This window comes from Podarcis liolepis, assembly GCF_965112155.1.
Source record: "Podarcis liolepis genome assembly, chromosome: 9".
In the NCBI taxonomy this organism is placed as follows: Eukaryota; Metazoa; Chordata; class Lepidosauria; order Squamata; family Lacertidae; genus Podarcis; species Podarcis liolepis.
The window spans coordinates 28,210,279-28,498,636 of record NC_139564.1 but is presented as its reverse complement, the minus strand read 5'-3'; the positions used below and the strand labels follow the sequence as shown (position 1 = coordinate 28,498,636).

Genomic DNA, 288,358 nt, shown 5'->3' with positions numbered 1-288,358 from the left:
GTTTTCCTTACTCTTACATAGGCATGAGCAGGTTCTGGCAGCATTGACACAACTAGCAGAAATGGATGAAACGGAATGATTCAAACCCATCTTGGATGGCCTGAAGAGTGACACTCAGTGCCATTAAAGGTAACAAGTAGGGCCTGCAGCAAAAAAAAAAAGGTTTTTCTGTACTTCTGCAGACCTCAAGGTTCTGCTGATACCACTTTATTATTTCTCAGTCCTCATTTTGTCCATATAGCCACCAGTACTTATGTCTTGAATTTGCTACTTATTATACCAGCTTCTTGAACTTTTTTGTACAGCTTTGGTATGAGTTAAGGAGTGAGGGTGTTTGTTTGTGTGTAAACACACACACACCGCAGACAGTCTTAATTGGCAAACTTCTTTGTCAGGTTTACTGCAAGGGCTTAGCCTGCTATTTCTGAGAATGCTTGGCTAGATCTGACATGAAATCTCTCTTCAGTATTTGCCTACCTACAGTTGATCAATGCCCTAATCATTCCATGAGATGAACTTGACTTCAGAGTTCGCATCCGCAGTGAACTCATGCGTTCTGGACTCCAGCAGATCCTCAAGGTGGGGCACATCTTTCTTTTCTGCTGCCAGGTGTTGCTGTTTTTAGGGACATCTGATGTCTCAGTGCTTTGTTTGAAGTGTGAAAGAAGTGAGAGCAGCTGTGGGTTGCCTTGAATATGCTGAAGATGTGCACAGGACCAGCAGTTTCCCCAAATGGCCAGGATTTGCAAGAATTTTTAACACCACCTTGTTTACAGTCCCCCAATTGAGTTTGCTTCGGCAGTTGCAGAGCCTTTTATTTCTTAAGGGATAACGGATCCCTTAATGGTAAACTGGCACGGCGTGGGTGGCAGATTAGCTCCACATGGGGACTGACTTCCAGCAAGCAGCCACGGCTTCCTATTAGGAATAGGAAGCCAATAGGAAGCCGCAGACGCCGGCTCCCCCCTCCCCCATGGCTCCGAAAGCCAGTGAGGAAAGAGCAGGTTTTGGAGCCATGGGGGGGGGGGAGGCGTCTGCGGCTTCCTATTGGCTGCAGGAGCTTCCTGAAACCAATAGGAAGCTGCAAATGCCGCCTCCCCACCCATGGCTCTGAAAGCCAGCACATAAAGAGCGGTGTGTGTGCGCACACACTCCTGCCTGCTGGCAGAAAAGTTGTCAATCCCTGCTTTATAGGCTTGGTCTCAGGATGACTCAAGCAAACCTGTACTCTTGCACATCAGCACTAACACTCTTTTCCGTTTCCTTTCTCCTGCCTCAATATTTTAAGCTGATTGATGAATGTATTTCTCAGATAGTCCTGCACAAGAATGGTGCTGATCCAGATTTCAAGTGCAAGCACCTTGACCTTAATATTGAAGGTCTGGTAGGTGGACCAGGGGCCAGCAAACTTTTTCAGCAGGGGGCCAGTCCACTGTCCCTCAGACCTTGTGGGGGGCTAGACTATATATTGGGGGCGGGTGAACGAATGCCTATGCCACACAAATAACCCAGAGATGCATTTTAAATAAAAGGACGCATTCTACTCATGTAAAAAACACACTGATTCCCAGACCGTTCGCAGGCTGGATTTAGAAGGCGATTGGGCAAACTAAGGCCCGGGAGCCAGATCTGGTCCAATCACCTTCTAAATCTGCCCTGCAGACAGTCCGGGAATCAGCGTGTTTTTACATGAGTAGAATGTGGGGCAGATGGCATTGTACAAAGTAACACTGCATGTAAGTTAAATCTTCTTAAATTAGGCAGACCAGTCCCAGACCAGACACACATCAGAATTATGGGAATGGAAGGAGCCTTCAAACCCAAACCCCAGTGCTTTGGGATAAATCACACATTCACATACATAAACGTGATCTCTCATCACTTGGTAATTCACAGCTATCCGTGCAAACTGGATGCATTTGAAAGTATTGCATTTGAGTTAATGTCAGGTGATATGAAAGTCTGTATTGTAATGTTTGATCTGGGATGGTTATCTTAAACTTACAGGTCATTACTTGATGATGCATTGCAGTCATCAAATGATGAATGTGCATGCATGAAAATGTCTACACACAGGATTTAAAATATCCTTCACAGATCTCTTAAAGACCCTCTTGTGATGTATTTTTAAACTATCTCATCCTGGCAAATCCTTCTGCCAACAACGTCTGGAATTCAACTCTCTCTAGGAAAGCTAGGAAAGTTTATTAGAGGTGTCTTTGCAACAGTTATATTTGAAACATTTTCTGTTTCATGTAAAGAACGCAATCTCCTTTTTCAGAGAGAGACTTTCAAGATACAGCAGCCTGTCTGTGGCAAATCACTCCTCAAATGCCTGGAGAGTGTATTTGATAACTCAGAGTCCCAACTGTCTATAGAAATGGAGAAAAATGAAAGGCAACTAACAACTAGGGAAGACCTGATGATTTGAGAAGTCTGCTAAATATCAAATTAAGTTTAGGAAGATATTCCAGCATTGTTGTGACTGAGAACTTTTGCGTGTATATCCTTTGCATCTTTTGTAGACAGGATAAAGGAAACAAACTAATCCTGATGTAAAGAGTTAAAACTTCATGTGTTGTGGTGAAATCGTTCAATTCATTGAGGTTTGAAATAACATTTTTTGAAGGTAATAGATTTAAGAAATTTTAAAATGCTGCTCCCTCTTCTAAATTTCTAATATGAGGCACTAACTAGAGCAAAGCTTTCTAAACTGTGGGTCATGACACTTTAGTGTGTTAGTTACAGTGTGTCGTGCAAATGCTCCCTGCACTCCTCCCGGGACAGGAAAAGGGTTAGTTTAACTTCTGGTTTGCTAGTAAAACTGAATTACCGTGTCATGAAATGATGTATGTCTATAAACTATGTCACTAATACGAAAAGTTTGGAAAGCTCTGCACTAGAGCTTATGTAGTGTGTATGCAAGCTTTCCCTCATCTGCCTATGTGGAAGCTAGCTGTGGCTGCTCAAGGATAAGGGAAAGACACATGACAGATGTTCTATGTGCAGAGGACAGTGTCACTTCAACTGAACACCAACCAGGCAACTATTTTTCTATTTGCTACCACTTGCTTATGTGTCACTTATGAGCATTGGCGTAGCGTGGGGGGGATGCAGGGGGGGCCGGCTGCACCGGGCGCAACATCTGGGGGCGGCGCTCGCACTCGCAGCTCTCTGCCCCTACCTGGCTCACTCACTGTTATGTAATGAGTTGAATAGGATCCAAACTGCAGCAGTCTGATTGGTCCTAGAACAATAGGATTCAGAATGCAGCAGTCTGATTGGTCCTAGAACAATGCAGCAGTATGATTGGTTGGCAGGAATCACCCAATCCTGCTGCAGATAGAAGTGAATCCACAACCTGATTGGCTTACAGTAGAATTCCAGAATTAGCCAATCATGTGCAGCCCATTGTGTAAATAATGTATATAAAGCAGATACTGTGAGGGGACTTTCATTCATTCCTCCTCACCACTATGAGCTGAATAAAGAGCATGAAATCACTTTGCGACTCTGAGTATATTTCACTGGCGACGAAGGTGGGATCCCGCTGAGCTGACGGCCACACACAGCACCGCAGCACCACCACCTGCCGCACCGCTGCCTCGCACAGTGTATCCAGGCTTCAGCTCCGGGACACAAGGAACTCAGAATGGCAACCGACAGCAGCTTCTCGCCATTCAACCCAGCATCTGGAGACTGGGAAGCGTACGCCTCCCGTTTCACCTTCCTCCTAGAAGCCAAAGGGGTCACCGACGAAGAAGACGCCAAGAAGAGGGCAATATTCTTCAGCGTCTGCGGAGAGGAGACGTTTGAAATCGCCCGGGCTCTCCTTGTGCCTGAAGACGTCGCTACTGTTCCATACAAAACAATAATGGAACAGCTGAAGGGGCACTTTTTGCCGCAGCCCTCAGTGGTGGCTCGTCGAAATGCCTTCTACGCGAAGCGGCAAGCCCCTGGGGGAAACCATAACTGGGTTTGTGACCTCTCTCCGCGAAGCTGCCCGGTTCTGCAACTTCTCAGAGCTGGAGAACATGCTTTGTGACCGCCTCGTCAGTGGCCTGCAGGATGAGAAGCTGCAACGACGCCTCTACGCTAAGAAGGACCTAACGTTCCAGGTCGCTCTGGAGGAGGCCCTGACAACGGAAGCTGCCAAGAGGTCGACGCAAGAGGCACGGCCGAGCCTGCCATCCCAACCGAGGGTCCACCACGAAGACCTCACTGACGACTCAGGATCCGACAGGGAGGAGGTGCACTGAGTACAGCAGCGCACTCAAGCAGCGCACAGACCACAGCTGCCTCGACGAGAAGGAGGGAACTGAGCAAGCTGTGGGGAGAGTCACGGGAGGAGGACCTGCCGGTTCCGCAACGCAGAGTGCAGGCAGTGCAGAAAATCGGGACACATCGCCCGGGTGTGTCGGGCTCGGCCCACCCGACACCAGGCATCAGATGACCAATCCAAGAGCTCCAGGTCCCGGGGCCCAACGCACCAAGGCAACTCGACGGAGCTCACGGACTTCCAGGTATACCAGTTGCCCCACCCCAACGTAGAGAAAATTTATGTAGAGGTACAGATAAAGGGGGCCCCATGCCGCATGGAGCTTGACACGGGTTCAACTCTATCCATAATCTCGGCAAGGACCTTAAGGAAACTGTGTCCTACTGGGGGTCCCAAACTCAGGCCGGCCCCATTCACCCTACGGGACTTCCAGAAACGTAAGGTCCCCACAAAGGGGGTGGTGACCTTCAGGGTGCAATACCGAAGGCGGACGCGGCAACTGGACTTGCTTGTGGTCAAGGGCCCCTACATTAGCTTACTGGGATTGGCATGGTTTGGACCACTGGGGCTAGCTGTCACCGGGGTGAACCACACTAGCTTACAAGTGGACGTGGATGCTATATGCAAGGAATTTCCAGGGGTTTTCGATGGGAAATTGGGACAGTATACGCCCCCCCCCCATTGCGCTACAGCTTGACCCCGCAGTACGACCGGTCAGGCTCAAAGCCTGCCGGGTCCCGTTCGCCTTGAAACCCCGTATAGACGAGGAATTGGACCGACTTGTGGAGCAAGGAGTGCTGGAGCCGGTGCCTAATGCCCCCTGGGAAACCCCAATCGTCACACCCGTCAAGCCTAATGGTTCAGTCCGCATCTGCGCAGACTACAAATGTACCATAAACAAGGCCCTCACGGCCCACGCATACCCAGTGCCAGTGGTCAGCCATGTCCTTGCCACCCTGGCTGGGTCGAGAATTTTTGGCAAGCTGGACTTGGCCCAAGCATATCAACAGCTGCCAGTAGATGAGGCCACAGCAGAGGCACAGACGATTGTGACACACAGAGGAGCGTTCAGGGTAAAGCGGCTGCAATTCGGTGTCAGCGTGGCACCAGGCATATTCCAGAATCTAATGGACTCTCTCCTTAAAGGGATTCCTGGCGTCACCCCCTTCTTCGATGATGTGTTGATTGCCGGGCCCACACCAGGGGAGTTTGAGGACCGCCTCCACACCGTTCTGCACCGTTTCCAGACGGCGGGTCACAAGGTGAAGCAGGAAAAATGTCTACTAGGAGTGCCTCATGTGGACTTTCTGGGATTTATGGTGGACGCAGAAGGGGTCCACCCGACTGGGGACAAGGTACGGGCCATTTGTGATGCCCCAGCGCCCAAGAGCAAGACTGAACTTCAGGCCTTCTTGGGACTATTGAACTTTTACCATTCCTTCCTTCCCCACAAGGCGGCGGTAGCGGAGCCCCTACACAGACTCCTGGACAAGCGGGCCCCTTGGGTGTGGGGCCAGCGCCAGGAGGCCGCATTCCAGGCAGTCAAGGACTTGCTTGTCTCAAACTCGGTCTTGGCACACTTCGACGAGAGGCTGCCGGTGGTGCTAGCATGCGACGCCTCACCCTATGGCATCGGCGCTGTCCTGGGGCACCAACTCCCGGATGGAAGAGAGGTACCGGTGGCGTACTTTTCCCAGACACTCAACGCAACCGAGCGGAACTACTCGCAAATCGACAAGGAGGGTCTGGCAATCTTGAAGGGAGTAAAAAATTCCATGATTTCTTGTACGGGCGGCCCTTCACCGTGGTGACTGACCACAAGCCGTTGCTTCGCTTGTTTGCCCCCGAAAAGCAGACCCCCCCAAGTGCTGTCTCCTCACGTCCTCAGGTGGTCAGTTTTCCTTGCCAGCTACCAGTATGCACTGATTCACCGACCTGGGAAGGCGATGGGCCATGCGGACGCCCTCAGCAGGCTACCACTAGCGGAAACAGGCCCTGACCCAGCACCTGCACAAGAGGTTATGAGCCTGGAGCTGCTTCCCGACCGCCTCATTCAGGCACAAGAAGTTGCACACCATTCCAAAAAAGATAGGGTCATCTCCCGGGTCCTGGACTGGGTGTGGAGGGGATGGCCCAGCAGCAGCCCCGGGCCAGAATTCGCCGGCTACACAACCCGCAAACATGAACTGTCGGCCCGCAAGGGGTGCCTGTTATGGGGAAGCAGTCATTGTTCCCCAGCCCCTCCGCAAAAGGGTCCTCACAGCCCTACACGAAACACATCCAGGGGTAGTAAGAATGAAGGCCCTTGCCAGGAGTTATGTGTGGTGGCCGGGGATCGATGGAGAGATAGAGGCCTGGGTCAAACACTGCCAGGCCTGCCAAGAATCCCGCCCAGATCCCCCAAGGGCCCCAGTCCAGTCCTGGGAGTCTGCCTGAGCACCATGGTCACGCCTGCATGTGGATTTCGCTGGCCCCTTTCAGGGGAAAACATTCTTCATAGTGGTGGACTCCTACACCAAATGGCTGGAAGTCGCACTGGTACCGTCCACTTCCACGTCCGCAGCCATCCGGGTACTACGCAGGCTGTTTGCAACCCACGGGCTCCCTGACACTCTCGTCTCAGACAACGGGACTGCATTTACGTCAGGAGAATTCCAAACCTTCACAGCACAGAACGCCATCCGCCACATGGTGCGGACCACCAAGGACACCCTTCGCCGCATGACGCAAGGGGACTGGGAGTACTGCCTTGTCACATTCCTTCTAGCACAGCATAGCACCCCCAGCTCAACGACTGGCCGGAGCCCCGCTGAACTACTAATGGGTCGGCGCCTTGCAATCAGATTGGACCGCCTTCACCCCGATAGAGCTCAGGATGAGGTAGTGGTGGGGGAAGGCAGGAACCCCCGGACCTTCGAGGCCCAGGACACAGTGTACGCAAAGAATTTTGGGGCAGGCCCAGCATGGGTACCCGCCACAGTCACCAGGGTCACTGGCCCCGTGTCGTACAAGGTGCTAACGGATGGGGGGCAATGCCACTGCGACCAGATACGGCAACGATTCCCGGGAGAAAACCAGGAGGAGGACAGGTCAGAGGAGTCCCAAGGGAACAGCGGGGCAGTGAGGCCCATAGAGCAGGAGGGGCCAGCAGGAGAGGCAGAATCAGTAAATACAGAGAGGACCCGTGAGGCCGAAAGGACACCGGAACCAGAACCACGACTGAGCGAGCCGGTTGGGCCAGACCAAACAGCCCCATCAGAGCCAGCATCCTTAGAACACGAGCCAGAACCTGGAGCCCGGACCAGGGAACACCCCAGGCCGCAACGCACACGTAGGCCGCCAGCATACCTTGAGGACTATGAATGCGACCTCCCGGGCAGGACTGGAACTTAGAGGGAAGGGGTGTTATGTACTGAGTTGAATAGGATCCAAACTGCAGCAGTCTGATTGGTCCTAGAACAATAGGATCCAAAATGCAGCAGTCTGATTGGTCCTAGAACAATAGGATCCAAAATGCAGCAGTCTGATTGGTCCTAGAACAATGCAGCAGTGTGATTGGTTGGCAGGAACCACCCAATCCTGCTCCAGATAGAAGTGAATCCACAACCTGATTGGCTTACAGTAGAATTCCGGAATTAGCCAATCATGTGCAGCCCATTGTGTAAATAATGTATATAAAGCAGATACTGTGAGGGGACTTTCATTCATTCCTCCTCACCACTATGAGCTGAATAAAGAGCATGAAATCACTTTGCGACTCTGAGTATATTTCACTCACTCTCTCTCAGCACTGTCACGGATTTCGCAAAAATTTCGCTATTGTCACACGGATCCTCCTCCTAGCCAATAAGGAGTTGGGATCCACTTCCTCATTGACCGAAAGGCGAATGCATGCAATTGGCTGAGCTGCCGAGCAGGAGGCGGGAGGACTTGAGGAGACGCGGGGAACTGAGTAGAAGGTAAGTCTCTCTGCATTGAAAGGGGGCACGTTGGTCTCTCTGCATTGAAAGGGGGCACACTGGTCATTCTGCAATGAAAGGGGGCACACTGGTCATTCTGCATGTTGAGCTGACCAGATGGATTGAAGTTTGGTTGGTTCAACAGTGACGAGACAGATTTCGATCCATATGTAGCTGCTCCAGCTCAATATAAGTTGATGTAAGCCAGTGGGTCTAGCAACCTTTATTTTTATTTTTTTGCTGAAAGAGTAAGGCAATAGGCATGAAGGTGAATAAACATTATGTTAAGAGCAAAGAAATGGTTATACAATGAAGGGGTGCTAAAACTGCAGCAACGCAAGAAAGTGATTTTCTTTTTTTTCCAAAGAAGATGGATGGTGCGAACAGTTGCGATGCTGGCTTGACCTTAATACAGGAAACAGGCAGAGAACAACTGGAAGCAATTGATCAGCTTCAGGCAGAAATTAAAAAACGTACTACGCAGATGAATACGCTTCACCAGCGATTTGCTTTTTTGCAAATCCAAACATTGTTGGATACTGGAAAAGATGATTTTATTAAGAAACAAATTCAGCACACGTGTGCTCAGTACACAGAATTGAATGCTGCATCTATGCTCACCGAAATAACTCGACTTCGGCACCACATTATCTTGTATAAGGAGGTCAATCCTGATGAGCAGGTTGCAAACTGGTCAGCTTTAGATTTGCTTCGCTGGGTGTATAAGTGGAAGCTGCAAGAAAGTTTAACTAACTGAGGAAGTTGGCTCCATCTAGCCCAGTCTTGGATCATCTCCAGGGTATGGTTCTATTTTGCTGTTTAGTTTTTGTTCTTGATATTTTTTGTCGTTTACAATGGTTGTGAGACAACATATAATAGCATGGCCCATGCTAGGTTACTACATTTGTAGATTTGTATTCATGGATGTCAGGGCCTCAGGAACAGAGGCACAGGGGAGAGAGGAAATGGAGAGCGAAGGGGAGGAATCGGAGGGCAGCGTAGGGGGGTATAGCAGTGACCCGAGAGATTCCATGAGCTTCTCCAGCGAATCAGAAGATTCCCAGAAGGAGGCACCGATGGTCAGGGCAAGGGGGGCCAGCGGGGACTCCCAAAGCAGCAGCTGGAGATCAGGGCCAGCTTCCCCACCAGAGCGTAGTGGGGGGGGGAAGGGTCCCAGGTGTCAGGGCCAGCTTCTCCTCCAGCAGGGAGAGAAGATGAGTCGAGACTGACCACGCCTCTATCGGAGAGTGGGGGAACGGAGGGGAGGTCAAGTCCAGCTAGCCGCCCCGAAGGGGAAAGCAGTGACAGGAGCAGTGTAACGGTCAGGAGGAAGGTTACTGGCTGGGCGCGCGCGCCAAGTTCAAATGTACAGGCGCACGGGACAGCAGAAAGCCCGGATCGGGAACCAGGTCCTAAAGCCCGCCGGAGGCAGGGGGAAGAATCAGGGGACTCAGCGTCAGAAGAGTCTAGGAAGGGCGAGACCCCAGCTGACAGGCGGACCCAGAGGAGGAAAGAGCAGAGGAAGAGGTGGAGCAAGGCTAGGATCTTAAACTGGTGTCAGGGGGGAGGAGACTCAGACGGAGCTTCGGCGGTCTAGAGTTTCAGACGTAGAGCTGCACACTGCTGATGTGAAAGACAAACTGAACTTCAATAAAGACTTTTGTATATAACAACGAACTGGCGTTGGTCCTTTGTGAGCTGGGACCTTGGGCAGCTCTGACAATAGACCTGCTGAAAATGTGGAGAATGTGTAATGCATGTTCGCACTCAATAAAGTGTTTGAAAATAAACTTGTATTTAGATGCATTTTACTTTAATTACATCAGTATTTTCATAACAAACAATACATGCGCTTAGGGGTTAAGGGTTTCTTTAACTAATCTAGTGGAAGAGACTCGAGTGCTAAAATCCATGAGTTAGGTGGCGCAAATTACTTGCCTTGCCCCGGGTGCTGACAACCCACACTACGCCACTGCTTATGAGCATGGCTGCTGTTATGTACTGAGCTGAATCCTAGAATAGGCTCCAGAATGCAGCAGTCTGATTGGTCCGCAGGAGCCACCCAATCCAGCTCCAGGTAGAAGTGAATCAGTGACCTGATTGGCCTGCAGGAGCAGCCAATCAGGCTTCTGGAGGAGGTGAATCTGCAACCTGACTGGCCTACAGGAGCAGCCCGGAATCAGCCAATCACGCGGGGCTCATTGTGTAAATAATGTATGTATGTATGTATATATATATATATATATATGCAGGTTTTGGTGTCTTCGGGTGTCTTCCCGTGTAAGAGTTGGGGTGTCTAGGCGACGTTTCGACGAGGTCTCACTCGTCATCTTCAGGCTGGTGCTTTCGGCTTCTTGTTACTGGAACAGAGCAGGATCTCAGTGTTTGAGTTCCTATAAATACTGTTGAGGGGGTGTGGTGTATAGCCTCCAACGTTCTGGGCAGATAGGAAGTTCCCAGGTCAGTGTGCCTTTTCTTCTTTTGTTCCTTAATTACTTGAGGGATATCTTGAGTGATTTCTTGAGTGATATTCTGAGTACCACTTAGGTGGGTCATTAAGTGTGGATTAGTTGCTAAAGCTTTCGTGTCTTGACCTCTTGAGCTTGTGAAGAGTTTTTCTGAGAAGATGGCTGTACTGCACTTAGTTGTGCTCTGGCTTGGCTTCGTGTATAGGGGCGAGCTGTGGTTTTGTGCCCTGTGCCAGCCAGATCTGTGTAGGGATTGCAGGGAGGTGCAGCATCCGGAGGTGCCACTATGGTTTGGCTACTGGATGGTGTCTGTAATTTATCTGTGGAGAGGGTCTGGGTTTGGGTCTGGTGTGGTTGATTGGTGATGGCGTTCTGTGTGCCTCTGGTTCTGGTGTCGGTTTTTGTGGGGAGGGCTAATTTCCAGATGTCTGGCAGGCGGGACGTGTCGTCACGCTTGTTCATGTTGTGAGGGTGTTTCTCTATCTCGATGGCTTCCATGATTATTCTCTTGTGGTGATGTTCCATGTTAAAGAGCAATTTGGAATCTGCAAAATTAATTTCGTGTCCTGTTTCTTTCATGTTTCATGTTTCTTACATGAAAGAAACAGGACACGAAATTAATTTTGCAGATTCCAAATTGCTCTTTAACATGGAACATCACCACAAGAGAATAATCATGGAAGCCATCGAGATAGAGAAACACCCTCACAACATGAACAAGCGTGACGACACGTCCCGCCTGCCAGACATCTGGAAATTAGCCCTCCCCACAAAAACCGACACCAGAACCAGAGGCACACAGAACGCCATCACCAATCAACCACACCAGACCCAAACCCAGACCCTCTCCACAGATAAATTACAGACACCATCCAGTAGCCAAACCATAGTGGCACCTCCGGATGCTGCACCTCCCTGCAATCCCTACACAGATCTGGCTGGCACAGGGCACAAAACCACAGCTCGCCCCTATACACGAAGCCAAGCCAGAGCACAACTAAGTGCAGTACAGCCATCTTCTCAGAAAAACTCTTCACAAGCTCAAGAGGTCAAGACACGAAAGCTTTAGCAACTAATCCACACTTAATGACCCACCTAAGTGGTACTCAGAATATCACTCAAGAAATCACTCAAGATATCCCTCAAGTAATTAAGGAACAAAAGAAGAAAAGGCACACTGACCTGGGAACTTCCTATCTGCCCAGAACGTTGGAGGCTATACACCACACCCCCTCAACAGTATTTATAGGAACTCAAACACTGAGATCCTGCTCTGTTCCAGTAACAAGAAGCCGAAAGCACCAGCCTGAAGATGACGAGTGAGACCTCGTCGAAACGTCGCCTAGACACCCCAACTCTTACACGGGAAGACACCCGAAGACACCAAAACCTGCATTCCTGTACCCGTGAAAATCTACGAAAGCAAATATATATATATATATATATATATATATATATATATATATATATATATATGCAGGTTTTGGTGTCTTCGGGTGTCTTCCCGTGTAAGAGTTGGGGTGTCTAGGCGACGTTTCGACGAGGTCTCACTCGTCATCTTCAGGCTGGTGCTTTCGGCTTCTTGTTACTGGAACAGAGCAGGATCTCAGTGTTTGAGTTCCTATAAATACTGTTGAGGGGGTGTGGTGTGTAGCCTCCAACGTTCTGGGCAGAGAGGAAGTTCCCAGGTTAGTGTGCCTTTTCTTCTTTTGTTCCTTAATTACTTGAGGGATATCTTGAGTGATTTCTTGAGTGATATTCTGAGTACCACTTAGGTGGGTCATTAAGTGTGGATTAGTTGCTAAAGCTTTCGTGTCTTGACCTCTTGAGCTTGTGAAGAGTTTTTCTGAGAAGATGGCTGTACTGCACTTAGTTGTGCTCTGGCTTGGCTTCGTGTATAGGCAATCCCGACACAGATCTGGCGGGCACAGGGCACAAAACCACAGCTCGCCCCTATACACGAAGCCAAGCCAGAGCACAACTAAGTGCAGTACAGCCATCTTCTCAGAAAAACTCTTCACAAGCTCAAGAGGTCAAGACACGAAAGCTTTAGCAACTAATCCACACTTAATGACCCACCTAAGTGGTACTCAGAATATCACTCAAGAAATCACTCAAGATATCCCTCAAGTAATTAAAGAACAAAAGAAGAAAAGGCACACTAACCTGGGAACTTCCTCTCTGCCCAGAACGTTGGAGGCTACACACCACACCCCCTCAACAGTATTTATAGGAACTCAAACACTGAGATCCTGCTCTGTTCCAGTAACAAGAAGCCGAAAGCACCAGCCTGAAGATGACGAGTGAGACCTCGTCGAAACGTCGCCTAGACACCCCAACTCTTACACGGGAAGACACCCGAAGACACCAAAACCTGCATTCCTGTACCCGTGAAAATCTACGAAAGCAAATATATATATATATATATATAGCTAGACGTTTTGGGGAAAATTTCATTCATTGCTACTATGAGCTGAATAAAGAGCATGAAATTCACACTCGACTCTGAGTATATTTCCACTGCCTATTTGGCTACTTCAGCCTGTCTCCCCTCCAGATGTCTCAGGCACATTTAAATCCAGTAACATAGGCCAAACGGTGCACAGCAACCATACATGCATGTGTGTTCAACCACTCTTTGAGGGTGCCCAGAAACCAGTACAGCCCAGAAATCCAATTAAGCAGTTTATTCAAAAGGTGTATAGAAAACAGAGTAAGGGGCAGAGATCAAAATGAAAATAAAACACTACCAGAATGTTGGAGAAGCAACACATGGTTTTTAGAATGCCCTTGTGTTGTTAATTTATCCATTATTTGCCAGTTTGTGGCTGAGAATCAATAGTACTTTCTTTACTTTCCAATCTCTGTAAACAATAGCCTGTTGGTTTCCATCATCCTTTCCCACTGACTCAGGTCATTTTTTCTGGGATGTCTCAAAATTGGACATTCAAGTCATATTGTCCTGGTTTATACCAAATGAGGATGAGGCCTTGAGTTTTCACCTGGCCATTAGAAGAAAATGGGATTCCTTTTTGAGGGGAGTGGGGCTGTGCTACTAACACTTTTAATGCTGTTCTCAAGGGATCAGTGAATTGGAAATGTGCTCTTAATGAAAAGTTTCTCAGCCACTGATTCAATACATTTCAGACACACTTATTATCTGAACCAATGCACACAGGAGCACCTAATGTAGTTCCTTTCATGGGAAATAGAAATTTTGATGTGCCTTTCATGTTGCACAATTCCATCAAAGTCATATATTTTGAAGCCATTATACTCCTGAAAATTGAACTTATCATTACTATAGAGAGATGTTGAACCAGTTCATAAAATCTCAGGAAGATAAGCAGCAGTTTACATGCCGTGTCTACTATATATGTTGGGAAATGGTTTGCCCTGTGTTTTTCGGAGGCCTCTTGAACTGTTGTTACCAAACTTGGCATGAGGGTTCCCAAGGTAGGCACAGTGGTTTTCACCAATGCTAGGATACCAGCTGCCATTCTGAATCAAGATGACAGCCTGGAGTGACTTTGCCCGAATTTTGACATGGCATGATAGGTCCAAACTGCACCAATTGCAAACTTGGCATGAGATGGAGGCAGGGTTTTTTTTGTCGATATTGGGCTGCTGGGTGCCATTTTAAATTAAGATGGTGGACGAAAACATACTTTGGCAAGACTTTGCCCGAATTTTTGGCATGACAGGTCCACATTGCATTGATTTGGTTACCTCTGAAGATACTGTCGCATCTGAAGGGACACTGCCAAATTTTGTGTGACAGGCCCAACCTGTGCCAATTTTGATACCCCTTAAGATATTGTCACTCAACTCAACATGAGGTTTCCTGTGTGGGAGGTGGTGATCTTCTTCTACATTTGGATGCAGAGCACCCATTCTGAAACAAGGTGTTTGACTGAAATATGACTTTGCTCAATTTTTGGTGTGATGGGTCCTAACTGTGGTGTGGGTGCCCCTTATGTAGATATAATCCCCTTAATAACCCGTTTTTATCCTGCCTCTTGTGGTGCAGTCCATCTCATGACCAAGCCTAATAAACCCCTTTACAATGAGGTTTTGAAGCCTTCCGAGGGAACCGGCGGCAGCAAAGAACTTAAAGAAACAAGACACAGCTACTTCAGACAAGTCAAGCTGAGGGACCAGGTCCCTGACACTGTGGTAGAGGCAGGATTTCTCCATTAAGATTTTACATTCTTATAAAAGACCCTTTTGGGTTAATGTCCTTTCAGCCACAATAACAAAAAGCAATTTTTTTTATGGCAATTTAAAGTTATGTTGTTTTATGCATACCTCTAAAACCTGTGTGTATTTTCTGAAGTGTAATAAATGGATAACCTTTTTAAAAAATAAAACCACTAGCTATGGTACTCTTTCTCAGTTATCTATATTGAATTTATCTCATTGTAATACATTTTAATTTATTGCTTTGCTTCCTACTCATCTGTAATTTTTTTCAACTGGTTCTCCACTTCTTGCACAAATGCTGGGAAGCTCTGATCCAAGAGACACAGTCGAATGAAACTGCCTAGATCTTCAGCATTCCACTGGGAGTGTTGATATGCAAGAGGAAGCTCTATGTTTGATGTCAACACATACTGCAGAAGCAAGAAGATATGGTCAACTGCTTACAAATAAAACAACAATGCTTTCTACCAATTTTGCTCTGTCTAATTAAGTCTTTCTCTTGATGAAATCCAAAGGCATTGGAACAACTTATGTACTCTTTCAGAATTATCCTTTCCCTATTTACTCAGAATGGCCGTTTACCATCCTCCCAGTGAGCACTAGTTGTGGCACCTCCTCTTTCGCCTGAATGTGACACAACATCTTAGTTGGTCTTCCCCCTTGGCCCTTCTTGTGCTTAAGGGCTGCAATACATAGCCTGCTGCAGCTAATTCTTATATAGATTATAGACATATATATACAGTGTGCATAAAGGGTTTGCATCACTTGAACATTAAGGCACTTGCTGCAGTTACAGAGATGTTGGGCTGCCTTAATATGCAGGAACATTAAATCAGATAGGTCAGTGGTTGGAGCTTGAGACTCTTAATCTCAGGGTCATGGGTATATATCTTTATCTATATCTGTATCACTGTGTTCCAGTGTTTACTTCCAAATAAGCATGAACAGGATTGAAGATTTTGTCTTCTAAATATGCCATTAAAAATAATAAACTGCTTAAAATGCAGAAAACAAGAGCAGAGAAACTCTGCATTATGGTCTTATTATATTGTTTGCTTGTTTGTAATTGTATTTTTTATATTGTCTTCTTGGGTGTTTTTTTGAGGGGGTTTAGTTGGTCTACCCCTTTTGTCTCTAGGGGAATTAATAAGAACATGTAGCTCTCTTTTTTGCCTTTTACTAGGGTGTCTGGTTCCTCTGAGCTGGCAGTTTTGTCTCCCCCCCCCCCCACTGCTCCATTTACAGAGAGCACTAGGTTAACTTAACATAAGATAGGGCAGGGCAATGGCCATCCATAGCCAATCATAATAAAATCTGTGAGCATGTCTAATGTTGTCTTTCTCTTTTCAGTGCACCATGTTCTCAAAGCGAGGCAGACAGGTATCTTGCTCGCAGTCAGGAGGGGGTTCTGGAGATGGAGGGGTGATTCTTGCCCTTTTGGCTGCCGCCAGTGTTTTGATTTTCCCCTTACTTATTAGGGGATATGTTGTTATTATATGTGTCCTTAGATGAATGTCTGTGTTGTTATCATCAGTTTCATTATTCTGCTCTGTCAGAGACATTATATGTCCTGTGCTCAACTATTTACCTGTGCTAGCTCTGCTACAGATGCTCTTTCTTGTGCTGGAGGTTGATTTACAATCTAAAAAGTATTGAAGATAAATTCAATGAAATGTATATTGCCAAAGAACGAAAATAACAGAAAAATGGAATGAGCATTTTTTCCAGTTTGTGTGATCCAAAATATTTAGAATTTGTGTGCTCTAAAAATTACTAAAATCAGAAGAGCCTTCTAAAGCATCACTCCAGTAGCATGTTTGTATTTCACAGCAAACAGCTGGTGTCAATGTGACCTGAAAATGATCAGAATCCCATGACATTTGATACCTAAGGGCAATGAAAGTATAAAAAGGTAATCAAAAGAATAGGCAAACATGCATTCCTGGCTGAAGCCCATGGGACAACAGTTGGCTATTCCTGCAGGGCCAGCCCTTACATTAGGCACGCTGAGACAACCCCATGAGGTGGGGGCGGCGGCAATCTATTTTGCTAACCCTGTATTCCTATTTTATAGAAAAAATGTAAACAATACACGAAAGTGACAGCAGTACTTTTCCGTTCTGTCAGGGAACTGCCATCGGAGGGACAGGTGGTGGAAGGGCTCACGGAGGTTGAGAGAGACCCAGCAAGCTGAAGCAGGAACCAGCAGGGGGAGAGGTGGGTCTCTGAGGGAAAGCGAGCAAGAGGGAGGGCTCAGGGAAACGTCCAGCGAGAACAGTGGGGAGGTTTCTGGACCTCCCATAGGGAGACCCACTCCTCGCGGGAAACTGTCACGCCGTGAGTCCAGAAGACGTGTTTCCGTTAAGGAGCTTTTATGTTGGAAGCGATTCCGAAAGCAACCACTGTCGGAATCTGCAAGTGACTAGAGCAGCCATGTCTGAGGGGCTCCGTCACAGACAGAGGTTTGTGGACATAAATAAACTCTGAGAGACTACAATTTTACGCACAAGCAACTCATCATCCCATCACAGCATTCCGACAGTCCCTGTAAGCTGTTTGTGCAGGGGAAGGCATCATGAGCGACCCAGCCGGAGCCGGAGAAGCAGGAGTTGGAGCGGGTCCAAGCTTGGAAGAAAGGTACCGGGCGTTGGAGATCCAACTGGCGCTGCAGACGGCGAGGCTTGAGGAGAGAAGGGCTCAGGATGCAGACAAGAAGGGGAAAGCCACCCAGTTCACCAGAAAGGTACCAGGTAATTGGTGCAGAAGTTTGGGGGGGATCCCAAGGACTACCATGCCTTTAGGACAGAGATGCAATATGCCCTCAATGTGCAGTTTGATGAATTCCCTGACGAGGAATCGCGAGTGGCTTTTGTGATTGGGCATCTTGAAAGGGGGGCGAGGGACTGGGTTAGACCCCTGATGGCAACGAATAATGACGTCCTAAAGGACACAATAAAGTTCTTTCGTGCCATGGATCTGATGTTTTCCAGCGATATTGAGCAGGGAGTGGTGCGCAGACAGCTAATGGCTTGCAAACAGGGGAGCCGATCTGTCCGTGAGTACTGGACTGAGTTCACCATGCTGGTTCACACATTGGGGTGGGACTTATCGGCGGAACCCATTCAAATGCTATTTGAAGAAGGGCTTGCTTCGGCTGTGAAAGACGAACTTTCCCGGAGTCCCAGGGCGGATTCTATGGATCAGCTAACCAAATCTGCGCTGACCATAGGAGCGCGCCAGGAGGTGAGAGCCTTGGAGAGGCGGGAAGGGAAGGGGGAACGTTGGAAGGAGTTCCGCATTCCAGACATTCCAGAGCCAACTTTCCCGCCGGCAGAGCCGATGGAAATCGGAACAGCACGCGCGTGCGCAGTTTCTAAGCCCAGTGAGGGGGGAAAGAAGGAGGGAAAAGGCGCCCGGAAATGCTATCTCTGCCAACAGCCAGGTCACTTTGCCAGAGTCTGCCCCCAGAGGAAGGAATGGCAAGGGATGGTGGGAGCTGTTGAGGGAAGAGAGGAGGAGAAACCGGAGCAAGTAAAAGCCAACGCCTGGTTGCCACCGTCGGGGCACAGCAGCCAGGCCAAAGAGCAGTGAAAGTGCCCACGCCAGAACCTCCTAAACCTGCCCTAGTGATAGAAGTGTCGCTAGAGCTGCAAAACGGACACCCTCTAAAGATAAAGGCGCTGTTGGACTCAGGCAGCTCCTGCAATTTCATGAGCAAAGAGTTTGCAGCTGAACACCAGATACAAACAATCCCTTTAAGCAACCCCCTGCAGGTGACCACGATCGATGGCCGGGAGCTGTTGGGAGAAGTCAGCTGGCAGACCGTCCCAATGATAATGAAGGTGGCAAGGCACACCGAACTGATAGCGTTTAATGTGGCCACCTTGGGAGGGGCTCCTATTATTTTGGGGATGAGCTGGCTAGCAGTACATGATCCGCTGGTGGGCTGGCATCAGAGAGTGGTTTCCTTTGGTTCAGCACATTGCTTAGAACACTGCAAAGGGGAAAAGGGTTCAGCAGGGGCCCAAGCCACCCTAGCAGGGACGGAAGTAACGGAGAAAGTGAAGGTACCACAACAATACGCAGATCTCAGCGACGTGTTCAGCGAAAGGGAAGCTGACCAACTACCCCCGCATAGACCCTTTGACTGTCAAATCAATTTACTCCCTGGGGCACAGCTCCCTGTAGGCAAGTTGTACGCCATGTCAGACAGAGAGATGCAGGAGCTAAGAGAGTTCATTGAAAGAACCTGAAGAGAGGTTTCATCAGAGAGTCCAGAGCGGTGGGAGGTAGCCCAGTGTTTTTTGTGGATTAAAAAAAAACACGGACAAGCCGAGACTTGTGTGTGACTTCAGGGCTTTAAACGCAGTGTCAGAACCAATGGCCTTCCCTATGCCCAGGATTGACGACATTTTGACCAGGGTGCGGAAGGGAAAGATTTTTACAAAGCTGGACCTAAGGGGGGCGTACAACCTGATACGTATAAGGAAAGGGGATGAATGGAAAACCACCATGTTCACCCCTTTGGGGGCATTTGAATATTTAGTTATGCCCTTCGGACTACAAGCAGGCTCGGCGTGCTTCCAATCGTTTATGAACCACGTACTGGGGCCTTTGTTTTACAAGAATTGTGTGGCCTTCCTAGATGACGTGTTGGTGTATTCGGAGAATGAGGAGCAGCACGTGAGAGACGTCAGAGAAGTGTTGAGCAGGCTGCAAGCCAACCGGCTGTGGGTGAAACTGAAGTGTCAGTTTCATACCAAGGAGGTGGAATTCCTGGGGTACCGCCTGTCAGACAAGGGATTGGCCATGGATCCCGGCAAGGTCCAGGCGGTGCTGGAATGGAAAACACCAAAACAAAGAAGGATGTGCAGAGGTTCCTAGGGTTTGGGAACTTTTATCGTAAGTTCATCCGAAACTTTGCTCACCTGACGGCGCCCATTACGGACTGTCTCAGCAGTAAGAAGAAATTCGTTTGGACTGAGGCGGAGTGAGCATTTGAGGAACTAAAACGGGCCTTCGCCTCTGAAGAACAACTTCTGCATGTGGATTTACAAAAAAGGATGAGAGTCGAAACGGACGCATCAGACAGAGCTATGGGGCGGTGCTTCTGCAGCCAGGGAAGGAGGAGTCAGAGTGGAGACCGTGTGCATTTTTTTCGCGAAAGCTGAACAAATCTGAGAGAAACTATACGGTGTACGACCGAGAACTACTTGCCATTCACGAGGCTTTCCGGAGATGGAGGCACCTACTCATTGGCGCACAACATAAGGTGCAAGTGTGCACTGACCACAAGAACCTGGAGTATTGGAGAACGGCCCGAGTGCTCAACCAACGGCAAGTGAGATGGGCCCAGGAGTTCTCCAAATTTAACTTTGAGATTTGTTACGTGCCAGGCCCAGAGAACATTAGGGCGGACGCTCTCTCATGCAAACCTGAATATTTGGAGGGGGAGGGAGCACCTGAAGAGAGACATGTCATTCCAGAGGACCGCTGGGTGTGTGGGGTGGCATTGGTGGGGCAAAGAGAACTGGTAGAGGGAACGGAGAATGATGAATACGCCCAGGACAAACTCAGGGTTCTCAGGAGGGAGGGAGATAAACCCGGAGGTTTTGAGGAGAGAAACGGGGCGTTGTATTACAAGGGAGCGTTATACATACCTGAAGGAGAGTTGAGGGGGAAGGTACTCAAGCAGCTGCACGATAGCCCCACAGCGGGGCATTTTGGGCAACACAAAACCATGTGGCTGGTAACCAGGGAATTTTGGTGGCCCAAGGTCAGGGAAGATGTGCGGGAGTATGTGAGAGGTTGTGACCAATGCCAGCGAGTTAAAGGGGAGAGGCGGGCGCCGGCCGGGTTATTAGAACCGCTACCCACACCTGAAAGACCATGGGAAGCAGTGGCAATAGATTTCATGACTGACCTGCCAAAGTCCAGAGGGAAAACAGCCATCATGGTTGTGGTAGACCTGTTAACCAAAATGGCCCACTTTATAGCCTGCTCACATGCTGCCACGGCAGAAGAAACAGCTAAATTGTTTGTAGAAAATGTGTTTAGGTTGCATGGCGCCCCCTTGAGGGTGGTTTCAGACCGAGGGAAACAATTTACTTCCAGGTTCTGGAGGAAGCTCATGAGCTTACTGCATGTAGAGGTCAATTTTTCGACTGCCCAGCATCCTGAAACCAACGGGCAGGCGGAAAGAGCCAATGGCATCCTCCAGCAATATCTGAGGTGTTATGTCAATGACAGAGAGAATGATTGGGTGGAGAAGCTGGCGTTGGCGGAATTTGCCTACAACAATGCGGAAAACGTGTCCACAGGGATGAGCCCCTTTTTGGCTAATTACGGGTGCCATCCCAGGGCTTTCCCGGGGGGGGGGGGAGGGGAGAGATGGAGCGTCCCTGCTGCCGAACAGTTCGTAGAAGAAATGGAAGCGATCCATTGTCAGCTCCAACTCAACTTAGACAGGGCCAAGGAGGAGTATAAGAGGCAGGCAGACAAAAACAGAAGGGAAGGTGAAACCATTAGGGGGGGGACCAGGTGTGGCTGTCAACCCAAGGGTTGCCATTCAAACGGGGTTGTAAGAAGTTAAGACCCAAACGATTGGGCCCATTTGAAGTCACGCAACAGGTCAACCCAGTGGCTTTCAGACTCCGGTTACCGAACCACATGAAACTGCATCCAGTTTTCCACAGGTCGTTGCTGTCACCGTATAAAGGGGACAGAGAAGGGAGGTTCACACGGGGACCAGCAATGGAGGAAAGGGAACACAGCAACCATGTGGCGGAGATCCTTGATTCCAGGTGGAAGGGAGATAAAGTGGAGTATTTGGTAATGTGGGAAGGGGAACCGGAGTCGGAAAACACTTGGGTGATGGCAGAGGATGTCAATGACGAGGTCTTAATAGAAGATTCCGAGGAGGAGGTGGATTCAGCGACCCGGAACGGCAACCGATGGAAGGAAATGTTCGAGACGTCTGAAGATGAAGAGGATTCTTTTCGGGGTTTCACCTCCTCACCGCCCAGAGGAGAGGGAACGGGAGGGGGTGAAGGGAGCCCTGGAGGGGAGGTGGATGTCAGGGAACTGCCATCGGAGGGACAGGTGGTGGAAGGGCTCACGGAGGTTGAGAGAGACCCAGCAGCTGAAGCAGGAACCAGCAGGGGGAGAGGTGGGTCTCTGAGGGAAAGCGAGCAAGAGGGAGGGCTCAGGGAAACGTCCAGCGAGAACAGTGGGGAGGTTTCTGGACCTCCCATAGGGAGACCCACTCCTCGCCGGAAACTGTCACGCCGTGAGTCCAGAAGACGTGTTTCCGTTAAGGAGCTTTTATGTTGGAAGCGATTCCGAAAGCAACCACTGTCGGAATCTGCAAGTGACTAGAGCAGCCATGTCTGAGGGGCTCCGTCACAGACAGAGGTTTGTGGACATAAATAAACTCTGAGGGACTACAATTTTATGCACAAGCAGCTCATCATCCCATCACACGTTCCTTCTGTCAATCCACCCCCTACATCCACCCCATCACCTTACAATGTGCTCCATTAGTGAATTTTGCTCAGCATCTTTCATCTGACGCTCATTATCTAGCAGCAGGCTGTGAACTGGTTGCAATTCCTGTCTTGCTGCATCCATTACTTGAACGGGAACATAATCAGCAAGCTTCTGCACACAGTTATTGCAGTTCTCCTCTGCCTGTGTTTTGGAGTCTCCAATAAACTGAACACGAAACATACGGTGTTTGCTCTACAAAGAGAAAATGAAACTAACTTTTCAGCTCCTTAATTTAATTCATGCTGCCTGCCTGTTCTAGGTGTTTAAAGATGTAGTGCTAAAACCATCAACCTAGGTATATACCTCTACAGTTGTGATATATTACTATCATTTTCTAATGAAAACTAAGGAGTAGCTAGCAATAGCTTGCACATCTAATACTAGCTTTTTCTGACCAATAGCTCTTTTTTTTATGAAAAGCTTTTCTTTTAGATCTTACTGAATTGGTGCACAAGTGACAACACAACTCACAATGGCCACTTACTTTAAGACCCCTGGGAGTAGTGGTTTGTTGCCTGGCACAACTGTGGCTCAGCTAGGCGCCCTCTTCCCATCCTGTGCAGTTGTTGGGGGACAAAATCCTCCTGTGGCTGCACAAGTGGATGGGAACCTGCCTGTTTGAACAGGCCAATGACGGGCAGGCTAGTGGGTATGGCTGCATCATTCATAAAGGAGAGCTCCCAGTGCATTCAGTGGTGGGCAAGGCATTGGGTTGGATCCTGGGGGGGAGGGGGCAGTGTTGGGAATCCCATCCCTGCCACTAAAAATATTTAGTACCCCAATAAAGGGGTCCAGGAGGCAGTGCCTGTCCTGATACCCAGACGGGAGCTAACCAGCCATGGCACGCCTCCTGAGTGGAAGTTCTGGATGGAATGCTCTTATCTGATGTATGTCATAAGGTGACCCTTAATCCAAGGTTGACCCAGCAAAAACAATCAATCACCAGTTGGGCTACCAAAACCTAGTTACAATGAAGTTGTGGCCTATTCAAACCCAAGACCTTGTTCTGTATCCATTCATCTTTCACTCTTCCGGTGGTAGTTGGGTACTGGCAGCATGCACCCAGTGCCTGAGCCTACAATCCCCAACTCCCCCAAGAGCCTTTCACAAACCAAATTTAATGAGGCATTGTAATTGTGTATCTCATGTGAGCCTGTTATTTATTAACAGGTAATGCTGCTTTTTCTTGTCTACCTTACAGCTGCATAGGCATTGTCTGCTTAAATCCCAGCTGGGTCATCCTTTTTTCAATTTGGATCAAAGCTGGTTTGAGGAAAAACACATCAAAACACAGTATTTCATAAGAAACAACAGACTCTCGGGAGTGGAGAGACTTTTTGGCTCACATTCTAATGGGTGGGATAGTGATAAAACTTATCGCATTTATTTGAATAGAACTTAAATGTAACTTGCTTTTTCCAACCTCAGAGCTTCTTTTTCAGGTATTTATTATTTAAAAATCAGTGTTGTATTTAATGTGACTATATTAAGACCTTTATTGAAAACACTGTTGGCTGCTTCATCTGGTCATTTTTGCCATACAAATAATTACCAGTCACACAACTTTATGAAGCAAAGTATTTTGTGAGTGGTGACTGTTGCAACAGTATTCACAGCTGGCACAATTCTTTAGCAAGGTCTTCAGATATATAAAAAAGAGGACTTGAATATATAAATAAATCACCTGAATAAGTACATCAAAATATGGCATCTAAGTAAATGATTTCTTCTTGAGTGTACCAGATTGCACATAGGAACTCCAAATTGTATTTTTAATAAAATAAAATAAAACCACTTCTAATAGTTGTGATGAACTATTATAAACCTTTTCTAAAGCATGTAATCCTATTATTTCCATGTTTCTTTGGCATAAAGTTGTCAGGAAGGTAGATTTATAATCAGGCAGCAGAAAACCAAAGAGCACAGAAATTATGGAGGGTTTTTTCCCCATATAGCATCTGATAGCATTCTTCAGCAAGAAATGCAGTAGTTCCAGATTTGTGCAAGCTGTCAAATTTTCTGTGGTACTGTGGATGGTAAGGAAGGAGGGGGCTACCAGGCAACATACAGCACAAAACAGAAGGGTTTTCTTTAAATTGGATTTTGTGTGCACATAATCTTAAAATGCCAACAAAATAGATATGTAAGAAGCACACACATACCTGGAACTATTCAAGGTTTATTAAGTGAAAATAATTAAAGTATAGAATAACGAGGGGAAAGTAATCTAGATAACTGTGTCAGAGAACACCAAAGAGAGAGATATATAAAAACATGCTAAGAAAAGAATTTTGAAGCCTGAAACAGCATACCTTTGTTTTTGAACCAAACAAAATGCAATCTGCATTTCTAACTATCTTCAGCCATTGAGAAGCATCAATTAATGAAAAACCTTCCTGGGGGGAAGAAACATGGCTCAATTTATCTACAGAAAAGCTCTGAAGCAGGAATACGTCTTACAGTCTATTTCAAGGGCTATCTGATCCAAGTCCAGTCTAAAGATAAGGAACCATAAGAAGGAAGAGCAGGGGCCTTGAAGTTGCTCATAAACAATTAACAGTTTGACAGGTGTATTAGCATATATACAGTAATGATTAGGAATATTCTGCAGGGATGTTGGATTTTTTAAAAAGTGTATTAGAGGGGAGTTAGCACCCTCCTCAAAAGAAAGGAAAAAAACCAAATAGCAGAAACAAACTCCATTGTTCCATTTTGGAATTATTGTTCAATCACAGTGGTGTTGTTGTCTTTCTCAGTGGAGAAAACAGGAGCTTGCAAGGTGAGCCTGTGAGCCACTTTGCACACGTAGAAGACATCTAAATGTTAAATATTTTTATTTCATTGGCAAACTACTGAGATCAAAGCCATCAATGAAGGATTCATTTTTAAAGGGAAAGGGAAATATTTCAAACAAGGAGTTTCCTGCACAATGTGGGGAAAGTAGGCTGCAAGTTTTGTTTGACTTAAATAATTTCATATTCCTCCCCAGTTTATTCTCACCTTTATATTACATTTTGGATGGTAAGCTCTTTAGGGCAGGGACCTGTTATCTTATACTTGATAATGCACAGTGCACACTGATGGTACAATAATACTACTGAGAAGCACAGCAATCACTATCATTAGCATGGGTCTGGAGATCAAAGTGTATTCAGAGCAGTCAGAGCCCTTAAATGGTTACAGCATCCTGGGGTGGGTGGCTAGGGCATTGTTCTGTTTTATTTTGTATTCCAGCTAACATTTAGTCCATCCAGACCTGACCATGGCATTGGGGAGACTTTCTGTAAATTCTATTTTACAGCTGGATCTAAATTACAAACTCTATGGCTAAAATATCCAGCCAACTTTGTTTTTTCTCCTGCACCCCCTAAACTGCTGGGCACCCTTTCTGAGTGCTTGAAAGCTTTCTCACTGTTTTGTGATACTGGGTTTGTCCTAATAAATTATTGCCCAACTGTGAACTTTTAACTGGACCATATGACTTTCTTTGCATTTTGTGCAAATTTGAAAGCATCTAGCAAAGTTCTTACACTTGCAAACCATTTAAGCAGTGCTTAGTAAAACCAATATAACATTCCTACAATGGACAGTGTGAAACTGAAGGGACACAATTACTTATGAAAATGAATACTCACCATTACTTCCTTTCCTCTGGAAATGAAGAAATGGCCGGAAATAACTATGGTAAGAACAAGGAAGCCGGATTCCTTGTTTGATTCCAAAACCTTATTTATAACAACAATGAAAAAGACAATGTGTATGAGGAATTTATCTTCTGCTTCAAAGCAGCTATTTTTACAACATATACAAATTACTTAAATCTATTGGTGCCTATTGTAAAAAACCATAGTAGTTTTATTCATTTTGTGTGTAGAAGCAAGTAATGAATGAATGAATGAATAAATAAATAAATGGAAAGCTTCTCTTATTTAGGTCTGACAGCCTTTCGTAAATCATGAGAGGTACTTAGAGATGAAAGTCTGGTCCAAAATCATGCTGGAAGCCTGCACTTCAATGCTAGAGATTTCACTGAATGGTGTAAGGATCAAAACTCTGAAACTAAAAACAAGTTTAAATCTAATTTAAGAACATAAAGCTTGCTGTATCAGGACCAAGGTCCACTTTCTGCATCCCAATTTCTGTGGCCAATCATATGTCTCTGGGTTAGGTCACAAATAGCATTTGATGGTAAACCTATCAAGCCCTAAGCAGTAGCACATCTAGGACCTTCAACCAATGCTATTTTTCTAGAAAAAGAGTTGCCGGAACTCACCATGAACACCTCCCTCTTTCTCTTACAATGGCGCTCACCTGAGAGGTGCTGGAACTGAGTTCCTATGAGTTCCCCATGAAAAAAGCCCTGCCTACAATAAAAGTAGATTATAGACACTGGCAGTAGCCCAGTAGGGTACAACATCGATTTCAGTCACAACGATGATCTCGCTTCCCATCAAAGCATGGGACCAAAACCCAAATCAATGCATGGAAAGGCCTTCAGCCAGTGACACTCTCACTACTCACCTAAGAATCCATTGACAAGGTTGAAGTTTTATAGGTGCAGAATTTTCTTGAACTTTCTAGATTTCTCAAAAACACATACTGCAGCTATTGTTTACTTATGTTAAGTCTCTCAGACTCAAGATCAATGCTCAGGGGCAGACAGTTTATTGTTACAAAAGTCTGGTACCTGCCCAGTGCCCCTCTCTCGGCCGAGCAGTGGCAAAAGCCCATGGAGTTCCAATCACACAGTCTCTGTGTCCTTTTGGAGAATGAAATACATGGAGACTACCATGCATGGATGGCATGTTTTATTGCCATACAGGGTCCTGCATATAGGCTCAGCTAAATTAAGCTTACCTTCCAAGAGCCTGAGGAACTGCCTGATGTTCCAGGTATGAATGTGCCATAACGTCTCAGCATCCATTCTGCAGCGTTAAGGCAGGAAGCAGCATCCCGTGACTGTTCTGTTTCGGGAATTTGGCCTGGCAGTGGTTGCTCTACTTCAGAGCATGAAGCTGGATCACAACTGACCCACCCAATTTAGGGGAAACAATTCACAGGGTGAACAATATGGAAATAAAACAAAACGGGAGTGTGGGGGAAGTCGAGGGGAGGAGGGTGGAAATATGAAAAATGGTTAAAGACATGTTGTTAGAAAACTCAATAAGAAATATTTTTTAAAAAACAAACAAACAACTGACCCACCCATGGCTGTTACTGCTGCCTGTCGCCATCTTCTAGGCTACAGTCACTTGAGAGGAAACCACAAAATGGGGGAACCTAGCAAAATCAACACGATCATAAGATTTAGGCAATGGTCCGATGAAGCCTGTCCATCCTAATACTGGAGGGGCCACAGAAGTGGCTTTAGTCCACATTGCTTAAAAAATTTGAGACTAGTAGACCCAGTTTGAGTTGCACAACTCAAACTGATTAATTTTTTTTGCATATATTTCAACAATCCCAAAGTTTGAGACATACATTGTAATTTGCCTGTAAGGTTTCGATACCTATCCCCTTTGGATTAAAGAAATAAAATGATTACAGAACTGAGGAAAGCTGGGAGTTTGTGGAGCTAAAACTGAAGTTTGGAACACTGGAAAATATTGATGAGAACAGGATGGAATAATATCAGGAAAAAGCAGATTTATCCATATAGTGGTGAACTTTTAAAATTCAGTGGCTGGATACATTGGTTTGAGTATGTCTGTTTTAAGGGGACAGCAACTAAGATTCATTTGTCAATGTTCTCAAGGAAATATGTTCTGCCTTTCTATGACATAATGGGATGTTTGCTATGAAGACAGCTGTGGGGAAATACCTTAAGCCAGATGATCAGCCTTGAAATTCCTGTTTTAAAATGTTCAAATTTGGAGATACATGGATTGAAAATTAAAGAGGATTTTGAATAGGAGAATTTTGGAAATAGTGGACTGTGCTGTTAAGAAGTAAAAGGAAAACATCTAGTGAAAGAGAACTATTAGGTTCTACTGTACATTAGATGTCAAATCCACCTATTTTTAATCTAAGAATGAGCAAGCTAATAACTAACTGTAGGTCACCTGGCACATGACAAAATTTATGTATAATATTTTGACAGCATGAATAAAACAGAAAACTATACTTGATTGATTTGCATTAAATTATGCCTCAGTGCTCACTTGCCATACTCTCCTTTTGATGCTACTTTCTATAAGAAAATGAAATGAAAGTATCATTTTGAAATGCGTATTAAGTCAACAAGCTACTATTACAGAACTTTATTTTGGTGTTCTCTAACACAAACAATTTACGTAACCACAGCAATCTTTAAAATTCTCTTAAAACCTTCTCAAATGTTTTTCTTGTTAAGGGTCACGTCATTTTTGTTTAGCCAACTTGTTATAATTTTGAGAGACTTCAAGTACAAACAAGGAGGTAATAAAAGTTATTGTTGTCCATGTAAGCCCCCCCCCCCCCCCAGAAAGTCACTTCTGACTCTCCTCTTCCCACCCTATTTTGTTCAAAAGTCTGTCATGGCAGAAATTCTGTGCAAGGTACTACCAAACTCTGTGAATACCCTTTGCGATGTTCAAATTGTAGGATCAAGGCCCAAATTCAGTTTGAAGAAAAGAGCACAAGGGCAGCGTGCCCAAATACGTACAGCAGGTCTTCAGTGCAACTGTTTGTTTGAACAATTATTTCACAAGTGCAACTGCATTGCCTCATGGGGGGTGGGGGTGTTTCAATTTTTGACTATTATTTACAAACACACACCACAATTCTGTTGTCAGATCAAAGTTGTACGCTGCCTTCTTAGTCCAAAAATAGGCTTCTCACTGGGTTTAGAAAACAATAATGGCAAAACAGATTAACAACAGAAATCATAATTATAGAAGAGCTGCCTCGTAGAAAGGAAAAAAGCAGTCAGGAACTGAGGCACTTGGTTAGGCATTGGGGGGGGGGACTCTTTAGAAAATATGCCTCCTCCAAATTAAAAATCCCAGTGATTTGGATGCCTACCCCAGCCGTTTCCCATATTTTGTCTCACAGGCCTGAACTAACATCCATTTACAGAACCTGTGCAATTTCCTCAGCTGAGGAGGCCTAAGAGATGAGGGCCTGCATCCAGTCAAAAAGCCTGCTGAAAAAATGAACAGTGGCTTGACAAGACAGGCTCTTGAAGGAGCAAATAGAAGTCACCTCAAAAGACAACCCCTCTATTCTGTCTGAGGGTTAGATACTGTTGAGAACTCAGAAGGGATGGTGTTAAGATATTGATTTTTAAGATTTTCCACAACAACAGTTTGAAAAGCAGTCTGGAATCCTTTCTATTTCCTTGCTTCTTATAGTGCTTAGCTTCCCCAACACATCCCAACTGTTTCATTCTTGTCCTTAACACAGATTATTTACGTTCTATTTCTATGCCTTTCGCCTTTCAAATATTTCTTCAGTCATGTAAATTTTTGGTTTGTCTGTAGTAAATGTAGGGGTGTAGCATCATGGGGAGTGTTATGGTGTTTCCAGATAGGGCCTTAATATTGCATAAAACGTCGATGAGGCATCACAAATACAAAATCTGGAAGTATGGAATCGTTAACCATTTTTTAAAGAAGGGTAATTTGACCTTTGTTATAAAGAACTAATTTCTTGTAAAAGCAGCACTCCTGCTAGTGGCATGAATTGGAAAGGATTGGAAACAGCAGGTAGAAAAACTGGGATGGACTGTCCTGAGTGGTAAGGAGGGAGGAAATATGTGGTGTTTAGGATATGGGGATATGGGTTTATGATTTTGTGTCACCTAGTCGTGTAGCTGGGGGGGCGCATCGGGTGGCATTTACGTTGGGGGCAACATGCCGGAGCCCAAAGTGACGCCCAAGTCCAGGACGCCCCAGAGCACGGTGCGCCACTCCCCAAAGCAGTGCAGCCTGGGGCTGTGCTTGCAGGGCACTCAGCTGCTGAGGGTGGCTAAGAAGGACGCAACTGGGACGTGCTGGCCCTGTAGCACATCTGAGCCATGGTGTCTCCCCTGGGAGTGATGCACTAGCTTGGACACCTGCAAGTACTGTATGGCCAGAAAAAGCAGCATGGGGCTGGCCCTGCTGCTCAAGCTGCTGTGCTATGCTCAGGCACTTTGATTTCAGTAGTGCGCCCTGCCCCACAGGTGGCTTGCCTTGCTCCCTAGCAGCTAGCTATGCCGCTGGTGTCCCCAGAAATTACTGGGTTTTGCTTCTTTTGTTATCTTTCCTTCCCCCTCTTCCCACAACTTCACTGCTTTTGAAGCTTCCCTATCTGTGCCCAATCCTATGCATGTTTACTCAGAAGTGTATCCCATTGCAATTAATAATAATATTCGGTGAGGTTCTGTATAGAGGATTTGCCACCTCAGCTGGGGGTAAGGGCTCGCCTACTAATTTTCTGCTATGTACTCATTTGTGTTAGCCTTTAGCATTCCTCCCAAGGAGTTCAGGGTTTTCCCCCTCTTCAACTTACCCTCACAACAATCAGGTGTATAAGTTGAGAGCCAGCTAGCAAGGGGATTCTGCAAGCTGGTGGGAGCCCAAAGTCTGAAGATATCATGGGAGCACCCGGACAAATTCAAATATATCACCATAATTAAGAGTAGGTGTATTACACAAAATATGCACCTTTTTGGCCTCCACTAGTGCATGGTTTCAGGACCAGGATTGCATGGTTTATGCATTGAATAGACAAAATTGCAGATGTTTCAGTAGCAGGAGTAATGTAATGGATGGTCACAAGAATAACCATGCAGTGAGACTGACATGCATGCAGAAGACATTGTATGTTTGGATGACACAATGAACAGCGTAAGCAACCTGTCAACATATATGCACTTTCGTAACCTGAGAAAATCTTTAATAAAAACTTATTTTTTTAAATAGCAATCCTTTTGAAGAATAAAAAAGCTCTTTGACGAGTGTAGAGAAATGGCTGCTTATGCATAAGCGCATGGGCGAGAGTTTATTGCAGGGTTCAAGCAAGAAGCGTTGCTTGGAGTATGAACAGCGCGGGAACAGCTCATGCGATCTCAAATGATTGGTCCACATAGCATAGCCTGATGGTGGCATGATACCCATGCATGGTATTGTCTTTATCTGCCGGCTGATACAATGTTCTATTTCAGTGTTTTTCAACCACTGTTCCGCGGCACACTAGTGTGCCACGAGATGTTGCCTGGTGTGCCGTGGGAAAAATAGAAAAAAATCAATAGATTATTTTTTTTTAATGTCAATTTTTTGCCCACTAGGCGGGCGCTGGACTGTGTCCTGGGTATGGGGGCAGTTTGACCCCACCCTCGGCCAGCGGGGGTGCTGATTGGCACTCCTCAGGGGAACACCCTCCCCTTTTCTGATGCCTGGGCTGTGATTGGTCCAGACTCCAGCCTGGACCTATCACAGTAGGACATCATCTTCCGACTTCCTTCCCGCCCGAGCACAGAGACCAGGACTCAGCGGGAGTCAGCACTGCAGAGAGGCCGGATCCAGACCAGGCCGCAGGTGCAGCGTGAGGTGAGGAGGTCATCTGGATCGATCCCCGCTGAGCAGAGAACGGTCCGCAACGTTTTTGTTTGCCATTAAAGAAAAAAGTATTAAACCATGCTTGAATGTCGGAACTGGCTACTAAAATTTTTGAATCCCACCACTGATGTTAAGGAGTATAAATAGCTCCGGTGTCAAGCACATTAAGTACTGAGTGACAGTGAGATACTGCAGTGATGGACAAGTTTTTGAAAAGAAAAGAACTGGACTCTGAACAAAATTTGGAGCCAGATGAGAGCCCAAGTATGAGTGGGGATGAAAAGAAAGCAAAGATGGTTAGCTCAAGCAAATTCTCTGGCACAAGGCAATATAGCGAAAGCTATATTTCATTTGGATTTACTTTCACCGGAGATGCAAACAAACCAACTCCACTGTGCGTGGTGTGTGGTGAAAAGCTAGCTAACAGTGCTATGGTCCCAAGCAAACTTAAACGCCATCTCCAAACAAAACACCCTTCGCTTCAAAACAAGAATGCGGACTATTTTGTTCGCCTGCATGAAAACACGGAGAAACAGGCAACTTTCATGAGACAAACCACAAAGGTAAATGAAAGAGCTCTTAAAGCTAGCTATCACGTTGTTGAACTTATAGCCAAGTCAAAAAAGTCGCACACTGTGGCAGAGACATTAATACTTCCCGCCTGCAAAGCTATTGTAGAGGAGATGCTCGGACCTGAAGCAGCTAAGGAAATAGCCAAAGTCCCTCACTCAGACAACACAATTTCCAGACGTATTAATGACATGTCTGCAGACATTGAAAGTGTGGTTTTGGAAAAGATCCATATCAGTGAGAAATTTGCATTACAACTTGACGAGTCTACTGATATCAGTGGACATGCTCAACTCTTGGCCAATGTGCGTTTTGTTGATGGTGATGCTGTTGTGTATTGAGTCAAAGGATTTTATATCTGTATTATTATTGTCTGTATTTGCATTAGGGTAAAGTAACTGCCTTTTGGTTCCAGAGGGTACAGCTACTATTGGTTCATTTAAGCTGCTGTATATTTGGATCCTCTGTCTTATTGGTTCCCTCCAAAAGGCAGGACTGTGATTGCCTGATATTGTTCCCTCCAAAATGTATCCTTTCTTGCTAGTTCCCTGTCCCTATAAATGTAGCTTTCCTCTCCCCAGTCTTTAGTCTTGTTGCTTTAATAAAGAAGTGTTACTAGAGAACTGTCTCCAGCATGTTATATCAAGAGAGCTGAAATCACAAACCCCACGTCACAACAGATGCAATTAGAGAAAACTTCTTTTTTTGCAAGGCATTGCCAGAAAAAACAACAGGAGAAGAATTTTTTCGGGTCACATCAGAATACCTTGAACAAGGAGGACTTAAGTGGGAAAACTGCACAAGTGTCTGCACCGATGGAGCTGCAGCCATGGTCGGGCACACCAAAGGCTTTGTAAGCAGAGTGAAGGAAAGAAATCCAGATGTGATTTTTACGCATTGTTTTTTACACCGTGAAGCCCTCGTAGCCAAGACTTTACCAGCAGACCTAGTTCATGTGTTGGAAGATGATGTGCGCATGGTAAACTTTGTAAAGTCACGACCCGTGAAAAGTAGCATATTTGCAGCTTTGTGTGAGGAGATGGGAGTGAAGCATAAAACCTTGCTTTTTCATACGGAGGTCTGGTGGTTGTCGCGTGGCAAGGTCTTGGTTCGTGTGTATGAGCTGTGGGAGGAACTTATAAAGTGTTTCTGACAAATGAGAGGACAGATTACGCAAAACTGCTTGCAAGTGATGAGTGGTGTGCAAGGCTGGCATACCTGGCAGATATATTTCATCATCTGAATGAACTGAACACACGAATGCAAGGCCGAAATGAAAACCTGCTTACAAGTACAGATAAAATAAATGGATTCCGTTCAAAGGTGCAACTCTGGCATCAACACGTGGAAAGTGGCAATCTTGAAATGTTCACACTCACCAAGCAATGGCAAGGTGTTCACACTGCTGCACTGTGTGAGATAATAGTTAAACATTTAAAAACTCTTGAGGAGAAGTTGTCATTTTATTTCTCTTCAGTCCCACTGAATGCCTTGACTGGGTTAGGGACCCTTATAGCTCAGCATCAGTCGGTGGAAAGGACATGACTTTACAGGAGCAGGAGGAACTAACTGAACTGAGACAAAATCGTGGTTCCAAGCTAAGATTTGCTGATCTATCTTTGGACAGTTTTTGGCTGGATACTGCCAAGGAGTTCCCCCTTCTGGCAAACAAAGCTATTTTGACATTGCTCCCATTTTCCACTACATATCTCTGTGAGTTGAGCTTTTCAAGCATGATTGCTATAAAAACTAAATACAGAGAGAGACTGAGAGCTGTTGACGAAGAGCTACGTGTGTGTCTTTCTTCAATTCCAGCCAGAATATCAGCTTTGTGTTCAGCCAAAAAGGCCCAGGTTGCGCACTGAATAAAGTATTTTATAATTTTTCATATTTCTGTTTACTTACTATTTCATAATAAAGTAATTATAAAATACTTTGTGTTTATTTGATTCCTATTCAAGAGAATTACTTTATATATAGTAAATATAGACACAGAGTTAATTTTTTTAACATTTTCTAATGGTGATGTGCCTCGAGATTTTTTTCATGAAAGAAGTGTGCCTTTGCCCAAAAAAGGTTGAAAAACACTGTTCTATTTTTTTCCTTGGAGGATATGTGGTTTTTTTTACGGTACAAAAAATAAATGTTGGGCTGCAGCAGCTCCGGAGGCTGTTAGATTCCCTCAATCCATCTTGGCGTGAGACTGATTATTACTGATGACGAGCAGGTTCTCGTCAGACGAGTACGATTAAAGCAAGGAAAGGGGGGGCACACTTATGCTGTTCATATAATCAGTTATCAGTAATCAATATATTCACATATGCTCACACATAATCAGGGTTTACAGTATTTTTATAATCCATTTTGAATCAAGAAAGCTTTTCGCCTTAGCTAACTGCAAACTACTTGGAACCGCAAGTCCAGAACCAACCTTTCACCTAGTAACATCCTGTACCCTATAGGAAAGGGGAAGCTATGAATCACAAGGCGCTGGTACAAATATCCCCCTCAACTACAGGCTAAAATGGTCCACAAAACATGAAGGGCCTAACCACAAAAATCCCTACAGAGCAGATGCGTAAGGGGGAGGTAGCACCAGGTGATTCCCTCCCTAAGCCTTATTTCCCTGTTCTGTCAGAAGTAGGGAAAAGGTCAGACTGTACATCATTGTGCATCATTGTACACACAATGGAAAGCAGAAGTTAGGAGTAAGACTCTGCGTAAGATCAGGAGCATGGCAAGAAGCATGCTAATTGGCTATTTTTCGCTGGTGTTCGTGACTGTCTCATGATCTGTGATTTGCTCAGGTATATAACCTCAGGACCTGTATCTCTCTGGGTCCCAGTCCTTTTGGAAAAGATTCCAACTGGGTCCTTATTGCTCAGCAATAAAACCTCACCTTCTTTTTCTCCAAAAGCTGTGTCTGTCTGATCCTTGTTTCACTCTAAGTGGGTACCACTCTACTTTCACGTGCTTCATTATAACTACCCAAGATGTTAGACATGGTGGAAATTATCATGAGAAAGTGATTGGTTGTTTCACCTGACATGCTGCATCCAAGGAATGACAGACTAGTATTGTCAAGGACTGGACAGAGGAATGGTGGAGACCACCTCCCCAGCTTGAACCTTCCAGAGAAGAGGAAGACAGGTTTTATTCTGTCTAACCAGTTTTTCTTTGTGCCTCCTGATCTTGCTATGCTTGTTGTATTTGGAGCCAGGAAGGTATTTGCTTGTAGACAAATTGGCCAGTCTAGAGGTTTTGCCTTCCCTATAGCAAAATATCGCAACTTTTGGCCGTTAAGACACTGGGTGGAATCCTAGTCTTCAAGCTTTGGGTGAAGAGGGTTTATCTGCTTAAAATAATTTTAAGTCACAGGTTTCTGTGGCAAAAAAGCAATTAACAAATTCAATAAATAAAGTAATAGCCCTATTCAATTATGTATTCTGGGAAATTGACAGGGAAAGGCATTGTAGCAACGTGCTCAGTGAAGCCATTTTGAGAGTTACAATGTTAAGCAAGGAAGCCATTTTGTTGATCTATGCCATGCCCCCATATCCAGTAAATACACTCAGACACCCACTACCCAGAGACACACAGAGATAGGCTGATAAGGATTACCAAACAAGGACATGGAATGGTAATGTCCTACTCCTCATGCCCTGTCTCTAGGCAGAACCTATTGTATCTATCAGAGTATATGTAATTTGATTGGATAAAGACCTGATTCAAGAATGTATAAAGGGAAGCCTCCCCTGTTGGGGAGGGCCGGACTTCGGAACTTATTCCTCCGTGCCATTCCTTGCTGCTGGCAAACAATTAAAACTTTCTTGCTTTATTTTTCTGTTGCTGTGTGGTCATTTGACTAGCCTGACCGTTTGCTACATGCTATCCTTTGATATGCCATTTAATAGGACTGTTGATCTGAAAGGTGCCAAAACTATCAACATGAAAATCTCCGGACATGAGAAAACCCATTACACAGCTGTGTTGTCTTGCTGTGCAGACGGCACCAAATTGCCACCCATGTTAATTTTCATAAGGAAAACATTTCCAAAAGAAGTGATTCCAAGAGGAATTGTTGTACATGTTCAGTGAAAGCATGGATGGATGAAAATGGAATGAGAGTATGGCTTCGAAAAGTGTGGTCCAAACGTCCTGGAGGGCCTCTGAAAAAACCTGCCTTATTAGTACTTGACCACTTTAGAGCACATATTAGCGAAACTACAAAAAAGTGCTTTAAAGAAGTGAAGACTCACCTAGCTGTAATTCCTGGAGGTCTTACCAACCAGTTTCAACCTCTCGACATTTCCATCAACAAGCCATTTAAGTTCTTTATGCGAGAAGAATGGAACAAATGGATGGCTGCTGGTAATCATTATCTGACACCTACTGGACAAATGAAGAGGCCCACTATCACTCAAGTTTGTGAATGGGTGAAAACATCAGATGTCCTCCAGATATACCAGGAGAGTTCACCCACCTGGGGTTAAAATCAAACAGTGTTCTCGATTATGTATTGGTTTCCCGGGATCTTTTTTTGAATGTCATCTCTTTTAAAATTGATAATGCCCAGTTTAGTGATCATCTTCCCCTGACAACCAAGTTATGTGTTGACTGGCAGTTGCTCGAGCGCTCCCACCCAATCCCGGTGATTGTAGAGTCGTCCACTAAAATAAAGGGGACTAGATGGTCCCCTGCCCTCGCCCATAAATATATGGATTTTATCCGAGAAAAGTTTTCTGGCGAGCTGCCGGACGTAGGAATAGTCCGCGTGATCCTATTACTTTTATGAATTTTTTTTCTTGCCTGATAGAAGTTTTAACCTGCTTTTTTACTTCTCCAACCTATGGAGTTAAAAACGATTCTTGGTTTAACTCTGCTTGTAAACTAGCCAGACTCCATCTACATACAATATATAATGATTACAAACTTTCCGGCGCTCCGGCCTTACCTCCATCTTATTCCCTGGCTAAAAAAGCATACAAACAGGCCCAGAAATCGGCCAAACGGGAATGGCATTTAAATCGCTGGCAGACTATAATTTCTGCCTCAAAATCTCATAACTCCCGGAAATTTTGGTCCTTAATAAAGGGAAGAAACACGAAATATCCCTTAACGGTGATCCCGGCCCCTACATGGGAGCAGTTCCTGAGAAAATATTTCTCAGTGGCAGAAGCTCCGGACACTCACTGGAGACCTTCTAATCCCCTTCCCATCTGGCCCAATACTGACCCTGCTGAAATCCTAGAATTGATAGCTGAGCTGAAAACTGGTAAGGCCCCTGGGCCAGATTTGGTCCCTGTTGAGGCTATAAAACTACATTCTGCATGGTGGGCAGGGATTTTAGCTAAAACATTCGATGCAATAAATGCCACGGGCTTAATACCAGGAACGTGGAAGGAGGCCATTATAATTCCTATCTACAAAAAAGGTCCTCCCGGTGACACAGGGAATTACCGGAATATCAGTCTGCTATCGTCCATTAGGAAAATATATGCCCGTTTTTTGCTGGCAAGGTTGATGAAGCGGTCAGTTGAGGCTGACCTGATTGGGCATGAGCAAACTGGATTTAGATTAAACCGATCCACAACAGACCAGGCAATTATTCTTTTTCACTTAGCCCGGAAATACTCGACACCTCGACGGGGCCAACTTTGCGCAGCTTTCATAGATTTGAAAGCTGTGTTTGATAGTATTCCGAGGAAATTACTATGGGATAAACTTGCCTGCTGGGGAATAGATAGAAGGCTCCTGTGGCTTTATCTCCCAACTTCATGCCGGGTCCATGGCCAGGGTGAGATTATCCCCTGCTGGAGACCTAACTAACCCAGTGCCAGTAAATAAGGGTGTTCGCCAGGGTTGTATTTTAGCGCCACTTCTTTTTAACCTATTTATTAGTGATATGAGGAACCCATTAGTCGACTCACAAAAATTTATCCACACCCCTCGTATAGCAGATTATCATTGTCCTTTACTTCTCTACGCAGATGATGCGGTACTACTCTTACTCCAGAGTGGGTTTAAGGAGGGCACTAAAGATTTTTTGCGACATATTGCCATTCTAATCATCTGTCTATCAACCACACCAAGTCTAAAGTATTGATATTCTCAAGGAGTCGAAAACTTTATTCATGGAAATTGGAGGGCACGAAAATCGAACAAGTACATAAATTTAAATATTTAGGTATTTACTTTCAATATAATTTAGGGTGGAAAGCGCACGTTGAATACCTTCAAAACAAGGCAAAAGCCCTAACACACTCTCTCCTCCGTTTTTTCTACTCTGAGGGGGCCTTATTCATCCCTGCGGCCCTGAAGGTGTATAGCATCAAAGTGATGGCCACAATGGCCTATGCTGCACCTTTATGGGCTGCCTTTGCAAACCTCTCACCTTTAGAGTCGCTTCAAAGCCAATTCTTACGCCGAATTCTAAAATTACCAACATGCGTAAGTAATGCGGCTATTCGTTTAGAAATGAAGATCCCTTCAGTGGAGTTAGTTCTATGGAGGAGAGTTTTGATTTATTGGATATCCCTATGGCACAAACTCCCGAACCACTATCTCATTCAATGCATGTGGCAGGATGATTTCACAAATTTGTGGTCAGGAAAAATCCATGCCAAATTGCTGTCCTATGAGATCTCGTCCCACTGAATTGCTCAAACTGGATCTAAATGTGGCAAAAAGGTGTATAAATCAAAGGCTGGATGATGCGGAGCTATACCAAAATTTCCTAGCTGGTGGTGGAGTCTGCTCGCCGTTAAATTTCGGCATAATCCCTATCTACCGTGCTCCGTCCTACTTAACATCGCTTATGACCGCGTCTCACCGATATGCCTTCATTAGAGCTAGGTTCAATGTTTTTCCAACAAATGTCCTGAGACATAGATTCACTAAGGGCCAAGTCCCTTCAAAGTGTGCTTGTGATATGAAAACATCTGAATCTCTACAGCATGTCATGTTTATCTGCCCTATGTACAGTTCAGTTTGTGCTGGTATACTAAACTCTATAATTCAGCCTATGGCTGACAAACCAGTAGACCTACAGCTTGCCTGGGTTCTTCAAGATGTGGATCCTTATATTACCTACAGGTTGCTAAATTCCTAACAGCCATCCTCTCGTATAAGAGACGGAATGGAATGTTAGCCGATTATTGATAGTTATAAGAATTTTCTATAATGACATCAGATATTGATTTTAGTGTAGTGTCGAAATCTTAATCTTAAATTTTTCTTTTGATTTGCTAATATCTGTCCTTGTGAGCTGTGAATTGTGTTATATTATTGGTGGCCTGTACGAGTCCAGTGTTTTATTTGTTTTTCTTTGTTTTGTTGTGTTGTGCTTCATGATGGGCGTAAAGCCAAATAAACATTTTCGTTTCTTCGTTCCTGAAGCAAAGTTCTTAACCTGAAGCAGTATTTCTGGGTTAGCGGAGTCCGTAACCTGAAGAGTATGTAACCTGAAGCGTATGTAATCCGAGGTACCACTGTATCCACATTGGCTGAAAGCGTCCTGAAGAAGTTTACTCAAGCCTGAGAACTGGGGAAAGGATCTGGAGTGGAAGCATTTTTGGTTCCCCCATTCCCTGTAGTGAGATGGGCCTCTTGATAAATTCTAGATTGCACGTGTAAAAGTCAGTATAAGATACAGAGACCACTAACTTAAAGACTGCCTCATAAAATAAGGGGCTCCAATGCCTCTCTCTATTCCACAAGGCCTTCCTCATCATGTGTGTTTGCTCTTATTGTGTACATACTTCCTGATAAAGTTCAGTAGAAAAGCCATTTCTTTCCTGCAGTTGCACCTTGTTAGGTCATGTTTGTCACATCTAGTTTCCAATTGCTTTTTATCTGGAATACTAACTTTCATTGGCATAGGTATCTGAGTTGGTTTTGTCATGATGCTTGTACTCTTCTCATGCGTTTATGTTCATTCCCCCACCCCTTGCTAATAAGATGCTGACCTTTGCCAGACATTCCTCTTTGATTTATAGAGCTTCAATCTTCCCATTCCCAAGAGCAATTTTTCTGCTTTTTACTAAATTATTTAATATTATTTAAATGATCTTACTAGATTTTGGCTGAAGAACCCTATTTTCCCTAATGGAGGGAAGTGAGCTTGAGAGCATTGTGTTTCTTTCCCTTGTTATAAACCTTGTCCAGATTGAGAACTTCTCATCACGAGGGTATTTAGAATGACTGGGGGGAAGTGGGACTGCTCAGTGATTGGCACAACCCTATTTTGCTTCAATACATCTGGCTCATCTCAATCTTATTATTATTCAGAATCAAATCTCTGTATTTTTCTCATCAACTTTGTTTCTGCAATAATGAAGTTTGAAAGGAAGTGAAAGTCCCAAGCCCATCGTCTTTAAGATAGGAAGCTGCCTTGTAACAAGCCAGAACAAGGAGCAGTGTGGTGGGACAGTACAACATCTGGCCTGTGTGCATGGGGATGTAGTCTGGGCATGGATATAAGAAGCATCTACTGGATCAGGCCAATGGGCCATCTAACCCAACACCCATCCTGTTCTCAGACACTTGTAGAAAACATGCAGGCAGGACCAAGCAGAAGAGTGATCTCCCCTCCTGAGGTTTCCCGCAACTGGTAAAAAAATCTCCATCCACTTTCTTCATGCCTTGCTTAATTTAATACATCTTGTTGGCTCTTTCTTGCCTTTTTTATATGTACACTCCAGGAAAAAATGTGGCATAAGACTAGGTAAGACATACATTAATGAGAAAGCAGCAAAACAGTTTGTGCATTTCATTCTTTGTGTGCCTCCTTCCACAACAGGTCCGGAGGGTGGCAGCATGAAACAGGCCATTTCTGCAGTTGCTCCCCGTTTGTGGAATGCTCACCCCCCAGGGAGGTTTGACTGAAGCCTTCATTATACACGTTTAGGAGCCAGGCAAAAATGTTCCTCTTTAACCAATAATAATAATAATAATAATATTGCAGAAAGTCTGTGTCTAAGTCAAGGACAAACTGAGTAAAGCAAATTTCTTTGAGTGAATATGAAAGAGGATTCTCTCAGGTAAATCTTATACTAACTTTCATCGTCTCTGCTTATAAGGACAATTTATTCATGGATGTTCATCAGGATGGTAGGACCCTCCCTTACTCAGTTCAACCCTACCCAATATGTGGAATCATGGTCGCTACATGAACGACATTCTGCAGTTGATACAAAAAGCAGGAAGCTATCTAAAGACGAAGTACATTGCAGGATATGTTTAAAATGTGACACTACAAGAATCTCATGGTAATACCTTTTTTTCTTACAAAAAAGCACTATTAGGGTGGTTACCCTCAGAGGTGGATGGATCCAATGGGTTTCCAAACAGTTCTGGGGGATTTTCTGGCTGATATAAACTGGTGCTCCTGTCTAAGATGTGGCTGCCCTCTGGGACATCCAAATGGCTCAGGTTGTTGAGCACTATCTCCCACTTTATGGAGCCCGTTAGGCTCCTTGGTAGACTCCTGACCTTTAGGCAAAGAAACAAGCTGGGAGATAGCTTGAATACAAGCAGATGAAAATCCATTCAAATACAATCAAACACGGGTGAGGGCTCATCACTTATCTATCTTGTGGCAGTGCAGTGAAGTCAGCAAAGACTGTGTTGACTTGCTTCAAGAATCCAAGTCTAATAAGCAAAACTACTAGTGTTATTTCTCTATGAAATGGTATTTGGATATAATAATGTAGGAACAGTATGTAACTAGAAACAGCTCAGAAATTACAGAAAAGCATCTCATAATATTGAGGGAACATGGTAGACAAGAACTTCTAGGTAAGCACTGCCATCTTGTGGGTAATTCAAAGGGGAAGCTACCAAAAAATCATACTAATTCAAATGGCAAATATTTTTGGATAAATCACTTTGTGACTGTGTTTGATTAATGACTTAACTGTAATAATATTAATGACTTAACTGTAATACTAATTCAGATAATTCTGCAGTTACTATTCTTTCTATTCACTATGTAGAGGAAAAAATCCTTCAGGAAAAATACAGAATTTCCCCCGCTTCACAGTATGTTCTCAATCTTCCACCAGGACCACTGAGATAAAGCAGAAAACAAACAGACTCCTTGTGATTTCTTTATCGATTAAAGGTAAAGGGTAAAGGGACCCCTAACCATTAGGTCCAGTCGTGACCGACTCTGGGGTTGCGGCGCTCATCTCGCTTTATTGGCCAAGGGAGCCAGCGTACAGCTTCCGGGTCATGTGGCCAGCATGACTAAGCCACTTCTGGCAAACCAGAGCAGCGCACGGACGAGCAACAGGAGCTCACCCCGTCGCGGGGATTCGAACCGCCGACCTTCTGATCGGCAGTGGTTTAACCCACAGCGCCACCCGCATCCCATCTATATTGATTAGTGTGGTCTAAATGCCCATGACCATTAAAAGTTTATTTTCTTCAATATATTTCAAGACCACTGCCCAAACTGTCAATGGGCAGCCATGTTAGATACCCTTGCAGCAAACAATGAGCCTCATAGTACCTTACAGACTCAATTTCTTTTATCAAAGGTGGACTTTTTGTTGATTAAAGCCCACATCATCATATCCTGTTATTAGATATACACTTAAGTCCCGAAGAAAGTAAACTGTGGCACCAAACAACCTTGATATAAAAGGCTATTACCATTTGTTTACTGGGGTGTGAAAAGGATAGATCACAATTCTTGCACTGAATACTAAGCAATGCATTATTGTTGTTAAATGGCAAGAACTCTCTTCCCAGAGTATTAGTTATGCCTTCCAAATGCACCCAATATGCACTCTTACTTGAAGAATGTAAAACCCCTTGGTGGACTACAAATACTCTAATATTTATCTAGAAATCTGTTAAACACAACTCTGGAACCCATTGAAGAGCTTTAAAAAAAAATTAAATAAACATTCTGCTACTCCACATGAGGCTCTCAAGCCTAGTTTCCTTTTTATTCTATGTTACTGCATTTTGAACATATAGAGAAGTATCGCCTGTTTTAATTTTATATTTTTAATCAATCCACTAAGTATTTCTGGGGCATTTTTAATTCCTGAGATTTTAGGGGCTGTGGCTGAATACCTGTCTTACTATGGCAACCCGGTCAGATGGGTGTGGTACAAATTTGTTGTTGTTGTTGCTAATGCAGTGTTTCCCAAACTTAAAATAACCATATACTCCTTTTGAAAGTTTAGACTTAATGGTGTACCTCTTCTTGGAAGGTTAACTGGAAGGTTATCCAGCCTAAATTCTGCCATATATCCTTTTGAAACCCTTTCGTGTACCCCTGTAGGTACAGCATTTCCCCCCAAAAGACATCATGAAGCCCCAAAATACTTCAGCAGCCTTACAACCTCTAAATAAAAAGTGGCAAATAATATAATTGTTGTTAATAATAAAAAGCTGACCTTTATGTTTATTAGTTACCCACCCTTAACGATAAGGTCCCAGGTGGGATCCAACGACAAAAGAAGACCCCATGTTGCAAATGATTTAACACAGAAAAATAAAGCGGGCTCCTAAAATACACATCTCCAGTAGCAAAAGCAAGGATAAAGAGGTGCGCTGAAGATGCAGGATTGAGACCCACCTCGCTCCTAGAACAATGCCTAGTTCAAAAAGTAGGCTTTTTAAAAATCGTGAAATATATTAAGGGAATTTAATTGAAATCTAAAAAGGGGAAGTAGCAATCACACTGCACAGAAGTTTACATTAATTTTATTTGCTAATAAGCCTCAGCGTATTTTCTTTTTTTGCCACGTGCTCCAGCGCTCTAACTTTTAAAGCTGAAACGCCTGCATGTTTCAAGTAAGGTTTTAGTTTGCACCAACCCCTTCCCTAGAGAAAAAAAATTACACCCCAAACAATAAAAACCTCTCCTTATGAGAAACAAGAATGGATCCCCGCTTCTCCCCGTTATTAACAAAAACCCACGGAGCTCCCTAATCAACCACCATGAAGGGACGTGGGGGCGGAATAGCTCAAAGATTTCACGCATGCGCGTTTCTATAGGCTAGAGGCACCAGAACGCTTTACGGCACACGGGCGTCGGGGATAACGACGCTTGCATTGCTGTTGGCCCCACCCCCTTTCCTGCTGCGCACGCGCAACGGGGGTGCGCCCTCTGTTGCCTTGTACTCTCGCGCGACGCGAAGGAGGCGGAACTGGATTTTGAATCAGGTGGCGGGAAGATCGCCCGGAGTCCGAGCTCAACCCCCGTCGCCTCGTCCTCTTCGAATGGCGAAGCAGCAGAGCCGGGAGCAGGGCATCACCTTGCGGGGCAGCGCCGAGATCGTCGCCGAGTTTTTCTGTGAGTTAGCCGGGAAAGGAGAGAGGAGGGACTCGGTTGAGCGGGCTGCTCCTAGGGGAGCCGCTTACTCTGGAGTAAGCCCCGCTGAATCCAAGGGGCTTTACTTCCGAGTAGGGACGCCCGCTTAGGATCGGGAGGAGGAGATGCTGCTGCGAGGGAATCATGGCGCCCGAGCTGGAGGGGAAGGAGCGGGACGCAGCATAGGCCAGCCATCCTTTCTTCTCTTTTCCTTTACTTTCCCCCACGTTGATTTATTTGCTTTACACAAACATCCTGTCGCTGAGGGTATAGCGCCCCACAGCGTGCCAGCAAAAGTTTGCATCGCAATATAAAAGAGAGAAAAAAACCTTAATGGCTATGCGTGGAGTAGCTTTCAGGCTGCAATCCTGCACTCGTTTGCCCGGGAGTAAGCGCCCTTGAAAAGAACGTGCTTCTGAGCAGGCACCTGTAGTATTGCGCCGTCAACCTCCTTGGTTGTGTACTTCACAGAAGCTTATAGCTGTAATAAATATAAGGTACCACAAGACTTTGTTGTTTTAGATGTTGATAGTCACACACATGTCTGTAGCACCGCGCTGGTGAGTTTTCCCAACTTCGTGGACAAAGCACTGGATTGCACTGCCTGTTCTCCTTAGAGTCCTTATCTGCTTTCATTTTAAGCTTTATATCGGAAAAAGGGTAACTCTTTAAAATAAGCATGCTTATTCCAATTTGTCCACTCTTGGGCCAGTTATGAGCATTTGTGGTTTGGCTTAAGCTTCCCTTCAAGTTAGTATCCCTCAGCCATAAGCCCTTGTAGACATTGATTTACAAACGCTTGCCATATTACTTCATCTAATTGAAGTATTGTGAGAGAGCAGCATTACCTGTTTCGCATTTTGTCCACCTGATATCATTTAATCAAGTATTCTATGAGCTGTGCAATTTCAGTTCTAGGTGTTAGGAAAAATTATGATACAGATAGCAAACAAAGTTGGAGGTGTACAAATAACCTTTGATACAAACTTAGGTCTAAAGATGATTGCTTTCATTAAAAAATAAACAATGTGAACTTACATTTTGAAGGTAACAATGTAAGATTTTTGGCAAGTGTAGCTTTAACCTACCCACTGTAGTATTAAATTAGAAGTTGCCCTGACCAAAATAAAAGCACATGTGCAATTATTAGAGTCCTTATCTGCTTTCATTTTAAACTTTTAAACTGTATGTCAAAAAAAGGGTGATTCTTTAAAATAAGCATGCTATGTGTGTTACTGGTTTGTAGCCAGAATAAAATAATAGACTGCTAATTCCAATTTTGTCGGCCAATAGCTTTGGCACCTGGCATGAACTCTGCCCCTTGAGCCATTATCTCTGCCCTGCAGAGAAGATTGTCACTTTTAAAAACAGGCACATGCTATGCTTTCTGCTGGAAGCAACTGAAGGAATTTAAAAGTAAGGTGATGGTCCTTGTATTGTTAACACTTGAATATTTCTTCCCTTCTAGCATATGGTATCAACAGTATCTTATACCAGCGTGGGATCTATCCTGCTGAAACATTTACACGTGTTCAGAAATATGGACTTACTATGCTTGTAACTGCAGACTCTGAACTTAAAAATTATCTGAACAATGTGGTGGGACAGCTAAAAGGTATTTTTTATTATTTCCTGACAGTTTTCTTATTACTGCATAGAGATTAAGAAAACAACACAGTCCCTGTCCTCAGACTTACAATAATTTAAAATGACCCTAGTAGCTAAACAAATTGGCCAAAACGTAGTTTTAAAACTTTCAGCAGTTTCCCTTAAAGAAAATATTGTTGTCAAAATTGCACAAAGTAGATGAATACAAGATCTTTCTTTGGATGACAGTGCCTATGCGCTCTCAGCAAAATCTTATGCCACCTCTTGTTTCTTTTCTATTCAATCACTTAAAGGGCAGACATCAGGAAAGCAGGATTACTAACCTTTAAAATCATAACAGAAGAAAAATTTATTGTCTGCCTGCCTAAAAACCATCAAATATAGGTTCAGTTAGACTTACGTAGGAGAGGGTTCCACAACTGGGGTCCTGCCAGTGAAAAAACCTGTGTTAGCTTTTACGGCCAAACATTCCCTCCTTGGTTGTGGAGCTCAGAACAGGCCTTCTGGTGGTTCATTTATTAAATTTATATTCCTTCCAAAGGAACCCAGGGTGACTGATTACTACAACTGAGGTCCTGGTTCATATGGGAGCAGGAGGCCCTGCAGATACCCTGCCCTCAAACCAGGACTTTATAGGTAATAGCCAGCACCTTGAATTAGACCTAGAAACAAACTGGAAGCAGTGCTGATGGAATAAGACTGGTAACATGATCTGAATAGTGAGCACCAGAAAGCATTCTGGCCACCAAATTTTGCACTGATTGTAGTTTCTAAATGCTCTTATAAGGGCAGCTCCTTTCAGTAATCTAACCTGGATGCAGCAATTGGCCAGATTTGTGTTCTTTAGGAAGGGACATAATTGGAGAATCAGTTGAAGCTGAGCAGACACTTCCTTTTTAAAGAAATGGAAAGGTAGATAAGCTCATCTTTATTGGGCTTTTGCATCAGTGAAGTGCTGTTTCTGCAGTCTCCAGAAGATGGTACAAAGGTAAACACTCCTTTATTCTTAGAGTCCTTTTTCATGATGGGAGCAGTTAGCAGCAACCTCAATAATGGGTGTTGGTAATACATTTGTATTACCTTTATAATTTGTATATACCTTGCATATATGTTCCAGAACTCTGAAATCACTACTGCTAGATGGGAGCAACTGGTAAAGCCTGAAGCCATATAAGGAGATAAGTTTGTGTGGCAAAACATACTGTGGACTCCCAAGCAATTTAGAAAAACAGGTCCACTACCAAGAATACAGAAGTTGGCCATTCCTCGTGTATAAAATTAAGTCACCTCATTTATGTCCAGTCAAACCTCAGTTGTTGAACGTAATCTGTTCCAGAAGACCTTTCGACTTCCAAAACATTTGACAACCAAGGATCAAAGGGCAAAGTCAATGGAGAAAACCGGAGCCGTTACTTCCGGGTTTTTGGCATTTGGGAGCCAAGGATTGACTATATAGGAATACTGTTTGAAATTTTTATTTAGTTGAAGTTCTGGCATAATTCTTGCACATCAGGCTTCCTACATCAAGTGTACCATGTGTATCCTATAAACTGCAGGTTGGTTAATAGTTTGCAGAAAGACAGTAGTAGTGTTTATTTCAGGTGGTTTAAAATGTTTTAAGGGTGTGTAACACTGGGACTTCTGGGAAGCTATTTTTCGTCTTGGTTTTTTTTCCAGAATGGCTCTATGAATGCCTAGTTCAGCGGCTAGTAGTGGTGATCTCCAGTAAAGAAACCAGTGAAGTTCTGGAAAGGTGGCAGTTTGACATTGAATGTGACAAAGCTGCAAAGGATGAAAGGTAAGTGCATTCAAACACCATTGTTTCCAACAACGCAAAATGTAGGCATTTATTCAGCTATGTATTCAAAATGTGCTCTTCCCTCACCCCAGGTCCAAAAAAGCATATGGTAAATTGTGGTGACAACTTAATTGTCTTGTAGAGATGGATGATATGGATATGCTTGTGGATATAGAGAGATGTAGCTGCCTCCTTCAAAATGGGGACTTCCAAAGGGGGAGACATGGCTTGCAAATGAGTAAAGCAAGGGTTGTCGTTGCAAAGTGGTCAGCTACTGCATTCTAAGGCCTGGGGTGTCAGTAGCAAATGCACACAAGTAAAATGCTATAGATGTAGGCCAGGAGTGGGGGGGAAAGATTTGACCGGCAGACCAGCTCCTGACCTCCGCCACCCTACCCCACCCTCATGGACCATTCTGACAGATGGGTATGTCCTGTCAATTGCATGACATCAAGTGACCCAAAGTAAGCTTTTCCCTTTCATCACTGCTCTGAATTCACCAAGCCACAATTTATAGTCAGGTATTGGCTGCGCTTGGAGTAAAGAGTCCAAAATTCTATAGCCTAGCACATACCTGCCTGAAGTGGGCTTGCCAGAAGTGCAACTGTAAGGCTACTAATTGTTCCTGTCCCACCTCTGGTGTTGCATAGGACATCAGATGTGGAGTAGGTTTAGGGTCTGCCAGGCCTAACTTGGCCTGTAAGCCAATGGTTCTGCCTCCCTGGCATAGGCAATGGAAGCCTGCAAAGCAACCACACCAAACATGGCATATAATTTGGACCAGTGGATATTTACTATGTAAAATACTAATAGCTTTGTTAATTTATGATGTCAGACTTGTTTAATGACAGCTTTTGATTGCTATTTTAGTGCACCGAGAGAGAAATCTCAGAAAGCTATACAGGATGAAATAAAATCTGTTATCAGACAGATAACAGCCACAGTAACTTTCCTTCCTTTACTAGAAACAACATGTAAGTATCTTGTCACTTGATGCTCTTGACAGAATGCAGCAAATCTATTTGGGGGCTTATTCATAGTATAGGCTACAGAGCAAGGAAATGAGTACTGCAACTTGATACATTTTCACATACAACCTAATTTCTGTAAAGAAGTGCATTGCCAAACGTTTAAGGGATGTAAACAATTTATCTGGCATAAGGTGAACGAGTTAATAAAATCTGAGTGGGCTGAACAGCTGCAAAATACTGTCTTCAAACTGGATGGTGCTGTATCCTTTCCCTGCCCATGCTCTCCCCAGCCTTTTCTCAGTGGTGCTCTGAGATCAGGTGTAACACCTGGTGGAAAGAAAATAGGGTGGGATAGCAGGAACAGTTATAGGATGGAAGGGAAGAGGCTTATCACCCTCATCCCGCCCGCTTACTCACACTTCACAGCAATTCAAACAAGCAGACTGCTGCTGTTTGCAGAAAATGCTGTCAAAAGTTCAATGAAAGTGATTCACATTAATAATAATAATTAATAATAATAATTTATTATTTATACCCCGCTCATCTGGCTGAGTTTCCCCAGCCACTCTGGGCGGCTTCCAATTAAGTGTTAAAAACAATACAGCATTAAATATTAAAAACTTCCCTAAACAGGGCTGCCTTCAGATGTCTTTTAAAAAGAAGATAGCTGCTTATTTCCTTCACATCTGAAGGGAGGGTGTTCCACAGGGCGGGCGCCACTACCGAGAAGGCCCTCTGTCTGGTTCCTTGTAACCTCACTTTAAGTTGACATAACATAGATGGGGTCTTTCATGGGAAGAAAGGCTGTAAGTGTAGTGGGCTGCATCCGTAAAATTGTTTGGAGGCATTAAAACTAGTAGTATGACAATGACCCTAAATCTGGTTAACACTCGTTCAGTAAACTGCAGTTCTGATAATCCAATTTCAACATATTGTAGTTAGCCATCAAGTGTTGGATATTGTCAGAGCTGCTTCCAGATCCTAGCTCACAGAGGATCACGCTAGCCAGCGGTCACTTGTAAAAGTCTTTTATTGAGTTACAGTTTCCATTCTCAAGCTGCTGCGCGCAGCTCTACGTCTTAAGGGTTAGACCGGCGAAGCTCCGTCTGAGTCTCCGCCCCCTGTGCACCAGCTTACTAACCTAGCCTTACTCCACCTTTTCCGCCTGACCATTCTTCTCTGGGTCCCTCTGCCCCCTGGGGTCTCTTCCTTCCGGGATTCTTCTGACGCTGACCCCCCGGACCCTCCTGGCTCCTTGCGCAGGGCTTTAGGACCTGGCTCCCTTTCCGGGCTGCTTACTGCACCACCTTCCTGTGCATTTGAACTTGGCGCGCGCGCCCAACCTTCCACTTTCCGTCTGACCGTTTCTTCGCTCCCCGATGGAGGTGTGGCCACTCCTGACTCGTGCCCTCCCTCCTGTTGTGAGCTGCCAGCGCTTGATACCTGGCGCCCTTCCTCTCCCCTGCTGTTGGTGACGCTGGTCCCGATTTCCAACTGCTCCCCTCTGAGCCCCCTCTGGCCCTTTCTTCCTGGGGTGTCCCCCTAGGCTCCCCCCTTGCCCTGGCCACTGGTGCTCCTTTCTGTGAATCTTCTGATTCACTGGAAAGACCCGGAGATCTCGGGTCGTCGTCATCACTCATCTTTTCTTCTGCCTCCTCCCCTTCGCTCTCTGTTTCCTCCCTTGCCTCTGCTCCTGAACCCCTGACAGATATGAATGAATGATCTAGTCCTAATTTGGTTCAATTAATGTATTATTGCAGCATTAATACAGAAAAAGTATGAATGTGCTTGAATTTTAAATACAAGCATACAATTTTATTCTACCCTTAAAAATGAATTTAGAATATAGGCATGCAATATAAATCTAGTAACACTGGGTTTTTCCTTGCAGGTGCATTTGACCTGCTGATTTTCACAGACAAAGACTTAGCTGTTCCAGAAAAATGGGAAGAGTCTGGTCCACAGTTCATTGCTAACTCTGAAGAAGTTCGTCTTCGTTCCTTCACAACTACAATACACAAAGTCAACAGTATGGTGGCCTACAAAAAGGACAGCTTCCCCTGACTGCAAATAAGACTGTACATAAGCTTCCTCTTAACTTCTTTAGCAAATAGTAATTACATTCTGCGTAGATCCTTTGTGTTCCAGTAAAACTAACAGGGAAAACATACTTTGTACATAGCTTAAATATACTGTGGATATATTTCTAAGAATGAATGCTGAAATTCTGTTATTTGATATGCGACTGAATTTCCTCACTCTGGTTATTACAGGAGTGTGGACTGAATGTTTTTAATTGTATTTTGTAGGATAAAAAAATAAAGTAGAACTTCAACTGATCTTTGTATCATAAGTGTCCTGTATAACTGCCTATATTTACTTAGGTGAGTCTACTGCCAATAAACTACTTAAATTTGTCTGTGTTGTGGTTGTGGCGAAGGTTAGCAAGAATATTACAACCTTAGGGACTGGAAATATCAGCTTGATCTGGCTCACAGCCCTGCACATACTGTAGCTGTTAGGCTTAAGACACCTAGGATTGGCACCAATGAGTTTTTCCTACTGATTTTAATTGCTGTGGAGCGTTTTCACTAAAATATTGGCATCTATATATACACAGCCATACCTTGGTTCTTGAACTGAATCTGTTCGACTTTCGAAAACGAAGGCGTGGCTTCCGATTGGCTGCAAGAGCTTCCTGCACTCAATCGGAAGCAGCATCAGACATTCGCATTCCAAAGAATGTTTGTAAACCGGAACACTCACTTCCAGGTTTGCAGCATTCGGAAGCCAAAACGTTCGCCTCACAAGGCATTTGACAACCCAGGTATGACTGTACTGCCATCCTGACAAATTGTCTCTAGCTTAATGTTTCCCTCTGCAGCTCTACTAATGGCTAATGAAAAAATTGTGTTTTTTTCCAAGTTTATTTATGCCAGGAGGGTGGACAAGGGGAGATAGTTGATGGTATATAAGCAAGCCCCACAAAGCAAAAATTTAATAAATCTTTTTATTCGAGACTTTACATACAAAAGAAGTTTGAGAACTACGTTTAAAGTGGCTATTTTAGACATGGGCTGACCAAAGGGTTTGACAGGAGAATTTAAGGCATCAACTACTTGCCAGCCAATTGAAGCAATCTGGGAAGAGGATCCTGACATGTTCAGGATATTCCTGCAGAAGATGATCACCAGGTTTAGATCATATTAGGTTTCCTACTCCCAAGTGTGCATCTTAAAAATGCCAAGTTTTCCCACTTTTGTATTCAAAATGCATAATGAAACTATGCAAAAAGCATTGCTGGGTTTCAAAACATCCCCGCTGTCTTTGTAAGCAATATATTAATTTCAGAGGGCTGTGCGAGTGGAATTTTAGGAGTTCTTCCATTCTTTTTCCATTCTATTCTATGTGCAGGATAACATTTAAATCACATCTTGGATCTCCTTCAACTCAATCTGAAGAAGTGTGCATGCACACGAAAGCTCATACCAAGAACTAACTTAGTTGGTCTTTAAGGTGCTACTGGAAGGAATTTTTTTATTTCAACTATGGAAGTGTAGTTTCAACATCACACAGTGAGACAGAGAAAGGAACAGAAGTAATGTCATGTTGCAGTCTCAGGAGTCTCTGAAGAGCCAATGTACATCATGGAGTACAAATAAATATCTTCCAGAACATCCTTAATAACGTTCATAACCTGTTAGAAAAAGTAAAAAGAAATCACTATAATTATGTTTAGTGCCTACTGAAGGAAGCTGTTGGAAAAATATTAAGAGCAAATGTTATTTTTATGACTGAACTGGAAAAAAGTATACAAGGAAGTTGCTGTTGAGAGTTAAACTCATTACTGTCTAGCACACAAACATGCAGTGTAACGAGATGGAATCCTGAACAGTTTAAAAAAACCCACCTCAAAACACTGAGAACTTAAGATGCTGCTTGGAATTAACTGCTCTTTAAATGAATTGGGGTTATGAATTGCCAGTGAGTTATGCTTTCATAGTATGTAAGAACCTAAACTACTATTACTACTGATGGGAATTTTCTCCACCTTTCTCTGAAGCATATGACATAATATACACAAACCATGTGGATTTTTATAAAGTATGATCCACTGCAGAGTAAACTTTTAGTCCTGCTCTGTTTTTTGAATACAACTTACTGGAATCTACCAGAAGCTGCCAAACATGAGGACAACTGAATATGAAGTCACACGAACTTGTCTCATTCTGGCCCTGACCATCAGTTCATCAGTCTCTGTACTCTACAGGAGGTCCAACTCTGCTACCCAATCCTGCAAATTTAAGACGCTGAGGAGTCAAACTTCAGATCACTCCCATCTTCTGGTTTTATACCCAGAGATTGAAACTTGATGGTTTTGGCTTTCTTATCTTCCTATAATTTCACAATCCAACAGCAGAATGAATAATTTGAGATGTGGTCCACTTTTCTGAACTATGGCCATTCTTCGTAAGGAATTCCAAGACCATTTTTAACATATAACTAAGGAGTAATTGAAATCCATAAAAGCCGGTGTTAGAGCACCCACCTGAGCCTAGTTCAAATGACGGATGAGTTTGTTGATTCCACTACCTCGAAATCCAGTATCGCCAATCTCTTTGTGGAACCCCGCTTTATTGCGGGCGGCATGGCGAGCTACTGACAGGTGGAATGGCCACAAGAACTTGTTGACTTCATGAAAATGTTTCCCAGCTGAGTAAATTTCATGAATAAGATCTTCCAAACAAATAATACCAGAGTTTCCTAAGAGGGAGAAATGATTTTAGAAACACAGTAGCATCCAATTTCTTTGGTCATTTCACTACCCTTTTCCTAGATCACAATAAAGCACATGCTGCCCCAAAGCTTAGTGTCCTCCCCTACATAAAATCTCTTACCCAAATGCTCCTCTATCAGAATGTTGTCTGTCAAAGCAAGCTTTTTCTTATTGACCTTTGCATGGCCTCGTTTCAGGATCAACTCTCGAATAGATTTCAGGTTCGGATAACTGTGTAAACAAAATTAGTGGTGATGCTGCTGGAGAATTTTTCAAAAACTACAAGATCCTTCCAAAATGGCAACTTACTTGGTAAGTAACTGCTATTTAGCGCCTATAGAATGGCCACAACACTAGTCATTTTAAAGCACAGTATGTAACAGTTTCCTACTTGTTTTTAATACTCCCGCCATCCTTAGAACATACCTCTTCTCAATGGGACTCAAGGTACAGAACTAGTCAAGATTTGTGCAAGCTACTGCTCCAAGACAGAATGCATTGTGGCATGTATTTTTATAATCAAAGTTTTGTTATTGTATTAACAGCCTATTTTATAGTTCAGTTACGAAGTGGATTATTGCAGCAGATTCATGCCTAAATTGTTTTCAGAAGACAAATGCACAAAATCTTCTTTGAAGCAGACTGCAAATGCCGCCTGATCTGAGCCCAACCTGTGTTGCATAATTAACCCCCTGCACAAATGTATATTATGCTGTTAACCCACCTTCATACAAAACATCTATTGATGTCAACAGATAAAAAGACCCACACTAAATATATTAAATGTATATATAGCTATATTTAAAGTCAGGCTAATAAGCCCTGGATGATTGTACCATTTCCAAAGGCAGCAGTAACACACACACACACACACAGAGAGAGAGAGAGAGAGAGAGAGAGAGAGAGAGAGAGAGAGAGAGATTCCATCCCCATCCTCAAAAAGGTCACAGAAAAATAGATTGAGAGCAGTTTTGTACTTGCCAGTTCATCTTTCCTGACATGCCAGTATTAGCATGCAAAAAAGAAATCTACTTAACTTTCTCGAAGTTATGGTGCCTTTTATATTCATTTCATTGCCTTTAACCATCCCTCCCACACACAAAAATAAAAGTTGTACTAACCCCCATGCCACATAAGGCTCCACAGTACGCAGCATTTTCAGAGATGTTGGTGACAATTTAACAAACGTGCCACTGTAAATCTTTCTCAACCGTAGCCTATGTATGACATGCCGCACGCGTAGGCTCACACCTTTAATTCTAAAGCAAAGTAGAAGAAATCAGCCAAATTCTCCCCTTGGACAGAAAGCTCCATAGTAAGCAGAAACAAATATAGATATGCATCAGCAATCACCTTTTTACATTTTCTTGAAAGTTGTGTCCTAAAGCTACAGCCCGATGTTTCATTTCTCCCTTCAGCAGGAAGCAACAAACTATGAGCCCTGGGCTTAGCGAAGGCATAGGGAACCTCCAGCCCACAGGTCATATTTGGCCCACAAGGCTGTTTTTCTCTAGCCATCAGTTGTGGGGTGGGTAAAATCATAACTGTAAAGGGACAATAAGGGGCCTGTTTCTCTGCAAACTGGATTTGACAGTAGTAAGTGCAGGCCCCAATTGTCGAAGCAAGAAGTGCTTTGTTGTCCAAAGGTCCATTGAAATCAAGCCCTTCTGTAAAGGAAAAAAGCTTCACCTGGTGTCATAATGACATCTGATGGGTGCCCCTGCCTACATTTTGAAGTGCAACTATGGGTGTGGGAGGGGGGACATTAGGAATCCGTCACATCGTTGGATCAAATCCCCTACCCTTGGGCTTAGCACAATGTCCAAGCTAATGCTCATGGTTTGCTTCACTCAAACAAACCAAAAGAAGGAAGCCAAGGTTTGCTGTTATTGCTTTTATTCAGTGTTCAGTTCAGTTCAAGAAGGTTTTTTGTTCTGTCATAATTCATCAATACCACCAATTCACTCTTCTGCAAACATGTCCATGGATGGTAACTTATTTTTTAAAAAAACAATCCACATAATCTGCACAAATCGGAAAACTAGAATGAGCAAAGCAGTGGAAACCAGCAGATTGCTGGAAAACGAAGTTACATATGACAAACAGATGCTTACTCTGCAATCCGTACTGCGAAAGCCAGTTTGTGTCCCTCAGGCATTAGCAGCAGCCGGGGCTTATGTTCCATGCGCCTCAAACGGACATCATCTCTGTGTTTCCGATGAGAATCCCGCAAAAATGTCTCAAGACGTTTGAATCTGATTTGTTTTCCTTTCTGATGCTACAATAAGGAAATTAAATTTTAGAAGACATGCCTTTATTTTAAGTCACTATCTGCATGCTACTCAGTTCAGTACATAATGGTAAACATGCTCAGCATGTTTCTTCAATACAAAATGTTCAGTACAATGACATGCCAGCTGTTGTACAGCAACGAAGAGTATCACAGTTTTGTATCTTTGGGGTTATACCCTAAAATACAGGGAAACTGTTATAAACAAAATAAAGCAATAAGAGGATATGAACTTCCAATACATCTATTCATAATGTGTTTTATCAGCAGCCGCAAAACACATAATATACCTGGCTAACATGTGGCCTACTGTTATAACTGGAAAAAACACTTACTCCCTTCCTGGATGACAGCATAAGAATATGGGAGCAAGCACACCTGAGTGACTGATAATATAAAGGTCAAATAATTTATTGGAAAACTGAGCATTTTCAATTGTATCAATACAACAAGTTACAGGGCGATGTTTAACCCCAAATTTGTTGGAAACGGTATAGCAACAGATTATCTTAATTTAACCTAACCTTATTTCTGCTATCTGAACTGAAATACTTATGTGGTTACTTCTTTTTCCTTTTAGAAAAAGGGCTGGATTTCAGTTTAAGCAGCTACAATTGGGGCAGGCAAATTACCATGGAAAAGTAGATGGGATGTGACAGAATTTGGAACTTTATATCAAAGTGAGCATCCTAGTTTGATTCAGTCACAAAATGGTTCAAGCAAGTCTTGGTTACAGAGTCATACAGAGGTACTTCAAGAAAAAGGTTTGATAAAGGATGGACAGAAAAAGTCATTCTAAGAATACGTTGTGAGGGAGTACCTATTCTTACAATACTGGAGAGGTGAAAAGGGTGATAATGTTTCCTACAAATCCAAGTAAGCAAAACTACATCCTTCTAAAGCAAAAAGATATACACCCTTGATTTCTACCACTTCTCTTTTCCCAAGGATTTTAACTGAAACCTGATTTTACATTATATGCATCATTTATCTAACATTTATTACAGCTGGCCTGATCAAGGGGATTCCTGCCTGAGCTGATCAGGGGAGCGTACAATGTCCTGACCTACAATATGCCTCCCCTACCTTTCTTTTGTCCAACAGCGCCTGCTTTGCTTGGGTGGCTTTGATTGCTTGATACGCCTTTCTTTTTTTCAGTAGATTTTCTGGCACCCGGGGAATCTTCTTTGGTGGTCTAAAACACAAGAGTTTGAACGGGTCAGACAGAACACAAAAACAGATCTAATGGAAAGCGATTTTCACACATTCATATACATAATGCATTGCACAAATGGGTCCTATGCAAGGACTTAATTCGTTCTAGTAAACATACACACAGAATCCTAGAAGCAGTCGTTTTCCATATCGTACGATCTCCCTCCACCGATCCAGTACAAAGCACTGTGACCCGTATCTATTGTTCTTACAGGCCTCTGACTATGCCTCCATCCAACAAACAAAGCAGAAGCCCAAGCCCTCCCCGAGGATGGACACGGATTCTCCCCCGGTCTACTTCTTCCCCCTCGAAAACTCACTCAGGCTCCGCCATGTTTCCTCGCCACCTGTGTCCCGTTTCGATCCACTACGCATGCGTACCACTTCCGGAAGGAAGCGTTTCGCATCTCACACACAGGCGCGTCGAGGCGCTGCCCTTTAAATGGCATGGTTTAATCCGCTCTAGAGTCTATCTCTATGGTTCTCGTCCTCAAGAGATATACGGTAACCCTAGCGTTATAGAGCTAAGAAAATTTAGTGACCCATCTCATTGTGCGAACTTCCGGGTTCATTTTTAAACATAGGTTCCATCCTGGGGAGAGCAGTGAGAGCTGTCCATAAAAGGAAATACGCGGAGAATTCCAGGGTTTAGGGTAGCTGTCATAAAGCAGCAGCGCTCAGAAGAAGAAAAAAATCAGTACAAAATGCAGTTCCCTCCCCTTCGTGTCTTATTTCGTGTTGAAAAAATAATCTTCAGTTTTAAACCCCTTTTAAAATGTTCATGCTGATGCCTTGCGAGAGTGGGGCGAGGGGCGGTGAATGACACATGTTTTACAACAGCCTTGTAATGTAGCCTAGTATGGATATGCTCCATTTATGCATGTTAAAAAATACCCCCCCCCCAAAAAAAAGATCCCCACTACTGTTTACACGAAAGAAGAGCTGAATTATAAGAATGAAGAAAATTCCTGAGTTTTGCTACTGTCTTTGTGGCAGCGGAGAAGGGGGCTTGTAAAATGAGAGCGTTTTCCATGGCTGTCCATTCGCAACTCTCCCAGTTGGATTATTAAAATGGGGAGCTGTCCTCCTCAGTGACATCTACCAGGCAACATCCCAGGGAGGGAGGTGAGAGAAGAGTTCAATCCTGTGGCGTCCAAATTGTGATTTGAAAATTGTGGTGTGGCTGCTGGTGTGCAGGGCAGCATTCTAGGAAATTAAGTTATTGAACTTGGAAGTGGAAAATCTCATTTCATTGGAGAAAACAGGAGTGGTGATTATTCTAACACTTGAGGCCCAATTTATTTTTGTCGATGGACGGTCGTTTTATATGTGTGTGTGTTTGTGTGTGTGTGTGTGTGTAATGGGATCTTGAGAGGGACGCGGGTGGCGCTGTGGGTTAAACCACAGAGCCTAGGACTTGCCGATCAGAAGGTCAGCAGCACTTTACATACACAGTTTTTCAGGTATCAAGATTAATAGAAGGAGGATCTTGGTAGACCCTCTTAAGTGTCGAAAATTGTGGCCAAGGAGACGGTTTTCTCTGTGGCATCTCCTAAATCCCATTGCCAACTGGGGCAGGTGGAGCTATGCATCATTCTCACAGGGCTACTAATCCAAATATAGTGTACATATTTAAGATCTAGTATGTGTTTTCTGTAGATTGATGGACTGCTGGATGGCCGGCCATGGTGAAGGCTAGGACAACATGCCAACTCCATGCAGTGGACCAGATTGGTGCTCTCACATATTCATACTAGCTAAAATATATTTTTATCCTATTATGTTAGACCACATTATGTAATCGCATAATAACTCTTCTTATATCACAGCCAAATAAACAAATGTGATAATGATTCATTGCTGATGCAGCTTTATGGGCAGAAAAGCTGTGATGCAGTGCAGCATCATTCCAAATAGGCAACTGAACTTTAAAACCACAAGATCCTTGATGCAATGCAACAGCAATCAGAATCCTGTACATGCTGTACATTACAATATTATGGAGAGCTTGAACTGTGTCAAACTTTTCTAAAAAAACAAGTAATTATAAACATGAACATATAATTGGGCAAACTTTGTCATAACCAGTGGATTTTCTATCGAAACCATCTGCAAGTCATCTCAGTGACTTAACAAATGACCAAAAAATAAAAAATAAATCCCCATCTCATTATGGTAACTGCTGGGAGCATTAAGCACTGATAATGGTTAGATCTCGGTTGCTTGTGCTATAAGCTTCTTCCTAGGAATGTATTTTAATCATGGCCACACCTTTTAAATTAGCTTTAAGAAAGGTTGACTTGCGGGTGTTCCACCTTTATTTTCTTAACACTTAGAGATGTGTTTTCCAAGCATTGTTTCTACTCAAAATGTTAATGAAGTTCAATATCTCACTTTGCAGGTGCAAATTAAATCCAGTTGCTCTCTGCAATGTCTCCTCTCACAGTATATGTAACTAAGGAAAATTTGGATCTCCATAAATGTGATCATAGTAGCCTCATGCGATGAGATTAAATGCTTGTGCAGTAAGTCTCATAAAATACACTGTAATCAAATGGTAGAATTAAGTATGCTTAAGTCATAGCTGTCAAGTGTCCCTTATTTGAAGGGACAGTCCCTTATTCCAGCGCCATGTCCCACTGCTATCCCTTATTGATGGATGTCCCTTAAATGTCCCTTAAATGAAGTCCCTTAAATTTCAAAGGAAGCAGCTCCTCTCCCTCCCTCCCTGCCTGCCAGGGAGGAGGGAGGCTCCAACTGTGTTGCTTGGCTGTGTTGCCCACTCAATAAGAAGTCTAAGAACGACTGGGGGGTGGAGCTTGCATGCCTTGTGTGTGGCTAGTTAATGCAAGCTGAGGAGGTTTTTGAATGCTGGACGCCATTTTGTTGCACGTGCTGCTGCAAACTTTGCAGTGCAAAGCCAGGCCGGGGAGCCATCTTAAGTTGAGGCTGCATAGGCCTTGTGGTGCATGTGATTCAGATTCTATTCAGTTGAACCTCTGGTTACAAAGTTGGTTGGACAGTGTTCTCGAAGCTACCAGCATGAGTTTGACCAGACTGCAGGAGGACAGGAAGACTGGAGTGCCTGGAACAGGTGAGGCTGCAGGTCCCTTATTTTGGCTGCTGGTCCCTTATTTTCAAAGCTGCTGGTCCCTTATTTTCAAATCTGTAAGTTGACAGCTATGGCTTAAGTCCATTAAAATCAATTGACTTAAATATACTTAACTCTTGTGTTGGGAGTATGGCTTTAGTTACGTCTGCAGTATTCATCTTCAAAACTCCCATCTTGGATAATTTTGAAGCAGGGTGAGCAGTGATAGCAGTTAGCAAACTACTGTGGGGTTTTGTTGGGAGCTGAGAGAATTTCTCTCCTTAACAATTTTGCTTTAAGTAGGATTTGATTTGATTACATATTCCCGGTCTCTTTGATTAATTGATGTAAATTTGTATAAACATATCTGGTGTAAGAGCTCTGCCATAAAGCAACTTTATCCTTAGAGACATGTAATCATAATATAAATATTATATTACAAATATTGACGTTATAGTCAATGCAGGTATCAGGGTCATTTGCACAGCTGTGTATATATTTCTGCTCCTTCCAACAAATCTGTGATATTCATTGAGCAATATTTTTTGGCAACAATACATGTGCTATGTTATGAAAATTAATTGTTTCAGTCTGTAGTGTTTCCTTCATCTTAAGTTATTCTTCCATGCTGTGCAAGTAATCTCATATCCTTTGTTTTGTGGGACAAGATTTTAGATATTGATTCTCACAGGAGAGCTAAACAGGCAATGGTATCTGGCTAATGTTTGTGAACATATATAATTCACACTAAAATATGGTTTTGAATATATTAATGCATTGGCAAGGCGTAATCACTGTAAAACAATTACAAAATCTCCCATTGGTTTGAAAGCCATCAGGATTTGGTGTAAATGCCAAAAAGAGACAGAAATGACAAATACTAAATATTTAAAAATTAAAAGCAATAGCATCAGAGAATCTTGAGTCAGGGCATTTTTAAACTCATCCTAAGTAAACTTGAAGCAATACAATTCTTTTTGCTTTGCATATTTTAAAATCTAGGACAGCTGATCAAAAACTAATCATGGAAGACCCGCATTAAAACAAGTACATGGTTGCCTTCTCCATGAGCAGGTAAGGAGTTCTCTTGGGGGGGAGGGGGACCAGGCAAATATGTGCACCAACTGGACAGCAGATATAAAATATTTGAAGGCAAAGCTGGAACAGACGCACTGCATGTGCAAGTTCTTCTATTCTATCCCTGTTTTTAACTCATTGTAACCCACTCTGGCTGGAACCTGCTAGTGAAAAACAGATCATCATAATACCCACCACCATCTCCAGTTTAGGAGGTTCTCTGATGGCAGAACCGAGAAAGATTTCTTCCTAAAACCTTCGATAGCTGATGCCAGAGAACATAAGCAGTGCAGTATTTGGCTAGATAGACTAAGGATCTGACCATGTACATTCACCTGTGTTACCTGCATCACATAGCTCTGTTGCCTGAGTACATAAGGTGTAAGTAATTTGTAGAGTTGATTGGTGCCTGTTTGTTGCTTACAGAGTGGGGTTGCTAGTGTGGGGGTTACTGGGCTTGTAGGGTTGAAGGGGAGCTTTGTAATACATATATGTGTAGATGCGCATGGGGTTGCATAGGATGTATCCATTAGGTGGCTCCCTCTACAAACATTAAAGTCCTGACAAATTTTCGCTTCATAATTTACAATGCATGCACACCGTATCGTTTTGCCAGCAATTGTTTCCAGAAGCTTTAAGGGGGCAGAAGAACTTTAAGAACTTTTGAACTGTTGCTCAGAACTTCACTAACCCAGAAAACTTTTCACAGTCTGCCATCTCACCTCCCTGCTCACGTTTCTCTCACCTTCCACCCATGTGCATGAAGACCTGCCAACTGAGGCAGGCTTTTCTTACATCTAATGTAGAGGATGTGAATATGTCCAAGCTGCCTTAAGGGCACAGTCAGCTGGCTATATCCCAGCTTGTGTCTGCCACCACCTCTCCACTCACCTGAATTCCTGAGAAAAAGAAACCCATACTAAGAGCTCCCCAGTCATCACTAAGGATGGAAGGCCACATTCATTTCAGCTCTGTTTTTCATTTTGCCAGCCTCAAATTCAGTTCTCCATATTTCTGCAGCAACTTGTGAATAATTATTTTTTAATCCTCATACAAATTATTCAGCATTTTAGCGTGAATTTCTCTTAAACACATTTTTGCTTGCTGTTTTGACTAATATACACATTGTTGCTAGCAAACTATCCTAGGATACAAATACACTTTGTATGATAATTTCACTAATACATTCATTACTGCACTGCAAAATTTGGATTTATTTGGTTCTCATCTTGATAATGATAATGATAATGATAATGATAATGATAATAATATTTATACCCCATCCATCTGACTGGGTTTCCCCAGCCACTCTGGGCTGCTTCCAGCAAAATATAAAAAATAATAAAATGTCAGGCATTAAAAACTTCCCTGAACTGGGCTGCCTTCAGATGTTTTCTAATAGTTGTGTAATTCTTTATCTCCCTGACATCTGATTGGAGGGGATTCTACAGGGAGGGCGTCACTGCTGAGAAGGATGTTGAGAAGTTGGGATGTGTTCGGAGGGTGACCAAGATGATAAATGGGGTGGAAACCAAGCCTTGTGATAAATGATTGAGGGAGCTGGGTATGTTTAGTCTGGAGAAGAGAATAATAATAGCCATCTTCAAATGGTTGAAGGGCTGTCACATGAATGATGGGGTGAGCTTGTTTTCTGCTGCTCCAGAGGGTTGGACACAAGCCAATTGATTCAAATTGCAAGAAAGCAGATTCTGACTAAATACTAGGAATAACTTTCTGACGGTAAGTGCTTTTCAACAGTGGAACAGACTACCTACGTAGGAAGGTGGTAGGATCTACTTCACTGGACGTTTTAAAGCAGCGGTTGGATGGCCATCTGTCAGGAATTCTTTAGCTGTGATTCCTGCATTGCAGGGGGTTGGGATAACCCTTGGGATCGCCTTCCAACTCCACAATTCTGTGATTCTACGATTTGGTGTATAGGATAATAATGTACACAGTTTTGGTTACCCCATCTCAAAGAATATATTTTTGATGGACAAAATACAGAACAGAGTGACTAGCAAATCAGATATGCTTGCTCCTAAATAAGTCCCACTGAGTCAAATGGGCCATACTCAAAAGGGTGCTTAGGACTGCAGGCTGAAATTTATCATTGGGGTGGAGCTTTGTTCATATTTACACAGAAGTATGTTGTACTGTGAGTCTCCTCCCAGATCAGTATACCTAGGATTGTAGACTTAGGTTCTTATCCATATCTTTCCTTCTGTTTCTCCAAAAATGGTCATACTTTCTAGTTTCTTTTGATTAATATACAGAACAATTCTTTGGATACCTTTGAGGTTCGCCCCCTCTCTTGCCAGAAACTACTTTGAAGCTACAGATGGCTGAAGTGGTTACCCTGCAGTTGCAGAGTTATATAAGCTCAACCCCATAAATTTGATGCTGCTTTAATAAGCAAGGATTTGGACCTGTCATTCAGCAGAGAATATCGAGGGTGGCTGCATTTCTTTGGGGGAGAAAAGAGAAGTTTGCTCTTTGCATGCAGTACATTAATCAGAAATTCTACTCTTTATATTAGATCTGTTCAAATCATGTAAATCCAAATTAGTAAATTTGTTAAAACAAACAGGTGAACAGATCAGGTTTCGCTTGGCACCCAAAATGACAGCACCAAGCAAATTTGCCATGGGAAGGAAGTTCACAAATGGGTGCCCCCCACATAAAAAACCCCCTCTCTTTGGTAGCCTGCCATCTGAAGGTGGTAGGATCTCTTTTAAGGACTTACTGGAGGAGATTTTTAGAATATTATTGCTACTATTCATTACCACCATTGGTAGTACTTTGTCCTCTATTTAAGGCCTAAGATAACAAGAATGGTGAGTTTATGCTTTCTGGAGCAATATTTTTGTCTGCCTGTCTATATTTCATTCTATTTTAGCCATCATTAAACCAATTACCAATTTCAATGTGAGTTGGACTTGCATTCTGCTTTGACTAGAACTATTGCACTAATGGGCTACTCACAAGATTTTCTGAACCAGTAAACAAGTGCTTAGGATGAGATACACTGAATGCTTTTAAAGCTGAGGAAGTAGAAGGAAATCCACGGTGTTCATTTTTATTATTCTGAAATAGAAGGTTAAGGAAATATGATGTGCTCTTAAAAAGTGTGACTTTGGTACTGTGTGAAATAAATCATCATTAGCAGTTTGGTGCCAATTAACAAAGGAAATGAGTTGTGAGGACATGCTGGTACTTGGCACTTTAGGGGAGAATTAATTACAAGGGCTTAGAACACCTCTGACCCATGCTAGCAAAAAGTTTGAAACTATGGTTAATATGTGCAGAGGCGGACAATCTTTTTGTTCTTGTTGAGGAACACTATCCCTCAGGAGTAATTTGACGGGGGCAAGTTACCTACAGTGAGCAGGGCTGGAGTCAAAATGAGCAGGGCTGCCAATGAAACTTGGGAGGGAGTTAAGAGCAATGGGCCCTTTTCTATCTCTTTATTCATTTCCTCTCTCCCTTTCTGCCATCTCCTTTTCCTCCTTTTCACCATGAAATTGTGCCAAGAGGACTTCATGGAATTCGGCTAACACCACAGGTTGGCTGCCTCAGCTTTCCAAGAACTTGATGAAATGTTAAAATGTTGTCTTTTACTCCAGTATATGAAAATGATCTCCTTCAAAGTTATTTTTCCATAATCGTCTAGTCTCACCCATTACCCATTACTAAGCTGCTACCTGACCTAAGATAGGTTGCAGTGGCACTACAACCACCAAAGCATAGTAAATTCCCCAAACAGCCTAGGTTGAAGACCACCAAAACTGAATTAGTCCCAATTCTAGGACAATGACTGTTGTTATGGGTTCCTTTGCTTTGAGCTTTCTTCTACATATTGTTAGCAGCCTCGGGTCAGGAAAAAATAATTGTACCCTAGAGATACTGCCACGTTATGCTCGGTGTGGTGCTTGCCTCTGGTGAGTAATTTCTAATGTCCTTTGCAATTTAACAACTCAGCTGCTATGAGCGGAATTATGCATTATGAGGCAAACGTAAGTGCTTTGTAAAGTTAATGAAGAGCATTCAACAGTATGCCTTGCCTACCATAATGGAGTGAATTCAGGAACACCAAGCCTTCCATGTCACGTGTGAAACACATGATGCACAAGGCTCGGGAAATGGTTGAAATCTGAATTATATGGATTTCTTCTGGCTTGATGGCAATTTGGTTGTGAAAGAGCATATTTGCAAAATCCAGAGGCTGGGGATTAAGATTGTTTAAGTTTTTCATTTTGTTTTGTTTTCTTCCACATCAAAGGACTGCCTTCCTTTATTTGTTGAGGACTTATGGCGATTACTGGGGAAAGCAAGCCTGTATTCAATTCTAATAATTTTGCAGGATAGAAGAAAGAGAAAATGCATGGATCCGTGGCATTTGCAGGGAGGTTTATATTAGAAGATACTTCATCTCCTGATGATTGTTTTCTTCTTGTAAACAGAGACATGGACCACCCAGTCTATCTCTCAATTAATCCACTGGCATGTTTTTGTGTATATAGCTGTCGGTAGGTCTCCTTCCAAATTATATAAACTCACCTCTCATAAATGACCAAAAGTGGTTATAATTGAAGCTCACAAGGTGTTTTTCTTCATAGAGTATTCCACATCAGAACATAGCAAAATAAATCAAGTTTAGTTCTTTGGGTGTCTGAATACAGGAAATTAACTACAAAATGGTTTCACTTGATGTTACTGGAACCTCGGTCGTAAGGTGATATACCGTTATGTTAAACACTTGTAATTATATTACAACGCTAAAGAAAGTGCACAGTTTTACATAGAACCCGAACCTGTTTAAAAGAAGCGCAGACCTTATGGCATACGTATTTGTGCAGTTACAAATCCTCAAAAAATGCATTCAGATATATAGATATATATTTACATATATGCACACATATAGTTGACATGGGGATGGCTATTTTTTATTCCTCTCCTTTTATTGATGTCAATGAAAGGGAAATCCTTTTCACCAGGAAGGGCTCACAAGTTGGGCTGTCAGCAGGACTGTGGACTGAAGGGCTATTGGGTACAACATGCATTTGCATCTCTCTTATGCTGCACACATCCCTTTGCCATGCCAGTCAAATGTGTGGCTAGAGGAGGATACATGCTATGGCACATACTGTCAGGTGGTAGGGCCAGTTCATGCACCCTCCAGCTCTCCTCCTACATTTCTTTCACCATGTTTACAGGTGGGAGGGTTGCCTGAACCCATGCGCTCTGTGGTGGTTCAAATCTACACAGTGAGTTCTCCTGGGTAACAGAGACTACAGGCTTTTGACATTATAGATCAGGCAATGTTTCCCTTGCATCCCTTGCCCAAGGTCTCCAGGCCCTCTGCCCAACTTCTAACATGTTACAGGACACAGTGTATTTGTTGAAAGTGAGACTGAAATAATGGCACAGCCTTTTTACGAAACCAAATTCTTATATGTTGGAGGCTCCAATGTTTGCATCATGCACGGGCCTCAATCTTAGAAGACTGCTCCTAGCTAATCTAGTTAAAAGGGAAACCATTCCTGCCCCTGTAATTGACAAAGTTAGAAGTCTATCCCTGCCTAACATAATTAGAAAGGGAAATGGCTTTATTTATAATTGACGAAGGCTGCAATTCATTATATAGTTATATGAGCATGAGGTTTAAGCATGCATAATTGTGCTCTGGCCTGCAGCCAAGCATATTATATTTCTGTTCCAGGCATATTCAAGTGTCTATGCAAGTGCTTTGTAAAGAGACTAGGATTAATTTTCAGTTCATTTCTTACAGGGGTATTAGTATTAGAAACATTCCCGTAAAATCAGCTTTGTTTAAATTGGAAATAGGAGTAGTGTTAAATGGTTGTCTCTGAAGTCCATAATTAAAATACATATTTATATTAAAAGTATGGGTTATCTATTATGAGCTGTAACAACCAATGGTACTGCTCCGCCAAACCTTGGTTTATCATGAACAAGCAAATAAGTGGGCTCCCAGAGAGGAGACTGCTGCTGTGCTATGTGGTTGTCCGAATCTGGCCTCATGGTTTAACACAGGTATAGGCAAACTCGGCCCTCCAGACGTTTTGGGACTACAACTCCCATCATCCCTAGCTAACAGGACCAGTGGTCAGGGATGATGGGAGTTGTAGTCCCAAAACATCTGGAGGGCCAAGTTTGCCTATGCCTGGTTTAACTCTCTCAGACAAAACAAAGCTGTAAACCAGGGGTCAGCAAACTTTTTCAGCAGGGAGCCGGTCCACTGTCCCTCAGACCTTGTGGGGGGCTGGACTATATTTTTTGGGGGGGGGGTGAACGAATTCCTATGCCCCACAAATAACCCAGAGATGCATTTTAAATAAAAGGACACATTCTACTCATGTAAAAACACACTGATTCCTGGACTGTCTGCGGGCCGGATTTAGAAGGCGATTGGGCCGGATCTGGCCCCCGGGCCTTAGTTTGCCTACCCATGCTGTAAACCTTGGTTAGCTCATGGATTGTCTGGAGATTGCTAAACCGTGGCTTAGCAAAGCACAGCAGCCACAGAGGAGCAGAATATGTTAAAAAATACCTTACTGTATGTAACTAACTGTATTATAATGATGATTGAGCAAGTGATAGTTAGAGAAGAAAATGTGGTTTCTAGCTTATCTTCTAAAATCAAACATATCCATAAGGAATTCCAATTAAAGTTAGCTGCTCTTCTTCTTAGTGCTATACATACAAACCACATGCCTCTTTCTGTACTATTGCATTTGGACAATTGCTTCAAGTGATGGTGTTTTGTACGAATTGCTGTACACTAGGGTCAAATAAAATACTTTAACAGCTCTTTACCAAATATAGATAATCGTCAGGCCATATCAGTATATTGTCCTGTCCCAGAATAAACATCTGTTGGTGTGAATATTTGCAGTAGCTTTTGTAGTTGGAAATATCATCAAAGCATCTGTGCTTTTTATCTGCACAAATGTTTGAGAATATTTTCCATGGCCTTCGTCCAGCTCTAATTAATGTGTATGGATGAAACATACCAAAGTAAAATTGTGGGGAACTCGACAGTTAGAATCTTCCTGCTGTGTTGCTTCGATACTGTGCTGCACACTTGATGTTCCTGATAAAGGACCATATGGATTATAGCAGTAGGAAGCCCAGTTGTGTAGTGCTGATTCTCAATTTCTTTTTCTAATCACACAGCATTCCAGTCTGAACATGTTTTTAGCTTGTTTATTTTAATTAATGCTCTTTTTTTCAGAATTAGTGTGCCATCCCTACAATGACGGTTGTTGCAATTCTCTGCTTTAATGCTGGTACAACTTTCTTTAAACAGGAGGCAACAGTTTGCCATGTAAGCTTCTTACTACAGAAATGGCCATTTATAAATTCTCTTCAAAGGAAGGTCTCTAGACAGACAGATTTGCATTCCATGACTACAGCTCTCCTTCCACTCAAGAAGCAACAACACTGGATGCCTCCCCGTGACTAGCTTGCCCTATGGTAGTCAAGCTCACTCGGATGGGCTAAAGAATGTAAGATAAACCTGGCTGGATCAAGCCAGAGTAAGGTTACCAGATTTTTTTCAATGAATCCGGGGACACTTTAAATAAATAAATAAATAAATAAATAACACACGTTTGGGACATTGATGCTGCAGCGATGGCGGTGGCTGAGGGGCAGCCGCTGCTTTGACCTCAACCGCCACATTTCCCCTTCCTCCGAGGCTTCTATCTGCTTTCTCCGTGAGCCTGGGCAGCCCCTGAGTTGTTAGTTCTTCGGTGGTGGTGGTGGTGGGGAAGCGGTGCGCAGTGGGTCAAGCATGGAAGGCGGAGAAGGAGGGCCGAGAGCAGCGGCAGTGGTGAGGCTCGGGCAGCATAATGCCTCCCTTCCCATCAGAGCAGCCCCAATCCCATTCCTACTTGCGTGCAAGCAGGAGGGAGCAGGGATCCCTCAGCTGGGAAGCAAGGCTTCCCATTGCCTAACTGAGAGATCCCTGCTCCTTCCTGCTTGCACGCAAGCTCTGATAGGCAGCTTGAAGCCTCTCTTCACAGCTGAGAGATCCCCACCCCACTCCTGCTTGCACGCAAGTAGGAGTTGGGAGGCTGCTCCGCTAGGCAGCATGAAGCCTCCCTTCACAGCTTAGTTGCTGGGGTCAAGGAAGGTGGAGGCAGCCCGGAAGTTGCATCTTAGAGCCCCTGCACCACCATCATAATGGGACTTCCGAGCAGCTCCTGAAGCCAGCCAGAGCCAACTGCTCCAGGCTGCTGAGACTGCCGCTGCTGTGTTTCCTGGGGACATTAGATGAAATCTGGGGACATTCCAGGGATGAAATTTGTCTGGGGACTTATTCGCAAATCCAGGGACTGTCTCCGGGAAACGGGGATGTCTGGTAACCCTAAGCCAGAGGCCCATCTAGTCCAGCATCTTGTTCTCTCCTTTTTAGTCGCATCTATCAGTCTTGAGAAACATTGGAGTGTGCCTCTGGGGGTGAAGCCAAACCGCTGCATTAGCATCACTGAAGTGACCTCTCTGGGACACAAGCCCTAGCAGTATATATAGTGGTCTTGGGCTGCCCAGATGACAAGACTCTCAGCCTCACTGATGTGCTCCAAAGGAAACAGTGCAATGCATTTGGCACCAGTTTGGCTGCAGAAGATCCATCAGTTACCCTCATCTGGTTTAGCCGGCCAGTCAAGGCCGTTTCCTGGGGTGTGGCTGCTGTTACATGTTGACAGCTTCTAGGAGCCACAGATGAGCTGAGTGCAGGGAAGAGACCAAAGGTGGGCAAACTACCCCAGAAGGAGCATGGCATGTCCCTCACCAGAGGTATTGCCCCTCCCCTAACACCCCATACACCCTAGCATAGTGGCAAAGTAGAAACCTATGGGAAGTCTACAAGCAGGACTTCGGTGTAATAGCATTCTTTCGACTTGTGATACCCAGCAATAAGTATTCAGCGAGGTGTACTGCCAGACCTTATCAAAATCAGCTGGAAATTATTATTAAATTCTTTTATCCAGGAAGAGCCAAGTACTAATGATTTTCAAAGCTGGAGAATTCTCTAGCAAACTGTTAGACACCATCTGGTTTCTATTTTGGATTTGAAATTGTTTTCATATATGTAATTAGCTGTCATTATATACATAATTGCTTTAACTATTTTTATACAAGAGATGGGCAGACTTTGAGTCTATAATTGATCTACTAGGTGGACAAGAGAAATAAACACTTTTTGACACTTTTTGTCACTAACAAATGAGAGGATAAAATTCTTAAGAAAGAATGATATCTCCTGCCATGGAGACAGGAATTCAGAATTCTAGGTTTGTTTTATGCTTTCACCCATTTAGGGTTTATGTAATTTGATTCAGATTGTCATTGTACTTTGTTGCATTTTAATATTTGTTTGAAAAGGAGCCATTTTTCCTCTTTAACGGAGCATGCTGTGATTTGCCAGGCAAATCCAGCATTTCAAGCTTGTTTATGTTGTAGTTTATTTGGGTCTGAGTTAAACTTCTCTTTGTTACTTTGTGTTACTTTCATTCTGTTAAAGCTTTGTTTTATAATGGTCTGATGATTAAATGCAAATAAACAAATTTGAATCTGTTCGTATCTTCGAATCATAGAATTGTAAAGTTGGAAGGGACCATGAGGGTCTTCTAGTCCAACTCCTTGCAATGAAAATTTAAAAATATATTCGGTAGTTTCCAAAACAATTTTGTGACATTTGCACTTTCTCAGCTCCTTTGCTGCTGTTATGTTCAATAGTGGCTTCCTGAAAGAAGACCACACAGGCTTAATTGCCCAGCCAGAAGCTCCCAAGATGGCAGGGTCTAGAGTGTGAACTTTAGCAACTTCAATTTGTTCCTAAGTCTCTGGGCTTCCTAGATACTCTTTCTGTTTACTTTGGACAGCTTTTGGGGGGAACAGTGTTTGAGTCACCCAAAGTCTGTGATCCGAGTTACACAGGATTGCACTACTGCAAAGGGTGGCAGGGGTTGTATGCACTTAAATCTTTGATATAACAAAATTTATAGAGGGAGAGTTGTTGCAAATTACATGAAGAAACCTTTCAATGGGGGGCCGCTAGGGGCGCCTTGGAAGATGGCTAACAATACCATCTTTCCGGCTCGCACAAGGTAATTAGAGGCTGATTATGGGGAGTATATCAGCCTCCCTTCTTCTTCCCAGGGGGTGGGAAGATGCTGCCTCGCCCGCGGTTGCCCATAAATCACCCCCGAGTTCGAAGGAAGGAGGGGTAGGGGCACTGGGCGGAAAGCCCTCACGCGAGCTCCAGAGCTCCCGGACGCCGCTTTCAGGAGCGAAACTAGTTGCACGGCTTAATATATAAAAAAAATTGGAGTAAGTAAATGCACATGTTTCGAGCGAAGTCAGGGGTGTATTATCTGCTAAATAAATCTACCACTGAGAAGATAAGCAAGAGTGATGGGACGGAATGAACAGAAGACTACATCAAGGAATCACAGCCATGTTGGTATGTTGAATGGAACGGAAAGGGGGGGGGGACTTTCTTTCTTTTTCACTATGATTTACCTAATAAACCCCCCCCCCAGAAGAACCGTCACAATGACTGATAGCAAATGAGACTGAAAAATAAACTGTGTGGAAACAAAAAATACTAACAAAAGGTTTTACTTTGTGAAAGATCTGGAAAGAAAAGAGGCTTTCTTGTGGCGTAGTTACAAATGCGATCCGCCATTACAAGTCAGACTTTGTTGCAAGATCTACATTCATGGGGGGGGGGGGGTGAGCCACTGTTCTGTTATCAGGTTTGGATCGTAAATTTGAAAGGTCAATAACCCTTCTGGAAAGACTGATTTATGGTGCAACTGGTCTGGGAAAATTAAGGAGCGGACGCCTAGACTGTATTTCATCGGAACTGACTAAAATGGCGACGGCAGCTTGAACGGGACTTTTGGATTTTTGGATCTACGTGAGATGAATTACGGGAGAGCATTACAAAGTTCACACAGAAATATAAACAACGTTGTTCCTTTCAACTCACTTGTGGAAACAACTCAGAGGTTATTAAGGAAAAAAACGATAACAACAAAGAGATGAGAAGATGGGATTTGTGAATTTCAAAGCAGCAGAAATATAAGATGATTGGACCCCTACCGAACTCGAAGCATGGGTACCCCCCACAAAAATTCAAAATTCGGTTAAAATTTGGACTTTGTGATATGTATTGATATAATTTGGAATAATTAATATGATATGATTGGTTTGTTAAATGGAATTTTAATAAAAATTATTTGGCAAAAATCTTTCAATCTTCTTGAAGTTTGTGAATGTGTGTGTGTGTGTGTGTGTGTGTGTGTGTGTATCCAGAATTAATCAAATGCCCCATCCCTTAGAGAAACAGGTCAGCTTCTTCTTTTTCCCCTATGGCAGAAATCTTTTTTCACATGCATCCCCCCCCCCCACTTCTTTCTTCTGCTTATACCTTAACAAAGCACTTTAGTTCCGCTTTGTAAGCTTCATGCCAATTAGTGAGGTGTAACACCTTTCCCTGGGAGATTTCCTGGACATCATGGCCAATGCATGAAAAAACTGAATGTGTAAATTTACCTTCTCATGAGTTCAATCTATTTTAGGAGCGATGGGGATTGTTGTTTATGTTGCCTGTCCCTGCACATTAATCTTCCTCAACGATAGATGTTTATCCTTTTCATAACCCTATTGTGTGTGCTTTAAAATATCTTTGTATGGTCCTGCTTGAGCCACTGGACAACTTTTAACTGAATCCAAAATTACCATGTCACTGGCAATACTTTTTTGATTTATCATCATTTTCTTCAAAGGTAATTGTTTAATGGCCACAGTTCCTTTCATTTGAACGAATGCAGCAATGAGCAAAGTCTTTACTGTACCTTAATAATCCAAGTGACAAAATGTGGGTGGATTATGTCTCCCCATCACCATCACTACCTGTTTCTTTCTCAATTCCTTCTTGTAGGTCTGCAGTGGTAATTTTCCAGCACCCTTAAGAAGTTTCCAAAGTTGAACACAAACAAATTGCTGTCAACCTGGTACACCTTCCCTGATGTCAATGATTAAGAAAGATATTCAAGAGGTTGGTTTTTTTTTAAGAGAATTCGGTTCAGTTATCATTGTTCAGGAGACAGAAATAAAACAGCCTTCCTGTTTAGAAGAACTCTTTGACATGAACTCTTAACAAGATGAACAACATAGAATAACACTGAGCTTCCAAAGACTACAACATGGAAGAAGTTCAAAGCACATTCCTTTACTATCCAAAAGAAAACAAGATTTCTAAATAAGACTCTCCTGGGATAATTTCTAATCTATCCTGGGTTTGAATGGGCTAGCAGCTGTTCCATCAAAGATTTTCCCTAAATTGGTTGGAGGTGTAGTCCTATACATTTCTGAAATGTCTGAAGAGGGCCATTTTTTATATATAACTACATGGGATTTGGGGACCACAGAGCCTAGGACTTGCCGATCAGAAAGTCGGCGGTTTGAATCCCCGCGACCGGGTGAGCTCCCATTGCTCAGTCCCTGCTCCTGCCAACCTAACAGTTCAAAAGCATGTCAAAGTGCAAGTAGATAAATAGGCTGGAAGGTAAACGGCATTTCTGTGCACTGCTCTGGTTTGCCAGAAGTGGCTTAGTCATGCTGGCCACATGGCCCGGAAGCTGTACGCCAGCTCCCTCGGCCAGTAAAGCAAGAAAAGCGCCGCAACCCCAGAGTTGGTCATGACTGGACCTAATGGTCAGGGGTCCCGTTACCTTTACTTACATGGGATTTGGGGGGGGGGAAGGGGGGGAGTGGTCTGCTAAGGTGGTCAAATGAGTTTTTCTAAAATAAATAGCTTAGCTGGGTCTGTTAAGTATCTTCTTCGTAATGGGTTATCACAGAAACTATTAGATAAGGCATAAAGGTATTTCTGGAAGTTGAACATGCCTTTCCCTTCCCAATCCTGGGTGGAGGTGGTATCTGTGAGGTGTCTGTGTTGGTATGAGAACAAAGGATCGCCAGTTTTGGGATTGGATCTGAAAAGAGATGCACTCTATGCACTCTTGCACTCTATGCTGGATCCAATTCTACAGCAATGCAGGGCCCCCAACCCCTAACAGGGAGCAGAGGCTGTGGGAATGTTAATGCTGTGAACTTGGTGGCCAGAAGTTGTGGCTAACCTGGCAACTTGCTTCTACCGGCTTACCTGGACCGACTCTTCATCCAAATTGACAATGATGGCAGCAGTGGATCCCCAGGCCAGCTTGCTGCTAGTTGTGATGTTGCATAATAGTCCTCTGAACCCCTTCTTTGCAGAAAAACAAAGAACACACAGGAAATAGGCAAATTACAGGAAGTTCCTAGTGAAAGAGGGCTCTAATGCATGGGCACAGACAAGTGGGGCAGGGAGGGGCAACTGCCCCCCCATCAATAAAAATCAATATAAATCAATATAGCTAACTGAGGTTCTGCCCCCTCCAACAAAAGACTTGCCCCCCCCCCAACAAAAGTCCTGGCTATACCCATGCTCTGATGGAGCAATTGCCTGTCTGTAGGGGAGAAGCTGTAGTATTGCAAAGATGTGCATTTGGCTGCATACCAGGAATGTTAAACCCTTGGCGAAGGCTGAGGGTTAAAGGGAAGAACTGAGAAATGTAGGTTTATTTGTTCCTATCTGATGTAGGGTTGCCATATTTCAAAAAGTGAAAATCCAGACGCAAAAAAGTTATAAGCTTTTTTTGGCAAAGTTTCCATAATAAAGTTTCCATAATAAAAGACAAAAGTGGAAAGGACCTAACAGAAGCAGAAGACATCAAGAAGAAGTGGCAAGAATACAAAGAGGAACTATACCAGAAAGAAATGGATGTCTCGTATACCCCAGGTAGTGTGGTTGCTGACCTTGAGCCAGACATCCTGGAGAGTGAAGTCAAATGGGCCTCAGAAAGCACTGCTAATAACAAGGCCAGTGGAAGTGATGATATTCCAGCTGAACTATTTAAAATTTTAAAAGATGATGCTGTTAAGGTGCTACACTCAATATGCCAGCAAGTTTGGAAAACTCAGCAGTGGCCAGAGGAATGGAGAAGATCTACATCCCAATCCCAAAGAAGGGAAGTGCCAAAGAATGCTCCAACTACCGCACAATTGCACTCATTCCACAGGCTAGCAAGGTTATGCTTAAAATTCTACAAGGCAGGCTTAAGCAGTATGTGGACCGAGAACTCCCAGAAGTGCCAGCTGGATTTCGAAGGGGCAGGGGAACCAGAGACCAAATTGCAAACATGCGCTGGATTATGGAGAAAGCTAGAGAGTTCCAGAAAGACATCTACTTCTGCTTCATTGACTATGCAAAAGCCTTTGACTGTGTCGACCACAGCAAACTATGGCAAGTTCTTAAAGAAATGGGAGTGCCAGATCACCTCATCTGTCTCCTGAGAAATCTCTATGTGGGACAAAAAGCTACAGTTAGAACTGGATATGGAACAACTGATTGGTTCAAAATTGGGAAAGGAGTACAGCAAGGCTGTATATTGTCTCCCTACTTATTTAACTTATATGCAGAATTCATCATGCAAAAGGTTGGGCTGGATGAATCCCAAGCCGGAATTAAGATTGCCGGAAGAAATATCAACAACCTGAGATATGCAGATGACACAACCTTGATGGCAGAAAGTAAGGAGGAATTAAAGAACCTTTTAATGAGGGTGAAAGAGGAGAGCGCAAAATATGGTCTGAAGCTCAACATCAAAAAAAAGAAGATCATGGCCACTGGGCCCATCACCTCCTGGTAAATAGAAGGGGAAGAAATGGAGGCAGTGAGAGATTTTACTTTCTTGGGCTTCATGATCACTGCAGATGGTGACAGCAGTCACAAAATTAAAAGACGCCTGCTCCTTGGGAGAAAGGCGATGGCAAACCTAGACAGCATCTTAAAAAGCAGAGACATCACCTTACCAACAAAGGTCCATATAGTTAAAGCCATGGTTTTCCCGGTAGTGTGGAAGTGAGAGCTGGACCACAAAGAAGGCTGATCGCCGAAGAATTGATGCTTTTGAATTATGGTGCTGGAGGAGACTCTTGAGAGTCCCATGGACTGCAAGAAGATCAAATGTATCCATTCTTAAGGAAATCAGCCCTGAGTGCTCACTGGAAGGACAGATCGTGAAGCTGAGGCTCCAATACTTTGGCCACCTCATGAGAAGAGAAGACTCCCTGGAAAAGACCCTAATGTTGGGAAAGATTGAGGGCACAAGGAGAAGGGGACGACAGAGGACGAGATGGTTGGACAGTGTTCTCGAAGCTACTAACATGAGTCTGACCAAACTGCGGGAGGCAGTGGAAGTCAGGAGTGCCTGGCGTGCTCTGGTCCATGGGGTCACAAAGAGTCGGACATGACTAAACGACTAAACAACAACAATCTGATGTAGGGTTGCCATATTTCAAAAAGTGAAAATCCAGATGCAAAAAAATTATAAGCTTTTTTTGGCAAAGTTTCAGCAAATTCCGTGCATATGGTAAGCCCATGATGGGAGATGGGCATGATGAAGTTATCTTTCCCTCCCCTTGGTGATATCAGTAGCATATTGGCTCCTCTGCCTTCCCTTGAAACACTTCCTTCTCAAGAGCATGAGAGAATTTTGAGGCCAGGAGGACAAGGCAACTCCTGCCACATTATCTCAACCTTGATGGCCAGTTTAGTGAAGACACAAGGAAGCTGTAAGGCCAAATGAGAGAAGATGGCCATTTGATAGAAGAGTACAAAGGGTACACAAGAGAAAGAAGATACAACCAGCACTACCACCACCACATATTTCTATCCCACTCTTCTCCCAATAAGGACAGATTACAAAAGGAGGGGAGGGAGAACCAATAGCGCATTACAAAACTGTATCTTTTGTTCTAATGGCCACATCAGGACATTCTGCTCTGCTGGAGGCAGAATCTAACCGGGGAGAGAGAAATAAACATGCTGTTCTGATCACAGCTATCCCATAATGGAAAAACTAAAATGTGAAGAGGGGGAAAAAAAGAAAGAATGCCAGAAATCACATGCCTGTACGTTGCAGCTTTTAGCTGAGCCCTAAAAGAAATAAATATATTATTAGAGGGCATACATTACTATCCGAATGAGTGCTTGTAGGGGTACACCTTTAGAAGAAGGCATTCATATTTCCTAGTACTCAAGTATCCTTTTCTAGTTCAGTTGTGTTGTAAGGAGTTCTGCAGGATGGCAAACCTACACCACCAGTGCTCCAAGGAGGTCTTCTTCTTCTTCTTTGGCGATCACTCATAGCTGAGTAAGATTGTCTTCCATAAACACGGTTTTAACAATGAGTCCGTAAGTGACTGTGGAGGCTAATTCTGGAATCACACATCCTTCCACAGTGGGGACATTGGTTTCTGGGCGGGAGTTGATCATGGTGTGGATTTGCCAAGCGTGCCTTCCTCTTAGCACGTTTCTCCCTTGCTTCCTGAGTTTGAGTGTCTTCAAAGCCCATGACACCATTGGTAAAGGCTGTTCTCCAACTGGAGCGCTCGCAGGCCAGTGTTTCCCAGTTGTCAATGTTTATACTACATTTTTAAAGATTTCCCTTGAGACAGTCTTTAAACCTCTTTTGTTGACCACCAACATTACGCTTTCCATTTTTAAGTTTGGAATAGAGTAGTTGCTTTGGAAGACAATCATCAGGCATCCACACAACATGACCAGTCCAACACAGTTGATGTTGAAGAATCATTGCTTCAACACTGGTGATCTTTGCTTCTTCCAGTACACTGATATTAGTTTTCCTGTCTTCCCAAGTGATGTGTAAAAAAATTTCGGAGACACCGTTGATGGAATCTTTCGAGGAGTTGGAGATGGCGTTTATAAGTGGTGCATGTTTCACAAGCATATAGTAAGGTTGGTAGTACAATAGCTTTGTAAACGAGCATTTTGGTTTCCCTGCAAATGTCCTCAAACACTCTGCACTTCAATCAGGAGAAAGCCACACTCGCAGTGCTCAGGCAATGCTGGATTTCGGCATCAGTGTTGGCCCTTGTGGAAAGATAACTGCCTAGGTAGGAGAAGTGATTGAGATTTTCCAACGTTACACCATTGAGTTGGATTTGTGGCACAGGCAGAGTTAAATTGTGTATTTCTAGACAGGAGCAAGAAGCCAGAACCTGGCTTTGGCATAGAAGGAGATTTATACTTTTGCCTGGGCTATTCCTCACCCTGAAGCATGAGGGGCTGAATCCATACTGTGTTACACACTGGAGTTGCTATGATTTATGGGATTTACTTACCTAAAGGACTATCACCCATTAATCTACAAGGAGTGAAATATAAATATTCTGGCATGATCCTATATTTTGACAAGCTACATCTGAGCAAAGAACACTGTTGTACTAAAAGAGCTGCAGTTACAGAAAATATCAAAATGACTACTGGACTCCCTAAGAGAGTGTTTTCCTCCAGAAAATAATGATAGCAGTGGAGGTGGGGGTGATGACTAAAATGGTATTTATGAGAGCCAAGATTGCTCTCTTACAAATCGACTTTATTACTTTTTCTACTTTTTCATTATTTTTTTGCAAAGCTGAACTCTTGAATAGTCACTCCCAAACAACTTGGGCCCAATGTAAGATACCATCTTAACTTTATTACAGTCCCTTATATAAGCATTCTTAGATCAGTAATAGCCTGGGACTGTTGTATAACCAGTACCTTAGTTACTTAGTGTTGACATGGTCTGTTTATATATGTGGGCCAAATTTATCCTTCATCTTTTGCTTTCTTTGCTCTCTGTTGCCCAAAATAACTGGAGTGTGTGTGTGTTTTGCTTTTAAAGGATTTTTATTCTTTACAGTGAAAACAGAAATGCCAAACCAGACAAGATATCAGAGAGCCATGGCTGAATCTCCCATCTCTTTAAATAACTTTTGAACAATATCTGCTGGTGCGTTTGTGTGTGCAAATTGGATCAGCACTATGGCACCAGGAACTGGGTATTCAGACGCTCTCTGCACACAGTTTTTCTGATGTAAATTGCCTTCCAGAGCTAATAATTGCTGCACCAGAGAAAATGCATGGATGTGACTGTTGGTAAGAGGTATTGGTGAGCTCTGCTTCTCTCCCCAGTTCTATAGGAACAATGGGCTTATGGTAGTAGTCGTAGTCATAGAAGTGGGGCTTTCTTCCATCTGGAACTCACCTCTCAGGTGAGCATGATTGCCATTATAAGAGAACAAGGGGGGCATTCGTGGTGAGTTCTGGCACCTCTTTACAGTGGTGCCCCGCAAGACGAATGCCTCGCAAGACAAAAAACTCGCTAGACGAAAGGTTTTTTCGTTCGCGATTTGCCTCGCAAGACGAATTCCCCTATGGGCTTGCTTCGCAAGACGAAAACATCTTGCGAATTTGTTAAACCGTTTAAACCGTGCTTCGCAAGACGAAAAATTCGCTAGACGGCAAAAATTGCGGAACGAATTAATTTCGTCTTGCGGGGCACCACTGTATATAGAAAAATTGCACTGAGTAGTAGTAATAGGAAATGGCTGTAGCATAGTGGTTATGGATCTGCTTTGCAAGCATATGGTACCCAATTCAATCCCTAACATCTCTAGGTAGGGTTGGGAATTTTCCCTATCTGAAACCCTGAAAGCTATTGTGCCAGTGCAGACATTAGTGTGCTAGATAGGCCAATAAATCTGACTCAGTATAAGGCAGCTGCCTACATTCCTACTAAGATTTTTACATTGCATAAATAAATAAAAATAAGCAAAGTAAAAAACATTTTACTACAGATCAATGAGAACAAAGAAGAATATTTACATTTAAAATACTGTAAACTCATTGTTTGGAAACTGCATATTTCAACCCTTTTTTTGATGGGGAGCCACTTTCAGTGCAATGTTGATTTTTTAAGATTTTTTATTTAAGGATAAAGCTGTTAGTTTACATCATGGATTTTGTTAAACTTTTCCTGGGTGGCCATACTTTATATGGTTATCTTCAAGCAGAAATGATTCACTTTTTTTATTACATAGTTCTGGAGGCTTTAACTTCCCCCTTTCCCAAGAATCACCACCTAGTCTCTTCAGGAATTTAATAACATATTTTTCTGAAGAGTGTGTGTGTGTGTGTGTGTGTGTGTGTGTGTGTGTGTTTTAAGATATTTAGATTCTCTGGTAATGGCAAGTAACAGCTGCATAAGCTGCATAGTTCTACTTTAAATCACTTATCCAGGAACAGCATATTTTTCTGTTGCTACAAGTAAATGTCTGCCTCTCTTATCCACAAGCACCACCTTAATATAGAGAAGCCCATCTCTTTGGTCACAGATGTTTAAAAGGGGTGTCCTCACTACCACAGTAGTGCTTTCAATGCACATTCAACACTTTCAATATTAAGCTAAACAGCAGTTTTCCTATCCAACTCTATGCCTGACCATCTGTTTTGGAAGGAGAGACGGTAAGCCAATACGCTGTCAGATGCAGGCTGGCCATCTGCATTTCAAGACTAGCAACAAGATGAGCAGATTAGGGGTAGAGTTGCACATTGACAATGGCAACAGTCCTCTATTTTTCTACTTGCCCTGTGACTTTGAATCCTTAAATGTTACAATTGCTGTACTTAGGAACTGATTTTCTCTATTTTGAAGTTGAAAGCAAAAATGATGGGCGTGGTGTTTGCCTCCTAGGATGGGTCATAAGGAAAGGGTTAAAATGGGTGTGATGTGATTGGCCAGTGAGAATGCAAGGGGGGAGTAAAAGTTAGAGTGGGAGGTTTTGAAAGTGAGTTGAGGTTTGGGAGTTGAGAGTTGAGGTTTGGGAGTTGAAGAAGGAAGAGGGAGGAATAGGCAGTGGGTTGGTCGAGTTGTATTGTGAGAGAGTGAGAGGAATTGTTAGGTTGAGTCAGATAGATGGTTGGAATAATCAGTTTGGAGTTGTTAGGAACTAAGATTAAGAAACTGACAAGAGAAAAATAAACTGAGTCCATACGCTTGTTCCTGCATTTAAAAATAAACTTGATTATTTGTTAATGTTAACAACTGTCTGGACTCCGTGTGTCCCCGTGAGAAGCGGGGTGGTGGCAGCGAAGTAAGCAATCATACTGGTAGCACAGGGTCAATAGACCGTCAAACGTCCGGGGGCCCTGTGTGATCGCCACAATGGGACAGTATATTAAACAAGAGTTGATGGATTTTGACAGATTTGGAGCTCAATCCAATGAGAAGTACTCCTGTTGTACAGGATTCATCAAAAAGACTGTGTTCATGAACAGTTCACGAAGTGTTAAATGATGGCTTGGGGAAACCTAGATTCACTAGGAGGTGGGAAATTTGTCAATGTCAGTTTTTCTTATTTGCCAATACTTGGTTCAGTTTTCATCATTTCAAAATCAGCTTGCAACTTTTTTAATTTATTTTTTTTAAATCCTCAATGAAATTCATCACCATTTTAGCGTGAATTTATCCTAACATGCATGTTTTTGTGTCTGCAATTTTTCCTAATCAGCATATTTTTTGCAAAACCCTTTCCCCTATTTCCCCCCATGGATATACCATATTTACTCCAATCTAACGCTCACCTTTTTTGGCCACAGGACGCAGTGAAGGCCACCAGCTTGTATGGCTTTAAAAGAGGATTAGAAAAATTAATGGAGGACAAGGCTATGTCTTGCCTCCACGGTCAGAAGAATTATGCCTCTGAATGGCAGCTGCTGGGAACTACAGCTGGACAGAGTGCTGTTGCATTCATGTCTTGCTTGCTGGCTTACCATAAACATCTGATTGGCGGCTGTGAGAACGGGACGCTGGACTAGATGGGCCATTGGCCTCATCCAGCAGGCTCATCTTACGTTCTTAGCAAGAGACACATTAAAGCTGACCCCCAAGAATAGCTAGCTTATTAAGGGAAACAAAAAATGGCCTGTTGATTCAGTCTGAAAGTAACCCAAGCCAGTACTGTACCCTGGACTGGAATTTATGCTCCCACCTGCTATCCATCCACAAAATTATGCTAACTGCCTTTGACTTATAGTAACTGTCAAGAGTCCTGTTTAGGCTCAAGCGTATTCCTTCATCTTTGCCTTTCAAATCTGATTAGAAATATGATACCGCGGCTTTCTGATGTTTCCTGGCTTGCGCTTTTGCACGGGGACTTTTTAAACTGGTGGAATCCAATTCATTTTTTATTTTTAAAACGCGTCACCATAGATGCCCCTTAACACTGGAGCAAGGAACAGGGTCACGCTGAGTAGCCCTGCCCCAATGTTGCATGCTTGCCCTCCCCATCTTCTATGTTTATAGCAGCAGGAATATGTGCAGGGATTAGTGCCTTCCACATATAGTTGTATGTGAAGGTTTCTCTGGTATCTAAAACCCCAAACCCGGAAGAACATTGGCATGTGCAATCATATGTGTGATGACCCTCTCCCTACAGATGTTCATGCTGTATGCATAGACATAAGTGGTAGGGCTCCTTGCTCCTATGTTGTACACCGTAGCTAAAAACACCCAAGTACGGCCGTATTGTATGGCTTTTTTTGATAGTTGCACTTATGGGACAGGAACCAGTGTAGCATAATGTGCTCAGTGGAGAGAACTTGATACGCAGCTTTGCTCATTGTTTTCCCTACAGCAATTCCCTTTGTGAGAGATGATGCCATTCTGCGTGAAAAAGTGGTCCACCACATCAGCAAGCAGTGAGTGCTGCAAGGAAAACAAGAAGTACAAGAGTATCACTTAGTTGAACCGTGCCCATAATTTCCAGTCGTCACTGATCAGGGCTGGCTCCATGATTTTGAGTGTTTGGCATCTGGCAGGGTAGAAGTTTTATTTGCAGGGCATTATGGTTTTTTAAAAAACAACAACACAAGGCTGTTATCGCAAAAAAGCAGCCCCTATTTATCATGGTGGAGGCCATAGGGTGTTTTTTTACCCACAATGCACTGGAACCAGAACTTTCAGTTCACTGCATTTTGTGGAAATAAAGATGGCAACCACAGCTGATAAAGTGTTTGGATGGGGGGGGGCAGCTTAGGCAGTTGTGACCTCTGCTTGAAGGTATCACCAATGGGGTGGCATAGACTCGAGCATTTGCCGAAGCATGCTGTATGGTGGTACTAGAGCTGTGGCTGATCTCTTGAGTTATCCAACCTGCATCATCTGTTAAGAAAACTTTTAAAATGTGGGCTAAGCCAGGAGGTTGTGAACACTGAACTTAATGCATGTCCGACATATACACATTGAAGGAAAAAAAGAGAGGAAACGCAACACCCAGGGCACAGGTGTGCAAATAATTAGTATATGCTAAGCTATTTGTATAGATGCAATAAATTACTGTAATTGAAGTATAATATAATAAAATATTATAGATACTAATAGACTGAAATAGAAATAAAACACGTCTCACCCAGTGGTGGCTGCTGCCCACTGGGCCTGGTGGGTCTGCTAGCGTCTCCCAAGGGTGTGGCCAATAACAGGTCATAGGGGTGTGACCAAGTTGTTCTCTGCGTGCTCCTTGATCACAGATACTGAACCATTGCAGTGCTGCAAGCAGCGAGCACCTAACCAGACAGAAAAGTATCTTATGGTTCAAAAGGGGTCTTTTCTGCTGGGACAAACAAGTCTTGGAACAGAAATCTCCTTTAAATAAACAACTGTCTTGTAAAACAGGACACACAGCCTGTGACGTTAACATATGAGAATGTTGGAGGTGAAATAATTAAACAGGTTACCCAATCAGGACCCAGGGGGGTGGAGTCAGAGGGACTATAAAACCAGTTCTGGGAGGGGCGAAGGAGGAGTTCGTTGGGAGTTGGGTGGTTGGTTGGAGTGGGAGTGAATTGAGATAGAGTCTGTGGGTAGGCTGAGTTAGTGTAGCGAAATAAGCTGAGTCAGGAACAGTTAGGAGCTAGGAAGACAAGTAAATATCTGAGAGGTGGTTTCGTGAGTGAGAGCAAGTAGCGGAAGTTATAGGTCTGGATAGGCTTCCCATGACTGTAATTGACTGAGACTGTTTATGAAACCACAGGCTTGTTAAACTGCAATAAATAAACAGAAGTTATGTTCCAATTTAACCCTGACTGGATTCAGTATTTTACCAGGCAGGGCCTGGGTGGTGGCAGTGAGAAATAAAGTGGTGGCACAGGGATCAATAGACAGTGAAACGTCCAGGGACCCTGTGTGATCGCCACACAGCCACACTCATTTGCACATTGTAAGCTGTTTCCTCCTTCACAGGAGACAACAGTATAAATGACAGAAGCTGGAAAGTGCCAGGGTGCTCAGTGGAATTTGAACATCCAATTCAAGCATTTCTTTTTAAAACAACAACGTTACCTTTCAACATTCCTGAATATTTGTAGCACTTTGGGGGAAGTTTGAAGCCTTCACTTTCAGCTAGCCACTGTGGATGCAGGGCTGATTGCCTCTTGAACAGGCTTTTGTTTTCAACGTCCTCACTTTATTCCATCACTGGATTGGAGCAATGTTGGCTGACTCAGGTGTCTTAGTGAGGGGGGCTGTTTTCCGCTTCTCTATCTTTTCCAGTTAACATAGCTTTAATTAGTGAAATGACAGCTGCTAGGATTGTCGTGGTCCAGATCAGTAGTGTTTCTGTCAGTGATTGTGCAACTGTTATAACACACCAGCATTTTGGGGCATGCTAGCAATTTGGGCACATAAACCTCAAAGTCCTGCTGACATCTGTGTGAATTGAATGTGAGTGGTAACATGCAGGATTGCAACCCTTGTTGTTTTTTTATGTATCCAGTTCTGGCCAAGCTATACCACAATCTCACTTTTTATTGGGAATAAAATGTGGGGAGACTTGCTGCATGCTTCCTTAAAATACAATCCTCTTCAAATGTTTCTTGCTTAGTTAGGAGTTGCACAAGGCCACAAACTCAAATAATTTCAGTGGACGATAGACAGAGTGATCAAAAATACCCAAAGCTCTAAAAGGTAAAGGTACCCCTGCCCGTATGGGCCAGTCTTGACAGACTCTAGGGTTGTGCCCTCATCTCACTCTAGAGGCTGGGAGCCAGCGCTGTCCGCAGACACTTCCAGGTCACGTGGCCAGCGTGACGAAGCTGCTCTGGCGAGGCAGCGCAGCACATGGAAACGCTGTTTACCTTCCCGCTAGTAAGCGGTCCCTATTTATCTACTTGCACCGAGGGTGCTTTTGAACTGCTAGGTTGGCAGGCGCTGGGACCGAGCAACGGGAGCTCACCCCGCCGCGGGGATTTGAACCACCGACCATGCGATCGGCAAATCCTAGGCGCTGAGGTTTTACCCACAGCGCCACCCGCGTCCCTACCACCCAAAGCTCTAGTCAATAATTAATTTTAGAAATGGGCCATATTTCTGAACTGAGCAGGGACTTGAGAGGGGAAGCAGTACCACCTCAACTTAGGTACAACTAAAGGGATTTTTAAACCTTCCCAGCTCCCAGGAATGAACAACAGAGGCTTTGGCACCATTCTGCCACTCATTGCATTTGCCTGTATTTTGACTAACGCTTGGGAACCTGCATTTTCAGTGAATAATGAGGTAGAGCCCTTGCAAAGCCATTCTGGATCTAGCGAGTGGGAATAATAAAGGAAGAGATGTGCCCAAATTCCTCTGCTGCTGTTCACACTGACTTTGATCTATCTTGTGACATACATTTGCTTTCTTGGAGGGATGGTGTTATTTTGATTAATATTTAAATCTGGGTGGGTTTCCTTCCCTGTCCCATTAGGCATTAGGTGATGTTTTATTGACCTGAGCTTTCTTCTGTGTTCAAAGGGAAATAGGCCTTTCTAAGGCCACTTCCCTGCAGTCTGTTTTATCATTTATGCTTCTGCAGCCTTCAGCAGTTCTCATGAAGCCAAATAAAACGAAGTGCTGACTGCAGTTTCCCAGCTCCCCCTCCCTCTCCAGTGTTACATAACATCTCACTATTCCTGACAGACATAAAAATGAGAGACGACAGCACAGTCTCTTCATGTTGGGTTAGCCCTCCCTCAACTGACTGACTGAAAACCAAGGTCATCTTACATAGCATAATCCAAGTTAATTATGTCCAGCGACAGTTTTGGGGAAGGATATTCCAGAACTATGGGACTCATAAGGGCACACAGTATTCCTAAACTCCACAAATGTACTTATGAGGGTGGTAGAATCACCAACTCATTTTTGGGACGGATATTCCAGAACTATGGATCTCACAGGTGCACATAGCACCTCTCATCTTCACAAATTTATTTATGAGGGTGATGGAGCCCACCAGTATTATCTTCCTTAGCTTCTCAAGTATCAGAAAATTGCAGCAATCATCTTCCCCTTATTGGCATGTGAGTTTTCACTTTCCAGGAGGTCATCTATAAAGCCTACCCTCGGGAAGAGGAGGGAACTGAAGAAACAGTTCCTTTCTTATCATCATTATCATTTAATTTGTATGTCTTATTTCCATACTTAACACCATGCTCAAGGCAGCATTACAACATGAAAAGATTTAAATAATTACAAATGTAACAAAAGTAGTCACACACAACAAATAAAGCACATTGAAAAGTACACAACCATAATGGAACTCTCTCTCTCTCTGTGTGTGTGTGTGTGTGTGTGTGTGTGTGTGTGTGTGTGTACACATACACACACAACAATCCCACCTAAACAATACCCCAACCCAAGGGTCAGTTCAGCAGTCTCAGCTTCTGTAGTCAGTCAGTCAGGGCCCAATCCTCCCAAGCCAGGTGGAAGAAGGCTAGCAAGGCAGGGAGCAGGTCTTCCAGACCTCACAGCCAAGACTTTAAAGGGGGATTGGGCCTATTTAGGAAGAATAGGTCTATCAAGGGCTACTCATCTTAATGTCTGTATACTATACTCCAGGATCAATGGCAGAGTGAATACAAGTCACTGGGCAACAAGAAGAGAGGGCCATTGTTTTTATGTTCTTCTTATGGGCTTCCTATTGGTATCCGTTTGGTCCTTATGGGAAACAGGATGCTGCATCCCATAAGACTTTGGTCTCATCCAGCACAGCTCTTCCTATGATCTTTCAGACACTCAATTAATGCACATGGAGAGAAGGGTGGGAAGGTGGCAGTCTCCACTGCTGACCTGCTACATGCATCCATTCAGAAAGTTTGGAAAGAAACAAGAATTTAAACCTACATGGATGTTTAACATTTTTCTATCATGGTGGCTATGTTGAAATCTTAATAGGCTTTTTTATCCAATGATACCCATTCCTTGTAGTATAAAGTAATATGTGAATGAATGCATATTAAAATATAAACAGAACATGGTATTTAAATCACACTTTACTTTCCTGCTGAAAGCACTTCACGTACATTATGTATTCTTTACAACCACTCCCCTCAAGGGTATAGCTATCTTCCATCTTGTGATAACTTATGAGACAAATATGATTTACCTCAAGCCATTCGGTAGATTTACATATGAGCTGAGATTAAAATGTGAACTTCCAGTTTATAGCTCTTGACAACGGCACTGAATCATCTCAACAATTTTCAACAACCAATGACAAATCATCCCATTGGCACAATATTGTAAAAATAAAATTGAGGCATTTAGAAGCATCCTACAGAACTGTTTCATACTCACTGACACATTTGGTTCGGATTTGGAAAGGATTTTGGTTGGATTGCCAAGCGCTTTGTACAAACAATCATTTTTGGGGATTATTCGCTCCACTAGTGCTATATTTGGACTGGAAAGTGATCCTGGGTGAGGATGGGGAGCCACTGGGAAGCAACAGGACGGTCTCAAACAGATGACAGTATGTGCAAGGAAGGAGCAACTTAAAAGTATCTGGGCAAATTTCCACATTGACTCAACTAACACTTTTTCCCATGACATCACATTCAAAACAATCTCCATATTACAGACCATATGCTGATTAAAGAGAAACCCCCGCGTTGCAGAAGCATAGAAGAGCTTACGAAAGACTGAGTGTACCCCAGCTGCATGACTGACAAACTACGGATGTTAATGCAAACAATAAAAAAATCCCAAAGTATGCAGAAGAAGGAGCTGTCTCTGACATCTCAGCAAGATGACGCGAATCAAGAGGTAAGATTAAGCACTAAACTGATATGCGTAGGTAGAATCTCTAAATGGCAAATGGAATGAACAAAAATAAACAATTTACAAGAAAAGTAGGAAGAGGTCAGAATGGGTGATGCAATTAGCAAACAGGATTATGTTTATAAAGGCATTTGAGTTCCTCATGTAAATAACTAGAAGATGAAGCCATAGTGCTTCGCCCAGTTCAGAAGGTCACACAAAAGTCTTAAGGAGGAAAAATGCAGGAAAAATAAATGATACTGTTTTTGCAAAGAAATCTTTCTTTCTTTCTTTCTTTCTTTCTTTCTTTCTTTCTTTCTTTCTACTCTTCTTTCGAAATAAGAAATTTGAATTTAGTTTAACTCTGCATAAGTGTTAATAGTTCACTGTAACAGCCAGCAGCTGACATAGTAATAACAGCATTATGCCTAAAGAGGAGCAGCAGAAGCAGGGAAGTAGACTCTGTACAATTGTCCATTGATTTAGGCCATTATAAGAAAATATGTGGTAGAAATCATTGTCTGTTTATTCATTGGATTCTTAAATATGTTGCTATGAATTGTGTATTTGTCCACAATCCACCCAAAGTTCCATGGGGACGATTTCTTACCCACTCATAAGTTCCCAGGACGGGTTACAGCAATTTATAAATACAATATTAAAATCAGTTTAAAACTGCAGTCAAGAGAATAGGGATAGATAGACAAACAGACAGACAGACAGATAATGTCAAATGCCAGGGTAAAGTATTGACTGTGTGCAAAACACTGACCGTTGCCATCCCTTATTCCAGACACCATCCCAAGACCTTTCAGAACAGCAGCAGGCAGCTGCACCAACCAGTTAATTCCCTGGTCCTGGCATGTGCCCACTTGCTGTGGCATGCAGATCTCCAGGTGTGCCTTATGACTGGGAAAGGTGATGGGCAGAGGACAGAAAGACTGAGACAATAAGAAGTGATGGAATCCACTTCATCAGGAGATTTAAATGTCCCTGTGGCAAACCAAGCATAGCCTAAGACACTTGACTTTAGCTGGACTATACCCATAGCCATGAGACTACAAGCTGCCTTTATGCTGGAAGTGAGAGGGATATTTTCATCTTGATTTTAAATCCATATCTCTGTTATTATGCCTCCTCTGACTTAGCTAAACCCAAGGCCTTGTAGCTATCTTGCAGGAAGTTTTCATCTTCTGCCATCATCTTCTGCCTCCAAAAGCGGTCTTGGACTGATGCATTATCCTTCTTGCCATTAGATTGGCAGATGGTTATGGGATCTGCTGCAGCAATGGCCACTTACTTCAGGGTGAGCGGTGGTTATGGCTCACCACAGCACCTCCACAGCGCCACTGTGAGCTGTGCCATTTTCTCTGTGGTTGTTGCTGCTTCCCCAGCTGCTGTGGAGGCTCTTGGGTCCCCGCCAGGCCCTATATTCCATCCAGCCATTCCACAGTGGTTGGCAGTCTTCATTCAGGTCCACTCCATGGCTATTGCCTGCACAAAACAGGAGAGTTCCCATCTATTTTTCCAAGAGTTTCCTATTGCTGTGATAGGGGTTAGTTGGCAGAGTAGGAGAGAGATTTGGGGTGGTGGTGGTGGTGGTTACTATTTGATCTTTGTATGGAAATCCCAAATAAGATACGTACTTGGAAAGACCCTGTAAAATCTTCTGTCTATTTTGCTTTGTTTCTACCTTTGTTTTCTTTATGAGTCACAACAACTAGTTTCATATCTCTGCTCCTTCTTGAATTTGCAGTGGTGCAAAGTTGGACATGCTTGTTCCTCTTAAAAATAGTAACCTCTCCACAAGGCTTGGGAATATAAGATTATCTTGCTCACAGGGAGGCCAACGGAACATTGCCTATTAAAATTGCTAGTCTCAGGTGGAGCATTTAAATATAGTTCTGGCACAACAATAGGAAAAAATTAGATCAAAGTTTTGCGTATCCTCAGAACCAATGAGATCCCATGTAGTCTGCTAGCATAATTTGATAATCAGAAAGATAGTTTTGGTAGTAATCCCATTACAGAAATCTAATATAAATACCGCTAAGAAGTTCTCTCATGTTCAGCTGAAGTCCAGGATGACCACTGTTAAAATAATATGTAGCTGGGCTAGCTGTTTCCAAATCAAAAGCAAAGACAGGTGAGTCATCTTCAACTTTCTGTTAAAGCCTGCTTATATTTTTCACATTTAGCTGTTCAGAGCATGTCTGTTAACTCCTGGTTCTTTCTCAGAATGCTTTACAAATCCTAGAAATATTTGTGCATAAATGATTTATCGTATCTTTCAAATACAGATTTTTCATAAACAATGAACTTGTGAAAACACCTTTGAAGGGTCTCACATTTGCTCTGCTCATTAAGATAAGAACAAAACACATAAGATTCAAATCTGTTGGGTTCTTTTGCACACAATTAGCAGTGCGCAGCTGTTCCATGAGTGCCGCTCTCCACACACAGGTGGGCTATCAGTTTGCAGGAATGGGCGGTTGTGAGGAGGGAGTCAGCAGCAGAAAACGTCCTCAGGCAATAGGAGGCAGAAGATGAATGGATTGTGCCCACAGACTACAAGTGGAATTGTGAGATATTAAAGATGCTGATAATAACTTTGATGTAGAACAAATAATTCATATTTCTTTTGCACCGTAACATCTTGTGACATTTTAGTCCCAACTGTGAAGCCTACGCTTTTCGCATACTTTAAGGTGGTTGATGGAAATAAGAGTGAGGGAAATGAAGTCACTGAACTTTAACTTTAGGCCAATTTTAAAGTCCCTTGGTTGTAACCCAATGTACGCTTCATGGGAAATAAGTCCCATTGAACATAGTTGGAGTAATTGTGAATAAGATCATATTGTACATGGTGGCCAACGGTGGAACTGGAATAGGAACTAAAGAAGGCTTCTGCTTATAACTTGCCAAGTAGATACTTCTTTAATGAAAGATGTTAGATGAATTTGGCAATATTTGCTTCTCTGCTTATTAGGGTTCACTTCCAGTAGCTTGTACAAATTGATAGTTCTGTCATTTGTACAAACAGCCTTCTAAGAATAAAAGTAAAGCTAGCTAAATTATAACGTTCTGGTATTTCTTTGTTAAGAGAGGCAGACAGTGGAGAGGGAGGAAACCTACAAGACCCAACTAGGTATTGCTGACCCTTTAAAACCACATATTACTTGCTTTTGTAAAGTGTGTTATGTTGCTGTTTAGGAAACTGCCCGCCTTTCCATTCCTGGAATTAGGGACAGTAGAAGTATTTTGAGAAAATATATCTCTTTTAAAATAATTATCAGGCAGTTTTAACATGCAGTTTTGAAGCTGGGAACGAATCAGTAAAACAAGGAACAACAAGAAACTGATATTGGGAATACCCATAGAGATAATGTCAATAAGTACTGGGTGCTTCCCACTGTACTTCCATATTTCTCATTACCATTTCTGAACTTTGGACTTCTGAAACTCCTATATCGCAAAGAGCTTTGAAGCAAGATGAATCCAAATGCCTCACCTCCACAATAGGTTAAATAAATAAACAGCTACTGTACCTACTTGTTCATTCAAAGCAACTCTCATACAAGCTTCTGACCTGCTTGTAAGTAGGTAGGGCTTCTGAGGATTTTTGCTAGGCATTCAGCAGTGGAATAGCACACAGAAATGCGGCTTTGCTTGGCACAAAGATGCAACAATGAGGAAAAGGTTTGCCTTTTGGATGTTTGCTTGTCAGGAAACTGCTGAAAGTACAGTAGCCTTGCCAAGACAAAAGAAACATCTACAGCACTGGCAGCCCTAATTGTATTGTATTCAGACACAACCTTTAGACTCTTCTTTCCCAAGGCTTGTGTTTTAGAGCCCTGCTTGGACCCTGCATATAGCCCTCTTAAACCAACCATGTTTGCTAGCAACCCCTGTGTAAGTTTAATCCTGTAGCCAAAGTTCAGCACAGAGAGCACAGATGATGTTAACATAGCAATCTTGTGTGTAGAATACTGTAATACCTTCCTAAATCCCAGGTAGACAACCTACAGACAGCCTTGAGCACAACGGTGAACAGAGATTACTGAGATGGCCTTGGCTTCCCACAATAAATAGACAGAAAGGAAAAGGAATGTGGTAGAGAGCAATATTTGTTTCTTTTCTGCTAGCACACCTGTTAACAGAAAAGGCAAGGCAATAAATGTAAAGATGCAAACTGTCGTCCTCTTAAGAGTATCTCCAGAATGTGTGTTTGAGAGTAAATAAATATTTTAAGAAATGTTTCTTTTCATGACTAGGGAATGCCCTTGTAACAGCATTCTCAAACATAGCCATGATGCAGAAGGCAGTGCATGCCTTCCTTAGGCTTAAATTAATGTCTTGTTTGTCTTGTTAAAGAAAATTAATGGAGTTGAGGAGCTGCATTAGAAGCCCAGCATCTCCAGACTCCTGTCTTTATGGCATGAGTATTATGCTATTTCTATGTTCCTAATGATTTAACAATCATGATAAGCAGCTAAGGTTGCCAGACAACTGATTTTTACTGGAGTTGATTCCTGACCACTTTCAGTCAATGCATAATCCAAATGTCTGGGTAAAACTGGAAAATACATTTTTTTCCTGGGCATTGTTAAACCACTACAAAGAAGGAGGAGGATTGCCATGAAACAGTACAGATTGAAATTTCTCCATCAAAAGAATTAATTGAAATATAGCCTTTAGTTATCAAAACACTGCCCATGCTTGAATGATCCTCCAAGCCCATGGCTCCAAGGCTAGATAAACTGTAGACAAATGCCATAACCACATGCTCTTCCCTCACCCTTCCCCGCCTCACATCTTGATTTATTTCCCTGGTTTGTTAATCAACATTCAGACCACATTTGAACTGTACTTTTAAAGTTGCATTATATCCATTTAATAGGCATGCCTTTCCCCAAAGAATTATGGGAGCTGTGGTTTGTTAAGGGTGCTGAGAATTGTTAGGAGACCCCTATTCCCCTCCCAGAGCTATAAGAGTTCCCTGTGAAGAGAAGCACTCTGAAAATTGCAACTCTGGGAGGGTAGTCAGAGCCTCCCAACAAGTCTAAACACCTTTAACAAACTGCAACTCCTAGCAGGGCCAGCACAGCCATTAGGTGGGGTGAGGCCTCTGCCTCAGGTGGCAGAAGCCCCAAAATCAGCACTGTGCCTGCCCTACTGGCAGAGAAGCGTCATTGATTTTGGGCAAATTGCACTGATCTTGCTGGAAATTGGCACAATCACACTGGAAATCACACTGATGCCTGCGCCACTTCTCTGCCAGTGGTGGAGGTGACGGGGTGAGCAGCACAGGCGGAGGTATTGGCAGCAGGTCAGGGTGGCACTTCCCGTTTTGCCTTAAACTGTGAAATGGGACGTGCTACCCCTGACTCCCAGAATTATTTGGTGGAAGCCCTGAGTATTGAAATCATGCATGGCCAAACTTGGCCCTCCAGATGTTTTGGGACTACAATTCCAATTCATCCCTGATCACTGGTCCTGCTAGCTAGGGATGATGGGAATTGTAGTTCCAAAACATCTGGTGGGCCAAGCTTGGCCATGCCTTGCTTAAAGTTGTATCTTGGGGCTTAAAATGTATTGTATGAATGTGGCCTCATTCTCTGCTGCACCAGAGAGCAGTACTAGAACCAATGGGTGAAGACTGCAAATAAGTTGTTTTAGGATAAACATTAGGAGAAAATTCTGAAGACTATGAGCTGTTCAACAGTGGAACAGACTGCCTCAGAGGTGGTGGGCTCTCATCCTCTGGGGATATTTAAGCAGAGGCTGTGTTAGGGGCTGCTGTAGTTGCCTCGTGTTCAGATCCTGGATGGTATGTGGCTAGCTTGTCCCATTAAAGTAAGGATTTCTGCTTGTTTGATGGAACTTCATTTTTTCCCCTTTGCACCTCCTACATCTTTTCCAAGGGTATCCCACAAAGCAGAATGTTAGAAAGGAACAGGTAATCTGATCATAACCAGTTTGGCCTTCATTCACAAATGCAAGGCACCATTTGATGCTGCAGTCATTAAGTAACGAACTGGCATATGTGAGCCAGGACTTAATCTGGATAATGTATTTAAATGCTGTCGCCTGTAGATGCAAATCTAGCCTATTAAAATTTGCTAAAGTTATGTAATTGACCTCAAGGGCGTTGTTCTTGTTATTCGTGGTAGACAATTATCTCCCTCAGAGTCCCTTTCTGCAAATTCCTTCTTCCAGATGGTACTGTATGAAATGCAAACTTATTGCGTGGACTTAAAAAGCTGTGTGTTGCAATTAATGATCTTTTCCAGAATCTCTGTTATTTACAAGTTGCTAATGAAACCTGCTGTTCTTCCTCATTCAAAAATAATTTCGGACTGCTTCTGTTTACATATAGTGCAATGAAGGAGTTAGTTTTTAGCTTTGCATTTCTTTTTGGTTTTGAAGGGTAAAGATAGACAAATCACCTAACAAACTCAGTTAAAACCTTGTGTAAGGGGGCCTTACACAGTGTGGCTTTCTCCTCTCCCCCCAAAAAAAATATTGGCTTGAGCAGGGTTGGGAGAAAACCCAGAACAGCAAGTGTTGGGGGGGGGGTTATTACATCTAGCAAACTGTCAGAACTTTTGTAATACCACAGTGTTGAATTCAACCCTACAATTCTAACTTAAGTTGGTTTTCATACAGAGCAAGAAGTGGGGTGGTGAAGCATGTATTTCTATAGAAGTTCTGTAGGCAGTTAGATCCAGAAAAAGTGGTCTTTCTTTAAGGCAGCCTTCCTCAGACTGATGCCCTGCAGGGCTACAACCCCTAAAGAAGTTCTCAACACATTCTTCTTGTGATGTCAGCAATGAAGTAATAACTATGTGACTTAGATAGGGCATTTAAAAAACCTCCCAAAATTAAACTCTCTTAATTCCATCCCTCTCCCCATAAGAGGAATGTTGAATCCATTCTTTTGAAATCATTGGGAGGTAAATCAGTTCTACCTTAGCTAGCTTGTGCCCATGTTTCTCATGTTCCATGAGCACAGCAGTCTGTGGTATTTACCTTATGCACTAATCTTGTTAGTGCAGCATGCATTTTAGTAATCTCAGTATGGTTCAATCTGAGCAGCAATGCACCTGCTTATTGAAACCTCTGCTTATTGCTTTTCATTTCACTTTTTAAATCACCACCATGGCCTGTCAGGAGAAACCATTTTCTATTCAATTTTCATATAATGTAAGGAAAGGAGAAAGTACAATTGTATACAGTGGACTAGACTCAACAGCAGGAACTTCTCTGTCCAGCCCATCACCTTTTCCAAATGATTTAGTATGCTACTTCAATATCATTTTCTTCTTATTTTCCAACTCTTTCCCTCTGCCCCTACAAAATGCTTTCCTCTTTTCAGCATTAGACCTTAATGTCTGAGGTTTTAAAGGAAAAGACAGGCTTCCCCAGCAAAGCAGTTGACCTCATAGCAAGACTCTCGCATCATTACACTACGGTTATAAGTGGTTATGCCAACATACTTTATTACAGTATATTTACTGAAGCAGAAGAGGGGCTACATAGCCAGCTAAGTAGGAGCAGGGAAATCAGTCTGAAATAATTGCATCTGTACACAGCCTGAGTCAGCTTCTAGTCATGAGTAAGTCTCTCAGAATTTAGGCCTTGTTTACCCATTTCATTTTTCTTCCACTTGTATTAAATAGAAGAATTCCCCTAATGAGCACAGCCCTTCCTAATTAGCAATTACCAAACCCATTTCCAATAAAATCCAAGTGGTTGGTTATGGGATGCACAGCTCATGGGGTTTGTATAGAAGTCCCTATGAGCCCAGCCTGATACCCTTGGGTTGTCTAGCCACATGTTTTTCTCTCACACACCGTCTGTTGTCACAAATAGGTACTAATTGGGATAGTTCTGTTTACTGCCTCATCAGAAAGCTTCAAGCTTTAAAATATGTACAAGAGAAAAGATTGTTGTTAACAGGCAATCTCGGTTAGATATGTCATGGCAGAATAGAAAATTGTAGTGGACCTGTACATTCTACTTTACTGCATCAGAACAATACAGTACAGTATTCCAAATATGAGGACTAAATTGTGAGTAAATGTGATCTTTAGTCTTCCCAGTTAAAAAGTGAACAAACTCTTTTTCATTGAGCCTTGAAGCATTTGATTAATTTTTCTCTGTTCATCTTTCCATGCAGGGTTGCATTCCATGATTGCATTTAGGGCCAAAAGGAAAGTGTTAAGCTCTAGTTCCTGTTATATTTCCAGGCTAATAGAAAACAGGCACCATCATAAATTGTGTTGTAACTGTTCTTCTGCTATTTTTTTTAGCCTGCAACAGAATCTTGTGGTTCTTATCAAGATGAACTGTCTGAAACTACATTTGTATAGCTTTTTAAAATGTAGGAGTTATTAAAAAAATATCTTCCAAAGAATGTAGCCTTTTTATACAACTGTCTGACCACACACTCTTGAATCTCAATAACTGCTAGACAAAAAGGAAACCATGCTGGTTCATGCATCTGTGGTGTGCAGAAAATGTACGAAGCTGCTATGCATTATTAAGGAATGCATATTTTGGAATGGTCATGTGGACAAAAAGGCCAGGACCCGCTTCTGAGGTGTGATAATAGAGTCTTAGTCATTGACAATTCAAGCTGTACACATGAAGTAAGGTCAGTGCCATACATGGTCACAAGAACATGGCTGGAATGTACCACCCTGCTTTCATTTCCATGCCTCAGGGGCTAAATGTGGTAGAAAATATGATATTCAGTGGAAAACATTAGCATAAACCTATGCTGTTAAGTCATGGCTTTTGGGTGAAGCATGGCTGAGCTTTAGCCCAATATTCTGAGTGCTGGGGAAAAAATTCCTGAGCACATATTTTCTCTTATCTTCTGTGGGTGCCATGAACTATAAACTCTGGGCAAATGTGTAGCCAAAACATAAAGAAGCCAAAAAGACAGGCAGAAAGAGAGTGTTGGGGCTTGTCCAGCCGCTGCAATCCCCCCACCTCACACATTAACTGAACATGTGAGGGGATGTTGTTATAAGCTCTTCTTTCATCTCCAACCTTAGTTGCATGCAAGTGCTTAATTGTGAAAACTATAGGTAAGCTTTATCTACTGCATAATGCATGCAATTAAACTCTGCAGATCAATGGCATTTGTCCTGCTCTTGATGCATTTGCAGGAAGGAGCCTGGCTCAGTCATGTCGTCCACCCAAGCATCTAGGCAACGCTTATCGGTCAAATAAGGCTGAAATTGATTTCTATCTCTAGATTCAGATCAGAGAGCGGTATTCTGAGAGCCGGCGTGGGTGGGAGTAGATGAGAAATGTATCATGAAGGGTTTGACATTTGACAAGTTTTTAAATTTTATTTTGGTTTCAGTTGTGTGTTTAAATTACTGTAACCAGCTTAGAGCCTCTGGGACTGATGGGATAAACATCCAAATAACTGAATAGCATTCTAAGGAGCCTTCTTAGGGGATCTTTATCTGTTTACAGTTTGGCTGTAACATAAGTCTTTGCAGTTGTCATGTACTGAAATGAGTGGGCTGTTACGGAGATCCCAGGATCACTATAGAGATTTGTGATATTTACTTCTCACACTAGAGCAGAAGCAGAGAAAGAACGCATTTTCCTTTCATTGTGTGGGATAAAGGAACCCGCTCTTAGGCTTGCCAGATTTAAGCGTCGAGCTCAACAATACTGTGAGCAATATGTGAGCCCAGACAATATAGGTAAATGGATACTGTCAGGTTTATGACTGGCTAATACATGCCAGATTCAGATCAATTTCAGATTGTAGGTATAAGGTGTAATGTTGGATTGTTCTTTGATAGGCAGAGGGCTAGATTCTGTGACTTCAAAGTGCATGAACAGCATAAACCGGGATAATTCTACAATGATGCCAAGTGGAAGCATGGGGGGGGGGTTACATCTTGGGGAGGGGCGCAGAACCAAAACACCACATGCCAGAATAAAACTTTGACTGTCTTCTAAGTCAACCAGCATATGGTTATTGAAAGGGCTATGAAGTGATTCTGGAAGCTTCCATGTATTATATAAATGAAGCTGTTTACATTTGGACTGAACCAGAAATTCCCTCAGTGACCTCTAGCAAGTGTCTTGTCCTTACTGTTTCTCAATCAACACAGCTGGAAAACTCCACAGAGAAAAACCCCACATTTCAATGAGAACCAGATGCCATTAAAAAGTTCAGATTTTTCTGAGAAATACATTCCAGAATATACTCCTAATGGAAGCAGAGGGGGGGGGAGCACCTTCCAAGTGGGATTTAAATATGATTTTACAGTTTCATGCATTTAAATCTGGTGATAATGTTTTGATTTCTAAAGACAGTTGATTAGAATATCAGTTTGGCTTAGTGGTTTTAATATAGCTAGAGATTAATATAGCTGATCTCTCTCTCACACACACACTTGTGATTCTTAATAATTTTTAGAATTCAGGGTCTATGGATCTTCTTGCCATAATAACACGGGAATCCCCAATGTGATCCTTTCCCACTACCACCAGCAGCAGACTTTGTGTTCCCAAATTTCAGTGGCGCCCTGTGCAATGCTAAAATTTGGTGCCCCCACCTCTCACACTTCATTCTACAGCACTGTGCGTGGTCCAAAATTGTGCACCAAAAATTCCTCTCCTGCGGACTCCACCCACATCAGCTTCTCACGATGGGCTTTATTAAAGCAAAAGGGCTAATTGAACAGCATCTGAAGGACTTAGAGCAACAGAACAATTTGGCCATTATAAAGAAACTCTGTCCTTGGTATGCCTCCCCCCCCCCAGTTTGATTTCCTGGCACAATATTTGTATAAATTAACTATCCCAAAATACAGACGTGCCTTCACACTGGCCAGATTGGATGTGATGCCCTCTGCCGTACTTGAGGGCAGATGCCAAAAGATTCCAACTGGGAAACGACTGCCCCTGTGGAGATGGCAATCTGGAAGCAGTGGCTCATGTTCTCCTGTCCTGTCCCCTTTATAAAGACCGGAGGAATGAGATCATCACCCCACTCCTACTCACCATCCCAGGCCACCCATCTGTGGCCACATTGTTCTTTCTGTTATCAGATCAAAATGATCAGACAATAGCAAAGGTTGCTAGGTTTAGGGTGCAATGAGATTAAGGGCCATTTGATTGTCCTTTTTATTCATTGTTGTCTTTTTAATTGTATATATCACTTGTTTTATGTTGCTATGGCCGTTGGCTAAGGCAAATAAAGTTTATCTATCTACAGCACTGTTGTGGTGCCCCCAGCAGCTCAGTGTCTAGTTTTATCTAAAAACCGCCTCTGCTGCCAACCTTTTTCATAGATTGCTTTTAAAACCTCCTAGTAGTATGACAGGTATAGGTACACTATTGACACCTACACTGGAGACAGAATAAACTGTTAAATAAGGTTGTTTATTAAAATGAAATTTTGTACTGAAATCCAAGACTGTCTGGACCAAATTATTTAACACTTTCTTTGTGCTTTCTCTATATTTGAAGTTAAAATCAAAGCACAGATAAATGCAGCTGTATGAAAGGCATTTGCAGTGACTGCTAAATAACCTCTGCAAATGATGAGAAGATGTAAACAGTTGTCCATCTGCATCTCCCTGCTCCCCCTTTTTGCACTAAAAAAAGCAAGCTTCTGGATAATGGATGGCTTTCCACAGATTCTCTCTGAGTGGGAAAAACCTTACAGATTTAATATTTTAGACAAGAGTCTTTGTGTAGAAAGTCTGTGATAAAATGCAGCTGTTTAGCTAAAATATTTACAGTGTGTCATCCATTCCCCCCCCAAAAAAAAGACTGCAAACTACACATGTGATCCTGTGCATGTTTACTCAGAAGCTAGTTCCATTGTATTCAATGGGTTGGCTCATCAGGAAGTGACCTTTGGATTGGAGCTTTAATCAGCTTAATTGGTTCATAAATCAACAAATCTTTAATCACAAGAGACTGAAAACCCTCTCCATTTTATTGGTGGTACCAAGACTGGAGGGTACACAACCATGTAGACATCCTTGCTTCTTCAGCTGGGTGTCATGAAGAATGGGGGGGGGGATTAAATATGGCTTTTCTTTCTAATTCATATCTATCCAAAGCTAGCAGGGACAAACACAAAAGTAATGATGTCTACTGATATGAACAGGAAATACCAAAACTGTTCCACCTATGTAGAATCAAATACATGTACGGGTGGACTGCTCCAGTCTACTTTGAATGGGGGCAAGGTGGAAGTGGATTAACAGCTAAATGATGCTTGAATGTGGACAACATTTAAACATTCACAATGCTTTGTACAAGTAATAAGAGCACTGAATCACAATGCATACATTGCCTTAGAGATCTGTGCAATGGACCTGTTTGCTAGGCCTGCGTTACCATCCTTGCTCTTCTACTGATGAGAGACAGAGGGACAGTGGGTTGTTTTGAGTTGTGGCCATCTGGCAAGAACATTCATGAGCCGAGATTTCAAATGGGGACAATTTCAACTGGCTCCACACCAGTTCTTAGAAAACAAGTGAGTGACTCAGGGAAAACTGTACTAAGCATTTAGAGGTGTCTTGGGGAAACAATGTTATTCTTTCAAAATATGCTTTTCGTCCCACTAAAAATAATGAGATGCTTTGCTTTGGATAAAATAATTAACTTTATGCATTTGTTCCAGACGGGGAATTTGCCATTTTGGCATAATAAAATAGCTTTTGGCATTGGCCTGAGCATTTCCTGTCTTTGGATAGAGAGGCAGGGGAGATGATTTCAAGGGAGGTTATAGTCTTTTAAATTCAGCGAGATTCAGTCAAGATTGCACTTGGCCTTGTGCATTTGGCCTTTATCTGGTTTTATGAAGGTATCATATTTTATTCAGCTCCATATCACTGAAATAGGATTATGCAAGCATAAAAGGAACAGGAAGCCCTTTCTTATTTCTAATGTACCTGGTAGAAAGAATAAGAAGATGAAAGTAATAACAGCTAATGCAATTTTCTCTTACAACCTTAATGCAAATGCTCTTTTAGATGTTGCTTATCATACACAGGCAGTGAAAGAGTACAAAAAGCAGGGGGCACAGCTGTTCTCTTCAGTTCCTCTGTTATGACATGCTCTTATGCTCAGATCACAAGACAATCAGTGTGAAGGCACTTTTAATTATTCCTCCTCCAGCCATGTGAATGTGGAAGAGGAGTGAAGGATGCTATGATACACTGAATGTGCAACACCAAAGACTAAATTAATAGGAACTTCGGCAGTTGTCAACCATTATATCTAAATGAGAACCCTCATTTTTAGTGCCACTATGTGCCTCATTACAAAATGCTAGGGACAAAAGAGCAAGAGAGGACTATATCATTTTCCACACTGATCATTTTATGGGTGTGTGGCTACCTACTCTCAGAAAAAAATGTTGGATGACTAGCTGGAGACTTAGTCCTAATAATAATAATAATAATAATAATAATAATAATAATAATAATAATTTATTTTTTGTACCCCGCCCATCTGACTGGATTGCTCCAGCCACTCTGGGTGGCTTCCACCAGGGTATACAAAAACACCACCACCAGAACAACAAAATAAAACATCACACATTAAAAACTTCCTGATACAGGGCTGCCTTCAGATGTCTACAGAAGGTTGTATAATTTTTTTATCTCTTTGACATCTGATGGGAGGATGTTCCATAGGGCGGGTGCAACTACCAAGAAGGTCCACTGCCTGGTTCCCTGTAATTTTACTTGTCACAATGAGGGAACTACCAGAAGACCCTGGGAGCTAGACCTGGACTGAACAATGGGGACAGAGATGCTCCTTCAGGTATACAGGGTCTTTAAGGCATTCCTATTTTCTAAAGAGCATAGTGAGTAAATGTCAATGAAATGGGGCTAAATTCACTGCTAGCTTAACTCTCGGTTGAAATAAATTCTCTTATATATTTATTTATTTATTTGTCATCTGTTCATTTAAATTTTATCCAGCATTATTCCAAGAGATCCAGATGAATGACATTATTTTATATCAAGCATGGTCTGATAGTCTACTGCGCATAACCTGATGTATTATGTGCAGCTTGTTGGGTGCACATAGTGCGGGTCTAACTTAGAGAAATTCCTCTCCCCTAAAGTAAGTGATCATATATTTGAAGGATCCTTAACAGTAAGATATACTCTTCACATGACAGATAGTAACCAAGACACTTTATTTAGAACAAACTCAAGCACACATTAGGCATGAGAAAAGCTTGACAGAAATCTTATGTTCTCAGCTGCCTCAAGGCCTGGACTGGAAATCCTCCAGACTCTGGTGAACTGGAACACATAAAATGCAGACTGGATTTCCTCCACATTACAGATTTGATCTGTGATTTTTTTAACACTTCCAAATATGAAGATTCTACAACATCTCTAGGCACTTATTCTCTTTACTTAGTGACTTTTCCTTTGGCTTTAACATGTCTAAGAGCTTATCCACACTTCCTCTTGTCCCGCTGCTTCCCCCTTGGGGAAACCTGCTCTTTAGCACTCAGTTGGAGCAAACAACAATTCAGGTTTCCCCCAGATTGCCGTTTCTTCTGATCTATCACTAAATAGTGGGTTTTCCCTTGAAAAGGAATGGGGCAAGGGGAAACCGCTCTGAGCCATGCTTTCTAGGCACTGCACACATGGAAGTGTGAGTGCACAAAGTTGACCTGATGACTTGTTCTCTCCTGGAAGTTTAGGGTCCATAATTGCCCAGGAGCCTACTCAAGTCCAGCAAGCTTCCCACTTTAGATATTCAGCCCCCAACATGGGTGCTGCTGCTGCAGGAATGGCAATGGGGACATTCAGAAGGGAGAAAGGACAGTTAACTCTCCCACACTCTCCCCTTCACATGATGGTAATAACATTGCTTTCTGCACATACCTGCAAACGTGTTTGCCATCATCACACAATACATTTTTAGGTGTTGGCTTAGATTTATCATGTGACATTTATTGTTGTTGTTTAGTCATTTAGTTGTGTCCGACTCTTTGTGACCCCATGGACCAGAGCACGCCAGGCACTCCTGTCTTCCACGGCCTCCCGCAGTTTGGTCAAACTCATGTTGGTAGCTTCGAGAACACTGTCCAACCATCTCGTCCTCTGTCGTCCCCTTCTCCTTGTTCCCTCAATCTTTCCCAACATTAGGGTCTTTTCCAGGGAATCTTCTCTTCTCATGAGGTGGCCAAAGTATTGGAGCCTCAGCTTCACGATCTGTCCTTCCAGTGAGCACTCAGGGCTGATTTCCTTAAGAATGGATAGGTTTGATCTTCTTGCAGTCCATGGGACTCTCAAGAGTCTCCTCCAGCACCAGAATTCAAAAGCATCAATTCTTCGGCGATCAACCTTCTTTATGGTCCAGCTCTCACTTCCATACATCACTACTGAGAAAACCATGGTTTTAACTATATGGACCTTTGTTGGCAAGGTGATGTCTCTGCTTTTTAAGATGCTGTCTATGTTTGTCATCGCCTTTCTTCCAAGGAGCAGGCGTCTTTTAATTTTGTGACGGCTGTCACCATCTGCAGTGATCATGGAGCCCAAGAAAGTAAAATCTCTCACTGCCTCCATTTCTTCCCCTTCTGTTTGCCAGGAGGTGATGGGCCCAGTGGCCATGATCTTCATTTTTTTGATGTTGAGCTTCAGACCATATTTTGCGCTCTCCTCTTTCACCCTCATTAAAAGGTTCTTTAATTCTTTCTCACCTTCTGCCATCAAGGTTGTGTCATCTGCTTATCTGAGGTTGTTGATATTTCTTCTGGCAATCTTAATTTTGGCTTGGGATTCATCCAGCCCAGCCCTTCGCATGAATTCTGGATATAAGTTAAATAAGCAGGGAGACAATATACAGCCTTGCTGTACTCCTTTCCCAATTTTGAACCAATCAGTTGTTCCATATCCAGTTCTAACTGTAGCTTCTTGTCCCACATAGAGATTTCTCAGGAGACAGATGAGGTGATCAGGCACTCCCATTTCTTTAAGAACTTGCCATAGTGACATTTATATATATGTGCAGAATCTGTAACAGGGAATGGTAGTGAGTTCTGTCCAACTGGATGTTGCTATTAATGTACACTGCACAAGAAGGAAGTAAGGTAGATTTCTTTGTTGGCTACACCTTTTTATGATTAAATGGGCTCCGACTCAGCCTGATAAACATAACAAATCTTCTCCTCCTAAGAAAACATTCACTTAGAAGGCTGTAAAAATGCAAGGTTGTTAGTTATCCTTGTTTAATGTCATTGTTTCTTTGAAACTACATGAGAACATATTTTGTTGATAGGTTATAAACAAGAGCAAAATAGCTCCATTTAGACTGGAGCTATTAGATTTATAACAGCTGTAAAGCATTAAAGCACATCTCAATGATTCCAAGGAGCATTTATTTTGCAGATGGTAGGAAGATGAACTTCAGGACCAAGATCTTGGCACCCACAGTCATTGTGAAGGGTATATAAAGCAGTGATGGAAGTTTTTGGCTTTTTTGCCATACATCTGAATAATTTAATTAAGTAATGCTACTGAGATTTGGGACATCAGTAAAGGGTGGTATTTGGCTTTTATATGTGTGCCATTATTTCAGTATCCCAGACTAAGAATGTAGTGATGAAATAATACCTTGTGGATATACTTACTCACTATAATATATTCACTGAACTATTAATCACAGACTTCAACTTCTGTCTTCTTTTATTTATAATAATTTGTTGCAGCTGGCATTGCTATAGCTCATGAACAATAGGATATATTAGCAATGATTAACTCCTGTGTGGCCATTCAGTAGCAAGTTGGTCAGCTCAGGTAATGAACAATTTCACTGGAAGTATTAATCCTTGTCAAACTGTATGTGTGGGATTTTTCTATCTTGATTGAATTGGGTTTTGGAACAACAACTGGGCTTGTCCAGGCATTCCTGTGCAGCACCCATTCATTTTAATGGGGTTTCTGCATGTAAACTTCACTTCATTGTGTCCCGGGTCATCTTTGTGTATCTTCCACTCTGGTTAATGACACCAAAATTCTGCCATTGGTGACTTTAACTTCTGCATCCCAGGAGACAATGATACGACATGTACAGTGAGTTAAGTCGATTACAACTATGCTTCTCTTCAAACCACTCATTGCCAAACTGTGCCACTGACTCCTACTCCTTTCTGCAAATTGGCCTTCCACAGCCTCCTCTAGCCCTCTTTGCCCGGGACCCTCTCCCTTCCCCAGCCTCATCCCCTCTTCTGAGGCCACAACACTCACCAGCTCTGTTTCATGCCCTCCTTGGAAGTTTATTTTGCCTGGCTGGAATGTGTATTTGCACACTGATAATGCTTCCTACATGCCTAGATAGAGGATAGACATGGGTGTGTGGGTACATGTAAAGTTAGTCTACTGTACAAAGGTAAACTTCGGATTCATTGCCCTGCCCACTGTTGCCACTGGCATGTGACCTCTTCAAGACTGTCCAGAAGTGAATGTCGCCCTCAGGCTGAAAGAGATTCCTAACCCTTGATGTTGTTGTTTAGTCGTTTAGTCGTGTCTGACTCTTCGTGACCCCATGGACCAGAGCACGCCAGGCACTCCTGTCTTCCACTGCCTCCCGCAGTTTAGTCAAACTCATGCTGGTAGCTTCGAGAACACTGTCCAACCATCTCATCCTCTGTCGTCCCCTTCTCCTTGTGCCCTCCATCTTTCCCAACATCAGGGTCTTTTCCAGGGAGACTTCTCTTCTCCTGAGGTGGCCAAAGTATTGGAGTCTCAGCTTCAGGATCTGTGCTTCCAGTGAGCACTCAGGGCTGATTTCCTTAAGAATGGATAGGTTTGATCTTCTTGCAGTCCATGGGACTCTCAAGAGTCTCCTCCAGCACCAGAATTCAAAAGCATCAATTCTTCGGCGATCAGCCTTCTTTATGGCCCCTTGATAGTGGCCCTCATATTGTGTCTAGATGCATTCTTCTCCATGATGAATAATTTCAGGAAGGAAATAGTCACAACAGTGAATAATTTGCACAGGGTGGGGAAATATCATTTTGAGAGGAGAAATATATTTCAGAAGATATAATATTGTATTAGTTTTATTAATTTTTAGGGGTTGATTATACCCCATCACTGGGGGCAGGGGAATGGAATTCCCAGAGCAGCTTACAAAATTTCAAAACACAATAAAACAAGTAATTAGCATACACAAAATGCCAAAACTGAGAAATCCGCTTCCCTGCAACCACATGCCAAAGCTCTGGTGTCAGTGGATCCTGGAGGAAGGTCACAGATGAAGATCATAGCACAAGAACAGACACATGCAGAGACAGGCCTTCAAGGATCTCCTATGTAAATAGTTTGGATCTTATGCTGAGGCCCCTTAAGAGACTAACCAGTCTATGATGGCAGGGATTCCAAAATTATTCTGTTCTGTTTATATAATTAACCAAAGTAAATGAAGATAAATGGTGTATTTGGATTAAAGATAAAGGCTTCATATTGTCTGAGGGCAAGTGTATTGATGGAATAATGAGCATACCATGTAGACTCATAGACGCCCTGAAACAAGGGGCTAATTCATTCTAATAACATGAGGGAACCAGGCTCAAAAGATGTGGGAAAGAGGTATCTCTTGTGCTGTCCTGGGCAAGGAAAATAAGTGCAGCTTTTGGTATATAGAGCAGAATCTCAGTTTTCACTTGGCTCAAGGTGTGTGTGAGAGTTTAAGAAATTCTACTACATTCTAAACAATTCTAGACTCCACCCCCTTGCTTCCTCAAGTGATTTCTTTCTGGAGTTGCTCCTATCTAGTCAGCTGCTAACATTCAAAAGAACTGTCTTTGGTGTTTTCATGTCATCAGGCAAGTAGAGGTGATAATGATGGATACCCTGAAGTTTTGAGTTTTCGGGTTGTTTAAAAAAAGAGGGTTGTACATGAGTTGTACATTTGATTGCACAATGTTGCATTTTGTCAAATGTTTTAAATGTTTGACTTCTGGGTTTGCGGCGTTCGGGAACCAATTTGTTTGACAACTAAGCCTTTCAAGAACCAAAGTATCTCTCTCTCTCTCTCTCTCTCTCTCTCTCTCTCTCTCTCTCTCTGTGTGTGTGTGTGTGTGTGTGTAAAAACATTTATACATAGAGCCATACAATAAAAGCCATATACAAAATTGAAATCAGCTATTATGGAAAACTGTGTTCTTAATTACCTGTATAAGCCTGAAGGGATCAAAGAGTTTTCAGAAGGCGCATAAAAATTGAAACAGAAGGCGCCTTTGAAGCCGTGTTACGTAAATCACAAAAAATAGATTGGAACATTATTGATATGTAGAATGGGTTTGTATCTTGCCACTTCCAGTGACTGTCTCTCAGAACTGCTGACAAGTACTTTTTATTTAAAAAATAAAAATCGTAAAATACCCATACTGTCTATATAAGAACAACATAAAGCACAGTACAAACTACTGCCAGCAAAACAAAAATAGTCAGGTTAAAATGATTTATTGAACCAAAAATATAAAAAGCCTGAGTAAAATTGGAAAAGGTATTTGCCTCCCTCCCCCCCTCACTGAAGTTGGTGCCAGAGAGTGCATTCCAAAGTTTGGGGCCACCACCAAGAAAGCATTGTTTTGGGTTGTCGCCCACCCACCTCAGCTCTGATGCCCAGAAAGGGCCCCTGAGGCAGATCTGTGTAGTGAAGCAGGTTTTTGATGAAACAGGTGGTAATTTTGTGTGCCATGTCCAGTACTTTTTTTATGGGGGTATGAGGGTACTCAAGAGTATGCAATGCCAGCACCTTTCTTTCTGGAAGAAAAGCACTGGCAACATCCATTTCACACTTCTTTGCAATCCATTAGTAATTGTGCAGGGCAACAGCGAAAGCTCATAGTGCTGAATAAAAGCACCATTAACTTTTCATAAATTCACTGGTGTGCATTGTGATGAAGGAAATATTAGCTGATATGGCTGATCAATATCTCTAGATTGCAATCTTGCCTGAATTCCGTGTAGCTTGGGTTGGGTGTCTAGCTGAAAGAAGAACTGCAGCCTTACTACAAGAGAAAAAAATCTTTTCTTTTAAAAATACTTCTGTCTTTATGATCACTTGTCTATATACTGTGTTACACTGTTGTTCTAGGAATTTCTACCTGTGGAGCACATGAAAGGAATTATTTTTTTGGGGGGGAGGGGGGAGATTGCAAAACAAACCACTTATTTTTTTAAAAAAAACCCTGCCCTATACCTGTTGAATTTGTCTGCAAATTCAACATATTAAATTCATCGTTGAGACTAGTGAAAGACTGCAGCTCTGTGATAGAATGTCTACCTTGCATGCAGAAGGTCTCAGGTTCAATCCGTAGCATCGCCAGGTAAGACTGGGAAATACTTCAGCCTGAAACCCTGGAATGTTTCTGCCTGTTGGTTCAGACATTACTGAGGTAGATGGTGTGACTCTGCATAAGGCAGCTTTTTATGATCCTAAGACTATAGAAAGGAAACATTTTAAAGTATGATAATGAGTCTATTATCAACTTCTAACTTAAAAAGTATTTATACACTTCTTAACAAAGGGGTGTTCTGGGTTTCAGTTAGCGAAATGTATGAAAAAAGCAATCAGTTAATAACTTAAGTTATGACAGATTGAGTTAAAAAAAGTGGGCAGTGTAATTTTCCTGTATTTACCAGATGGCCATGTTCCTGATGCTGGCGGATAGGTTGGATTTTCTCTCTCTTTTTCAAATCCTCTATTTATATAGTTCCAAACAAAACACACAAAGCTGATAATTCAATAGGAATGTGAATTTATGTTCAGAAAGGGAACCAAAGAGCATCATACCAGGTTGCTAACCCCAGAATTAGTTTTGCCCTCCCAAATAGGTGTGCGTAGTGCAACATGCCTACTCAGAAGTAAGACTCATTTAGTTCAATGACTCATTCCACCAAAATGTATACAGTGGTACCTCGGGTTACATACGCTTCAGGTTACATACGCTTCAGGTTACAGACTCCGCTAACCCAGAAATAGTACCTCAGGTTAAGAACTTCGCTTCAGGATTAGAACAGAAATCGCATGGCGGCGGCGCAGCAGCAGCAGCAGGAGGCCCCCATTAGCTAAAGTGGTGCTTCAGGTTAAGAACAGTTTCAGGTTAAGAACGGACCTCCAGTACAAATTAAGTTCTTAACCCGAGGTACCACTGCATAGGATTGCAGCCACAGTTGCTCTATGGGATCTTCCAGGGCATGTTGGCAGGGTAAATGTTTTAAATGCACACTGTGAAGAACACCCAAGAAGCAGCACTAGCGATCCAAAGAAAGAAACATGGGATGCAAGGTGAAAGGAACATGGAAGGAATATGATTTTACCCCCATAAGAGTAGGCAGCCTTGTACATTTATTATTGCTCCTCTTTCCCCCCACAGAATTTTTCCATGAACATGTTGATAATAGGTGCTGGGTTATCATCTTTTGCTAAATCAATTGCTTGCCAATAATGAATTGATGTGCCCTGAAGAATGGGAGCTTGTAACTGGAAACTCACTTGTGGCCCCATCCCCAGCTTTTGGGATGTACTGCTCTTCAATTAGCAGGAGGGACAACTTTCAAAGATTGCTTAGCAATTTGCTCAGTTTTTTTGGGGGGGCACACCCCAGAATTCATTGGCCACAACCAAGTGGTGGTTAAGAGGTTTCTGGGTATATTCAAGGAAGTACAATAAATTACTGCAGGAGACTGAACCCATATTAAATAACATCTATCTTCCTACCTACCTACAGCTATGCAACTTTGGCTCATATTATCTTTTCATCCTGCCTTACAGCAGATTTCAAAAGTAAATCACATAATGATCACAGCATAAAGAGAGTTCTTAAAGTTGTAGAAAATGTGCCTTACATCAAACCACTTCGTGACACATTTCAGATTCCAGCACTGGAAGAAAATGATGATGACACACTTCGTCAGTGTTTAGTCCCATCTGCTAGTCCTCCTACTCTACTTCACAAAACTGTAGCAATTTCATATGCCCCATGGATAGACCACTGTCACGAATCTCACAGAACTAGCCATTGTGATCTAAGTTATTTGAAGGATATAACGCAGGCCCATGGGCCACAAGCAGCCCACGGGGGTCATTTAACCGGCTCACGAGCCGCCCCAAATCAAGCCGCCTGTTCGGAGAGTCCCTGCACACTCCGCTAAAGTGGTGCAGCGTGGCACGGGGACTCACTTCCGTGGTGCCAGAAATTGTGTCTGCGCATGCTCAGACGCTGGAAATTGCAGCCGCACGTGCTCATGCACACGAGTGATCCGGCCCATGGAGGGATCTCCTCTGGAGTGAACCAGCCCAGGCAAGGTAAACCTTGCTCACCCCTGATATAACGTAAAAGAAATATGCCTTTATAGACTAATAGTCTCTTCTCTCTCTCTAGTGTTTTAGTTGTCCAGTATTGTTGTACATAGTAGTTGAGGCGAACTCAGTTCCGTTCACTGCATGAACTGAAGACTTTGTTAAAGTAGATAATTAAAGTAGTGAAATAAATAAAGTAGATAGATAGATACAGTGGTACCTCAGGTTAAAAACGTAATTCATTCTGGAGGTCCATTCTTAACCTGAAACTGTTCTTAACCTGAGGTACCACTTTAGCTAATGGGGCCTGCCACTGCGACACGCGATTTCTGTTCTCATCCTGAAGCAAAGTTCTTAAACCAAGGTACTATTTCTGGGTTAGCGGAGTCTGTAACCTGAAGCGTCTGTAACCTGAAGCATCTGTAACCCGAGGTACCACTGTAGATAGATGATAGATGTCTCCCAGATCTAGTTACACAGGTAGCCCAACACACATGAGAAGACATGCTCAAGCTACTGCATGAGTGGGCTTCTCCAATCAAGTCACAGTAACATTTTTCATTGAAGTCAAAGGGGAACACCTTTCATCAGATCTCCTGTGGGTACAAGGTTCCATACTAGGTCAGGCAGGGCAGTACCAGGGACAGCTCCCAGTGCAAATTCCAGGAAGCAATGAAAGTTGCTTCCTGATTTGTCTGAGCTAGTTGAATAGTGATGCAACTTCTGCTGGTTCCCCTAGCTCTGCCCAAGACTTTAAAGTGGCAAAACTCTGACTTGGAGCCTGGCCCTCAAATGTCTTCTGCTGCGCCCTCTGACTTCTTTGTCAACAGCTTTTAGGGGTGTGATTCCAGTTTATACATCATAAACTACTGTTCCTTTGTAACTTCTGCACATGTCATGGAGTACATCTGACTGCACCTTATCTAAGACTACAATTCCTTAAGGTTATTATAATGAATCACCACATTTAGATTCTTTAAGATGTAACGGGACATGGAGCTCAGAATCTGACTGTGCAATTGAGTCTTCACATTAGAATAAGGTACTAAGAGAAATTCCTAAACCACCACAGGATCTGTACTGACTGGTGCAAAATTCTTGCATGTATCTATTGCTTCCTCCACAGCTCTTTTTAAAGCTATAGCGCTACTCTACTAGTTCAAATTGATTTCACTCAGATATTATGAGAAAAATTTGATCAGAGGTAGCTAAGGAAGTTAACTGATTTCGCCTTAAAACCCCCTTTTTGGAATTAATTTGGAATTAGCAAATGTAATAATTGGCACAGATCCTTATCTCCCCATCTCTCCCAATTGACATTTTGCTTTGAAGCACCAATGGTCTGGACTTCAAAGTGCAGTGTTGGGCTGTTTGAAAGCCCTTTTGCAAACACCCCAACACTGGTCTTTAAACCTCCAATTTTGAGGCCCACACTGCTCTTTGAATCCTCTGAAAACCCATGGTTTAGAGAGCAGCACAGAGATGTTTATAAAAGGGGTTTCAAATAGCCCTACACTAAGCTTTGGCTGTGTGCAGTCAAACCAAGCAGAATTTAGCCACCACCTGTTGATTATTAAACATATACAGTAAACAGTCTTAAGTTTGGAAGATACATGACTGCTGCTTCTGATCAATCACCAGCAGGCATTAAGCAATGTTCAAGAGCAATGCCCGCCTGAACAATGTTTCCTTTTATTTGTACTGACATTTCAGAGTACAAATTCTCCTTCATAATGTAACTTAAACCATATCTTTTTAATGCAATATGATTGTGTGTAATCATAGTGCCCTGACTTTGACATAAAAAACATAGCAAGCATTCTTCTTTTTCATGACTTTCTACAGTCCACATAGCTCGTTAGAGCCTCAGCCCTCTGCTTTTAATTACAGAATGGTCTGCATGTTCTTCTTTTGGCACAAATTATAATCTGTTTTATGTCATAATTTAGCTTGTATAAACCACTGTGCATTTTCAACTTATTTGTGTTACTTTAAAATAAACCAAGCACACTGTACATATTATTATTATTTTTAGACAAGGTGTCTGGTTTTCTTACTGTTTACATTAAATAATCCAATGTGCTTTTTATTTTATTTTAATCCAGTGCTTTTTAAAAAAATAAAAATATAAGGGAAATGTCTTCACTTTTTAAAAACCCATCATTTCCCAAGAAACAAGAAGGATCCTTAAACCCCTGCTGACATCTTTGTATTTCATTACACAAACACTTTAGTCTGTGGTGGTATGTTCAGTGTTAAGAATGGTTGCCCTGGGTCATAGAGCTTTAAAATATAGAGTGAACAGCACGGAGGTCATCTTCCAATGTTAGGTTTAGCCCTCAAGCCAACTGGGGCTGGGAGTGATATTCTTTCCTTGTTCTTATCACAGAGCCCTGAGAAGAATTTCTGCCACTAGTTTGTGGTGATGATCTCCTGACAACTCAGCAGAGAGAGGCCTACTCTCAGTGCATAATAATCATGGGGCACTTGAGGCTAACAAGCTGTATTGGAAGGACCTTTGCCAGTTGCCAGAATCACAGCCAGCCAGTTGTAAAGTATGTCTCACGGTTGAGGTCCAACCTTGTATCTGCTATATTTCATTTTCACGAAGTTCATTTCACAAGCTGTGAGGTTAGCTAGCCAGACAGGGTTGGAGAGCAAACGACTACAAGAAGTCAGCTGTTTAATTAAGTTGAATTGCTCCAATTAATCAGAGGCACTTGCCCTGAGCAATCAAAAACTTCATAAGCAAGGTGGTATTCTATATCTTACACAGTAGGATGAGCTTAGCTATAATAACACACTAGAATGATCAAGCAGCAGTTGATTAAGTGGTACAAGGGTGCCTCAGACATCACTGCTGGAAGGATTTTTTGGCTAGCTTTCCCTGGCACTGACATGGCCTACTAACATCAACAAAGGCAGGCAGCCAGGAACTGCTGACTTGCATGGTACTAACCAAAGAGCCCCCTGCCTTGATTGTCACCCGCCTGTGGTACCAGTAAGGGTAGGGTTTTCTCAATCATTCTGCAGCAGTGATAGGTGGTTTCCACTAATGGTTTCTACTAGTGGAGCCCTGTCATTGGCTGCTGGATCATTTACCTCAAAGGCTGCATTTGCATGTCACAGTAAGCCATGGCTAGTGGTTGATCGGGAAAATGCAGAGTATTCCTCCTTGCTAGTAAATGGAAGCAACAGTGATCCTTGGGTTTTGTTGCAATGGCATTAGAAGCGGAATGAAATGTTAAACTTTCGGGCAAAGAAGATAAGATAGTCTTCTTTTGGAGAAAAAAAAAAGGAAATTGAAAAGGAGAAGGCAATAAAATTTGCTCAGGAAGGAGAAGAATCTGTAAAAACTGCAAACAGGGACAAGTTCCATTCAAGCTTTATCCATGGTCTATTGTACTACAAACAAACCATGATCAGCAAGTCAATGCTTGTTCTTGACTTACAAATCATGGTTTGTTTGAGTGAAACAAACCATAATTCCAGATTTGGGCAGAATGCCATGCCAGGAAACATGATTTGTTGTTTCTGTCTACTAGTGGGAAGAAGCAAATTGAGAGATATGTATGTATGTGTTCACAGTAAGCCATTGACTGTGGCTTAATGTGATGTGTAAAAGCAAAGTAAAAGAAGGCAGATTTCTTCTCTGAGGGTGGGGTACTAGAATGAATTGCTTTGCACAGTTAAAAAGAGGACACAGTAATAAATAAATCAAAATATTTCTTTTTTATAGTTTAATTTATAAGTCTCTGGGGCCAGGGTTTACATTTTTTATAGAAACATGTTCTAGTTTTAATAGTAAATGTCAGAACTGAGGAGCCTTTTGCCTTTAGCTATAAAGCAAAAGAATTTGTGCTTTTTTTGTAGGTACAGTACAAACTGATCTCAGAGTCTACAGCCATTCCACAATAGGATGAATGAACTCAAGGACATGCTTTCTTAGGGGGTCTCATAAAGGGCAGTTTTCCATGCTGTTAACATCTTACTTTAGCTCAGGAAGGGATCCTTTGGCTTTAATACGTGCACAGAGCAGTGTTTTTTGTCTGTCAAGTATAGATCATCATGAAAGAGTGATAAAAATGGCATGCACAGAAATTAGTTCCTTTTTAAAAGCTGGCTTGCCTTGTTTTCCTTTGCACATAATCCTAGTAGCATCTGCCTTGCTCATGTTTCCACTGTGGACCTCAGTGCTTGAACAATCTTGCCACCCCAAAACTAGATCAATGTAGCCCAGAAAAGGTATGGCATGAAGATCCAAGTGTGCCCTAGCTCTTATCCAGGGAAGGGCTACAGCTCAGTTGTAGTGCAAATTATTTTCATGCAAAAAGATCCATGTTCAGTCCCTGGCATATCCAGGTAGGGCTGGAAAAAACCTTTATCCGCAGCCCTGGGGACTCACTGTGAAACATTGTATAGATAATACTGTGCTAGATGGGCCATGCTCTGAATTGGTATTAGGACAGTCAGCTTCCTATGCTTCACCTCTTCAATGAAGGTCAAGATTTCGCATAATAAAACCAGGGCATGGAGCATAAACAGTGATGGATCGTGGGATGTATGTGACCTCTTCTCTCACAAATATCTGCAGCAGATTGTATGGAAAAACTGTTGCTCTGGAGGATTAGTGTGTGGCTACTGGAGTGTTGATGTCTCAGTATATGGGAATTTTTATGAGCTGCTGAGAACCTATACTTGTCCTGATGTTTATGGCTGCTGATGATTTTGGAAATAATCCCTATTGGGAATCTGACTGGAAATGCACTAAACTGACCCTCCATAGTGGTTTTGGGGAGCTACAGGGGGTGTGCTGAGTAGAAGATGTGGGTGGGGCACCCTGTAGGCTTCCACTAGCACACAGAGTCCGTTGAACCTTGGGTTTTTTTTAATGCTTTTGTCCCAAACTGACTTAATGCAGGATGGAATTTTTGTTCACAGATAAGAGTAGTCTTGTAAAAATTTAATGGTGATGCGGTCAGGAATTAAAGGTTTGCTTTCAACAAATCAATAACATTCTGATGGCTTCATCTATGGTTTGATAATCCTGACAAAACATAGGTCTCTGTCTATATCAGGGATGGCCAATGTTATACCCTCCAGATGTTGTTAGAGTAGAACTACCATCATCGCTGGCCTTGCTAGTTGGAGTCAGTGTGAGATGAAGTTCACAACATCTGAGAGCCGCCACAATGGCTTCCCCTGATATATATTGTGTATCACTGACTGTCACTTAGTTTAATTTCGAAATGAGCCTGATATGTAAAATATTGTAAGCAGATATTTTACCCCTGTAAAACCTCTGTAGGGTTTATCATACCAGTATTTTCCATTGTTGGAAATGTCAGGCTATTAGGGCTGGTTTTCTTCATTTATGGTGGAGCTGTACAAAATATTAGAAGACCATTTTGGAAGCAATTCAGCTGATTTTTGGCTATGCTGTACAAGAACTCGGCGCATTGACACTTTAAACAGCCAAGGTTTCCTCCAAATAATCCCAGGAACTGCACTTTGCTAAGAGGGTGTTAGGAGAACCTTATTCCTCTCACAAAGCCACAATTCCCAGAGTAATTTAGCAACCAATACCTCTTACCAGGGAACTCTGGGAATTGTAGCTCTGGGATGGGAATAGGGTTTCCTAACACCTCTCAGTAGTGCCCTTAGCAAACTACAAGTCCCAGGATTCTTTGGGGGAAGAATCCTAGCATGATTTATACTGGCATGATTCTGCTTCAAATGTATAGTGCAGATGGGACTTTGCCAACCAACCTGGTCCCCTCTAACCATGCTGACTGGAGCTGATGGAAGCTGTAGTCCAAACTATCTGAAGGGTTTGGGTTGGCAAAGGCTATTATAAGGTCCCCCCTCCTTCTCTTGAATATACATGCATTTATTGCACATGCACATTTAGTTCCCCTTGTCATGAGGTTTCTCTATTATGTAAGAGCAACTTCTCTGTTAGTGCTAGTGCTTGTTTGCGTGGTACAGCTATTATGTCTGCTTCTTTACCAAGTTTGCTTTTGCTCCTGCTTACCTGATCTGGATAAACCTCTGAAAGTTGGTTTCCTACAGAGGGAAAAGTAATAGTGGCCCAGGCGACCTAGTTAAAAATCTGCTTATACAAAAAAACCACCACCCATGTTGAGAATGAATGGTAGGGGGGAACAGCAAACAAAGGCATTGCTAGTCCCCAGGCAAAAATCAAGGCCCCAGAGTCCAATGAACTTAGAACATTGCAGGCTGCTTCTGCCAAGCATGGGACTCTGAACAGAGCAAACTACTTCCTTCCAGCACTCAGCACAGCCAATTCCAAGCTATAGCCTTTATTCCCAGGCATACACTAGCAGCCTCTCTGTCTGATTTCTGTGTAAACCGTATTCATTCCATATGGCTGCCCAGTAGTCCCTTGGAGGCTTCCTTGCATCGGAGAAATTGGCACACGATCAACTTAAATTTCCCCAGCACTTCTTCTTCGCAATCAGTGGGTCATGATTCTATGATCTAGTGAATCCTTTTTTTGTTGTGAGAGCTTGAGTGAGCACAGAGGGTCCATTCACCAGCAAGGGATTCATGTTCACTGGAACAGAGGAGGCTGCTCTGGGCGTGCTCAAAGACGATTCCCCATTCAGCTCAATTAGGCACGCTCCCTTGGACTGGGCACATCCTGTATGCGCATCAGGGCAAACACAGAAAGCTCTGGATCAGGTGTGCATTGTTCTAGCCTAGGAAGCTGTCAGAGCAGATTTATCTGCCCATCTAGCTCAGTACCGTCTTCTCTGAGGCTACTTTCACCCAGCCATTTACTGTGGAATAACAACGCCTGCTTTGGTTTGCCCACTTTTTACGAAGCAACTTCATGGTGTCATGAACAAAGCATTCCTTTTTTGTGTTTTCCCTAGCCACCTACCAGCTTTTTTTCCAGCTCAGAAAATCTGACTTTTAGAAATTTGGTGGAATTGCACTGCTATTCTGGCTGCTTATGTCCTGTACAGATGGCTGTTTCTTAGACTGCTCTAGCCTTTTCCCTCTCTGTGGTCTGTCTCTCCACTCTAGGTATCAGCCTTGTTACTTTAGCTCTTTCCTTTCCAAATAGTGTGCTTTTATATCTGCCCACTGCCCCTGCCCCCAATGCAGCAGGGGGAGTTCGTGATTGGGAGTACAATAGAGTATTTAGCCCTTTTCCCTGCATGCAATGGCCCCAATGAATACTGTCCTCCTCCCAGATATTTGAAGCTGAGGAAAGGGAGAGTGCCCATGTAGATACTGAGGGTTAGAAGTCTGAAAGCATGAAGTGCTTTCAGGTTAAAGCAGAACAGCAATGATGTGGCTCTACTAAATCATGCATGTCTGGAATAATAATAATAATAATAAAATAACAATAACAATAACAATAACAATAACAATAACAATAACAATAATTTCTTATTTAGACCGCGCCCATCTGGCTGAGTTTCCCCAGCCACTCTGGGCAGCTCCCAATCAAGTTAAAAACAATACAGCATTAAATATTAAAAACTTCCCTAAACAGGGCTGCCTTCAGATGTCTTTTAAAAATAGGATAGCTGCTTAGTTCCTTGACATCTGATGGGAGTGCATTCCACAGGGCTGCGCCACTACCAAGAAGGCCCTCTGTCTGGTTTCCTGTAACCTCACTTCTCACAATGAGGGAACTGCCAGAAGGCCCTTGGCATTGGATCTCAGTGTCCGGGCTGAACGATGGGGGTGGAGACGCTCCTTCAGGTACACAGGGCCGAGGCTGTTTAGGGCTTTAAAGGTCAGCACCAACACTTTGAATTGTGCTTGGAAACGTACTGGGAGCCAATGCAGATCTCTCAGGACCGGTGTTATGTGGTCCCAGCAGCCCCTCCCAGTCACCAGTCTAGCTGCCGCATTCTGGATTAATCGCAGTTTCCAGGTCACCTTCAAGGTAGCCCCACGTAGAGTGCATTGCAGTAGTCCAAGCAAGAGATAACTAGAGCATGCACCACTCTGGCAAGACAGTCTGTGGGCAGGTAGGGTCTCAGCCTGCGAACCAGATGGAGCTGGTAGACAGCCGCCCTGGACACAGAATTAACCTGCGCCTCCATGGACAGCTGTGAGTCCAAAATGACTCCCAGGTTGCGCACCTGGTCTTTCAGGGGCATAGTTACCCCATTCAGGACCAGGGAGTCCCCCACACCCGCCCGCCCCCTGTCCCCCCAAACAGTACTTCTGCCTTGTCAGGATTCAACCTCAATCTGCCCTGCAGGGTTTCTGACAAAAGTCTTTCCCTGCTACCTGATCCTTTTATCTGGAGATGCCAGAGTCTGCACCCAGGACAGTATTCATGCAAAACATGAGCTTTACTCCAGAGCTTTCATACTTTGTCTGCATTTCCTTTTTACTTGCAGATAACTTTCTTTCCTCCCTTCTTCCCAAATCAGTAGGCCTTGCTTCCCCCAGATAATCTAGTAAAACCACCTGAAACTCTACCAAGTGGCAACCACCACTGGAGAGTTTAATGCCATTTTGTTTATTATTGACAAACACCTCCTTCTATATTTCTAATACTTGCTGGCAGGTGACAAGGTGCCACTCCACAGAGTCACTAATGTAATTTCCTACCACTTCAGATTTGTTTGATAGCCAGAAGAGAAACAGCCAGTGTTGCGCCTTCAGTTTGTCATTTCCAGTGTAGTAAATGCTTTTTCAGCTTGTTGCCTCTGGTGAATCTCTTGTCTGCAGTCCCGACATGCAGCATTTAGTGCAGGAAGCTAATCAAAACAATTTGTGCAGTCCTTTAAATCTTCAGCATCAAAAGACAGTTGCAGTAAGAGCTTTGCAAAAGGGTGCAAATCAAATCTGAAAGCAAGTTCTTGATGAGAGAAAAGGAGGAATGACGGAAGAAAGGTGCACAATTTCACTGAGATCTCTGATGAAGCTGGAGAACCATGATACAATATATGACCCAGAAAGGTGGTATGTCAACTGGGATCATGGAATCAAAAAAAGATTTGTGGCTGACATATAGTGCAGGATTTAATGATAATCTTGTTGGCAATATATTCAAAAAGCTATCTGCATCTAGTCTTTGCATAGATCAGGTCACCTGCCACGACTTTTGTCTTTCTGACTGCACTCACCAGCCCAGCTCCAGCTGGAAAGCATGACCATGTATAATTGCAACCACTCTTGCAATGCTTACTACAAAAGCTGAAGTGACCCACTGGCTTACTAGTGTTTAGCATGCTGCTTGTCAGCTGTAGTGTTGGCCTGATTTTAGCTAATTGCCTACAGCCGTGGGTACTCAGGATTGTCAGTCTGGCCAGCCTCAGCTTTCATATCCAACCCTATATCCCCCTGATTCTAGTAGCTGTGACCAAAGATTCTAGTAGCTCCAGTCACCATGCATCCTAGCATCCTAGCTATTGATTGATTGATTGATCAGCCTATTGGCCATTTACAAAATAAAAACCATAAACTCAATCTGATAAGAATAGTGTCACAGGAAGCACATACAGTGGCACCTCGGGTTACATGCGCTTCAGGTTACATACGCTTCAGGTTACATACTCCGCTAACCCAGAAATAGTGCTTCAGGTTAAGAACTTTGCTTCAGGTTGAGAACAGAAATCGTGCTCCGGCGGCGCGGCAGCAGCAGGAAGCCCCATTAGCTAAAGTGGTGCTTCAGGTTAAGAACAGTTTCAGGTTAAGTACGGACCTCCAGAACGAATTACCGGTAAGCACCGTATTTTTCGCTCTATAAGATGCACCAGACCACAAGATGCACCTAGTTTTTGGAGCAGGAAAACAAAAAAAATAATATTCTGAATCTCAGAAGCCAGAACAGCAAGAGGGATCGCTGCGCAGTGAAAGCAGCAATCCCTCTTGCTGTTCTGGCTTCTGGGATAGCTGTGCAGCCTGCATTCGCTCCATAAGACACACACACATTTCCCCTTACTTTTTAGGAGGGAAAAAGTGAGTCTTATAGAGCAAAAAATACGGTACTTAACCCGAGGTACCACTGTATTTTTCCAGATCTAACACTCTGAAGGTTACATAGTCCAAAGCATCTGCTCAGGCTTTTTCAACCTTGGGTCCCCAGATTTTGTTGGACTACAACTCCCACCATCCCTAGCTAGCAGGACCAGTGATCAGAGATGATGGGAGTTGTAGTCCAACAACATCTAGGGACCCAAGGTAGAGAACGGCTGATCTCGGGGCACCAGGTCAGAGAAGGCTGCACTCGAGTCTCAGACTCACTCCATCGCATCTTTTCAGAGTCTACCACATGCGCTTTGATCTGGAAATTCCTCCACGGGGAACTAGGGGAATGAACAACCTGCCTTCATGCCTTGGGCCCAGAGAACCACCACAAGCTGCTTTCTGTCCACAGCTATAGCAACTCAGCAAAGCATAGCGAGAAGCACTACTCCAGCTCTGATTTTCATTGGCATCTGAACAAATTTCTGTCTCATTCCACAGCACCCCATCTATGAAGTCTATAGGACTTTAAGTGATGTGGGAAAGAACAAAACATAAGAAGGAATTATGATTAGAATTAGATTTGAAACATGCTAACATTTCCGCTCTTCTCTCTCTTTTTAATTAATTAGCCGCCAAGAAAGATTCCCATTCCCAGATATAATCCTTGCTATACAATGGAGATGCTAGACCCACTTCTGTGGTGAGGGAATTCCCATTTGGGGACTGTCACAGAGAATGCTTTCTCCCAGGACACCATATGGGCTCATGTCAAAGGATCTACTAAATATTTCATGCTGGGGTGAGCCATTATTAAGAGCCTGTTTTAAGACTAGATACAGAGGAAAGGACCAAACAAATCCCTCTTTGAAAACTATCCCATAGTTTAGGTGCCACAACTGGAAAGGCCCTCTCTCCTGTTTGCACCAACTGCACTTCTCTTGGCAAAGGGACAAGGATTGCTTCAGAACCCCAGATCTCAGGCAGGTTCACAAAGAAGAATCCTGAGATATATTGGTCCAGTTGGGTGCCTGAAAGGTCCATGCTAACTCCTTGCATTGAGTTTGGAAACAAACTGAAATACAATGAATACGACATGAAATTGGCTTAATTTGGTCAGTCCTGCTAACCCCAGAAACAAGCTTGGCTGCTCCACTCTAACCCAGTGGAAGTTTCCAGACATTCAGCAAGTCCCTTATAGACTGTAGTGCTCTTCCCATGCTGTGTCCTACCTTTATATTTCCTGCTTTCTGGTCTTCCTTGCGATGGCTGTCCTCATCTCTCTAGAAGCTCATCTCTCATCTCTCTAGAAGCTTTGCTCATCTCTCTAGAAGCTTTGCTGTCCTCATCTCTCTAGAAGCTTTCTTTTAAAACTTTCTTTTTGTTTTCCATCTAGGTTTTGCAGTGATTTAGAGGCATCGCAAGCATTACAGCCGCTACAGAGGAAGCATTTTTCTACATTTCTCCTCAGAAGTGTTTTCGGTGCCTGCACTGCTGCCAACTCAGTTTCTAAAGTAAGTGTTTAGTTGCAGTTTTCCTCTCTCCTGTAAGACACATTTTGCCATTTAAATTATTATGTGAAGCTGATCCGCCTAAGTTTTGTGCAAGCAAATCAGGATGAATATCAACAAGTTGCCTGATAGTGTAAGCAGCCCTATCCTGAAGAATGGGCTGCATTGTGTTGCAGGGTATGAGATGGGAACTTGTGGCCCTCCAGATTTGGTTGGGCTACAGCTCCCACCATCTGTCATGCTGGCTGAGTTGGACTAAAGTTTGACTAAAGAAAGTGGAATAACTAGATATGGAGCTCAGTTTGTATTAGGAACAAAATGGTCAGAAAACATGTGGTTTTATTTATTTGTTGCATTTGAAGGTAAAGGGACCCCTTACCATTAGGTCCAGCCGTGGCCGACTCTGGGATTGCGGTGCTCATCTCGCTTCATTGGCCAAGGGAGCCAGCGTACAGCTTCCGGGTCATCTGGCCAGCATGACTAAGCCGCTTCTGGCGAACCAGAGCAGCGCACGGAAACGCTGTTTACCTTCCCGCTGGAGCGGTACCTGTTTATCTACTTGCACTTGGACGTGCTTTCGAACTGCTAGGTTGGCAGGAGCTGGGACTGAGCAACGGGAGCTCACCCCGTCGTGGGGATTCAAACTGCCAACCTTCTGATCGGCAAGTCCTAGGCTCTGTGGTTTAACCCACAGCGCCACCTGCGTCCCTTATTTTGTTGCATTTACATTCCACCTTTTGTCCAAGGTGGTGTACATGGTTCTTCCTTTTCTCATTTAATCTTCCCAACAGCCCTGCAGAGGCAGATTTAGGGCACTGCAAGCAGCGTAGGGGCACTGTGTGTGCAGCCAAGGAGGGTGCCTTCTCAAAGTCCAGTAACCACTTGCCCGAGGCATGAGGACTCTGACAGGGTCCTAGAGTCCTCCTCCTGTTTCCCAAAGCTGGGCAAGTGTTTACCTGGCTTTGGGCATGAGATGGGATAGCTCTAGGACCCTGCCAGAGCCTCGCACCTCCTTCTCAAAGCCCAGCATCTTGCTTTGCCAGCTTTGGGAAGGCAGTACGAGGCTGGGGTGTGTGTGTCAAAGTTTGCCCTTGCACAGGACAACGTATTACCAGGTCTGCACTTGAACCATGTAATATTGGTTAGGCTGAGAGACAGTGATTGGCCCAAGGTCACACAGTGAGTTTCATGGCTGAGTAGGGATTTGAACCCTGGTCTGCCAAGCCCTAGTCCAATACTCTTCCCACTAAACTATACTGGTTACAAGGTATTGGCAGAGGAAAATCTTTCCTCCCAACTACCTCCTTTCAGTGCTCAGCATAATTGGTGATGCATATAGAAGACAAAATCCATTTTGGCGCTGCCAGTTCTTAAATCCTTTTCATTCAATATAAATCAGAGAGGATCAAGTGTTTTCAGGAAGCCTGAAGCAAACGGCATGCTGCAGTCTCCAATTCACTGCCCAAAGGCTTCGTAAGCCTGTGATGGTCGATATCTTTGAACTACAAACACAGCTGCTAAGCAACTTCCCTCTTGCTTTGTTCTTCTATGGACTCTGCCCCCTTTGAGCTTTGGTTTATGGGCACGTGTTCCACTTGTCATATAAATAATGCTATTATTGGTGGCTTCCTGTTTTAAATAATTCAGTACGCAATTAATCTAACTGATATTCAGACCCGATCATCCAGAAAAGGTTCTTCACAAGTCCCTTTGGTGTTCCTCTTACATTTCTGGGTGGCACTATTAGGGCAATGTTTCATACATAATGGCTTGCAGCTAACTTGGCTTATGGAACAAAGGGCACTTGCACTGAAAACCATTACAGCACGAGCCATTCTGGGATAAATGGGAGCTGTGCACCAGCACTAGCACTGCTCTGTGTTTCTTTCCTTGCGACTTATACAAGAAACAGTGGGTTGGAGCCCAACTTTCCAACATTCCTCTTGTTTCTCAAAAGAACAGGCTTCTTGTTGGGGTAGACCACAAGCACACCATAACATTTAAAGCACCATGATACCACTTGAAACTGTCATAGCTCTTCCTCCAAAGAATTATGGGAGTTGTAGTTTATTAAGCATGCTGAGACTTCTTAAAAGGTAAAGGGACCCCTGACCACTAGGTCCAGTTGTGGCCGACTCTGAGGTTGCGGCGCTCATCTCGCTTTACTGGCCGAGGGAGCCGGCGTACAGCTTCTGGGTAATGTGGCCAGCATGACTAAGTTGCTTCTGGCGAATCAGAGCAGCGCACGGAAACGCCATTTACCTTCCCGCCGCAGTGGTACCTATTTATCTACTTGCACTTTGATGTGCTTTCGAACTGCTAGGTTGGCAGGAGCAGGGACCGAGCAACGGGAGCTCACCCCGTCACGGGGATTCAAACCACCAACCTTCCGATCAGCAAGTCCTAGGCTCTGTGGTTTAACCCACAGAGCCACCCGCGTCCCTTGAGACTTCTTAGGAGACACCTATTTCCCTTGCAGAGCAGCACTTTCTAGAGCGGTTTAACAATCAAATCTCTCTTCATAGGAAACTCTGGCAACTGTACCTTTGGGAGGGGAATAAGGCTTTCCTAACAACTCTCAACACCCTTAATAAACTACACTTCCGGAGCTTACTACTTCCTCTCTGTGTTCAAGAATTTAAATAATCCAAACCATTCACCAGAGCCAGCCCAGCTGCTGGGCCCAGCTGTGACTGATAAGCTGCATTAAGTACACAGGATTGCAGGGTCCTACAGAATAACTCACTTTAAAAAAAATTAAAATGATGCGGGACAGAAACTTGATGAGGCCTCTGCCAGTGCCCCAGGTACATTGTTCCTAGTGATTAAAATTATAGTGTACTTTGGACAAAGAATACATTACCCCAAACTTAGTGGGATCACAGAGCTATATGGGACCTCAGAGCTCTCCTAGTCTAACCCAAGCCAATGCAAGAAATTCACATGTTTGGCTTTTGGTCTCTATGAATCCTAGGTTATGGTTCACCTAAGAGCATGAGCACAGGCAAGTCCAGTATCCTGTTCTCACAGTGGCCCTTGGGAAGCCTGCAAATAGGACTTGAGAGCAACAGCCCTCTATCTTCCAGCGGTTTCCAGCAACTGTAATCAGAAACATCCTTCCTCTGACATCTTATGCCCATTGAGCCTATCCTTCATGTTTGCGTTAACTGCTCTGCACAATTGCAACACATATGGTAGAGACTGATTTCGACTTCATAAACGGGCCACTTCCTACTCTCTCTCTCTCTCTGGCTATAGCTTCTCTGCCCAGCCAGGAGCGAAGGAAACAGAACGTAGAGCCAGTGTGGAGGAAACCACTCATCACTCTGTGGCTGCTGAATACAGCCTTTCAGACTTCCTAGGCTAAGTCAACAAAGCCAGGTCTTTAGTAGTATGGTGTGATGGTACCTGAAAGGAATATGAAAGGATTGCCCCAAACTGCTAGGTCATTCTGACACTGAGCAACGCTTGCAGCTAAATCCAAATGTTCACCCTCACATTGGTGGCCCACTTCTTTTCACCCATGTTTTAAACATCTGTGCAACCACCAGCCACTCCATGCTACAAACAGCAGATCATTCATAATCACAACATGCTGCCTGCATTTGTTCAAAATTATGGGCTCTCTGATTTCAAAACGGCTTCGTTAGTATTTCCTTTAATCCTGTCAGTACCAATGTTCTGTTTAGATAATCTGAACATTCGTTTGCTTTTGTGATATGGAGCCAAGATGTATGTTTCTTCTTCTCTTTGCACGTTCCCTTCTTGGCTGCATCCACCCCATACATTTAAACCACACAGGACCCTGGGAACTTCAGTACACACCCCACAGAGCTACCATTCCCAGCACTCTTAACCAATTACAGTTCCCAGAATTGTCAGGGCTGTGTGCTGTAAATGTATGGAATGTTACGTAGCCTTAAACTTGGCTTTTCTTCCTTGTGTGATGGTTTGCAGAGTTACGCTGATTACATTTTCAGTAACCTTCCATGTGTATTTGAAGAGATTTCCCATTCATTCAAATTAGCCTTTGGGAAAACAAAAGACCCTCCAAGACACGCAGGAGTAACTGGGGCATCCCTCCAATTCAGAGGAAAGTAGTAGTTGTGGGGGATAACCACAGAGGTGGAGTAGAGCCTTCCTGTCCTGATTCTGGGCTTCCCAAATGCATCTGCTTGATCCCTGTGGGAAACAGGATGTTAGATGGACCTTTGGGTTTGATCTAGCAGGGCTCTTGGTATGTTCTTATTATCCACAGTGCTTTCCTTCCCAAGACGCAGAACACACAGTGCGTGCATACGCAGTCTCTGCCTCACACACAGAGCTCATTTTGCCACCGGTCTTTTACATCAAGAAGAATTGTGTAAGAATAAGTAGGATACCATCAGGATTGTGCCTGGACTAATGTGCAAAGTTCAAAAGGGGGGAAGGGATGTACACTCAAGTCAACCATCTAAATAACTTCCAAGTGTAAATGTAGAAACTACACGAAGCATGCTTTTTCACAGGCTGCATACACATCATACTTAAGCCACACTGCTCTTCCTAAAGAATCCTGGGAACTGTAGTTTTATCTCTCGCAGAGCTACAACTCCCAGCACCCTTTACAAACTACAGTTCCCAAGATTCTTTGGGAGAAGTCGTGTGCATACAGCCTCAGGCTTCAGCCAAATGTAAAGCCAAATGAACCTGCGAAGGTCAGAGGTGGAGGTGGCATGCCCCCACTTTCCTTTTACATGCATTCACTGTTAAGTGCTTTCATCCTTCATATTTAAAGCACATTCAGGTAAACACATTTATGCTAACATTAAGAGATGTGCTTCAGAATGGCAGATTCAGCCAAATGGAAGCAGTAAAATGTGGGCTGATTGCCAGTAAATAAGCACGGATTCCTGTTTATCAACACTGATGTGTAACCATTTTTAAACTAGTGGTCTACATCTTCTTGCCATGTGGCAAAGAAACTCCAGCTACACCCCTTTTGTTGCCTGGGTGTCTTACAAGATACAGTAATGTGATAAGGTTTTTCTCACCCCACAGCAAGATCACTGGCTTAATTGTGCCAACACTAAGTCACTATTTGGCCAGCTGCCCTCTGTATTCACCGCACGGCTGGGCTGACTCAGAGTACGCAGCAAAACAATTGTGTCAAGGCTGGCATCGTAAACAGGAACATAAAGTAGCTGGACAGCAAAGTGAAAATGGGTTGGGATAAACTATCGGGAAAGAATGATGGAACGGACGTTTAATTTCCATTAATGATTAAACTTACATTACTGCCAACAGAGGATGTGAGCTCTGGCAAAATAAGGAAAGTGTTTTCTTTTTAATGCCCGCATTTCCCTGAAATGTAGAGTCTAGCACTCTGCTTTGAGGACATTTTCATACAAGAGATTTTTTGCAGCTTGCCCAGTGTACAACATCTGTGCCAATGACTGAGAGCCAAGCAAACAATGCGTTTTTCATTATTTTTCTCTCACACTTAAAGACTTCAAACTTGACCACAAACCATGTTACAGGGACTCACTTGCGTTCTGGGGGCACTTTCATACAAGACGCTCAATAGTAAGAAACCAATGTGCCCTCTATTTTATCCTTTTGTCATTTGAAGGGGGCACTGTCCGGGTTCAGACCTTCCACACCTACCCCTTCCGTTTCCTGCCCGACGCATTCACACGTGCACACCGCGAGTCAACAAGCGCTCTCCGCGAGCGGCCTATACGGAAAGGCAAAGGCTCTTCGTGCCTGCCTGCACGTGCCACCAGGGGCTGTAGGATGAAACGTTTGAACCTTCCTTTTTGATGTCCCTGGAAGAGTGACACGCGATCGCGGGAGGCGAAAATGAAGGTCTTGAGGAGAAGGGGCAGAGGGAGAGAGAGACTCGCCTTGCAGCATTCAGCGCGGGCTTTTGCGGGCAGCGGCAGCTGGAGGAGGAGGAATCCCTCCTTGGGGAGCTGCGGCAGGCGCGGCGCGAGAGGTGGAACCGGCCGCCTGGCACGTTGGGGGCTGGATCCCCGCGGGGGAGGAGGCGTGGCGCTGGCTCGGGTCCGGGTACCGCGGGAAGGCACCTGGGAGCCCTGGGACCAGGAGATAGGCAGGGCTCCCGGGGGCGGGGCAGGGTGGAGACCTCGCGGCTCCGGCGCCGGGATCCGAGCGCGCCTGGGGGATCGCGCCTTTCCAGGACTAGAGGAGAGCCCGGGAGGGCGCGGAGGGGGCGGGCTGCGGGGTCAAGAGGTGAAATCCGCAGCAAGACGTAAGGAGAGGAGCAGCCGGGGCAGGCATTGCGATCGCCTCGCTGCCGTCAGCGGACGATCTCGCCATGGAGGGCAGCTGCCACCCGCGGCTGCTGCAACAGCAGAGCAAGGAGGAAGCGGTGGAAGCCTGGCTGGATGACCACGGCGACTTCACCCGCTCTTACTTCGTCAGGAAAGGGACAAGGTAAGAGCCACGCTGCGAGGGGGACGCCGTCGCGCCAGCAGCGCGGGGTAGGTGGGTCGAGATCTCCCCTCCCCTTTCGCAGGAGCGAAGCCTCGCTGCAAAGCTGGAAGCAACAAACAAACAGGCACTCTGTGTTGCTGCCCGAACCCTTCCCCGTGCAAATAATTCTCCTGGGTTTCTCTGCGGTGCAATCTGTGCCGTCGCTTGGCAGGCTGTTGCCCAGCTCCAGTTAAGATCTCTCCCCCCCCCCCCCGCTTTTTGGCTCGACAGATGGAGCCGTGACCATTCCCTGCAGCGCCTTGTTAGAGCCACATTCACATAGGGCAGCAGCAACGCTCCTGTCTCCGGAGACTGAAATAATACACGCTGCAGGTAACATTCAGGCGTCTGTTGAGAGCGCTTCCGAAGAATCCCCCCCCCCCCCCGCCAGCAGAGCCCTGAAAGAGTTGGGTGCAACTTTTGCTAGATGCACGCGAGACTAGATCCTTGCGCGTAAGGCCGAGCTCCCCAGCACGCAGACCACGAGGGCTGCGCGTTGGACTTGCTGCTGTGGGGCTAACTTCCGAGTCAAAGTGCATAGGAGCGGCCTGCTGAACGCAGTTCCATGGCATCAGAGCTCCAGAGAAAAATGTTTAGGATTCCGCTCTTTCGGAGTAAACACACCCTGCAGAGCTAGGATGCAGTTCTGGTGCGCTCTTTCTTGGGAAGTCTGGAGTAAGCCGCATTCAGCTTTCAATAAAGAAGCACCGGACACGCCTGTCAGTCCACTTTTGCAGCCAACAGGATCTGCAGATCCCTTAAGACGGTGTGTTCGCACATCGGCTTCCAGTTCCAGTGAGGGTTGCCAGCTATTTACTTTAAGACCTACCCGTTTGTTTGTTTTTTAACGGGTTCCTTAATCACATCTCCATATAATGCAAAGGGCTTTATTTTAGGCCATCCCAGTTACGTGGGATCCTAGTGAAGACTCCAGTGGGTTTCAATCTTCCCTTGCCCTTTTTTTTGGACAATTTGACAACTGTAAAAGCGAATGGGATTTTTTTTTATTGTTTGCAAACTCCAGCCATCTATGGGCTGGTGAAAAGCTTTAGAATTCATGGATAGGGAGACACTTATTTGAGTATACTGAAGATATTGGATGAGAGGATTGTGCTTCAGTTTCACTGTCCAGGAGACATTAAGGGAGAGTGAGTCAAGCCTGTGAATTGCCATGTAGGCAGGACCTAAGGTCTGGGATGGGGGAACCAGATGTTGCTAGACTACAATTCGCATTCTCCATGACCATTGGCTATGCTGGCTGGGACTGATGGAAGTTGGAGTCCAGGAACATCTGGAAAGCCACGGGTTCACCAGTCCCAGCCTAAGGAAAATTAAGGCCAATGTTGCAAATCAAAGGTTATATGCAGCTTTCATGTTTTGAGAATGAAATCCACTTTGTTGTTGTTGTTGTTTAGTCGTTTAGTCATGTCCAACTCTTCATGACCCCATGGACCAGAGCATGCCAGGAACTCCTGTCTTCCACTGCCTCCCGCAGTTTGGTCAAACTCATGCTGGTAGCTTCAAGATCACTGTCCAACCATCTCGTCCTCTGTTGTCCCCTTCTCCTTGTGCCCTCCATCTTTCCCAACATCAGGGTCTTTTCCAGGGAATCTTCTCTTCTCATGAGGTGGCCATGAGTATTGGAGCCTCAGCTTCAGGGTTTGTCCTTCCAGTGAGCACTCAGGGCTGCTTTCCTTCATAATGGATAGCTTTGATCTTCTTGCAGTCCATGGGACTCTCAAGAGTCTCCTCCAGCACCAGAATTCAAAAGCAACAATTCTTTGGTGATCAGCCTTCTTTATGGTCCAGCTCTCACTTCCGCTTACTTCCTTATATTTAATACCCTTATATTTCAACACAAGGTGGCCTAGATGTTGTTTCCTGGCTGCCATTCGTCCAAGCACCGGTAACCCTGGGAAGCTGGAGTAGCTTCCGCAGAGTGGCATTCCCAAGTGCCTGCAGACCACACCCAAAGACAGGCTTTCATTGGGGGCTTGGGCACGGAAGCCAAGGGCTTTCTGCTGGGCTAAAATGGGCTTAGATGTGGGGAGGCGGATTTGTGAGGGCACAAACCGTGGTGTTTGGTGGAGGCTGGGGAAGCGGTGCCTCCTCGCTTTGCTGCCAAGCGATGCCTGGGATGAGGCGATCCATGGCGAGAAGTTGGTAGCGCAACTCTGCGGTAAGTTTACGCAGAGAAGCCCCTGTCGGCGAACGAGGCGTGGCCCCCGCTCCCCGCCAGGGGGCAGCGCTGCGCTACACGCCGCTCTAGTGACAGCCCAGCCAGGACAAGAAGTTTTCCTTGGGAATTTATTCTCCGCGAGGGTGGGTTTTATTTTGCTTTTTTTCTCTCTCCCTTCCCCTTTTTGCTATATGGGGGAAGGACGGGTGGGATGCTGTTCCGCCAAGATTTACTGCCGAGATAGATCAAAGCCGCGCGCCTGGATTCCCTCCTGGCTCCTTTTCTTGTTTGACATGCTGCCTTTCGGAGACAAAACGAGGTATATTTCCTCCCCTTCCCCTGGAGCGCCAAGGACCCGCTGCTCGGCCCGCGGGATCGCGGCTATTTTTAGCAGCGGAGTCAGGTTTCCATTTTGAAGGGTTATAAACAAAAGAGCGGACGGGACGATGCGCAGAGAGAGAGAGGTTTCCAGAGCTCCCCGGTGGAGAGGCAGGCGAGCAAGGAAAAAGTCTCCCGGCCTCCCTGCGCTGTCCTTTGGGGCGCCTCCGGGATCGCCTCTTGCATCGAGCTCGCCCTGCGCCCCGCTCTCTCCGGGGCTTCCCTCCAGGGCTTCGCCATCTGCTGCTGCTCCGCTGGCTTCCCGGATCCCTTAAGCGGCGAGGGATGGGCTTTGCCTGACTTGGCCGCGGCGGTGCTTCTCCGCCTGGGATGGTGCGGTAAGGCAAAGAGGCTCCCATCAATTATTGACTCGCAGGTTGCTCGGGTCACTGCCTCCCATCTGCGTCTGGCAAGCTCCTCTTCCTGCTGTTTGCCTTTTCTTTTCTTTTCTTTTTTTAAGGTTCCCTCAACAGGCAGGCTCTTCTCCTCTATGCCCCCATCAGAGATTTCGAGCCCAAATAAGTAAATAAATCAGAATAGGACTTTAACCTGGGGGCGGGGGGGGGGGGCGAGGCTGAGATGCTAGCAGAGGTGTCATTGCGCCTGGTCTGCAGCGCTTTTACTTGTTTGGAAGTAAGTTACTGCGCTCCTCCTGCGCGCGGTTGGAAGATTTCTTGAAGCCCGCAGCATTTTGGGGAGGGGGAAAAATGCAGCCTCTTATTCACGCCGCTGATACTTCAGCGGAAGTTACTTCCGTGTAATGTGTTGGGGGTTTATCGCCGCCTGCCAAGGGGAAGTGTGGAAATGGGGTGAAACTGCAGTGGAATAACGCTGATGCTTTGTGGTAAGAACTTTATGCAGGAAAGCTCTAATAGATTAAACCCCAAACATAGCAGCTGTGTAATATTTGGCACAGGCTTTCAGAATTCTTACTTGCTTTTTTTATGTAGTTATAGGCATAATGCATCTAATGTGTTCCAGGTCATGGGGTCAAGTGATCCCCTTCTGTCTTCCATTCACTTTGGTACATCATGCCACTAATGATGTTGGCAAAAGTTCTTAAATGCACCCAGATATATTGTGAATATGTACTGTGTGACGCTTACCACATTTGGATGTCCATAAATTCTGCTCTTTGTGGTACAGGATATAGTATAATTATTGTGTGCATAATCATTGGAGCAGCATGCTCTGATTTGCGTATCAGTCTGTTAAGGTTCTGTTGATTAATAATCTGGAGCTGATTTTGGTTAGTGAAGTTGAGAGGCAAATGCACAGATGCACATATTTTAGACTGTTTCAGTTGTGGTGTGTACCTATCACAGGAAATGGAAAAATAATGGCTTTTCCTACTTAACTGTTGGGGGAAAGAAATGGTTAAGTTTTAAATTATCTCCCAGTTTCTCAAAATGACATTGATACCTGACCTTTCAGTAATGTGCTAATTTACTTTAATTCTGTTAGTTGATTAATTGACTGAAAGGCAGACAATCAACTAAAACAGCATTAAACTATGCTTTGGTGTATTTTATATACGGCTGTCTTTATTAGCTACATTATCTATTGATAGGCATAGACATATTTAATGCATATGTGATCCCAATTATGTATAGTTTAATTGTTCATATTACATATTACAGTATTACATGTTCTGCAGCCTAGTGGGATCTCTGTCTAGATATGTATAATGCTAGCATATTATACCTTTTCTTAATGTCAAACAGGGACCTTTTAAGTTACCCTTGAGAAATACCAGTTTTTCAAGCTAAGATACTTCCTTTATAGGCTGATTATATCAATGTTACCTTTGAAGTAAGTCCTTCAGATTTGATTGTGGCTTAATCTGTGCAATCCTATAAATTTGTACCAGAAACAAGCCCTACTGCATTTAGCATGGCATACCCCTTAGTAAGTGTGTTTAGATTTGTAGCCTTAGAAACTGAAAGTTGTTCCGAATTGATAAAAAATTGTGTTGGCTCGTTGTTGTTTTTAGTCCATGAAGATGGATGAATGGCCATTTTTAAATGCTGGGAATTGTTTTGTGTTGGCCGTAAAGATACGTTATTGCTAAAGCTTAAGTAAAATTCTATACCATATTCCTAACATGATCACAGTCTCCTGTTTTTAACTTTAGGGAAACACCCTGTTTGTTTAGAAACACCCTGTAAGGCTCTACTGTGAGTTCAGAATTGTTAACAAAAATTGTGTATGTTAAATTTGGTGGAAATCAGTCTTCAAAACTTTATAAACTTGCAGCTGTGAAATGTGGAAGGCGTTTTGTATATCTTTTGTATATCTGTTTGAAAGTTAACTGTTTGAAAATAAAAAGATGTGCTTCCATCTTAAATAATCTTCTAAAGAGACCTATTTGTGCATTTTATAATGTTTCATACTAAAGCCATGATAATACCATGGGGGAGGCAGTTTGAAAGTTGTGGTCAATGCATCCGATTTAGTCCAAGGTCAAACGCTCCTGGCAAGGTATTCAGATATGTCCAGCGAATGTTCAGCAGCTTGTATAAACATGCTAGATTTTTGCAGCAATTCTGAATTCCATGTTGATTAGCTGGACTGATTGATGGCTTATGGGAGGCAGAGCTTGTCCTTTTCTTCTGATAGCAACATGCTTTCTTATAAATGACAACAGCTTGGTGAGTAGAGTTATGAGAAGTTGGGAATGTAAATTTTTTAACAACAAATGGGACCTGTAAAAGAAGTGTTGTGACTTGGAATGCTCCTGTTCAAGATACTCCATTCCATTCCCCAACGCTCCTAGTTTTCAGGCATTTTTTAACCCCCGGTGGCACTGTGGGTTAAACCACAGAGCCTAGTACTTGACAATCAGAAGGTCGGCTGTTCGAATCCCTTTGACGGGGTGAGCTCCCATTGTTTGGTCCCTGCTCCTGCCAACCTAGAAGTTCGAAAGCACATCAAAGTGCAAGTAGATAAATAGGTACTGCTCCAGCAGGAAGGTAAACTGCATTTCTGTGCACTGCTCTGGTTTGCCAGAAGCGGCTTAGTCATGCTGGCCACATGACCCGGAAGCTGTACACCGGCTCCCTCAACCAATAAAGCAAGATGAGCACCGCAACCCCGGAGTCGGTCACGACTGGACCTAATGGTCAGGGGTCCCTTTACCTTTACCTTTTACCATCAACATTCTGTGTCCACTGAGCATGCTCAGTTTTTGTTGGACTGTTTTAGGGGTTTCCTCCCACCTTGGTTTCCCCACCACTGCCAAAGGATTGTGTACTTTTGCAAGATTTGGGGCTCACCTGAGAATTCAGATACCTTTCTTGTGTGTGAATGCTATTGTTTTTAGACCCTTATTCAGAGAACTGATTGAACCAATTTTACCAAAGAGTTTCATTTTGTCATACAGGTACTTACAAAAAGAGTTCCTTCCATTTCTTACACAACTATGGATTTGCAAGTGTGGGTCGTCAAATCGGCAGGTGGTGTAGGGGAAAGGAACATTCAGAAGCGATGGTTTCCAAGAGTTGCTCATCAGGCAGGCGGGACATTGGAACTCAGACTTGGGACAGCTGCTCTTTGAGGAAAGGCTGCAGTATTGGGGCTTTCCAGTTTAGAGAAAGAAAAGCAAATAAGGGGAGTAGGGGGTACATGAAAGAGATGTGTGGCATGCTGTATTGCAGGGGTTTGGACTAGATTATCATCAGGGTCCCTTCCAACTCTACAATTCTATGATACTATGACTCTATGATGTATGGTATGGAGAAAGTGGATAGGGAGAATTTCTTCCTCCCTCTCTCGTAACACTAGAGCTCAGAGCCATCCAGCAAAGCTGAATGTTGGAAGATTCAGGACAGGCGAAAGAAAATGCTGCGTCGCACAGCACGTAGCTAGAACTATGGATAGCGATCAAGGGGGACGGCACTAAAATAGGTTAGACAAAGTCACAGAGGATAAGCGGTCAATGGCTACTAACCACAATGGCTATGTTCTTCTGCTCCTGCTCTTGGAAGCATTATGCCTCCGAATTGCTGTTTCTGGGGCTCACAGGTGGGGAGAGTGCTATTCCACTCAGATCCTGCTTCTGGACTTTCCATGGGGCATCTATGTGAACAGAATGCTGAATGAAATGGGCCACTGACCTCATCTACCAGGACCCTTCCAATGTTCTGTTCCTGGGACACATTTTTTTATTTATGTTCTGTTTGGGGTTTATCACAATCTGGACTTCTGCTAAAACCTATGCTATTTGTCCCGCTATCTGCTGCGGCTGAAACTGCCTATTATATACTTTCAATGGAAGGGAAACATCCAAGAATAATGCAGTAGACCATGCAATTATTTATGTAACATTTGCAGACTAAAATATCTACAGCAGCGGATACTGCTGCTATTTGGTTGCGTGATTTCAGTGGCGTACATTTAGGCTTGGTTACAGTCACATGAATGATTGTGAAGATGGAGTCAGGGACAGACGCTCCAAACTACTAACATAGTACAGTGGTACCTCAGCTTACATACGCTTCAGGTTACAGACTCCGCTAACCCAGAAATATTACCTCAGGTTAAGAACTTTGCTTCAGGATGAGAACAGAAATCGTGTGGTGGCAGTGCAGCGGCAGTGGGAGGCCCCATTAGCTAAAGTGGTGCTTCAAGTTAAGAACAGTTTCAGGTTAAGAACTTTGCTTCAGGATGAGAACAGAAATGGTGCTCCAGCGGCGTGGCGGCAGCAGGAGGCCCCATTAGCTAAAGTGGTGCTTCAGGTTAAGAACAGTTTCAGGTTAAGAACGGACCTCCGGAATGAATTAAGTACTTAACCTGAGGTACCACTCTAATGGTGATTTGTTTATGCATAAATAAAAATGCATGAAACCCAGTCCAATCCAGGTTTACTCAACAGTATGTTCCACTGTGTTCATAGGGCTTACTTTCAGGTAATGGCTACAACCTCTTGAGTTCTCAACCTTAGCATGTGTCAGCCTCATTTGTATAGAAAAGCTTCTGCAATCAATTTTGAAACAGTTTTGTTGAGATTTCATGTATTCTGATCCCATCCATATTATTCATAGGTAGGCTTAATTATATTCATTGGGGCTTTTCTCCCAAGTGTGTAGATAGGAGTGCAGCTTTGAATTTATAATATCAGAATCCCCACAGCGTACTCTTCAAATGGCATCTTCAGCATCAGAGGGACACCGCCTTCATGTTTTGTTTTAACTTTCTATGTTTCTGCTCACGGTTGTCACTTGCAGTTCATGTTTATCTTGTAATACATTTAGCTTATTTCACCCTAAGAGAACTGAGAGAGGGCTCCGGCATTGTATTTATAACAGGGCCTACTGAAGTTTAGGCTATATAAACAATTTGGGTGTGATTCTTTCCAGGCTGTACATGTGCGGAGTAGGTTGTGTGTTCACAGTAATTTTAAAAAGCCTGCTTGACCGGGGGGGGGGGGTAGGCGGTCAGCAGAGGTTTGGGATCACAGCCCCTCCTTCTTTAGTGAACAGACAGTTGTTTGGACTTGGGCTTAAAGTGCAGTGTACATAAGCAGTTCCACACACACAGAACATGGAGAGGATCAAGGCCGATACTTTATTCAGTGAGCTTTTGGAGGAATTACTTCGTATAAAGATACTCCTTAAAGCCATTATCTTGGAAACAGGGCTTCATAAGAATCCATGAGATCACAACAGGAGCAGGGCTTGCTTTGGAAACTGGATCTGTGTTCCTGAATGTTTAGCATTCCTCAGTATGAGCTATAAGGCGGGGACTGTTCTTTGGCATGATGACAAGGCAGTTCTTTTACTGAAAGCCCACGGAAATATGCAGGATGCACAGTAGTACAGCTCTGGACCCCCAGAGTTCATAGATCCTGCTCAGAAGAAGTTCTTGGAGAGTTGTGACCTTATCAACCATTTTGATACAGCGTAGCCCAGGGGTAGGCAACCTAAGGCCCGTGGGTCGGATGCGGCCCAATCGCCTTCTCAATCTGGCCCGTGGACGGTCCAGGAATCAGCTTGTTTTTACATGAGTAGAATGTGTCCTTTTATTTAAAATGCATCTCTGGGTTATTTGTGGGGCATAGGAATTCATTCATATTTTTTTTTTCAAAATATAGTCCGGCCCCCCACATGGTCTGAGGGATGGTGGACCGGCCCACGGCCAAAAAAGGTTGCGTAGCCTTTGCCTATCTGGTATCTTCCCTATGTTTTGAACTATAGTTCCCAGCCCCAGCCAGCATGGCTGTGTTGGCTGGAGCTGGTGAGAGTTATAGTTCAAAACAGGTGATGGGTACCAGGTTGGCAAAGGCTGATCCAGCAGTATGTTCTGGATCTGGGTTTTTAGCATTTTCAGCCAGCAAAAAACTGCCAGCAAAATTATTGGCTTACCCTTCTTTACCTATAAATTGGAATACTAGGATCTTTCTTAAAGACATCCCTTAAAGATTGCTCAATGAGATGATGAATGAAAACCATCTCATTTTAATAACAGTTTCATTAGTCATTCAGTATTCCTCACCTTAGCTCCTAAAATAGATGTTCAGCACTGGGTGGAAGTGTAAGGAGGCCACGAATAACTGTGCATATTCATTTCTGCAGCGAAAACAGCGCGTCCCGTCCCGTAGATAAGCGTCCCTAATATGCTGCTGGAGCTGAAAATATGTTGCTGTTTTCTTCAAGGGTCTGGATTCACTTGGGACTGAGAAGGGAGTGCAATTTCGAAAACCCTTATCTGGGAGGGTACAAACATTCCCTCTGACACACATGCTCTGGGTCTGCCATTCTTCTCTGGCTGCCAATCACTTTATTTCAGCTTGCATCTCAGACAGCAGTTGATTCTATTTTCCTGATGTTTCTTTACATGATGCAGGTGGTTTTAGGGTATCTCAACAAGTGTGGCTGCACTGGGCATCACACTGCATGGAGCACCACAACTATGCTATAGAATGAAGTACAATTTTAGTGTTGCACAGGGTGCCCCTAATATTTGAGAGCCCAAAGTCCGCCATTGTACTTGATAATTTCTGCATTTTATTTGCTCTTTCACACAACAAAACAGCCACCTCTGCAAATCTAGCAGAATATAGTGGAATCTGGCACCCATTTGTTTGCTAATTGTTTTCACAAAAGAATCTGTTTGCAACTGTGTTAAACCAGAAAAATGCAGGAGTAAAACTGACAAAATTTAGGCAGTATAGCATCATACAGTTTTTCTGCAGTTTTCATGGGTGAATCATGTGAGGGAACAGAAATGTGTAAATGCTGGGGGAGTAGCAACATGTCCAGTGATGTTTGTTGTGTCACACCTGGTATAAAATAAATTTAGCAGAACATTCAAATGTATATGTAAAAAAACCCCCCATGGTTCCATATTGTAACAGGTACTGTGGTGTTAAAGGAGTGTTCGAAATTGGGATAGAAGTGCTAGTATTGTTGTTGTTGTTTTGTCATTTAGTCGTGTCCAACTCTTTGTGACCCCATGGACCAGAGCACCCCAGGCACTCCTGTCTTCCACTGCCTCCCGCAGTTTGGTCAGACTCATGCTGGTAGCTTCGAGAACACTGTCCAACCATCTCGTCCTCTGCCGTCCCCTTCTCCTTGTGCCCGCCATCTTTCCCAACATCAGGGTCTTTTCCAGGGAGTCTTCTCTTCTCATGAGGTGGCCAAAGTATTGGAGCCTCAGCTTCAGGATCTGCCTTCCAGTGAGCACTCAGGGCTGATTTCCTTCAGAATGGATAGGTTTGATTTTCTTGCAGTCCATGGGACTCTCAAGAGTCTCCTCCAGCACCATAATTCAAAAGCATCAATTCTTCGGCAGTCAGCTTTCTTTATGGTCCAGCTCTCACTTCCATACATCACTACTGGGAAAGCCATAGCTTGAACTATACGGACCTTTGTTGGCAAGGTGATGTCTTTGCTTTTTAAGATGCTGTCTAGGTTTGTCATTGCCTTTCTCCCAAGGAGCAGGCGTCTTTTAATTTTTTGACTGCTGTCACCATCTGCAGTGATCATGGAGCCCAAGAAAGTAAAATCTCTCACTGCCTCCATTTCTTCAAAGTAACACAGCCCCATGTCTGAATGCAACCTTAGTCTCATTATGAATGAATGTGCTCTATTCACTTGGGTCTGATTTGGATCTGAAGAGCTATGTGAACAATTGCCTGAATATATGCGGATATTTCTGCTCATCCCTGCAGGAGGGAGAAAATATCTGTAGAAATAGGCAGTGCTTTTTTTCTTTAAAAAAATTAAAATGTTTAGGGGTACTCTCATAATGACTCAAGAAAATCACAATTTTATAGTTCAAATCGGGGAAAATAAATACAGTAAATGGACAAAAGTACAAAGATTCACAAAATGTTTAGGGGTATGCGTCCCCCTGCATCCCCCCAGAAAAAAGCACTGGAAATTGGGATGCAGTTTTGCACATTCTTTGAGGGCAAATCCAAACTGAATTCACGCTAGGGGCAGGAATACTGCAAATCACATTTTATATTAAGTTAATTGGCACAAAATGTGCCTTTATAGGATCAACACTGTATTTGGAATATCGCATATATTTGGCATTTCACCCATATTCAAACACGAAATTGGTTCAGCTTTTGGTTGTTGACCATCAGTTACCTTACAACTCAGTTTGCATTCTATGGAAATTACTTTTCCATTAATTGAAAAAGTTTATTAAGAGCAGGGGAGAATAGACATGGTAATGAATTATCACTTTTGTTTCTTTTGATCAGATTTAGGAATGAGAAATATAGATTTTAGCAAGAAGCAGTGGTGTAGTCCTGAATCTGAAGTGCAGGAGCTTATCATAACTTGAGTACTAAATTCCAGCAGCTTTTATATAGTTTCTGTCTGTCTGTCTGTGTCTCTCTCTTACACACACACACACACACACACACACAGCCCTCCACTGCATCACTGCCACGAAGATGTGTCCCTGTCAGAATTTTGTGCCAGAAAGTGTGGTATTCTTTCTCTCAGTACTGAAGATTATAGCTGGTTTCTATTATGCTAGTCCTGTTATTAATAACTCCCAGCTATGCGGAATCACAAGTTTATCTTTTACGAAATGTTAGATTAGCATTTTTTGAAAAAGGAGATTTGAAATTGCAAAATACTTATATGTACAGTGCAATCCAAAGTTTTGGGAGTGTTCCAATGGTTAGAGAGAGCTATGGTGATGGTTCAAGCAGGAGGCCAGTAGACTGATGGCATTTAAAATTGTTTTTAGCTTTGCGCCCTTTGTCACACTGCCATGTTTACAAGTTCTCAGAAACTGTGAGGACTATGAACTTACAAAATTTGAGGATCATAGTAGGATTCCCTAAGATGTTGCTTCTAGGAAGGTCTGATTTTACAAATTTTTGTTTGCACTTGAAAATGCTATTTTAAGATCTCAGTATAAGCAGTTTCAAGAAAACAAATCTTACCCAGAAATGTCTTCTGGAAGCCCCATGTCACATGACAAATGGCTGTATGTCATAATTAACAGTGGTTTCCTTTTGTATGTTCATGAGCTTTTGTCACATGTGACAAGCAGGTCAAGGAATCACAAAATGCCCTAAACACTGACACTTTGTGTCAGGTAGCTGTAAGATTCCCTGAGAATGGTTTGAAAATATATACAGCTACATTTGTGTTCCTCCCCTCTGCTAAGGAGCTGAGAGTTCCCAACAACCCTCTGAGGTAGGCTAGGCAGAGAGACAGTGACTTGCTCAAGATGAGATAGAGCTGAAGGGGGATTTGAATTCCTTTTAAAAACAAATTTCAAGACCAGTGCTCCATCCTCTGCATCTTATATCCAAGCATGTGCATCTGCAGTTTATAAAACAAGCAAGAAGCTAAACCCATCTCATAGAAGTGGTCGTTTTCTTTGCAGGCTATGAAATAACATGTTGGTTTTTGGCTCTGTTCTGCCATCTCCAGAGCTCTAATCAATCTCTGTACCAAGTGCTCTAGCAGGCAGTGACCCATAATTACAGTAGATTTGCTCTGTAATATAATAACGTGCCTCTGCCTGCTGTAAACCTTGGAACTGAGATAAAATGCACATGATGAATGGTGTGCGTTAAAAAAAAAATTCCTTGGAAGATATAAAAAGGGGAATCCTGCGTTGACCAACTAGCACTTTCTTCCTTGTGCTATGTGAGACCAATGATTATGCAATGGGCACATATGTGATTTTGTTGATAGGTTTCAGAGCAAGTTCCTGTTCTTGCTTTGACTGTTGGCAAAATGTCTTGTGATTTCTCATAAGTCGTAATCAACAGCATATTTTATTCCTGCAAAGTAAGGGCCGTGGACTGAACTCTAGGGCATGAAAACCATATACGGTTGTTAGTCGGCTTGTGTGAGTGTGTGCCATTTGAGATTAGCTCATGCTAGGAATTAGTTCAGCCTTCCAAACCTGGTACCTTCCAGATGTTTTTGACTACAATTCCTATCAGCCCCAGTGAGTATGGCTGTGGTCCAAATATATCTGGAGGACATCAGGTATAGGTGACAAATTGTACCTTTTGAGTAGTTATAGTTACACTTAGAGAAGAAAGAAAAGGGGAAGGGCATTTAACGGTGCTTGAAAAAAATCTGAGCAGGATTTTCCTTATATTTTGTCTGTTACTTGGTGCATATCAACCTCAGCGCTTACAGGTGCAATCCAGCAGAGATGGTTCATGTATTCAGTGGGGCTTTCTTGTTGCTCACTATGGAAAGGAGACGGGAGGGCCAGTCCCTGCCCATGCATTCAGGAATCTTGTTCCCACCAAATAGGTGGCAAATGTAATCATTTCCATCTGTGGGCTCCTGGTTTGCAGATATGGTGGAGCCAATCACTTTTTTAACGTTGGCTTTCCGGTCAAAGACTGCAATCCTAACCCCACATAACGGGCTGGGAGTAAGCCCTATTGAGTTCAATGAGATGTTTCTGAGCAGATGTGGTTAGTAGTGCCATTTCCCCCATTAGAGACAAATTAAGAGTTCTTCATACGTTAATCCATGAAGAGTGAATGGATGTTGGAGGGGGAGCAGGATTGCACAGAGTGTCCCCCCTTCATCTGCCATGCATTAACCTGAGCAACTGAACACAGCTCACATATAACCAGCTTGTATGGACATAGATTCCATTTATACATTGGGGCTCGCTTCCACACATTCATTCCACATGCAATGTGTTAATAGACTAGAATGATGATCAATCTACTTCCAGTGAACAGAAATGCAAAATATTTTTCCCCATCATTCTTTTTTCTTTTTTTAAAGGTATTTTTGCATCACTATTCAGCTGAAAAAGGCTGCAAGAGCAGTTTACAGATACAGTTGCAGACTACATTGGATTACTGGAATTGTTCTCAATATGTTTAAATTGTTTTATTGTTCATGTGTTTGCTACAGTGGATTCCCTTGAGAGGAAGGGTAGGATATACATTTAACAAATAATACATAAATACCGTGCTTTTCCATGTATAACACGTCCCAGTGTATAACACGCCCCCTATTTTTGGGGACTCAAAATTAAGAAAATGGGGGAGATTCCCCCACAGTTGTTGAGCTTTTTAAAGGTGAAAATGCAAAAAAGCCACTCCCCTCACCTGCCCCTTGCGTGCATCGCCAGACCAACCTATCCTCTGTCCCATCGCCGAAGAAAGCAGCAAATCGACTGCCCAATTGCCACAGCAACAGCCAATCAACAACAGCCCTTGCAGCAGCCACCAATGACAATCTCCAACTCACAGCAGCAACCTATCCCACAGCTCCACAATGCACTACCCATGTATAAGACGACCCCTAATTTTGAACATGATTTTAGAATAAAAAAAAAAAGTCTTATACACGGAAAAGTACGGTAATACGATAATCCCAGGCTTTAGGCTTACAACCGACTGGTTGTCAGGTGTTTGGGAATTACTGCACAATGGACTTTGACAGGTGTCATTTACCTGATGACACTATGGCATCCGATGATCAACAGGAGATAAGGTCCTGGCTTGTTGGGCTAAAAATGTTCCCTGAGCTAAAGGAAATGTGATTGGGAGGGAGAAAGAAGAAAGCAGATCCAGGCACCGGTTCTTAGGTCACATCCACCATACATCCTTATTTAAAGCATCCTTTCACAGTCATGGGTTCCCTAAAAGAATCCTGGGAACTGTAGTTTGTTAAGGGTGCTGAGAGTTGTTAGGAGCCCCTCACAGAGCTACAGTTCCCAGGAACCGTAACAAACTATAGCTCCCAGGATACCTTAGTTAGAGCCATGGTTCCCAAGGTGTTACAGAGTTACTGTAGTGGAATGGAAAGACTTCAAAGAGAGAAGGAGCCAAAAGCTGCTAGTCTTTCAGCTGAGTCGATGGAGAGGTCATGCAGTCCCATCTCTCCCTCTAGAGGTTACAGGGTTGTTGGTGTAATGCCCCCCCCCAGATTTTGTTGCCTACTCCTGCGAGAGGGAGGAGCCTGATGAATCTGGTGGTGGAGCGCAGCCAATGGAGATGCCCTTTCTGAAATATTCCAGTCGGACAACCTTTAAGTCTTGTTTTGCTCCTTTTGGTATTTTGAGCATGGGATCAGAAGGCAACAAAAATAGCTGCGTCAACACATCTGTATGTTTTGTTTGCAGCCTTGACCTTCAATATCTCTGGTTTTACTGTGCTCTCCATATTAACAATGAGAAATCCCTTATAGGGCGAAGCCACGACTCTTGCATTCTAGATAGTTGGAAGCTAAGTTGAGTTGTTAGGGCGCCAGTAATAACAGTTTCGCACGAGGGTACTTTTTTGGTATTCTCACTCTAACAAACTGATCACACTGTTTGCCTTATTTAAAAATAACACCAGCAGCGGGCGAGAATCACATTGTTTGACAATCCTGTGAAAGGAGGCATTTCTGCGTGAATGCTGCCTCTGACTCCGATCTGATTAAATCAGTCTCCCTGTCTGCCTCTTATGTTCTCAGTGTTGTTTTAAATTAATTTGTTTACTTCCTCTTTGGAGTGCCTCTGTAGACATTATCAGACACCATCTTCTGCATAATGCAAGCTTCTGCAGTGTAGCAAGTCAGTCTTGACATTCTCATGTTTCTTGGGCTATAGAGGCTCTCTGGAAGAAGGCAGTGAATAAAGACCAGAAGTCCTCCAGATTACTAGAGTTATACAGTTACAGGTTGATGGACTTCCATTTCATGCGGCTCAATGTGGTGCCTTCCATAGTTCCAGTTACAGAGTTATACATTTAGCTCCTTAGATTGTGAGCAAAATATGGAAAGCCCAGAGCCTGAACAATCACACCAAGGTATCTGGTTGCAACAGTAGCGCAGTTGACGCTTCCACACCATACTTCTAATTAACAAGGCTCCTCCAAAGAATCCTGAGAGCCCTCCTTAATCAACAATTCCCAGCGAATTACAGTTCCCAGGATTCTTTGGGGAGGGTGCATTAAATATGCTTTAAATTTACAGTGTGGATGTAATGTGTGTCTCTAAAACATGACTGGCTGAGTGGTGTGCTATGTTGCATTGTGTTGCTGTAATGATCATCGCATTGCCTCCTCATCCTGCAAGGTTCTGGTACAACTTGTTTGAGGATTCAGAACAAAACAAAAGCAAACACTGTGGCCATGTTGGCATGTAACGCTAAACCATGGTTTAGTGTTGCACACTTGAGCAAGAAGGAGCCACCACAAGTCTTGAGTTCACATGCTCCCACTCCCCCACAGTTTATGTTCAGCCATGATGACTGATATCTACATAACTACAAGTCAGGTTATTTTATTGCTGAAACTAAACTCTTCCAGGGTCCTCCTTTTGAAGTCCAAGGCTCCTTCACGTTCATGCACTTAGCAGCAAGTTGTGCTTTAGCTTTTTGTATGACTGTGACCATTGGCTACTGACGAGGCACAAGAACTTCAATTTTATCCCTGCGTTCTGCTTAGTCAAGCTGCCATATTCCTAATTATTAACAGTCATCGAATAGCTGTAAGAATTGCTATGAGAAAGCCAGGCTGAGCTGCTTCAAGAAAGGAAAAGCACGCTGAGATAAAAGGATTTCCTTTACCTCTTAACATATGCTAATTTAAAAGGCAGAGCTAGCTAATGGCATTAATATAAAAACTCCCAGCAGGTGAGCACCCGAGGTTCCAGTACCAGGCAACACCTGCATTCATTCTTCTGTCTTAGTTATTTCAAGAGATATTTATTTTTAATGTTTGATATTTTATTATGTTTTTATATGTGCTGGAAACCACCCTGAGTGGCTGAGGAAACCCAGCCAGATGGGCGTGATATGAATTTATTTGTTTGTTTGTTTATTTAAAGTTAGAAGAGAGTTTTATTTTTTAAAAAACTCAAAGGTAGGGGATTCCTGTATACAGCAGAGCACATTATCCTGAGAACGTTGATGTACAATTTTATTTTACATGCCTAAATAGGCAGACAAAACAATATCACTTCTAAACCACTTAATATTAAAACAATATCACTTTGTAAACCAATTAAAACATCTCCAAGTGGTCTACAGCAAAAACTTAAAATGTATACTAAAAACCATCGCCATAAACCACCAGAAACAAAACGATCAAGGATCACAACAATACAGCACTATAAATACCAAAAAAAATTTATAAAATACTACATCCTGCTGTAGCGGTCAAGGAAAGTTTGGGAAAGTAGTAACCCATGAGCCTTCCTCTATGGTTAGGGTGAAGAACAAGGGCAACAGTGGAAAATACCCCTTTACAGATCTCCACTATACAATGGAGTGTAATGTGTGGTACCACTAACTGGAACTTCCTAGATGACCACAGTGATCTTAGTAGGTCTATATAGGGACAGGCAGGCAGTGGCTGCATTATTGCTTCATGGGCAGGGGAACAAAGCATCTCTGGTGAACATCATGCCCCTCATATTCGCTTGCAAAAAACTGGTGCAAGTGAACAAATCCTTGGTCCCTGAAAGCCTCAGTATCATGCAACACTATTCCCGCCACATTAAGTCTTTTAGTTTCCATGGAAGCTTCATTCTAACTATAATCTGGAAAGTTGGCAGTCATTGCTCCACCATCTGTAAAGGATAAAAGTTCTGTAAAAAATTGGGCCTTGTAACGTTCCTGAGTTACTACGAGTAATTGTTCAGAAGCAGAGAAACTGAATTATACAGCAACAATTAGCTGTACTTTGTTTTGAGGATTATGGCAAGTGAAAGAATTACCTTTAATGACAGTACCTGGTGTACATAACCCACATATAAAAACACAGTTTTTATATCTACAAAAATTTTTCTCCCTGTTTACTTGACTTCTGATTCTACACTCCACTGGCATTGGCTCTCCAGAGCTTCAGGCAACATTTGCAGCCTTAACTTGAGATGCTGGGACTGGAACCCAGGAACAAACATGCAGCCGTACCACAGAGCATCACAAAAGTTGTATTGTTTCTTGAAACTGAAGGCAACAGTCAGTGTATGAGCATAGTGTAGCCTGCTGACAGCTCAGAAGCTAAGTGTGAAGAAGGCACTGAGCATAATTTGCAGTAGTTAAAGGGCAGGATTTCAGAGGTCATCTCCACAACTAGCAGAAGCAAAGCAAATGTATGTAAAAGAAATCCGCACACACTTAATTTGAGTAATTTACATAGATTGGAGAATTGACGTAGAACTGGTGTTGCTTCAGCATTTTAAGCATTTTCATGTTTGCTTTTTAAACATGTCAGATTTACATTTGTCTGTCTTGCATGTTGGCCATTATTTTCTTTCTAAATCTGCAATCCTTCAGAGTTCTGAGCCATTAGGAATAGGAAGGGTAAGTATTGCGGAACTTCTGATGCTGGCTTTTGATGAGGGAATGCATCCTTTTTATGAGATGCAAGATGTTAAGTGCTCAAGTCAGCCTCTGTGTTGGCTTGAAACGGAGAACATTCAGCAAAGGACAAGCATGTGGCTGTACACTGTGTACATCTTTTTAAAAAATCTGCCATGTGTAGAAGGCATGGGTAGTAGACTACACTTTGGGGATCGGCCTTCCTTAAATGTTTATTCCTTTTTTTATGGGGGTTTGGGCTGGGTGTTCATCAGTATGCGATGATACCCAGCTCTACCTCTCTTTCAAATCGGAACCAGTGAAGGCAGTGATGGTCCTGTGTGAGTGTCTGGAGGCGGTTGGAGGATGGATGGTGGCTAACAGATTGAGGTTGAATCCTGACAAGACAGAAGTACTGTTTTTGGGGGACAGGAGGCGAGCAGGTGTGGAGGACTCCCTGGTCCTGAATGGGGTTCATTTCATTTATTTCATTTATTTATTTACGGCTATTAGCCCATAAAATATGTACAAACGTAAAAAGCACAAAGGCTTAAAAACCGAAATATCTGACAACAGAAGGTGAACACTGCGATGCAAGGGTGGGTCATTGGGCAGAGCCAAATAACAGGATGTGGCCCGGAGAGCTCCAAGGGACGGTTCACAGAAAAAGGGTAACTGTGAATGGGGTAACTGTGCCCCTGAAGGACCAGGTGCGCAGCCTGGGAGTCATTCTGGACTCACAGCTGTCCATGGAGGCACAGGTCAATTCTGTGTCCAGGGCAGCTGTTTATCAGCTCTATCTGGTACGCAGGCTGAGACCCTACCTGCCGTGGACTGTCTCGCCAGAGTGGTACATGCTCTGGTTATCTCTCACTTGGACTACTGCAATGCGCTCTATGTGGGGCTACCTAATCCAGAATGCGGCAGCTAGACTGGTGACTGGGAGCAGCCACCGAGACCATATAACACCAGTCTTGAAAGACCTACACTGGCTCCCAGTACGTTTCCGAGCACAATTCAAAGTGTTGGTACTGACCTTTAAAGCCCTAAACGGCCTCGGTCCAGTATACCTGAAGGAGCGTCTCCACCACCATCTTTCTGCCTAGACACTGAGGTCCAGCGCCGAGGGCCTTCTGGCAGTTCCCTCACTGCGAGAAGCCAAGTTACAGGGAACCAGGCAAAGGGCCTTCTCGGTAGTGGCACCCACCCTGTGGAACACCCTCCCACCAGATGTCAAAGAGAAAAATAACTACCAAACCTTTAGAAGACATCTAAAGGCAGCCCTGTTTAGGGAAGCTTTTAATGTTTAATAGGTTATTGTATTTTAGTGTTTTGTTGGAAGCCGCCCAGAGTGGCTGGGGAAACCCAGCCAGATGGGTGGAGTATAAATAATAAATTATTATTCTTATTATTATTATTGAAGCCATTATTTATTGCACTTCTCTTCTTTTGCAGAGAGATGGTCAATGCATGGTTTTCTGAGAGAGTTCATCCCATACCAGTGTGCAAAGAGGGGGCCAAGCAGCACGGTGACGCCTGTTCTTGTCCCAGCCACCAGGCTGCACGGGCAGAGAGCACTAATCCCACACCCCCAACCAGGAAGATCTCTGCTTCTGAGTTTGACAGGCCCCTTAGGCCTATTGTTGTCAAGGATTGTGTTGGAACCGTGAGTTTCTTGTCGGACTCCGAAAAGAAGGAGCAGATGCCTCTCCAGCCTCGGACGCTTGGGAGCGATGCAGGGGATCAGTGCTCAAGGCTCTTAGAATTGGTGAAGGACATTTCCAGTCACTTGGATGTCACAGCCCTTTGCCACAAAATTTTCTTGCACATCCACGAACTCATTGCCGCCGACCGCTACTCCCTCTTTTTGGTGTGTGAAGACAGTTCCAATGAGAAGTTTCTCATCAGCAGGCTCTTTGACGTTGCCGAAGGTTCCACCTTGGAAGAAGCTTCAAACAATGGCATCCGTCTGGAGTGGAACAAAGGGATAGTGGGACACGTGGCAGCTTTGGGGCAGCCTTTGAACATCAAAGATGCCTATGAGGTAAACAGAGAATAATTGTGCGGTGGGTGCGTTTTATCCAGAGAGACCACTCATCTACAGTCAAACCTCTTCTTATGTCTGCCTCTGCTCTCGTCCATTTCGCCCAACGTCAGCGGCAAACCTGGAAGTAACTGGTGGGTTTGCTGCTGTTCTCGCATGCGCAGGGGCGGCGATCGCCATTCGTGCCTGTGCTGAAGCGGCAATTGCCATTCGCACATGCACAGAAGCAGGCAATCACCACCTGCCCACAACAGCGCCTCTACCAGCGACCCATTTAGACTTCCGGACAGGCCTCTGGAATGGATTGTGGTCGTGAGCAGAGGTTCCACTGTAGCTGAATATTTGCCACACCAAAGATGTCCCATCTTTCCTCCAGAGAGCTCAGCCATGGTGTACACAGTTCTCTCCTCACCCTCCATTTTACCATCACAACAAAGCGGTGAAGTTGGTTAGGTTTGGTGATGGTGACTGGCCCAAGGCCACTCAGTGACCTTCAAGGCTGAGCGGGGATTAGGTCTCCAAGGTCCTAGCCCAACACTCTAACCACTACACACTACTGGCTCTCATTATGGATTTAGAAAATTCTGTGTGAATGTACATGGTGAGGAATGCAACAGTTGGCCTTCTGGTTAGAGAAAGTAATGGAAAGCACATGACACCAGCATGTTACTGAACTGTTAATAGTGCTATAGCACAGTTTATGATGCTAGGTGGCTTGGGCCTAATATGCCAAAGCATTGCCTTCCCTAAAATGCCTCACTGCAGTCTCTTAAGGTCGATTTAGACCATTGTCTACAATTTGCTCTCTGTAAGAACATAGGAAGCTGCCCTATACAATGGCCCATCAAACTCAATATTTCCCAAACTCTGATCTCCAGCTGTTTTTGGACTACAACTCCCATCATTCCTAGCTGGCAAGACCAGTGGTCAGGGATGTTGGGAACTGTAGTCTGAAAAACAACTGGAAACCCAAGCTTGGAAAATGCTGGTCTATACTGAGTGGTAGGGGCTCTGCAGAGTTCACCCCAAGCCTTACCTGGAGATGTCACCGAGACTGAATCTGGGACTTTCTGCATGCATAGTGGATGCTCTGAGCTGTTGCCCTTTTCCATGCATCATGTATTCAGGGGTTCTTAGTGTCTTTCCCCACAACTGTGGAGCTGGGGATTAGCCAGAATGGACAGGCAACTAGTCACTGGAATTAAGTTGGGCCCAACACTTCTGCTAGTTCTTGTTATATTTTATTTTATTTGTGTTGTCATGATTAGTCAACTCTGGTTTGCATTTGTAACTGGAATTATAATTTTTTGGGCTGGGCTGCAGGGAGGAGATCTGTGGACCTGTGGATATTACCATCCTATAGCTGGCAGGCATGATATTTTGATTCTGGATATGTTTTGACATTGATATCTTTTAGACATAAACTTTTAGCGTTCCCTAGAAATGGAAATAATGTGATTTGCTATACAATTTTTGAGGCTTTAAACATGAGCAATTCTAGTAACATCTGGTAACTTGAACTTTGCACATATGTCTATTCTCTGATGTATGTATGGAACTGAGTATAGTCTGAGTAAGAATGGCAAAACTAAACTTTTAACATTCTTTCCTGAAATGGAAGAGCTTAGTCTTTTTCATCTCTGGCTAATTTAGCCATAATTGCACTTCCCTCAGTTTTCTCACTTTCTCCAGGGAGAGAGAGAGGGGGGAAAAAAATCAAAAAATGGTTGTGCTTTGGGTAAACAGCATGTTATGGAATATATTCAATCTGAGGGTGGGAGAGGAGGAGATACTACAAATTTTTGTAAGCTTGCTAAAATGTTTTGTGACATTTGGGGTTCTTTATCTGCAAATGGTGATGATCCACACAGTGCTTCAGTCATTATTTTATGGAAGGGAAATGTCAGGAAAAATAACTTGGGGATGAGTGGGGGACAGAATCTTTTTTGGTAGTGACTCCAAACTTGTGACATTTGCTACCCTGAGATGTTCACCAGACTCCTTTCTTCACTGTTTCTAAATGATCCCTGAATATCTTTTTATTTCATCAGGACTTCTCTGTTATAAGATAAATGGGATTTATACTATTTAATTTTTTTATATTACCTTATTCCCCCCTATTTTAAGTTAACAGAGTGGGGGTTTTTAAAGCTTATATTATTGTTTATTTTATATTGTCCCCAGACAAAAAGTGAGCAGTAAGACAAAAGCCAAACCATGACAATAGCTTGCAGTAAGTTTGGAGTGAAACAAACCATGAGCCCGGGTTTAGACATAATACACAGCCAAACCATGTCTTAGCGAAGTAGCTGTGATTTTATTTATAAGTGCCTGCACACTTGCATGTTCACACTTAGCTATGGTTTGACTTAGTGTCATGTGCAAACCAGGCCATTGCTTTAAAGTGATTGTGTGCTGCCTTGGGAAAGCTTTGCCCTGCAATGTTCATGTGCCTTAGAAATTCGTTAATAAGTAAATAATTGAACACTGCTGCCAAGAGGAACAGTGAAACAGAACCTATTACATATTTTGCAATGTTGTCTCTCTGTTCACTATGCATTTGGACACCTCTTAAAATATCTTCACCAAACTTTGTATGGTGATTTCTGGGATCAAGGAGCAGGTTTTCATCTGTGTTTCGATACAATTGGATGCCATTTCGAATCAAGATGGCAGACAGGACCTTTCAAAACTGCACTGAAATTTAACCACCAATTTCAAACTTGCATTATTATTATTTTTTGTTTCTTAGAATTCCCAAGTATCCTATTGGCATACAAACTTAGGAAATAAGTATGGTTTCTGAAAAAAATGTGTACATAGTTATCTATTTTCTTCTTTTGACAGGATCCCCGATTTAATGCAGAAGTGGACCAACTCACGGGCTACAGGACGCAGAGCATCCTCTGTATGCCAATAAAGAACCATAGAGAAGAGGTAAGGTCATGCATCTGGCTCTTCCTTGGTTGTAACATTTCCAGCTCCACTAATTCGTTTAACTGTTTTCAGCTTTCAGGCTCTGTCCCAAAGCACAACATGGTTTGTTCTTGATTTTGCCTTTTTATTATTTAAAGTCTGTCTGCATGTGATTCCACAGAGTTCAGTTTGGACCTACTCTGTTAACTATGCAGAATTGGTAGACAGACAGTTTCCTCCCCTCCCTGTGTTGTCATTTAACAAGTAACATCAGCCATTTTTTGGCAAAGTCGGAGAATTTGCATTTTCTTCTTGCAAATATGAAACTCCTATTTTCTTGTAACTTTTGTTTTTCACCCTTGTTCAACTGAATCTGCATTATGAGAAAGTATTGTGTATGTAGAAAATGTATTACTAGAAAGGTCTAAAATACAATGAGCCTACTACATAAAATCAGGCTTACATCTAAAGCATGGAAAACAAAGGAAGGGAAAAATGGGACAGAATTTTTTTTTAAAAAAAGGAAAATTTATGAAAAAGAGAAACTGCAGAATTTTAAAAAAGGATGTCTTGTTTTCCGTGTTTGCCCATTAGGGCTATATTATTTTAAAAATCCCATTTATTATTATGTCAAATCTAAGGGCTCATCTACACTTCCTCCAGGCCTAGAAGGCACAGCTCCAAGAGATTTTATGCTTGTCTCATGTTTCCTAAGGAAAATGCATTCACTTTTTCCGGGAAAACCCACCCTCTACCATTGAATTGGAGAAAACATCCATCCATGGAAAACCTGGTTGGTGTTTGCTCCGTTTTAGCAATAAAGAGCGGATATTCCTAGGGGAAAGCAGTGGGACAAGTGGAAGTGTGGACAAGCTCTAAGCATGACATGGGAAATGTTCATTGAAAGGTGGTATAAAAATATTGTGAAAGTAGTGTACCACCTCCCAAGGTTAAAACGTTATGAAAGCCCTGCCTTTGGAGTCGTAATCCAGTCTTGCTGAAATTGGTTCCTGCCTCAGATAAAGATTAGCTGGTGCCCGCCAAGTAATAATCATATAAACTGGACCATGAAGAAGGCTGATCACTGAAGAATTGATGCTTTTGAATTATGGTGCTGGAGGAGAATCTTGAGAGTCCCATGGACTGCAAGAAGATCAAACCTCTCTATTCTTAAGGAAGTCAGCCCTGAGTGCTCACTGGAAGGACAGATCCTGAAGCTGAGGCTCCAATACTTTGGCCACCTCATGAGAAGAGAAGACTCCCTGGAAAAGACCCTGATGTTAGGAAGATGGAGGGCACAAGGAGAAGGGAAAGGACAGAGGAGGAGATGGTTGGACAGTGTTCTCGAAGCTACCAGCATGAGTTTGACCAAAGTGCGGGAGGCAGTGGAAGACAGGAGTTTCTGGTGTGCTCTGGTCCATGGGGTCACGAAGAGTCGGACATGACTAAATGACTAAACAACAACAATAGTTAAGTGATTCTCCTATTCCTGTGTAGTCAAGATGAACAGGGAAGATGCATCAGCGTCATTGGGAAAACCTGGGGATTACAGAATAGAAAAAGTCTGCTACTTGGGCAGGTGGGGGAGACTCAGCACTGCTCAAGGAGAACCTCACGTACTCAGTGAGCTTGGAATGCTGACTGTTGTGCGGGGGTGGGGACGGGGGCAAAAGAAACAGAAAACCAAGAAGGATAGGATGTGCAAAAGACAATATTTATTTGCCTAATATGTGCATCTGATAATTTGAATGGGTAGGTGAAAATTTAGAATTTATTACTATAATTGAAATAGAAATGCAGTGTATCTCACCATAAGCAGGAAGACAGTGGCCAGGTGACAAGTCTTCCTGCTCAGTGGGCAATTTTAAGGCCCTTGCTCTCCCCTTCCTCTGGTTCTTTCTCTTTAAAATGGATTTGGGCCCCAAAGCCTTTCAAAAAAAAAAGGGTTGTCATCTGTAAAGTAAGATCCAGGACGACCCTGGAAGGAAATGGGACCATCCTTGAAGGAGTCACAGCTGGAACACTGAACGGGAGAACTCTTCATTGCAATGTTTTGCTGCAGTGCCGCTTGCTGCTACAGATTTTTGTGGAGCCTTTGCTTCCTCTGCCCTTCACTCAATTACCAGCTTGCTTTATGTTTAGAGAATACATATGACAGTAGACTGGCCTCAAGCTAGTCTTTTGACTGTATGGAGTTTCTCTTGTCACATAACTTTTGGTTCAAAGGCTAATTTTTGGACCTGAGTTTTTTCAGTTCTTGTTTCCCAGCAGCATTTCAGCTTTTTCCAAAATATACTTACAGTTTCTCCTGTTATATTCACTCATGTTAATCCCAAACGTCATGTTACTTTAAACTTGTTATTCTTTGAGCTGTGGCTAATTTAAACATTAGCTTCATCTTCTTGATGATTTCGGCCATCCGCTGGGATGAGAGGGTTGTTGGTTTTTCGTCTGAATATGCATATCTTTTCTTTCAGACAAGATTTGAGTTTGCAGAAATCTTTTTGGAGCCCTCCAGAGTCTGCTTGGGGTTTCATCATCCTCAAAAATTTATTGTCATATGCAAACCTGGCTGCCTCATGGCCTAACCCTGACTTCAGTTTATGGGTGGGCAAATCTGTCAATCCCCCAGAATATAACACATTTTATATGTTATTTTCACTAGCATATGTATTTTTATGCATTTCTGTACACATTCTGAAAGATAGCTGTGTTTTGATTCACATATTGGACGGAGAAGTTTGAATTAGGTAGTTTCTCATTAAAATACAAATAAAATCAAATTTTCCCCACATCTCTACTTCATTTCCTTTATATCATGAGCATTCAGCGAAATAGTTAATAGGTACACCACTAGAATGTCACAAAGATTGTTAACAACACAATCCTATACATGCTTTTGTGGAAATAATTCCTTAAACAGGATTCAACCTGCTTATGTGTAAGCAAACACATGAGGAGAAGCTGGGACATAATGTCAGGCCCTGCCCCCTCAGGGATGTCATCTACACAGTTTAAATCCCCCCACATATTTGGGGGCTAATGTTTCCAGCAGAGAGTATCTTCGGCTCATGGATACATAAATAGGTCTTAAATCTCCCTGTGTCCAGCAGAATTTTCTCCCCAATAAGTGTGTTTAGCATTTCAACTTAAACTACACTAACATTGAAGGGATGCTTCTCCAATATGCAGGGATGTGTACTGGGGCAGATCTTCAGGGCTGTAGTTTTACTTGAAAGTAAAGAAGTAGGTTTACTTGAAACCTAGCAGTAAATAAAGGACTTCCTTCTTTCCTGTCTGCCCATTGCACCATTTTCTGAAGTGTATAGGCTACCACTGCTTGTTGATCTTGCTGTCGGCGTATGTATTCTTCGCTGCCATCGCAAGTGCTTGTTTCGACTTGGCAGACTCTGAAGCCTGGCCCTAAGTCAACTGACAACCAAGCCGACCACTGCATGTGGGGATGTCTGGCGTCGGAGGTCTGGTGCACAAAGTCCACGGTTTGCTCATGACATGCTTTCTTTAGACAAGCCGGCCAAAACAAAACAAGAATGTGTCAGGAGTTTGGCTCGCAAGCCTCCATTAATCATAAGCTCCAAGGGGCCTTGGGTGCGTTGCTACCATCTAGTCAGCCATCTTTGATCAACCAAGAAACGAAATGTGGTATTCTTAGATCAAGACACTGCAGGGCTAACAGACTTGTTTAAAGAATCATTCAGCTTGCCGTTGGTAGCTCCCGAAATGAAATACAATGACTTTGGATAGGTTTACCCTCGTAAACGAAAGCACGGCCCCAGCTGAAGCGAAGCATCCCCTTCCCATTACTTGCAAGCGTAAAACAAAGTGATAGATGAACAAATTGGCAAAGGTTGATATGAGGCGGAAAGGGAGGGGGTGAAGTGCTACACTCACTTCTAGTCATTTTGAACTGGAGGGACAGAGTTTTGGAATGTTTCTTGGGGAAAGCTGGTTTCTCTTCCCACCCCACCACAACCCTTTCTTTCCTTTTAAACTCTCTTAGCAGAAGGTTTTCATCACTCTCCCCATAATGCCTTACTGACACATTTCTGGAATGAGGCTTGATCCACGGAATCAGACCCTAAATTGCCATCTGCTTTTAGCTGCTTTTCCTACTTTTTGAAAGCCATTAACAACAGAAAAACACACAGGCTCCTCGTTCCAAAGAAAACGCCCAGAAAACAGACACAGCCATTATCCTGAAGATCTATCTAACAGATAAAAGAAGCTGCTTTGGCTCTGAATGTTCACCAATAACAAGCCGGCTTTGCTTTCTGCAAAGCTACTGAAGCCGGGCCTCAGGCACGTGTCAGCCGTGGCGCATCACTCCCACAAGTGACATTTCATTGGCTCAGCCATCTGTGCATGTTCTGGGCAGGATCTGGCCCATGCCCTGTGTGTGGATATCGATGAACACTTTGGGCAGGCAGAAAGGCAGGAGCAGCCCACAGCCCTCCATTTTGAAAACCAAACTGAAAGCAAGGGTGTGACTTTGGAGCCAGTGCGGTGTAGTGGTTAAGAGCGGTAGTCACGTAATCTGGGAAACCGGGTTCGTGTCTCCGCTCCTCCACATGCAGCTGCTGGGTGACCTTGGGCCAGACACACTTCTGTGAAGTCTCTCAGCCCCACTCACCTCACAGAGTGTTTGTTGTGGGGGAGGAAGGGAAAGGAGAATGTTAGCCGCTTTGAGACTCCTGAAGGGGAGTGAAAGGCGGGATATCAAATCCAAACTCTTCTTCTTCTTCTTCTTCTTTGGCCACATCCACATCATAAATTCAAAACACTGTGATGCTATGCACTGTGAAGCCACGGCTTCCCCCAAAGAATTATGGGAGCTGTAGTTTAAGTGTGTTAGGACACCCCTGTTCCCCTCACAAAGCTACACTTCTTAGAGTTCTCTGTGAAGAGGGATTGATTGTCAAGTCACTTTGAGAACTGTAGTTCTCAAAGTGGAAAAGGGATCTCCTAGCTACTCTCAGCTCCTATAAGTAATTCGGGGGAAGCTACGGCTGTTTAAAGTGGCATCATAGTGTTTTAAATTTATGGTGTGAATGTGGCCTTGTCTCATGGTGTACTCTCATCTTCATTGCCACAAGCAGAGCATGGGGTGGAGGAACATGTCCGTAATATACACTGAAAGGCACATTGGGAAAGATGGAGTTGTTCTTGTTGTGCCTCACTTTATTCGGTGACAAGAATTTTTGAGGTGTTCTTGTGATAGTCCTACAAACACAGCTAGTCACAGTAACAATGAATGCACCAAATGGACTCCATTTTGATAGTCATTAGCACCCTGTTTTGCTAGTTTTTATTGTTCTTATTTATCTCCATCACTGTCCTTCTGAGGCCAGTCAGCATTCATAGAGCAACTTACAAAAGAATTACAAAAACAGCACAGGATAAGTAATTCCAATCAAGGTTTAAAAAATTTAAAAGCCTGATAAAATAAAGAAAGTTTTTGTCTAGTACTGAAATGATGGCGAACCTCCCTGGAGGGGACAGTCCATAGGTTGGGCAACTGTACCTAAAAGGTTCTCCTGGGTTGCTAATCACCCTACTTCTGATGGAGGGTCACCCAAAGAACCACCCCAAATATAGATCTCAGCACACAAGAGGAGTCTTGATACGGGAGAAGATGGTCCAAGGAATACCATGTGGGGCTTTAAAGTTAAGCTCAAGAGCTTTGAACTGAGCTCAGAATGAAACAGAGATGCAATGCAGCTGTTTCAAAACAATTGTGATGTGATCTCACCTTCCGGTCCTTGTCAGCAGTTTTGCAGCCCCATTACAGACTAACTAGACCTTCCTGACCATCTTCAAAGGCAGCCCAATGTAGACTGCATTGCAGTAATCAAAGATTACTCTGAACGCTAAAAATCTATGATAGCCCCCAAAGTAAAAGCACAGCCTTAAGGAACAGCAGTAGCCTGCATGCAACTAATAGAAAAGTAACGTGCATTTATAATACAAGAAAGTAGGCACATAGAAAATGTGATGGTAGTGCATCTATATTTATATTTATATTTTAGTTTGAGAATCACCAGAAACTATATACTTCAAAATAGACTCACATCCTTCTTTCCACAAAAGGGGAAGGCATGAGAAATGACATCGTTTTGTGGCTTTTTTTTTTTTTGGTATATATTTGTTCTTGCAGGAGGAAAGCTAAGGCAAGAAGCTGCAGGAAACCTCAGAGATGCCCATTAGATGTTGGGGCCAGTGAAGTCAAGAAGATGATTTGGGCTGAGTACACACCATAAATTTGAAGCATATGGCTGCCCCCCAAAGCACCATGGGAACTGTAGTTTCCCCCTCACAACCACAGTTCCCAGCACCCTTAACAAACTATAGTTGCAGGATTCTTTGCAGGGAGTCCTGTGCATACATGTGCTTTAAATGTTTAGTGCGCATGCACTCAGTCCTTCTGTTCGGAGCATATTTCTGGGAAGTCTATCTCACAGACTTTGAATGGAAAGAATACCTGCAGCTTTAGAGCAGAAGAAAGCAGTTTTAGAGCTGAGTCTACTTTAAATCACAGAAGAAAAAGAGCTTCTCAGGGACAAATTTAAACTAAACTGAAAAGTTCAGATTTGGGGGGGGGGATGTTTTCATTAAAGGAAAATGATTGGGAGAAATGGGGAGGAGATCACCATCCTTCAGCAGGAACACGATGACCCTTCTTGAATTTGACAGTGTCTTCTGAACCAATAGTATTGGGTGGGATTCCTAATTTATCCAGAAAACTTCCTGACAAACATAACGCCAGGTTGGTTCGATATTCCTAAGGTGTTTGCAGCAGGCAAGAAGGAAAAAAGTGGCAATTCTGTTGGAACAGATGTAATAACAAGGTCCCTCCCCCTCTGAATAGATTCATAATGCAGGGATGGTGAACCTGTGGCTTCCAGAGGTTGTTGGACTTCAACAACCATCAGCCTTAGCTAGTCTGGGCACTTGTCAGGGGTGATTGTTCTGGGAGTTCCACAACATCTGGAGGGCCACATGTTTCCCGTTCATGATGCAAGGGGTCAGGAATGTGAGTAGAAGAAATCAAGGCTGTGGAAGTTTAGTGAGAAGGTGTTGCGGGAGGGTGCAGATAGATAATTTAGAGGGCAAGAACATCAGAGAAGAGCCTAGGCTGTGACTGCGAGGTTGCATCCATTCCATACTTTTAAAGCGTTCTTTAAAATGCTTAGAGCCAGTGCGGTGTAGAGGTTAAGAGTGGTAGACTGGTAATCTGGTGAACCGGGTTTGCGTCCCTGCTCCTCACATGCAGCTGCTGGGTGACCTTGGGCTTGTCACATTTCTTTGAAGTCTCTCAGCCCCACTCACCTCACAGAGTGTTTGTTGTAGGGGAGGAAGGGAAAGGAGAATGTTAGACGCTTTGGGACTCCTTTGGGTAGTGATAAAGCGGGATATCAAATCCAAACTCCTCCTCCACTTCTTCTTCTTCTTCTTCCACTCCAACAGTCAGGACTTTCTCCCAAAGAATCCTGGGAACTGGAGTTTGTTAAGGGTGTTGGGTATTGTAGCTGTCTGAGCAGTCCCCCAACAACTCTCAGTATCCTTAAGAAAGTGCAGTTCCTAGGATTCTTGGGTGGCTGCCATGACCGTTAAAGCGGCATTAGAACGCTTTAAATGTGTGGTGTGGCTGTGACTGAAAATGCAGGCAAATAGGTAGCTGGAAAGGAGCAGCTGGACAAGGGTTGCCCAAGTAGGGTTGGATGGTTTGAGGGGGAGATGTGGGAAAGATGTTTATCAATTCAGTGGAAGAGGGGAAAGAAACGGGATGAGGGGATGGTTGGGTGTGACTGAGTATCCTTGATTTGGGCAAAGAGCAGGAGCAGCTCACTGAATAAAACATAAATTTACGTGTTTGACACATTCTGTAGGACAAATGGGAAAAGAACCCCATGAACGGCTTGAAAATGTAGTGGTTTACTGGAGTGGTCTAATGATAAAGGGAGCCACCAGTTTTAAAGGCCAGCATAGGTAGAATGGCTAACTGGTATCCATTGTTTAGTTTTCTGGCCGAGAAGGAAGTTCATCTCCATAGGGGTAAAAACAGCCGGAGTCTGCCTAAATAAATAAATATATCATGCAATCCACTTCTAAAATAATTATAACGCAATCCACAGCTGAATGTGAACAGGGACCCTTTGCTCTAAAAGAGACAAATATATATTTCCGGCCCCTTGGTGCATTCTTTGGTTTAGTGGATAATTTTTCTTTAGTGTTGTCTTTACTGAATCTTATAATCATCACAGGAAGCTTTAAAAAAAGTGTTTAGCTTAGGAATAACAATGAAAAAACAACAACGGCACATTCTCCCTTTGGGGTTTGAAGTAGCTTTCACAGAATTAAATCTAAGATCTGAATGTACAAGAATGCAGCGAGAAGCATCCAGATAAAATAAAACGCTGAACGCAGCTAGCGATGCTACAGAAATGCCTGTGGCCCAGGGAGAAAAGCCTGCAGGGAACCAGGAAGGGCAAAGTCGTTTTGAAGGCTAAAAGTCAGCATGTCTATTTTAGGCCAAAAGAATCAAAAACAATAGTGAGCATTAAACTCCACGGCAGTTGATATGATCGTAGAAGCTTTTCCTTTTCACACAAATGAAACATCCGAAATAGAGCAATGATGAACATTGTGCTCCAGGAGATTAGAAAGGCAACTAGCTGTCATGGGAGGCTTCTAGCAAGGGTAGCCAACGTTGTGCCCTCCACATGGTTGGCCAACAGCTGCCACCATGCCTGACCATTGGCCATGCTGTTGGATGCTGACTGGAGTCCAGCAACATCTGGAAAGCACTATGTTGGTCCCTCCTGGTGTAAAGGACACACCAGTCAGGGAACTACGGCAATAAGTTTACTGTCTCATTCCAACAAGAGCAAAACAGGAAACACCTGGCTGCACCCAGGTTCAACCAAGTCCAGTGCCACCTAGTGGCTAAACTGTATAACAACACTGTCCACACAACAGACAGCGGCAAAGTGTTAGCGGAAGGGAACTGCAGTTGTATTGGCGATGAAAAGACATGCATAGAGAGAGTAGGGGAAATGAGGGTAAAATACAATTAAGGCTGCAAAATCACAGGCTTTACAGCTTTGACTTTAAGTCTTCCCCATGAGTATGTGATACAGTGTGCAATTCAACCAAGGTGGGATTTCTGCCTAAAGTGTGTAAAGTTATGCCAACCCATATTGTGATGGGCTTGCCATTATTATTTTCCTTTTTTAAAAAAAATAAAAATTATTGGGTGTTTCCCCCAAGGGAACATGAGAACATAAATCCCTTTAACAAACATTTTCCTCCTTCCCCAAGTTATAGAATTCTATGGGAAAATGTTATTCCAAAGCTTCAGATGTGAGTCGGGTGGATATTCAACAGCACATCATTTCCCCATATGAATCTCTGAGAATGGCACAGACTGTATCACTTGCTCAACATTCAAAATTGGTTGCTGTATTGGCTTTCGTCCTGTATATCCGTTAGTCATTGCGTAGATTGAACTGAATTTGCATGGATATGTTTCCCTATCCCCACATTTCTCCAAGAATGACTGGCCGGCCAGAGAATCACCATTTGGTGGAAGTAAGTACCAAGATGCTGAGAGGGAGGCGAAGACATCAGAGTCTGGATCTGGTCTTCAGAACTCATGTCTATTTCTGTGTGCAAAGAAGCTTATATCTGTTTACAGTTTCAAACTTCTATGTATATTTCAGCTATTTCTAAACTCCTATTCTAACACGGAGAGCCCAGGACTTTGTTGAAATGCATGCTGTCACATACACTGTGTTTGTTAATTGTGTAAACCTCGGCCTGCCCCTCTCACCCCTGTAGGCTTGAAGAAATTCTCTCAAGTTGCATGTGTCATTTATTAATTGCCTATCTTCAGGAAGCTAGAGGCTGCATACATATCAGACATTTAAAGCAAGTTCCTACACACCCACCCAAGAATTCTGGGAACTGTAGCATGCAAAGGGTGCTGGGAATTGCAGCTGTTACTGGTAAACTACAGTTCCCAAGCTTCTTTGGAGCCACGGACAGGATGTGCTATAAATGTTATTTAAATGCACAGTGTGTGCACAGCCTTTATCATGGACCAGGCTTATTAGTGGAAGGCAAATACTTGGCATTTACTTGGAGTTGCACCAGTTCAAATGAGTTCAGAATCTGTTCTGGCTGGCTATAGAAAATAATTTCCTTTCATGGTCCAGCCAATCAAGGATGTTAACATTCCTTTAAACTAAAATAATGCCGAGGCTTATCACCCAAGAGAGTCCTCAGCATGTGCCTGTTTCTTTCCATTTTTCACAATCCCACATATAACAAGTCTAGGGTCCTGCAGCTGGATCCAAAGAATAAAGGAGCCCGCATATGGTTCACATGCTTTCCATAGTAAAAGAGAAACCTGCAGGGCTAATACGGAGCAGCTGAATGGTCTTTTTAGGCTATATTAACACAGTCCTTTTTTTTACTGTTTCCTCACAGCTCTTTAAGAACCACAAGCTTCCCTTTCATGGCAGGAAGCTGTTTACACAGGGCGAAAGTGTTCTCCTTTTGGATTCTTCAGCGCCTGCGATACCATTGAAATGGATTCAGCTTTCTGTGGTTCAAAGCTAATAAAAATAAAAAGGCCAGTGTTGTGAGCCAACACCTGCATGTCAGCTGTGCACCTGTGGACTGGTGTCAGAGCACATTGGGAAGCTTAGAGAGTTTACTCACATTCTCTATGTGAGCTGCCATGTGCTTAATACTGAAATCTCTTCGCTCTGGAATCCTTACACAAGGGCCGGTGGTGACTGGACAATAATAGACAAAATAGCATGCATTGAAGAGTACAATAAATAACCCTCCTTAAAGCATGCTGTAGCATTTGTGGCGCTGGCAGGGACAATTAATGTGGCAAAGTGCATCGGCTATTAGGTTTGGACCTGGGGGAAAACAGATGCAAATCCCTCCTTACTGGTGGACAGCCAATATGCTGTCTCTCAGCCTAACTTACCTCATAGAATTCCTGTGAGGCACTTACAGCGCAACCCTGTACGGTGGTGGTAATAATAATAATAATAATAATAATTTATCATTTATACCCCACCCAGTACCTCAGGTTAAGTACTTAATTCGTTCTGGAGGTCCATTCTTAACCTGAAACTGTTCTTAACCTGAAGCACCACTTTAGCTAATGGGGCCTCCTGTGCTGCTGTGCCGCTGGAGCCCGATTTCTGTTCTTATTCTTAAGCAAAGTTCTTAACCTGAAGCACTATTTCTGGGTTAGCGGAGTGTGTAACCTGAAGCGTATGTAACCTGAAGCGTACGTAACCTGAGGTACCACTGTACATGTATTCCCACAGAGTTCAATAGGGCTTATTCCCCAGAAAGTGGGTATAGGATTTCATCCTGAAACACTGCACTGAGGTGGTGTAGATAAGGGCAGGAGAAGAATGAACCAAGGGCCATGACTAAGACTGTTTCACTATCCCTCTTGATTTATCTTCTGCGCCAAGTCAGGCAAAAATGCAGCAGGTGCAGCCACTAGTTGGGTTTCAGCTTCTTGCGAAACTGCTTAGAGACACAGAACCGGGGGCGAAAGGCAAGCATATTTTTGGTGGAGTTGTTGAGGCAGCCACTTACATGTTGAACTTGTTGAGAAGAATTGATTCCATTAGTGTGCAGACCTCCACCATGAGAGAATTTAGTATGTGACGTCATCCTCCTGGGGGATTGCCGAGCTGCCTAAAAGCAGGCCTATTTACGAAAGCCATGGTTGCAGTAGATGTTGGTGAGAGCCAGAGATTTGCTTGCCTGGGGGGATGATCCAGAGAAAATGGATGAAACTCTGCCAGTGTAAGGGGGAGCTGTGAGGCACTTAGTTAGGAATTTATAGTAACAGGAGTTTTGTGGGTGGCTGTGGGGTGTTCTTTTCGGTGAAACTGCCGTGTTATCTGTTCCTTGTGGTATCTGTTGTATGCAGATAAAAAAAAGAACTTGACTCAGGGTGATCTGGACTGTCTGTTCTTTGAGGTATGATATTCTAAAATAAGGACACTTCCGTTAAATTAAAAGATGCCTTGGGAATTGGGGAGCAGCTGTGTGATGTCTAAAATGATGGCAGCCTTTGTACATCGATTTTGTGTGTGTGTTTGGCTATAGTGTGGGGCGGGTGAGGGGTTTGCATTACTGTTGCCCAGATTTTGTTTTGTTTTGTTTTGGAAGACTTCTTTAAAGTGTGGGACTTGTATGATGATGCCAAGAGTAGTTTACCATTAACTTTAAAAGAGCAAAGTTGGATTTTATGCAGTGCGCCTGACAATACAACCTCTATTTAAAATGAGCATTTTGAGACCATGCTTGCTAATGGCTAACTTCGCAGCACAATGATCCCACTTGTGTTGCCAGTAGCTTGGAGAGCTTGGTGTGAGAGTGAGTGAAGAAGCCTATAAATCACCATCTAACCCACTGAGATATTGAAAGTGTTTTTCCACCCAGTTTTGCAACTTGGCTATTAGAACTTTGCTGCTTAGTGGGTGAGCACACTTTTCCATATGTGTGCTTTGCAAAAGATCTTCTGTTGAGGTCTGCATTAATAGCCTAAGGCATCATTTCCTGTTTCATATCCCTTCCAAACAGCGGTGGTCACAAATAATTCTATTTCTGGTGGACTCCAGGCAGTAGCCCCTTGCTACTAATGTGCTAAAGCTGCTAAACTGAATTACAGCCTTCTTTATCTTGTACATCTTTGGTTTCCTGAGGGTGCAAAAAGCTCATGAGAGGCAACAAATAAACAAATAAACTTTCCTCTCTCCTACTGGGATGTAGTTAGAAGATCTGAGTTGCTGGGGTTGGGAATTCCAGGTATTGAGAGCCTCCAGACAGGCCTTAGTGGGAAGTGAAAGCTTGCTCAAGGTTCTGGGTTACTCTCAGACCCTTTTTTCTTTATATAAACGAAACACTTTAAAATCAAGCTCCCCCCACCCTTCCCCTCTCTTTTGTGCAGTGCTGTAGCTGGACTGGACTTTTGTGCTGAACTCCAGGGCTCCAAATGGCCTCCCAGAGATTGCCATATGATGGTACCAGTGACAAACAGGTCTGGAATCAGCACCTGGGCTGGGATCAGCATGTCAAAGCCCCCTGGGGTTGATGCGGGTCATAATAGCTTCCTCCTTCCCCTCTCCCCACATTTTAAGGTTAGGTTGGGTTAGTTTTAATATGTACAGCCCGTTTTTCCTATTAAAACAACACTCAAAAGTGGCTTACAGTGTAACGTAGCAAAAATACAATGTGAAATGTAGTAGGTAAAGCTACATATTCAATATCAAGAGCAATAATTTATTCCAGCTGCTGATCATCTTGCTGTCCCCAGCAGAGCAGACTTCTCCCCAAAATACCACCCCAAATTAATGTCCTCCCCCACCCCCAACATCTACTCAAAGGAATCATCCACCCCAAGATACCAGCCCTTCCCATCTGTGGTCTCGCTTGGGCCACTTTGGACCTTGCCTGGCCTGACCGTCAGTCTGGTTCCCCTACACCCTACCAGCATCCTCTCCTCCAGCTCTTACACATCAACATTTCTTAGTTTGGGCACAGCTGGCCAGGCACATATCTGGTTACGGGTGATCATTTATTATTATTTTTACTTTTAAATGGATATATTACCACTTTTCTATAACAAAGGGGTGCTTATTCCTAAGGTAAATGCATTTTCCCTCAGAGAAGTAGAAGCAAACCCCATATTGTTCTCATTGGCAAGATGGTGTCATGACATAAGTTACTTTAAACCTGCTACTTGGTCATTCCAGAATGGTAGCAGGCAATGTATTTCCATATAACATATCATGGTGTATTGTTTCTATCTGTTATTCCCCCCTCTCTTCCTTTGCCTTATATTTTCTCTATCTTCATGTTAGTATGGTATATCTACACTAAAATTAATTCAAAATATTCATTAAAACTGCAAACGCTTAGAGTATTGGGGAAAAACAACCGAGGTCAACAAACCTTTTTATATATATATTGCTCTAACATACTATGAATATTAATGGATGGGAGAGAAAAGTTTGTTTTGCAGCTTGCAACTGAAGTAGTACAGTGGTACCTCAGGTAACATACGCTTCAGGTTACATACACTTTAGGTTACAGACTCCGCTAACCCAGAAATATTACCTCAGGTTAAGAACTTTGCTTCAGGGTGAGAACAGAAATTGTACTCCGGCGGCCCAGCACCAGCAGGAGGCCCCATTAGCTAAAGTGGTGCTTCAGGTTAAGAACAGTTTCAGGTTAAGAACGGACCTCCGGAACAAATTAAGTACTTAACCCGAGGTACCACTGTACAGACAACCTATAAGGGGTGGGGTGGGGAAGTAAGAGCATAAGTTGAAGAGTAAATGTTTATTACTTGTCCAGTAATGTTGTTTAGAATGATGAGTTTAACTCTGTTCCAGTTTGTAGTGCACTCTTGGGGTATGCATGGAAGGTTTGTCTGAAGAATTTTGGTTAGGCTTAAATGTCGGTTCAATTCATCTGCTTAATTAAGGAATGTGTTCCTAGGTTCATTTCCCACAGTCTGGTCTTGTTTTTACTCATGGTGGTATTATTTGGTCAGTTTTAGGAAAGGATAAAAATCTTACTTATGTATGATGATGCTCCACCAGATCAAATTATGCATGTTTAGATTTTTCGCACTTTGCTGAATGTTTTTCACATCTCCAGAATCCATTTCTCCTGGACAAGAAAGCGTAGGTGCAGATAACTACCTGGAGCTGGTGCTATATTTTACATGCATTTCTTACCTGGCTTTCAATCTGGTGCGCCCAATACTGCACCCCCATCGCACCAGTCTCCCAATCTGGGAAGGTAGCAAATCTAAAAGAAAGAAAGAAAGAAAGAAAGAAAGAAAGAAAGAAAGAAAGAAAGAAAGAAAGAAAGAAAGAAAACTTTGATCCCAAACCTCCACTGCCTTGTAGCTATACTCATTTGTAAGAAAGGCTTTGGGAGTAAACCCTGTGGAAAAATCAGTATCCATTGCCTTTCTTTGGGAGAAGAAAAGGCTGAGGAGTAAACCCTACACAAATCTGGAGTGAAGTCCCTAAGGCGGTTGGGTGGTGCCTTGTACATCTATTTCCGGCAACTCCTGCAGCCAAGCTGGTGCCACATGTATTGATCTGCTTTCCTTTGGACCACAACAGCAAGGCCGGGGCGTGTGTGTCTTGTTTTCTGGGCAGCCCAGGACCTCCATCCACACTGTCCAGGCTTGCACCCCAGAGAGGTCACTGCTGCTGCTAATGCAGCAGAAACAGCAGTCAGTCAGCAGTTGCGAGTTACCGGTCTCTGCATCCACAGCAGGCGCTGTGATTCTTCAGTGGTTTGACTTCACCCCCGGAGGAGCACTCCATTGTCTTTCGAGACAGATGGATGCCGCCAACAACAACAGATATCCCTTCCTCCTCACCACCACCCTTCCTCTTCAGAAATTGTTTTCTTCTGTGCCAAACTTTGAAAGGAGGTTAAAAGAGGCAGGAAAATAAGTGAGGTGGGATTGCGCTAATGGTTGCAGAGCTATTTCCCTTTGGAAGAAAGCACTTCAGATTCTGCGTGCAGATAAACCTTTCAAAAAAAGCATCTTGCTATTTTCATTTGCTCTGGACGACAAGTGATACATCAAAAGTTGCTCATCTGACTCAATTACCTCTCTGCAGGAGGCCCCAAGAAGATCAGATATAAGTGTATTAATGGAGCACTCCCTTTGAAACTTTCCATTAATGCTCATGGAATTGTGGCTGTTAACATCAGGAAGCTCTGAAATCCAGCAGAGCTATTATATGTACACAAAAAGCAGCCAGGCATTTCAAGTCACTTGAAATTAAACAGTTACTTAGAAACTCCAAAGACAACACACACAGAGAGAAAAAGCATGCTTTCTCCATCTGAGCTAAATGAACTTAAGGAGCTTTGAACATGAACTCCTCTTTTCACCATCTGAATCAAGGAGAATACGCTACGTATGTCACTGGCAAGCTGTAGGCAAGCCCTTAACTTGTGAGGATGTGGTATGCAAAAAGAATAGCATTGCTTTTATTGTAAATTCTGCCTCTTTGTCTGTGTCTTATTTTATTTATTCTATATTATACCATATCATATTGTGTCTATTATTAGTCTATGATTATCATTATATATTCTATTAGAACTTTGTATTAATTTTATGTAAAGTGCCTTGCATAACTTCGTTTAAAGGTTTGATATAAATAAATAATAACATTTAAAACCAGGTTCTGGGGAATCTGAGGCTTGGAGGAGCCACAATGCTTAGTAACCTGCCAATGCTTGTTGCACAGCCCCGCCCCACCCCCAAAGATTGCCTACAAGCTGGAAAAGATCCTTCCATCTACATAGTAGGGTTGTGCATCCTGAACAGAATGTGGCCAATTCAACATTTAACCAGAACAAGTTCAGATGCAGGGCATCACTGAAGATGCAGAGATGAGCAGAAAAGTAAATTCTTTATTCAGGAAAACAGCATACAAGCAGAGAGGTCTCAGGCAGAACCAGCCCCTATAATGGAGCATCTACCCCCCCCCTCTGCTTCATCAGCTGAGTCTGAGCTGCTTTCCGCACCTGGCTCCTCTTGCTCACTAAAGCCTGTTGCTTCTTCAACATCCAGCCATTCCTCCCCTCCCATCCCCCTCTGATCTGTCCTCAATGTCTCACCACCACGCCTCTGGCTCTCAGGCTTCCCTAGGGGGGGGGGTTCCCAGGCTGGTGCCTCCCACCACTCCTCCTCATCCAGCCAGTTCTTGACATCAGGCAGCCCCTGGTTCACTGGGGTGTGGCCCACCTGGAGTAATCCGGGGCTGTCATAAAGGGGCTGTCACTTGGTAGGGGCAGGAGCAGAAAACAGTGAAAGCTGAGATTCCTGCCTTCCTTGTTTCCTTCTCTACCACCCTCATCTCATTGCCATTGACAACATGTGGTACATAGCGTTGGATTTGGAGAATTAAAATACATTTTGGGCTCTTCTTGCCATCTGTTTTGTCAAAGTTTCTGACATGGAGAAATCATAGTACCAATCAAGTCGAGATGTTAAATACACATTTTCATTTAAAACGTACATTTATTTAAAAAGAAGAAGAAGTAGAAGTTAGTACATAGCAGCTACTTGATATCTAATGCTCACTTCTACATGACTTGCAGTCAAAACCCTATGGAATTAACTAGTATTTCTATATTTTATTTTCATCAGGTGGTTGGTGTGGCACAAGCAATCAACAAGAAGTCTGGTGGTGGAGGAATATTCACTGAGCAAGATGAGAAGGTATAAATGATTGGCTTCTCCTCACTTTCCATGACAGCAAAGCTACTTCAAGTGCCTCCACCATCTGAGGTGGGGCAGGTAGCTTCTAGGGAAAGGGCCAACTAGGTGGTGGCACCCTGGCTGTGGAGTGCTTCCCCCAGGGAGGCTCACCTGGTGCCTGCTTTAATGTCATTTAAGCACCATGCTGAAAAGAGTTGGCTTTGGAAAATTCTGCTGGCCATTAGTGCCACCTGGATTCTTTTGACTTACCTGCTGTCGGACTAAGTGGCTCCTAGTTTATTCTGAATTTTGTAATTTGATTGTCTTTTTATTTTTGCACATTTCTTTGCTATTAAGGATGAAAAGCAGTACATAAATGTTTTTCTTTAAAACAGTTTTCTTGTAATATTAACATTCTGTAAGCTACTTGGAAACTTGTTAGAAAGTGAAGAATCACCTAATGAAACAATAAATAAATAGAGTAACATGAACTAATTAATATTTCTTTCAATGACCATGTGAACAGCACAAAAGTAAACCGCTTTTCTACTGACAACAGTGTGGGAGTAAATTAATGCAGTTTGGAAGCATTCAGACATTTGGAAATTATATTCAGAAGAAGTACACCACTCATATATATTATTATGTGAGTGGTCTATACATTGAAACAAAATAAATAAGCATTCTGTGTAACAGAGCTTAGAAATTCAACAATTTCATTCAAATATAGACTCATAGAAGTTGATAATTTAATTGCCTCTCTGTTTACATGAGTTTATTCTGGATTGTTTAGTCTGCTTGAACATAGTAAAAAGGTAAAGGTACCCCTGCCCGTACGGGCCAGTCTTGCCAGACTCTAGGGTTGTGCGCCCATCTCACTCAAGAGGCCGTGGGCCAGCGCTGTCCGAAGACACTTCCGGGTCACGTGGCCAGCGTGACATCGCTGCTCTTGGCGAACCAGAGCCGCACACGGAAACGCCGTTTACCTTCCCGCTGGTAAGCGGTCCCTATTTATCTACTTGCACCCGGAGGTGCTTTCGAACTGCTAGAGCCTCAAAGTATTGGGATTCATCCAATGAAGGCAAAAGTCAGTGTTTCTTCACATGTCGCATAGTTAAAACTCTAGAATTAGCTTCCCCAAAATGCAGTGATGGCCGTCAGCCCAGATAGTGTTAAAGGGGGATAAGACAAATTCATGAAGGATAAAGGCTGTCAGTAGCTTTATTATACATCCTGGATCAGAGGCAGCGTGCCTCTGAAAACCCATTGCTTGGAAACAACAGCAGGAGTACAGGCGGCGACCATTTTGCACATGTCCAATTGATGCGCAACTGCGCCATGTAGGTCCTTTTGGACCCGGAAGAGAGCTGAATGGGGGCATAACAGAGCAGATTATGTCCACTCCACTGATGTGCATGGGGGCAAGGAACAGAACTCCCCCGCAAAACGGCTGCTTCCCGTTATGCTATTGCTCTCATGTCCTGCTTGTGGGCTTCCCAGAAGCATCTGGTTGGTTGGTCAGTGTGAGGAAACAAGACGCTAGGCTAGATAGGCCTTCCTCTAATCCAGGGGTAGTCAACCTTTTTATACCTACCACCCACTAATGCATCCTTCTTGATGGTAAAATTTCCTTACCGCCCACCAGTGCTTGATGGAAGGAGGATTCAGCTTGTTCTGTAGAACCCCCTACCACCCACATAGAATCCTGAAACGCCCACTAGTGAGCACTAGGGACCAGGTTGACAACCCCTGCTCTAATCCATCAGGGCTCTTTTTATGTTCTTAACAGAAATCACTCATTTATGAGCTTCTTATTCTTCTTATTTATTGAATTTGTATTCATTTGTAAATCTCAGGGCAGTTTTTATGATGAACTATGATTATACCATCGTTATATCTATTCACTGTTAAATCCTCCAATACTTCCCCAGCCCAACTCCCTCAGATGCAGTTGGACTACAGCTTCCATCATCCCAAGTGCTGGCTGGAGCTGTTGGAAGTTGTAGTCCATAATATTGAGAGGGGACCGGTTTGGGAAAGGCTGCTCTATGCTACTAGCTGACAAACATTGGCAATAGCAGGATAAGAATTCATTCATCCTGTCTAAATGGAATGTGTGATGAACATCTGCAGGACATCAGAAGTAATATATTTCCTAAACAAAAATGGCTCACAAGTTTGCTATGTAAGCAAAATTTGATTCCTACTTTTAAAACACATAATTTATTGTATGATAGGGGGCTATACCATGTGTTCAGTATTTAAGGTTGACGTAACTTTCGGTGTGTGTGGTTCCCCAGAACTACTTATTATGGAATACTTTTATCATGACAAAACAGAGATAAATATTGCATGGGTTGTACTCAAGAATGCACTTATTCATGAATAAATACCTTGATGTCACTGATACTTCTTAAGTAAGCTGTGGTTAGAAGTGAGACACATGTTTCCAAAACAAATGCAGAACTCCTGGCAACTGCTGACTAGCAGAACAATTTTATGTATAATTGTCAAAAAATAATCTCAAACACTCTTTGATAGCATCTGTAGATTGTTTTATTATTGCTCGGGGAAGGAGACTCTTTATTTTATTTGCTTTGGACCAAGTTGATGAGGGTCTCTGTAAGACATTGTGCACTTAATATTGCAAATAAGACATTCCATTGTCCAACTCTGGTTTTGTGTTTGCAAGAATTAACCACAAATCTTTACCACTGGGGATATGGTCACAGGTAGAATTGGGTATTTTCGGACAGTATATAAACAACACTCATTGCTACTAAAGCAGGTTTCTTGGGAACAGAAAATAACAACTCTTCATGCCATATCCAAGTAATTGGAGTGCTGTTAGAAACAAGAAAACACAAGAGCATTTCAAAATGTAAATAACTGTTTGGGGAATCTGATATATAGGCCTGTACATGTTGTCCCTTCTTTGGGATTGTTGGCAGATACTGAAGACAAATGGCAAAGAGCAGAGAAGTAATCTCACACTGGTTAGGATTGCCAATGTGTTTTATGCAAATGTTAAGAGTCAATATAAACCAATAGAGAGGAAAGCACCTAGAGCAAGCGAGACAATTTTCTGTCCAATTTGAAACCTCCCCTCTCTGCTTTTGTGTTAGTAGAATTTAGCCCAATACTTTCTGGTCCTTATCTATACTGTATTGTACTTTGACAGCGATTAGTTGACTATCTCCCAGCCATCTCAATACTCAGCCTGCCAATTCAATTAACTTAGTATTACCTGGTTTTTAGGATTTTGCTGCATATCTGGCTTTTTGTGGAATTGTTCTTCACAACGCACAGCTGTATGAGACGTCCCTGTTGGAAAACAGACGTAACCAGGTGAGCCTAAAAAGTCATTATCCCATCTATCATCTATCTATCTATCATCTATCTATCTATCATCTATCTATCTATCTATCTCTATCTATCTATCATCTATCTATCTATCTATCTATCTATCTATCTATCTATCTATCTATCTATCATCTATCTATCTATCTATCTATCTATCTATCTATCTATCTCTATCATCTATCTATCTATCTATCTAATCTATCTATCTATCTAATCTAATCTATCTATCTATCTATCTATCTATCTATCTATCATGTCTCTCTATCTCTCTCTCTATCTATCTATCTATCATCTCTTGCATAATGTGTGGCTTGGAGTTGTGGGCAGAATTAGTGTGGGAGCCTGTCCATGTGGCCTTGATTTGGCTCGCATAGTCTTGGGCTTTCCAAGGCCTCTATTTGCTTTATATCCCACCTTTTCTTCCATAGAGCACAAGGTGGCAGGCATGGGTCTCCAACTCCCCATTCAATCCCCCAACAACCCTGTGTGGTAGGTTGGGCTGAAAGGCAGTGACTGGCCCAAGGTGAACTTCATGGCTTCTTGGGGATTTGAACCCTTGTCTCCCAGGTCCTTGTCTGGCACTATACCAACCACTATACCAAACTGGCTCCCTGCTACTTCAGATAGCTGGAGACATTAGGATTGAACCTGGGACTTTGTGCATGCAGAGCATGTGCTCCCCCCACTGAGCCACAGGCCTTATATGAACTTGTAGATTGTAGCCAACATACAAATACCTTGATGGGCAGTGGTGAGATGTAACTAAAGAAATAAAGAGTTGAGAGGTTTCAAATGCTTGGAGGGAAAGTAGAAAAGAAAGGAAGGTAAATTCAGAGCATCTGCCCCCCCCCCACTGCCACTCCAATTTTCCTGACGTTGGGGTGAGTTGGAGCCTGAACAAGCCCTGATCCTGCGTCTTCTGTAAACTCACTCAGACTCTGAGGCTCCTCCACATGTATTAATAGGGTGTTTACTGTATCTGGTGAATCAGAGTTGGTCTCTCTCAGTATGTTTCTAAGGGTGTGTCCTCTAGCCATGTGCTTTGTTGGAGGGTTATTTATATTCCACCACTGTTTACGGAGGGAAGTATCTAGGCCCACCTCTGGCAGTGTGGAAAAAAATCAGTATGAATAAAATAGGCAGACAGTGCTCCTAAACTTGCAAGTGGATTTCAAAATTGCTTGAAAAGGGATGTAAACGTCTCAGCCCAGCTCCATAATGCGGCACTGCATGGTTGGTGTTTTTCAAACAGGGTCCTAGTTTGCCAAATTGAGAATTCCACTCCACATACACACCCACCCACGGCAAAGCTTACAGTGGGGCATTGTGGGAGAAATCAAGGTTGTGTTGACACGATGAGCCAAAACATCCAAAGACGCGAGTCCCCACTGGGTTAAGAATGTACCCGACCCAAAACTTCTATTGCAGAAGATGGATGAATGATGTCTCTGTCTTGAGTACACAGGAAGCAGAAAGCATGGGTAGCCAAGTAGCTAATTTGAAAACTTTTTTTATGTTAAATATTTGTCGGTTTAACCAAAGGATATCACCAAAAGAAAAGGTAGGGGGAACTGTAAAAGAACTAGGTAAAAAAAAAGAAATCTGTGGGATGAAACATTTCCTCAGTTACGCACCGTTATTAATTATGTGGTTCTGTTATGCCTTGGGTTCTGCTATGATTGTCTTGCAGCAAGGTTCCTGATAAGGGGTTTTGTGTGAATGAAAAATGCTTATGATTCTTTGATTTAAAAAGATATAAAAATAGATGATCAGCATCATGCGTTGTTTGGTCCTGAGACTTTCATCTCCATTAAAAGGGGGGGGGCGGAATCTCACTTCATAATTATTAAATTTGTATCTGCCTTGCTTTCCATCAAAAATGTGCCAACATTAATATATCTTTCTTTTCTTTTCCCTTGTAGGTTCTCCTCGATCTTGCCAGCTTAATATTTGAAGAGCAGCAATCTTTAGAAGTGATTTTGAAGAAGATAGCTGCCACCATAATCACCTTTATGCAGGTGCAGAAGTGCACCATTTTCATCGTGGACGAAGACAGCTCGGTAAGTACAGAACCTGACTCCTTTCCGAGGAAAGAAGATTCTCAGGCATCCCTTAGATGCCTTAGAGCCAGCACTCAGCTTCCCATAATCAGCGCTGGAAGCCCATCTTTTGCAATTGCGTTCAGTGACCATATGCATACAAGGAACAACAATGGACTAGACCCCTGGATTGCAGCCGCTGAAAGAGCAGAGTGAATTGGTTGTTGTGCACCCTTCACTGATGTCCTGCATTGCATTTTTAAATTTTTTTGATCTGTCTCTCATAGTGACTGAGAACAAAAATAACAACAACAATAGTATACATACAATAAATCGCTAAAACATAAAATCAGCACAACATATTTAAAGAAGGAACAGATTAAAAGGCCTGCAAACATAAAAAGGGTGTTTGCTTAATGCTGAAATGGCATCAAGGGTGCAGGCGCCTGAAGAGAGCATTCCATGGTTGGGGTGGCACCTAGCCCATCTCACTTGGTGAGGACACCGGGAGAAGGGACTCAGAAGATGCTCTTTGGGTGTAGAGAGGAGCAGATTACAACCCATGAAGAAATTTAAGGCAGTCACATAACAAAATGGCTATATTATCTTCAGTATTTGAGACAGTATGCCTCTGAATATCAGTTGCTGGAAGCATCTGCCTGTTGCCTTCCCATGGACATCTGGTTGGCCACTGTGAGAACAGAATGCTGGAAAAGATGAGCCTTTGGTCTGATCCAACTGGGCTTTTATGTTCTTATGCCTAGCAACACGGTACCATGAGACAGAAGCAACTTTGCTGCGGTCCTTGAATAAATAAATAAATAAATTGAGTGCTATGAAATACAGATAATTCCATTTATACATACTAAGTAAGCTGAAACTCTGTTCTCATTTTTAGGATCCCTTTTCCAGCGTCTTTCACATGGAATCTGAGGAATTAGAAAATTCAAGTGAGACTCACAAAAGGTAAAAATGGATCTCAAATTACCATTGCCTCAGACACATGGGCAAGACAGAAAATGCAGTGCTTTCTGCTTTCATATCGCCAGAAACATTAGCTGCACAAAGCCGCAGATATGAAATAATGCACAAGGATACACCTCTTGTGCATTCTGCCAATTTAAGAGGAGCTTATGCAGAAGATGTCCCCTGAGGGTCGCACTCCTCTTTGCTCAGAGATTCAGCACTACCAGACAGAACGGCTGCACATGCTCAGTACATGCTCAGTAAAAGCTCCTTTGTTGCTTGACAAAAGGGATTGGAAATTAGGGGCTCCATTCTACTTCTGGTGGGTGCCTAGGCAAAGTCCACAGCGAGGAACGTGGGAGAGAGGAGATATGAAAGAGGATACTTGCCTTCATGAGTGAGCAAGAGGAGAAGGGATCCTGTCAAGATGAAGGTGGTTCATCATTTTGTTGGCTTATCTTCCCCTCTTAGTGCTGCAGTGTATTTGCCATGCAAGTTCCCCACCATTGGCTGCATGATATAGTGCTAAACTAGATGCAGAGATGGTGAATTGCAAACAACAGGTAGAAGGGATTTCCTGCAGCAGTCTCTCCAAAAACAGTTATTTAGACCAGGGTTGGCTGACCTGTGGACCTGTAGAAGTTGTTGGACTACAATGCGTATCATTCCTGACTACTGACCATGCTGGCTGGGGCAAACGTGAATTGGAGTTCAACAACATTTAGAGGGCTTTAAGTTACTCAGCCAGCCCTGGTGAAAGCTCATGCTGATGCTGCTGGTGCTCAGACTGTGCTTGGACTAATGGGAATTGTGTGTGTGCCACTTCTGAGGGTCAGGTGGGTCAAATCTACACATTGCGTGTCCTCATAATGAACTGGAAGCAATACAACAGGCATGTCCAACAGGTAGATCGCGGGGGTGTCCCAGGTAGACCATGGCATGAAGTTTAATGATGGCCTTTGGCCAAACTCCCCCCCAAAAAAACAACAACAACGCTCAACAAATTCTGTAAACCACCCCGCCCCCACAAAGCTCAACCCTCCCCTAAAAAAAGCTCAACAGCTTCTGGCAATGACAATGGGTAGATCACAGCCGGTCTTTTTATACTGTGAGTAGATCACAGTCTCTTGGGAGTTGGGCATGCCTGCAATACAAGAAACAACAGACATATGGAAAGACACAAGGAACATTTTGAAAGTTTAATTCAACTCAGCCTTTATTAAAAGCTTTTATCCAACCCATGTGGTCAAAATGTTGACCTATTTTCACTACTGAAATTGATTTAATTCTGCTGATGTTCCTGGGACTTGGGCTGCTATTCCAAGCACCCTTCCCTTGGCAATTTCCTTCAGAATCAATGGGGCTGTCACTTAATTCTGTAGATAGAACGAAGATGTGTGCCAGCTAGATTGAGTAGTATGTGACATAGAAATTCATCTTACAGAGAGGGTTACAGACCACAGTTTTCTAGAAGGGCACAATATCCAAGTCATCACATTTGCTTAATAAAGTACACGCAGAGCTCTTAACTAGGAATCTTGGCACAGAGTCTTTGCAGATGCTGCACTAAACAAGGTGGTCCAAGCGGAAAACAGCCCCTAATGCCAGGCTTTTGAAGAACAAGGCATAGTCTCTGGCAAGTTTGTTTGGAGATGTTTTGAAACTGTTTGTAAACACGTTTTCAAATGTATCTCCTTAACCACAAAGGACCCCCAAAAGCTTCACTTCTAGAGCACATGGGGCTCTTTCCACTCTCACACTGTACAGTATTATGCATGGCTCTTCAAATTGCATGAATTTAAAACAGAAGGTGATCGGGTCAATGCAAAACTCTTCTGAGTATGTACAGAGAAAGACTGAGTCTTCAGCAAAGAGAGCGGCAGCAGTGGGAGGGGAGGGAATATAACATAATTACCACTTGGGAAAGATTTATTTTGTGTCTGATTGGAAGAAGGAAATGTTATATCACAGTACAGCAAATGCAATGCAAGACATGTGCATTCAGCTCTGAAAAGCATCTTTTAACATGAACTTTCGAAAGTGTTGAGAACATTCATAAGGGTTCCATCTGCTCTGTGTTATTTGTGAAGCAAATTTGTTTTTGTTTTACAAACATGCCAAAACTCCAAGTGCAAATGATTAAATCTGATTTTAGAAACACCTCTCTCTTCTTGCATGCTTTTCAATCTTCAACATTAGTTCCCTTATATTTTTTACCTTTGATGTACATTATGTTTGATGTTTTTCTATTTTTTAAAAAACCTGTAGCACCTCATTATCTTTCTGTTGTTTTCCTTTGAACATCCTTCATTGATTGCTCAAGACCTGCCATCCACTGTCCATGCTGCAGCTCTTCTTTTTCTTTTGAAAGATAGACTGCATGGGTAATCTCTCTTTGATATTGCTGCTAGCATAGAGCAGCCTTCCCTAAAGTAGTTTTTGACTCCAGCTTCCAGCAGCCCCAACTAGCGTGGCCAGGAGTCAAAGATGACAGAAACTGTAGTCCAGCAACACCTTGAGGGCAGACATCTTGTGGAAGTCTAGGGACGTATTAGAGAATTAAATGGTGAATGGTTGTAATAGGTGAATGGATGTAATGATAGCCCCAGAATAGTTTAGAGAAGCAGATATATGGAGAGCTCCAGTTGCTATTATCTGGATGTGTGATTCCCAGGTACAACAACAACAACAAAAATCTGCCCTGAGGGGAAAGCAGTTTATCTAAGGCATGTATGCATTGCTTTGCTAGTGCCGTTTATTGTGTATCAGTTTTGAGCTTTTTAGTGGAGATGCAATTCCACTATGAATTTCCACTATGTATTTAATAAATTAAATATAATGAAAATAAACTGTTTTAAAATGAAATGTACATACTAGACAATACTGGCTTTTCATTCAGTTGTCAATATGAAAAAATGAAAAAGCAGAAGAGGTTTAAGCAGCACATCTGAAAGCAGCTGCTCCCTCACACTCTGCTCATGAGCACTTTGTTTACATGGTTCGGTTCAGGTTAACAGTAGGCTTTTCTTGAACTAAAGCCCAAGAGCCACAGTCTTTAGGGTCAATGGAAAGACAATACCTGGATCCTCTGGCAGGGAGATTTATTTGAAGGACAGTGTTCAGAGATGGATTAACAGTGGGACTGAAAGACAAATAAAAAACCCCAGATAAATCCAGCTCTGGTTGGATGCCTTTTTATCGACAATCCAGCATGTTACTTAAGCAAATTACTGGAAAAATGCATTTTGAGTGTGTGCTGGAGAAAGCGTTATGCCTACAAAAAAATCTCAGATTTCAAGTGTGGTATTTGAGTGTCCAAAGCTGCCTTGGGAACTTAACTTCATCTCTAGTGTACAAAAGCATGCATTAAACTTGCTTTGTTGAACAGTAATGTTGATCATTAGATGCCATGATTGACAAAGTCCCTAGTGAGGTTTTCAGTGCCCCATTGACTGAGTTTCAGTTTTTGCAGGTTGATGACATTGATGGGGTGCTTGTGAGTATGTGCCCAACAATGTGCCCTTCAGATCCTTACCCTACATGGCTGATTAAAGCTGTTGTGGGGAGGGGATGATTGGGTGGGTTCAGGTTGTGGTGAACACATCTCTGTGGGCAGGGAGGTGTTGGCCACCTGAAAGAGGCAATAGTATGGCCACTTCTGAAAAAACCCATACTGGACCCAATAGTATTTAACAACTGCCACCCTATTGCAAATACCCTCTTTTGGGGCATAGTACGCGAGAGGGTCATGGTCAAGCAGCTACTGGTGTTCCTGGAGGAAACTGATTATTCAAACCCATTCCAATCTGGTTCAGACCTGAATTTACAAACAAGTGGTACATGAATTATATGAAAATAAATAAAACAATTCAGAGTTTTTGAGCAAGGTGTCATCAGTATTCTGATGATACCTAAGTCTGGTTCTCTGTAACATCTGGTTGGCCTAGTGTCTGGATGCAGTGGTAAGCTAAAAAAGGTAAAGGTACCCCTGACCGTTAGGTCCAGTCACGGACAACTCTGGGGTGCAGCGCTCATCTCGCTCTATAGGCTGAGGGAGCCAGCGTTTGTCCACAGACAGCTTCTGGGTCATGTGGCCAGCATGACTAAGCTGCTTCTGGCGAACCAGAGCAGCACACGGAAATGCCGTTTACCTTCCCACCGGAGTGGTACCTATTTATCTACTTGCACTTTGACGTGCTTTCGAACTGCTAGGTGGGCAGGAGCTGGGACCGAACAATGGGAGCTCACCCCGTCGCGGGGATTCAAACTGCCGACCTTCTGATAGGCAAGCTCTAGGCTCCCTGGTTTAGACCACAGCGCCACCCATGCCCCTTAGAGGTAGGCTAGATACGGCCTAAAAAACTAAGCCTGATTTCTACCAATGCGGAGGGTCTGTGGGTGACTGGTTCCTAAGTCTGGGAAGTGGGTAAGCTGCCTGCCCTGGATTCACACTCTCCTTGAAGAAGCATGTGTACAGTTAAGGGATGCTCCTGGATCCAGGTCTGTCACTGTAGACTCAGGTGTCCTTGGTGAGTAGGAGTGCCTTTTACTGACTTCACTTGATAAGACAGCTGTGGCCACTCCTGGACTGGGATAGCTTGACCACAATTGTCCATGTGTTGGTAACCTCACAGTTGGATTACTGCAATGCACTCTATGTAGGGCTTCCCTTGGGGTTTGTCTGGAAGCTGCCGCTAGTGCAGAATGTGACAGCTAGGTTGCTTGTGGGGCAAACTACTGCCAGAATGGAACATCTTGCTTGCTTGCAATGGCTGCTGTCTGTTACCAGGCCAGCTCCAATGTGTTGATACTAACATATAAGGCCATATACAGCTCAGAACCAGATTACTTGAGAAACTGCCTTATTCCTTATATACCCAGTAGATCTCTGCAGTCTGTGAAAGTTCATTCTGCAGTAACTCGAAGCAGGGCTTTTAGTACTGTGCTGCTCCTGTTCTGTGGAATAACACCCTTGTGTGACAGGAACCCACTTTCTGGAAACAAATGAAGACATTTTTGTTACAACACATTTTCCTGGCTGGATAAATGGGTCTTTGCCAGGAGTATCTCTTTTGTATTGTTTTAGTTTTGCTTCAAACGTATCAGTTGGTGAGTTTTTTTTGGCTGTTTTTATTGTACAACGCCTTGAGATGATTATGTAGATGTTGATCAATAACTGAATAATAACAATGAGGAGGGTGCTGCAGAGAAATTACTCTGTTTCTTCTTGCTCCAACAGAAACTATGATACAAACCAGATTAATTATATGTATGCTCAATACGTGAAGAATACCATGGAGCCTCTTAACATTTCAGATATTCGCCAAGACAAAAGATTTCCTTGGACAGTAAGTAAATGTAAATCTAGATTTTGACCTTACCAATGGAAAATGTAGGGCTTTTTGTGCATGCAGTTCAATTATGGAAGATCTTGTGCGATGCCCCTCTAGGGTGTTTCTTGCATTAAGAGGCCTTGAATAGTTTCAAGAGGCAGAATCGCATTAGCCCTCAACACCTGGTTCAGTCCCCACTCTGCAGATGTCTACATCTTTCATGGGACCATACCTGTCTAGCCTGATGGCAATTGCTCTGTCTGGCCCATTTTCTACCATTTTGTACCTGGTCGAGGAAGGCAAAGTTCTGATATGATTTCAGTTATAAAGACTACAGTTCACTGATGCATTCAGGACAGATCAGTTGATTTGCTGTGTGGTGGATCATGGACTAGACTTTTTGATAGCTATCCTTTGAATTGTTTAATGGATTGTTGTTTTTCAATAGATTGGCCTTCTGTGTTTTTGCCTTACAGTTAATTGTTTATTGCATTGCTCTGATTAGTACTGTGTTGTGGATTTGTTGTTTTTGCTGTCCCCTCCATTACTGTTACATTTTAACAGTTTTCATGTAAACTGCCTCAAACATTTTATGTGGAATGTCAGGATATGAGAGAACCAATGTGGTTAGGGTGTGGGATCAGTACCTGGGAAGGTAAAGGTAAAGGGACCCCTGACCATTAGGTCCAGTCGTGACTGACTCTGGGGTTGCGGCACTCATCTCGCTTTATTGGCCGAGGGAGCCGGCGTACAGCTTCCCGGTCATGTGGCCAGCATGACTAAGCCACTTCTGGCGAACCAGAGCAGCGCACGGAAACGCCGTCTACCTTCCTGCCGGAGTGGTACCTATATATCTACTTGCACGTTGATGTGCTTTCGAACTGCTAGGTGGGCAGGAGCTGGGACTGAGCAATGGGAGCTCACTCCATCGTGGGGATTCGAGTCCTAGGTTCTGTGGTTTAACCCACAGCGCCACCCGCGTCCCAAGTACCTGGGAAACCCAGGTTCAAATCCCCACTCCCCTTTGGAAGTCACTGGGTGACCTTGGACCAATCACTATCTCTCAACTTAATGCAGCTCATCGATAAAATGGTGGTGGAAAGAACCACATGCATCACCATGAATAGCATGAGAATGTTAGTATATAAATTTAGGGAATAGATAGATGTAATTGACACTGGCAACTATTGACTAGTTTTGGTTTCTCTTCTGGATCCTCCACTTTCACTTTTACTGGGCTCTACAAATTTTTACTACTGTTAGTCTCCCAATACTGAGAGAGGCCCTACCCATTTGAATAGCCATTTGAATATCTAGGGCTCTGTGTTTTGATTTTGATTTTTTAAAAAGCATTAGCAATTTTCTACTTAGAATCTATTTGTGTAGATTATGCTGTTTAAAAAACCAACAGGATGTTACCTTGTGAAGGGGATAATTATAGGCCAGGTTTCCACCAGCTCCAGATGTTTTGGATTAAATACCCCTTCATCCCTGACCACTTACTCTGCTGGCTGGGCCTGGTGCACGTTGTAGTCCAAAACCTCTGAGGGACACCATTCTGGAGATGACTATTTTAGGGTCTGCTGCTGTTTTTAAAGTTAGTTGCAAAATTGGTAAGTATTCCCATACAGTTCTTCTGAAAATTGTAACGTTGTGAATATTTGGGCATAAAGGTATCTATTATATAAGTACAGTTTATTACTGCAGAGAAAGCCTGACAACAGCTGTCAAAAGTGCAAACGTGTTTGAGTACTAAATCATGGAGGAAATCTCAATGAAAATTTCACAGTTGTGTTGATTTAGAATGTTGCTACTACTGTAATTTCCCCAACCAAAATATGAGAGAAGTACGATCCGGCATGTTCATAAATTATCATGCTTGTACAGTTTTATATATTACATGATTAATCTATAACATTGGTGTCGACTGAGAGTCAGTAAGGTTTGTTTCTTTTATTAACAGAATGAAAATGCAGATAGTAAAAACCAGAATATAGAAAGTTTGCTATGCACGCCAATTAAAAACGGAAAGAAGAATAAAGTAATAGGTACAATATTTTTATTTTTTGTGTTTCATTTCATCCACTCTGCATGATGTTTTGTGAGACTCGTGGTTCAGCAGGAGATAAAATATCCTCTTGGAGGGCAATGATAGTTAACTTTCTAAGATGGATGCTAAATTCTTCTTTGCCCCTAAATTATCCCTAAATTCACTTATACTTCATAAAATGAATGCATGTCATGGTAGAGTCTTTGTACCCTGATTTGGAACACTTGTTCTTGGAAATAAGTTCTATTATATTATTCAATGCACTTTACTCCCAGATAAGACGCTTTGCATGAGAGTGTTTGTGGCAACGCATGTGTTTCCATGATTTCTGTAAGATAGCAAAATTAAAAAGCACCGGGTTGTATCTTCTGGCCTTGTTTGCAAAGCCCTTCCTTTTTCAAATTGCAGTATTTCCTAAAAGGGATTTGGCCTTTAATATATTTGGACGGACCTTCCACTGCATCATGGAAAAGTTTTGGAAAACATTCTATTTAGAGAACGTTTCTTGAAAATATATAGTGAAGCATTCCTACTGTAATTCTCACACTCCATTACTCACAGAAGTTTTAAATGTCATTGGTTGGAGCCATATGGGGAAGGGATCTTGTGTTTAAGGAAGTGCTGTTTTATGCTTCATGTTGCATGAGAAAAATGAAGCAAACCCAGAGATATATAATTCCACTTGCTCAAGAGCTTACATTACCTTCAGCATAAGACAAACTACTACTGTATATCGTGCTTTTTATTTATTTATTTATTTATTTATTTTATTGCATTTATATCTTACCCTTCATCAAGTTCATGACCCAAGGGCTGGTAACATAAGATTCTCAATAAAATTGCAGCCAACAAAAAACAGCTTAGTTAAAATAACTCACACCTGTTGTTAAAATACAACAGCAGACAACACGAAGGTATACCAAGTTCCACTTCTTGCAAATCCACGCAGAACTGGTGTATTTCTAGACAATAGTGGTGAAAGGCAGAATTCCACAATCAAGGCGCAACCATATAGGCAGTCCTTTCTCAGGTTCCTGCATAATGAGCTTGCATAAGAAGAAGGGCTTCTCCTACAGATCTCAGTGTGCAGGCAGGCTGATATATGAAGAGGCACTCCTTCAAATATCTGGGTCCTCAGTCATTGAGGGCTTTATAGGTCAAGAGCAACACATTGAATTTGGCAAGGTAGCATGTAATAAGCAGCCAGTGCAAACTCTTCTGAATTGGTGTTATATGTGCTAACCCCATACAACTTCTCGGGGTCCCGGCAACATCACTTTATACGAGCTGCAGCTTAGGGGCTGTGTTCAAAGGTGGCCCCACAAAGAGACCACTGTGATGAGGTTATCACAGTTTAGAAATGGACATAGCTAGTTTTGTGTCGTTATCAGTGATGATCTGGGCAGTTGGGGGTCACACTTGAATCTTAAAAGCTTCCTAAAAGTACAGTGGTGCCCCGCAAGACAAATGCCTCGCAAGACGGAAAACCCGCTAGACGAAAGGGTTTTCCATTTTGGAGGTGCTTCGCAAAACGAATTTCCTATGGGCTTGCTTTGCAAGACGAAAATGTCTTGCGAGTTCCTGCGGGTTTTTTCCCCTCCCCCCCTTTTCCCCAAGCCGCTAAGCCGCTTATCAGCTGATCCCCTAAGCTGCTTAACAGCTGATCCGCTAAGCCGCTTATCAGCTGATCCTCTAAACCGCTAAGCCGCTTATCAGCTGATGCGCTAATCCGCTAAGCCGCTAATGGGCTTGCTTCGCAAGACGAAAAAACCGCAAGACGAAGAGACTCGCGGAACGGATTCTTTTCGTCTTGTGAGGCACCACTGTAGAGAGTTAAATTAGGAATTATTCAGTGACTTGTGCTGGATCATTATATAATGACCTGACATTAGTTTCCTTCAGTTTCAGCTGCACCCTTATCTGTGCAGGGAAAGCCTAACTTTTGTTGTCTATGCTTTGGTAACCTCTAGGTTAGATTACTGCAACATGTTATGTGTGGAGCTGCCTCTGAAGACGATTCAGGAACTTCAGTTGGTTCCAGTGTCCAGGTTGCTCACTGGGGCAAAATGGTTTGAGGATAGAACACCAATTCTGGCCCAACTAGTCTGCAATCTGGGCCCAATTCAAAGTGTGGGTGTTGACCTATAAAGCCTTAAATGGCTCAGGATTGCAATACTTCAAGGACCGACTCTCCCCATATGAACAAACCTGGACCCTGCAATCATCATTTGAGGCCCTTCTTTGTGTGCTTCCTCCATGATAGAGCTGGAGAGTAGCAAAACAAGAATGGGCCTTTTCTGCAGTGACTCCCCACTTGTGGAATGTTCTCTCTAGAGCCTTCATTACATATCTTTAGTTGTCAGGGGTGAATCTTTTCTCCTGTGATGCTCTGATGAAGGGTGGGGTGTGGGTGTGCAAGCAAGCAAGCTGTTTGAATGGTTGAATTCCTTGTGAGGCTGAATCTACAGCAGAGATAAAAAAACCTACAGTCACCCAGAAGTTGATTGGCTACAACTGCTATAATCTCTTATCATTGACCATATTGGCTGGGGGCTGATGGCAGTTGGAGTCAGACAGCTTCTGGATGGCCAAAGCTTCCCCAGCTGTGATCAACATTTTCCTTCATCGGTCATCAGCACAGATTATTCTCTTGTAGAACCTCCCAGCTAGGCTGCTCTTTGGGCAAAGGGGTTATATCTGAACCATTATTAAGAAACAAAGCCTTGAGACCTACTCGAATGCAGCATGTGGTCTGAGGACTCATGAACCCCCTATGTTGTCTTTGTAGTTAATTTGATAAACAATCTGGTCCTTTTTCTCGTAAGAAAGGGCAAGCTCTGTCTGTGTACCAGTAACCTGACATTCATTACAGTTCTCTTGGCAAGCTTACAAAAATCTAATTAGTTTGTAAAGGACAAGTTGTCTTTAGGGATTACATCAAACTCAAGGACTATTAATATTAGAAGTTAAGAGGAAAATTGAGATGAAAACTTGGGAAGGATAGAAAGGAATATATGCGGTTCCAGGGATGGGGAAGAACATGCCCCGTCACCTTGCTACCACCAGTCCTGGTTCCCCATGAGACCAGAATCCATTCCTTCAGTCCCCAGTGGGTTTTGTTGACTGTGCTGCACTTCTGTGAAAAACCTATTGAATATTCTGGATCTAAATCTGCATTAGTGGAACGCAAAATCTGAGTTCAGAATATGTAAGGACTGGTGGATGAAGGGAAGGACACGCAGCCTCAGTTCACATGATCAAATCTGGCTTCATAAAGCCAGGATATTGATTAGCTTCAGACACTTTCACACAGCCCCTTTGTCCATTGTGTGGGGAAACAAATAAGCCACAGTAAATCACAGTTTCCCTTTTTGCACAAGCCGGAAACCACGGTTAATGGCTTCCATAAGCCAAGATTTGGAAGCCAACTTTACAACATTTCAAACTTGACTTCTGAGTACTGGCTTGCTCATAGTTCCTGGTTCTCATGTAATGGGAGGCTGTGGTTAACTGCAGCTTTCTCATTTGTTTCCCTTCTCATGTGAAAGGAGCTGTGAAACAGGAGCTGTGTGGGGGTGGATAAAGTTCATGTGTCGCCTGATTGTATGGATGCAACCATATTTTCTGGGTTAATAATAGTAATAATAATAATGCTGAAACACTGGACTAGAAAGTTAAAATTGCCAGACCTCTGTTTCTATGGATAAAGAAAGCTTGTTAGTTTTCCTTTCTATCAATTGAGGTATGGTTAATTTTTGCACATATATATAAAGATTAGTTAACATTTCCTTTTTCTAAACGATCTAGGAGTCTGCCAACTTGCAAATAAGATGGAAGAAAATTCAGGCAAAATAAAGGCTTTCAACAGAAATGACGAGCAGTTTCTGGAAGCTTTTGTCATCTTCTGCGGCTTGGGTATCCAGAACACACAGATGTATGAAACTGTGGAAAGAGCTATGGCAAAGCAGATGGTGACATTAGAGGTGAGGCTCAATCAAGGCAGCCTTTATGTAACTCACAGCTGCTTCTTTACTCAAACTCCCTTGCCGAGTTTAAGGCAAGCAAAACTTGGCTCAGTCCTCAGAGCAGGGTCGCTCTCCTTTTCATTTACTGTTTGCTTCTGCGTTTCCACATGCTTGCAAGACACGTGGCAGATTATTGCATATTAAGTGCTAACCTGGGATTTAGCAGTGGACACAAACATAGCCTTCCCTGAACATATTGCATGCTGGTAACTGACGTTGATGGTTTATCATATTGCATAGAAAAAGGACATGGCACTAGGACGTCCTCTTCTTCTTCTCTGAGGTTTTCTTTGATGACTTTGGCTGAGCCCTTCAAACAAACCAATAGCTGGAGCAACAGCAAGATGACTGTAGGCTTCCTCTAACTTCATCAAACCATATCAAATATGAACGTCATCTAGTCCTAGCCTTTAAATTGGTTACTGTTAGTTTTAATTGCCGTGGCATGAAAGGAGAGCCCAGTAGCAGATCCAGGTTCACAGTTATCTTCTTCCAAAGTAACCTAGGAAGTCAGATGTTGTAGACTTTGGACCCATTTGCATCCACAGAGTAAACAGAGTCTCTGCAATATTTCTAAAATGCAGATTCTGCCATCAATTCCGTTCTGAAGGGAAAGCTCTCATGCAAATCTTTGTTTAGGTGCACTGCTTGCATTAACTGGTAGCAGCGCTCTCTTGATTAAAGCGCTTTGTGCAAATTAGTTTGGACAGCTATGTGTGTTGCGCATTACAAACCCAGGTAACATAACCTTTTAAGGGAGAAAGAAAGATTCTCATGGGCAAATTGCTATAGGCTGAAGTTATAATTCTAATTGCACATGAGTTAAACGTGAGTCCAAAGTAAACACTAAGGTTCTTCTCTCCTTCCCTCACACTCCTGAATAATAAGTTTGAATTTGTTCATTAAATGAAAAATATTTTCTCCTAGGCTGACAAAACTTCTGCCAAGATTTTCCTGAAACAGAATTTCTTTTATGCCTGTGTTACAAACCCGTTGGCGGGGGAGCGGATTTATTATGACAACCTTGTCGAGTTTATAATTATAGCCATGTTGTAAGCTATTTGTCTTTCATATAGGGGCAGGGAAGCTTTTCAAATCTCTCCCCCCCCCTTTTATAAAAGAAAAGAGTTCTTTGCTCACTTAAGGCCAACAACATGATATTTTTTTCCATGCCTTGCTGCCCTCAGGAGTCCTCCATGCTGGGCAGAACTGGTAAACTGCTCATACCAGGCTCCATCCTGCATGGATGTGCCAGGAAACAAAGTACAAAAGCTCTTTATGTTAAAGTTCAGAAGGGATGAATCCTAACCCCCTGATCTGTACTCCTAGAAATGGATATGGATTGGGAAGAGGTGTTCCTCTGCTGGTAGGCAACTCTGCTGCCATGGAAGCATTCTCCATAAATTCTGGCACTTGGGCAGCTACTGCACTAGGCTGCATACTGTGGTAGCTAGTGGTAGGCAGCATAAGACAGTGGATTCAGTGGCTCCTCTCCTGTGCTGGTCATCCTGGATCCAGGTGGATTTGTGCTGCCTGGTGCTCAGAGGCTAGAACTTCCTTTGCTTTTTAACTGGTGGCGTTCCCAAATATGCCAGCGAGCATCTCTGCCACCATGAAAGCCATCTACCAAAAAGCACTGGCACTTGGGCAGTAGCAGGCATGCAGTAGCCAGCGATAGCCAGCGTAAGCCCCCGAATGAAGAGGAAAAGTAGGGCTGGCAATGGATCCTAAGCTATCTGCACGAAAGTTACTAGGGGAGCAATCCCATCCCCTTGATTTACACTCCTGGAGGAGGGTTAGGGTTGAGCAGAGCCTCTGTTTGGCTCTGGTGGCAGGCAGTTCTGCTGCCATGCATCTGCCGGAAGCACTGGCAGATGGGACAGCTACTCCAGTAGTTGGCGTACTGCGTAGCCAGCATAAGCCCCACAAACAGGGGGAAGAGGAGAACAGGCAAGGGATTCAGTAGATCCTACGCCCACATATTGCCAGCTGAGAGTCCCAGTTCTCTCTGCTGTACCAGCCTGGAGTTGCTGCAGCAAACAAAGGAGAGAAAAACTGCCTCCCTCTGGCCCTTCCGTCTTGGCCAGTGCAAGCGGTAGGGTTTCACATGCGGAATTAGCTCTGCCGCTCTGTTCAATCCTGCTGCTCCCGACCAGGAGGCAGGTTTGTTTTGCCCAGCAATGTTGAGAGTCAGCAATAGAAATTTAGGAAATTTGGCTGCGTAATTAGTGGAGGCCGAAAATACAACCATTTCCCAATTCTTGCTAATAGTGAAGCATTATTTAAATTTTAAGACTGCTTTAAGTTGCTTTAAAATCCTGCTTATGAAGGAACCTAGTTGGTAGAGATGTCATGCTAAATCATAGATGAGACAAGCAGTGGAAGGGAGGGAGAATTTGTGCTGGGGAGCAGAAGGATGGTATGTCCCCAAAGCTGGCTCTCTGACCTTCAGTCATGGTTTGCTGGGTTCCAGCAGATATCTGCACTGCAGTAATCCTCTGCAATAATTCAGAGGCCCTCAGGAATGTGTACACAGTAGCCCATTACTTTGCTTTTATTGGTAAATCACTAATGGAAATCACAAATCACTGTGATTAACGCTGCCAGTTTAGCTATTGCTGGGAGATTTTGCAGAGCATTCTGGATGCCAGAGGAAAGAGTGCTTTGAGAATTTAAATAGCTAATTTATTAGTATTAGTATAGATTTTTGCTTGCTTTTTATTAGCGTATATGTGCATTTGTTGTTGTTTAGTCATTTAGTCATGTCCAACTCTTCGTGACCCCATGGACCAGAGCACACCAGGCACTCCTGTCTTCCACTGCCTTTGTCCATGGAGTTTTCTTGGCAGGGATACTGGAGTGGTTTGCTGGTTCCTGCTCCAGGTGTATGTGTGCATATGTACATATATATGGAGCATTTTATATGTGCTTCATTTCTTTTTCCTAAAGGTCCTTTCTTATCATGCTTCAGCTGCTGAAGAAGAAACAAGGGAACTTCAGGTAACAGCGGTAATGTCATTTTCCCTTCTATTATATATGTGGTGATGATCTGGGGATTGCAAAGGCTGGTAGAACTTCAGGATTCAGAATCATAAAGGCTATTAGAAGACAGAAATGTGTCTTTTTCTACCACCTTGGCCTATAGCGTGAGATACGCAGATCTTCTAGAGCAGGCATTCCCAACCTGTGGCCCTCCAGATGTTTTGGCCTACAACTCCCATGATCCCTAGCTAACAGGACCAGTGGTCAGGGATGATGGGAATTGTAGTCCAAAGCATCTGGAGGACTGAAGGTTGGGAATGCCTGTTCTAGAGGGATGGTAAAAAAGAAAGCTAGGGTTAAGCTCCACTTCTGCTTGGGAGCTGGCAAAACACAGCCCATCTTTCTGCCCTTTCTAGGTTTAGCTAGGAGTGGCTGAATCTTTAAATTTCAGGCTAGCCTGGTTTCTCATTTTTGAAATCTTAAAATCAGTCCTCCACATTTCCACATTGGTTTGCGATTTATTCATTTTTTTAATGCCATCAAATTGATCTTCCCTTTAGTGCAAATTTTGCCAATTTAGTACACAGTTTTGCCAATTATACACATTTCCCAAGCAATTTCTACTAATGAAATGTATTTTTGTATGCTATTTCCAGTTATATTCATTGTTTTCTGCATATGTTACCCCAGAAATTTTATGCACTTTGCTTGGCTGGAGAACTGCATTGCCAAATTTGAATAATTTTTGAAGGGTAGCTGTGTTGTCAGTTCTCGTTTCAGAAAGTGTGGATTAGATCGGTTCACCTTTAAATGTGAGCTGAATTGAATTAATACTTCCTACCCCAGTCTTCTGCACTAGTGTCTGAGCCTCAAACACAGCTAGATTGCTGCTTAGGCCACACTCCCTCTATTAATCAGCTCCAGTTTGTGGATGAAAATCTGGCTTTAGAAACATTTGGCAAGGATTTTCTTGGGAGTACAAAATAGTCGTACCTTTGAGTTTCATGTTAGAATATCTAATTCATGCTTACGGGTCTATCAAATTGTTGTTCACTTCTGTAGGATAAACATTTTCCAACTGAAATGTGATATTTCCAAAGGAGCACTGTAAATCAGTGGCAGGGCCAGAAACACAGGCCTGGTCTGTTTATTTCTCACTCTGCTGCTTTGTTCACAGTGGAGCCATCGACTGGGCAAAGGATCTGCCTTGAATTCCATGGGAAATAATTCTATTAATCTGACATTAACTTGGACTCCGACTCTGCCTTAGTCTACTGCATAGCAACTGCATGTGGGAGAGATGCAAAGTGTTACATAACCAAATGTCTTCAGTTCATGCGCAATCATTAAAACCAGTCTTGCTGCTTTTATGGGCATTTTTAGGTGTAGAGATTACAGTGTCTGGATTATTATTTTTTATCTTAAATTCCGCACAAATGGACACAGTTTCAATGCTAGCTTATTGTGATCTTTATGAGACAAACATAAGCCAGAAGCCAGATATATATATATATATATATATATATATATATATATATATTTACCAGCAAGCCATTTCATAGCCTAAATTAGAAAAAGAAACTCACAAAATTATGGATCTTTTCCTGCAAAATGGCTTTATAGTACATTGGAAGGAGCAGGGCAGAGCCATAGATATGTTCTCCAGACACCCACATTGCTTCAGCTTACCTGGGGCAAGGTGGTTGTGAGGTTCACATGCACACCAACAGAGCCAATCCAGCAGTCCCAAGGCACCCAGACCTCAATGATGCCCTGCCCTGATCATTAGTAAAGCAAGATTTCTTCCACAGAACTATAAACAGGTTTGTTTTTTTGACAGTTTAAATTGTATCTTTCTAAACCAAACTGTATTTGTGTTTGCAAAGGTGTTTTCCCCCTCATATATGTGTGTGTGTGTGTGTGTGTGTGTGTGTGTGTGTGTGTGTGTGAATATCTCTATATATATAGATATATATGCACGCACACACACATATACATATACATACACACACAATATATATATATACACATATACACACAATATATATACTGTCGAGAACCTGCTCGACATCTGAAATAATCAGTCTCACACCAAGATGACTTGAAGAAAAAGCTTTGGCTTTTGCCGTGCAATGTTTATTGTGCACAGTGAAAATAATTCATCCTCTCTCCTCCAGCACAGCGTTTGTTGTGTCTCGTACTCAACAAAGTAACAATCAAAAGGAATGCAACCTTGCCCTTGCCCACAAACAAAGAGAGTCCTATGCTACGTGAGCCAATCATTTAGTCTAGCATGAGGTGTTCACGTGCTCATCATGCTCTTAGCAATATCTCGTGCTGTAAAATCACTCTGCAATAATAAGAACTCTGCTCATGCTCTTATGTACAAGCAATCATTTCCCCACAATATACTACACAGAAAAGCCTGTGTTTCTACCTACTGATGTCTGGCCAAGGTATTTGGAAGTCACGTAGTTATCAAGTTCACAAAGTTCATTTACTCGGCTGAAAGCAAGAGATTCTAGCACAAGGTTTTCCCATGCTAGTGCTTAGTTATATTTGGTAACAAATATTTGCTTTTTAGGCACATCAGGACTTTGACTCAGACCGTAGATTTTCAACTAGCATGTATACCTTAAGCTCAGATTTAGTAACAAACATTAGTCATCCAGTTTATAAAAAGAACAGCAGTGTGTTTGCATTTTTACCAAGGCTTCCATGCATACAAACAGGATAGCGTGGCCTCCCCTTCTGAAACATATACTTTCCTGCAGTTAGAATTATAAGTGTGTTGAGTGTTGCACTGAATGTAGGAACTTCATATTTTGCTCTGTATGATCAAATTATGATACAGTAAAATTTACTCTTATACACCTTTTTTCAGTCCAGAAGTGTGCACAACTTATGAATACTTATATATAAGTTCATAAGCATTAAGAAGCGATAAAGGACATAAAGATTGCTCACCTTAGATGTTGCCAGTCCTAATTATTTCCCCTCTGTTATCAAAGGCTTTTTCAGGCCTTGCTCATATCGAGTTGTGTAAGTAGAAGGCTGCTCATTCAGTGCGATTGTACCTAGCCACGGCCCCTGTGAAAAACAACTCTAAAGGCTCAGCAACTGTGAGCTGTTTTTGTCTTAAAAACAAATTTCTGGGCACGGCATGTGCTCAGAGGCAGCCTGCTTACTTTTTAATTCTCAGAATCCCAAAGTGTATTCTGGAATCCTCCTGCACCTGCTATATACTAAGACTGTGTTCCAGCAACACTTTATTCTATCTCTCCAATGTTCCTTACCTCTTAATTTTCACGTTTTATGTGATCTTTCACCAATAGTCACTTTGGCCATGCAGGCTGCGGCAGATGGAAGGTCACAAATTTCCCGTTCCTGCTTTAACTAGAGACTTTTGCTTCTGAGCATGTTGCTCTTCTCTTACTAAGGTTGCGCCAGAGGGAAATGGCTTATTATTATACGGAATAGAACTACAGATAATTGGAACATAGTGCAACATTTTGCAAACTGGTGTTGGGGATGTCATCAGTGTCTTGTGCAATGGACAACAACCCTGCATTTTATTGCACTTGGGGGATTACAGCCTCATATTGTGCTTTATTTATTTATTTATTATTATTATTATTATTATTATTATTATTATTATTATTATTATTATTACTACTACTACTACTACTACTACTATTATCGTATTGAAAGAAGGTTTAAGGTTTAATTCCATGTTACTTTATTGTTCTCTCCATTTTTTCCTTCTGTTTCATTTAAGGCTGCTGTTGTACCATCTGCGCAATCTCTCAAGCTCACCGACTTTTACTTCAGTGACTTTGAGCTGTCAGATATGGAAACCTCCCTGTGTACAATTCGGATGTTTACTGATCTTAACCTTGTGCAGAATTTCCAAATGAAACACGAGGTGAGAATCTTGTGGTGCATGGAGCATGGCCATTTATGGATCACACATTTTCTACATCATAACATTCTTCAACGTAAACATGCACGCAAAAGATTGGGTATATAAATTGAATAATAAGTTTTAAAGCATCTGTTGGAAAACCAAATATCATCATGACTAAGGCGGCATTGGTCCAATTTTCGGTAGATTGCTCTTACATCCCCACATTTGGTGACAGCAGTTGAGTAGTTGCTCTTAATCATACCTTAAGTTCACCAGAATAGCTGCATACAACTGCTTGTACCTGTGTGCTACAGATTCCTTTCTGTTGATGAATTCCTATTCCTTTCTGTTGACGAATTCCTTTCTGTTGATGGGTGATGACACTATGACCAAATGTGAAATATGTTTATCTTTCCGAAGATTACACAGATAAATGCAGAGACTGAGCAGTACAGGTTATACCTGCAAAACATGGTTTTACAACCTGTTCCAAAACTCTAGGAATTTTAACTGCATTCAGTCTTGGACAAAGTGTTTATTATTTGTTTGGTTCTGTAATAGCTTGCCCTTCCTCCCAAAGGAGCCCAGGGCAGCAAACACATCTGTGATGATGAATACAATTAAAAATAAAATGAAAACATATATAAAAACTATTGAAAGCCTCTAAGCACAGTAAAACTCTTAAAACAAATTTAAAAACAGATGGAACCTAACCATGTATCTCGAGAGGCCTTCAGCAAGCTGCAATAGAGTGTCTTCAATACAATCTTCAAGTTATCAACCATGTAAAATGTCTTCCACAAGGGTTTAAAATAGATCGCTGCTTGCTGCACCACTGCTGCTTAAGAATCGTTTTCATGGTAATTAGAACCATGTAAGGAATCAGAGACTTTCAGCACCTGGCTAGCCCAGTCTTGCCTGTCCTCACCACCATTTTCATCCTTGGGTAACAATGTATGTTTTTAAAGACTTTTGATTTTACTTTGCAACTCCCTTCAGAGAGCCCTGGAGTTCAAGTGATGAAATATGTTCCCAAGACAACAAAAATTGTATAATCCCCATCCCCACCCTCACCCCGCTTCTCTTGTTCTTTTGGGTTAAAATATATCTGTTTCCAATTCAGTTCTATCAAGCCTGTAAGGAAGCCAGATGGGAAATGTGCTGGAGTGCTGATAAATGAAATTTTGTGCTCTTGTCAGTGAAAACAGTGGAATATGCTGTACCTTTAACTGAATTTTGTGTTTGTGTGTGGGTTTTTTTTAAGGTCCTTTGCAGATGGATTTTGAGCGTGAGGAAAAATTACCGGAAAAATGTTGCATATCATAATTGGAGGCATGCTTTCAACACTGCCCAGTGCATGTTTGCTGCTTTGAAGTCAGGGAAAATCCAGGTATGCTTGGATTTATTTGCATGGAATATATATATATATATATATATATATAAAATATAAATTACAATAAGTATATATAATGCATATAAATCCTATTCCTTTCTACCAAAATTAGTGTGTCAGTCTTGGGCCCCATATGCATTCAAATAATCCACATTCAGGTTTTGCTTCCAGCAGGGCTCTTCTCATGTAAAGGAAATGGTGTGTGTGTGTGTGTGTGTGTGTGTGTGTGTGTATAATTGTATTGTGTTGTTATGTTATTATTATTGGAGAGTTTCCAGAAGGTGTGGGAAATCAGGATACACGTATAATGCATCGTTAAATCCAGTTTTTTTAGCGAACGTAGAAATATATTCTCCTGAATTTCATGTTGCATTCAGAGCAAGCTTACGGACGTTGAGGTGCTTTCTCTGCTGATCGCGGCACTGAGCCATGACCTAGACCACAGAGGTGTGAACAACTCTTACATACAGAGGTGAGGAAAGGGGGATTTAAAAGAGAGGAGATTGGGTTTTTAAGGGGTTGTTTATTTGAAACATTTTTTATCATGTTCTTCAGCCAAAAAAAGTCTCCCAGAGCAGCTTACAAATGACACTGATAGTACAGCCCTTGCCCTCACATTCAATCTTACAGTCCTAAAGACATGACACCAAAGGAAAAGCAAGGAGGAGGAAGGAGGAAGAATGAAAAATTGGTCACTTCTTCTAGGTTCGAGTTTTTCCAGCTGGAATGTAGTTAGCAAGGCAGTGCAGTGGTTTCCCCGTAGTTTATGTACATAACTGCTGCATTTGGAACTTTCTCTCAAAAGATGTTGTGTGGTGGTAGGAATAATGTCCCATATTTAACTAACCTGGCCCGCTAGCAGAAGCCAGTTGCAAAGGCTCCTGCTAGTGCAATGGTGGTGTCTTCACTCTTCCTGACACACACTTCCCCCAAATCCACTCTGGTAGGTCAGGAGAATCCTCAAAACAGTGTGCAGGATCGGAGAGGGGGGACTGGTCTGCCTGGCAAGCAGACATGCTTGCACTGATGGAACAGTCAGAAGAGAGAAACATTGAATTCTTTCAAAAACTTCCATTCAAATTAGTTCCTAGAATGTAGGTGAAATTCAGCTCTTCGTTCTGTTCTCTCTTTCCCACTTCTATTCTTTTTTCACAAACATCCAGCAACCTACAGATCTGCAGTGGCTTGAACCAGTTGGCTATTTTTTACTTTATTTGTTTAAGAATGAATTCTTTCCTGGGGGTGGGGGGAGACCTCTGGAGATGCCGATCCCCATTCCAAAAAACGTCCTGGGAAAATGTTGCTGACAATGAAGCCTGATGTTCGTGAACACCACAAAACAAGAGAGCATTACGTTTCCATAACATTCCCTTTTCAGACTAAAAATGGTTCTAGGGATTTTTTTTTAATCCCTCAGGCTAGTGAAGGATAGATTAAAATGGGGATTAATGTTGTTCTTTGTGTGTAGTTGGAAGCAGGGAGACTCAGGACACTTGACTTGAGATTATTTTCTTGGAAGTGGGTTGTGCTTTTCTTATAATAAAATAACCAGAAAGCTGTAAATCATGCTAAGCAAAAGTTATATGAAATGCACTCCCCCCCCCCCCAAGTTCTGTTTGTAGACATAGGAGCATGGGAAACTGCCTTATACCAAGCCCAATCATTGGTTCATCTCACTCAGTATTGTCCTCACTGATTGGCGGAAGCTGTCCAGGGTTTCAAATAGGGTGTCTTTTCCAGCCCTACCTCGATATGCAGGGGGACTGAAGCTGGAACCTCTGCATGCAACACAGAGGCTTTACCACTAAACTACAAACCTTCCCAAAGGTCCAGACTCTAATGCAGTGGAGATTCATTCTGGTGCGTGGGGAGAATGATTTTTGCTAATGCTACCTTTACTCTTGGGGACACGGGTGGCGCTGTGGGTTAAACCACAGAGCGTAGGACTTGCCGATCAGAAGGTTGGCGGTTCGAATCCCCATGACGGGGTGAGCTCCTGTTGCTCGGTCCCTGCTCCTGCCAACCTAGCAGTTCGAAAGCACATCAAAGTGCAAGTAGATAAATAGGTACTGCTTCAGCGGGAAGGTAAACAGAATTTCTGTGCACTGCTCTGGTTCGCCAGAAGCGGCTTAGTCATGCTGGCCACATGACCTGGAAGCTGTACGCCGGCTCCCTTGGCCAATAAGCGAGATGAGTGCTGCAACCCCAGAGTTGGCCACGACTGGACCTAATGGTCAGGGGTCCCTTTACCTTTACCTTACCTTTACCCTACAGGCTCCAGTGCCACTTCCCACACAGTTCCCCACCCCAATCCTCTGGAGAAGATTTTTAAGGGCTGTGGAAACCCAGTCCACATGTTCACTTGAATGCATGTAGGCATGAAATGGGAAGCAAGAGCACAATTCAGTACCCCCTCTCAGTATACCTGCACGTAGCTGCTCCACTCGAGGGAGATGGCTGTGACTCAGTGGCAGAGTATCTGATCTGCATGGACAGGGTTCCAGGTTCAATCCCCAGCGTCTCCAGGAAGGGATAGGAAAGACCACTACCTGAAACCACTGAAACCTGAAACCACAGGTATGCCAAGGCTGAGCTAGATAGACCAATGGTCTGATAGGTGGCTTCCTATGTTCAGGCCTTGCTGCATTGAATAAGATGGTCTGAAGGGAGGTTCTAAGCGTGCTCATTCTAAGCATGCACACCTGAACAAAGCTACTGGGAAGGGAGAATCAGTGAAGACTGCCTTACCTGCTTCTCCCCATATGCCCCTGCTGGATTGCAGCCATAAAGCTTCCCTTACCCTCTCCCCCCAGAAAGTATATCTAGGAAACATACGAAGAATTGTGCTTATTGCATCAGGTCCATCGAACCCAACATTCTTTTTACAGGAAGGGACAAGCAGATGCCCCTAAGAAGCTCCCAATAAGGGTGTGGTTGACACATAGACATGTGCCGGCCATAGCATGTAAGGGAACAGCCTCTTAGATAACAAGGGAACCTCTATGTGTTATCGTAGCTAATCCATTTTTGGTAGGTATGTCCTCTGTGGGAATTACATTTCAGTGGCTGCCACCACCACATTCTGTGGCAGTGAATTCTGCATGTTGCCTATTGGACACAAGGCTCCCAGCAGAGGGACAGGGTCCTGGCAGTCTCAAATTTCTGAGGACAGACAAAATTTGTGGACCTCATGAGTGAGTAGGTTTTTGTATTCTTTCAAAAACCTGCAAACCTGTTTGACCACTGCAGACCAGTCATGGGGTGGGGAATGAATATATCTCTCCCATAGACCTTTCCAAAACCCTATTCTACCTTCAATAAAAAATACTATCTTTGCCCAGTCACTGTCGCATGTGCCAGTTAAATATGCTGTGTGCCCTTTGTTTTCCCTTTTCAGAAGTGAACACCCCCTTGCCCAGCTGTATTGCCACTCAATCATGGAGCATCACCATTTTGATCAGTGCCTGATGATCCTGAATACCCCGGTAAATGATTTTCTTGTCATGTGTGCACTGGAGGGAAACCTTGCCCAATTCGCTTTTATTTTTAGTTTTGGATGGGTTCCCAGCATTATGCATTCTTAAGTATTTTTTATTCCTTTTTGGGACAAGAACGAAAAGGCAGCCCTTCTAAGAGCCACCAAGCTTTTCTCGATAAGCTTATATAAGCACCATTGCTCATGTCAGTTTCAGTACCTATTGCCTTGGCATCAGAGCAAAAGGAGTATTTCATGCTCATTAATCTAGTTAATATTTCTGTGGAGCGAGCACTGCTGTTATAGCATCAAGTTCTGTTGGAAGGTGCACAGAGTAATTCCAAGAGGGATGCCCATCAGATATTGCTTCCTCCAGTGGTACATACCCACGGGATGTTACTTCCTCTAATGGTCTTCAAAAAGTATTGCAAAACCAAAAAAAACTCTTGAAGTTTAAACTTAGCCTGTGCATCACCCAAACAAATAAGCAAACATCTTTTAACTGGCAGTGTAAATCCTGCTCTTCAAGGTGTTTTATGTATATTTTCTTAGGTATGTACTGTATATCCTAAATCTGAAACAAAAGAGCACTGCTAACTGCCTCATCCCGTGGTCTACATTACACACTGTTCATTTATTTCATCGTCATATTATCATTACTACTACTCCTCCTTCTGCTACTACCCTGCCCAGTAGGCCACTGAATGCCAACTAGTATCTAGCAACACTTTGCAGGCTGCCAAGGGATCAGATTGGCTGTTCTTTTTCATTTTAGGTGTGTGTTGTTTCTTGTAGATAAGAAACAAGTTTTTTTGTTTTGTGTTTGCAAAGCCAAGAAAATAGATAGATTTCTCAATGAAGAACCATGTTTCCTTCTTAGAGTCTAATGGGGATCTCCTTCCATGTCAATTTCCCAGGGTAGGTTTGAAGGCACATGAGGCCTTCAAATACTGAAGCTGAGGTGGTCTGGCTCTGGTCAGCTGCCTGTATGGGACATCTTCTGGAAGCCACATGTATGCTACTTTGGGTTCCACGATGGGAAGAAAAGTGGGATATAAATCTTAGAAAAGCAATTAATTAATTAAAACCCTGGTGAGGTGGAGTTTTGGATGGGGGTTGCCTTTCCATGTGTTACCTTGCTCTCAAGAAAATATAGCAGTGTGTCAAATCTACAGAACAAAAGAGAACAGGGCCCAGTTCTCATTGGTGCAAGACGTTTTAAGGCAGCTCTATGTGTTTTAGAGTGGAGCAACTTGGGGGGGGGGGGTTTGCCAGTTCTTAAAATCTGGACAACAAAACTGTGGAGACTGACAAATTAGTCAAATGTTCTGTGTGTAATCAGAAGCATTGGTTTGTTGTTGTTTCTTTTTTTTGTGTGTGAAGGGCAACCAGATTCTCAGCGGCCTTTCTGTTGAGGAATACAAGGCTACTGTGAAAATGATCAAACAAGCTATTCTGGCCACAGATCTTGCACTGTACATTAAGTAAGTTGCTCTAGCGTTATTGCAAACAGCTGCTGTTCTTGGAAAAGTCACTTCACCTGTGGAACATTTTCTTTCTCTCTTTCTTTCCTTTAGATTATCCTTTTTAATGTAAAAGCGTAGACTGTCTTTCTTTTAAGGTCATTTATAAACAATAATTATCTTATAATGCTTTCAGGAGAAGAGGAGAGTTTTTTGACCTTCTGAGAAAGAAACAGTTTAACCTGGAAGACCCTTATCAAAAGGAGCTATTTTTGTAAGTGAGCAAATATAGTATCCAGCTTCTGTGTGATTTTGTTGTGTTAGCCTAGGCCAGCTATCACAGAACTTTAGTTTCATGGAATGCTTGGGTTGGGCTACAAGAGAACAGAAAGAACTTTCTTGATGAATGGTGGTGAGCAACTGGTTTCTAATGGTTATGTAAACCTTCCATGCAATTTCCAAACAGGGTGAAACAGCCTTGACAGAATACCATATTGTTCCTTTGCAATACAGGCATTGTCCTGAAGCACTGAACTGTTAAAAGTCAGTATTCCTAAGGTTATTTATTCTGCATGAGAAAGGTCAGGCTAAAGTTGTAGTAGCTCTGCCTGCAATAATGGAGTCATCACCAGTGCCATGTAACCCTGCCTTGATGGGACTGCATGGAAAAGGAGGGAACAATTCTGCATGTGACCAAATTATGTGACATCTTTGCCAGTTGCTCAGCTCACCTGATCAGTGTACAATGAGTTCTGTAAATTTTTCAGCTTGTTTTGCTGCTTGTTAATATGCAAGCTGAAAAGTTTACAGAACTCATTGTACACTGATCAGGTGAGCTGAGCAAGTGGCAAAGATGTCACATAATTTGGTCACATGCAGAATTGTTCCCTCCTTTTCCATGCAGTCCCATCAAGGCAGGGTTACATGGCACTGGTGACGCTTCAGGTTACAGACTCCACTAAGCCAGAAATAGTACCTCAGGTTAAGAACTTTGCTTCAGGATGAGAACAGAAATCACACGGCTGTGGCATGGCAGCAGCCATTAGCTAAAGTGGTACCTCAGGTTAAGAACAGTTTCAGGTTAAGAACGAACCTCCAGAACGAATTAAGTTCTTAACCCGAGGTACCACTGTACTCCATAAAACTCCTTAAGGCCTTTGCATTCTCAGTGAGACAGGGATTTAAAACAGCCCATCGTCAGCAGCACTGGGGTTATTTAGGAACTGGAAAGTGATTGAAATATCCTGTTCTAGTGATAAAGCCAAAACAAAGATTGGATTTTGGGTTGGCAATCCTAATCTAGAATTACATCGGGGGGTATTTAATCATATATATTAATAGTTACCTCAGGTGTTGAATTATGAATGGTATGTAAAAAAAATCTTTAAAATCCCAAGAGGGAGACATCAGCATGTTTGTGGGAACCTCAAGGTTTGCAGAAGTAGAAAAATCTAACCCCCCACCAAACCAGCATAGGGCAATGGTGACTGGACAAGTTCAGTGGCCACAGAATGCTAAGTGTCTGTTGGCAAGGAGGAGGAATGGAATGGAGTATCTGATAAAAGGCTGGCTGGCTGGCTGGCTGGCTGGCTGGAACACTGAACAGAAACACTCCATATTACATTTTTAATAATAATAGTAATTCAAAGTCCTATTTGTTACTAGCTGATTTTAATTACTTGCAACAATGCTATGGTTCCTTTGCCATTTATGAAAAACAGATTGGGCTTTGTTTTAGCGTTTATTTTACATGATTTTGCATACCATACCCATTTTTATTCTGCTGCCAAGATGCAATGCTTTTTATAATGCATAAAATCTTGGCTTCATGGTTTTTATAGGGCAATGCTGATGACTGCGTGTGATTTGTCAGCAATAACAAAGCCGTGGCCTGTTCAGCAACGGGTAAGTAACTGCCAAAGGCCTGTCCAAATCTACAAAAAGGCAGCCCACAGTCTCCTTGAGCATTTGTTCCCACCAAACTTCCTCCCGTTTTAACGCATTGCCTCTTGTATCAACTTAAAACAAAACAAAGATGAAATTTGTTATACCAAGGAAGATCGGCAGCCTCCTGTTTCTTGCACAAATATTGATTGCCAGTGGCTGAAAGCTTCAAAAGAAGGATTACTATGGGAAACCTGGCAAAGGAGTGATACCATACAGACATTGCAAAAGAGATTGCAAAAGAATCCTTGGAAAACTGGCATCCTTTGGGGGACGGGTATTGAATTCTGCATAAACCAGATGAGAATGTTAAGCAAGAAGTTCTAAATATTTCATTGATTTTATTTGTTTGCTTATGAGTAGCAGAGCAATCTGAACCCCCTCACACCAAACTGAACTGCCTCTTGCCAGCTGCCACCAACAGAGTGCCAACGTCCCCCTTATGTGTTGGAGGCCCTCTGACAGTACCCCGCTGGCAATACCTCTGCCTGCGAGGGACATTGAAAAGGGGGCTTGATCCCAAGCTAGGCTTATTGCCAGTGTGTGATGGCATCAGAGTTGACTCACCCATTAGGCAGGGTGAATCAGTTGCCTTAGGTGATGGAAGTTCAAGAAGCAAGGCCCTGCCCACCCCACTGCTGCCTCCTCAGCCAGAATGCCCCCTATGTCTGAGTTTGGGTGAGAAGGGCGTGTTTCGGCAGTCGTGGAAGTGGTGGGGTAGACAGGGAACAGGGAACTGCCATCAGTGCCGGGGGGAGAGAGCAAAATCCAGAGGGATTCCAGAGAGGGATTCCAGAGAGCGTCCCGGGATTGGGAGAGGCAGCCCATCTTCTGGGGAAGAGAATCAGCATAGCACCAGTGGAGAAGAGGGGCAGATGGGGAAAGCGGCGAGGCGGTCCCATGACTCCTTGCCGGGGACCAGCGGGGAGAGTAGAGGTCCTCCGCTGCCTATGCCCTCCTTGCGCAGAAGGCTTTTGCGCAGAGAGAGTAGGAGGAGACTAGGCGTCAAAGAGCTTCTTTTCTGGAAGAAGTTTAAGAAACGCCCACTCACGGATTCTGCCAGCGACTGAGACAGCCACGGGTGAGTGGCTGTCCGGACAGAAAAGGTTCACTCAGGCAATCCAGCCAGGTGTTTGCACCGGCGTACGCACGAGCAACCCCTAGAACCATTACAGCAGTATTATAAAATATTGTTGAAACACACTCTGAGATCTTTGTCTTTTAACTTGCAGATAGCTGAACTTGTAGCTACAGAATTCTTTGACCAAGGTGATAAGGAGAGAAAAGAACTCAATATAGAACCAACAGTAAGTAGAAGAACCATCTTTAAACAACATGGTGGTGGTTGTTTTTTTACCGAAAATTCATTTTAGATGGTGTTTTTACACATGAAGTATCAAAATTTACACCTCCTCTAGCATCTAAAAATCATATTCACTTAGGCCTGTATCCAATGAACTAATCTCATTAGTACAAGACTTCAGCCTGTGCAACCCACCCCCCACCAACATGCGAATTGGGGGAACCCTCAGTAAAACTTTTGGGGAACACACATGGGGCTTCGACATGGGGGGGAGTCCTTGCACTAACAGGATGACTTTTTGGGATACAACCCCTGTATTGTCTACCAATTATAGCTGAGTAGTTAATGTTTTTGGCAAAGAAGTAGACATTTTCTGCTAATAGTATGGGAAGTAGCATTAATGGAGAAGCAAAGTATTTTGCAGCTATTTCCATCTACATACTTACAATTGCATCAGCTTTCTCTCTGTCTAGAGGTCTGTTCATGAGACCTGGAAGTGGTCATTTCAAGCTCAGAGGCCTCACTTTCAGTGTTGTATCCTCACCAGAAACTTAGGAGGCAGATTGTTGCAATTCCCATTTTACAGATAGAAGAATTGAAGCTGAGAGAAAGTAACTTTCCTAAGGCTACTTAGGGAAACTTGGACTGAGATGGGATTTGAACCCAGGACAACCTCTTTGATGCCAGCACTGACTATAATGATGGCTTATTAGCATGCCTTGTGATGTATGTATGTATGTATGTATGTATGTATGCATGTATGTTTCTTTGTTGAATTTTTATATATCTATGCAGTGTACAAATTACAAAACATTGATGAATTGAGCCACATTTTGGCAAGTGGTCTTGCTTCATTCAAAGTGAACTTCGTTTGATTTTTCAGGATTTAATGAACCGTGAAAAGAAAAACAAAATCCCCAGCATGCAAGTTGGTTTCATTGATGCCATCTGCTTGCAGCTCTATGAGGTACCATATATGGAGCGGCCTGTACAATGAGAGTGTTTGCATCTGTGTCATCTGCCAACGTTGTCTTCAAAACTGCGCTTTCTCTTCAAAAGCATTCTATGCAGATCTGGCTGTGGGAAGTGGGGTTGCACAATCAAGTTTCACATCCTTTAATGGGACTTCTTTGGCTTTCCTACAAAGGAAATGCAGCCGAGCAAGGACCCTTACACAATAAAATAATCAAGCAAGATCTCTGAAATATTGTAGTGGGATTTCTCTCTATTTACTGCTCATGGGTCTGTCCGTATGATTTTGCCTTAAGTGGGTGGGTATCTGGAATTTGACCTAAGAACCTCATGTTCTTTTATTTCAGGGATGATGAATCTTTGGTCCTCCAGGTGATATTGGGAGTACAGCTCCCATCATGCATGACCATTGGCTATGCTGGCCGATGGGAGCTGGAGTCCAGCAACCCACTAGTGACACAGGTTCCCAGATCTGTGGATATATCCTTGAAAGGCGCAGCTCCTGTGTAGGAATGCTGTGGCACTAATGCAGGCCATGGGATAAGCCTGGCTTGCTTCCTGCAGACAGTTTGGGGTAGCTTGTGGCATGCAGAGAGGGGGAATCTGCCTTCCTCCAGATCCACTGCCATTTGCGGACTGCACCTATCAGCCAGGAGCATGCTGGGAAGCTGCTTCTTGGATGTTTGCTGTGTGTTCACTTCCCAGCATATTCTGTGAAACTGCTAAACTCTAAGGAAGAGAAGTCCCCTTCCCCTTTCTTAGGTTTTGATGGGTCCAATTTGCTTTTCCATTTGCAGGCGATGACACACGTCTCAGAAGCCTGCTATCCTTTGCTGGAAGGCTGCAGAAAGAACAGGCAGAAATGGCAGGCATTAGCCGAACAGCAAGAAACAAACCTGATCAATGGAGAAAGCAATCAGCCCAAACGGAACTGAGATAGCACTTCGTTAGGAATGCTGGTTTACAAAGAAGCTATTTATATATAGTGATTTGGAGATACTTAAATGTTTTGCTAGACACTGTACGAAATAGGTGTATAATTTGCCACTGCTGTATTTTAAAAGAACAAGGAGACATATATTTTTGCACAGCATTCGGAAGCGTAACATAAACGTTTTTGTGTATGATGTATCATAGTTGTATATTTCCAATATTCCGTTTATTTGAGGGAGAATGAGGTCTGCACTTAGCAGGTCCAGTTTGCTCTGCTCGGCTTTATAAGACGGTACAGAAGAGGAGAGTTTCTAGGACTGCTGTTCTCAGTTGTACATAGTTGTTTAGTTTCAGTCAATGGCCAGTACTTTAAAACGATTACCATACTTAGCACCTTTTTCATCCTTTTGTCTTGTCTGTTTCTGTAAGTGTAAATAATGAGAGCGCAGTGTTGCCTTTGGGAGCCTGAGAAACATGGAGGAGCTTAGTGGTCAGTGTTCACTATGGGAGCTGCTGAATCCAATATCTCTTTATTCCAAAGAAAGTCAGGGATGAAGCACAGTATCTTGAGAGAATATATTGCTCCTGTGCCTTTTCCTGCTGTGAGAGTGCTTCACCTTAAATGAACTTGAGCTGTTAATTACCCAGCAGTCCCAGGCTGCTGGTAAAGATCTATAGATGGAACTACCTGACATTTCTTAAAGCATCATAGCTCAAAAGTGCAATTGTCTGAAGAAGACATCAAAGTCAAGAGAAATGGGGAATGGAGACAGACAGAAGAGAGACTGTGTAGACATTGGGGCTACTTTCAATGAGATGGGATCATCCCACAGCAAACAAGCTTCAATGCCATCCTGCCTATTGAAATCGTGGAATGGGGAATGGCCTGAAGCTGGCAGCGATGTGAGTGAGTGAAGAAAACTAGGCCCAGTCCAGAACTTGAGAATTGCTCTGGATATTGTAAAACTGAATCAAATTAAAGAGATCAGAGCTGAGAAATAGCCAAGGCTACTTAAAAACAACTGCTCATAATTGCAAAGAGGTTTTTATGAGTAAATTTTGGAAAGAAGAATGCTTTTGGTTTTTCATAAGACCATTTGACTTGGAACAAGCATAACCGCAGAGTATTGAAGCAGAAAGCAGAAATGGAAACAGCTGAGAATACTTCAGGAAGCTTACAACGATAACATTAAAGAAGTCAACGAGTATTAGTTTGACGTAGACAAAACAAATCTTAAAATACCATCTCACTGCCTGCAACCAATAATGTTACCATGTCAAAAATGAGATTTTTGTCTGGTAGTGTTTATTTGTGGATACAACTTTAGCCGTACCCAGATATTTGTAAAGATGATTTTCACATGTGTAATACTTTTTTAGGACAAACTAGCAGCAAGCAAGCACACCTATCAAATACGTTGCATTGATTTTTGCGCAGTTATCTGAAAAGTTGCACTTTTGGGACTGGGGTTTGTCAGGGAGCGTACAACTGCCACCATAGCTCTCAAAGTAGGAACAAGGCTTTCTGCCAAAGGATCCAGAACATTCCTCAACATCCCAAATGATTAGGAGCTGCTTTTACCTCTATTTTAGGAATAGCTGGGAGACTCACTAACCTGTGTGATGTTTGACTGCAATCTGAAAACGCAGGCCCAAAACCACTTCCATCTGTCCCATGAAAGGGACTGTTGGCCTCACAATTGGGGCTTTCAAATGCAGTCAAAAGAGGTCAAGAAATCTGACAATGGAAACAGGTTTCTCCATTGTTAGATTTTTGCCACTTCTTTTTTATGAACTGGGAGATACTCTTCAGTTGTGTGGTATTCATGCTAATTTTGGGACATCGAGCATGTGTATATGCTCACACAGGTACAAAAATGTGCCACATACTGAAGCTGTAATGTTTGTTCATTAAAAGTATTATCTGGCCGACTTCATATATTTTCCATATCCAAGATCTAAAGGCCTGCTGCATGTTCAGAAGAATCATGTGTTCCAGTCCTTCTGTAATTGTGCCACTTTTCCATGGGATATATTATGTGGCCGACCATATATAAAAAAACCCAACTCCCTGCATATAGACAACTGGCACATCAGGAGGGAGAGTAGGCCTGAAATGTTCTCCTTGACATGCTAGATTTTCCATGTGCAGGGTTTTGGTTTTTTTATGGGAGTGCATTCAAACATTCAGCCTCGAACACTCCAGGAAGGGCTGAATATTCTGCTTTGTCTCATGCTGTTTCTGTACATTTGGATTGTACGTAAGGCAGGTTCAACTACTCCACCAAAACAGTTGCCATTTAAGGCAATAACCTTAGGATCTGAAGTACCAGCAAAGCAGACTCAACATCCTTGTTCAACATTATCCCCAGAGGATCAATCAATTGCAATCTTTTGACCACTGTGTATAGCTTGTGCATATAAGGAGATGAAGACCACATTCAGCCTCCTTTCCTCAAGACTAGATCATCCACACATCATCATGGAGATCAATCTGCTTTTCCAGAGCACAATAAGTACAGGACAGACGCAAGCACAATACATTGTTCCAAAGTGGGCTGCATCTGTTGATTAGACATATTGAAAAATTTGCTTTGCCTGGTCATCCCAAGGTCAGGAGCAGAAATCACACAAGCAAATAAGTGGTATTCCCTGTCTCTGTTTTCTTAGTCTGCAAATGTCAAATTTATAATTATATTATTTTCTGTGTTGTTTTTGACATTTATATACCATTGCAGATGGCAAGATGAATAACTTAGGTTTTAGTGTAAGGCAGACTGAAGTGGAACGGAAACCCCACTGATTGTAATGAGCCCAGGATGGGATGGAAATTTCTGTTTCCTTCAGTCACTTCTGTCGAAAGTGCCAGATTACTCAAGTCAAGCAAAACACACTTGGCAACTCAGTGTGAAGATGATAAGAAAAACAGGAGCAACCTATATGGCAGAGATCTTACCAATGGCTGTAGCATCATAGAATTGTATATGTGTTGGTAAGCTGGTGGAAAGAAACCTATGTGGAGTATTGTGTTTTTTAAAAAGCATTACTCTAAAATAATTTGTAGTAATTTGGTATATAAACCAACAGTCATATGAATGCAACCACGCAAACAATAAAATATCACAATAAGCTCACCAATACAATATCCCTAATGATGCAAACAGCATCCATCAATATAAAGGCCTAATTTCCATGCGTGTGGACTTTTAGTAGTTCACCTGAATCTTTTCTTACTGAGGATCTTGTCTCACATAGAGAGGGGGGAAAGCTTGATAGAGCTGGATGACTGAATATCTCGCAGCAAATTGTAGTTTTATTGGTGGCAGGGATCTGAACCAAATTCACTTTTGCGCAGGGTAGAGTTAATAATTTCAGTTGGGCTGTGTGTATGCAGCCATGTGCAATAAAAACAAACAAACCTGAAATGTTAGTTTAAGTGTGGGTGGTCAAGACGTGCCTTTCTGCAAATTAGCAAGTTGGCTGAAGTCGGCGAGTGTGTTGCAGCATTTAGTGGATGCAACCTTTTATAGCTATGAGTTGGTTCAGCAAAAGACTTCCTTTCTGCTTTGTCTCGATAACCACTGAAAAAATGATATGCATGCTCACACATGCACAGACGATAAAAATAATAAGAAACCACATGCTTGACCTTTTTAATAACTGCCTGTTTGTACTGTTGATGATCAATATAATCTCATCAGCCCTCAGTGCCCAGGAGCACTTTGAAGTTAAGTAGGTCGCCCCATGCTGCTGGCAGATCAGGGCAGAGAGAGGACGGCTGAATGGCAGTGCACATTTCCCCAGAGTGGAAGATTTTAATATTGCCTGATGGCTTTATTTGACATAGTAGTCAATGCTTTTATATTCAAGCTTAGTTACTCTTTGTTCCATATGTTACACATGTCCCTTCTGAACTATCATGTCAAATACAGTCCTCTAAAATGGGTCTCTCTCTCTCTCTCTGATAGATTTGCATGGAGAATTCCCTGTACAGTGGTACCTTGGAAGTCAAACGGAATCCGTTCTGGAAGTCCGTCTCACTTCCAAAACTTTCGGAAACCAAGGCACAGCTGCAGGAAGCTTCTGCAGCCAATCAGAAGCCACAGAAGTCTTGTCAGATGTTCAGGTTCCAAAGAATGTTCAAAAACCGGAACAATCACTTCTGGTTTTCGATCGTTTGGGAGCCAAAACGTTCGACTCCCAAGACGTTTGAAAACCAAGGTACACCAGTACAGTGGTACCTCAGGATGCGAATGGGATCCGTTCCGGAGCCCCGTTCGCATACTGAAGCGGACACAACGCGCGACTGCACGTGCCGCGATTCACCGCTTCCGCACATGCGTGTGATGTCATTTTGACTATCTGTGCATGCGCGGGCGGCGAAACCCGGAAGTAACATGTTCCGTTACTTCTGGGTCGCCACAGAGCGCAACCCGAAAGCGTTCAACCTGAAGCAACTTCAACCTGAGGTATGACTGTACTAAATTGTTATGAAAATAATTTGCACTGTAATCCTATACATACCTACTCAGAAGTTAGCCTCATTGAATTCAATAGGACTTATCCTCAGGTAATAACAATACTTTTATTATTTGTACCCTGCCCATCTGTCTAGGTGGCCCCAGCCACTCTGGGTGACTTCTAGCTGATAAAAAACATAATAAAGCTTCAGACATTAAAAACTACCCTATTCAGGGCTGCCTTCAGGTGTCCTAAAAATTGTATAGTTATTTATCTCCTTGACAGCTGATAGGGCATTTCACAGGGCGTGTGCCACTACCGAGAAGGCCCTCTGCCTGGTTCCCTGTAACCTCACTTCTGGCAGTGAGGGAACAACCAGGCCTTCAGAGCTGGACCTCAGTGTCCAGGCTACACAATGGGGGTGGAGACATTTCTTCAGATATACAGGGCCAAGGCCATTTAAGTAAGTGTGTATTGGGTTGTATTCTTAACTGGGTAATCCTGGACACATGTTGGCACTTAGTTTATATAATCAGAGTGGTTAAAGAACAGTAAGTGGATATTTTCCTATCTACAACAGCTCTTCATGGAAATAAATTCCCACAGTGCTGATATAAGCATTGCTTTTCATCTAGTTAACAATCTCAGTAATCCTAATGATCACTAACATGGATTAGGTACTACACCACTGTTTAAATATGTTCTGAAGAGTGGTATGAGGGCTTTGATCTCCCTGATCCTGTGCTCAACAACATTGTTCAGGCTTTGCAGGGTAACAATTCCCAATTAAGTTATTCTCACAGTTATGGAAAACAGTTTATATGTAACCACAGATGATGCAGACTGGAGACACTGACTTTAGAGGCCCATTGAAGCATGCCCATAGTATTTGCTCCTGTGTATAGCATTAGAGCTATAGGGGGACGCGGGTGGCGCTGTGGGTAAAACCTCAGCGCCTAGGGCTTGCCAATCTCATGGTCGGCGGTTCGAATCCCCACGGCGGGATGAGCTCCTGTCTTTCGGTTCCAGCTCCTGCCCACCTAGCAGTTCGAAAGCACCCCTAAGTGCAAGTAGATAAATAGGTACTGCTTTATAGCGGGAAGGTAAACGGCGTTTCCGTGTGCTGCTCTGGTGCCGGCTCGCCAGAGCAGCTTCGTCACGCTGGCCACGTGACCCGGAAGTGTCTCCGGACAGCGCTGGCCTCCGGCCTCTTAAGTGAGATGGGCGCACAACCCTAGAGTCGGACACGACTGGCCCGTACGGGCAGGGGTACCTTTACCTTTATAGCAATAGAGCACATGTATATGTTGTTATAAATGGATCTTAAATCTATTTCTGGTTCTGAAAAGCTGCCATTGATTCAGGGATAATTTGTCCCCAGGGCAAATGGTGAAGAAAGACTAAAGTAATTTAATTAGATGTTGGTCTCAAAATTCTATAGAATCTCGTCGCTCTATGTACTGTAGGCTTATTTTTTAAATGACTTGCAAAGAAAGCAGAAATCACTTGGAAATGCAACATGTTCATACCTAAGAAATGTGTTGATTTTTTAAGAACTGAACTCAAAGGCAAAATTGGCATTCTGTAAGTTTCTGTTGACAGGGAGGAACTGATTGCACATCTATTTGTGAGATGCAGATATGTATATGAAACTGTGGGTAGGGATGATCCCAAAGACAATACCCAATGTTCTGGGTATGTTCCAGACAGGCACTATTGTTTCATTATGAACGTAACCATTTGCTTATGGGTGTTTACTGCCAAAGAGTAGTACTCCTCAAAATGATGGGCACTCAAGGGAAAGCCATCGTGCTTCAGTGCATAGTCCCTATGCACATAAACCTTTTTGATTTCTCAGGAGTTGAAAACACTTAATAACGTACAACTTAAATTTGCAGTGATTTTTTGTAAAAAAAAAGTATTGAATAAGTGGTGCTTGATTTGTGATGGTTCTTTTACAGATGCAAATGAGGATAGGGAGAAATTCATTCAGTTTGCATTTTAATTCATGTAATTTGTACTTCCCAAACCACATTCACACGTCTCCAAATTTTCTGAAACTTCTCTAAACCAAAAAAAAAAAAAAAAAGCATTAAAATTGTGTTTCTAAGGAAAGCTGTGCTTAAAAATGCATGTTGCCGATAATAATCTGCAATAATGCATTATATCGGAGAAAATTGCTTGGAAAAATATGTACAAAGTGTATATATGAGGAGAAATGTGCATGAAAAAATGTCTAAATCTTCAGGTATAGAATTAAAAAAAGAATCATAAAATAGCAAACTGCTGCAAAAATCAAGTGAACTGAATTTAAGATTGGAAAAGTGAGGGAAACCAAAACTGACAGGTTCACCCATCGCAACATGCAAGTAATTATTTGATCTTGCAGTCATCTAATGGTGACCATGCATTTGTAGAAAGGGCCTTAAAATTAAAGTCATGACTTTGCTGCCATTTCCAAAGTGTATGCTTTAGGTTAGAGCTCCGTGTTGAGGCTTTAAACATTGAAAGATGTCATCAGAATTATTTTGATACTAGACTTGATGCACACTGTTTGATACAGAATATGGTCATCAGAAAGTTGATGTGAAAACTTTCCTTAAAAGAGGTCTATTGCAGATGACGTGTATGAGTACCATGACTTAAAAATAATTGTTAGAAAGCAATTCAGCTGAATAGCTGGATCCAATTAACTGAATACAATGAGCTATTTTATTTGATGGTATAAGGTTTGTTGCATTTCTTGCTTGTACATAAGGTCTTACGATTCCCATTACAAACTCTGGACCAAATCCTTGACTGCAGTAAAATTCACCCAACTGTTTTGATATAGTCACTCTGCCCTTCCACTCCTCCAGTGGAATTGTAAATGAAGTTAGAATTTAACTTCTCTGTAGATACACAGGACACAGACTGTGTAAGTGTTTCTTAAGAATGTAGTGAAAACACTGTACATAGTTTTGAAATATGTTACTTTTATAGTTTAACTCTGTAGAAATTCCTAACACGTTGTCACTTGGTGTGTTGATAATCTTCTGCCTTTTTGAAACATTTGAACAAATATATATAGTTTCTGAGCACAGTATTTTTGTACTAGGCCAAGTCATGGATTATGTATTTGGTGTTTTCTTTTAAAGTCATATTTAACTCTGGAGGGGTCCTGGGTCCTTGGTTCTGTTATCTTAGAGTCACAAACACTCTTTATTTAAACCAGTTAAGAGACTTATCCCTTCCCCACCCCCACCCCCTTAAAATGTACTATACAGTCTGGGAGAGAAAATACACATTTAAGTAACTTACTCTCCAACTGCTACTCCAGTAACTTTTTGCTTTTTATTGTACCATTTTCCATGCTTTCTACAATAAATGCAAGAAGAGAACTGTTTCACTTGGATCATTGTAAACACTCGAAAAGCAACTTCCATTTATTGGCCATCTTCCATCTAACGGCATACAGTTGACCTAGAATGTGTCCTACTTATCGTCTGGTTTATCTTTGGGTATGTAACATCCTAGATAAGTAGAAGTTCAGACAACTAGTACAGAGGGTATTTCAAGTTCCTGGCAAGAAGAGAGTATCTTCATTTTTTTGGAAACTGGAGTACCAAGTTTTGAATGGCAGGTATTTGACTATATTGAAGGTTACACTGATTATTGCTGAATAGTGGGTAATCTTGGTACAGTACTTTGTTTCACAATAGTCTCTTGTTAAGTGAGAAATGCTTGCAGGGTGTTTCTTAAAAGTTGGTGACCACGAGGGGGCACTAAAGCTGCATCTACAAGTACAAAGCTCGTTTACAGATGACATCTGCAAGGTTTGCAATTACGTCTTACATTACAAGTTTCTGAGTAGAAATCTAGACAAGCAAATTCAAATTCCATGCCCACCAAAACAAAACAAAAATTGAACACATATATAAAACAAAATTAAGTGACTTAACGAGACAAAGAAAAATGCTCCACTTTAAAATTTGTTGAGTTGCAGCAGCATCAATAAGTAGAGGGTGGCGCTGTGGGTTAAACCACAGAGCCTAGGGCTTGCCGATCAGGTTGGCGGTTCGAATCCCTGCAACAGGGTGAGCTTGGCCCCTGCTGCTGCCAACCTAGCAGTTCGAAAGCATGTCAAAGTGCAAGTAGATAATGCTCCGGCGGGAAGGTAAACTGCGTTTCCATGCACTGCTCTGGTTCGCCAGGAACGGCTTAGTCATGCTGGCCACATGACCCAGAAGCTGTACGCCGGCTCCCTCGGCCAGTAAAACGAGATGAGCGCCGCAACCCCAGAGTCGTCCACGACTGGACCTAATGGTCAGGGGTCCTGTTACCTTTACCTTTTACCCTGCACTTTGCTCAGAGCTCTGGTCCCCCCACCCCACAACTCAAATCAAGCTCAGGGAAAGAAAGAGTTTTTGCATGTTTGCAGCAGCTATGCACAGAGCTGATTGGCTGAAACTGGTTATGTCACTGACCTATGAAAAATAGGGATGATAGGCCTAAATATCCCTGATCTAAGGATGGGGAATCTCTCTATCTGACCCATGAGATTCTTCCTCAGGCCTCCCCTATCGCTAGCCCTGCTTTCCACCATCAAATGTGTTTGTCTGACTGGAACTTCCATCAAAACCTTTTCCCTAGGGTTTCCATTTGCTTCCAGTGCCCTTTCTTGCTACCACCTCCCTATTATGTAACACTTCGTTGCAGGTCCCACTTGCAGATGATAAATAAATTCAGATATAAGAAAGTACAGAATTCATGAACGTGGCAGTAAAACGAAGATGATATTGGTTAAAGCCAAGATAACCTTCCTATTGCCGGACCTACAAAGAGGCACTTCCATGAGCATTCACCTCTGGCAACCCTGAAAACGAATCTAATCTTAACACCACAAAAGAAATGAATAAAACCGCTCTCGACCAACCCCAGGTTTCCCCAATGCACTCCCTTTTCTCCCCTTTGTTTTTGTACTCTTTTACTTTCTTTGTCCCCACTGCAATGAATAGAAGTGCCCAAATAACAGGGGGAGTCACCCCCTGACCTTTTGTGATGCCCCTTTTCCTACTTTCTTAGGAGGCCAGGATTCTTACCAGAACAGTTAGGCCCTGTGACCCCATTGACCACACCCTAACAACCTCCTAGCTGCCCTACCAGGTCTTGTGGGCACCAGCCACCACTGCCTAGGACAGGCTGTGAGTTGGCCTCTCTACTCACAGTAACGTATTGGCAAATTCAAAATGGCAGAGTCCCTTCGTGATAGTCACAATACAATAATAGTTGAATCGTGCATATGCCCCCTGTATTGCCTTTCAGCCAGATCTATTTTCTGTACATATGCGCTCGTGCGCGCGCGCGCGCGCACACACACACACACACACACACACACAAATGATTTGGATTGCTCCAATATCTTCTTTTGGAGCAACTTAAGTTGTGTTTTCCATGAAGTTCCATGCACATAACAAAACTTGCACATCTTTCTCTTGAAATTGAAGCACCTTGCATTTTCTCTGTTCCTAATTGCCTATACAGTGGTGAAAAAGCTCCCCTTTCATGATAACTGGGCGGCTTTAAGTTTTGTTAAAAAATATCCTACATCCTGCAGTAACACTCCCTATGAAAGCTGATGAGAAAAAAGGATTTTATTATAAGGCTTATTTAGTAACACGTTCTGATTCAAATGATAAGGGCATATCCTCCATGAGCTAAAGCAAATAGCTAAATCACTTCAAAGAACAGTCCAAATATGCATTTAATGTCTTGTGCCAAAAGACAGCGTCTGCGTTGTTTTCTTTTTAATGATCAAATGTGGACTCCCAAAGATCGATCAGTGGTGATTCTGAAGCTGTCTTCTTGCCAATCAATCTAGATAATTATGAAAAAGCATATATTTATGAAGATAGCAATGTTCAGTGAATGGTAAATATCAGGCATGTCTAGACCACAAATTTGTATCAGTTTCATGCCATTTTAAAAGCTTGTAGCTAAAGAATCTCAAGAAACATAGTATGGTGAATGTGATTTGCTACTTTAAAAGCAACTACTTAGGGAGAGATGCTACCATCATGAGGTCTTGTCCTACACACCAACAGAGAACTAAGTTTGCTAAGGCTGTGAATGCACTATATCTTTAAAGCCTGTCTAAAGCACACAACTTGCGCACATTCAGCTTTATGAATGTGGCAAAAAATAAATAATGGAAAGCGATCAGGGTTGTGGGAAAAATGACTTGGGAAATCTCACCTCCATGGAGCCCAGTGTGTTTTGACTATACACGATTTTGGCTTTAGGTGCAAACCCCCACGTGAGCTGCGGGCTTAATGTATAGCAAAAGCTTTTGGAGGGAGAGGCTCCCACGGAGCAGTTCAGTGTGGACCAAATATACTCAATGGGTATGAAATGCTGGCTGGCTGCTGGAGGGAGGATTGGAAAACCAAGCGCCCAGGCTGAAAGAGAAGGAATGGAATAGAATATACTGGAAGAACGCAAAGCATGCTGGCTGGATCCATGAATGCCAGCACTCCATATGACGTCATTTTGTTGCAGGACCTACCTGTATGTATACATTATTGAGCATGTTATTGTATACAGTGGTACCTCTGGTTGCGAACTTAATCCATTCCAGAGGTCCGTTCGTAACCAGAAACCGCTCGTAACATGAGGCGCACTTTCGCTAATGGCACCTGCTGCTGCTGCCACGCCACCGGAGTGTGATTTCCTCTCACATCCTGGGGCAAAGGTCGCAACAAGGAGACCTACTTTGGGGTTAGCGGAGCGCATAACCCAAAGGATTCGTAAGGGGGACGGTACATAACATGAGGGACCACTGTACAGCACTATTTTTCTGTTTAAAACAAAGGTGCTGGAACTCACCAAGAATGTTTCCTTTCTTCTCTTATAATAGCAATGGTGCCCACCTGAGAGGTTCCGGCAAGTTCTGGCTGAAAAAAGCCCTGATTGTACAGAGGCCAGGCTTGATTTGCCTGTTGCAATTACAGTAATACCTCCGCGATTGTCCGCCTCGTCTAGCGTCCATTCCGGCGAATGTCCGCGGCAAACCTGGAAGTACCAGAAAAGGTTACTTCCGGGTTTGCCGCTCACACATGCACAGAAGCGCTAAAACACACATCGCTCATGTGCAGAAGCGCAAACGCTCTGTGCGCATATGCAGAGGCGGTGCTTTGCCTTGCATCCTTTTCAGCTAGCAGTCAGGGCTCCGGAACGGATCCAGGTCGCAAAACAAGGTACGACTGTAGTCAGGTTCTTGGTTCACTCAGCAAAGTGTAAACGCTACCTGAACTGGGTCATTAAATGGGCTCCATTCAATTAATTAGTACACCAATGGGCAGTTCATCTAGTTAAGGTGTGAAGAACCTTTCTCCAGGCACCAGCCATTTCCAGCAATCCATGGGTCCAAAATGCAAATCATCTGACTACAAAGAAACAGATCTCAGTCCAGCTCACCATTTCCTCTATTCTTCATCGTCTGCATTATTCTGCTTCTTCTTCTTCTTCTTCTTCTGACCTTTCTTCTTCTTATTCTCGTCTCTCTTCTGCTCTTTGCTCTGCTGACTTTGGTCTTTGTTCAATATTTTCTGAAAATGCAGTGTTAATGTGTGTTTATACACCCCCCCCCACACCACTTTCAAGATCTTCAGATCATTCTGACGCTGTCCCTCAAGTTCAGCAACATGTTATTCTAGTTTATGTTTATTGCTTTGAGAGGCATATGTCCAAAAGACAGTTTTAGCGCAGGGATTCCATGACCTTTTATAAGCTCTGTGCTAAATATCCACATACCTTTTTTTAAAGGATTGGAGGGAACTATTTGCGCCGGCAAAGATTGCTTTGAACACGGTGGGTAAAGAATTTTCTCAGTAGAGAAATAAATATTGCAGGGTCCAGCAAGGGAGCTTGCATTTACTTTTTGAGCACGACAAGGTGGTGAACAGTCTTCCTTAACCCCCAAAACATTGAGGGTAAAGCCTGCCTACACTCTCTCACAGATTGCCCTGAATGCTTTGGATATTAAGGAAGACTCTATGCCCACTCCACCCAGCCAGCTAATTAAGCTGAAATGATAATGGAAAAGGCTTGTTTTCTCCTGCTCCAGAGTATGTCCCGAACCAATGGATTCAAGTTACAAGAAAAGAGATTCCCATGCAACATCAGGAATAACTTTATGATAGTAAGAACTGTAAGATAGTGGAACAGATTCCCTTGGAAGGCGATGGCCTCCCCTTCCTTGGAGGTTTTTAAGCAGAGGTTGGGTGGTCATATGTCATGGTTGCTTCAGATGACATTCCTGCATGCTTCTATGATAGGGTTGCCATACGGTCAGAATTTCCTGGACATAGCAGGAAAATGGCAGTTGGAAACAGCATCCAAGTGGAAATCGCTGAAATGTCTGGGAAAATGCAAACATACAGCAAGCCATGTTGGAAGTCTAGATTTTGGCGAATTTCCTTAAAAATAGCTCAAAAAGTCAATTTTAAGATTTTGCCCAACCACTTTGGGCAAAACTTTTTTAAAAAAGCTCAAAGCTCAACAACTTTTTTGTCTGAATTTTTTACTTTTGGGCAACCCTATATTCTATGATAAATAGAATTGCCCTGTTCTCCCTCCCCTGGGTCCATGAATTAGCTTTATTTTACTTACTGGGAAAGCTCATTTGCTCCTCACGATTGTATGGGAGAATATAAAGGCAAAACGTAGGAAAGTGATGGTCACACATATAAGAGTATTGTTGCTCCCTGGACAATATGACAAGTGAATTAAGGGCAAGGATCAGAATGACTCTTTCCTTAGAGTGCAGAAAGAATGTAGAGTGTGGAATTCATGGCAAACTCTTCCCTTTCACATGCCCACTCACATTGAATCTACACTTCAGACTTCTCATGAGATGCGTTTGGATACCTTACTATCTTTAGGCAGAAACTCACATTTTTGTCTTTATCGTCTTGTCCAGTTTTCTGTAAAGCAAAACAAAGGGTTACTTCTAAACATCAGCATTTCAAAGAAAAACAGAGAGCAGTGCAGCACAGCAGGTCATGGGTGGAATTCAACACCATACTCTTCCAATCATTCTGTATCTGTAAGCATTTCTTTCAGCTTGCCAAGTGGAATAACCCCCCTTTCCTCTGTCTGCACACTGTTCTGGGAGATATCCCAACCCCCCAAAGCCAATTTCTGGGGATTTGTGGGGCACAGGAGAGAAGCCTTGTTGTACAAGTGGGAGTCCTTGTGCAAGGGTGAATCTAACTCAAAGTGCATAGTGTTGTAAACAAAACCTGCCCTTTTTCCCTTATGGGGTATCCAAGAGCCTGTATAGAGTCCTTACATGGGTTCCCTATTGGTAGGAGAAAATAGCAGAGGCCAACCACAGAATATTGAGAAGCAATGCAGCTAGTAAGCCTGATCTTTATTGATCTGTTGCAACAGGGTGCTCTCCTCACATGCAGGACGACGGAGGAGGACCTAGAACAAAGGTGTGCCTGCCCTTATATAGACATTTTAAATTCCCTGCCCTGGAGTTCAAGACCACCCCTCCATACATCATACATACATCACAGAAGGGGTATAACCCAAGACCACCCCCCCACAAACATCATACCTACATCACAGAAAAGGTGGCCTACAACAGAAATTTGAATGTTGTTGTTTTTCCTGTCTGCCAGGTTATCTGATAATGCCTTATCTGATTGCCTTTCCTGGTAGCCTGCCCATTCCTTTGAAATGGTGATTACTAAATTCCTGTAACCAAGGAAGGTTTTTTTTTTCACCTCCTCCCTCCTTGCAGAGAAACATTTGATCAGCTTGGGAGTCAAAATGGTTTCCGGACTGTCTTCCTGTGCTGCTTCAGACATGTGGTTTATGTACGTGTTTGCTTGGTACATTTATGAACATTTATTATATATCTAGACCTTAAAATTCTTATTACAATAGCAGAAGGATACTTTACAGTGCTGAACTCTGAACCATTTTAAGATACCTTGCCCTGTCTAGGTGGAGGCAAAACAACATTCCCACCCACCCAATTTTATGGAATTGGTATAAGGAGAGGAGAATCACATTAAAATAAAATCTAGGAGGATGCCAGAGATCTCAAAGGAGCTGGGTTTGTCATTTAGATCCCTCCAGGGTTCTGCAAAATCCAATAATTCCTTAAGGAAAATCAGTTCTGTACTGAAAGACAATGGCGTGGAATAAACAACTGAAAGCTAATGAGACTTACCACTCCAATATTGAAATTTATACCTGCCTGGAAGAAGAGAGACAGGGGTTAATGTATATATGTTTCTTTGGCTGGCCTACATTTCATGAGACTAAAAGGATCTTCCAATCTGGATTATTTGATGTATGATTCTTTGTATGACAGCAGCTGTTACATTTCTTTCACTCCATTCTGCTCCTTCTCTGCATCACCCCCTAGGATGATGTTTACAATCCCTAGGAACTGTTTATAATAAGCGTATGTTGATGCTGGGTAGCCATATTAAGCTGCCTTATTACCATTGCTCTGTATGTAGCTCAGTGTCAGGGCTGCCAACTCCGAATAGTAGCTTCTTTCTAGGATCTTAGGTAGGGATGGCCAAATCTGCCAGTAAGTCTGTTTCTCGTTTTTTGTAATAAATCAGTTTTTCTAATCTAATCAGTTCACCTCATTTCTGTATCAGTATGTGATTACAGTGGTACCTCGCAAGACGAATGCCTCGCAAGACAAAAAACTCGCTAGACGAAAGGTTTTTCCGTTTTCGATTTGCCTCGCAAGACGAATTTCCCTATGGGCTTGCTTCGCAAGACGAAAACATCTCGCGACTTTGTTTCCTTTGTCTAAAAACAAATACATGTTTTGTTTATAAAGTTAATTTATTTTCCCTTCAATTTTTGAACTGCTCTTTACAGTATGTGTGACTTTAAAGAGCACTTAATAAACTCTTGTTGTACCAAATTTGGCTTTGTTTGGACTTTTTTTGACCATAGGAACGCATTAATTGATTTTCAATGCATTCCTATGGGATTTCGTGCTTCGCAAGACGAAAAATTCGCTAGACGACAAAAATTGCGGAACGAATTAATTTCGTCTTGCAGGGCACCACTGTATTATTATTTTTTAAAGAATCCTAATGGAAATCTATCAGCATTTGAGTGCAACTTTTTTCTAATAGATATACTTTAATGCAATATTTTTGCAATCAATATTTCCTAATATAATGCATTTGTTTGTTTGTTTTTTTAAAAAAGGAATCCTCTTTTTTGATACACTTTCCCTTAAAATTCACATTTTTTTTGTTTGGAGAATGTTGTTGCAAAATTTTAAAATATGTTTTGGTTCTTTTATTACTTTGGGAAATTTTCCCCCTCTCTCTATCTTAAGCATTGAACCTTTTACAGGCCTGCTACTAGATTTCCTTTTAACTGGGACTACCAACGAATGTAATCTTCATCATCATCATCATCATCATCATCTATACATCCATCACATTCCCCAACACGTAACTCACCATAAGTAGAAGTCTCAAGCAAATGGACCCTTGGACTGGCTGAAATCCTGGAATTTCACATCCTTTATTCACTTCTACAACCTATAGTCAAAACCATAATCGAAATGACTCAGTAAAATGTAACAAATATTTCAGATTTCCCATTTATCCCCATTTACTAGAATTTTAGCATCATGGCACAACTTGCTACATCTTCCCAGGGAGAGAGGTAATCTTTTATGCCAATCGTTCTTTTATGCCAAGAGTATTCTCTTTGCAGTTGTCCAAGCTGACATGGCGTTATTCCAAGTAGAACAGCCACACATTGTGAAAAAGGAGGAAATGCACCAGCCAAAAAAGAGGACAAAGGGGGACATAGATTTTCATAAAATTTGTGCATCCTCATTTATATGTGTAAATCCGAATTTAGTAATACTTGCTGTAATTTAAAGAGAAACGTGAGGTTTCCAGAACCTAGCTGTTGATGGCAACTTAAAGACCACTTCTGTCCCTTATAGGGTTCTTTAACTTTAAGCCAGGTTTCAGCTGGACAAAGTGACGACTGTCTTCTGGTAGCCCTTCAAACAGGGAATGGTCCTCTGTAAAGTAGGGCACACGGCTGCCCTAATTCCAAGATGGCCTGTGGGTGAGCTGATTACTCTGGTGTCACCTGGCTGAAATAAATTTGAGTCAGGATGAAAATTAAACCTGAATGCTTTTGGGGTGGGGTGAGGGGAAGGAGACCGACCCATTTATATCCCATGACAATTGTGGTCAGCAATGGTAAGTATCACATTGCAGAAATGAATTGACACCCATTTGCTCCCTGGATACATCAGTTGTCATTTATTCTAACTTCTAAGGTGACACTCAGCTAAGTTAAACTCAGAAATGAATGGGCCTGAGCCAGCTCAGCCCAGCGGTTCCATCAACCAAAGCATTGCTTAGATCCCCTAATCGCTTCCAGCGGTTTGAGACCCGCGGGCGCTGCCTGGCTTTAAAAAAAGAAAAAGAAATTAATGGGCCTAACTTGGCTGTATTCATTAATTTCAATGGGTCTACTCTGAGTAAAAATTGAATACAATCCCTATGTTCAGAGTTCATTTTTACTGGTGCATTGACTGTGATCTAAGATTTCAGAAGCTGCTGTTCTCACCATATTTTAAACTTTATAGTAACAATTTCATGGGGCCAGCCCCCACCTTATAACTGCTGCTTATTTTTTAAAAGGCTGAAGCAAAAAGAAAACCCGGCCTTCCATATATTACAGCAGAAATAATTACATTTTAAAAATATGTCTTGATGCACTACTATCAAAACTGAAACAAATAATAACTACTATAAATGTAATTTGTGGATCTTACTGCACTCCAGATTTCTCATTATAATGGCAGAATACAGTTTAGCCTATTCAGCCTTAACAAGATGGACACATCTGTGGCCCTATAATACATGTAAATGCACTTTGATTAACAGGCTAGCAAAATTGTATCCAGGTAACTACTTCCACTTTTTGTTGTTTTTTTTTCTTGGTCTTCCTAGATTTTTTTTTAAAAGAAAAAAAGAAAAAAGTGATTATTTTGCTTCCACAGTGGAATTTTAAGTACAAGAAGAACATGAAAAGTTCATGGAGAACCACAGGCCATATTCTTATAACAGAAATCAGTTCAGGGAAATGTCTCCCATTTGCAGACAAACTATGCCAGAACACACCTAGATCATTCACACGCACCTAGAACAGTCCTAGATAACCCTTTGAAACAGGGTTGGAAGTTCTGGAACAACCCATAACAATAATCCTGTAAGTTCCCATCTAAAGTCACCCATCAGCCTAACCTTTTTTGTTACTGGAACAGCCTTGGACACCCCCAGTGCCAGAAAACAGACGAAAAGCACACCAGCCAGGAATGGCAGCCTCATTGTGTCCAGATCTAGACTCTTCACAGCAGCACTGTTAGGTTACCCAGTTCTGATTTCTATTTGTCTTTATATCCTATACAGAGTCACACAGCCTGGAAAGGCAGCCCAATGGATCCTTCTCTTATGATAGCCCTCCCCTTTCCCTGTCCTATATGACTGTCTTGCCCCCCGCCCACCTCAGTTCCTCGTAGCTTTCAAAGTTCTCCGTCTTTCATTCTTCTCCTTATCTCTCCTGGCATTCACGATGCCTTAAGCAATACCATTTAGGAAAAGGACTCTTGCTGTCTAAAAGTCTGTCAAAGGTCTCTGAGCTCAGTTGCGTAAGAGGCAAGAAGTCCTGAGGTGGGCCTCAAATGTATTAAAATGGCTGATCAAGAGTGGCGGTTGGGGACTTGAATGAAAGATCTTCCATGAACACCGAAGTTCTTCCATGAACTTCGACAAGACTCCTGGCAACTCCTAGGCACGTCCCATATTACCCATGGCACCATGGATTGTAGATAGATACAAATAAGCACATATTGATGACAGGAATGCCATATTGACTTCACGGGCCCCGTCCACCTACTGTTCCACATACAACACATCTTCTCCTCAGAAAGAGCCATGGCATATCCCCCATCAGAGCTGCTTCATAGCCTCACATGTGGGTCACAGCCTTCCTACAGGAACAGGGGCATTTTTCTGATACCAAAGTTTTCACACAGCTAATGCAGAATGCGGCCGCAAATAATACTGCTATAAAATCTGCGTAAGTGTAACAAGAGCATTTCACAAGGGAGGGAAACACAGAGCCACATGGGCAAGGATAGTCACTACAATAGCCAGGTCTCAAGCAGCAACGCGAAGAGTTATCCTCATTGCTCAGATCCATATGAGAAGTAGCAGATGTGTATTTGATTCCCAATCCTCCATAATGCAGATACTACCATCTGCGTTTCCTGATGTCAACAATAATTTTGAAAGTCTTCTAGCATGCCTGCTTCACCAAGAATGCTAATAAGTTGTTAGAATATTAAATGAAAGTTCTTTATTTGCCGTTGTTTTTTGAGGAAGCTTTGAAATGTAATCTATTACCCCCATTAAAAAAGGACAGTTTAGATTAGCCTTTGCCAACTTGGTATCCTCCAGATGTTCTGGACTAAAACTCCCATGGCTGATGGGAGTTGTAGTCCGGAGGACACCAGGTTGGCAAGAGCTGGTTTAGATGGCAGGTTGTTTGGAGCAGCAATTTTTAAGACAAACTAGATCTTTTAGTCTACTACAGTAAAATATTTTGTTACCCTATCTAGTGAACAGCTGTTGGTGGGATGATTGGTAAGGCCACAACAACTTCTTATAAACTCTCATTTCTTTTCATTTCATCATTACCAACAGATATAGAGCGGTAGGAAACAAAAAGAGAATAATGATGTTTTAGAAAGACTTGCGTGAATTTACTTGACAGGGCTGACATTAAATTGAATTGTACATACCAGAATGGGAAATTCGGGACGTATGGCAACACTAGTATTCAGAAGATCTTGGGCAAGTACGCTTGGCAGTTAATAACAGAAGTATTTTGGGTGTCATCCTAGGTACACTCATTTGGAGAAAAGTTCCATTGAAATCAGTGGGGTTTACTTTTGAGTAGATGCACACAGCACCGGGTTGCCGAGTGGGTCTTCTCTATGGTCAGAAAGACAAGCAAACAGTGGAAAAAGAGCTATGCTAGATTTTAAAAGGTAATTTTTTAAGAGCCTCGTGAATAAGACAAGAGTTTATGATATGAGAAAGAATGTTCTGAATGCTGTCATAAATGTGTATTCAAGACCTAAATTTATTACTCAGTTAGACATCGGCTTGGATTCTGAGATAACAAGGAAGTTGGTGGAAGGAGAGTTTCCCATCCCTTACTCCCCAAGCAACTACATGAAGGGCCATGGGGCTCCTCTTAATAATTTGGGGTGGCGTGTGAGAGGCTGCTGGGAAGAAAGGAATCATTCCAAAATTGGAGATGCCTCCAATCTCCCCTGCCCCCAGTATGGACTTAAAAATTTCTTCCAGTTTATTTTTCCATGCATTCTTTTAAAAATCTTGACCTTTTTAATGGGTTGTTAGGTCCTGCAATATTTATGGATAAAAATGTCCTTTTCGTATTTTTTGTGTTAATATATAAACATGAAGGGATGCGGGTGGCACTGTGGGTTAAACCACAGAGCCTAGGACTTGCCAATCAGAAGGTCGGCGGTTCGAATCCCTGCAACGGGGTGAGCTCCCGTTGCTCGGTCCCTGCTCCTGCCAACCTAGAAGTTCGAAAGCACATCAAAGTGCAAGTAGATAAATAGGTATTGCTCCAGTGGGAAGGTAAACGGCGTTTCCGTGCGCTGCTCTGGTTCGCCAGAAGCGGCTTCATCATGCTGGCCACGTGACCCGGAAGCTGTACGCCAGCTCCCTCAGCCAATAAAGTGAGATGAGCGCCACAACCCCAGAGTCGGCCATGACTGGACCTAATGGTCAGGGGTCCCTTTACCTATACATGAAACCATTCTATCCCAAAATTAGCATTTTTTGATATTGTGTCTGTTTCCCATGTATTTTATGTTGTAAGTCACTTGGGCACACCTTTCATATGTGCGAAGAATAAATATAATATATCAGAATAAAACCAAAAGAACCATCAGAAAAGAACAAAAGGAGTGAAGAAAGCAGGAGATATCCTATCTAGAAATAGTACAATTTAATCTGATGGATTTTATACATATATCAAATTCCTCTTCTTGGAAATCTTCTTGTACCCATGTCTTCTTCCTTCAACATACCTGCTTCAACCTCATCAGAATGCCAACAATTCCATACATTTCTTAGATTCAGTAGATCTTTTGGTCGGTGTTTTGCTTTTAAGCTTAATAGTAACTTAAAAGGGAAACAGCATGTATAAAGTATTCTTCCAGATTCTATATTGTCAGCTTTGAAATTAATTGAATTACTGCACTCTCTCAGCCCCTAATATTGAAATTCAGATTATATTAATGAGCTCTCCAACAAAATATGGCAGTCAGGGGTGCTCTTCTTCTTTGTTCCGAGTCCCCTTTTTCAAACATAAATTCTTGCCCTGTGCCACCATACTTTTGCTTTTAAGCTGTTTACAGTTTTACATTCAGGCTGCAACTGCTGTCCCAAACCATTTCTCATTTCCACAAAAGCCCCACAGGAAGCTGGGATCCAGCATTGACTGTAAGTATGTGGAAATGGCTACAATGGCTACGTCAGAAAGAAGCAGACCTGAACATCTGTGATATAAAAAGTTATGGGGTTTTAGCAGGAAACTATGAGACATGCACTGGTTGCAGTCAGAGCAATATTACCGGTCCATAACATTTAAAGGTTTACGTCGGGAGCACAAATGTTCACGAATGCCCAATAAAATGGACATCTGGAAAGTCCCTCAGTCAACATCCCATGGCCATTGAGCACGCTCAGTCCATGTTGAACAAAAAATGACAGATTCATCAATCCTTATCCCAGGATTAACACATTACAGTTGAGTAACCTGAATGCTTATCATAGCATCAGTCACTGAAGCTAGGCTGTCTCTGATTTTGCTTTGCTATTTGCAGGGGAGTAAAGACCTATTTATTCTTGTTCCACCAGTTCTGTTTGTGCTATTCTTTTTCCTCTGATGTATTTATTTATTTATTGCAATTGCTAATTATAGTTTTAAATTGTTAAATTGTTATTGTTTTTAAATCATGTCTTCATTGTTACTGTGAAACACTTTGAGAATCACCATGGCTGAAATGTGGCACACCAGTATTGTAAATAAAAACGTATCGATAAGTAAATGTTCATAGCTTTCTTCATAAGGCTACAGGGTCTAAGACTCTCAATAATGCTGCGCATATGCAAGCTTTGCACTAGATGAAATGACCTGTGTAAACTACTCTCTCTGGACAAATACATTTTATACTGTGGACCAGAAGAGGGTGTTAGAGTTATAACTACCAGGAAAAGAGAGGCATTATTATTCACTACAGTGAGGGAGATGGCAAGCAGATATCTAAAAAACCAAGTGGTTGTTTTGTTCCACATATAAAGTGGCATTAAAGAATTGTAACCCAACGATTCTTCATACATGGACTGACGGAACTTCCAATAATAAATGTTTTCCTAATTGTGCATTTTGATGCCTAATTCCTTGTGATTAAGTCCCACTGAATTCAGTAATTTTCTGAGTAAATAATAATTAATAAAAAGTGCTGTAAAACGTGTATTTTTCGCTCTATAAGATGCACCAGATCACAAGACGCACCTAGTTTTTGGAGGAGGAAAACAAGAAAAAAAATATTCTGAATATCAGAAGCGAGAACAGCAAGAGGGATCGCTGCGCAGTGAAAGCAGCAACCCCTCTTGCTGTTCTGGCTTCTGGGATAGCTGCGCAGCCTGCATTTGCTCCATAAGACGCACACACATTTCCCCTTACTTTTTACGAGGGAAAAAGTGAGTCTTATAGAGCAAAAAATACGGTAATTTTCATTATGATTGCCTAGGGGCTCCTGTTAAGGTCTCTGTCGTTGGTTTTACTGCACCAACTATTTAAAGTGTTCTGTTTTAATCTGTGGATTTTCAAATTTTGGTGTTTTTCTTTAATGACAGTGGCTCTTGGTAGGTGGCAGGCGGTATGGGGAGGTACAGAACAGGTAAGGGACACACAGCACAGGCAGTTGGTGACTGTGCTGTGCGCCAGCCCCTCCTCCAGCCTAGGGAATTGTGGCTGTCCTATCAGCCAACCCTCAAGTCTGTGGCTGCCGTTGCTGAATGACAGGTTGGCTCGGAGTAAGACCTTCCTGATCCATGATCTGAATAGGAATGAGGAGACCAATCTGGTCTGTATCATTATCACTGAGACTTAGGTGGGTGAACAGGGTGGAGTTGGGACTCAGCTACACAGGTGCAAATACAATGTATTAAGTGTGTTTTAAGTGCATTATACAAATGTGACACTAGATGATGATGGTGAGTGAATTCAATATACTTTTCAAAACGCTTTTTTAAAAAGTATTTTCACAGTGTTTTTTATATGTGTCTAGATTCCACCTTGGTCTCATTCAGCTGTGCCCACCTGGGTACTTAGTGCAGCATGAGGGCAGGTTTGATGGTCAGAGAGGACAAGATGCTGTGGTCTATAGAAATTCTCTGTCTTCTCTCCAGGCTCCCCCCCCCCCCGTCTCGTGTGTGTGTGTATGTGTGTGTGTGTGTGTGTGTGTGTGACATTGGGCATTTGGGTTGGATATGGGACTCTGCTGGTTTGCTGCTCAGTGGTCTCCCTGCCTGAGCTGACAGAGCTGGTCTCAGAGGTGGTGTTAGGGACTCCTGGACTGCTTGCTGGTTTGGTGGGACTTTCATGCCAGTGAGACTGGCTCTGGGGTGGTTCAGGATTTCATGGCTGCCATGATGATGGGGCTGTTCCAACATGTCATTGGCCCAATGCATGTGGCAGGACACATTCTGGACCTTCTTTCTCTCAACTAGGCGGGAAAAGAAGGATCTGAAAGTTGGGGGGGGTATTGATATTAGCTCCTTTTCATGGTCAGATCACTTCCTGTTGAGATTTAGGCCAGCAGCACCTTTCCCCCTCTGCAGCAGAGTGAGACCTATTAGGGCGGCCTGTCCTCAGAAGCTAGTGGATCTTACTGGTTTCCTGTCGACTCTAGGATTTTCCAGCTGAGATGAGTGGTACTCCTGTAGAAGCCCTGGCTGACCTGTGGAACATCTTAAATGGCTTGGGCCACATGAGCGCCTCTGAGCTCCCTCTCCCGCATTTTGGTGTCTAATGGGCTCCCTGGTATTCTCCAGAGCTTAGGGCGAGGAAACTAATGACTTAAAACCAGGTACACATTCAAACTGAGCCTCTTCAGTTGAGTTTAGTCATGCCAGCCCAGGTCTTTTTTTCTGTAGCAACTGATAATGCTTTCAGACCTTGAAAGAGAACCTGACCTTTGGAATTCTGCTCAATTCTTGTGGGGCAACTTTATCCTATATGCTCTTGATTATCAGTGATGGGTTGATTAGATGTCTTTCTTAGTTAATGATTTCTTCCGATGGGCCTAAATTAGCAGGCACCAGCTGGCACTGTAGGAAAACCTTTCATCAGGAAAAGATTCTTGGGCAATTGAGGTCACACAACTACTTATCCCAACAAACTTGCTCTCAATAGATGTCTTTAGATAGAATTCATTGACCTCAATGCAAAATATGCTCTGGGAGCTAAAACGTATGGTCAAGAGAACCACATGGAACATCTCCTATGGGGCTGAAACATTTCAGATTGCAGATTGGGAGACGTGGGTCTCAGTGGTCCCCTCTGTGCATGGACACCCCACCCAGAAAAGAAAACATACCAAAGGAAAAGGTTGTAGGCTGATTTCCTAAAAGAGATGCTAGTTTTTAAAGTACAGCTTGTTTCTATGTGCAGAGCACGCAGACGTGTTTTCTCACTTCCCCTTTTTGTGGTTGTTGTTGTTTAGTCGTCTTAGTCGTGTTCGACTCTCCGTGACCCCATGAACCAGAGCATGCCTTGGAAACTGTCACTTTCTTCTCAAAGCTTCTCCTTTTTTATGTCCATGGAGTTTTCCTGGCAAAATCATAGAATCATAGAATCATAGAGTTGGAAGAGACCACAAGGGCCATCGAGTCCAACCCCCTGCCAAGCAGGAAACACCATCAGAGCACTCCTGACATATGGTTGTCAAGCCTCTGCTTAAAGACCTCCAAAGCAGGAGACTCCACCACACTCCTTGGCAGCAAATTCCACTGTCGAACAGCTCTTACTGTCAGGAAGTTCTTCCTAATGTTTAGGTGGAATCTTCTTTCTTGTAGTTTGGATCCATTGCTCCGTGTCCGCTTCTCTGGAGCAGCAGAAAACAACCTTTCTCCCTCCTCTATGTGACATCCTTTTATATATTTGAACATGGCTATCATATCACCCCTTAACCTCCTCTTCTCCAGGCTAAACATGCCCAGCTCCCTTAGCCTTTCCTCATAAGGCATAGTTTCCAGGCCTTTGACCATTTTGGTTGCCCTCCTCTGGAAATACTGGAGTGGTTTGCCAGTTCCTTCTCCAGGTGGATCACATTTAGTCTAAACTCTCGGCTATGACCTGTCCGTCTTGGGTGGCCCTGCACGGCATAGCTCAGAGCTTCTTGGAGTTCTTCAAGCCCCTTCGCCACAACAGGGCAGTGATCCATGAAGGGGCTCTTTGTGGTAGACTCCAATAAAAGCTTTCCCATATGATTCTCCTGACTGCTTCAGCTCCAAGTGGCAGCATTTACAACAAGGTCCCCCATGCAATTGTAAACCACTCACTCCCTATGCACCTTCCCAACCACAACGGCACTTTTCTGGTCCCCTGCTATTGCCAATTCTGCTGTGAGTGTGCTGTATACCCATGTTTAAATGAAGCCATGTTGATCAGAGGGAGGGAAGGCAGGAAGGCAGAGGGAAGGCTGGCAAACTCAAAGGGCAATGAAGCAGTTGGTCACGCACGGGCATCAGCTTATGCCTCTCCATTCTGGGCACCTTGGTGTGCATCTAGTTCATCCCTGTCTTTGATCTCCAGCAGCAGAAGCAAGGCATGGGCATTGAGGGCCAACTCTAGTTGGTTTGAGTATGGTGCTGATAATGCCAAGGTCGCAGGTTCAATCCCTTGTATGGGACAGCTGCATATTCCTGCCTTGCAGGGGGTTGGACTAGATGATCACCAAGGTCCCTTCCAACTCTACAATTCTATGATCACACACTTTGGATTTCTTTTGGGTACTAAGATCCCCAGGCTGAGTAACTTGCATACAACAAATCCTCTGTCTCTGCACAATCTCTTCTCCTGGGTTCTCATTTTGCTGCTTACAGAACTGAATGGAGGAGTTCCTATTGGGAGCCATTTGTGAAATTATCGTCTGATATATTGCATGGTTGAAAATCATTGCTGATAACAAGAATGTCACAGTTCAGGTGCCAAGACCTGTTTCTTAACTGCAGCAATGAAATCGATAGGATGTGCCAAGAGTATGACTGATCCTCATTTAGCTAGCTGGCTAAAACATAGGGAAGTGCTTATCTTATCTCTCAGAATATCGTTTGAGAATTGCAGCTGAAATGTACCTGACAAAGTCCAGCCTGGCATCCTGCCTGCTAAATGGTTCCAGTCAACATTCATCCAATCAACTTAATATAGCAATTCCCTCCCCTGACTAGTAGAGTAATTTTGATCTCACAGACGGGATAGAAATATGAATCGGAATAGTGGGGCTCTTGGCTGCAAATATACATTTATAGCTCCAACTTCCCCAGTGGTGCTGTATCCAAAATTTCAGCTGCAAATTATATACACACTATTCTTTTAAAGCACGTTCAAAGCACAGTTTTCTCCTCAAAACTTTCTGGACACTGTAGTTTGTCAAGGGTTTTGGGAATTTGAACTCTGTGAGGGATAAACTACAGTGCCCAGTTTGCTTTGAGGAGGGGAAATATGCTTTGAATGTGGTTTAAGGGCACAGAATAGGCCTTCACCGTGTTGGCGCCCCACTTTTGGAATGCTGTCCCAAGGAAGGCACCATTATTACTTAACTTTTCTAAATTTCCTGCATTTCTTTTCCACCAGGCCTTTGTATTTTAGTAATCTACGGGCTCCTTTTCTCTTGAGGCAATGTAACCCTGAAGCTACAGACCTGCTCCTTCTGGGGGAGTGCAACCTCATCTAGAAGAGGCCATCTCCCTACTTCTTGGACCCAAGAACCTGGAACACAAAGCAGCTGTGTTCTACTTCAATTTACTGGCCCATATCCAGTCCATCACCACGTTCAAGCCCTGGTCTACCACCTGAACGGCAACTCCTGATTCATATGAAACAGACAGATAGAGCTTAGTATTATCTCCATATTGATGCCATCTCACGTATATCTCCGAAGGACAGCTCCCAGCATTTTCAGATAGATGTGGGGGACACAGGGGGCAAGGTGGAACCCTGCATTATGCCACAAGACAACTCCCATAGTGCAATAGCTCTCACCGTAACTACTTTCCTGAAATGTCCCTGCAAGTAGGAGCAGAACCACTTAGAAGGATGGCGTGGTTAACAGTGTCAAAAGAAATCTAGAAATCTAAGGAATCTAAAACAAACAGGGTTGCACTTCTATCTAGCTCCCAGAAAATGTGGGTGACCAAGGCAGTTTCAGCATCATGAGCTAACTGGAAACCAAACTGAAATGGGTCCAGATAATCAGTTTCTTTCAAGTATCCCTGAAGCTGGGCCACCACTCTTCCCCTACAATCACCTTGCCTCCAAAGTGGATATTCATCACTGGTGATAGTTGTTACACCAACCAAAGCATCACAAGGCAGTGTGCAAGCTCCAGAACTCTTCATCAAGCTGAATAGTAAACAGAGTAATGGGTGGGTGGGGAGAGGAATCTTTTTTGGCTGATGTTGTAGCCAAACAATCTTAAGATGAATGGGAAACGAGACAGTAAATATTCAAATGAAGCTCTTTATGTGCTGTGCAGGTATTAGGTTCCACCTGCTGGGAACAAAAAGCAGAACAATGACTAACTCCTCATTTCTGAAAATGTAACAAAATTGTTTAACCATTTAACCACTTGACAAAATGTTATGGGGAACTCAGAAGCTTGCCACACCAGTTTTGTATATTTTGGTTGCTTTAATATTTTGGTATTGTCCTAAAACAAACTTTGGAATTCTACTCATATGTGAAGCTTCTTCAAATATTTAATCCAAGGGCTTCTTCAAATATTTAATCCAAGCACCCAGCCTACAGACAAGTGGAGTGGGACTTTTTTAATTTTAAAAAAATCATAATCATCAATGTTTCTTAAGTGTTTTAAATCAGTGGGCATTTAGAGAGTGCTGGAGAGGAGGAAAGAGTTGAGAAAGTATGTGTGGGACTTCAAACGTACAGTGGTGCCCCACAAGACGAATGCCTCGCAAGACGGAAAACCCGCTAGACGAAAGGGTTTTCTGTTTTTGAGCTGCTTCGCAAGACGATTTTCCCTATGGGCTTGCTTTGCAAGACGAAAACGTCTTGCGAGTGTTCCGATTTTTTTCCGCTCCCCCCCCCCGCTTTTTCTAAGCTGCTAAGCCGCTAATAGCCTTTTAGCCGCTAATCCGCTAAGCCTTTAACAGCCGCTAAGCCTTTAATAGCCGCTAAACCGCTAATAGCGTTAATCCGCTAAGCCGCTAATAGGGTTGCTTCGCAAGACGAAAAAACCGCTAGACGAAGAGACTCGCAGAACGGATTAATTTCGTCTTGCGAGGCACCACTGTAGTCTAGAACTGACTGAAGCCAAAAGTAGGTTGCTGAAGAGCTATTATCATGCATGTTTGAATTGCTGGCAGCACACATTTCAAGTTCCTGATAGGTTCACAGAGATGTAAGAGTCGTTGTTCCTCAGAAAGTCAGTGTTGACTTTTTACTAGGCTTAGAGTGCTATACAGTGGTACCTCGGGTTAAGAACTTAATTCATTCTGGAGGTCCGTTCTTAACCTGAAACTGTTCTGAACCTGAGGTACCACGTTAGCTAATGGGGCCTCCTGCTGCTGCTGCGCTGCCAGAGCATGATTTCTGTTCTCATCCTGAAGCAAAGTTCTTAACCTGGGGTACTATTTCTGGGTTAGTGGAGTCTGTAACCTGAAGCGTCTGTAACCCGAGGTACCACTGTACTTGCTACTCATGTGTAAGCTTCACTGAGTTTAGTGGGGCTGTATATAGAGTTGAGAGTACAGGATTCTCACCCCTGTTTAAAATAATTCGCCACCGATTTAGAAAATACACATGGTAAGATGTTGCTCTCAAACCAGTCCTGTGTTGAGCAGGCATGTCAATGCTTTTTTTTTTTTTTTTTTTGGCACTATGGAGACACAGACATCTTCAGCAGGAGAGGTAACTTAGTACAGTCTGATCTTGTTTGCCTTGGCTGACCTGACAAATTCAAACCAATTAGCTGCCCTATACTTAAGATTCTCAGAATTTGAATTGGCAAAGCACCTAAGGCAAAACGGACAACAATGGCCAGGCTCCAGATTGAATGCTCTGCACTTGTCTTTCCCGCCCTTATTATACAGAGTGGAACAGCTTCCAAACACCACCTGGGGTTGGTTACAGCAAGGCAGTATGAAGAAGCTTTGTGCTCTCTCTCTTGGGTCAATATTTAATTTCTCTCAGCAGTAAGACACCGCAAAGAGGATTGATAAAGGTTTGCTAGTTCAAATAAGGACTTTCAATTAAACTAAACCCCCACCCTGATTCCTTTTCTCTTTGTGCTTTTTCTCTCTCTCTAAATCAACAGTCGCAGTTTAATATGTTATTCATAGCTGTACCTCAAAGAACTGTTGACTTGGGAACACTTACTCACTTCAGCTGGGTTTTCACAGGCACCCTTTGCAACAGGGTAAATAATCAGTTTTAGAAGCTAAATCTTATAGGGCCATGTGACTAAATTGCACTTTAGTCAGCCACACCAGTGTGTGAATTGCTTTCAAGATAAGTGAAGGCATAAATCTCCCCCAGGGAACTAAGGAATACCTCAGGTTGAGCAGAAATCACCTCTGTGTTAAGCTCCCCTCTTACAGCATGGCATTTGATGGCACCTGGAAGGTGGAGAAGAGTGAAAACTATGAGAAGTTCATGGAGGCGATGGGTAAGATCTGGATCCCCTTTGCCTCCTATGACAATGTTTGTTATCACTGCTATTTGAAAGCTTGGTGGACATGCTGCCCTTCTTTTCATGGTCTCCTTAGCCACTGATGTTCTGCTGCACTGTCTGCTACCTACTAAATCTCAGCTCTTCTATCCTTTAGAGAGAGCTTCCTGAAAAAAAAAAATACCTTGCCAGTAAATGAATCTTGCACAACCATTAGGGTTGCCTCTCCTCCTCCTCCTCCTATTCGTCCAACACGGGAGATGTAGTGATGTTGAAATGTTTTGCTAGGTTTTCCCCCCGCCTGCAGAGGGAAAAAATATATTTAGCACTGCTGGCATGTTGCAATAAAGAATTCACTGGTCTTTATTTTTATCCTGCGCTTTTTATACTGCGCTATCCAGCGTGGTATGCGTAATTTATGCCCTTGCCACCACTGTTTTATCTTCACAAGCATCCCTGTGAGGTGGAATGGCTGATAAAGCATGTTTGAAACATTCTTTCCTTCAGAGAATTCTGGGCAATGTAGTTTACCCCTCACAGTCACAATTCCCAGTACAGTGGTACCTCGGGTTAAGTACTTAATTCGTTCCGGAGGTCCATACTTAACCTGAAACTGTTCTTAACCTGAAGGACCACTTTAGCTAATGGGGACTCCTGCTGCCGCCGCGCCGCCGGAGCATGATTTCTGTTCTCATCCTGAAGCAAAGTTCTTAACCTGAAGCACTATTTCTGGGTTGGCGGACTCTGTAACCTGAAGCGTATGTAACCCAAGGTACCACTGTAACCCTTAACAAACTACAGTGCCTATATATATGTGTATATATACACTGGTGGGGAAGAATGTGCTTCCTATGTGCTTTAAAGATATAGTATGTATGCAGCCAGTCACCCTCTGAGCTTCACGGCTAAGGAGATTTTTCAACTCAGGTTTTCAAGCTCTTGGTTTCACACACACACACTAGCTCTTATCTTAGAAAGTTTACCTTTCCTCTTAATTGTGCTTGCAAAACTCAAGGCAATGATTTCCTGCTCTTATACTTTTCTAAGACTTAGCATCTCCTTGAGCACTCAATGGAATATGCCATATGCCCACTACAAAGCATTTGCAGCCCTCAAGCTGCTGTTGGAATCCATTTTATAAAAAAAATAAATTTTAAAACCGCCCCATATCCACAGGTCTCAGGGTGGTTCACAGGATTAAATCTCATCAACCCCAGCCCTCTTCAGCCCATACATTCACCCTCCTCCTATAGGCCATACATTCACCCTCCTCCTACAGGCCAGCCACATATATGCAACTTTCTTCAGCTGACTCTCACCCACTCCTGAAAAACCTTCCTGCCCAATATTTGGTGCTTCCAAATAAGGGCTTAATACTGCAAATGCGTCATTGAGATATTCCAAATGGGTGGTTGATAGGAAACAAATCCGATTCAGTTCACATTTGGAGGCAAACTTACCTAATCTACACTTTCTGAAACACTGTATTTTACTCTGCAAACCACCTTGAGCTCTTACGATGAAGGGCAGTATATAAATCTTAATAATAATAATAATAACCCCCCCATTAAAAAAGAAGTCACATTTTTCTTAATTTTGCAATGCAATCCTCTAGTCGAGTAATGTGTGTGCAAAAGTGCACACACTAGGGTAAAGTGTGCATATAAAAATGAATATGTTAGTGAAAATAGCAAAGAAAAATGCTTTATAGTAGGGAAAGTTGCTTTGCAAACAAGACTAATATTTGCATACCAAAATGTATCTATTAGGAGAAAACGTTGGTGAATTTTTGTGAAGGTAGTTTTTAATAATTGCAAACTGATGTAAAAATGTGAAGAACTGAAGATTGGAAAAATGAGAAACAACAAATTATTTGGGACAGGTGTTGTTTTTTTTATTAAAAAACAGTGCATTTTCCAGGGAAAGGGAAAATCCAGATTAAATGAGAAGAAATGCAGGCTTTGATACTGACTATATCAGGTGCACACTGCAAAAAATTGCATGTATGAGGAATGTACATTCCACAACGAACATCTGGAAGCAGCCCTACATAGCTGTTTCACGTTGAGCTGCATCCATTTATGCCACCCCCAAGATGTTTTCAATGATATCTTCCTTCTCCCTGGCTCAGAAGAATATAGAGAGCTACATAAATCAATTGCTGAATGGATTTACACTAATGAAGGCTCTTTTCAAAGAGAGCAGAACAGAAGGACAGAAAGTTATCTATGTACTCAGGGTTATTGAGGTAACAAATATTAAAGAGAAATGTCAAGGACCCAGCATTAGTTTGTCCAATGTGTTTTCCAAGCCTTTGTCTATGGCATATTGCAGATCACATATGGTTCACACGCTGCCTTAAAACCATGGCAGACCAAGAGCATGGGGATATGCAGAAAGGATATCTAGAATGGGTGTGTTAGCAGTGAACACCATAGAAAACTATTTCAGAGGTCAAAAAGAAGAGAGTCTTGGGTACAACTTGCTCAGTGCTAGCCTTCTATTAGTCAATTTGCTTGCTTTTTTTCCTTTTTTAAAGAACATTCCTACTGGGTGTTTTACTTGCTACCCTCTTCCCTTCCCAGGTATTAATTTAGTAAAGAGAAAACTGGGGGCCCATGACAACCTGAAGATCATTATTCAACAAGATGGAAATAAATTCACCATCAAAGAATCCAGCAATTTCCGCACAATAGAGATAGTATTCAACCTGAAAGAGAATTTTGACTACAGCTTGGCTGACGGAACTGAACTCCATGTAAGACACCTGTTCTCCTGTGATGGTTTTGTTCCTGTGGGGCAAGTCTGCAGTACACAACTGATTTGGTTCGGGGTGCTTTCTAGGAACGTTTAAGCTGAACCATATTTTAAAATGTCCATGTCTTTCTTTATGTTGTAGGGCAACTGGGACCTGAAAGGCAACCAGCTCGTAGGCACATTCCACCGGAAAGATAATGGGAAGGAACTTAAGGCACTGAGAGAAATCGAAGGAGATGAAATGATTCAGGTACGTTCAGCAGGAATAGCTAACAGATCTTCTTAAGTTTTATTTTCCTTTGCTAGCAACAACAAAAACCATTTAGGTTCTTGACGAGGAACAAAGGAGATGTTCTTAAATTCTGACCCTAAGCTAATTTACTTGAAAGTCCAATTTACTTTCCGTTTAAAGGAAACAGGAAGGAGATACCTGTTTTTCCTCGGTGAATTGAAAGGGTTAGGATTACAACCTGAGGGAGACATTTCTTCTTGGCCGTAAAAGTTCAGAACTTGGATTACCTCAACCTGTTTAAAAAAAAGATATTATAACAAGTTGGAGCTGCCACAGTGTTCCTGTTCAGGGTGTCAGCCAGCCACTCAGACTTCTGCATGCCATCCCCAAATTCTTATTTTTCTGTGTCTTTCTTCACAATAAGCTTACTTATTGGGATGATTCTGGTAATTCTGGAAACCTTTGGGTTTCCCCAAACCTGCTGATACTGCCCTCTTGTGTTTCCGGTGCCATTTTGGCTAACCAACTTTTACTTTCTAAAATAATGCATAAACGGAAGCACAACCATCCTTTGAAATTCTCACTTCTCCAAATTTTGTAGGGCCTTTCTCTAGCCAAGTAACGTCTATGAAACGACAGATACTAGCATAAAATGTGCATAAAAATGCATATGTTTCTGAAAATGCCATAAAAAATGCATTACTAGCCAGTTGATGGAGAGGGGAGTCCACCCATTTGCTGTCTTCCACAGATTCACTTCCTTTGTTCCCCTTAATGTCCCTCTAAATATGCATTGGGTGTGCTTTAAATATAGGGTGTGGATCTGCTCAGTAACTGACAACATTTTTCTCTCCTCTCCTTCCTCTTCACACTCCAATAAGTAACATTCTGATTCTCTCTTTTTTGTACTATTTCAGACTTACGTCTATGAAGGAGTTACAGCAAAGAGAATCTTCAAGAGAGGTTGAACAACAGCCCAGGATTGAAATCTGAAATAAAACTGTACTTTATTTATGGAAACTGTAATTTCCCCACCGAGCACAAGAATAATGGAGTTCTGATATGCTTGCCAACATACTATAACTGAAATGCAACTAATGTATGTTTATAATACCCATGTCTGTTTAGATAAATCAGTCTTAGCAATACCATTTGTCTACCTTTTATAAATAATAATGATGATGGTGTTGGTGGAAATAAACATTACTTCTACTCTGCTTTTTGGAAGCCACATTTGTCTTTCATTATTGCACATGAATGTTGTTTTCTTTTTAAAAAAAATATATTAGATCATGAAGCTGCAGCCTTCTGTTGGTTGAAGGATTGGTTCCTGTTGGAGAACACTGATGTCCTAGATCTGGAAGGGTTTGACAATGCCTTTGGTTGGCATGCATATTTGTGGTATGACAAGGCGAAAGTTCATAAACTGTTCAAAAACCATATTGTCAGGAAAACAATTTTTGCCGTCTGGTTGAAGTATAAGGATTTACTAGAAGGCAAGACCCCGAGGTGGTTATCACCGATGGAAGCCAAGGCTCCAAAAAAAAGACCCAATATGGAGGCCTACTGGCCAAAATATTGGGAATTAATTGAGAGATCTGGAGATAATTGGAAGCTGCAGAGCCAGGATAAATTAAAAAGCAAGGTGCGAGACTGGCTACATTATGCTCAAATTCAAGAGGTTTTTAAAATGGACAAAAAAGTTGGTTTTCAGGTGGAAAAATCGAAATTGGAGACGGAATTGCTAGAACCAAAGACCAAGGTACTTTCGAGAATGTATAACTTGCTGCTTAAATGGAATACACAGGATGAAACAGTTAAATCTGCTATGATAAAATGGGCACAGGATGTTGGACATAACATTATGTCTGAGGACTGGGAAAGGTTGTGGAACACCGGTATGAAGTTTACGGCATGTACTGCCCTGAAAGAGAACATTATGAAAATGGTATACCGGTGGTACATGACCCCAGTCAAGTTAGCTAAGATATACCACCTGTCTGACAATAAATGTTGGAAATGTAAGGAGGCAGAAGGGACATTCTTTCACCTCTGGTGGACCTGCCCGAAAGTGAAGGCCTTCTGGGAAATGATATATAATGAATTGAAAAAGGTATTTAAATATACCTTTCCCAAGAAACCAGAGGCCTTCCTCCTGGGCATGGTGGACCGGAAGGTGTTAAAAAAGGATAGAACCTTGTTTATGTATACAACTACAGCAGCAAGAATTCTTATCGCAAAGCACTGGAAGACACAAGATTTACCCACACTGGAGGACTGGCAGACGCAGATGATGGACTATATGGAATTAGCAGAAATGACTGGCAGAATCCGAGATCTGAGCGAAGAAAAAGTTGAGGAGGACTGGAAAAAATTCAAGGACTATTTGCAAAAGTACTATAAGTTGTTTGAATGTTAAGAATGTGTACGATTAGGAAATGTTATGCTCCTGCAATTTAATTAGGTAAATGACAAGTAAGTTATAACAGAGGAAAATAAGACAATTCGAAACAAATATATTATGTTTATTATAAAGGTACTAAAATTGAACTACAATTTTTTCTTGAAATTGGTTACATAATAATTGAAAGGTACAGTAAGTTGTGAAATAAGGTAACAAATTGCTGACAATGTGAGTTTAAAGAATGCAATGTTGGGAGGACGTGAGGAGGTCCACAGGAGAGTAACTTTTGGAAAGATAATATGAAATTTAATTTTCTTTTTTTTCTTTCTTTTCTTTCTTCTTATCTTTTTATATCTGTCTATTTATAAAAATTGTTTCTTGCTCACTGTTTTGTAACAGATGTTGTGAACTAATGGAAAAGAAACGCAATAAAAACTTTTTAAAAAATAAAAAAAAAATAAAAAAATATATTAGATCACTCCATTTACATAATGCAAACAATATGAGGGCACAGCCCAGCACTTAAGTCCGTTTACTTGATCTGTCCACCCCATTCCCTTGAAGAACAGATTTACAAGTGATATTAATATTACCAGTTTTAAAGCAGTTTAAAAGATTTTAAAATAATTAAAAATTATTAGTAAAAGAGGTGAAAACATCAGCACCTATGGGTCTGGATAGGCTTGCCTAAGCAAAAAAATGTTTTAACCAGGCACCGAAAAGAGGACAGCAAAGGCAGCCGCTACACTAAAGTATCAATTTCTTACAACCGCAGAGCAAATAATATTGCAGCTCACCTATTCAGTACTTGGATTTTCCCTTAGACACTTCTGACCCTGACGGAAAGAATGGGGGGGGAAAAGTCTATTGAAACAGGACAATATCGTTTCCCGACTCTTCTTCTTTCTTTGACTATCTCTATGTCCTCTATGACGCAGTCACGCACGAGACAAAGAGATAGGAAACTAATAGAGTCGCGCCTCACAAGCACATCCTGTGTGCAGGTGAGCCTCTACCTCCGCTCGCTCCCGCTTTAACCTTATGGGCGAAAAATATAGAAAGCTTCCGCGAGGTGAGGCTCTCGGCTCCAAGGGGCCGGATTTCCGTGTTCCTCCGGAAGTCTCTGTCCGGGTGCGCGCGTGTCTCTCTCTACTTTTCGGCCGTTGAATCTCTACGGGCGCAGGCTGCGGACGTGCGCCGGGCGTCGTCTTGCCGGCCGGACCTTCTTCCCGCGTGGGCGAGCCGCGTCCTCCCTCCGCCGCGTCCTGCCTGGCTTGCTCACTTTCCGGCGCAGGGGCGATGGAGCTGGCGAACGGAATAGAGCTGCGAGAGCGGCGCCTGGCGGAGCGGGAGCCGGGGCTGGCGGGGGCCGCAGGGGCCGCGCCCCGCGGGCCGCCCCTCTCGGGGACGTCCTACTGGCTGGACTTGTGGCTCATGGCCGCCTTCAACCTGGCGCTCTTCGTCTTCGTCTACCTGCTGCCGTGACGGTAAGAAAAAGGAGACCCTCCCCTCCCCCAAAACCCTGCATTTCGCATCAAAACTTTTCCTCCAAGAGGCTCGAGGCGACTTGCGTCTCCCCGCTGCCCTCCAACGTATCCTCAACAACAGCCCTGCGAGGTAGGCTAGGCTGGCCCGAGGGGGAGGTGGGGATTCGAACTCGGGTCCTCCCTCGTCGAAGGCTTCCTTCTACGCCAAATGGCGCGAGGGTCCTTTTTCTAGGGCTCTTCCTCAGGCTAGAGGGGAGAAGGGGAGCTTGATGCTTAAAGCCAAAGCTTTCCAGTGTAGGAGGAGCGTAGGAGGAGACAGCAAGCTCCTTGGTCGGGTTCTGCTAGCCTAGCAAGGGTGTGCAGGTTGTTGTAAATAAAAATATGCCCTTTTCCCTTATGGGGTATCCAAGAGCCCATATAGAGTCGTTACATAAGTTCCCTATTGGTAGGAGAAAATAACAGAGGCCAACCAGAGAATATTGAGAAGCAAAGCAGCTAGTAAGCTTGATCTTTATTGATCTGTTGCAACAGGGTGCTCCCCTCACACGCAGGAGAGGAAGAGGACCCACAAAAATGCTGTGCAATGGCTTATAAAGACTTTTGAAATTCCCATCCTCTAGACCAAGACCACCCCCAGAAACATTATGCATACATCACAGAAGGGGTGTAACCTAAGACCACCCCTCAGATACATCCCACCTACATCACAGAAATTTAAATGTTGTTTTTCTCCTGTCACAGTTTATCTCCTGTCTGGCAAGTTACTTGATTGGATTTCTTGGGGATCCTGGCCATTCTTTTGTAGTGGTAAAATACTTATTTCCTGGGCCAGGTCACAGGCTCACACCTTATTCAAACAGACATATCCTTGAGACAGGATTTGAGAGGAAAGAGACAATGGGGAGGCTTTTCCAGGTTAACCTTGCAGAGAAAGGATTTGGTCAGTTTAGGAGTCAAAATGGTTCCAGGTTGGTCTTCCTGTGTTGATCTATGTATGTGCAGTTATGAACATTACCATATATCTAAGACCATAAAATTCCTATCACAAGGTAACAGACGGCGTTGGGAGGAGGAAATACTTACCTGTGACAAAAGAGGGAGACAGATGTCCAAGGGGGGGATTAGGGGTGAGCTCGTGTTTTTAAGTTCCTTCTCCAAAATGCCACCCGGCCGTGGCAATAAGGGTTGTAAGAGTTACCTGAGTGAGAGGCAGCTTGCCTATGGTTGACCCCCTGTTTCAGTTGGAAATTATTGGCATGCTTCAAATAGCTTTGAAACTCTTTTGGTTGCTAGAGTCTTTAGGCAAGAATTTGGACTCTTAGAAAATAAGAAATCTTCGCGGCGCTGCTACCTTTTACAGCCATACCTCACGTTGCGTTTGCTACAGGTTGGGCGTTTTCAGGTTGCGTCCCGCAGCAGCCCGGAAGTAACGGAACTGGTTACTTCTGGGTTTCGCCGCTCAAAATGACGTCATGCGCAGAAGCGGCGAATTGCGACCCACGCAGACACAGGTTGCATTCTGCTCATATCTCCAGAGACAATGGAGTGTGCCTCCGGAGGGTGAAGTTGAACCTCTGCATTAGCAGCACCAAAGTGACCTTCCCAGGGTGCAAGCCTAGGAGGTGGGCTGTATGGAGGTCCTGGGCTGCCCAGATGGCAAGACTCATTGATCTCATTGATATAGAATCATAGAATAATAGAATCATAGAGTTGGAAGAGACCACAAGGGCCATCGAGTCCAACCCCCTGCCAAGCAGGAAACACCATCAGAGCACTCCTGACATATGGTTGTCAAGCCTCTGCTTAAAGACCTCCAAAGAAGGAGACTCCACCACACTCCTTGGCAGCAAATTCCACTGTCGAACAGCTCCTACTGTCAGGAAGTTCTTCCTAATGTTTAGGTGGAATCTTCTTTCTTGTAGTTTGGATCCATTGCTCCATGTCCGCTTCTCTGGAGCAGCAGAAAACAACCCTTCTCCCTCCTCTATATGACATCCTTTTATATATTTGAACATGGCTATCATATCACCCCTTAACCTCCTCTTCTCCAGGCTAAACATGCCCAGCTCCCTTAGCCGTTCCTCATAAGGCATCGTTTCCAGGCCTTTGGCCATTTTGGTTGCCCTCCACTGGACACGTTCCAGTTTGTTAGTGTCCTTCTTGAATTGTGGTGCCCAGAACTGGACACAGTACTCCAGGTGAGGTCTGACCAGAGCAGAATACAGTGGCACTATTACTTCCCTTGATCTAGATGCTATACTCCTATTGATGCAGCTCAGAATTGCATTGGCTTTTTTAGCTGCCGCGTCACACTGTTGGCTCATGTCAAGTTTGTGGTCAACCAAGACTCCTAGATCCTTTTCACATGTACTGCTCTCAAGCCAGGTGTCACCCATCTTGTATTTGTGCCTCTCAATTTTTTTGCCCAAGTGCAATACTTTACATTTCTCCCTGTTAAAATTCATCTTGTTTGTTTTGGCCCAGTTCTCTAATCTGTCAAGGTCATTTTGAAGTGTGATCCTGTCCTCTGGGGTGTTAGCCACCCCTCCCAGTTTGGTGTCATCTGCAAATTTGATCAGGATGCCCTTGAGTCCATCATCCAAGTTGTTGATAAAGATGTTGAATAAGACCGGGCCCAAGACAGAACCTGTGGCACCCCACAAGTCACTCTTCTCCAGGATGAAGAGGAACCATTGATGAGCACCCTTTGGGTTCGGTCAGTCAGCCAGTTACAAATCCACTGAGTGGTAGCATAGTCAAGACCGCATTTTACCAGCTTCTTTACAAGAATATCATGGGGCACCTTGTCAAATGCCTTGCTGAAATCAAGGTAGGCTACATCCACTGCGTTCCCTTCATCTACCAGGCTTGTAATTCTGTCAAAAAACGAGATCAGGTTAGTCTGACATGACTTATTTTTCAGAAATCCATGCTGACTATTGGTGATCACAGCATTCCTTTCTAGGTGCTCACAGACTGTTTGCTTAATGATCCAAAGGAAAGCAGAGCAACATGTTTGGCACCAGCTTGGCTGCAGTAATTGCTGGGAGGAGGCGTACAAGGCGCCATCCAACTGCTTTTAGGGACTCCACTCTGGTTTTGAGTAGGTTTACTTCCTCAGCTTTTCTTCTCTCCAAGATCTCCTGCAAGGCAACAGAAGTTTAGGATGGGTTTTTCTTCTTTTGAAGTTGAGCCCATCTCTTCCTTACCTCCCTCTACAGCTCCTGCCAAAACCACTTTCTAGTTCAGGGGTCAGCAACCTTTTTCAGCCATTGGCCGGTCCACCGTCCCTCAGACCATGTGGTGGGCTGGACTATATTTTGAAGAAAAAATGAACGAATTCCTATGCCCCACAAATAACCCAGAGATGCATTTTAAATAAAAGGACATATTTTACTCATGTAAAAACACACTTATTCCTGGACCGTCTGCGGGCCAGATTGAGAAGGCGATTGGGCGGCATCCACCCCCCCCCCCCAGTCTTAGGTTGCCTACCCCTCTTATAGTTTAAGCAGCCAGTTGAAGCCATTTCCCCAGGTGTGGCCACTGTTGCATACTGAAAGCTTCTAGGTTCCATAGGTGAGAGCTGAGTGCAGTGTGGGGACCAAAGGTGGACATACTACTGCTGAAGGAGTACCACCAGCGGCACTACCCCTCCCCGAACACCCCATACACCCCACCTTTATACGCAGAGTAAAAAATCAAGATATTAGTTTATTCTAATAGCCCTTTACCAGAACAATATAAAGCAAAGCATTAAAACAGTCGGAAACAAATTACACTCACAACTAGAGTGGGGCCTAAATTGCAACTTAACCATTCCTTTGGTGTGTATGTATAAAAGGTTTAAAAAGTGGGAGAGGGGGAGTTGAAAATATGTAAAATGCTGGTTAGGACCATAAGATTCACACATTTTGGCCAATTACAGCTCAAGAGAATTCAAAATGACTGGATAAGATCCATAATATTTTGCTTAAAAAATTTTGGGAGCATCATTGAAAAGATGTGGGAAAAGTCTTACCCTTTAGATTTTGCTTAAAAATAGAAGTGTTCATAGAGGTGTCATCTGTCTTCTACATGTTATTCACCAAAATTTTATGAATATAGGAAAGTTATTAACCACTAGTGGGAAATGCCCAGGAATTTTTAGAATTCAGAAAATATTGAGATTTTTAAATGGATAGTGTCATTTGTGAATTTTGCTCCGTCATGCTGAAGATCAGGTGAAATAATGCTGAAGTCACATTTTGGTCAGCCTCCTTGACTCAAAATGGAACCTGGCATCCAGACGTTTGTGAGGGCCCCCTCCCCCATTTGGGTGGCTCTCATGCCAGCCTTAGGGACGATACCTCAAGAGGCAGCCAAACCCATAGAAAACAAATCATTTCCCAAAATACATAGCAGATGATGGTTGTTGGTAATTAATAACTTTCACTATTCTAAGGCAGCCCACTCGTCTGTCTAACTAGGTGACAGCAAGCAACTCCCCAGGGTTTTATGCAGGAGTCTTTTTCCAGCCCTATCTGGAGATACCAAGGATTGAACCTAGAACCTTCTTCATGTCCTTTACCACTGAACTCCCTGTTAGTTTCTGTTTTGCCACTGAGCAGTTGCGTGGAGTCACAGGACTCTGTTTACATTCCTGGGATTCCATACTATTGGAAGTCTCACAGGAGAGGAGACGGGATGTGACGTTAGTGGTTTCCTGTTTCCTTTGTTCAGTTGCTCTCTGCTTTCATGGAGAGAGGATGTCTTTTCTGCCTGCGTAGCTTAGAAATACAACTCTTTGCAATGTAGCCATAAATCTCATCACTTTCCCATGCTGCTGGAAACTCTGCTTAATGGAATGTGCCTGAGGCCTCATCTAAGGCTTGGTTCATTAATTATTCGTCGGAGGCGATTCTGAAGGCTCGGCCAGAGGAAAATGAGGCTTTATCAGCTTGGCCGAGTGGAAATTCCGATTATAAGGCAGCCCACTTGACAGCAAGCAACTCTCCAGGGTTTTATGCAAGAGTCTTTTTCCAGCCTTATCTGGCGATACCAAGGATTGAAGCTGGAACCTTCTTCAAGTAGAGCATGTCCTTTACCACCGAACTCCCCCCCCCCCGTTTTTTTACAGTTGTGTAAAAAGAAAAAAGAAAGTCCAAAGTCTGTACTACTCAAACATTCTCACAAGGTGAGAAAGCAGCTTGGCAAATGCAACATTTTTGATGTGAAATAAAAGTGAAGAGGGGGAAAGAAAGAAAGATAACTCAAATCCAAAGTGGGTACTTTTTATTATTCCAGTGTGTTGCTATCATGCCTGCATGATTTTTGGACAAATCCAAAAAACATAAAAGTTGAAGTGCAAAGTTTTCTCAAACATTTTAACTGTTCGTAAAACCTAGTTATTATCTTCCTCAAGGACAGCTTGGTTGTTGCAATACATATGTAGAGGCCAAATATTGTTTCTATTGCATCGGTTGGACATGGTTGTCTGGCATGCTGTCAGTTGGACTGGGCTCAACATCAGGGTGGGAGGTGATACCCAACTTTGTCCAGCATCACATAAGTATCGTCCTATAATTGATGCTGCTGTGGTGTCCATCAGTGGATGCCAAAGGTGTAAGAATAGGCTGAAAGCACGCACGGCCATTTAGAGAGACATTACTATGGTTGGAGGAGTTTCACATATGTGTTCAATTAAGTACCGCAGTCAAACATTTTACTGATGCTGAGATTAGATTGGATCTGGAGCTTTTGCAATAAATGTAATAATGGCATACTGACAATGCAATAGAGCCGACTTGGTAAGTGATTTTGCTGATTGTGGCAAATGTACAGGCTTGCCCAGAATTTCATGTAATGTTTTCAGGATCTGCAGAAACGACTTACTATGGAACTCTTACAATGTCTTGAAGTTGTTTTTTAATATGTCACCTGTGGTTTTGAGAACACAGAGGTAGTCAAAACACGTGCAGCAGAATTGTATCAACTGCCACCTTGCCAAAACTAACTTCAGCAGTTTATTAAGGAGTTTGGTAATTAGCACATTAATTAACAGGAGTGCCTGGCGTGCTCTGGTCCATGGGGTCATGAAGAGTCGGGCACGATTAAACAACAATTGCCAAACCTGGGCTTGGAAAAACTGCTTGTTCCCATTTGTGCACATTCACAGCAGTATTAAGAAACCCCACAGGCACCAGTCACATTATGTGATTAGCACAGATCCAATTGTGCCCACATGCAAATCTCTGGATGCCAAGTTGGCAACTGACATCTCTATCTAGCTGGCTCCTGTATCTTTCTTAAGCAGATAAACAGAGCAGCTCATTTATTGCCTGTATATCATACCTTGTTCTCCAAGGAGTACATGGTTCACCCCCCTCTTTAATCCCTACAGCGACCTGTGAGGTATGGTTAAGGCAGGCATGGCGAAACTTGGCCTTCCAGCTGTTTGGGGAGTACAACTCCCATCATCCCTGACCACTGGTCCTGTTAGTTAGGGATGATGGGAGTTGTAGTCCCAAAACAGCTGGAGGGCCAAGCTTCGCCATGCCTGGGTTAAGATGCTGTGACTGGCTCAAGGTCGCCCAGTGAGCTTCATGACTGAGCTTTGATTTGAACTTTGAACTGCCAGGTCCTAGACCAACACTCTAACCACTATACCACACCAGATTCCTGGAGTACAGTACTTCAGTTATTGGACCCCTATATGAATTTATTAGGTAAATGAATATGGGGAAAGCAGAATGTCACTTAGAGAAGGATCTGAAGTATTTTCCTTGAAGCTTCAATTTGCTTTCTTTTGCATTGTTTTATTTGATATTTTAATGTGTTGCATTGGGATTTGTTCTTTAAAATCTAAAGTGGTATAGAAATGAAATGAATAATAAGAATTTTCAGGGGGTGGAAATGCCACCTAAACACCCCATTGTGCAGACCATAAGCTAGGTTTAAGGAGCTGTTTGGCATTCGCTTATACAGTGGTACCTTGGGTTAAGTACTTAATTCGTTCTGGAGGTCTGTACTTAACCTGAAACTGTTCTTAACCTGAAGTACCACTTTAGCTAATGGGGCCTCCCTCTGCTGCCGCGCTGCTGGAGCACGATTTCTGTTCTCATCCTGAAGCAAAGTTCTTAACCCGAGGTACTATTTCTGGGTTAGCGGAGTCTGTAACCTGAAACGTATGTAACCCGAGGTAGCACTGTATACCTGAGTTTCTAACACTAATTCAGTCTTGATGGTTATGGATGGAAAACAATACAGTTGTACCTTGGAAGTCGAACGGAATCTGTTTCGGAAGTCCGTTCGACTTCCATAACTTCCAGAAACCTAAGAACCGATTTAAGGGGTGTGCATGGTGAGAAAATCTTTATGCTGGTTGAACTTTCACCTTAGTGCTACATGGACTGCAACCTGTGGTGGGTGTGGGTGTTTTGTGTGTGGTTAAAAATGCTTTTATGTCCTGCTGGCAGGCTTCGCAGAGGCATCTGCTTAGCTACAGTGGGAAACAGGGTTCTGGACTGCTTAGGTCTTTGGTCTGGTCCATTGGGTCTGCTTACATATTCAGTTTGTAGCGGGCACACTGACATACTATGTCCTAACTTCAGTTTTCTTCATCCAGCAGGACAACCTGATTCCATGGTAGAAAAGCTATTGTTGCCATTCCTCCAGCAGCATGTCTGTTCGGAACAAAGAGACGTTTGGGAAACTGTTACAGACTGTTCTCTCGAGAAGTGATGCCTGCGACAACTGCATTTGAACTGTTAGCACTCTTTGTTGAGCCTGCCAGACGTGTGGTTTGACCTTCTACTTTTCAACCTGAAATGGATGGAAGTTGTGCCTTATGACAAATGTTACGCTGCTGTTGATGCACTTAAAGGTTTTCCACTATATTAAAATGGTTCATTTTATCTATGCATTCACACTTTAAAGAGTAATTTGGAATAGATTGGAAGGCAGATATAACTGTTGATGTGCAGAAGAGTTTAAAAGTCTGTTCTGCAGATGGTTAAGGGTAAGCGGATATCCCTTTTATTGGGCATTATGGCCAATTCTAACAGCCAAACTGAATTATATAGGACAACTGTGTTTGTCCTTTGCAGTGACTGGCCTGTGTGGGTTCAGAGTTTCACTACAGAACATGTGCATGCCTGAAGGTAAGCACAATGCCTTCCTAGCCTCTTATCACACACTGGGCAGTTTCTCTTTAAAAACACTTTGTTCTCAGCGTTGCCTAAGAGCTGTCACATGGAAGAGGGAGCAATCTTGTTTTCTCCTGCTCTGGAGGGCAGGTCTCGAATCAATGGCTTCAAGTCGCAAGAAACAAGATTCCGGCTGAACATTCAGAAAAACTTTCTGACAGTAAGAACAGTGGAACAGACTCCCACAAGAGGTGGTGGTGGTGGACTCTGCTTCATTAGAGGTTTTAAAATAGAGGTTGGATGGCCATCTGTCATGGATACATTAGCTGAGATTCCTGCATTACAGGGGGGGTGGACTAGATGATCCTTGGGTCCCCTCCCAACTCCTAAGATTCCATGATTCTATGCTATGAAAGGAGTGGTTGAGAAGAAGGAAAAAACCATTCAAAAATGGAGGGGTGGGCAGGGAATGAAGGTGTGTCTCCCTTGCCATACAATATGAACAGGGTATGAACTAACATTGCTGCCACCAATGTAGGCCCCAGTATCACTGTGCATGGTAGTTACAGTATATGCTTATACAGTCAAATCCATTCTGAAAGTCCGTTTGGCTTCCAAAAATAGTTCACAAACCAGAACAGTCACTTCCAAGTTTGCAGTGTTCGGGAGCCAAAACGTTTGGGAACTAAGCTATTCCAAAACCAAGGTACGACTGTATGTATTGAAAATCTGAAACTAGAGCACATAAGAAAATTGGTATTTAAAAGGTCAATCACTTTTATGCTAGTCTGGTTATAGCCCCACAACTCTTGTTCCACTTAAGTGTGTACAGAGCTGCAGCCTTAACAAAGCGGAGACCACGCTAAATGAGTTTGGACTTAATCCTGAACTTGACCCGTGTCAAATATGTTTCACATCAAGGAATTCATTTCATTTCAGCCTTTGTACAGCACAGGCAGCTGCACCCTTCCAGATTTTGTTAAATTCCCAATCCCCAGCAGCAGCTGGAGGACCACAGGTTAGCCACCTGTTTACAGGAACACAAGTCTCACAAAACCCTGCAAGGTTAATTCTTAGATGCAATGAAAAATGCAATAGAGCAGAAGGAAGTCACGAAAACAGATTTTCTACCAGCTAGCTTGCTCATTTGACACAAAGGTTAACAATCCCAGTGTGAGAGGTCTTTCAGTGGTAAGCAACATTATATCCCTTTTCTTGAAAATAACATTTATCAACAGTAAAACACAAACCTCACTAGTAACAAACACACATACAAGTGAAGTAGATAAACACTCTGTAGGGTAACTCCATTTTTATCTGAGAGTTGAATGGGCAGAAAAATGCAATTTTGGATTAAAATTTTCTAGACAATGAAAATATTTTTACAAGACATGTTAAATGCATTTAACATTACAAAAGTCATACAAATCTATAATCTGAAGGGAACAATTATAAAAATAGGCACCCTGGAGAAGTCAAAAATCAATGTATGCACATTTGCTAGCAAATATTCATCTACTAAGAGTGCACGGTCAGTTAAAATTGACCATCCGTTATGACAGAAGCATTATCTGGTAGCCACAGATCTGTACAAAAGTTTGTCTACAAAGACTGAAAACGAAGAAACATCTAAGTTTCTTTAAAGGACATGTACACTTCAGAAAGTATGACGCTACTCAACTTTCTTACAAACAGAATACATTTGTTGACTGTGCCCACAAGCACATTAGAAACAAATCTACAAATTAACATTTCTCGTTTGTAAAGTGACACTTTGCTATGCACATTTTTAAAATGTAGTAACGCTCTTACAGTAGGTCATTCACATTTGTTAGTCTTTACATAAATACTGCAAATTCAAATACATTTCAGTAAGAGCTTTCAACTGTACACTTAAGATTCCAGTACTTGTCACAATGCCACTTCTGCCCATGAAGGCTTTACAACAACATCGCATGTTATTTGTCTATAAGGAATGAGAGAGAAAAGTTTATCTACTTATTTTAAAAACCCTCAAGTACTGTATTAGAAACAGGAACTTTACACGACTGCTTTTAGATGAAATTCCTTCTGTCCTAAATGAAGGGAAAAGGTTTGGTTTCACTTGCAGTTCTAAGTGTTGTAAGTGTGTGTTATATGTACAAGCTTGCAGCAGCACTACTGATAGAAGCAGCAAAGGAGGCAAGAAGATGTAGAGCAACTGTTGAAGGATATTTGGTCTGGTGCATACATACTGGTAAGCAACAAATCTTAGGTTATGTTTATGGTTAAGACACTTAACGTAAACATAAGAGGTCTGTTCAGACATTACATGGCCTCCAAATCTAGACTAGGCATGACTGAAGATCCCAGATTCAAATAAATGTGAAATCTCACGATGCAGACATTACTTTATGCCAACAATGATGAAACATGCAAGTCCTCAAACAAAGCAATGTCTTGAATAGACTCAAAGTCTTGGGCAGCTATGCTATGATTGTCACAATTTGGTTAAAAGCACAAACATATTCTGGATTTAATCCAAGTACAGTGCAAGCATTATGGAGTGTTTGAAAAATATATTAACTATTACTATGATTAAAGCTAAAAGGCATTTACATTTTCTCTCCCAGCAATCATCTTGAAGGCCTTATTTATTCAAAACACTTATAAAAAGTGAATTAAAGGGTTTTATCCAGTAAAGTTGTCCTGTCCATGCAAGGACTTATGCTTAAGCATCTTGAGACAGTTGAGGAACCCCCAGAACATATTTAGGGGGCAGCTGAGAGAGGGAGGGGAAGCTCCATAATACAAGTGGAAGTCCTTTCACAAACAGGATCATTTTGCAGGATGCAACCCACAGTCTTTTGCCATAACATTTCCCCTCTTCAAAGATCTGACTGATTCCATGATAGCTCCTGAGGAATATTTTGTTTTGTGCCCCTGCTTGTAGTTTTAAATAAAATGTTTGGAAAGCCAAACAGTATTTTCTATACATGCAGAGATATATAAATAATGTTTTCCAGAGCAAGTTTCAATATAAAAATATATTTATACAATTCATGATATGAAAATCTTTCCTGCAGCACAAAGACAGTCCCAACCAACCCCTAGCACATCCAACTGCTATGCAGAATTTGCAATATTTAAAGTAGGCTGTGTGGAACACCAGCTATTGCTATTTGAAATTCTAGCTACTATTTTATATATTAAAATAAACTCAAAGTCACTTATTAAGGCATCATTTCAAATACTAAACATCTGATGGACTGACTTTGTTACAAGATATCCAGGGCAACAGAAATAATTAACTCAAGGAACTCAACATACTTTCTGCACAATTTTTCAGATTATATGTACCATTCTGTGCATAGTTCTGATATCAGGATAGCCTCCAGCATTTGTAAGATTGCAGTCTAAACTAAAATAGTTTTAAAGTGAGCCTACAACAGCAAGAAAAACCTACAACAGCAAAAAAACATCTTACCAATGTGGCAAGGCGACAGTAGTATTAGAACTACTGTAACTTTTTAGTTAACAGTACCTGAATATAAAGGGAAAGTCAAGACAACACTCCCATTAAATGCACTTTTCACAATCTTGCAAGGGGTTCCAGGTAAGATTCTTAGGTCGGGCCAGTACTTTATAAAGCATCTTCAAAAATACTTATTCTCTGTTTGCTCAGAACTCCTTAACAAGGGTCTGTCTCCATAGAAAAGCTCACCTCCTTACACTGATAACCACCTATAGACAAGGTGGCACATACGGCGTGCAAAGGTTCTTATCCTGGAAATGATCAATCTACAGGCAGGTAGCTAAATATTGATAGCACAAAGGTATGTAGGCCTGGGGGAAAAGGTCAGATGCAGCATGCAACCCATACATTGGCTACCCCTGAACTAACGAAATTCCCTTGGTTTATGTACACTAAGGACAGACCAGTGGCAGAGCTTCATGCTCCAGCACTGGGGGGTGGAAAGCAGGCGGGGGCGGGGTGTGCCACCCATAGGGGTGTGGCACCCAGCACGGGTGGGTGGGGCAGCCACAATGGCACCACACCAGGATCATGCTGCCGGGGGTGGTATGCTCTCCCTGCACACTTCTTCCTCCATCAGTAGTACAGAATCAATATGCCATATTGAGGTAGTACAGTTCCCAAAGGTCTATCACTTCAGTTTTAACATGAGCTGGTCTGAAAGTGCCTCCATGGGAAAAGAAACTTCCCATACAAACACACAAATCATTCCTTACTGTGAAAACTTTACATAACCAGGGAGCAAAATATTCCAATTGAAACCCAAAGTGACACAAACCCCTAGGAGACTGTACTTGTTACTGCATGTATCCTTTGGCGAAGTCTGTAAGTATGAACACCAAATAAATAATACAACACTGTAACCATAATTCATTAAGCCAGAACAGTAACCGTCATGGAGTGGCCTTCCCTTCCCACAACCCACCATTCCAAAACCATGAAAGGCTATTCTACATTAGAGATCTTGAACAATTATGCATAAGCATTTCCTGCCTGGAGAAGGGCCTTGGCTCAGTGATAGAGTACAGTGGTGCCTTGCAAGACGAAATTAATTCGTTCTGCGAGTTTTTTCGTCTTGCGAAGCAATGCACCCTGGGTATTAACGGTTTTAAGAAAAAGGAAACTTGCAAGCCCATAGGGAAATTCGTCTTGCATGTTTTTCGTCTTGCGAGGTACCACTGTACATGCTTTGCATGCAAAAGGTCCCAGGTAGGGCTGGGAGAAATTCCTGCCTAAAGCCATGGTGAGCCCCTGACAGTCAGTGCAGACACTACTGAGCTAGATGGACCAATGATCTGACTTGGTATAAGGCAGCATCCTATCTTTCTATGACTGATAAAATGGTGGTTGGTGATTAAAAGATGCATGATTTACATTATGTAATATAAAGAAAGTGCCCTGAAATAGAGATGAGTAACTAATATTAAACACTTGTGAGATCGGAACCCGAAGGAGGTATTTCATAATGATTTCTACTAGTTAGTCCAAGTCATATTAAAAAGGTGCAGCATTCATTAGTTGCAAAAAGCAAACTATTCCTATTTATCAAATGAATGCCAGTTTAAAGGGCATTGCTTGTAGATTCCAATTTTAAAAGTGTAACAATGCTGGCTGAATAATTCTGCATTAGCGTATAATGAGTGCAAATCTTGTTAAAGCACAAAAGTAACAGGTCCAAAAGTATTTGTATCTCTCTTAAACACGCATGCATGTGCAAAACCATCATTCAATAGCTGTAACTTCTAAATGAAGTATAAGTGAGGTACAGAAACCTAAACATTGCAACATGTTGGGGCTCCAAGCATTTATGCTCAATGGTTGCATATTCTACCTATTGCAATATATATTTCCAATGCTGGGTTTATGTCTCTGATCAGTTGTAGGATAATTTGATTCGGAATTACTGTGGTATGAAGTGTTCATCTGTATTCCACTTGGTGGCAAAGGTGTCTCTTTGTTTAACACGCCAGTGTCTGCAAAATACAGCTTGGGTCTCTGGTGGTATTTCATCCTGTATGTATCAGTCATACAGTTGTCAACTGAAAAATAAGTAGTAAGAGATACAATATCATTGGCATTTGCATCCAGGGAGCTAGCACCTTGTCCTGTGAGGCAAGCTCCCTTATGTATAGGATTATTGGATACAGCCTGCAGATCGTTTACTGATAAACTTGATGGAAAATTCATCTTGGAAGACTCATTTCCATGAAATGATTTAAGTCTTTCTTCATGTGTAAATGGACTTGCTTCAGGTACAGTCTTTGAAGTTACTCTTGCACCATGCCTTTCAACATTGGAAGGATTTGTGCCCGGTACTTCTGTTGGTTTTAAATCCACAGCAGATTCATATTCTAATCCATGCAAACCAGTGAGAGCATATTTCTTTGGTGGTAAAGGAGGAGGAAGATTTTGGTAAATCGCTTCTTGTGTGTCATCATCAGTTCTACTACTATACAAATGAAGTTTACGTTCAGCAGGTGCCGCAGATTCAGTATAGGAAGGTTTGGATATATTCTGTTGTAAGAAAAATGCAAGCGCTGGCCTAGGTCTAACTGTCCTTGTATGAGGCAACTGCAAATGGGAAGAGAAAGTCTCACTGTTCTGAACCTTTTCAGACATGGTTAAGTTCTCGCCGTTGTAAGAAGCTGAATTATCAGCACTGTGTACTGCTATGTTTGTTTCATCAAGTATCTCTTCAGTAGGCCACTGTGCAGAGCTTTGCTCACTAAGTGCATTGTTCTTCATTTCTCTCTCAGAGTGGTCTTTTAAAGCGGTCTGTAGTGTTAACGAAGGAAAAAGCTTCTTATTGCCATCAGGTATGTCAGTCCTAGAAAACAAAGCATTAAAGAATGAAAACCACTGAACACTTAAAACTGCAACCCAATTGTAGTTGAAGTCAACAAAAGAAGTTTCATGTTATTTCAATTATTCTGGTTGAGCTGCATATTTTGAAGGTTAGGCTAAGCCAGTTTCAACACTACCCAGCATTCAGAATGGACTGCTGATTAAGAGGCAGGACTATATAGATATCAGTATGGTTGATTATTCATGGCTGAGTCATTAGGGCAGAGTGTGTATTTAAGAAACCCTGTCCCAATTCAGCCCTCTTTCTTATCAAACATATGAAAAATTGTCACAACACACTACATCTCAGGAGAATACTGTAGAGAAAGGGAAAATCTTGCCCTACACTACTGATGGTGAGTGGCCTGATCCTCCCCAACAGGGAAGCTGTGGAGAGCACAGTATTTTGCATTATATGGTCTTCACACCACCACATCATGACCACAGACATTTTGCTAATTTTCAAATAATTCAACATCAGTTGTTTTTCAGGATCTCGGGAAAAAAGGTAAACTATTTTTATTGCACTGTTTTCTATGCATCTGAAGTGACCAACACCAGTTAACAGCTACAGGTATCACATGAAGATAACAGAATTCAAGTTAAAACACAGAAATAAAAAGGATTAACAAAAGACCTTCTTCAAATGCTCATCAGAACAATACTGATTTTACCTGGCATCACAAAGAAAGGACGCCACATGCAATTTCTCAGGAAGGCAGTTCCAAACCCTGGGAATCACAAAGCTTTATCTGGGTTGCCACCTACTGCATCTTATAGCAGACACACAGAGCAAAGCTTAAACTAATTATCATGGCATATTAGTAGATTGGCATAAGAAAAGGAGAGAGATCTTAAAGGCAGTTCCACATAGTACCCCTTACACTAATTTAACTTACACATTTACAAAAGAACAATGGTGCAAGATTGTCTTTAAGATTTTCAAACAGGGATGGGTATTCCAGTTGTTGTTGGATTGCAACTATTATCATCTCTGACTTTTGGTCATGACATCTGAAGGAGTGACAGGGCCCTTAAAACAATCTTGCATTGTTCTTTATGCTCTGAAATCTCAAAAATGTAATTTCAAGGCAATGTTCAGGGATTAGTCTAAGCCTTCAACAACTGGCCAAAATAACTAACAAACCTGAAAACCCAGTAGTTGCTATACAATGGCTGTGTTGGCACCGCAATGCTAAGCCATCCTGTGTACACAGTCCAAGTACTCCCACTTCACCTCCTTTCAGATGTGTGGGTAAACAAACCATGACAACTAGGTTAGTGGGATGTCCAAATCCCGGACTGTGGTTTGTTTTGCCTTAACAAACCATGACTGCAAGGTCAACAAGCCATGGTTTAGGCTGACATAGTGATTGTGAGGGGTGAAGTGAAGTCAGAGTGCTTGGACTGTGTATACAAGCTTGTAGCTCATGCACAGTATGACTTACCAAAGCACATTTTATGATTTGGTGTTACATGAGAACCCTGCCAATTTGTAGAAATGAGGATCTTGGATATCAGCAAAAATTCTTTTAAAAAGATGAAAGTTCTAAATGAAAATTTAAAACATTTTTTTACAAAATAATAAACTTATTTTTTCTACAATAACTGCTTTAGACTACATAATTGCATAGTTAAAGGTTACCTTTGCATATGCAGATGAGATGTTGAAGGTAAGTTATGAGATCTATAGTTCATATGAGTATTAACCTGGTCTTTCTTCAAGGCTGCAAAACAGTGTTGTTGTTTACCTTAAGCGCATTATGATGTATTTCTTTTAATATGCACAGGAAATATCAGCAATACCAGTAATGAGCAAAAAATCTTGTGAACTTAACATTTGCTTTCTAAAATAAAAAAATCCCACTCTTGAAATCCCATGGTAAACGTAAATAAAGCATGAGGCATGCCTAGGATTCTTTTTAAGTACAAGGGGAATCAGCCAAATGTAATACCTTAATGCCACCCTTCTACCGTAATGCCTGAAAAGGACGGCAGTCTAATATTTCAGCTGGAGATATTAAAGCAGGAGCTTGCAGTTGCCATCAATGCATAAAAATTCTATCATCTGTAATTGGACATCTGCCCTTGGATATTGGTGCACTGTATACTTTCAGGCAGCAGGCCAACACAATGTGATTTGAATATATGTTTTATAGAAGTACATAATTTTCTTGCTGATCATTTGCTTTTTTCTGCTTTTTAACCATTGTTTTTATTTTAAGCATTAGCTACCCTCAGGACAAGGTTTGGTTTGAAGGTGTGGGATACAAATACTTTTATAAATAAATCTGCAATGCACTTAGGAATTTACAAGATATAAAACTTATCAATAGAATATAGAAGCCATACTGACAACCTTATTTTAAGATTTGATGTATTCACAAGTAAGTTATCAGAGAGAGGCATGTTACCAGTTGGTTTTTTTTGTCAGTCAAGTATAATGCTGTACTGGTACCAAAGATAGATACACCTGAACAAATTACAGTGGTGCCTTGCAAGACGAAATTAATCCATTCCGCGAGTCTCTTCGTCTTGCGGTTTTTTCGTCTTGCAAAGCACGGCTATTAGCGGCTTAGCGGCTATTAACGGCTTAGCGGCTATTAACGGCTTGGCGGCTTTAAGAAAAAGGAAACAAACTCGCAAGAACTCGCAAGACGAAACGTCTTGCCAAGCAAGCCCATAGGGAAATTCGTCTTGCGGAACGACTCAAAAAACGGAAAACTCTTTCGTCTTGCGCGTTTTTCGTCTTGCGAGGCATTCGTCTTGCGAGGTATCACTGTATTAAGGTGCCAAATACAATTATGTCATCCTGAAGCATCATGTTTTGAAAACATTTTCTGCATAGATTTCCATGTGAATATATTTAACCTTCCAATAATGCACTACTGACAAATTAGCTACAAACATAAATGGTTAAGTTGTCCATGCAAAATCTTTTGAAGTTTCAGAGTTACTTTACTAGATTGCTCTTTGTTACCATGCAGTTGCATGTACTGTACGTAAGATGGCAGCAAATGCTTACAAGAGAGGACTCCTATATAATATCACTATGGCAAGTGTTCAATCAAAGCTGCTCACTGACACCCAGAGGCTTGTGCCTTCAGAATTCCAGCTAATTTAAAAATAGATGTGTTATTTTTCTCTTCTGCTGACATGAAGATCCATGCATGGTTAAAACCAGAGACAGTCCAGTAGGAATTTTGGCTCTAGGTTCTAGTCAAACTAAATATGGCAGATGTTAGGCTTGCATAGCAGAGGTTTCACCATTATCAATGAAACACAAATAGTTTAACAGTAATAGAAGGAATTCTGACTTTTGTAATTATAGAAGTTATTTGGAGAATTGCTATATATCAGGAACACTTTTAAAGCTTTCTTGGACTGTGTCAAATAAGCTGCCTCTGCATCAAAGTAGTGAGCTCTCTTTTCAGAAAACAGTTCAGAATACAAATGACTAAGGTGGACAGTGATATAACAAATTAGGGAGCAACAAAGCGCAATGTGATGAGATAGAAACTTAATTTTTTAGTGTTAGATAAATTTGTTTTATAAACTTAGAAACCCTTAAGAGTTGAATACACTTATACTGAGAACAACTGAGTTCTTACCATCTGAAGAGTTTTTGTTCTGCTGGGAGGTAGACTGCAAGATACACCCAGAATATCTGATTAACTGGTCACTGTGAAAAAAGATTAAGTAAAAACCATTAGATTCTGATTCTGGCAAGATTTCACTAAACCTAAAGTACCAAACAATATTTCACAGAAATATTTACTGATATTTACAACATCAGAAGTTGAAAATTCAAAATGGAACTCCACTGTACAAGACAACTTAATTGGAAATATATTTTAATCCAAATTTCTCCCTCTCTCCCACCCTCCAATCTTGCAAGAGATTATATTTTGTCACACAATTTGTCCACCTTTCAACAGCATATGAACAGCCAATGCAGAAGCACCATTATAATGTGCCTGACCAAGCAGAAGTTATATTGGAAAAGGCAAGGAGAGAACTTTACAAGGTCACAGACTTCTTATTCTGCATACATACCCTTCTGCCATATTCTGCCTCAGCTTTAATGGAAAAATAAACCTATTTTTGCTTGTGCATCTTTCAAGCATTTGCCAGCACAAGTAGCTCAATCAATGTCAAATATGAATTACTACAAATACAATGCAGTAAGGACAGATGAGTTCTCATTCTCACAAATGTAGATAACAATATCTGTGCTGAGTAGCAGCTTAATGAAACTGTACTCAAACACTCAATTCCCTTTCCATCCTTCAAATCTCCAAGGCAGACCCAAGGTTTGAGTAGCAGTCCAAAGCTTTGAGTTGCTTCAGAGAAGCTCTGTTTTGTCTCAGACAATGTCCAAATAACTCCAAAGCAGTCTGCTTTGGTTATGGATTCAGGCTTCATCCAAATTGGATCCACACTCCTAATTACACATACTTTCACAAGACAACTTTCATGTTTATTACCTGCAGGAAACAGATTCCTTAACTGTGGTAGTATCTACTGGGCTGGTTCCTTCAATGACAGGTGAATCCAGGTTAGCAGATGCATTGCTTATATGATCACTGCTTTCATAACCAGATTCAGTCCTTTGTATCTGCCAACTATCAGTATGAGTTTTCCTCTCTGTAAATCCTACACTTTTTTCTGCATTTCCTTTCCCTTCTGAATCCAATGAACTCCGGCTCCCTTTCTGTTTTGCTTCATCTTCATAGATAGTCATCAAACCTTTTTGACTTCGAGTTTCTTTTGGCCAGTTGTTTGAACTCTGCTCCTTTTCATGTTTAGGTTTATTGCTTGCATTTAATTTGGGCTTTGAACTGTGTTCTTTTTTCTCAGATTCACTGAAAATGCTATCAACATTTAGTGTCTCTCGCATTGGCTTCCAACCTCTGCTTCGACTTTTGCTGCTACTGATGCTTCCCTTGTCTTTGGAGTCTTGGCTACTGTCTGTATCATAACCAGTGGTGCCGTCAGTCTTTACACGGCTCATCTTCTCTCCATCAGAAAAGCCATCTGTTTTGTTTGAGCCCAATACTTGTGCAGTGGGTCTGATTTGGTTATGTACTTTTTCATGTCTGTAAGGTCCTTTTCCCTGACTGCCATACACACGTTCATTAGAATGCTGCTTAAATCCATTCCCAGAAGGTGGCGATCCTGGCTTAAAATTGGTGTGAACCTCTCCAGATAGATCTATGGGGGGAAACACCACAACATCACATTTTAAATATTCTATCATATTAAAGCAACCTCTTTTAAGCTTTAAGGGCAATTTATTATTCTTGTTAATACAATCAAATTTCAGAGCAAACAATAAATAGCACTTTTAAGACAGGGGATTCTTTAATCATAGTAGGTGAAAGTTAGTCATTGGAAGTGCTCTCCTCGAAGTAGGTCCTATTACCTCTCTGTTTTCCAGATTCTCTCTTTGATCCTCTCTCAGTGTCTTTTCGTAGGGAGGATGAGAAGCTTTTCATCTCGGCTACCTTCTGAGCGCACTCTCTGGAAAGATCCTTTGCCTTTTCCCTATGTTCATTATGCCCTAATTTAGCTGAAAAAATAGATAAGAATATGCATTAAAGGTTCACAGTCATAAAAAACAACCAAAAGGCCAAATAGTTCACCCCCTGCCATGAGACAAAACCATCTATCTTGGAGCCACCAGACCAATATGGAAGATTTCAGCATGCTACCAGCAGATCAGACAAGCACTAGAAGTATAAATAGATGTAGACGCTGCATATATGTAAGCCAAAACATTCTATGGGGAGGCCCTAATGGTCAGAACTTTCAAAACAGCCAAAATGATATATCTTAAATAATGTAATGTTACATTACTGTTCAGTTCAAATGTGTTACCCACTAAAACTATTACACATTCAATTCAACAATACCAGTGCATAATAAGCACTGTAAGTTAACATTACTATAATGTTTAAGATATCGGGACGTGGGTGGTGCTGTGGGTAAAACCTCAGCGCCTAGGACTTGCTGATCGCATGGTTGGCGGTTCGAATCCCCGCGGCAGGGTGCGCTCCCGTCGTTCGGTCCCAGCGCCTGCCAACCTAGCAGTTCGAAAGCACCTCCGGGTGCAAGTAGATAAATAGGGACCGCTTACCAGCGGGAAGGTAAACGGCGTTCCGTGTGCTGCGCTGGCTCGCCAGATGCAGCTTGTCACGCTGGCCACGTGACCCGGAAGTGTCTGCGGACAGCGCTGGCTCCCGGCCTATAGTGAGATGAGCGCACAACCCTAGAGTCTGGCAAGACTGGCCCGTACGGGCAGGGGTACCTTTACCTTTAATGTTTAAGATATATACCTGATCCTCTGACACCACCAGACTGAACATGGTTTCGACTAAAATTTGAGTCATCTGGCTGATATTTTTTAGTGCTCTTCTGAGTAACTGATTCTCCAAACCCATTCTCTTTTGGACGATCTGACTTAGAAAAAGTAGACTTTTCAAATCCTAGGGAAAGGAATGTTAAACAATGTTAATATATTTGAGGCTAAAAAACCCCACAATCATCTCTAGCACTAGAATGAAGGCCTAAGCTCTGTATGTGTCATCAAGCATGCGTTTAAGTGAGCATACGTAAACCTGACTGCCTTTTCTCACTGGAGTACCACACAGGTTTTCTGCTGAAAATCACCTTCTACCTGATGCTATTTGCTCCTGACAATGCTGTTTACGGTAAGCAACACTTTCAGTCAGAAATTGTTCCCATGAGGGAACAATTTTCAACAACGCCCACCCCTCAGGCAGCATGGTTCCCTGGTCTGATTTGGAGGTATATTCTGGATCACACCATGCACCTGCTTTCTTTTCAAATGAAAAGCAGTCAGATTAAATGGCAGTTTGTTGAAATATGTCATTAATGTCACTGGTAGTTAAGCCCTTACTTTTCTTACCAGACTTGTTTGAAGTCCATGTAGTACAGTGGAAAAAAATGCCAGCGTAAATGTGGTAACATTCAAACAGTTCTATAGCTAGATGCTGAATGCAGAAAACCAAAAAACCCTACAATACTAATTGAACTCCCCACATTGAAAAACTAAAACGCCTAATATTCAAACTATATTTCCAAAGGGCCTTCTTCCTATGCTACCTTGCTCCAACAGAAACACTGCAACTGTTCTAAGCCCATTCCTCCTTAAAATGGGAGGTAGGTCCGTTATATTGCCTCAGCTGAAACATTAATAGTACCCAGACCCTTCAATCTCCCACTGCCCCCACACCCACTGCCCCCAGCTTCCCTGACACATTAAGAACTTATCTAACTACTTTCACCACAGGGATTCTAAGTTCCATGATGTTTCCCACTCTGAGATTGTATCATGAGAACCATCAAGTAGTCAGTTTCACTGCACAGCAACTGACATTAAACATAGATCATGAGGAATGGGAAACTCAGCATATACAATGGCTAGTTCATTCTACCCAAGGCTAGAGTAGAGGACTGGCTGCTTCCTTCTTTCCAGCTACTAACTCAGGACACACCAATAGATCATGTATATGTAGACTGTGTACACAGTTAAGCACTTAGTAAAAATTTTTTTAATAATATGAAGAAAGAGCCAAGTGTATTACCAAGTTCTTCTCCATTTCCTGCACAGGCTTTATAATGAGACCAGTGTATTGTCTGCCTTGGTGCATCTTCTGCTGATACAGGTGTACCATCTGGATTTGCATAAAACAGCAGCAATGGCTGATAGTGACACCGAATGCATTTGGACACCACATCTTTCCATTTTGTTCCAACCTAAAAAGTTATGTTTTCATGAGATATATAAGTAATTCAATTTAGTTAAGTAATAGTTGTAATTCAATGATGATAAAATAGATATAATCTATATTCAATTGACACTTAACTTCTCAGAGAGATTATTCTGACTTCTTAAAAGAGCTACTTTCATGTCAGTGTTTGATCTCTTTTCTAACAGTGAAAACTTAGTGGAGTAACACATTTCCTTTCATTTAAGTGCCACCTTGTCAGAACTACATATAAGTATTGCATTTTACTTTTGAACACATCTAGGCAGTTATGTAGAAAGATCACCAAATCAGAACAGCTAAACTTACCTCTTTCACATTAGCATCATCAAACAGCACCCATTTGCAACTCTTGGTATGAAAGGCAAAGGCACAATAATGTTTGCTTGCGTAGCAAATCATCCCCACGAGATAAAGCTCACTATTTTTGGCATTTTCATCTGTAACTCTATAGAACAGCTGCAAAAAATGATTCATCAGTCAAAACGTATGGCAGAGCTAAAAAGCATGAAAACTATGTAACAAAGCTGAAAAATGGGATATAGCTCATTACTTCAGTTAGCAATATAGAAACAAACTGTAGACAAAATCATTGATGTCAAGAATTGGTCATTCTATGATAATTAGTCACCTTTCCCAGCATTGTAATTTACTACACATAACTGTGTATGTAGTTGCTATTGATGACATGTTCCTAATTGCAGCATGACTGGACCATAACAGGGCAAACTCCTTCAGGCAATCTCAAAAATGATTCAGTCAATTTTTTTGCTCTGAATCAGGATTTCCCATCTCCTTAAACTGCTCTAAAATTTGTTTGTGTCCTACAATCTTTAGTCAGAGAACTGAAAAAGATTAACAATTGTTGGGTTTTTTATTGAATTGTTACTGTTTTTAAAAAGTTATTTATACTAGTTTAGCTAGACTATAACCCACTGCGCTAAAGTTTTGTTTTGTTTTGTAGAGGTATAAATACCTTAAATTTTAAAAACTGGTTTACTTGCACACATCTATAAATAAGCATGAATCATCTTGTAAGGTGGCATCTTTGTCAACAGAAATGACTTTGTCCACACAATACAATATTGTCAATACAACACAAAATTTATATATAGATGTAGCATTACATGTAATGAAAAGTATTAGGGACTTAACAAAGATATGCTGTCCATTTAATTGGGAGTGCCTTATTAATCAAAATATTTTAAGTCTATTGACAATTAACCAGCCAGTGCCCTGATTGTGGAATCCACCTGGCACTTCCTTTCGGTGCCAGGTGAGCACATTATTTTCCAGGGCTTTTAAGTAAGCTTGTTCCCTGATGAAATTAAACATTATTATTTGCTTTATCTTTTGTTAGTTGGTGACCAAGGAGATCAGGTACCACTGTTAAACACACTATCTGCGAAATACACCCACCCACCCCAGACAGGCTTACCAAGAGTCAACTATGATGTTATTTTGACACTAGGCAAACATCTTGTGCTACATTCAGCTAACTTTATTTTACAGGATTTCATGCATTTATTTTACTGCATGCCACCTGGAGACCTTACTAACCACCACCAATGAATTTTTCAAAATAAATGTTTTTAAAAATTGTAATAGAAAAGTGGCATGGAAACTCTAAAATAGTTTTATTTGTATCTGTTGTATGTTATCTTATTTTATAAAGTCACACTTTAAAGCAACTTAAATTCTGTAGCCGTACTGCAGCATTTTATGGTAACTGAAAAGAGGACATTTCAAATGTTAAGGTATTTTTTAAAATAGACTTTTCCTCTTTTCAGCTTGCAATCCTATGCACATTTACCTAAGATAAAGTCTCACTGAACTCAGTGGGGCTTCTGAGTAGATATGCATAGGATGGCACTATGAGACAGGAATGAATGAGCACCTCTTTGGTACACAAAGCTCTCAAAAGAACACAGAAGTTCTTAAATGGTGAGGATGACCCAAAGCAATTATATTAAATGCTGTTGCTCAAATACCCCTGGAAGATAAAGTTGTGTTGCCAAATTCCGGATGACATCTTCTGTTAGGTCAGAATGTTCTGAATCCCAGACTAAGCCAATTGTGACAATTTCAGGACAATTCATGAGAACACGTCGGATTTTTATTTTTTGGCCACAGTTACTCTAGAAAAAGGAGAAAAGATAAAAACTAATTAGTTTAAATCCTCATGGTTTATCTATTTCACATTGAATTCAGAATAAATCTTACAATATATGTCTCACAATTACTTAATGGCATGTTACTTTAGCAACTTATTATTTAGATCTAAAATAAACACCAAACTAATCATAATTATGCCCTATTCAGCTGAGTTTCTTACTACTACTTTTTACAATAGATTTCAGAAGACAGAGAGATAGATTACTGTTATTTAGACCTCAGATCACTGCTATTTGACAGACTTGGATATTTCTGCAACACATCCAGATACAGTGGTACCTCGCAAGATGAATGCCTCGCAAGACGAAAAACTCGCAAGACGAAAGAGTTTTTCGTTTTTTGAGTTGCTTCGCAAGATGAATTTCCCTATGGGCTTGCTTTGCAAGACGAAAACGTCTTGCAAGTTTGTTTCCTTTTTCCTATGGGCAACCGTTTCAATGCATTCCTATGGGAAACCGTGCTTCGCAAGACGAAAAATTCGCAAGACGAAAAAAACTCGCAGAACGAATTAATTTCGTCTTGCGAGGCACCACTGTACTGACAGAATGAGGAGGGAAGTAATTGAAGGCAAAATATTATTTTTGTTCAGTAAGTCATGCCACTGTGTTTTATAAAGCATTATATTTTACTCTGCCTTCTTAAGCCCTTTACTACCACATAATTTACATCTGAAAGGTCTAAATCACAACAGTTATTTTCAGGTCAAATTATCTAAATGACCATTCCTATACTTCTAAGTTTGAGTGTAGGAAGAATAATAAATTTTATGAATATAAATTAATTTAGCCGTGTGCACAACTGTATGAACTCTAAACAATAAGCACACTGTCCTGCCCCAGATATAGAACCCAGTAAGATATATCAATTTTAAAAAATAGATGCCCAAAGTGACTTGCTTCATTTGAGAGCCAGAGGAAAATAAGCAGTGGTCCTCATTCCCACATCCAAGAGGCAGTTTCCTATCTTCCTGAGGACCTTGTCCATGTCCTACTTGCCTCCTACACTCAAGCCTTCTTCAGGTATTCATAGACACATGGCAGTAACCCCATGAAAGAGAAGAGCATTGCAGTATGTGCTCATGGTGACCAATCTCAAAAACTGCCTGTGGATTAAGAGCATGTGTGCAGCAGGGTGGCCTACTGAATGCATGTGGGGTGTCCCTGTGAGCTGGAACTCCAAGCAGGCTATCTGTGTGTTTGGTACAGTGAGCTGCTGCAGACATGCCCCCAACCCAAAGAGAACCTTTGGGAAGAATCTGCACAAGTGGAGGGCAAATGTATGTGTTCCTATTCTCCTCCTTCATGGGATTATCAGCACATGTTTTTTTATCAACTAAAGAAGGCTTCAGAATGTGGTAATCCAATACAGTTTTACAATATTAGTCTAAATTAAATATAAATCAATGAGAAAGAAACAGACCAAATTCCCTTTTCAGTTATGGAATGTTCAGCTTCATCACTTTTATGAAGTTAGCCCAAACAGAAACATTTTTTGTTTACTCACAGGACAGCTCCTGAAGTCATCAGTAGTATTTGCAGTCTGAAGCAGTTCTGCAAACATTTCAGGCTTGAGCCGCTCATGTCTTTCCAACATCCTATCAACTTCGTTGCTGCAGAGAAGAAGTATATTTTAAACTTAGCATATAGTGATATAGTAGCAAACAGCTATTTTCCACTATTTGGCCCATGTACTATACAACAAATATGGGTGTTTTAGAACTCTAAAATCTTAATCTATGCAGAGAATGAAGAATCAGACAGAGCTACTATATATGAAAAGGAATAAGGGAATTATATAACCATTACTATTTTGCACCCTAATTTCTTTTGAAGGATTTCAAAAATCAATAATATTTGAGAAATGCATTCCAGAGTAATACCAGTGTAAGGCAACTCAAATACACTGCAGGTTATGGACACATTAATAAATAGTTTAAATCCGTATGTTATGCATTCAGTATTGGTATACATGACTGTAAACCAGCCATTTTATTTCTGGAAGGGGCCATTTATGACATATAGTCTAAATACTCGTAAATGTGATGAAGTGTATGGATAAAAGTCTTATAATAATGCCATAATCATATGTTTTGTAATATTCCCCTGGTTAAAAGTATTTTGATAGCTTCTTGCCTGCATTCTACCTAGAAGCAGAACGACAGCCTAAACTGACTGGAAGTTACTCTACCTGGTAGGGCAAGACCCAGGACTGAAATTGAACATTTGGTCCCAAGAGAGGGGCTTCCTTTGTTGCCTGCTCAAACTGTCCAGGGCACTCACCTCCCGACTCTGCTTAACTCAGCAAGGTGTGAGACTGGGGTGAGAGAAAGGCAAATAAACTGTCCCTAGTGTTAATTCAAAAGAAGGGGGGGCAGGGACCTAGCAGGAGTTAAGTAAACTTCCGTTCTCTCTTCAGAGGCCAGAAACAGTCGTGTCTTTAAGTAGCTCCTGCCATGGAACATAAGTCAATCTTGCTTCCTGTCATCCCAGTGGGATTCAATTCCTATCAGTCCAAATTGATGCCCTGCTCTTGAGGGTGAAAGACAAGAGCTGATTCAATTGCCTGGTTCCTACAGAACACTGAGCCATAGTTTAGGGCTACATGAACTTCCCTGCAGAAGTCTTGTGCTCAAGCATGCCACTTCCCCTCTCCTCCTCTAGCAAGTGCCAGAAGGAGGAGATCAAAAGCATATGCTACCTGATTTAAACTTATAACCTGTTATGTCCAAACTAGGTTAAGAATTATGTTTTATTAGAACGAACCAGAATCAGATAGATGGTGTGAAATGTTACTGCAGAGGAAGGGTAGATGTAAAATATGTTGAATGTGCATATTTTCAAACATGACCCAATTCCACTGCTTCCTCAAATGTCATTGAATCCTTAACTCTTGCAGAATAGTCATCTCTCTCATTTCTCTGTTTTATTGTGTTACAATGTATTTAGGATATTTCAAATAAATAAATAAACCAGTGATTTAACTTTTGGTACAACACAGGAAAAAGGACCATATAGCCTGTAACCGTAGCAGTGTCCTAGGAAGGCTAGTTTGATCCTCATGTAACAGGTGTTATGGAAATCTGTACAAAAAATGTGTATCCCTTGGAGTTAGTGAATTTTTAAAGCATTATTCAGTTTATCAACAAGGTATTGAACACACCCACTTCCATTCTATTCTCCACTATTCCTTGGAATTCCCAGTTCTCATACTATGAGAATCTGGAAATAAAAAGAACAAAATGAAAGAGGTCTGGGGAGGAATAAAGGAGAAAACAAGGTCTCTTACCATAGAGCTGTTGTTGAAATGTAACGCACAAATTCTGTGAAAGGCAAAGGATCTGAAGATGCCCCACAACTGCGACATACACACTACAAATAAAAGAAGTTTTAATTTTTGTAACTTTGGAAACTTTAAGAGCACTAAATTCAACAACAAACACAAACCTTACCTGTTCATATAATGTCATAGCAAACTTCTGATGGGAAATGCAGGATTTAGAAGTACACATATCTGTTTCACTGCTTGGCACTATGTGATAGTGAATTCTCTCAAGGATGTTTTCCTAAACAAAGGAATGCATTGATTCATTTAATAGATTTATATCCTGCTTTCCCAGCATTCAGACTCCCTATAATGCTATGCCAGACTCCCATGCTGAAGGTCCAGTACCCTTCCAGATACCCTCATGCCACATGATGGTGAAGCAAAGCACAAGGCACGCTGTTTCTTCACTTGCTATGAATTACAGTTCACTTAACTCCAGGTAATGAACAGTAAACAATGTCTCCAACAAGAATTGTATTAAATATATACCATCTGTATTCTTCACAAGTCTGCCTTTTTTAAAAAAGGCTATAGAACTTTAGTGTCCAAAATATTTAGATTCCTTTCAATTTATTCTCATCCTAAACCCCAGTGATACCAGACACCTACAGGTTAATATGCTTCAATGAGAGCTGTGAATATGGCTCTCTTGTATCCAAACTAACCATATCACTGCCACAAAGTATCAAAGACAAATTTTAAAGAAAAGCATAATATCAAGCTCTTACAAAACATTCTGCTGCATCATCCATGAAACCAAGTTGAAATCGCTGTTCATCTTTAAAGCTTTCAGCCAAGGCATGCCTCATATTATTTGATGGGAGTGCTTTTTCTCGACTGTGCTGGAACTGTGCAAATATAGTCTGAAAGTCAACAGTACCATTAATTAATACTTCTGAATAGCCAGTTTTTAAATAGGCTAGCATACTCCAATGGTTTCTTCATCTAGGAGAAAATTCAGTGAAGTCTGATGTATTGAACACAGTGCAATACCAAATACTACTTCTTCTAGTAGAGAAAAAACTTATTACCTGTCCCCTCTCTATTGGGCCATGTTTCCCATTTTCTGCACAACTACACCTTGAAGAAAATAAATGGGATTTGCAATGAGACATTGCCCTAGGGCGGTAGCAATCCTTGCACTGGTGAAGGGAATGTAAGCGCCCTCTGAATCAGAAACTATCAATTTAATCTAACAACCTGCTTCCCTCTATGTCTAATCAGTAGTCTCCAGAAAACCCAAAAGCAGTGCATGAGGACATTAACCAAATTCCACAGTTGCTCCCCAGCAGCTGGTATACTGAGCATGGAAGTTCCATGCAACAATGACAAGTTTCAGTATATCATCAAAGAAGTGTTCATGCTCGGATTTCTAGCACTCCCTGCTCTCCCTCTCAAGGATATGCTATTAGGGATTTAAAGAGACTCCCCTGTCCCCTCTTTCCCAGTTTTCTAATCCATATTCCATTGCTGTAATTACAACAGCATACAAAATACTTAAGTGGCAGCAATTATAGTTGTTAACAAATGCTCCTTTACAAAAACAAGTTTTGAATCGTGTTTCCCTTGAATAAGAATTTCAAAATCTCTTTATGAACTGGATACTGTGATTCTAAATTTACCTTTAAAGCACAGAATATGCAGGCATCACCCTGACAAACATGTCCTGATAGACCTCTTAAACTTCGCCGAAATATGTCAAGTTGCCATAAAACCTAAGATGAGGAGGCAGAAAATAAAAGCTTCAATTTCTTCAATAACGTATTTGTCCACATATATAGTTGAAGGCCTACAATAAACTGATCTTTCATTACAGTACTGATACACCATGACAACATGGAGTACTAGACCCCGGATCCTGCAATCATCATCTGAGTCCCTCCTTTATCTGCTTCCTCTGTGGGAGGTCCAGAGGACTGCAACACAAGAATGGGCCTTTTCTGCAGTGACTCCCCTCTTGTGGAATGCTCTCCCCAGGGAGTTTCACCTGGCACACATATCTTTAGGCATAAGGCAAAACATTGCTCTTCTCCCAGGTCTTCGGCAAATTAAACAATCTATGGCCTTTTAAACTGTGGGGAGAGTGGTATTGTTTTTGTTTGTTATTATGGTATGTATTTTTGTAAACCAGCCTGTGATCTTTGTATGATGGACGGTAAAATGAATGATGGTTCAGAGCAGGGATAGGGAGAACCTGTAGTCCTCCAGATGTTGCTGGACTACAATTCCCATCATTCATGACCACTGATCATGCTGCCAAGGGATGCTGGGAGTTGTAGGCTCATCATCTCTGGTTTAGAAATAGGATCCTTTTAGTTGAAACATTTTAGTTGAAAAAAATTTAAGTTATGCATATGCAAATTCAAACTACTACTTGTTAGAAGGGAGAATAATTGGAAGATCAAAAACTAAGAAGTATTAGAATTATCACTGAAATACTGTAGCTACTTTCCCCCATGATAGCTGAAAGGGTATCACACACAGAGCTGTTTTCAGTGGCTGAGATGACCAGCTATGGTTCAATTTAAACAGTGGTTTGTCTCTAATACAGCAATTCTAACTGCTGAAAACATCAAATCAAGCTTTGTCTGCACATGTAATTCTCTCCATGAACAAATCCCAAATCCGTCTATCCTATCTTACTCTTTTTGAACAAATACTAGAAAGAAGGGATACAATGTCAAAGTGCAAAGAAATTTAAAGTAGGACTACGAAGAAAACCTAATGCCAGCATGGCCCTATTTAAATGCATATATAGCAGTGCATATTCACTCCAAACACATCAGTTACAAGTTATCCTTTAACTTCATTTAATGTGCATTCTAAAATGCTCTCAATTTACTTCTGATGGTAATTTATGTTCACATATTCTTGAATCTTTTGTAACTGTGTGTGTGGCATTAATAGGCTAGTAAAAGAAACCTATTAAAGGCTTTTCAAAGGAATTATTTTCTTCTTACTTAAGCAAAGCTTGATAACACCCATGCTGAAATGCTGATCAATTAAAGGGAAAGTTTTCCAATTATGAGTGATGTATTCAAGTCTGCAGTCCTACTTTGATTAAGTGGTACCTCTTGGCCAAGGAAGATAACCACTACTTCATCAACCTCTGAAAACACAGTGTCAAATTTGTTTAAATACATGTGGGTAAGCTCCCGTTGCTCTGTCCCCAGTTTCTGCCAACCAAGCAGTTCGAAACCACACCAGTGCAAGTACACAAATAGGTACCGCTGTGGTGGGAAGGTAAACAGCATTTCCATGTCTCCTACCAAAAATGATTAAATGACAAACATTGATAATATGTGCATACTAAAGCAAAATGTAATTTAGCACAACTAAGATAAAATTCAGTTGCAGCTTAACATGTATTTTCTATGGAATACAAATGACCACAATATTATGAAGTCCTACAAATTCAGCATAAGTAGAATAAGGGCCTGTTCATACAAACAAGCAGCAATTATCAGACATGCTAGCCACCATGCAAGGGAAAATGGCAGCCCTTTCTGGAAAATACACCAGCTCAATAATGGGAAGCCACTGTGGTCATTTGCTAGCCTTGTGGGGTGGGGTTTTTTTTAAAAAAAGTTTCAAATTGCATGAAAGTTATTTGTTGGCCTGAATTGCTTAGCAAATACATTGAGAGACTCAAGATTAGGAACAGTTAGATTAGCATATATATGCTTCATAGAAACATTGGTTTCAAGAGTCTATAAATTATATACAGCAGACTTCAATTTGCTGCTGGCTGTTGGGTTCTTGTGGACTCACCTCCTCACCACAGTCACTATTGCCAATTCACTTGCATCCCCTCCTTCTGGAACCAAACTGTACAAAAGGCAAGGCAAGGAAAATGGAGGCTGTTGCTCCTTCTCATTCTTGCCACCATGTACAATCTTGGAAGATACATAGTGAATGGGGGGGGATGCATTTTAAAGATATTAATAGCCAGCTTTCAATATAACTTATGAAGCTTGTAGGCTTAATCTGATTGGACACTACGTGAAATACAATGCTGGACTAAATAGGTCTTTGAGCTGTGTTTTATTGCATTAAATATGAGGAGTTCCTTACCTGTACAGCACTATTAAGAAAGCAACTGTTTTGTCCTGGTTCATTTAGCAAGCCCTTGGTAGGCGCCAAAGACATCACACTTCCAGGTTGATATACTTTTCCAAGGTTTCCTCCAGGTTTCCTCAAGAACTTTACCCATGCCATTATTTAGGAAACAGTGTTTATAAAATAAGACTGAAGGATTCCAAGCAAAGCAAACCTAGTCCTGACAATTGCCTTTAAGTTACGGCATTGTGTTCAGAAGTCCAAGTCTTCAGATTGCATTAAGTCAATATCGCATCTGCTCTTTTTATTTTAAAAAATAAAGATAAAATAAAATGTGAAAAACTTTGTTCTGATGAGTAGATCATGTAGTATTATGATGATAAGCCATACAAATACTTATGGACAATTTTTATAGCATTTCACCTTTTCTTCTTCTTTAATATTAGTGCAAATGACTCTTTGGAAGATAATTTTTAAATACTATGGCAGCTTTATATTGAAAAAAACCAGGAATTATTAGCTAGTTTTAGCTATAATCAGTCTTTTTGCAGGTTGGTTCTTTCTCTTCGTTTTAAGGAATAAATCACATTTCTTCCTGTGGTTTGCAAAAGTAATTCCACTGTGTATCTGTCTTCTTTCAAAATCTGTAAGGAGAAAGGGAGAGGGAATCTGAAATTAGCAAAAGAGTTGAAGTACACAGCTGACAGCAGCAAAGACAGAACATAGATGGATACACAGGGCTTCTCTCTATTCCAGCTATTTAGTTGGGATGAAGAGATGGGTTGTAAGAGCTGAAGAGAGAGATGGTAAGTGGATTTAATAACTTCAGTTTCCAAGACCATTTCACCATTTGGAATGAGTGATCCCAGGAATCTGTCAGAAGAACATACAGATGATGCAACATGCATTTCACCTAAACATTTGCCAATGGAACCTTGGTATAAAGCATCTACCAAGTATAATACATCTACCAGCTGATTAAAAAACTTCCTAAAATCATCACCTCACATTTAACTACTGTCAACCACTACAAAAAGAGAGCGTTAGCTAATCAAGGCATTTCTTAAGCTGACCATGTTGAACTCAATCATAAAAAAGTAAAATTGGAAGGGTCAGCTAGTCCAACCCCCTGCAGTGTAGGAATCATTCGCCCAACATGGGTCTCAATGTGGGAAATGTAGTTATGATAATGGAACAGAAAGCTTTCTTTCTATGGACTTTTGAATTAACTTATCTTAAGATCCAGCTGTTAGCTTTCCTTTCCAATTCTAGGTTTCTATATACTGATAGCATAACATATGAAGTCCTTGGAGCACAAATACCTGTTGGCAGCCAACTCAATGTGCTTTGGGATGAAACTCATTAGCTAGACCCATTTCATTCTGTGCCTAGGTTTGGTTTTACACTGAAACAGCTTTAGTTGCCCTACTGATCACTGCCAGGAGTTGGAATGCAACCCTGCTCGTCTCCTCCTTGCTCCCACAGTGACTTTTAATAAAATAAAATTCAATAACACAGGCTTTGTGGATTGGGGATAGAAGGCATAGATATAGGGTGGCTCCAACCTATCTACAGGGTTAGCTTCAGAAGATGGCATGGGGGGGCTGCTCAACCCCCATGCCAGTTGTGCTGTGGGATCCCACAATGTTCTGTTCTATCAATCTTTTTAACATCTATATCAGAAATGGAGAATCTGTGGCCCTCAAAATATTGCTGGATTACAACTCCCATAATCTCTGACCACTTGCCATGCTGGCTGGGATTGATGGGAGCTGGAGTCCAATATCTGGAGGACCACAGGTTCCCATCTCTGATCTATATGAAGCCACTGACTGGGTGGTGGCATTAGGAGAATTTGGGTGAGGCACCATCAATAAGCTAATAATATTCAGTTCTACTTCTCTTGCCATTGAATCAGGTGAGACTGACCAATGTTTGGACTTGGTATTGGGCTGGATGAGGATCAAGAAACTGAGGCTAAATCCCTTTAAGTCTGAGGTCACTTGCACCAGTGTTCTTGTGTTCAGACTCTGGGAGTGCAGACTGTTCTAGATGAAGCTGTACTCAACAAAGCAGATGTATTGCGTAGCAATGTCCCTTGATCAAGCTCTGTCATTTGAGACCCAGGTGGCCTTTTTCCAGCTTTAGCTGGTTCAGCAGCTATGACTGTTCTTGGATGGGGATGGTCTGCCCATTATCATCCATGCTCTTGAAATATCCCGACTGGATTACTACTAATATTATTCTGACAGTTACTCAGTGCTGCTCAGTTAGCTGTCTTTTTAGAGCTACAATACAATCAAAAGGATACACGGGTAATGAGTAAATCCAGAAGACAAAATAAAAACCTTAGATAGTTGACTTCTGAGAAAAGATATTTGTAGTACTGAATGAGTGTAACTACAGATAAAGGCTGTACAAAAAGAGAATAACGTTACTTTGAACCAAGCCAACATTTTATGTATTTTTCCACCAGTTCTACAGAACTCTTTGTACTCATGCAATGGTATCATTTAAACTGCACTTCTTGTAGCAACTTGTTATTTCAGTTCCAGAGGTACTAGAACTAAATTTTAACAGCTAAGGTATGCTCAAAACAAGAGCCTATATACATTTCCACATAAACTGGAATACATCAACATACCCAAAATGTCAGATGAATGAAACATCCAAAGCAACTTGGTAGAAGCCCAGCATTACAATATATTTTCAAACACTAAATCCACCTTATGTGAGTAACACATTAGGTTTATCTCCCTATCCAACCTCTCACACATTTTCTGAACCACTCCACATTTTTTGTGCTTGTAGACCCAGATGCAAACAACAGACTGACATTTTTTCTTTTTGTGTGAGGTTACTGAAATAATATGTTTATGGAATTAACCAAAATTAGAGAAAACAAACATGAATATATTCATTTCATCATTTGATGCTAGGCACCGTGGGTGGTCTAAAAACAAAACACTGTCTGTTCTCAGAGAACCAATAATTATTACAAAAATGCTGACAAATGTATGCAGGCCAGTCTCAAAAGAACTTTTTTTTTGTCTGACTTAAAATACTGTTAGGAATGGTAGCAAATACGAGATACCTTTACCAACACAAAGCTGTAAGGAATATTAACCCATGTGCAACATTCAGCAGAAGTCCAGAATAATTTGTCCTATGAACAGAAACTGCAAGTGGCTTTTTAACACCCAGAATCCCCATGTCAAAAAGGGTATCAGAGCTGTGAAAGTTGGCAACTCCAATGATCAAGGGGCTGAGATACTTTCCCTAACAACCGAAAGGCTGGGGCTTTTTAGTTCAGAAGAGGGAACATCATGATAGAAGTTAAGAATGTTGTAGGGAAAGCAGAGAAATGCTTCTCCTTTTCTCATACTATTGACACTCAGGCAAATTAAATATGGTAGATTCACAATAGTCAAAAGGAAGTAATACTTCACACATGATGCATAAACTTATGGAATTTCCTGCCACAAAATATAAATGATAGTCACTTGCTTAAACACATTAATGGAAGGTTTGTTTATCAACAGTTTGTTTATCAACCATAAATATCCATGATCAGTGGCCACACACCTTGGCTGTGGGAGAACTGTTGTTATCATGCCCTTTTTGTGCAATTTCAGGAAACTCCAGGGTGACCACTTTGGAAAATAGGATGCCAGACGAGACAGGCCTTTGGTCTGATCCAGTACAGGTCTTATGTACTTAGCTAACAGTGGCGGGCCATTTGTAATACCTGCTGATTTAAATAGAGTTCCTAACATCATCCCCACTGTATCAGCCATTACCACCACTATTCTTCCATGATAAAGCAGCCACAACATGCAGCATTGTCTGACTCACTTCTCCCAGTAAGAACAGTAAAAAGCACAGCAACTTCCATTTAATGAAGTTAAAATATGACCATATTGAATAAATATATTTATTGACATAGTGCACTTTTTAGTTTGAAGGAGAGCTATCTCTTCCCCAAAACCCTTTAGATTTCATAGGACCTAGGATTAGACAGGGCCCTAGTTTAACTGATTTAATATTTATTGTATTCAATCTGATCCGCACCGCTCGGAGACAATTGTGATTTTAAATAAATACATACTCAGAAATTGCTTCTGACCCCCAATAATTTACCTTTAGTGGAACTCTACTCTTGTTTGAACCTTTTGATTTTAGTTCTTCCTCCTTCTGGATAAACAGTCCCTTATGCAAATGGAACGAGCTCCCCACCACCACCACAGAAAATATACTTTTTTGAGTGGTGCACATTGTTTAAATATTCAGTTTTGCACGACTGTGCTAAACTAGTGCTAGTACATCCCTCTTGCAACTAATGATCTAGAGTTATTTTGTTTTATAGCTGAAGGTCCTATGTTATACCTAAAAGGCAAAAAAATTAAAATATTTTTACCCATTTTAAAATTTCAACCTTCTGCTCTCCAGAAAGCCAGTTGAAATAAAAACAAGTTCTACACTGCTTCCTCAATATGCTCATATTTCCATTCTGAGAAGTTTCCTCGGGAAGAGTATTTCATAGTTTCATATTGCAAAATGGTATACTATAACACTATAAGCCCATTCCCCTAGCACAGGCATAAGCAAACTCGGCCCTCTATATGTTTTGGGACTACAACTCCCATCATCCCTAGCTAACAGGACCAGTGGTCAGGGATGATGGGAGTTGTAGTCACAAAACATCTGGAGGGCCAAGTTTGCCTATGCATGCTCCAGCAAACTAAATCTTAGAAGACTTATAAAGAACTTCTATGTCACGAGACTTGTGAATTTAACATCAAGATTCCAGTAATAATCTTTTCATACAATGTGCAGGGGTGGAACCATGTCCTGAATACATGAAGTCAGTTTTCAGGAAGGTGGAAATATTTACAAAAATAAATAAACGGGAAAGTTTTGAAAACATCAAATAACTATGGCTTGAGAGTTTCCACTTCTTACTCTGCAAGGTATTTGACAGATTACTGAAACAATGCCTAAATCTGATGTTTTGAATCTGGTTTGAAACGCTTCCAAGATTTATAGCCGTTTAACATTACTGGCAAATACTGCAATCTGACCTGCTTTATTCAGTTCAAAGTATGAATTATATTCACTTAAGACAATTGCTACAATATTTTTTTACTATTTGATTTTTTAATGGGTTTCTTCAGAAACGCTGGCTCCCTCGGCCTGAAAAGATGAGTACCGCACCCCACAGTCGAATTTGACTGGACTTAACCGTCCAGGGGTCCTTTACCTTTATTACCTTTACTGCATTAAAAGAATAAACACATTGGGTATTGAAGCTTGGAGGAGCAAATACTACTGTGCTCAATTGGACCTGCTTTCAGAAAGGTACTTCTGTTCACTCAAGGGTGAAGGGCTCCAATTTCTGTTAATTCTCCCCCCCCCCCCACTGCAGCCACCTGTGCTGCACTACTTGCTTCTATGAAGCGTGGCTTTGGGCAAGAAATATATCCCACCCAACAAACTAGCTAATACTGTACATGTCCATTCAATGCGTACTGCAAGTATTTATTCATCCAAATACTTTGGTTATTACCAAAGTTCCCTGGGTGGCTCTTTCACAAAAAGCATGAATATGGTGTCTGAAAAACTTCACAGAAAACAAAGTATCAGTTCTACTGCTCAGTGAAGAAAACTGTAAATACCTAATAGTTATGTCACCCTTGCATTTCATAAGCAGTACAGCAAGCCACACATAAACTGCCTATAAACTTCAAAAGCAGTTTCCTTACTTAATGCCAATCACTGAGCATGTGTGTAACATCCAGGTTAAAAATTAACACTTATGTTAACACTTTTGAAGCTAGCCACATTAACAAAATGAAGTTTCATTGATTTAGCATGTTCATGAACATAAATACTCAGAATCAGGGTATCCCAAGTATTTTATGCAAACCACAATTTTTTTTAAAAAAAAGAATATAGTATGTCATTTGCGGGTCTTTTTCATGCAAGAAGATCAACCAACTCAAATTAGAGAAGACACGGATTAAAACAGGGCCAAAAATCTGCTGGAAACTGACTAACACATACCCAAGAATGGGAAATCAGATACTGTACTGGATACTATGCAGATCCTATTCACACAGGTTTCAATGATCTGGAAAGGTTAAATTTAGCAAAACCTTGTCTGATGCAACGGCAGTCAAAACAATGGCCCAGTGCGTGGGCCAGTCTCTCAACCCCGGACCATTCCTCGCCCTAAACACGCTTTCCAGTCACAAGCATGCTGATTTCTTGCTTCTTCATTCGATGTAATAATATCTGCTGAAATTAACCATGGAGGGGGCTTTTGGGAGGAGAGGAGAGGGGGGAAAATCAGAAACCGTACCACACGCTGTGGGTGAGCGGCAGCATGTAAACACTTAAGGAAGGCTCCGGATTAAAGAGCAAGGTATGGGCGGAGAGTTGTCATAAGCCCAGCCATTTCAACAGCCAATAAACAGATACGGCTGGAGCAGAAAGCGTGAAGTAGTAAACAAGGAGGAAGAGAGTTTTATTATTATTATTTAAAGGGTTAAAAAAACGGCTCGACAACCAAAAGGAAAAATATACACAGGGGAGGAGAGGAACAGGTTCTTCTTGTTGTTTTAAAGGCGATGGTGGACGAGAAAGAAAGGCTTTTCACCAAGGAGACCCTACCCTTAACTCCCCCGCCCACCCCGCGAAGGGCCCTGGAGGGATGCGTGAGAATGCGAGGGGTGGCAGCAGCAGAGGCGTGTCGTGTTTGGGGGGGGGCATAAGAAGCCGACCAGCTCGACCACCAGACATGCTGGGCCAAATCCGAGGGGGCAGCAACGAGCTGGCCCGTGAGGGGGCAAACTCAGCTCACACCCGCCGCCGCCTCAGGCACCTGCCGCCGGAGGAAAAACTTTCCGTGCCAGGAAGTTCCAGGCTGGAGGGAGGAGGGTGAGGGCGCGTGTGGACGTGGAAGAGAGAGAAGCTGGCCAAGGGCCTCGCTCCCTACCCCCCCCCCACCCCCAGTTCTCAACCGACCGGCTTTTCGAAAGGCCAGCCGTTGGCCACCTCGCTTCCCTTCCCCTCCTCCTACCCAGTCGTGCCTCTTCGGCCGGCGCTCCTCGCTCGCTCGCTCTCCCCGCGTCTGAGGCGCCGCTTCCCCCTCATGGGAGCCCCCCACACCCCACTCCACGGCCACCTCAGCAGCACCGCCGCCGCGTCCCCTGAGGGACCTCACCTCCTCCGGTGCGACGCCGCCGCCACGCCAGTCGCTTCTCCCCATCCCGAGCGCGGGCTCCTCCGTCCGGCAGGCGAGCAGACTATGCCGCAGGCAGGGCTCCTTCCCCCGCCCACCACCACCAGCACCAGGCGGTGGCCCCGCCCCCTCGCTCCCTCTTCGCTCCCCCCCTCCCCGCTGAGTAACTTTCTTCTTTCCCGCTTGGAGCGGCGACGCTCGAGCGCCTTCGCTGAGAGGGGCGGGGGGGAGAGAGGGACAGAACCTGAGAAGGCGGGAGGAGGAAAGAGAAGCGGCAGGGGGCGGGAGTTGTTCTCGCGGGAGGCGCGCTCGCGCACGGGCAGGCCGGGCGCGCGCGGCAGTAGCAGTAGCAGCAGCAGCTGACTGGCGTGGGCGGGGCAAGTAGTCGGGGCAGTCTGGAGCGAGTTCCTGCTCATTCCGATGACTTCAGACGCTGAGGGAGAAGTGGGAAAGGGGAGGGGGGGAGAGAGAGCGCGCGCGGGGGAAATGCCGGCTTCCGATTGGGCAAAGGAAAGGGAGGCCGTAGGGAAACGAAGGCTGGAAGTGATTGGAAGTGCGAGGGCGTGACGTCATCTCAGGAGCATCCAACCCAAGCTCAGGGTTTTGCCCACTCCCCCTCCTTTAATCAATCAATCAATCAACCCCACAGAACCTGGGACGGCGGTGGCGAGGGAGGTTGGACGCGCGCGGGATTCCGGTTCAGTTCATCCTGCAGGCTGCGCGACCCAGAGTGCTGATGAAGGATGCTGGGAAGAAGCCGAAGGTAGAGCTGTCAGCAAGCTGCGGAACTGGAGCTGGCAGCCTGCTGGATTTACCCACACTTCACTCTAAGGTCTCAGCATCCTTTTCTCACAGTGACCAACCAGGTGCCTGTACAAACCCTGCAAGCTGGACCTGAGCTGAACAGCGCTCTGTGCCCACTCACAGTTCCCGATAACTAGTATTGAGACACATAATTTCCCTGATAGTGGAGGTAGAACATAGCCATGGTGGCAAGTGCCCATTGATAAGGGGCAGGGCATTTGCCATCAAGCAGCTCCACTTTTCTTTCTTGCAGAAATCGAATGGATGGAACAATGCTGAAAACATGCAAATAACCCCATAAGGGGTTAGACTGAGGGCACAAGGAGAAGGGGACGACAGAGGATGAGCTGGTTGGACAGTGTTCTCTAAGCTAACAGCATGAGTTTGACCAAACTGCGGGAGGCAGTGGAAGACAGAAGTGCCTGGCGTGCTCTGGTCCATGGGGTCACGGAGAGTCGGACATGACTAAACGACTAAACAACAACATACCCTTATTATTTTTATTCCGTCACACACACCGCATTCATATCCTATTCTAGGGCTGGCAGCAGAGGCTGGTATTGGTGAATAGTTTAGGCACCAGTACTTTGGAAAGGTCTGCTGGTACCCACCCTTGACAAGCTGCCACCACCACTGTCAGGGGGATCCCCAGAGAAGTGTGAATCCTGCTTGGATGCTGTGACAAGACATGTCACAGTGGCAGCAATAGCTCCTAACATCCATGCAGGGAAGCAAGCAGCTGTCCAAAGAAGTGGTTGATGCTGCTGCTTTTCTGTCTGCCGTGGGTAGCAATAGGAAATAGGCTGGGCACTGCTGCTTAGAAGGAGTGAGCAGGCAAGGTGAGACTGATCTTTGGGCAAGTGATGGAGGTTAAGAGCAGCCATTGCCTCCACTTCATCACCATCTCCCTCTGGGCAGCACAGGACGGGGATTTAGTTCTAGCATCTCTACTGTCAGGTAGAGCAGCTTCATAGGCTCCCTCTGGGAAGGCTAGACCTGTTTCACCCAGTTCCAGTGGCCATGCCATCTAGCACAGTGCTTCTCAACCTTGGGTCTCCAGGTGTTGGACTAGAATTCCCATAATGTCCAGCCAGCTTGCCCAGTGGTCAGGGATGATGGGAACTGCAGTCTAACAATATTTGGAGACCCATGATTGAAGAACACTGAGACAGAAAAAGTGAAGGTAGCACCAGATGCTTCTTGCCTGCTCAGGTCAGCAAGCTGTAGAGGTAGTTGCAAGGAGCAGTAGCTGCTGTCTTTGGTCACCTCCCTCTGGACGGTGTGGTGGGAGGTTTAGACCTCTCCAGGGAAGCTAGGAGAAGTGTCCACCAGGGGATTATTGCTGAGAGCTTCCCAAACCATGGAACGTGCTTTGCCTTGTCTTGTGCTTGGTCCCCTCTTCTTACCTCACCTAGTATCCCTTTGTCTTGCCCTGCCTAGCATATTTACCATCTCTCTTCCACTTGTCTCCCTATGTGCTCTCTCTCTCTCCCCTTTTCTTGTCCTTTTCTGTGAAGCTGGGAGCAAGTCCGCCCAGGAGAGTCATGTTTCCATGAATCCTGGCCCCTGGTTGAGGTTTGTGTAACTCTGATGAAGAAAATATATGCTCATCTGCATATCCTGCTGCGACAACATGGAATGTTCATAAGCATTACAGTGGCTAAGGGAATGAAACTGTGAGCTGTTCATATGAAAAAGATCATAGGCCCCAGGGGAAGGAAGTGTTGTGGAAGAGATCCAAGGAGAGGAGGATTCCAGGCATAAGGAACCCAGACATGGAGTTCATTGAGGGAGTGCAGAGTAGCCTAGGGCTATGAGTCAGAAACCGGAGGGAAGAGTAAGTAGAGGAGCCAGTGGCCACTGAAAAGACCGGCAAGCAAATTAACCTAGGTATTGAAAGGAGAGGTTAATGACAAAGGGAAATCTTGGGGCTTAAGAAAGGTGAGAAAATGTATTCTGTTGCCTGAAGTATGATGTGAGATGGGGGCGGGGGATGGAACAGAAGGGTTGAAAAAGCAAGAGGAGGACTATGAACCAATGACTGATGTAAGCAGTCATTGACTGATGTAAGCAGTCATTGACTGATGTGAGACTGGGCCACAAGACAGGGAATTGAGGGAAAGGAATGACCAGCATGAATCTGGAAAAAGGAGGATTTCACAAATGGCTTAAGAACTGGAGGGACTAAATATTATTGGAAGGAAGGACATGGACAAACAAGGAAGGTATGGAGGCTCAGGAACTGTGGGGCCATATTATTGCCATGAAAACTCTTATTATGTTTGGGTTTTCCTGACATTGGAAAGAGGTGACATTGTGCAGTAGGGGTAAAAGCTATTGTGAATCTGTCCTGCATTGGAATTTGTTGGGAGCAATGTGATGGCGATGGCAGAGACTTCAGATTGGGTGGTCACAATTTTGTTGTTTTACTACACTATTTTGACCTTTCATCAATAGCAGAAAGCAAGTTTATTCTGTCTTCCATTTTGTCACTGTTCTCATCATCACGTGGACAAAGCAGAAGTTGCACGGAGAAGCTGCATGGCAGTCGTATGGAGCATCTTTGGGGAACAGTCTCTTCTGCAGCTGCTAAAATGTCCTCTCTCACTTCTGGATTCCTAGATCCACTTTGACACTTGTTGCTTTGTTTGAATTTGTAGCCTGCCGTTCACTATAAGGTCTCAGGGCAGGTTATGGACATCTCCAGAACACAATTTAAGCATAGCTGTCAACTTTTCCCTTTTCTTGCGTGGAATCCTATTCGGAATAAGGGAATTTCCCTTAAAAAAGGGGGAAAGTTCACAGCTATGAATTTAAGTAATTAAAAATAAGTTTAAAACAGTATTTTAAAAGAGTTTTACAATAAAACAGAAGTGGGTACTCCATATCACTCAGCTGTATCCAAAGGTTTGGGCAAAAAGGTGCATCTTGACCTGTCAATGGAATTGGACAGTGACAGGGCCAGGTACATCTTGGACAAGAGGGCTTTCCATGCACTGAGGGCCACCACTAAAAAGGCCCTTGCATATGTTGCCGCCCTGTAAACCTCAGAGGAGGACCCCACCTACAGATCTTTACAACTGGGCAGGTCTAAATGGTAGAACAGGGTCCTTGAGATATCTGGGTTAGACTCAATACTCATGTTGTTCTTGCAGTTTTTTTTCTAGCATATACTGCTACCACAAGTAGCTCCAGACCACATGGGAGGAGCTCGCAATATTGCTATTCTGCATCTCAGCATCATCCTTTGGACTACTGGCATGGGCTCCTCCTGAGTGGTCCTGGGTTTCTTGTGCTACCTGCAAGCACAATAGGGAGCAGCACTGCTGTGATTTCACACTACTACTACAACATAAATAGTGTGCCTTAGATCTGCAGCTCCCATCATCTCTCACCATTGGGCATACTGGCTGGGCTGATGGAGTCCAACAACATCTAGAAGGCCACAGGTTCCCAATCTCTGCTTTAAATTGATAAATGACTCCTGGCTGACATAGCTTGCAAGAAAAAGGCTAGATAAAAAAAAAAAAAAACATGTTTGAAAAATAGATATGTTGCAAAGGGTTAGACAGAAGTGTGGGGAAATAGAGATTAGTAGTGTGAGGCACCTTTAATGTCTAAAATGTAACTTTCCTCAAGATATCAGATTAGAAAAGCATAATTTTGTAAAAATAAGAACGAGGTTTGAGAAGCAATACAAAGGACAGTGTGCATCTTATAACCATACCTACCTACATTCTTAGATTTTTCAAATTAAAGACAGATTTGATTTTGAATGGAAGGTCATTTTTTATAATGAATTTACATTTTATTCAATCCAACCATTGGGCATTGTTTAGTTGTACTACTCACCAGACAGTTTTCTTAAATTCAGTGGAAGAATATGCACTTAATTTTTTATTATTTCTGATTTCCTGTTGTTTTCTCTTTGAGATGCCTAATAATGTTGCAAATAAACACACTATGCAATATATTTTGGTTCAGTTTTAACTTAGTTGGCCTAAGGAGAATAGCATCATCACAAAGACATGAACTCTCCAAGGCAATGTTTTCTGGCCTTTTCACTTTTTCTTGCTTGGTAGCCAATATCCTAAGAGAAATAGCTGGAGCATGTCAGCAAATTTGCGAGGTTGACACAAGCAACGAAAAGATCAGTTACTTACCCTCTAACACTGATTATGTTTTGTTAGGAACACACTTTTCATAATACAGTGTCCAGTTCTAGCATTGCTCTGTCATGTGGTGAGATTATTGCAGTTTGCACAGTAGGGAACATTAGGAAGTTTACAAAACAAGTGCTCCCTAAATTGTGGGAGGCTTATTTGTGTCATTGAATTAGAAACTGGATTACCAAGGAAATGAGACGGCTTTTTACAAGGCACATACAGCTCTATTCCCACCTTTGTTCTTGTTTGTATTAATTCAGGTCTGCCTTCCCCTCTGTTGCTCCAAGCCCAGTATTAACATTAGTCATGATAAATAAAAGAAAGGCACCCTGTTTCATTGGATAGCGAATGGATTTTTTTTGCTCTGGCAGGTATGTGCTAGGGATTTTCATAGAACTTACAAAAGAGAACAAATTTGCTTGAGGCAAGTTAAGGGTGAAGGCAATGTGGTTGAAATAAACAAAGCAGCAGCAGCAAGGTTTATTACGTGACTTCTCTGGCTACTGGGAAATGCACAGGAAGGAAAAAACCCAAGAGCGACTGTTTAAAGTATTTACAAGTGTGCCTGAAGCTAAGCTTGTAAGAACTGGAGGATACACACGGGGTGGGGGGTGGGGAGTGTTCTGAAGAAATGTACAAAGTGAGCTGGGAGGCAAAATTTCGGGCTCTGTCATGATGGGTCATACAGCAAGATGATGGCACCCAGTCAGAAAAGATAGGAAAAGAATAAAATCAATAATAGGCACAATACAGCGTGGAATTTATTAAATGGATAGGAAACTCAGCATCTTTCAGCCTGAGGAAGGTTCCAAGTTAGAGGAGAAAATCAGTTCAGAAGACTGGTTCAGGCATAATAACCTTGGACTTATAAACCATGGCTGATCAACCCACGAACAAGCTATATATAGTACCCCTGGGTATTCTTTTCTCCCCCTGACCCCCTCCCCCTGAGGGGGTGAGATCTGAGACCATGACTTGCTTAAATCACATTTTTCTATTACATCCAAACCAGGAAATTGCTTGAGTCCCAGCTTATTCACCAGGATATGAATCTGGGATTTGAACTTTGTTTCATATCCTGGTTACTAAAAAGGGATTGAGCCACAGTTTCCCAGTTTAGATTTACCTGAAGGTCAACCATGGTTTAAACAAGCCACAGTCTCAGCACCAATACTTCAGGTAGTCTGTAGAGATTTGATGTAACTAGGGTAAACTGCCTATAAACTGCTTTTCTTGTGAACTACTTAGAGGTTTAATTACAATCAAGCAGTACATAAATTTTGTTAAATAAATAAAATGTAACTCATGGGTGTTAATCTGATTCATCTGCAACTAAAAATAGAATCCTAGACTTGCGTACCCAGAAATAAAGTCCCTCTTTCTTCAGGGGAGCTTACTTGCAGGTAAGTGGGTACAGGATTGCAGCCTAAAATCCTTATTTAGAATTAAGGCTATATAAGTCATGTAGAAAGCTCCCTCTATTATTGCTTCCTCAGGCCTCAACCCTAAATGATGACTGATTTTTGTAAGCCACTCAGATATTTTTTAACTAAAGTCCAGTATATAAAGGCCATAAATAAATAACTTCAGTTTCTCCTGTGTTGTGAATGATTATTTGTCTGTGGTAGAGCAAGCAGCTGGGCTTTTTCTGGAGGCAAAATCTGAGTTTCTGAATGGGACAGATTTAGGAAGTAGCCCATTAAGAAGTGGACAATCCCAAATATCTCATTGACACAACTTCTCCCTTTTAGAGGGAGTGCCAATGTCTCTGCTTTTGTTACTCCCCTATTCGTATTATGTCCTATTAAGACATATTTGAATGAAATAAAGCACACATTGTATGGAAAGCAATTTTTGTTTATTTTCATAACCACAAATCATAGATTGCAAATAATTGGGACATGAGAAAAGTGCACCCATAATTAGGATTACACTGGTTTACATGTTTAATATGGAAAACTCCAGGGAATAACACATTATGCAAGCATTACATAGTATCAGTCCTGCCTTTTCACCCACCTGTGGGAAACTGCATTACCATAGATTAGGAATGGTATTGATAGCCACCTTTTTGTGCAATTATCGAGGTA

At 42.7% G+C, this 288,358-nt stretch overlaps 6 protein-coding genes and 3 long non-coding RNA genes across 50 annotated transcripts; 6 read left to right on the top strand and 3 right to left on the bottom strand.

Annotated features, from left to right (window-relative positions):
- Positions 1-13,378: 13,378 nt before the first annotated feature.
- On the bottom strand, positions 13,379-44,109 carry REC114 (REC114 meiotic recombination protein; the record flags this gene model as incomplete). Of its 32 annotated transcripts, none has more annotated exons than XM_083460360.1 (9): positions 13,379-15,319; positions 16,498-16,551; positions 22,437-22,649; positions 24,770-24,853; positions 26,093-26,182; positions 27,315-27,483; positions 27,663-27,737; positions 28,619-28,647; positions 29,460-29,628. In XM_083460360.1, 7 exons carry the CDS (start codon positions 27,689-27,691, stop codon positions 15,158-15,160), a joined length of 801 nt encoding a protein of 266 aa, XP_083316486.1. In that variant the 3' UTR covers positions 13,379-15,157. The 32 variants fall into 32 exon arrangements, with proteins under 32 accessions (XP_083316486.1, XP_083316488.1, XP_083316516.1 ...); XM_083460362.1 differs by having other exon boundaries at positions 29,517-29,616; XM_083460390.1 differs by lacking the exon at positions 29,460-29,628 and adding an exon at positions 29,101-29,437.
- LOC310686506 lies at positions 31,823-32,258 on the top strand. Its single transcript, XR_014515966.1, has 2 exons — positions 31,823-31,917; positions 32,161-32,258. It is a non-coding gene; the product is annotated as an uncharacterized lncRNA (long non-coding RNA).
- Positions 44,110-44,725: 616 nt separating the features above from the next.
- MAD2L1 (mitotic arrest deficient 2 like 1) lies at positions 44,726-51,673 on the top strand. The gene is made up of 5 exons (XM_083460392.1): positions 44,726-44,861; positions 46,348-46,494; positions 48,165-48,285; positions 49,156-49,259; positions 51,148-51,673. Exons 1-5 carry the CDS (start codon positions 44,789-44,791, stop codon positions 51,318-51,320), a joined length of 618 nt encoding a protein of 205 aa, XP_083316518.1. The 5' UTR covers positions 44,726-44,788; the 3' UTR covers positions 51,321-51,673.
- A 579-nt stretch (positions 51,674-52,252) lies between these two features.
- Positions 52,253-57,974, bottom strand: RPL7L1 (ribosomal protein L7 like 1). Its single transcript, XM_083460391.1, has 8 exons — positions 57,859-57,974; positions 57,410-57,518; positions 56,148-56,311; positions 55,155-55,292; positions 54,155-54,264; positions 53,806-54,020; positions 52,804-52,953; positions 52,253-52,711 (listed from the first exon to the last, which is right to left on the bottom strand). The coding sequence occupies exons 1-6, from the start codon at positions 57,870-57,872 to the stop codon at positions 53,812-53,814; spliced, it is 744 nt and encodes a 247-aa protein (XP_083316517.1). The 5' UTR covers positions 57,873-57,974; the 3' UTR covers positions 52,253-52,711; positions 52,804-52,953; positions 53,806-53,811.
- A 2,352-nt stretch (positions 57,975-60,326) lies between these two features.
- Positions 60,327-73,809, top strand: LOC310686533. Its single transcript, XR_014515982.1, has 3 exons — positions 60,327-60,632; positions 61,632-61,703; positions 73,687-73,809. It is a non-coding gene; the product is annotated as an uncharacterized lncRNA (long non-coding RNA).
- Positions 73,810-88,615: 14,806 nt separating this feature from the next.
- On the top strand, positions 88,616-213,633 carry PDE5A (phosphodiesterase 5A). 11 transcript variants are annotated; one of them, XM_083460280.1, is made up of 22 exons: positions 88,616-88,777; positions 122,475-122,592; positions 148,832-149,420; positions 152,268-152,357; positions 169,594-169,665; positions 172,903-172,992; positions 174,930-175,067; positions 175,945-176,012; positions 181,252-181,360; positions 183,309-183,393; positions 187,203-187,378; positions 190,370-190,429; positions 194,181-194,327; positions 195,574-195,699; positions 196,080-196,174; positions 199,100-199,187; positions 200,561-200,661; positions 200,837-200,914; positions 202,482-202,545; positions 203,817-203,891; positions 204,771-204,854; positions 205,657-213,633. In XM_083460280.1, exons 3-22 carry the CDS (start codon positions 148,836-148,838, stop codon positions 205,792-205,794), a joined length of 2,469 nt encoding a protein of 822 aa, XP_083316406.1. In that variant the 5' UTR covers positions 88,616-88,777; positions 122,475-122,592; positions 148,832-148,835; the 3' UTR covers positions 205,795-213,633. The 11 variants fall into 11 exon arrangements, with proteins under 11 accessions (XP_083316406.1, XP_083316399.1, XP_083316401.1 ...); XM_083460273.1 differs by lacking the exon at positions 88,616-88,777 and having other exon boundaries at positions 190,370-190,420; XM_083460275.1 differs by lacking the exons at positions 88,616-88,777; positions 122,475-122,592 and adding an exon at positions 128,233-129,027 and having other exon boundaries at positions 190,370-190,420.
- Positions 213,634-235,150: 21,517 nt separating this feature from the next.
- Positions 235,151-239,546, top strand: FABP2 (fatty acid binding protein 2). Its single transcript, XM_083460285.1, has 4 exons — positions 235,151-235,337; positions 237,926-238,098; positions 238,240-238,347; positions 239,247-239,546. The coding sequence occupies exons 1-4, from the start codon at positions 235,271-235,273 to the stop codon at positions 239,295-239,297; spliced, it is 399 nt and encodes a 132-aa protein (XP_083316411.1). The 5' UTR covers positions 235,151-235,270; the 3' UTR covers positions 239,298-239,546.
- Positions 239,547-241,905: 2,359 nt separating this feature from the next.
- Positions 241,906-255,071, top strand: LOC310686532. Its single transcript, XR_014515981.1, has 3 exons — positions 241,906-242,220; positions 249,827-254,874; positions 255,033-255,071. It is a non-coding gene; the product is annotated as an uncharacterized lncRNA (long non-coding RNA).
- Positions 251,644-281,739, bottom strand: USP53 (ubiquitin specific peptidase 53). Its single transcript, XM_083460270.1, has 17 exons — positions 281,281-281,739; positions 274,071-274,699; positions 271,619-271,711; positions 270,725-270,859; positions 270,121-270,234; positions 269,958-270,040; positions 268,176-268,281; positions 266,489-266,635; positions 264,807-264,956; positions 264,315-264,486; positions 263,043-263,192; positions 262,130-262,276; positions 261,192-261,918; positions 260,316-260,386; positions 258,350-258,431; positions 255,045-256,687; positions 251,644-254,894 (listed from the first exon to the last, which is right to left on the bottom strand). The coding sequence occupies exons 2-16, from the start codon at positions 274,212-274,214 to the stop codon at positions 255,688-255,690; spliced, it is 3,321 nt and encodes a 1,106-aa protein (XP_083316396.1). The 5' UTR covers positions 274,215-274,699; positions 281,281-281,739; the 3' UTR covers positions 251,644-254,894; positions 255,045-255,687.
- Positions 281,740-288,358: the final 6,619 nt, after the last annotated feature.

Excerpts from the sequence above, each read along its gene's own strand:
- MAD2L1 (XM_083460392.1), top strand. The coding sequence starts at position 44,789 with ATGGCGAAGCAGCAGAGCCGGGAGCAGGGCATCACCTTGCGGGGCAGC. Across the intron at positions 46,495-48,164 it reads TGTGGTGGGACAGCTAAAAG|AATGGCTCTATGAATGCCTA; the intron begins GTATTTTTTATT and ends TTTTTTTTCCAG. Across the intron at positions 48,286-49,155 it reads AAAGCTGCAAAGGATGAAAG|TGCACCGAGAGAGAAATCTC; the intron begins GTAAGTGCATTC and ends TTGCTATTTTAG.
- RPL7L1 (XM_083460391.1), bottom strand. Across the intron at positions 55,293-56,147 it reads TTCGCAGTACGGATTGCAGA|AATTAAAGGTGTGAGCCTAC; the intron begins GTAAGCATCTGT and ends ACTTTGCTTTAG. Across the intron at positions 54,021-54,154 it reads TCTGATAGAGGAGCATTTGG|GAAACTCTGGTATTATTTGT; the intron begins GTAAGAGATTTT and ends TCTCCCTCTTAG.
- PDE5A (XM_083460271.1), top strand. The coding sequence starts at position 131,437 with ATGGGGGAAGGACGGGTGGGATGCTGTTCCGCCAAGATTTACTGCCGA. Across the intron at positions 183,394-187,202 it reads AAAGAAGAATAAAGTAATAG|GAGTCTGCCAACTTGCAAAT; the intron begins GTACAATATTTT and ends TAAACGATCTAG. Across the intron at positions 199,188-200,560 it reads TGATGATCCTGAATACCCCG|GGCAACCAGATTCTCAGCGG; the intron begins GTAAATGATTTT and ends TTGTGTGTGAAG.
- FABP2 (XM_083460285.1), top strand. The coding sequence starts at position 235,271 with ATGGCATTTGATGGCACCTGGAAGGTGGAGAAGAGTGAAAACTATGAG. Across the intron at positions 235,338-237,925 it reads GAAGTTCATGGAGGCGATGG|GTATTAATTTAGTAAAGAGA; the intron begins GTAAGATCTGGA and ends TTCCCTTCCCAG. Across the intron at positions 238,099-238,239 it reads CTGACGGAACTGAACTCCAT|GGCAACTGGGACCTGAAAGG; the intron begins GTAAGACACCTG and ends TTTATGTTGTAG.
- USP53 (XM_083460270.1), bottom strand. The coding sequence starts at position 274,214 with ATGGCATGGGTAAAGTTCTTGAGGAAACCTGGAGGAAACCTTGGAAAA. Across the intron at positions 270,041-270,120 it reads CTATGACATTATATGAACAG|TGTGTATGTCGCAGTTGTGG; the intron begins GTAAGGTTTGTG and ends TTTTATTTGTAG. Across the intron at positions 263,193-264,314 it reads AGGAAATGGAGAAGAACTTG|GATTTGAAAAGTCTACTTTT; the intron begins GTAATACACTTG and ends TCCTTTCCCTAG.